Raw genomic sequence first — 288,358 nt, 5'->3', positions numbered from 1 at the left:
GCATCTGCCCACTCACCTAACTTGTCCACGTCACCCTGTAATCTCCTAACATCCTCATCACATTTCCACCCAGCTTTGTATCATCAGCAAATTTGCTAATGTTATTGCTGATACCATCTTCTATATCATTAACATATATTGTAAAAAGCTGCGGTCCCAGCACGGATCCCTGCGGTACCCCACTGGTCAGTGCCTGCCATTCTGAAATGGAGCCGTTTATCACTACTCTTTGTTTCCTATCAGCCAACCAATTTTCAACCCAATCTAGTACTTTGCCCCCAATTCCATGCGCCCTAATTTTACTCACTAACCTCCTGTGTGGGACTTTATCAAAAGCTTTCTGAAAGTCCAGGTATACTACATCTACTGGATCTCCCTCGTCCATCTTCAGAGTTACATCCTTAAAAGATTCCAGAAGATTAGTCAAGCATGATTTCCCCTTCATAAATCCATGCTGACTCTGTCCTATCCTGTTACTACTATCAAGATGTGCCGTAATTTCATCCTTTATAATAGACTCCAGCATCTTTCCCATCACTGAGGTCAGACTAACTGGTCTATAATTTCCTGCTTTCTCTCTCCCACCTTTCTTAAAAAGTGGTATAACATTAGCCACCCTCCAATCCTCAGGAACCGACCCCGAATCTATCGAACTCTGGAAAATAGTCACCAACACATCCACGATTTCTCGAACCACCTCCTTCAGTACCCTGGGATGTAGATCATCATGCCCCAGAGACTTATCAACCTTCAGACCTAACAGTCTCTCCAACACCAAATTCTGGCAAATATAAATTCCCTTAAGTTCAGGTCCTTCAGCCACTGTTACTTCAGGGAGATTGCTTGTGTCTTCCCCAGTGAACACAGATCTGAAGTACCCATTTAATTCTTCTGCCATTTCTTTGTTCCCCGAAATATATTCCCCTGTTTCTGTCTCCAAGAGCCCAATTTTAGTCTTAACCATTTTTTTGCCTTGCACATATCTAAAAAGACTTTTACTATCCTCCTTTCGATTTTTGGCCAGTTTACCTTCGTACCTCATCTTTTCTCTGCGCATTTCCTTCTTAGTAATCCTCTGTTGCTCTTTAAAAGCTTCCGAGTCCTCAGTTTTCCCACTTATATTTGCTATGTTATACTTTTTCTCTTTTAACTTTATATGTTTCTTAACTTCCCTCGTCAGCCACGGCCGCCCATGCCTCCTCCTGGAATCTTTCTTCCTTTTAGGAATGAACTGATCCTGCAACTTCTGCATTATACACAGAAATATCCACCATTGTTCCTCCACTGTCATCCTTATCAAGGTATTGCACCATTGAACTTTGGCCAGCTCCTCCCTCATAGCTCCATAGTTCCCTTTATTCAACTGAAGTACTGTCACTTCTGACTGTACCCTCTCCCTCTCAAATTGCAGATTGAAGCTGATTGTATTATGGTCACTACTTCCCAATGGCTCCTTCACTTCGAGGTCTCTGACCAATTCTGGTTCGTTACACAGTACCAGATCCAGAATTGCCTTCTCCCTGGTCGGCCCCAGCACCAGCTGCTCTAAGAATCCATCTCTGAGGCACTCCACAAAGTCTCTTTCTTGAGGTTCAATACCATCCTGATTCTCCCAGTCTACCTGCATGTTAAAATCCCCCATAACGACTGTAGTAACATCTTTGTGACAGGCCAAATTCAGCTCCTGATTCAACTTACATCCGACATCCAGACTACTGTTTGGGGGCCTGTAGATGACTCCCAAGAGGGTCTTTTTACCCTTAGTATTTCACAGCTCTATCCACACTGACTCTACATCCCCTGACTCTAGGTCCCCCCGCGCAAGAGACTGAATATCCTCCCTTACCAACAAGGCCACCCCACCCCCTCTGCTCGTCAGTCTGTCCTTATGATAGCACATGTAACCTTGAATATTCATTTCCCAGGCCCTGTCCACTTGAAGCCAAGTCTCAGTTATCCCCACAATATCGTATATGCCAATTTCCAAAAGAGCCTCAAGCTCATCCATCTTATGTCTAATGCTTCGTGCATTCATGTATAGTATTTTTAATTTGTTACTACTCTCACCCTTCCCATCAACCCCTATTTCACTCAACCTTACAGCATGAACCTTTTCCGAGTTTTCTGCCTCATTGATACAGTTGTCTTTCTTGACTTCTCTTGTTCTAACTTTCCCTTCAATTGCCTTTTTAAACATCCAGTTTGTCCCCTCCCCCCCACTACTTATGTCTTATGAGGAGAAATTGAGGAAGTTAATCATGTATTTTCCAGAGTTTTGAAGAATGAGAGGCAATTGTATTAAAATTTATCAAATTCTTACAGGGCACAAAAGGGATATATAGACAGGACATTTTTCCTAGCTAATGGCTCCAGAACCAGGGGTGACATATCAGGATTCGGCTTAAGCCATTTAATATTGTGATGAGGAGGAATTTTTTCACTCACATATGAGTGAACCTTTGGAATTCTTTACCCTAGAGGGCTGTGGAAAGCTCAATCATTGAACAACCTCAAGACAGATATTGATAGGTTTCTGTTGACTAATGACATTAAGGGATATGGAGATAGTGCAGGAAAGTGACATTTAGGAGATGATCAGTCAAGATCAAGAATAGGGGGACAGGCTCAATAAGTTGTACAGTTTACTCCTGTTCCCCTGTTGAGGATTTTACTAGTTCAAATGTTTAAATAATGTCAGACTAACCCAAGCCTGTTGTCCAATTCCTTTTTACAAACTTACTTTGTAATAGCTGTGAAATTTTCGAGAGTCTCCTCGCTGATCTTCCAGTTCTCAGTGTCTCCTTTTACAAACCCAGTGATAATAACAAATATAAGGACCAGAATGTTGATGGCTGTAAATATTTTGGTAACCCAAGCAGACTCCTTCACACCAAATGATAGAAGACCTAAAGTACACAGAATATTAAAAGTAAAAATGCATCAATGTATAATTTTCTCACACTGAACAGTAGTTTTGCAATAGATAGAAATTAATACAAAAGAATATACCCTCTATATGAACTGCATAAAATTAAAATAAACTATTTTTAGTGCTGAAATGAGAAGGGCTTAACTTGTTTCTTTTAGTCTATGCAGCAACATTGACCTGAAGAGTTTTCCACAACACTTATATCTTATAGACTTCCGTCTCAGTTATTTTGTTCAACATCAGGCACTCTAGCCCTCACACACAATCAGCCCCTACCCACTCCCATGCCCTTTGTGCCAATTCATGCTCCCTCATCCAACTCCCATGGCTCCTCATACGCTGCATGCAAACCCATGTCTAAAACACAGCCCCTTATTGATCTATTCAAACTAACCCATGACACCACATCCACTGCCCTAGCCCTGTAAAGCCACTTTGGTCCTGGTTACAACAGGTATGTAGTTGTTGTAGCTCAGTCATAGTCCCTTAGGGGCCTGACCTCCACTTTGGAAAACACAGCCCTTAACAAAACAAACAAGACTTCTCTTTGTAATCTCACATTAAATGTGTCTCAACTTTTAATAGCCTCTTTAAGCCATCAAATCAAACTGTGAACATACAACTGCAAATCCTCTTCCCCACCAACCTCCAAAAACGATCATGACTTATTAAAAAAGTTTCTGGATAGTACCTTGCTTTTGTAGCAGCCTTAACTTTCCACTCCTAGTTGTCAAGTGCCGATATACCTAAGATTATTACAGATCCACCCTAAAGACAATAATGCTCCAACATTTTAAATTGGAAAATGAAGTGGTGCTATTTTCCCTAGTTAGGATGGTGTTACTAGAAGGATGTTTTAGATGTAATTGGTCTTTTCACTCCCTGTAAATGGTGCGGGGCATAGAATGGGAGGGGAGAGAGTGCAGTTGAAGCTATTGACTTGTTATTGTGTAGCCTGTACATTGCATACTCAGTATACCAGGGATAGAGAGCAGAATCACCAGTCAAGCAAATGCTACTGGACTGCTTAGTTTAATTTATCAGCAAATGGTCCCACTCCTGACCTTAGGTTGGATTTTTGTCTTCTGCATGAAAAATCAGATGTAAATTTTCCCACCTCTGTGATGCTGTCTTCATCCTGATAGTGCCTGACTACTGCATTTTCATTGTGAGCAGATAGGCAAGGATTAGAGACCCGGACAGATGATTTCCAGAGGCAGGTCAAAGTTGCAATAGAGATGGATGAATTCTGAGATGGGGAGGTAAGGAACCCCAGATCTCGGCAAAGCAATCAGGGCCCCCAGACCTCACCCACACTCGTGTTCATTCCATAGATCCATGCAGCCTCTGTATTCTCCATGCCACTTCAGCACCCACTCTTCCTGTATCACGAGGTATATTTCCAATAAACCCTCCAGTAACACTGGAAAATCTTTTAAATACTCATTATTGATTTTTAAAAAAGGCTTCTCAAAATTCCCCTCTTATAAACTTATAAACATATGAAGGATAGCCATTCATCTTTCTATTGCAAACTGATTTAAATCCACTTAACGGATCCGAATTTTACCCAAATAAACAAACAGGCATTTAAAAACATTTCAAAAGAAGTTTAACTTATCAACAACACACAAAATTGTAAATTAAATAATCATAGCTGTGTAAACAACCTCCTACAGTGCTGATTTCATTCATGAGTTTTGGAGCTCTGCTAGGTCTTCATTCGAGGCCATCTGGTAATCTGTAATGCCTGCTTTGTTGATGTTGTTACAAAATAGAATTGCTACCTTTTTACTTCTTTTACCACAATGTAAAAAATTATGTAAAAGCCCTCTTTTTCCCTGCATGTGCCATTCCTCACTTTATCCCTAGTCTGATCTTGTTCATTCACAGCACCTATGCAGTCACAATGCAACTTCTCTTTAAACAGTACTAACTAATCCTGATATTTGCTACTTACCGATGTGCCTGGTCAATGAAGGATTAGCAGGGTTTATCCTCTTTGGGACAGAGATCATGGCAATGAACAGGGACGCTGTTGGACTGCTGTCTGCATTGCAGTCAATGACACAGTTTAATCATACATTGTGAACTCCAGCCCATTTTTAGAAAATATCCTCTCTAGTTACCCCTAATGTTTTTAAATGTGACTGTATGATCGCGTCCGATAGTAAAACAAACAACAATATCCTGAATTCTACAAGCATTATGTTAAGTATCTTTTCCAGCTTACCATAAAGTGATACATTAAAACTTCACTCTCACCATACCTGACAATAATAATATAAGACACACTGCAAAAAAGTCTGGATATTCTGCCAGTCCTGGTGAATTCATCTTGAAATATGTGCCAAAGAAATTTCCAATCTGTTTGCCAACAAGTTCATCAAAGGTACCACTCCATGCCCTGGCAACACTCGAAGTACCTGAATGTAAAAACAAATGAAAGAAATGCTACTAAGTTACACATTCACATTAATGCTTCACTGGCAGCCTGTAGCAATTAAGAAAAGCAAACTGTAGATAATCCGATGAACAAAATGTTCATTAGACAAATAATTGCCAACAGGATTACACCTCATTTGACACCATTGTCACTCTAAATTCCATTTGAGAAGGCTTCACGTGTACTTTTGCTTGTTTGGAACTGTTCCTGGTGGGGTAAGTTTGCACAAACTGTAATAACTTATCGACAAAAGGACAATGCTTAAATGTTTTATTGGAACACTCCGCACTTGTCACATTAAAAAACAATATTCCAACAGATAAGCATATTGGAGGAGAATTGAGGGGAAAGTAGGAAGAACAATTTCACACAACAACTGGTAATGATCTGGAACACGCTGCCCATGAGATCTAATGGAAATAAATATTATGAATTATTTTAAAAGGCAATCAGATAGTCATTTTAGGGTAATAAAATCCATAATATTAATAAAATTACAGGCCAATTGGAGAGAATAGGGGAATGGGAATAATTGGATTGCATTCCAGAGAACCAGAATGGTGTAGCCAAACATGTCTAATAACTTAGTGATTTTATCAAATAAATTCTACAAGAACTTCTGTCAGTTTAATTAATTTAACTTTTAAACATGGGCTTTAGCAATTAAATCAAAAAGATTGAACCCTACACTAAACTATTAAGGAGAGCAATTTGAATTGTACGAACTAAGTATTTTGTATGATTGAACCTTTTGTACCATCTTTCCAGAGTTGTTACAATCTATGAAAGTTATATACTTTTCTGACCTAGAGGAATATTTTCATGTTGAAATATTCCTTTCACAAGCATTAAAGATTCCAAAATCCTGAAGGAATCTCTTTGAGCCCTGCTGGATCACGTTTTGCCTCTGTAAAAAGATGTATTCAGCTAATAAATGCAAGGATCATCTATAGGTCAGTTACATTGTGCTGAATGGCATTTTTCTCAAGCCAAAACATTTGTATCAATGCCTCATCATGGAAAAATAATGCAAGTTAAATAATTGTTGACAATTTTTTTTTCTTTTTATTTGACCTCAGTACAACAGAAAAAGGTAGAAAAGAGAAACAAACTTATGACACTTTATCATATACTTTAAATTAAGGGATCATCTCAATGTTATTTGCAAGATTTCGTTATACACAAAATGGCCATCCCATTAGATTATAAAATGATCACAATACTCTAATGCATTTCGTAAAGTTCTATGAAACTTTCCTAAGAGATACCATAAATCACAATGGCATTACTTAGTGCAATGTTAATATTTTGGAGCACTATGACAGTTCACTGCTGGGTGCTATCATGTGGAAGTGGAACCATTTGAACATTGAAATGTACATTCTATTCACATTAGGAGTTCAATGCATAATGGATCTGGAGCATAACATTGTCAAATAGGTGGTTCCTGCTGCATTACTTTAGCATTATGATTATCAACATGATTTTTATCAATCATTTTACACTGACTGTAGTTGGTGGCTTCTGAAGAGATTCAGTAAACTTTGTGGGGTAAGCTCCATTAGTGAACCAAATTAGGATATGGCAACACTCCACTCTCTTTTTTCTTTCCTGGTTCCAGTCTTCTGCAATAGTGGGACTATGAACCTATGAACTCTGGGTTGCCAGTCCATCATCATAATGCTTGCATCACAATGATAGATGAACAAAAAACAGAGAATCATTAAAATTAAAATCCTGCCGAGGAAGGCAGTTAATGGAAAGAAATAGTTTATTTTCAACTTTAATCACAAGCCAGTTCCAAAAAAACTTAAACAAAATTAATTTAAGATAATCTTCAATATTGATTCTACCATAATCTTCAGCAAAACCAGGATAATCCAAAGTTTTGTAATGTACAAAAATAAATGAAAGATGAATCCTGGATATGTACATAAGAAACACTTACCAATGACATAAGAAAGAATTAAGTTCCACCCTGTGATAAATGCCCAGAGTTCACCAACAGTCACATAACTGTATAGATATGCAGAACCGGTCTTTGGAACACGGGCCCCAAATTCTGCATAGCACAGACCAGCCATCACTGAAGCCAATGCCGCAATTAGGAAAGAGATGATAATGCTGGGTCCGGAATCCCATTTAGCGACCTCACCAGCTAGTACGTAAACACCAGCTCCGAGTGTACTGCCAACTCCCAGTGCTATCAGGTCTATGGTGGACAAACAGCGGCATAGTTTGGTATCTTCAAGATTATTTTGGCTTATGATTTTTCTACGGACTAAACATTGAGTGAAAGACCTCACAGTGCCACAATGAATCATCTTTGATGGGGAGAGCTGAAACAAAAAGAGAAATACTTTAAAATCTCTTAAATAGACAATCATTTAGCTGCATTTTAAATTTCTTCAGTGTGATGTAGTTTTCTTGTCAGGGTATATTGCTGCTCAAGAATGCTGCCTAACTATCTGAATTACAAAATCAATGATAAATCTTTATCAATCATAACAATGCTGCTAACCAAACAGTATTAAAAACATAACTGAATTTCTTTACACATTACTCTCATATTATTTTATGAAATCAGGATTTGCTTTTCCAATGTGTTACTCTGCTGCTAAGGTGCAGCTGTGTTTAATTTGACAATCTCCACATCCCCAAATAACATCATCAACATATAGCACATGCTCAGCTGTTCAAGAGGGTACACACAACACCATCTTGTTTAAAGTGGGCAATAACCATTTAACTACATCTCAAGTTCAAACAGGAATTTATCAGGTGATTGCTTTACTTGACTGATTAAGTTAAATTGTCATCATTATAAAAAAACTATTGCAATTTTACCAGTGAATTTGATATCAAATTCCATAATTCAACACATTTTAAGTTCATCTTGATTATGTTTTTTACATTCAATTTTTCTAGAATGCCAATCATGACAATGTGGAAGTTCCATTAACAGTTTCTTGACATTTCCAATGAATTTATCTAAATTTCACGCACATTCATTTCAATTTTTAATCCTCCAAATAGGTAACTTACCTCTACAAAAATAATCACTAAACATCTCCCTTCAAAACTTGTCGAGAAAGAGAGAGAGATGGAGCAGCTTTCATAATCCAAGCTGCCACTGAAAGCTAAACTAAGCATCCTGGTCTGTGGGAGCTTGCCCTCACCCGTTCAGGCTGCTTCTATTGTTCCAACTTTCAAAAAAAGCCCAAGGCCTTACAAGCTGTTTACTTTATTGGCTTGAAGAAGACTGCTCGGTGCCTCTGTCTCAACCTCTCTTCATAAAAATGCAACCAGGACAAAATACACTGCTTAAAGCTATAGTATTGTCACAGGAGGACATAGGTTTGGAAAATTGAAAGAGCCTTGGCAAGTTATTGCATGCTATAGATGGTACAGGCTGCTGTCACTGTGAGCTGGTGCTGGACAGAGTGAATACATATTGGCGAAAAACATACTAAATAGGCTACTTTGTCCTGGATGGTGTCAAACTGTTGTAATGTTATTCGGGGCAAAGTTTTGTAAGCATTTTCCACAAAATGTATGACTCTAAGTCTCTAGAATTCAAGTCACATCTACATCATCCTTACAACTAAAGTTTAATGAGATCAGGAGCTAGACAGTCCTGGAGGAAGCCACAAACTGAGCATCACTGAGTACTGCCAACAACATCTTCCATTGCTTCATTGATGATAGAGAGTAGACTGGTATGGTGGTAACTGTCTGGGTTTGATGTGTCCTGCATTTTGTAAAAACAGAACATACCTGGAAAATTTTCCACATTGGAATATTTTGGCTAAGGGTGTGGTTAGTTCTGGAGCATGACTTTTTATTACTATTTCCAGAGTGTTGTCAGGGTCCATAGTTTTACAGTATCCCATGAATTTAACTATTTCTTTATAGCATCTGGAGTGAATCAAGTTGACTGAAAACTGGCACCTGTGACACTGAGCACCTCAGGAGGAGGCTAAGATTGATGGATCATCAACTCGCTTCCATAAGACTGAAGTTTGTTACAAATACTTCAGTCTTGTCTTTCTACACTATGCGCTGGGCACACCTGTCATTCATTATGGGGATATTTGTGGAGCCTCCTCTTGTTAGTTGTTCAATTGTCTATTAACACTCATAGCTGAATGTAGGCAGAAATAGAGTGACCAATCTCTCTACACCTCCATTTCCCACCAGGATGGTCTGGGAATTCTTGGCTTCTTCTCCGACAAGAGGTGTGGACACTCCCCATTCACCACCACTCTCCTCCGCCTGGCTGAACTTGTTCCCTCACTGAACAATTTCTCCTTTATTTCATCTCATATCTGCCAAGTCAAAGGAGTGGCTATGGACACCTGCATGGGTCCCAGTTATGCCTACCTCTTTATGGGGTGCGTGGAACTGCCATCTTTTCCCAGAACATCAATGGCTGCTTTGGTGCTGCTTCACTCTCCCACCAGGACCTTGAAAACTTTGTTTATTTTGCTTCCAATTTCCACTCCTCTATAACTTTCACATTGTCCATTCCTGACACTTCCCTTCCTTCCCTTGATCTCTCTGATTCCATGTCTTGCAAGGACTCCATCCTATTCTCCCAGTTCATTTACCTATGTCACATCTGTTTGGATGATGACACCTTCCAAAGCAGCGCCGCTGACATGGCTTACTTCTTCAATGACCATAGTTTCCCGCCCACTGTTGTCGACATCTAACCTCACACACACACTTCCGCTCTTGCCCCATCCCATCATTCACAACAGCCTGATAGGGTCCCCCTTGTCCTCACTTTTCATCCCACCAGCCTCCGCTTTCAAGGGATCATTCTCTACCATTTCAGACAACTCCATCAGACCACCACCAAATCTTCCCCTCACTTTCCCATCTGCATTTTGCAGGGATCATTCCCTCTGGGGCACTCTAGTCCATTCTACAAATACCAACACTACCCCTCCTTCCCATAGCACTTTCCCATTTAATCCTGTAAGGTGCAACACCTATCCCTTCAACTCCTCCCTGCTCATTATCTAAGACCCTAAACAGTCTTTCCAGATAAAGCAGCAATTCACCTGTAACTTCTCCCATCTTGTATATTGTTCTCACTGCACCCAATGTGGTCTACTCTACATTGGAGAAACCAAATGCTGACTAGGTGACCACCTTGCAGACCACCTTCCGTCTGTGCACAAGCATGACCCTGACCTTCCCATAGCCGGTCATTTTAACGCAGCATCCTGCTCACACACTCACCTGTCTGTCCTCGACATGCTGCAATGCTCCAGTGAATCACAGTGCAAATTGGAGGAACAACATCTTATCTTCAGACTGGGCACTTTATAGCCTTTTGGATTTAATATTAAGTTCAACACCTTCGAATTGTGAACTCCCATTTGTTTTAATTTTGCTTGTTACATTCTCTGTCACCATGTCCTCTCTCCCCTGTCCCCACCTCATTGGGATTGTCTGCTCCTTTCAAGTGTGGCAGTTACACACCATTTATCTGCCATTCTCACATTCTGACCACTTAATCTGAACTATCAACATCTTTTTTTCACCAGACTCTACACTCCATGTCACCCACACCAAAATACAGCATAAATGCTACCCCCTCCACACTTCACTTCAGCTCTGATGAAGAGTTATCTGAACTTGAAACATGAGTTTAATCTCTTTCCATGGTTGCTGTCTGACCCACAGTGATCTCCAGCATTGGTTGTTTACAATTTAGATCTGACCTGTTAGTTGTGGGACCATTTAGCTCTGTCTATCACATGCTGCTTCCACTGTTTGGCGAGCAAGTAGTCCTGTGTTCTACTTTCACTAGGGTGGCACCTCATTGTTAGGTATTCCTGATGCTGCTGCTGGCACACTCTCCTGCACGCTTAAACAAAAAAGTGTTAGGTGTGCCTCTGATCTTGCCGGAGAGTGTGCCTGTGTAAACGCCATGTCCCCAGGGTCACGGTTGTACACTTCTGTGATGGATCTTGCAGGTCAATTGTTTGCTCCACAGGGTCCTAGGAAGGATCACTTAACTGGAAGCAGTCACAATCCATTTCACCAGACCACTGGACCACTCAAATGTTAGAAACCTGCGAGGAAGCAGGGTAAGCGTGCCGGTTAGTAAGGGTGAGATTACGCGGTTTCAAGGACCGCCCCCCCCACCCCCCGCTCTGCCTTCCTAACTTATTCCGAGCAAACATACAATTGCTGAAAAACACGATGGACAAACTCAGATCACGGCTCAGCTTCCCGCATGAACTGCAGGACTGCTGCACACTCTGCTTCACAGAAAGCTGGCTCAACCCATCCATTCCCCTCTGCGTACTTCAGGCTGATGGTTTTTCTATCCATCGTATGGACCATACAGCGTCCTCAGGTAAGACAAAGGGTGGAGTGGGTTTGCTTTTTAATCAACAACTTGTGGTACATGGACATTGCAAGCCTGGGCAGCCATTGCTCCCCAAACCTTGAATTCCTCACTATCAAATGCTGCCCCTTCTATCTACCACAGGAATTTAGCAATGCTATACTAACTGCTGTGTACATACCACCACAAGCAAAGGTTGAGGAAGCTCTGGATGTGCTCTACTCCACCAGTAACACCCTGGAGACCGGAGCACCAGAGGCTCTGTTTATTGTAACTGGCGACTTCAATCAAGCCAATCTAAGGAATATGCTGCCCACGTACCACCAGAACATTACCTGCCCCACCAGGGGCCTGAACATTTTAGATCACTGCTACACCACTGTGAAAGATGCCTGCTGCTCCATCCCCCACCCTCATTCCAGGAACTCCAACCACAATGCAATGTTTCTTCTCCCAGCTTACAGGAGACCCCCCTCACAGATACAGGTCCAGTGCTGGTCGGAGGAGGCAAAGGATCAACTCAGGTGCTGCCTGGAATCGGCTGATTGGGCCATGTTCAAACAGTCCACAGGTACCTTGGATGGGTATGCTATCACCGTCACAGACTTTATCAGCAAGTGTTTGGAGGACTGCATACTGAGGAAGTCAATCCGGGGGTTCCCCAACAGGAAATCCTGGATGGATCAGGACATACTGAACCTGCTAAAAACCAGGTGTGAGGCCTTCACATCAGGAGACCCACTCAAATATAAGGAATCTAATTATACCCTTCACAAAGCCATTAAGACAGCCAAGGACCAATACCGATCCAAACTAGAGACCCAGACAGACACTCAGTGACTCTGGCAAGGACTGAATGACATCACAGGTTCCAAAAAGAGACAGTGCAAGATAGCAGATGATGACATATCCCTCCCAGATCGTCTCAACACCTTCTATGCTCACTTTGAGCAGAAATTCAGAGGAGAGGTAACACCTACTCCAGCAAGTCCTGACAAACCTATCCCAACATTCTCTGCATCAGAGGTCAAACCAGTTTTCCTTTGTGTGAATCCGAGGAAAGTGATGGGACCAGACGGAGTGCCAGGCTGTGTACTCAGAGCATGCGCAGATCAACTGGCAGAGGTCTCCTTGGACATCTTCAACCTCTCCCTGCAGCAGACCACTGTCCCTGCCTCTTTCAAGAGGGCCAACATCATCCCTGTGCCTAAGAAGGCTCATGCAGCATGTCTCAATGACTACTGCCCAGTGGCCCTAACTTCATTGGTCATGTAGTACTTTGAAAGGCTAGTCATGGTATTAACCAAATCCAGCCTCCCCACTACTCTTGACCCACTCCAATTTGCCTATCTGACCAACAGATCCACTTCAGGTGCCATATCACTTGCCCTTCACTTGTCCCTAGAACATCTTGACACCAAGATTAGCTATGTAAGAATCCTACTCATTGACTACAATTCAGCCTACAACACTATTGTCTCCTCGAGACTGAATAATAAACTTAGTGACCTCGGACTAAGCCCCACTCTCTGCAAGTGGATCCTCAGTTTCCTGACCCACAGGCCACAATCAGTGAACACTGGGGACAATATTTCATCCTCACTAACACTCAACACTGGAGCCGCTCAGGGGTGTCTACTCAGCCCCCTACTGTACTCACTGTATACCCATGACTACCTCACCAAATACCAGACTAATGCCATTTACATGTTCGCTGACGACACCACCATAGTCGGTCAAATCTCAGATGGCAACGAAACAGACTACCGACAGGAGGTGGAAGTCCTGGAAAAACGGTGGACTGAGAACAACCTAGCTCTCAATGCCGGCAAAACCAAGGAAATCATTATTGACTTTTTGGCGGGATATTACTCATGCCCCCCTACACATTAACAGCACAGAGGTGGAACAAGTGGAGAGTATCAAGCTCCTGGGAGTGGTCATCCACAACAAGCCTTCTTGGACTCTTCATGTGGACGCACTGGTTACAAAGGTCCAACTACGTCTCTTCTTCCTCAGACAGCTGAGGAAATTTGGCATGACGGCGAACAACCTTGCCAAGTTTTATAGATGCGCCATCTAGAACATTCTGTCAGGATGTATCACTACCTGGTATGGCAACTGTACCATTCAAGATCATGACGGTTACAGAGAGCGATGAACTCAGCCCAGACAATCACAAAGGCCAACCTCCCATCTATAGAATCCATCTACCAGTCCCGCTGTCAAAGAAAGACCACCAGTATTCTCAACGATCCATCCCACCCTAGCAATGTTTTTCTACAACCTCTACCATTGGGGAGAAGGTACAGAAGCCTGAACACACGCACCAGCCGGTTTCAAAACAGTTTCTACCCTACTGTTGTTAGAATACTGAATAGACTCACAAACTCTTAACATTCACCTGTACCTGTGTTTTGGTTTTTGCTGCTGCTTACCTACTATTTACTTATCTATATTATTTAACTATATGATCTGCCTGCATTGCTCACAAGACAAAGCTTTTCACTGTGCCTCGACACACGTGACAATAAAACAAACAAACAAATAAATAAATACATACAATGAAATACATTGAGAAACAGTCACATTGGCAAGGGTTCACTATCCTGCAGGTACATATGAAACCATGCCAGTACATATTACTCTCTGTAGACTAAACAACCAAAATCTAAAATGCGACAATCGTGTTGTGACCGTTCTGAAAATAGTTATCCATTTGAGATACATTGTTGCATCAAATTCAATTCTGAAAGCTAAGTGGTTCAAATAATTGGAAAACTACCTGCCAACAAATCTATGTATCAAAACATTTATTTCAGTTCTAAGGAACAAAGCATTATCTGTACAGTCCAAAAGCAGGCTAAATGTTTAGCTTCAAAAAGTGTAAATATTTGATTTGCCTGCATAATAGGGCAAGGTTTCAAAACTAGGAGAAGTAAAACAATGGTGTTCACTCAAAACTTTCCACGTTTTATAAATATTTCAAAAAAAGTGTACTATCTTATCTTTCTGAACTTTGAAGGGTTGACTTTGCTTATAAGATGCAATGTCTTGACACTGTAGGGTAACTAGATATGAAATCATGTTAATTAACAAAAAAAAGTAAAGTCTTGGCCCCATAACCAACAAAATGATCATAAGAAGAATACCTAAGGATGGTTTTACTGAAAATAATTTAACTTTTGCACAATAATGTTATCAACTAGGGTCTTGCTCCGGGAAACACCATTTTAAAACTTACTTAATTCCACAAATATATTTGTTCTGCAGTATAATTAAAAATGTCCTTCACAGCTACATCAGATGAGAAACAGTTCATACAGTCATAATCATAGAGATATATAGCACAGACAAAGCCCTTCGGCCCATCATATCTGCGCCATTAAAAGCAACCATGTAACTAATCTAATTTTCCAGCACTTGACCCATAGCTTTGTATAATGTGGCAATGCAAGTGCACATATAAATACTTCTTAAATGTTACGAGGGTCAGAATTTTATTATGATATTGCATATATTATAATAATTTATCAAATCAATGATGCAAATAAATATTGTAATAAAACTCATGAAAAATTGATCTAACTGAATCTTTCTAATCTAATATAGTTAAGGAAGAAAAAAATGGCACCAAGATGCTTTAGCTAAGGGATAGAGATCAAGTTCAGGAAACTGTGCTATTGCTGTACATAGTAATGGACAGACTGTAACACAAGAACTAAAGTTATTTTGTTGATTTAACAATAGAAAAACTGTTATTACACTACATCGGACAGACTGGAAGAAAACTAGCAATCTACAAACACCAACTAGCTGCAAAGTGGCACAACAAATTTTCCCTCATCTCAGTACATACAAAGAGGGCCATCAATTTGACTCGGACAACGTAACGATCCTAGCACAAGCTAACCAGAGACATGCACGGGAATTCTTAGAGGCCATCAACAAGCATATAGAAATAAACCCCATACACAGACCTCTACAGAGCTAAACTGGAAATGACAACATGCACCTTAACAGATCGGGTCATATAAATATCAAGTGGAGTAAAAAACAACACTTTGTGGAAGTTTACATGGATTGTGTTACCAAGCATGATGACAAAACATTTGCATGACAACCCACCAGCTCGGCGAGCAAACTAACAACAGCAACAGTTATTACCCTGTAAGAGTGTATGAGGTTGAGCAATGATGGTGATTCTGCTGTGAGATACAGTAAAATACTTAAAGGATAAACAGGGTATGTGCAGTTAAATGGTTAGGAAATCCAGATCGGGGCCACAATTTAAAAATACTGGGCATGTCTGAGACTGGGACAAATATATTTACTCAGAGGTTTGTGAACCTTTAAGATTTTCTACCACAGAGGGCAGTGGAAAATCAGTCTTTGAGTATGTTTAAGGTGGAGATTGACAGGTTCCTGATTACCAATGATGCACAGGGTTATGAGGTTGGGGTGGGTTAAAGGCATTGAAGTGTTGGATCAGCCATGATCATATTGAATAGTGGAGTGGGCTTGAGTGGCCTACTCCTGTTCCAATGTTCCTGAAGGAAGTTGGGCTCCTGAAGAACTCCACTATAAACCTTCCTCCAATCAAAAAATAACCATTTACGACTACTTGTTGTATCTTGCCACTCAGTCAATTTCATCCATGTTGTTACTGTCTTTTTATTGTAACTTTACTTACAAATCAGTTGTGCAGCATTTTGGAAGACTATGAATACCATATCAACGGTATTACTATTAGAATTCTCCACTTTAACCTGTTCAAAAATTTTCAGCCATTTAGTTAAACCCAATTTTAAGTGAACAATGCTGAATCTCTTTAATTAACCTCCAGTGACCAAAAACGTTTTAAAATTTTGCTCTGAATTAGTTTCAAAAGATTCACCATAACAGAGGTCAACCTACAGGCTGCAGTTGTTGGGCTTGTTTGAACAAGGGTGTAACATTTACAAATTTTCAGTCCTCTGGCATTAAGTCTAAGAAAGACTGAAAAATTATGGCCATGCCCCTGAACTTTCCTCGCTCACTTCCTTTGGAATCCTTGGATGCATTTAGTCTACTTGGAAGCATCAGGTATGGTGTCTAATTGACTTTAGTACTTACAGTCTATTGTAAAAGAGCAATTATTTTTAATATTTTGGGATAATAAATTGAAATGGAAGTTGGACTGCTATAACTGGAATGCAAACTTTTTTTTAACTTGAAAGTTAAGCATTACATATTGTTGAGCAGAGCAATACAATTTTGCTTTAAGGAAGTAGTAAGAAGGAAAATTTGAGACAGCAGTATTGAGAATCTTTTAAGTTATGGAAATTCTGCCCAGCAACTGTCCTCTGATTAACTGGACTGTAGAGAGTTTAAAAGTTGTCAGTACCAAGAAATTAAAGCAAATAAAAAGCAATAATCTATTCCTCTCTTTCTCTGTCCATATGGGGAAAAAGACTCAAAACCCAAGAGAGCTTAAAATAAAGAATTCATTCAAGGAAAGACATAAATTTGATATTACCCATTGAACTGAAGGATAACCATTACCCTACATTATCCAATATTTCCTCCTCATCAATTTTAAATCCTTGTAGCGGCTGAATTTCCCCCTCATTCACCCTCAGCATAGCCTGTGCAACATCCTCCTCTTTGGAAAAGAGGGGTGCAAAGCATTCTCTTCATAGTTCAGCAATGCCCCCTGTCACCATGCATAAATCATGTTGCTGATCCTAATCAGCCTCACTGCTCCTCTTATCACCCTTATACTAATTAGATGCCTACAGATTATTTCTGAATTCCTTTTAATGTTAGCTGCCAGACTCTTCGCAGTCTCCCACTTTACTTCTTTTGCTTACTTTTCTAATTCCCCTTTGAAACTTCTTCTGCTACACCTTAACCTCTGTCTCTTTTGTAATCCAGCAAGCATTGGATTTATTTCATTTGTTTTTTCATGGGAACAAATCTTGAGTACAGTCAAGCTATCTCTTAGTTAAAAGGTAGCCCATCGTTCAATTACAGTTTTACCTGCTAATCTTTGGCCACAATTTAGCTGGGTCAGATCCACTTTATCATTCAACTGTCTCTTTAACAATTAAATCCCTAGTTCAAAATAGTTTGTATTTGAAGTGCACTGGCTTATTTCTCACATAAGAAGGTATAGGGAGGCGATGGCCTAGTGGCAACATTGTTAGACTTTTAATCCAGAGATCAAGGTAACGTTATTGGGCAGGACAATGGCTCAGTGACCAGCACTGCTGCATCATAAATCCCGGGACCCATTTGATTCCATCCTTTGGGATGAGCCATGGTAAATAGAGGATTAAGAATATAGGGTGGGGGTCTGTGTGGTATGCTGTTCAGGCAGCCGGTGCAGACCCGATGGGCTGAATGACTTCTTTCTGCACTGTAAGAAGTCTAGGATTCTATTAGAAAAGGTAGTAGAGAAATGTAAATCTATTTGGATTGGTTCCTTCACAAAAGGCTGGTTGGATTTCATGAGCCATAACCTTTACCAATTCCTAAAATTCTTATGTTCTTATGAGCACTTCAATTTGCATGCCGTGTTTTCAGTGTCAAAGACACTTGTCCTGCATTTGCTGTTATGTAGTCAGACCTGAAACCTTGGTACAATAATCGAGAAAACAGCCAGAATTTCAACACTGGGAATGTGATAAGAAAAAATGTCACTAACTTCCAAAGAGGGTGGAGGTACTGAAGCACAAGTGATTGGCCAGTACATTATCTTAATTTCTTGTAAGGATTAAAGTTAAAGGTTACTTGCTGCTGCATTTTTTTGCCTATCAATCTTAAACTTCCTTTAGCTTAACTGGTCTTGGACTTGCAAATAATAAATATCCACTTTGTACATTTGTATCCCCACAGAATAATCTCAAATAAATTTATATATTATGTTCTCCTAAGGGATAATCTTCATCTGTCAGTATAATGTGGATTGAACAAATGCTCTCCATCCCAATTAAGTATACAGGACATAGTCAAAGTACAACAGCTGAATACTAAGGAGACTTACGCCACAAAAATAGAAATAAGATGTTGTTGTTGCTTTTACCTTTGGGCCAGGAAATCTTACCATGCTTACTTGGTCTGGCCTATATATGATTTCAGACCCACAGCACTCTCGTTCATTCTTAACTAAATTCTGAAATGACAGAGCAAGCCACTCAGCTCAAGGGAAATTAGGGACAGGCAATAAATGCTGGCCTTGTGAGTGATGCCCATAGGCTACAAAAACTAAAAGTATTACAAAGTTAAAAATCACACAACACTAGGTTATAGTCCAACAGGTTTAATTGGAAGCACACCAGCTTTCGGAGCATCGCTCCTTCATCAGGTGATAGTGCATCTCCAAATCATAAAGTATTACAGATATTGTTCATGCAATATGTTATATTGGTGGCAGCTTTCATGGCAGTGCTCTGTGCAAGTCCATTGTTGAGTTGATACAATATGGCATCACATGCATGGTGACGCTGAACTTAAGCTGTGGATCTGCCAGTTTGGCCTGATTGCACTAGTTAATGCCCTCCCTTTAGATAAACAGCTAACCATTCAGCAGCATAAGGGGCCTACCACCAGTAATATTTTATAAAAGAAAAGGTTCTTCAAGACTGGTACATGTCCGGTGTCAATGTCTGTGGATGTGGGATGTGCACGGCTATGTGTGCCCATGGAATGTGCCCTGAGATATTAGTGTCCAGTATCCAACATGGAGATACTTTGGAGCAAGTGGGTGCTGAAGTCAACAGATACCCAATCTTCATGTCAAGGATTTTCAGCATTTTGTTTGCTTACATCGGTGATAGGACAGTAAGCCATGTAGTAATTAGATGAGATCTGCAGTTAATAAAGTTTTTAACAAGCAATAATCCCCCTTCATATACAACTTGTCACAGCCTGTTAAGAATCTCACCTCAATGCCTGGGATCGGATTTAAAAAGAGAGCAAATTATTATTCATGTTGAGATAGGCCTCGCTGGAGTTCTGCCACAGATCTGCCACATTTTTTGCCATTGCCCTTATTAGATTCTGCCCTATGCCTCTGTTCCTGTCAATCTCCTTGAACAAGGTCTCAAACACAGCACTCATTTGGGCATACTTTCTGGGTCTTTTTCTGAAGCTAATTTTCTTCTTGTCATTCACATTTCGTTATACGTTTCTAGATCCTGTCGCCACCTAAATATCCCTTATTCTAAAGAAGTGCAGTCCGGCTTCAAGTTCTTCAACTTTAAAAGCTGCTTGTTACAGCAGGGTAGAAATGATCGGAATGTTCTGCTCTTTCCCTCCACGAGACTGAATGAAAACAGATGCACTTTTAAATAGAAGAAGTCTTTTAATTCCTTGGGTGCTGTAACTGCCAAGCATGGAAAAATATCAAGTTAGTTTTAAAATAAAATTGTTGTTTACCAATCAACTCTTGAATGTCTTCACAACTGCATGCACTCACAAAGCTGTGCATGAAAAGACTGATTACAAAAGGTAGCAACCAGTTAAAGTCCCAAGGCCCACAATTCAGTCACAATTGCTTTTCTTGAAATCGGTGAAATTTCTTTTCTTTATTCACTCATTGAATGTGGGCGTCACGAACTGGCCAATAGTTTTATTGCCATCTCGAGTTGCCGATGAGTAGATGGTGCTTGTTCCCTTCTTGAACCACTGCAGTCTATGTGCTGTAGGTTGATCCACAATGCCCTTAAGGAGGGAATTCCAGGATTTTGACCCAGTGACAGCGAGGGAAATGGTGATATATTTTCAAGTCAGGATGATGAGTCGCTTGGAAGGGAACACGTGGGTGGTGATGTTCCCATGTAACAGCTGCCCTTGTCCTTGAGGAAAAATGGTCTTGGTTTGCAAGGTGCTGTTTAAGGATCTTCGGTGAATTTCTGCAGTGCATCTTGAAGACGGTACTCACTATTGCATATTGAGCATTGATGGTGAAGGGAGTGGATGTAGCGGGCTGCTTTGTCCTGGATAGTATGAAGCTTTGAGTATTGTTGGAGCCACACTCATCTAGGCAAGTGGATAGTATTCCATCACACTCTTGCCTTGTGCTTTGTAGATAGTGGACAAGCTTTGGGGAGTCAGGAGGTGTGTTACTTGCTGTAGTATTCCTAGCCTCTGATGTGCTCTTGTAGTCACTGTATTTATTAGGTAAGCCCAGTTGAATTTCTGGTCAATGATAACTCCCAGGATGTTCATAGTGGAAGATGCAGCGATGGTAATGATGTTGAACTAGATTAGATTAGATTACTTACAGTGTGGAAACAGGCCCGTCGGCCCAACAAGTCCACACCAACCCGCCGAAGCGGAACCCACCCATTCCCCAACATTTACCCCTTTACCTAACACTATGGGCAATTTAGCATGACCAATTCACCTGACCTGCACATCTTTGGACTGTGGGAGGAAACCGGAGCACCTGGAGGAAACCCACGCAGACACAGGGAGAATGTGCAAACTCCACACAGTCAGTCGCCTGAGTCGGGAATTGAACCCAGGTCTCTGGCGCTGTGAGGCAGCAGTGCTAACCACTGTCAAGGGGAGGTAGTTAAGATTGTCTGTTATTGGAGCTGGTCTCTGTCTGGTTATTTACATGGAACAAATGGTACTTGCCACTTTGACTACGTAGGTCCCTGAACATTGCCACCCAGGTTGATAGGGTTGTTAAGAAGGCATATGGTGTGTTAGCTTTTATTGACAGAGAGATTGAGTTTCAGAGTCACAAGGTCATGTTGCAGCTGTACAAAACTCTGGTGCAGCTCCACTTGGAGTATTGTGTACAGTTCTGGTCACCGCATTATCGGAAGAATGTGGAAGCTTTGGAAAGGGTTCAGAGGAGATTTACTAGGATGTTGCCTGGTATGAAGGGAAGGTCTTATGAGGAAAGGCTGAGGGACTTGAGGTTGTTTTCATGAGAGAGAAGAAGGTTGAGAGGTGACTTAATTGAGACATACCAGATAATCAGAGGGTTAGATAGGGTGGACAGTGAGAGTCTTTTTTCCTCGGATGGTGATGACTAGCACGAGGGGACATAGCTTTAAATTGAGAGATGATAGATACAGGACAGATGTCAGAGGTAGGTTCTCTACTCAGAGAGTGGTAGGGGTGTGGAACGCACTGTCTGCAACAGTAGTAAACTTGCCAACTGGTATTTAAATGGTCATTGGATAAACATATGGGGTGAAAATGGAATAGTGTAGGATAGATGGGCTTCAGATTGGTTTCACAGGTCGGCGCAACATCGAGGGCCAAAGGGCTTGTACTGTGTTGTAATATTCTATGTTAGCCCAAGCCTGGATATTGTCCAGGTCTTACCTCGTTTGAACATGGACTGCTTCAGCCTCCAAGGAGCCACAAATGGTGCTGAACACCGTGCAATCATTGGTGAACATCCCCACTTCTGACCTTATGATAGAGGAAAGGTCATTGATGAAGCAGCTGAAGATGGTTGAACCTAGGACACTATCCTGAGGAACTCCTGCAGGGATGTCTTGGAGCTGAGATGACTGACCTCTAACAACCATAACCATCTTCCTATGTGCCACATAGGTGTCCAACCAATGGACAGTTTACTTACTGATTCCAGTTTTGCTAGGGTTCTTTGATGTCACACTTGAGCAAATCTGGCCTTGGTGTCAAAATTGGTCACTCTCACCTCACATTTGGAATTAAAAATGCCTGCAAAGATAATGAAGAAAGGCCTGTAGTGCCTCTTTGGTCAACTGAAGAATTAAATTTTGGAGGTTTAGAAAGTAAAATTTATGTCATTTACTGTTTCCAGTAGCATATTTTCATTGCTCCCATACAGTCATAAAGTCATAGAGCTATACAGCATGGAGGCAGACCCTCAGTCCAACTAGTCCATGCTGACCAGATATCCTAAATTGATCTAGTCTCACTTGTCAGCATTTTCATACCTCCCTACTCAAATACCCATCCAGATGCCTTTTAAATGTTGTAATTGTACCAGCCTCCACCATGAAAATGTTACTCCTTAGGTCCCTTTTAAATCTTTCCCCTCTAAAGTTAAACCTATTCCCTCTCGTTTTGGACTCCTTCAGTCCACAGAAAAGACTACTTACCATTTCCATGCCTCTTTATAAGCCTCAGCCTCCGACGCTCCAGGGAAAATAGCCCCAGCCTACTCAGCCTCTCCCTACAGCTCAAACCTTCCAATCCTTGCAACATCCTTGCAAATCCTTTCTGAACCCTTTCAAGTTTCACAGCATTCTACCTATCAATCAACATCCATTGAAACTTTGTCGTGAAAAACATGAATCAGTTCTTCAAACAGATGTTAATGGCAGCCCAAATTCTTGATTGTTCTCAGGCAGCATCTTGTCCTTCACTGGTCTGTATGTTATTTTTTGCTACAGAATGTGCTTTGCTGAATGTCCTTAATCAAAGCTTGTGTTTGTGTCTTGGTCATCCAGGGGAGGCTGTAGTGCAGGGGCCAGTATCAAAACAATGTGGTTGGAGTTTCATACGCATGTTGCTCTGATTGAGTAGGGTTTTTATTTTCATATTTTCTAATTCCAATGCAAGGCTGAAGAGATATTGTTAACTAATTTCAGTGAATCTTTAAAGTGAGTAGTACATTTGAATTATTACTGAATAACCATTCTGATACCACAAACTAATTTTACCAATGTACACTGTCTTTTTTTAGATTTTTATATTTTAATTACTTTGGAGATTTAGAAAAATGACATGATTTTTACCTTTGCTTGCCATTCTCATTTGCCTTGTTTGATCCATTAGGCCATAAGGCTTAGGAGCTGAAGTAGTCATTCAGCTCATCACATTTGTTTTGCCATGACTGATCTGACAATTCTCAACCCCATTTAACTGTCTTTTCCCCATAACTCTTTATTCCCTTTCCTAATTAACAATGTGGATGCAGTTAAGATACTGTTTAATGATCCAGCCTCGACAGCACTCTGCAGTTAAGAATCGCAGAGTTTCACTACACAGAGAGGAAAATCCTCCTCATCTCTGTCTTAAATGTGCAATCCCCTATTCAGGGATTATACCCTATGATCCCAGACTCTCCCACAAGGGGTAAAAACAATGACTGCAGATGCTGGAAACCAGATTCTGGATTAGTGGTGATGGAAGAGCACAGCCCTTGAAGGGCTTTTGCCCGAACTGTCGATTTTACTGCTCCTTGGATGCTGCCTGAACTGCTGTGCTCTTCCAGCACCACTAATCCAGAATCTCCCACAAGGGGAACAACCTTTCAGCCTCTACCCTGTAAAGTCTCCTCAGAATCTTGTATGTTTCAAGACAGTTGCCTCTCATGAAGTTCCGATGCATGCATGTCCAAATCACTCCTCATAAAACAGTCCCTCCAAACCTGATGTCGAAGTAGTGAACATTCTCTGTCCTACCTTCCATGCCAGTATACCTTTCCATAGACAAGGGGCACAAAACTATTTACAGTAATTCAGCTGTGGTCTGACAGGTGCTTGTATAGTTTTACAAAATGTCCCTACTTCCATACTGCATGACATTTGAAATAAAGGCCAGCAATCTGTTTGTGTTCCATATTACCCACTGAACCTGGATGGTCAATTTTGGCGATTCATGCTCAAGGACTCCTGAAAAGTCCCTGTTTTGTAACCATCTGTAATCTTTCTCGATTTAAATAGTATTCATCTCCTCTACTCTTCCCACCAAAATGTGTAATCTCACATTTTCCCACATGATATCATATATGCAAGTTTTTGCCCACTCATGTAACCCGTCTATATCACTTTGCAAACTCTTTCTGCTATCCTCAGTACTTGCCTTCCTGCCTATTCTTGCGGTAAAGTTGGCTATTGAACATTCATTTTCATCTTTCAAGTGATTAACATAAATTGTAAACTATTGTGGTCCCTGTCTACATCAACTGGGATGAGATGAGGTGGGGAGGGTCAACAGCGTCAAGTTCCTAGGAGTGACAATAACCAACTATCTATGCAGGACCTTCCATGTAGATGTGATGGTCAAGCAGGCACAACAACACCTCTTCTTCCTCAGGAGGCTTAGGAAATTTGGTATGGACCCTCACCAACATTTAAAGATGCACCATAGAAAGCATTCGATCTGGATGTAGAACAGCTTGGTATGTCAACTGTTCTGTTTCACCGTAAGCAACTACAGAAATTTGTCAAGCATGAATTTTCCTTCATAAGCCATGCTTGATTATACCATGTATTTATAAATGCTCTGCTATTGCATCCTTTACAATTGACTCTAATAATTTTCCCAACAACAGACATTAAGCTAACTAACTTAACAAGATTACTCCCAGTGCATCCACTATCTCTGTAGCTACATTCGTGAATGCCCTAGGATGCATTTCATCAGGTGCCCTTTATTTTTCTCTCTTTATCTTGCTCTCTATGCAATAATTAAAATATTTTGATTTATATTTTGTATATGGAGTAGGAATAAATGGGTCTTTTTCAGAAACAAGGGCGGTGACAAAAGGATACCACAGGGATTCGTGCTTGGGTTCCAGCTATTCACAATGCATGTCAATGATTTGGATGAAGGAATTGAGCATAAAGGTTTCAAAGTCTGCAGACAAATCAAAACTAGTGGGATTGAGAGTGGGGAGAGGATGTAAAGAGGTTTCATGGTGATTTAGAAAAGTTGAGTGAGTGGGCAAATATATGGCAGATGCAATGTAACATGAATAATTGTGAACCTGTCCAGTTTGGTAGGATAAACAGATTAGCAGAGTATTATTTAAAACATGGTAGATTGAGCAATGTTGACATACAAGGAGACCTGGATGTCGCGATACACAGGTCACTGTAAGCAAATATGCAGGTGCACCCACTGTTAGGAAGGCAACTTGTCACTGTTCGTTGCAAAAGTGTTTGAGTGCTGGTGAAAGAAAGTCTGGCTGTGAAGACCCTTGGTGAGATCACACCTGGAGTATTGTGTGCAGGTTTTGTCTCCTTACCCAAATAAAAACAAATTGCTTGCCATAGAGGGAGTATTCACCAGACTGCTCCCCGGAATGGTAGTTTTGACACATGATGAGAGATTGGATCAAATGTTCGTGTTTACTGGTGTTTCAAAGAATGAGAGGGGGTCTCATTGAAATGTATAAAATTCTGACAGAGCTGGAAAGACTGGATAGGGGTAATGTTTCTCCTGGCTGAAGGCTCTTGAACAAAGTGTCATTGCCTCAGGATATGAGGTAGGCCATTTCAGACTGAGATGAGAAGAAATATCTTCAATTGGTAGTGCTGAACCTGTGGAATTCTCAAACATAGAAGGCTCTGGAGGCCAAGTCGCTGAACATATTTAAGAAAGAAACAGATTTCTAGAGTCTGAAAGTGTTAAAGGGTATGGGAAGAGAACAAGAATATGACATTGAAATAAAGGATCAGCCATGATCAGATTAAATGGTGGAGCAGGCTTGATGGGCTGAATTGCCTATTCCTGCTCCTATTTTCTATGCTTCTGTGTAGTTGAGAGAGGTAGCTATGAACCACAGGAAGTCAATTAAACTCGAATGATATTTCAAATATATAGCCCAAAAGCTCATTTGCAATTTAATGTCTTGACAAAATGCAAGGCTAGCTTGAGGGTCTTGTATAATTCAATGTATCTTGACAGGTAAGAAAAGGTTATCTGGCATTGACTCCATTTTGTTTCAAGTTGTATACTCCATTTTGTTTTCATTTAAAGTGTCCATACTGAATTTATACTCCATTAATCCATCAGTCTATATTTTGTGAAGGTGCAATGTTAATCTAGCATAAGCTATGATTTACTGCATTGGTATGCAGCCTCTGAGCAGCATGTTTTCATATTACCTTGTGATATAAAGTTTGCATGCTGACTCCATCACCTAAATGGGCATGGAACAATAATGCAATGCAATCCCATGTTCAACTTTGAGTGCTAATCACTGTAGTCTATTTTCAAATAGTTTGACTTCGAATCAACCATCAAATTAATCTGAATTTTGGATTGCTGGCCCAAAAGCAAATAATAAACACATAAATCTATGACATGCTGTGCCAATGTTACCATATAAGTTGTTTATTTCAAATTCTTCACTCATTAACTCATGTCAAATAAATAGTTTAAACACTTCTACTAAGATAATGAAAATATTCTATGCAGAATAAAAGGACATTTGATTTCTTTCAACTACCATGCAGTTCAAATTGCCAATTAATAAAAATCTTTCAATGAGTTAACTGCTCAACACTTCTGTTTAAAAACGATTAATTGTTAGTAGGAAAGCATTTAATGTCATTTGATTTTTTTTTAATGCATCATTGTACAGAATAGCTTCATCTCACTACACCAGGTTATAGTCCAACAGGTTTAACTGGAAGCACTAGCTTTCAGAACACTGCTCCTTCATCAGTTGATTGTGGAGGACACAATTGTAAGACACAGAATTTATAGCAAAATTTATAGTGTGATGTAACTGAAATCATACATTGAAAAATACCTTGATTGTTTGTTAAGTCTCTCATCTGTTAGAATGACCATGATAGTTTTCACCTCAATAAGCTGTCTTCCCCTTTCCTTTGGGATCTTGGGGCTGGTACTACAGCAAACTACTGAGTGATGATACTCTTTGGCATAAATGAGGCAGTTCAGCAGCCTGCTAGGAGTTTACTGTGACACCATATGACCTGGAAGCTGAATTCTAAGATCAAAATAATGATTCCCTATTTTCGTTTTCCTACTTCACCCAGTTCAGTATGCGTGATGATTGATTAATGAAGTGAATAAGTGAATTTAAGAATAATTTGTAGGTAATACTCATTATGTTTTAAAATGGTGTAAGGATAATAAATGTGGTAAAAATTAGTTAGTATCTTTAAAACATCCTACAACATCCTAGCCGACAGTACAGCTCTTAAAATGCAATTACACATGTCAAAGTATCCAGTCAAGTTGGTAATTAACAAAATTAAATTTTCTGGGACTCTTCTTTCTGTTCTGATTTCACATTACAGTAACATTCTTTTAAAAAGTCAAGTGAGGACAGAACTCACAGATCAAAAAATGATTACTTGCACAGTAAATATGAATGTTTCAACACAACTGGGGAAATGCCTTAGTTCCCAAAGATAAATCTGATCTTTTCTCCACCATATTGACTGTTCAATATCCTTCAGAAATATTAAAATAATCTCCCAAATGAAATCAATTCCTATATATCAAAAGCTTGGGGAGTTAGAAATAATTTAAATGCAGGTGAACTTTTTTTTATTACATATTGTAATTAAGTAAAAGAGAGGGGTCAGATTTATTTGATTTAGAACTTTTTTTATGTAGTTCACTTGTGTCATTGTTCAAGCAGCACAGAAATATTTGAAGGTGACAGGACGAGTTGGCAAGGCTGCTAAAAATCAAATGGCTTTATAATTAGAAGCAAAGTAAAAAAGCAACAAATTTATGGTAACACCTAAAATTCATTGGTTCAATGTCTGCTGGAGCATTGCATGAAATATGTCCTCAAAGTCCATAATTAAAGATTCAGGTAACGTTCCCTACACTATACCTCTATCATTTCCTGCTTTATCTGTACGACTCTATTTAAATAATGAAGTGACATTAGCATTTTTTCAATCCAAAGGAATAATTCCTGTGTCAACACGGTTTGGGAAGATCATGATAGAAGTAATTACCGTATTTACTTCTTTAATATCCTGGGGTAGAAACCATCATGCCTTGGAGGATTAGCAATCTATTTTCTGAAGAACGGCTCATGCCCGAAACATCGATTCTCCTGCTCCTTGGATGCTGCTTGACCTGCTGTGCTTTTCCAGTAACATATTTTCAGCAGTATTTAATTTATATCACACATTTAAGACACCTCAATCTCTTCTAAATCAACAGTCACATTTGAAGTGGACAGAATTTTTGTCCCTAAAAAGCCACTTGCAGATTGGCCTTATGAGACTGGAGAATGGTAACGCTCAGTTACTTGTTCTGGCAACAGTTTGAGATTAAACTAGTCTACACACAACTTTGACATCACATTTGATTCAGAGGTGAGCAGCGTCAACACGAATTAGAAGAGAGCAGATCCTCAGAAGGTAGTGGTTTGACGAGATTGCAGAGATGATTAGGAGTGAAGCCATGGAGGAATTCATAAAAAAGAATGGTTATTTTAAAATTAGGACTATGCTTGTTTGGGAGCTAGTACAGGTTATTGAGCACAGGTGACGAGGGAAAAGGTCATTCTGAGAATTAAGATATAGTTGACTTCCAAATTTCCAGAATGTAGAATGTAAGAGACTAACTGGAATTATATTGGAATACATAGCGTTCTGCTATAACACACGTTTCGTCAGCGTGAATTGGCTATAACATGATTGACAAATCATGGATGTTGTTTGGATAGTGTGAATTTTCTACTTGATGGGTATAGCGATTTTCTATCAGCAACAATACAACGTGATTTTCTATAGCAGATTTTCATAGAGCAATTTTCAATAGCGGGAGGCTACAGTGGAACACAACTGTTGTGTTGTAGCAGAACGACCTGTACTTAAACCTATAGATAATGATGTAAGGATGGCACATATGCTTCTCTAAAGAGAAATTGAAAGGACATTCATCAACCATGAAGGCCTTTTACAAAAAACATGGATAGTTTCATGGTCACCTTTACTGATAATAGCTTCCAATTTCAGATTTTATAATCTGCTGCTATGGTAGCATTTAAACCAGGGCCACTGAGCATTAATCTAGATCTTTGGATGATTAGGCCAGCAGTATGGCCAATATGTTATCATCTTCCTGGAGTTTCTCAGTCTAATTACGTGGAGCACTATACCCTCAGAAACAGTAAAAGAGATCACAGAGTCATGACAGTGTGGAAGCAGGCCATTTAGTCATTTAAGTCCATATCAACCCTCTGTACAGCTCCCACCCAGACCCAACCCTATCTCCCTAACCCCACATTTCCCCATGGCTAATCCACCAAGGCTGCTCACCCCTGGGCACATGGGCAATTTAGCATGATTAATCCACCTTACCTGCATATCTTTGGACTGTGAGAGGAAACCACAGCACCCAGAGGAAACCCATGCTGACATGGGGAGAACATGCAAACACCACGCAGAAAATCAACGGAAGCTGGAATTGAACCCAGGTCCCTAGTGCTGTGAGAGAGTTGTGCTAACCACTGAGCCACTCCTTCTAAAGTTGCCATAAAACTACAGTGCTGCTCTCTCATTAGAGAGAGATGACTGATGGTGGTTTAACTGAGAGTTACCACACCTCACATGATATGAGAGGAAGAGAAGGAGAGTCCTTCATTGTAGCCTGAGCTGGAACAGGAATTGAACCCATGCTGTTGGCATCACTCTGAACGACAAACTCGCCATCCAGCCCTCTTCTTTCAGAAATTGAGTTGATAATCACATTATGGAACATTTAAATCTGATTTTAATGAAGTTAATTTGTATCATTTGAAATAATTCATTTAAGTAATCCAGTAAAAAGTTATTTCAGAAAACACTTAAGTTCTATATGGAATTACTGTGCAATTCAAATTTTTAAATGTGAAATCTATTGTAGTTTTCCTGTCTTAGAATGAAATCTTTGAAAACAAATGCATCTTTAATATGCATGAATGTGTGACTCACTGGAAATGCCTCCATTTATTGTCCATCCCTAGTTGTCTGCAAGAAAGCGGTGGTAAGCTATGTTCTTGAAATGCTGCAGTTCATGTGGCATAGGTATAGCCACTGTGATGTTCACTGGGGATTACCAGGATTTTGATCCAGTGACAATGGAGGAATGACAAAATAGTTCAAGGTCAGGATGCTGTGTGACTGTGAGGGAAATCTGAAGATGACAGTATGTCTAAGCATCTTCTCCTCTTATTTATCCTGGTAGATGCTGTTGAGGAAATTTGGCAAGTTGCTGCTCAGGACAAACTGCAGCTAAAGCTATCAGGCAGAGGTAGAGTAAAAATAAACAGGACAACACCTAAATATTACTTCCCAAAATATAATGAGCCAAAAGTGTGTGGGCAGTTATTATTCCTGCACTTTATCACAGGAATTGGAGTCAGGAAAGAGAGTTTAACAATACAAAGGAAAACTTCCTTCCAAAAGATTTCAAAGTGCAATGCATGTTAACAACTGCAATGCAGCTCCTGGCTCTTATTCAAATACAAATAATCACAATGCACAAGTTTACAATCTAGGACTCAGCAACTGACAAACTGAACTGAAGGGGTGAAGTGAGAACATGAAAATTGTATGTCAACATTTGCCAACAGTCAATGTTATTGTTACCTGTTTCAGTCAACCAATTACAACAGGATTATCACTTGCCAATAGATGATTAACAAATCAAAAATTAAACCAAGGGGTACAATGATGTAAAAACAACCTGATAGATTTGTGAATTCACATAAAAATGACATATGGTCCTATGGGAAGTACTACAGTTATCAGCCAGAAATAGGCAACAGCTGTTGTTATCATTAGAACATGAAAGGATCAGAGCATATTTGATAGAAGTGTGTAAATCAGTTTGCCAGATAGTTAGAGTGATGCAAAATTAATCTCAGTACCAACTGCGGTAGTTCATGGAGGGTTGACCCATACTGAGGATTGGTGTCCCTCAAACTATAAACGAGAAATTGTTTCTCTTGAATGAACATAAATGCCTGTTTCCAGACTATGGCTAATCGCTGAAAATGATTAAGGTCTGGATTTAGAAGGTAGATTGTTATGGGGAAGTTGTAGCATCATAATAATATAATTTAGCTAGTAAGGCTAACCTTCTGAGGACATGTATTCACCAGTGCAGGTGGTGGAGTTTGAATTCCATTAATAAATTTGGATATAAAGTGAATTTCAGTGCTGGTGATTATAAAAACTATGTTGATTATGTTATAAAAAGTCAGAAGTACTGTGGACATTTTGAATGTGTAACTCGAAAACATCAATAGGGAAAGGGATCCTTTTTTTGAGTCATATAGCATGAAAGCAGACCCTTCAGTCCAACTCATCCATGTCAACCAAGTTTCCCAAACTAAACTAATTTCACATGCATGCATTTGGGCCATATCACTCTAAACCTTTTCTATTCGTGTCCTTGTCCAAATGTCTTTTAAATATTGCATTTACCACTTCCTCTGGCAGTACACCACATATGGTTTAAAAAGGACCCCTTCCCTTGTGAATGCCTTTCTTCCAAACCCAAATTAATTTATGTTTTAAAAGGGACCAATTTAACTAGCCTTTAACTGTTGCATTGACACTGGTGGTGGAATGGTCAGTTTTTGAGATTCTTGGTTCAAATCAACCTTGTAGAAGGGATGCATGAATAAGGAAGGAGAGCCAGTTGATCACTCCCTCACCAAAGATCTTTTGGATAGAATGGTCGAGAAGGCGTTTAGCATGCTTGCCTTTATTGCTCAGACCAGTGAACATCGGAATTGTGACATCATGTTGAGGTTGTACAGGATGTTGGTGAGGCCACTTTTGGAGTACTGTATAATTCTGGTTGCTATGCTTTAGGAAATACAACATTAAATTGGAGAAGTTTCTGAAAAGATTACCAGGATGTTGCCTGGACAGGAAGGTTGAGTTATAAGGATAGGCTGGGACCTTTTTCACTGGAATTGAGGAAGTTAAGAGGTGACATTATAGACATAAATAAAATCATAAAGAGCATAGATAAGGTGAATAACAAAGGTCTTTTTTCCAGGGCGGGACAATTCAAAGCTAGGGGCTGTATTTTTAGGGTGAGAGGAGAAAGATTTAAAAGGGACATGAGGGCAACTTTGGTTCATATATGGAATGAGCCGCCAGAGGAAGTGGTTGATGCAAGTACAGTTACAACATTTAAAAGATATTTGAACAGGTACATGAATAGGAAAGGTTTAAAGGGATATGGGCAAATGCAGGCAAATGTTTACTTTGAGAAATCTGGTACTCATGGGTGAGTTGGACCAAAGTGTCTATTTCCATGCCATATGACTCTATGGTTCTAAAATGTAATGAACTTGGGAGTCTTTCCAGAGTTCTAGCTGTAACAATTGTATAAAATCCCATCTGCTTTATTAATGTATTTTAGAGAAGAAATCCACCATCTTTACCTGACTCAAATCCACAACAATGTGTCTTATGTAATCACCTCCCCTTTTGGGGAGTATCGCCCTTGATTCAGTCTTTTTCCCTTCCTTATTCCTTCAGGAATATGGGCCTTTGTTGTCTTTTCCTAGTTCTCTGTGAACTAGGTGATTGGTTAGTCAATTTCAAAAGGCAGTTTAGAGATAACCACATTGCTGTGGATTTGAGTCACATGTAGACCAAAACAGGTAAAGACGGTGGGTTTATTCTCTAAAAGGACATTAATAAACCAGAGGAATTTTATGCAATTGTTACAACTAGAACTCTGGAATGGAAAGGAGGTCATAATTGCTTTTTCCAGCATTTTCAGTTTTTGTATAGGAATGACATAATTGCTCTGGAGATACTGCAGAGAAGATTTACTAGAATGTTGGCAAGGCTGGAGAATTGTAGCTATGAGGAGAGATTAGAGAATTTGGAATTGTTTTTCTTCAAACAGATGGCGGAGGGGTGACTTGATTGAGGTATACAAAATTGTGAGTGTAGAGATTGACTAGAGAGGACAAACTTGTTTCCCTTGGCAGAGAGTTCAAAAACCAGAAGTCATAGATTCAGACTAAGTGGCAGAAGAATTATAGGGGAATGTGAGGAAAAACGATTTTATGCAGAAGGTGGTTGGTATCTGGAATTTGATGGCTGAGTTGGTGGTGGAGGTAGATAACCTAAACGGCTTTATACCTGGTTCTGCACCTTAAGTGCTATAAGCTGCTGGGCTCTGGGCCATGTGCAGGAAGATGGGCTTAGAAATAGCATTAGGATGTCTTTGAGTTGGCATGGACAAGATGAGCTGAGTGACCCCCTTCAGTGCTGTATCATTTCAATGGTGATGGCCCTAGTGGAATTATCACTAACTTGTCAATCTAGAAGAGACCCAGGCAACATCCTAAGGACCTGGGTTCAAATCCTGCAATGGCAAATGGAAGTGTGCTCCTTATAACAGAACTCTTGTAGCTACAGGATGTATGTGGACGGTAGTCAAGTGTCTCATCAATAGCAATCCCACAGGATGGTGAATGATTCAGAGATAGTAATGCTGATGAATGGCAAGGGGAAACGTTCAGATTGTCTCTTGGTGGACCTGATCATTGCCTGACACTTAGGCTTACCTTCCTAAAGGAATAAGTTCCTAAAGTCATTAAAGGCAGTTATTAAGCAATTTCTGCAATTTTCAAAGCTACAAACAAAATAGTAAGTTTCTTGTTTTAGACTGTCTTTCTGAACTTGGCACTCAGTGAAGATTCACAGTGATTTCTGTATCAGAGTTTGGTCACTGATGCTGACTTTCAACCTAAAACCAATATAAGTCAATATCAAAAGGACATAAATGCAGGCACGTAACTTACCAAAATAAGAATTTAAGTCTTAGTTTGTCAGAGAGTGGAATAAGCAAATACAAGCCACTTTGCCACTTAGGATAGAGCAGAAACAAATATGAAAATACAGGTCAGTTTAGGTCTGACTCAGGTCAAAGGTCTGACTCCCATCCGGGAATTTAAGATGGGACCTAATAAGAAATAAAATGGAGCTGCCACATTGTTCATTGATCTGATATTAGTGTTCATGTGGGTGGGGTGAAGGGACTATAGACTGTGGACTAATTTTCAGGCGCAATCACACACTTCCAATTCCCCAAAATTGTGCCATCTGTCAAATTAGAAATCAGTGACTTCCATCAGGCTTCTATCCTGCAAGTCTGAAATGGGCAGGAGGCATCTTAACCTTGCTAAACAGGACCTGAATGTTCATTTCTGAACCCCACTTCCAAATTCAACATGAACTGGCCAAAGATTCCATTCAATTCAATAACTTGGAGCCTCTATAAACTAAAGCAAACCCAATTAGTTTTAAGTAACTTTTCTTTATCGTTGTCTCCATTTTAGTAACTTTCCTTCTCTGCAACTCTGTTACTGCTGGACTTGGTTAGAAGCTAAAAGATCCACTTTAATATTTTCTACTTAAGCAATTGTTAATGTCTAAATCATAAACCTGGTAAGTAGGTTTGATCCATTGAATTTTGGTTCTTTAATCAATTTTGCATTTGGATTAGGCTGCATAATTCTTTTGAAAATTCCCATTTATAAACAGTATTTATGAATAAGAAGCCATATCATTTGGGTAATCCAGTTGCTCACATTATACTTACTGGTTTAATTTTATAGCATGAGTTGTGAGACAGCAGAAAGCCAGGAAAATGGGAAGCCTTTCTGCCCTCAAAAATCATGCCTGAATAAAACAAACACATTAGACTGTGACAACTACACCATGATTAACAGTGTTAGAATAATGTTTATTTTAAAAGTGTGGTTGACTCTGAACTGCCTTCTGGGGTAACTAGCGATGGTCAATAAATGCTGGCCTAGTCAGTGACATCCATGTCCCTCCAATGGATAAATTCTGATGAAAGGTAGTTGTGATAGCCATGACTAACTCCTTTTTTTAATTAAAGCAATTTGGTCATCTCATTAACATTAATGGATTTTCTTTCAAATCATGAGTCATGGTAATTGTAATATTTACTTATCTTTCTTTGTTCTACACAGTGATTAAGTGATATATTCAGAATACCTAAGTTTTCTGAGTGTGGACTAATTTGTCAAGCCAGAATCAAACTCCCTATTCTTCTGACATTTATAGAACTATGTGGATGAGGATAAGCACCTCGCCAAGACCTTCCCTACACCTCCACTTCTCCCCTTTAAACAACCGCCAAATCTTAAACAGATCATTGTTCGCAGCAAAGGGCTCAGCCTTCAGGACAACATCAACCAGAACAGCGTACAACCCTGTCAGGGCAACCACTGCAAGACATGTCAGTGTGTCAACATGGATTCCACCATTACGTGTGGGGACACCACCCACCATATACACGGCAATTACTCGTGTCATTGTCCATCTCATACTCTGCAGGCAAGGATGGCCCGAGGCGTGGTACATTGGCGAGACCAAGCAGACGCTACAACATTGGAAGAATGGACACTGTGTAACAATCACCAGACAGGGATGTTCCCTCCCAATCGGGGAACACTTCAGCAGCCAAGGACATTCGCCCTCGGTTCTTCAGGTGACCATCCTCCCAGGTAGATGTCGGGTTATGCAACAATGCAGAGTGGCTGAGCAGAGGCTGATAGTCAAGTTTGGTACCCACGAGGGTGGCCTCAACTGGGACCTTGGATTCATGTCACACGACAGGTGACCCCACTATACTATACACACTCTCATACACATACTCACACAGACCTCTCTCATACACATGCTTTTTCTCAAACACACACACATACATCCCCCACACCTACATCCTCTCACAGGCTTATAGTCCGTCACACATGCACACAATTTACCAAGCACGCACACGTGCAAACACACACTCTCACGCACACACACACACTCTCTCTCTCACTCCCTGATGTGCACACGCACACACAGAAATCTTTGGGGTGAATTTGTGTTTGCAGAATTGTGTTTGCAGATACGTTCTATTTTTGCTCAAAAAGCACACAACCTGCAGGCAGTTAATCCATACAACAGTTTATAAATTCCTACTTTGGAAACAAAACCAGTCTGACTTAAGATTGGAATATATACAGACTCTAACCTCTCACCTTTAATACATTGTCTGAACTGAGATATCACCTTAAATTATCTCGAGAATGTGACTTAAAAGAAGTTCTGGAATTTACATATTAATAAACCAAAACCTGCAACCCATTCGAAAAGATGAAAGACTTAACTGCAATCTAAGTTTGTTCAATATATCATTTTAATTGCATGACAGTGATCTTTTGCTATAAATTCTGTGTCTTAAGATTCTGCCCCACTAGTTACCTGATGAAGGAGCAGCAGTCTGAAAGCTAGTACTTCAAAATAAACCAGGTGTTGTGTGATTTTTAACTATGTCCACCCCAGTCCAACACCGGCTCCTCCACATCTTCGTAGAACTCTTCAGACAGAAATTCCTCCTTTCAATAGAATATGTTTGAAGGACATGTTTCAATCATACGGAGGGGATCACGTTCATTATTAGCATACCATCTATGACAAGAGGCCATGATTAAGAAGGTTGGAAGAATTGAAGATGTTTGTATGCCTTAGTTAATCTTTGTCATATAACATTTTTTCCTCATCCAATAGTCTCTCCTCATTTACAAACTGAAGGTCATTTGAGGAGGTACCTTTTGCTCTTTCCCATTCCCTTCACAATAATTCTACTCTTGTACATTTCTCTTTTCAGATATCCAAAGTCTGGCAGTTGGAAGAGAAGTGGGAGGGGAGGGACAGATTAATGCTGAAAGACCATCACTCATGCACACAACCTAACCAGATCAGACAAAAGAATAAAAACAGAAAGTCCTCGAGAAATTCAGGAGATCTGGTTGTGTCTGAGAAGAGAGAAACATTGGAGCAATCTTATCAGGATCTGAGCAACTTGGGCTATGGGAGATGAGGGAGAAATTGGCACTAGATGTTTAATAAGCTCATTGAAACATCACCATCATTTCACTGAGTTTCATTCACTTTTTTCAAAAGCCATGGTGGTGAGTTCCCAACTGACACTCATTTTTGCTTGTTAAGCATCTTGTTAACAGTCTAACTCACCATGCATTGTAATCTTACCAAACTTGCAACACAAACAAGCCATTAGGGACACTTAGCATTAAAAACAGAAGAGGTTTTTGATCATTGGGCACCAACATCACAGGTGTGCTCCATGGGCATAAGTCACATGCACCTCATTCCTTGACGTCTGACATGTGCGAGCCACTGTGAACTCTCATGGCAAATCTCCAGTCTACACACACACACACGCACGCACACACACGGACCAAGACAGGCTGAAGCCTGGTATTCATCTTTTCCAGCACCTATACCAGCTAGCAGCACTCCACCATGTAACAGCCCCTCTCAAAATATTTTGTTGGTAATTTCTAATTAACTAATTACTTAAATTACAATGCAATATTTACAAACAGACGAAGTACCTTCTAGGCTACAACAAATCTTCCACCAGTTTCTTTCCTCTTTTTTTGGTTACAGGAGGAGGGAAGGATGGAAACACCACAGTAATGTAATGTAGTCAAACATGGATATTTAAAATAAAACTAAAAATGGTGAGCTGTTCTACCAAATTTATTAATTTAACAATTTCAGAAAGTAATGCCTCAAACAAAAATTAACGCTTACTAACTTTATCTGTGTTACACTCATAGGATAGTTTCTGCTCTTTAGAAATAAATTGTGATGTGCAAAAATTTATTTTTCCTACTGCAAATTCAGGCAGCACCCGGGTAGCGAACAGATCCTGTTCTGGAGGTTTAACACCATTCTTCATTCTTACACGGTCAGAGCAGGATATTCACTGACAAATGTAGCAAGATTTGTTAAATTTGGTGAAAAGTTTAAAACATTTTAAAGATGTCAAGATTGTACTGTAATATCATGTAAAAGAAAGATCACATCTGGTGATTTGAAAGGTATCTGAAGTAGTGGAAAGGAGAATGTCTCTAATGGTATGGACTTCCAGAATACATTTTGGTAAAGTTCCCCATAAACAAACTATTAGGCCAAGTTGCACCACATGGAATTGAATCACAGAATTATAAAAGTTTATGGCACAGAAAGAAACCATTTGGTCCACCATGTCTGTGCAGGTCAAAAAACAAGTCACCCAGCTTAATCCGACTTTCCAACATTCGGTCCGTAGCCTTAGAGGTTAGGGCAATTGAGGTACAAATTCAGATGCTGTTAAATAAATTAAGTTGGTTTGTTTGCAAGTCAGAACATAATGCAGATCAGTATAAAATAGCTGCTCATAAGTACAGGAAAAGTTTGTCTGCCAGGTCTTGCATAAGATCGTCTTTGTAAGTATGCGTGTTTGTACATCAGGGACCCCCATTTCATCACTTGTAATTCATATTTCTGACTATTCTGGTGAAATTCTGATTAATGGGGAAGAATAGATAATCAGAGTCCTAGAGTCATACAGCATGGAAAAAGATGCTTCGGCCCAACTTCCCTACGCCAATCAGATATCCTAAGCTGAACTAGTCCCATTTTCCAGCTTTTGGCCCATATCCCTCTAAACATTTGTTGTTCATGTACCTGTTCAAATGTCGTTTAAATGCTGTAATTCTACCAACCTCCACCACTTCATCTGGTAGCTCATTCAAAGCATGCATCACTCGCTGCATGAAAAAGTTGTCTGTTACGACCCTTTTAAATCCTACCCCTCTCACCTTAAACCTATGCCCTCCAGTTTTGGACACCCCCCCCCTTAGAAAAAGACCATGGGCTATTCACCTCATAGATCACAGATGATGAAATGACAACAGTGAAACCAAAATCAAATCCCTTTCTTTCATACTCATGAGAAGGAATAAAATTAAGAAGAATCATAAAACATAGTAATTTTCTAATTTAGGAGATGAATTTGTTACACTTGTGGGGCAAAAAACAACACTCATGTACCTAATAGCTCAGATCTTGCAAATTTCACTGAAACAATTTCGCTCTGTATTGGTGTGGTAGATGTTATCAAATGTTATCACTATTGATTAGTATTGAATATTATTAATGATGATGTTTGCTTAGATTACTATGCCTTTAAGTAATTTCATCTATGCATTCAAGTAATTACAGTGCTACTCTATGTAGGTAGCATTGTTAGAATACAAATGCACAACTGTTTACTAATAATAGTATTCTACCTGTATGCTCCAAATTGGTCAAGATTATATTAAATACGGTAAATTTGTATATCAGAAAATTATCCATCAATAGTTTTAAATATTAGCACATGGCACAGAAATGTTACAAGAAAGCACTACTGGCAAGAATCATCAGAAAAGGTTTGGAGACATAATTCCAAATGCAAAACATTAGGGTGGTCAGTCTGGATGGAGTGAACTTTCAGACAGAGAATTAACAAAATCAAACATTTTATCTAACTTTATTATAATCATAGTTAAAGGTAGTTACCTCCATAATTTTCTTGGGTTGCTTTTCACAGTACAGAACATCAGGCATGCCTGACTCAGCCCCTCAGCAAGACTGTTGCATAAATGCTAACAAGTTGTGCAACGTGTCTACTTTTGATTTGGACAGTCTCCACTTGAACAGCCTGCACTAATTTTGCTTTGAATGCTAATAAAGTCATTTGTGGATAGCAGATCATTCCACTTTTCTGGGTTGAATACATTCAGAGTCACATTCTGAAGGTTAAAAGCCTACGACATATTTCTTCGCTGAAACCCAGGCTCTCACTTGAAATGCCAAGAATTAACACTCAGCATGTGACCATGGGTAGTATTGTACATAATAAATGAAGAATGTGTTACTCAAATGGAAACACTATTCCTTGTTATCAGGAAAAACAAGCAAAGCAAAAACATGCATTGTAAGGTAATGCTTGCTTCAAGATCCTGTAATGCACCTTTTGAAACTATTGCAGTGGCACAATGCTATACTAAGACTTTTTCTTACGATTTGAACTTTAGGTCAACGTTTTGGCTGTTCATAAATGTCAATAGCTTCAGGAAAAATACAGACATTGTTCAGTCACATAATTTCCCTTAGAAGTGATCTTTAAAAGTAAAAGTATTGATAAAAGGAAAGAAAGGGTGGACACTATTTGATTCAGTGTTCTGCAAGGTAATAGAAGTGTTTTAATTTTTGTATGGTGCATAAATATTCAAAGTTACTTGATAGCCATCATATAAAAATGATTTTGATTTAACATTGCTGTGCACAGTTTATATGGATTGTTTCAATGGAACTCAACGTCTCCTGACATTGTCAAGTTTGGTCAGTTCATGGCTACTGAGCAGAGGCTACCTCAGCTTCGAAAGGCAGTATTAAAACCTTTGATCTATTGTCTAGTTTGAGACAATCTTGTCCCAAAGCAAACAGAGTTAATAATGATGTTATGGTTGTGCTTTGCCAATGAAGAACACAAACTGGTTCTGACATCCTTACTTAATCCTTTTAAATGTTCATCAGGCTAAAGCACAGCATTTCCCTACCATGGCTAAAAATGTCTAGACTGATGTGATCAGTGTGTAAGTTGTAAGAAAAACCTTACAGCCAATTAAATCATTTCCACAGGCTTTTACCAACTCAGTGATCAAGGCAGACAACATAAATTAACTTTTGGCTTAAAGATTTCATGGTAGAGTTCCACGTAGTTACATTATACTGTGATAAAATGCTGATTTTCCAGCTAAAGTATATAAAATTAAATCAAAACCAAAGAAAAGCACTTCAGTATTATTCATGCTATTTTAAGACATTGATTGTCAAGTGCCATGCACTTATGTTAACTTATTAACCAGCGGAGCAAATTAAAATATTTTCACCTTTGAATCAAAATTAATGTGCCATATAATAACTTACTCTAAAACAAAAAACTTCACCATTGCATTGACCTCTATTTGTACTAACACAGAAAATACAGTTAATTGAAGCAATTTAAACAGTGAACCTAAAAACACACATTACTCTCCTTTAAATCAAATAATTTAAATACAGTGGGGGAAGAGGAAAGATGATGTTAAGATATAAGGCATCAACTAATTATAGCCATTCTTCATTCTTATGTAGTCAGATCAGGATATTCACTAACAAATGTAGCAAAATTTGTGAAATTTGGTGAAAAATTTACAACATTTTAAAGTTGTCAAGGCTGTAATGTAGAAGAAAGGTCACATCTGGTGAATCTAATTAAGTTTTTTGAAAGGTATCTGAAGTAGTAGAAAGGAGAACATCTCTAATGTTCTGGACTTCCAGAATACATTTTGGTGAAGTATTATAAACAAACTATTAGACAAGTAGTTGCATCACATGGAATTGAATCATAGAATCATAAAAGGTTTACAGCATAGAAAGAGACAATTTGGCCCATCATTTCCGTGCAGACCAAAAAAAACAAGTATCCCAGCCTAATCTGACTTTCCAACATTTGGTCCATGCAGGTTATGGCAATTGAGGTACATATCCTGTTGCTGTTTAAGTAAATTAATCGTTTCTGACATTTTGCTTTCACGTAAGTTCCACACCACTAACACACTTTTGGTGAAAAATTGTTTTCCTCATCTCCCTCTAATCTTTCTCCCAATCAATTCAAACACATTTCCTCTCTTTGCTAATGTATATAGGCCCTTTACATCCACTACATCCAGGCCCTTCACAAGTTAGTACTTCTCAATCAAATCTCCCCTCAGCTTCTTCTGTTCCAACAGATACCATTACTGAATATAGCTTTCAATTCCAGATTTACTTAATTTAAATTCCATTAGTTGCCATGGTGGGATTTGAATCCAGATCATCAGGATTATCAATTGAGTAACATTACCATTATAGTATCCCATGACAGAAGCTGGAACTATAGTCACACTACTGGGGAGAAGATAGCTTAGTGGTGTTATCATTACTCATTTAGAGACCTAGGTAATGATTTAGGCACCTGGGTTCAAATCCTGCTGTAGATGTTGTTATAAACTTTGTAGATAGAAGCATAACATTACCCTCCCAACATTACAACAGTGTCAACCTTCCACTAGTAATTAATCCATTGTAAAGCACTTTGACAAATTCAGTAGTCACAAAAACACTTCATAAATGTATTTTTTTTAAGAAAAGATATATTGTTCGGTCAGTTGAGTGAATGGATAAAACTGTGGCAAGAGGATTTCTATGTAGTCTAATATGAAGACATCCACTTTGAGCTTGAAAAGGATAGAGGATGGTAAATGGTGAAAAGTTAGAAAGAGACAGAGAAAGATTTAGGAGTCCAAGTGCACAGACTATTAATAATGTACAATCAAGTACAGAAAGTCATCAGAAAACTTATAGAATGTTAGCCTTAGCAGGTGGAGAACCACCTGGAATTTAAAGATTAAATTATGGAGGAGATTACACAAACGATAATTGCATTCCATGCAAATCTAAGGATAATTAGGTTTGAGTTTTCAAGATATTAACAATTTGGTAGGTAGAAACAATTTACACGGGATGAGAAGACTAGAACTAAAGTGCATAGCTACTTGTGGCCTTCTGCACTCTTTTCACGCTATACACAACCTCGTAGGATTATAAACCTTGAACCTAAAACATTAAGTCGGTTTCTCTCTCCACAATGCTGCCTGACCTGTTACATGTTTCCAGCATTTCTTGTATTTATTACAGAAGACAGCTGATTTTCAAACTCCAGGAAATGTTCACTAAACTCGGTTGTGGGTAATATCCTGGAATCCATTGTGAAGGATGAGATTTCTGCATATTTGGAAGTGTTCGGTAAAATAGGGCAAACTCAGTATGGTATCATCACAGGGAGATTATGCCCAACAAATCTGCTAGAATTCTTTGAGGAAGTAACGAGCAGGTTAGACTAAGGACAGGAGAAAGTGAGGACTGCAAATGCTGGAGATCAGAGTTGAGAGTGCGGGGTGGAAAATCAGCAGGTAAGGCAGCATCCAAGGAGCAGGAGAATCAACATTTTTGGGCATAAGTACTTCATCATGAATCACGTGAGCCTTGATGAAGGGCTTATGCTCAAAACATCGATTCTCCTGCTCCTCGGATGCTACCTGACCGGCTAGACCAAGGACAGCCAATGGATGTTATCTATCTGGAGTTCAAGAAGGCCTTTAACAAGATGCCAAACGGGAGGCTGCTGAGCAAGAAAAGGGACCATGGTGCCAGCATTGTTAGAAGATTGGCTGTCTGGTAGAGAGCAGAGAATGGGGATAAAAGGGTCTTTCTCAGGAATGGCAGCCAGTGACTAGTGGTATTCTGCAAAGGTCAGTGTAGGCACCATAACTTTTCACTTTATACATTAATGATCTAGATGAAGGAACTGAGGGCATTCTGACTAAGTTTGCAGATGATATAAAGATAGGCAGGGGGATAGGCAGTGTTGTGGAGGTGGAGAGGCTGCAGAAGGATTTGGACAGGTTAGGAGAATGGGCAAAGAAGTGGCAGCTAGAGTACAACGTGGGAAAGTGTGAGGTCATGCACTTTGGTAGGAAGAATAGAAGCGTGGACTATTTTCTAAACTGGGAGAAAATTCAGAATCCTGAAGTGAAAGAGACTTGGGAATTCTAGTCCAGGATTCTCTCAAGGTAAACTTACAGGTTGAAATCAGTAGTTAGGAAGGCAAATGCAAATATTGGCATTTGAGAGGACTCGAATATAAAAGCTGAAATGTAATACTGAGACTCTATAAGGCTCTGGTCATACTACATTTGGAGTATTGCGTGCAGTTTTGGACCCCATATCTCAGGAAGGATGTACTGGCCCTGGAGTGTGTTCAGAGGAGGTTCACAAGAATGGTCCCAGGAATGAAAAGCTGAGCATATAAGGAACTCTGGGTCTAGACTCAATAGTTTAGAATGATGGTGGGGGACCTAATTGAAACTTACAGAATACTGAATGGCCTGAACAGAGTGGATGCTGGGAAGATATTTCCATTGGTAGGAGAGACTAGGACCCGAGGGCTCAGTCTTAGAGGAAAGGGAAGATGTTTTAGAATGGAGATAAGGATAAACTTCTGCAGCCAGAGAGTGGTGAATCTATGGAATTCACAGAAGGCTGTAAAAGCTAGGTTGTTGAGAATAGACCAGTATATTGAGTTAAGACGAGATAGAAAGGTTCTTAATTGTCAAGGGGATCAAGGGTTACAGGGAGAAAGTGGGAAGATGGGGTTGAGAAACTCATCAGTCATGATTGAATGGCGGAGCAGACTCAAATCAGCTGAATGGCCTAATTTCTGCTCCTAAGTCTTATGAACTGGCATCCTACCAGTGAGCTGCTCACAATTATTGAGTAGATGGAGGAAGTCAACTCCAACATGTTCATGAAGTAAGAGTATTGCTGGTTTGTTCAACATTTGTTATCCATCCATGACTGCCTTCAAGAAGATGATAGTGTGCCACCTTCTTGTACTGCTGCAACCCCTCAGGTTGTTATTTGGGAATTCAGTGATGAAAATAACTTTGAATGTCAAGGAAAGACAGTAAGACTTTCCTTCCTTTGGGATGGCATTGCCTGGCAGATGTCATGGAAATATTGCCATCTATCAAATCTAGCTACTACAGGCAAAGACAGATTCAATATTATATTCACAAATGGCACTGAACAATGTGCAATCATTAGTGAAAATCCTGACTCTGACTTTCAGATGAACAAAACTCATTGATGAAGTATCTGAAGCTGGTAGAGTAGAAGGGGTGATCGTGACAAAACGAATGGACCGAGGTTGCGATGATTGAACATCAACAATTACATCATCTTCTATTGCACTAGGTACCACTGGCCATGGCAAAACCTAAATGAATGCTAGATTGCACATCATTGCTAATTAAGCACCATTTGAAGGTCCTATTAAAAACCTCCCCCTATTACGTTGCTGATGATAGCGAGTAGACTGATAGGGCAGTAATTATTTGGGTTGAATTTGTGCTCATTTTGTAAACAGATATACTTGGCAATATTTCACATTGTCAGACAATGTCAGTTCGTATCTTGCAGGTCTGAGTAGGAATTGATAAAATTGGGTTTTATTTACAAACTAGAACTTATTAACAGCAAAAATCTACAAATGGAACTCCCCTGACAGCTTAGTTGCCTACGCAGAAGCAGCGGGTATGGAAAAGACTATATATTGCTATATATAAATAATACTGTCTACCATTAGGCATTGCAACAACTCAATCTACTTGATCATGACGAGAATATAATGGTTTCATTCAAAAGTTGCAAACACAATAGATGTAATGTTACCAACAAAAAAAATTAGAACAGTCTCTCATAGGAATAGAACTTTATGCAACTGCTATATGGTTACTTAAAAAGTAGTATTCATTTAATTATTAAACAAAATGTAAAAATAACTTTGTAAATGCAGGAAGGGGATTGAAAGGTGTACTTGTACTTTATTAGGAAAACTGAAGAACCATAGAGAATTCATATCTTCAAAAGGACTTATCTTTGATAAAAGGAGAAAGTGAGGACTGCAGATGTTGGAGATTAGAGTTGAGAGTGTGGTGCTGGAAAAACGCAGCAGGTCAGGCAGCATCCGAGGAGTAGGAGAATCGACATTTTGGCCACTCCTGATAAAGAGCTTATGCCTGAAACGTCGATTCTCCTGCTCCTCAGATGTTGCCTGACCTGCTGTGCTTTTCCAGCACCACGTTCGTATTTTTGATAACAGACGATTTTAACATTTCTTAGTAATAATGAAGCACAAAGAACTTAAATTTTCCTTTTTAATTTTAAGAAATGGTGAGCACAGATTGGGATGTAGTTTCTATGAAAACACAGCTGTAGACATTTCTGTTTTATCAGTATCTTTTAGCCAGCACGAAAAATCTTCCCAGTTATACAACAGCTTTGTTTGATGCTACTACAAGTCAGTTTAATTCAATTCCAAATGAAACTTAGTACTATCTTTTAAATACTGTCAAATCTAATCATCAGTAATGAACTGATCAGTTTTATTTTCCAAAATTCTGCTAAGCTATATATGTATTCAGAGGATTCCTAGCTAACAAAAGCAGAGCTTCTAACTTGCTCACCTCGGGCTTGCTGCAGAAGGCAGCAGTGTGAACTCCAGTCCGTATCCACTGCCCAACCATGAAAGTGTAACGAGGGAGCACCTCTAGGCAGGAGGCAGGACTGTGACATCGAGAAATCTCACGTCTCACAATTCCTGTCTCAAAAGGGGAGAAAAGGCCCATGTTTTCCTGTAATAAACCCACCTTTCTATTCTAGTCTTAAACTTTTTTAATCTCCCAGAAATTCTGTGAAGATTTGAGTCTCTGTCAATGGACGATGAATGCAAGTCTTTAGATTACTACCTCAGTAACTCCCAAATTGTCTCATTTTCTCTGTTAAAACAGTATATTTCATGACTAAAATAAACTCTGAGATTAGCTTCACTACAGTGTGGAAACAGACCCATTGGCCCAACCAATCCACACCGACCCTCCGAAGAAACCCACCCAGACCCATTTCCCCTCTGACTAATGCACCTAACACTGTGGGCAATTTAGCATGACCAATTCACCTAACCTGCACATCTTTGGACTGTGGGAGGAAACCAGAGGACCCAGAGGAGACCCACGCAGACACAGGGAGAATGTGCAAGCTCCACACAGACAGTTGCCAGAGGCTAGAATCAAACCTGGGACCCTGGTGCTGTGAGGTAGCAGTGCTAACCACTGAGCCACCGTGCCCGAGAATTTGAAAAGGTACTTTATAGAATTTCTTTAACTTGACAGAGTTACCTGATCATATAAGTTATCAAAAGATACAGCATTTCCAGAAGACAGATATTCTCTATTTTGAAGAAACACTGTCCACGTAATCAGACACAAGGAATTTAATAAACAAAAATTTCAAATCTCATATCAATTCAGACAAGCATTTTAGAACAAATCAAATGATATTCACAATATTAAGATGGGTGGTGCAGCCCTTCAGTAATGATTTTGCTGAAATCTAGAGAAAAAAAACCATATCAAATAAATCTTCTATTTCTGAAATTTCCTGACACAGTAGAAACTCTTCATGTTGTGGTCAATATACTCTAAGTCCCCTTAGAATTGCTCACAAAGAGACACTGTTCAAACAGGTCCCACGCCGTCTGGACTCCTGTGCATTTTCCCACAATAATTTGCCAAAATGTTCAAATGTAAACAAATGTAATGGGTACTCAAGCATTAATCAAGCTTAAGAAATGCTTTTTGTGTGCATATACACACTCAGAAAACAAGCTTCCTGCTTGCTCTTTTTTATAAGCTTAAGTAAATTAGGCAGAAAAATCACTGAACTATCATTTAGAAATGTGCTGATGGCAGCAATGATTCTAATATGTTCCTTCAATTATTGAACTATACTTATCATGGCTTTAGTTTTGTGACATTTTGTAACCTGTTTCTGTGAATCAATAAGAATGAGCAGGAAGGTGAATGCTGTAATCAACATATTCATGTTTTAAAATGATTGCCTTGAAATTATGACATTAACTCACTACAAAAAAAAACAGAAAAGAACAAGGGAAAATCAGCTATATCAAACTTAAACGTTTGTTATAAAGTGGTCATTTTTCTGCAGTTGAAAGGATGTACAGCGATGGTGTAGGCAACAAATGCTAGCCGAGCCAGCAACAACCACATCACATGAACAAAAAAAACTACCCCCCCCAACCCCGCCGCAGACCTTCATATTCTTCTAAAAAGCATATTCCTAAAAGTGGACAACATTCTATCTGGGATCATGATAATGTTTTAAACAAGTTCAGCATAACTTTTAATCCCGTGCTTCTATATATAAAGTCGAGGACACCATAAGCTTCATTTAACTGTCTTGCCACCTGAAAGAACCTGTGCACAATCACCTTCTGGATTAGTGGTGTTGGAAGAGCACAGCAGTTCAGGCAGCATCCGAGGAGCAGTAAAATTGACGTTTTGGGCAAAAGCCCTTCATCAGGAATACAGGCAGAGAGCCTGAAGGGTTGAGAGATAAGTGAGAGGAGGGTGGGGGTGGGGAGAAAGTAGCATAGAGTACAATAGGCGAGTGGGGGAGGGGATGAAGGTGATAGGTCGGGGGAGGGGAGGATGGAGTGGATAGGTGGAAAAGAAGATAGGCAGGTAGGACAAGTCATGGGGACAGTGCTGAGCTGGAAGTTTGGAACTGGGGTGAGGTGGGGGAAGGGGAAATAAGGAAACTGTTGAAGTCCATATTGATGCCCTGAGTTGAAGTGTTCCAAGGGGGAAGATGAGGCGTTCTTCCTCCAGGCGTCTGGTGGTGAGGGAGTGGCGGTGAAGGAGGCCCAGGACCTCCATGTCCTCGGCAGAGTGGGAGGGGGAGTTGAAATGTTGGGCCACAGGGCAGTGTGGTTGATTGGTGCGGGTGACCCGGAGATGTTCCCTAAAGTGCTCTGCTAGGAGGCGTCCAGTCTCCCCAAAGTAGAGGAGACCGCATCGGGAGCAACAGATACAATAAATGATATTAGTGGATGTGCAGGTAAAACTTTGATGGATGTGGAAGGCTCCTTTAGGGCCTTGGATAGAGGTGAGGGAGGAGGTGTGGGCGCAGGTTTTACAGTTCCTGTGGTGGCAGGGGAAAGTGCCAGGACGGGAGGGTGGGTTCAAGGGGGGCATGGACCTAACCAGGTAGTCACGGAGGGAACGGTCTTTGCGGAAGGCGGAAAGGGGTGGGGAGGGAAATACATCCCTGGTAGTGGCGTCTATTTGGAGGTGGCGGAAATGTCAACGGATGATTTGGTTTATGTGGAGGGTGGTAGGGTGGAAGGTGAGCACTAGGGGCGTTCTGTCCTTGTTACGGTTGGAGGGGTAGGGTCTGAGGTCGGAGGTGTGGGATGTGGACGAGATGCGTTGAGGGCATCTTTAACCACGTGGGAAGGGAAATTGCGGTCTCTAAAGAAGGAGGCCATCTGGTGTGTTCTGTGGTGGAACTGGTCCTCCTGGGAGCAGATACGGCAGAGGCAGAGGAATTGGGAATACGGGATAGCATTTTTGCAGGAGGTAGGGTGGGAAGAGGTGTAATCCAGGTAGCTGTGGGAGTCGGTGGGTTTGTAAAAAATGTCGGTATCAAGTCGGTCGTCATTAATGGAGATAGAGAGGTCCAGGAAGGGGAGGGAGGTGTCAGAGATGGTCCAAGTAAATTTGAGGTCAGGGTGGAATGTGTTGGTGAAGTTGATGAATTGCTCAACCTCCTGGCAAGAGCACGAGGTGGCGTCAATGCAGTCATCAATGAAGCGGAGGAAGAGGTGGGGAGTGGTGCCGGTGTAATTACGGAAGATCAACTGCTCTATGTAGCCAACAAAGAGACAGGCATAGCTGGGGCCCATACGTGTGCCCATGGCTACCCCTTTGGTCTGGAGGATGTGGGAGGATTCAAAGGAGAAATTGTTAAGGGTGAGGATCAGTTCGGCCAAACGAATGAGTGTCAGTGGAAGGGTACTGTTGGGGACATCGGGAGAGGAAGAAACGGAGAGCTTGGAGGCCCTGGTCATGGCGGATGGAGGTGTAGAGGGATTGGATATCCATGGTGAAGATGAGGCGTTGGGGGCCAGGGAAACGGAAGTCTTGGAGGACGTGGAGGGCATGGATGGTGTCTCGAATGTACTGGGGAGTTCCTGGACTAGGGTGGATAGGACAGTGTCGAGGTAGGTAGAAATGAGTTCAGTGGGGCAGGAACATGCTGAGACAATGGGTCGGCCAGGGTGGTCAGGCTTGTGGATCTTGGGAAGGAGGTAGAACCGGGCAGTGCGGGATTCCTGGACTATGAGGTTGGAAGCTGTGGGTGAGAGATCTCCTGACGTGACGAGGTTCTGTATGGTCTGGGAGATGATGGTTTGGTGATGGGGGGTGGGGTCATGGTCAAGGGGGCGGTCGGAAGAGGTGTCCTCGAGTTGCCGTTTGGCTTCAGCGGTGTAGAGGTCAGTGCACCAGACTACCACTGCGCCCCCTTTATCTGCTGGCTTGATGGTGAGGTCGGGATTGGAGCAGAGGGATTGGAGGGCTGCACGTTATGAGTGGGGGAGGGGGGTCGACAGGTTGATGCGGTTAATGTCCCAGCGGCGGTTGGAAATGAAGAGGTCGAGGGCGGGTAATAGGCCAGCGCGGGGTGTCCAGGTGGATGCAGTGTGTTGGAGGTGGGCGAAGGGGTCCTCGGAAGGTGGGCGGGAATCCTGATTGTGAAAGTAAGCTCGGAGGCAGAGGCGGCGGAAGATGTGTTCGACGTCACGGCGTGTATTAAATTCATTGATGCGTGGATGGAGGGGGATGAAGGTGAGTCCTTTGCTGAGGACTGATAGTTCGTCCTCAGTGAGGGAAGTCTGGAGGGATGGTGAAAACTCAGCAGGGCTGGGAGCTGTGATCTGGTGTGGGTGTGGAGCTGGGAGTGGGGGCAGAGCCTGTAACTGGAGTGAGTGTGGTGGTGGGGGGAATGGGGGTGGAGTCATGAGCAGGGGTGGTGTTCACCTCAGGGTTCTGGGGGGCAGGGATGGTGACAGTGGGATCTGTGGGGGGAGCGTGTCTGCAGAATGCAGGTGAGTGGCGCTGGTGGGGCGGAAGTGGTGGCAAACAGCAGTAGGGGGGCGGAAGTCACTGAGTGTGTGACATCAGCGATGATGTGAGGGGCAGAAGTGATGTCACGTGTGGTGCATGAGGAATTGTAAGGGGTGGAAGTGGCTGTGGGAGCAACCATGATGGGGGCAGAAGTGACATCATCAATCATCGTGGGGGTGGCAGCTGTACCAGCCGCATGGCTAATGGTGTCCAATCAGTTCCAGAGGCTAGGGGAATCTACTGGAATGTTTGAGGAGCGCTGGTTATGGAGGTGGGTAGATAAAAGTTTGTTGTACTTACAGTTTTTGATGTTTGAGATGGAGTTGAAATATTGTTTGTTGAGTGTATGAATTCTCCTGAGGATGTAGTACAGAAGGGTTGTACTAGACCAGACCAAACAGAACCTCATCACCTCAGGAGATCTCCCACCCACAGCTTCCAAACTCATAGTCTGGGAACCCCGCACTGCCCGGTTCTACCTCCTTTCCAAGATCCACAAGCCTGACCAACCCATTGTCTCATCTTCCGCCCCGGAACACTTCAACCCCAGGGCATCAACGTGGACTTCAACAGTTTCCTAATTTCCCCTTCCCCTACCTCACCCCAGTTCCAAACTTCCTGCTCAGCACTGTCCCCATGACTTGTCCTACCTTCCTATCTTCTTTTCCACCTATCCACTCCACCCTCCCCTCCCTATCACCTTCATCCCCTCCCCCACTCACCTATTGTACTCTATGCTACATTCTCCCCACCCCCACACCTTCCTCTCACTTATCTCTCCACCCTTCAGGCGCTCTGCCTGTATTCCCGATGAAAGGCTTTTGCCCGAAACGTTGATTTTACTGCTCCTCGGATGCTGCCTGAACTGCTGTGCTCTTCCAGCACCACTAATCCAGAGTCTGGTTTCCAGCATTTGCAGTCATTGTGCATAAGGTAAAAACAATCACCTTCAAGTCTCTCAATTTCTACCCCTTTAAAATTGTACTATTTAGCATCTACTGCCTGTACTCATGTATTTCTGTCAAAATCTCTCATTTCTGCCTTGAATTTCATTTTCCATTTTTTTCAACATCTCCATTTCCTTTTAAAAATTTACTTCAAGCCTACTATTTCCTTACATTCTCTATGAGCATTTCAATTAAAGTTTTCCTGATAACTGAAAAATTGCTTTCATTTATTTTGGGGAGAGCATAAGGAGAATAGTGTTGAGATATATGATTAGCCATGATCATGATGAATGGTGCAGCAGGCACAATGGGCCAAATAGCTTTTCCTGCTCCTATTTTCTATGTTCCCATGGGCTGAATTTTCCCATGGTGTGATTTTCATTGAGTTACATGGAGTGTGGCAGGTTTTACCACATGATTGTCCCAAACTCACTTCATTAATTATCTAATGTGACCCTTTGATATTCGCAAAATTCCCCCACTCACCATAGTTGGAAGTACACACCACTGCTGGAACATCCTGTGATATCTGGTGCTTGTGCCATCTTTAAAGGCCGTTGACCACCCAGTCAAACACTGAAGTGCCTGTAGCTATATATCTTGTACCTAAGATGGCACCAAAAGCAGTGATATTGTAAACTTTTCACTGCACTCGTTTGAGTGCATGTGACAATAAAGCTCATTCTAAACTCTCAATCAAACTGGCAGCACAGAGATAACCTGTGCAGTTTGTGATATCTGCTATGAACATGGCAGATAAGAGGAAGTTGCTTGCTGATAGGAACCTGGAGGCCTTGGAGTATGGGGTGGGACAAAGGAAGGCTGTCCCTTTCCCCCAGGACTGCCAGAAGAAGCCACAATACCAGACCATGCCAGCTTGGTCCAAGGTTGCTACCTTGGTCATTGAGGTCTCAGCCTTCTAGAGAACACCTAGCAACGCCACGAGATGGTCGATGACTCACTCTTCCTGGCCACTCTTCCTTGTTTCTGCTCATGTTATGCAATATCATCCCTAATTCTTACTCACATAAATCTCCTCAAACTACTAACCCTGTCTTGTCTCGTCATCTCCTATGCACTCACTCAGGCACCTCATCACCTATCCCCCATATGTAACAGCACTAATAGTAGTATCAGGCACTTTCATCCCTCTCAATCCCTCCTCTCTCTCTCTCTCATTTCAGGAGAAAATATTCCACAACAAGGCATTAAAAACCAAGAAAGGTGAACAGCCCCTGGCATCGGTTTCACAACATCTATTAGGAGAGGATCCCGACCATGACTGCTGAGTAGCTAACTAACCATGCTCATTCCCCTGGACTGCCATCAGACAAAGCATTGACTGACGGTACAGGAAACCACCTCAATGCTGGCAACTCCTTAACTTGACTGAAGACTACTCCCCTTAAATTTTTAAACATGGCTATTTGGTTGGTGCAGGCTCAGCGTGTTTGGTAAGTAGGCTGCTGATGCAAGTTGTTGGTGGGACATTGAGATAGGATTGTGCCATGCAGAAAACTCCATTCCCTTGACTGATGACTGCTGACAACCATGATAAGCTATTGCTTGCAAGACAGAGGTACTGTTTGCCCATGAGCTCAGTTTGCCAGTGGTTCAGTTGTTAGTACTGCTGCCTCACAGCGCCAGGGATTCGTTTTGAATCCTGTCTTGGGTTACTGTCTGTGTGGACATTGTATGTTCTTCCCACATCTGCATGGGTTTCTGCTGGGTGCTGTGGTTTCCTCTCATAGACCACGGATGTGCAGGTTAGGTGGGAAATGTAGGGTACAGGGATAAGGTAGGGGGTTGTGTCTGGGTGGGATACTCTTCAGACAGTGAGCTTCCACACTGTCAGGATTCTAGGATTTTATACCCGTTACTATATTTGACTGTTAGGTTGCTAAATTCAACCTTATCAATAAATAAGGGCATGGTTTGTTATTAATAGATCATTTAAGAACAATTCATAGGCCTCTGAGCAATCTTTTTAGGCAGTATGAGGGTGGCAAAGGAGAAGACTTGCTTAGTTAGAGAGTCAGGTACTTAGATTCAGGGAATAGAGCCTCTATCCTTAGAAGGAGTCTGCACGGTGAACATAAAATAGTAGAATTCAGCATTCGGTTTGAGATTTAATTCGAAAGAATATAAGAAATTAATATTATTTAAATGGACAAAGACTGCAGGAGGATGCAACTTTGAAGGATTTGGGAGTTCTCATGCATGAGTAAGAAGCTAGCATCTAAACTCAGCAATTAATGGGAAAGGCAAATGGAATGCTGGCCTTTACTTCAAAGGGAATGGAATATAAACATAATGTAGTCTTACCAAAACTATACAAGGCACGAATCAGACCATAGCTGGAATCCCAGTTTTGGTTCTGAGAAGATTCACCTGGTTGATTCTGGGTATGGAGAGTTTTGCTTATGCAGAGAGGTTCAGTTAATTAAACCTGTACTCACTGGAATTTGGAAGAATGAGAACAGACCTAAGTTAAACCTGCAAGTTTCTTAGAGGGCTTGATAGGTTAGATGCAGACAGGTTATTTCCCTTTTGACAGAATCTAGAAATAGAGGGTACAATCTAAGAAGTTGTCCAGTTATGAAAGAGATGAGGACTATAGATGCTGGATCACTGAGTATATCCAAAGCTTAAATTGACAGATTTTGACTCATTAAGTGAATCAGGAATTATAGAGTTTATGGAAATTGCGTTGAGGATTATCAGATGTGTTATCATCTTAGTAAGTGGTAGGGAAGATTCAATGGGACAAATGGCCTACTTCTGTGCCTACTTTTTATGTTGTATGAGTTTCCAGGATTTAGGGTGCAAGAAAAGCCTTGGGAGCTACGGGGGTTTGGAAGATGTCATATGTCATTAATGGTGCAGAGCAGCAGAACGATGAAAGGAACACATAAGCCGTTTGTGCTTTTTGCATGTGAGAAACATTACAACTCAGGACACATAGGTAGTAAAAACTTAGCAAAGCTAGCTGCAGAGCTGCAGTTTTGCATGTGCACATGAGTAATCTGTGATAAAGTGACTTTCAGAAAGTTCCATAGATTGGTCTTCAAAAGAGAAGAAATTGGTATTCTTTGTAAAATTTAATTAGATTTAATAATGCACAGTGTCACTAATGGTCAGTGTGCACGAGGAGAAGTTGCTAAGGAATCCACTGGATCTGTCTTGCCTACACTTACTACTTGATGCGCTCTGTGGAGTATTTGACCATGGTTTGTCTGTTCTTATATTTACTTCAGATCTTAGGAAATAGGTTGTATAGATATTGCAGATTATTCTACCTTACAACTAGAAAAGTGAAACATAATTGTTATTTGGTCAAAACTATGAATTCTTGTGGCTTAATTCCCTTATTAAATATCAAATCACACACTTTGCCTCCATTAAAATAAAGGTTACTCACCCCTAGCCAGATCGTAACATAAATCTGGATTGGATCACAACATATCAGACATAATATGGTTGCATTTTATCAAATGTCTTTTATACTTCAATTGCACTATCCTCACTTGCCTTCTCTTAATGACATTTGTTGGACACAGATTTCTCTGATCATGCCTGTGCTGGCTCTTCTTTATTCATCCATGCTTTTAAAAATGTCTGTTCATTTTTCTCCTAGATTACTCTTTCTAACTGTTTTCTCGACTGTGCCCTACACTCTTAGAAACTCTGCTGCTCGGCAAAAAAAACCCTGCTAGACTGATGGCACACTTCCCAGAAATTATAAACCTTAAAAAGGGATTGTTACTTGCTGTCGAAGGCCAGTTAACTAATTTGGCATAGTTTACAGTTGTGGGTTGGTAGGACCTGATGATGTAAACGTTTGATCATTGATGCAACCAATTTGATGTTAGAATCATTGGACAACAATCCATAAGTCTGCCTCACTTTTTAAAGTGCTTTCAAACACAGCTTACATTCCCAAAAAAATCAATTCTGAACAAAATATTTAATTCCAAATAAAAGTCACTTGAATTCAAAATGCTGTTTCTCACTCCATGGATGCTGTCAGACCTGCTGAATTTCTCCAGTGTTTTCTGTGTTTGTTACAGACCTCCAACATCCACAGTATTTGGCTTCCATTTAATTCTGTAGTTCTGAAAATATTTTTGTGCAGTCGCTCCCCAAAACACACTCACCTTCACACAACTTGCCATTAAGAATGATGGCAGTGTTAGGCATGGAAGAAAATCTCTTTTCCTGTACTTTTGTTTCTAATAATTTGCTTCCTATGTTTTCCCTCTTTCTCTTGTCTTTAACTTCTATTTAAAACTTTGTCGCCCTCTCTAACTAGTTCTTAACCACACTCATGTTAGTCTCCTTCCACAGCTTGCCCCCTGCTGCACCATTTTTAATCTCTTTACTTGTTACTTTTCTTTGGAGCTGCTCTAAGATGAAACCATGTGGAGCAGCATAATAAACGTCATAGATGGCAATAGATTTTGAAAGCTCGCAAGGGCTTCACAGAAGTAAAACTACAAACTATTTGTAAGCCAGCTGCACTCAAGGCTCACTGAAATTCACACAGACCATAGTCAACTACTGTGTGCAGAAACCTTTACCATACAACAAGCACTCCTGGGGCCAACAGGTTTACTGCTGTGGGATCTGCACAGGCACAGGGAAATGCATTCTTATTGCAGCAGTAGTCTTCTTATGGTGTTCTTCTGGAGATTACGCAGCTGTACGGCAGCAGGGACGGGTCCCTCTCTAACCTCGGAGGTCGACATAACATGCTGTGCAAAAGGTGTGCAAGCCAGGTCCCAGCTCTATGGGATAATTGCAATTACCCCTGCTATCTTATGAACTGATTCTCCTCTCCAAATTTGGGAAATATAGAAATATTACTTACACTTTCATCTGTTGCTGAACCCATCTAATTTACTCAGGTAATGGACGGCAGCAGTGCAAAAAGGTGTATAGCTGAATATGAAATGAATTTCTATCGAAGCTGATGTGTGTTACAGAGTGTGCAGAATGCCATATAAATATTGTCAGATGTCAAGAAACAGTACTGTCAGCAGGAATACTTTGAAGACTCAGTCCTCTTAACTACAGCTCAGTGAGCAAAGTGTCTGCCATCTGTCACTGCATATTGAAAACATGGTTCAGATATCATCTGTCATATTACAGCTGTTAACTGGTTTCAGCATTTCTATCACTTTGGCAGCAATCTCACTTTTGGTATGATTGTCACAACTTTGCATTTAATTCAGTGTGGAGAATGCAGTTATAATGGTCTAGTGCACAGAAAGCTAAAATAAACCAAATAATCACTTTGTGCTTTTTTGGGGAGCTAAATGTAGGCTGTTTCCAAATTTTAAAAATTAACTGCAGCATTAATAACATTTGTTGGAACAATAATTGTGCATACTCAAACTTTGTAAGGCACTACATGATTTGCTTCCATGCACCCTATATATCCTCATTATTCATGGTGTTATTAGAATATTTTTGTATGCCAGAAGAAAAGCATGGAAATAATTTGACCTGAGAAATATCGAGTGCTTCAAAAATAACTGAGCTTCTTGCTATTAAAACGTATCTGGATATATCTGACAATTTATAAAAGTGCTATAAAATATAACCAAGCAATATTACAACTCAACATAAAAAATTAGATTTAATTTTTAAAATACAAAACCAATTACGATACAGTCACAGCAAAACATGTTGCAACTAATGCAGAATTTCCATTTCCTTTTCCTTGTTAGTCCTGATAAACTGGAAAGTCAGTTTCCACTACAATTGATACAATCATAGAATCATGTAATACAATTGATCTCTGAAACAAAGTGGTCAACATACAAGGTAGAAATCTATAAAAAGGAAGAGTACTTAAAAGTTACATTTGCATCAAATAACAACTGATTGTTCCTTATTAAAGGATCACTGGGCAGGAATTTCCTCTGAACCTTCAGTTAACCTGGCAGTTAGGGCAACAGAAGAAGGGGAGCAGTGAGGATATTATAGGCCATAGTCAATGTCACAATTTTGTTGAAAACTCAGGAAGGGATGGAAGGAATGAAAATGCTAACCTGAAAAAGGATTCTTGCCAAAAACGAATATTTATCTAACTCAGCAGTAAAATAACCACTGACAATGTTTCTTAACAAAAGCATTAAATGATTCTCAAAGATTGAGTACACAATGTTGTTGGAAACCGCAATCAACAAAAATCACCCAAAAAGCCAGATTTCATAATCAGCATAATAAAATGTACAATGAATTAAGAACATCAGCTTCAAAGGTTATATTCGGCAGAATTTTCCCAGCCCTTCAGCCACATGGGCAGTGATGAAAAATCTGGGAGAATACTACAGGATGAAAAGGATCTGACTTCCGACATGAAAAAATTCCTGACTTTCCTTTTAAAGTTTCAATGACTAGATGGGAATCTCGGTAGTTAATGGTGAGCACTTTATTTCCATCATTAGCTGATCTCACCTCACTTCTATGCAATTTGCACTGTTACTGTTGAGAAACTAGGTGGCACCAATTCCAGACAAAGTCTGAGGAGTTACCTGGCAGATGAAGCTCACCAGTTGCTTCTCCCGACCTCTGTGTTCAACTTCATTCATGAACATCTCATGGCACACTCCACGGCCAGCAACTACCTCCACCTTGGGTCCACAGAGGTTGACATCAGCAAAACACTAGTCTCCTCACATCACTTTAACCGATTTCAGACTAACTCAGAACACACTTCAGCACTTCACCTCTGCATTTGAGCTCACTGATATCTTTTTTACAATACTATAGTTCCCGCGTTATAAGAAAATTGCGTATCAGCAGCACCATCTAAACCAACGATAAGGAAAGTTTGCATTATACAAATTATGGTCTAAATTCGCCAATCACGTTATCGCTAATTCTTGTTGAAGAAATGCATGTTATAGCAGATCCGACTGTACTCCAGGTGCAATCTAACCAAGCTCTTACACAATTGAAGCAAGACTCACAACTCACGTACTCAAATTCCCTTTACTTTTGCGAACTAACCTCCTGTGAGGGAACGTTTCAAGAGCCTTCTGAAAATCCATCAACTCCTGTTTGTTAATTTTGCTCATAATATCTTCAAAAAACTTCAACAAATTTGTCAAACACAATATTCCATTTGCGAATCCATGTTGACTGTGCTTACTCAGGTATTTTTTATTGTCCATTTAATTGAAAGAGGTCATTTATCATGTCCTTACAATAGATTCTAGTATTTTCTCTACCATTGATGTAAGGCTGATGTTTCTTTAGTTTCCTGTTTCTTTCCCATGTTCCTTTCTTAAAATGGTGGGCAGATATTTGCAATCTGCAGGAATCAGCCCAGAATTTGTAAAATTTTGCAAGACGGTTACCATTGCATCAACTATCTCTTTCAGTATCCCGGGATGTAAACCATCAGGTCCTAGCAATTTAACAACTTATACCCTCACTAATTTCTCCAGTACAACCTTTTTACTAATTTCCTCCAAGTTATCATTCTCCCCAGTCACTTCACTGAAAACAGGCACAAAGTAACCATTTAACTTCTCTCCCATTTCCTTATTCCCATTAGAAATTCTCTTATATCTGTTTTTAATTGACCCATGTTCATCTTAGTTAAATGTTTCCTTTTTCTGTAGGTGTGGAGGCTTTTACGTTACATTTCTATTTTTTTTTGTTCGATGTTTGTAAATGTGTTCTATTCTCCCTTGTCTTTCAGTTTCCTGATGCTTCTTTACTGTTTTCTAAAAAGAGTTTCCAATCCTCTGATTTGTTATTTTTCTGACCATGTTACAACCTTTTCTTTTATTCTTATACAAACCTTAATTTGCTTTGTCAGCTATAGTTAGTAACTGACCTATTGTGAGATTTTACACCTTCATGGAATGTGTAGTTGTTTTGATCCATGTCATAGTTGTATAAAGGCTGTCCACGGCCTACACAGATTCAGGGCTTTTAAATGTATTTGCCTAATCCTGCTCAATCAACTTGCGCCTCATGCTTTCAGAACTTGCTTATTCAAATTTAACATCTTTGCTTCAGACTGAACTATTTCACTTTCAAATATAATGCAAAATTCTATCATATTGTGGTCACTCATTCACAACAGCTTTAGTACTTTATTGGTTTACCCAGTCTACATGCAGATTGAAGTCTCCCATGATTACTGTGTAGCACATACTGTAACTCGCTATTACCTCCAGATTTATACCATGTGCCACACTACCACGACTAGTTGGTGGCCGATAGATAATGTCTGCTGACCCGTGCTGTTTCATAGTTCCACCAAACACAGACACCACACATTGCCCAGCCAATCTGAGATTCTCCCTAACTAATGTACTGATCCTAACCCTAACTGTCAATGCAACTCCACCTTCTTTTCCTTCTGAGCTGTCCTTTCTAAAAATTGAATACCCTTGAATGTTCAGTTTCCAATCCTTGTCACCACACAGCCATGTTTCTGTAATGGCAACTATATCATAACCATTTACTTCTACTTGTCCTTTGTCTTTTTGACATCATTCATTATTCAATGCACACTTAATGCTTGGTTTTGTTTCTTCTGTTTTCTGGTCTCCTTCACAGCTTTCCTACTTCCTATTATCAGCTTAACTTCCTTTCAATTTGGGTTACCTCTCGGGTTCCCATTCCATTGATGCTAATTTAAACCAATAGCACTCATAAACCTTCCTGCAAGGATATCCTAGTTCTGTTGATGTGTAACCCATCCAACTTGTATAGGCTGTATAGTACTATATTTTTGCTCATATTGCCACTGAGGTGTCATTATCTGAGCTAGAGGACTATGGAAGAGTCAATGCTCGTCAATGCTTTCTCTCAGGGAATTGTAATTTCTTCCCGAGAGGTGGAGAGATGGTAATGTCCTGAAGGGCTGCTCTCATCAGGTTGGAGACAAAGCAGATGCTGCCAGTGTCTGCAGGAGAAAAGATGGAATAATCTGCAAAATAGAGGTGGCGGTTTAAGCATGTCAAAAATACATTCACAGTGGTGGTAATGGGAGAGCAGATGTCACTTGACACTAATTTGGTTGCTAGGGCATGGGGGTCTCAGCATTATCACGAGTGGTAACAGTCCTTTCCCTCCAGTGGAATAATTCTTTCCCTTTGGTCATCAAGAGAAAAAAACATCATGCACCACTACCCAACTTGGCTTTCTCATGTTACCGTGAGATGTTTTCTCTTGGAATGAGACAAAGGAAGGGATTGAATGGGATGAAAGTGGCTGGCACAGCTGTCAGTGGTGGTGCATTTAAAGGAAAAAGATGGTGAGGTGTCCTGGGTTAGTGAAGTAGGCAGTGAGGAAAGCATGTAGTGTGAGTTGTCTGGGGGCCTGAGGGAAGTGATAGTGAATAGAGGAAGATGCTTCTTGCAATGAGAGGGGCTTTGGTGGCTTGTGAATACAGTAGCAGAAATAAAGTGAGTCTGAGCTAGGAGAGAGAGAAGATGGAGGCACTCACCCTTGTAGAGCTCAAAAGGTCATTCACTTTCTTCCTTCATTACTGGGCCTTCCTTGGGACTTTGGACGCCACATTGATCCGGCTGGCCATTTTGGACCAGGCTGGCTAGGTCTGGTGCTGTGCTTTCCTCTAGCAGCTCTGAGGCAAGTGGATGGTCCATCATCTCCACCAACCCATCCACCAGGGCCTCCACATTTCTTTCAGCAAATTGGGGTGCCGATCTCTCACAGTGCAGCTGTGGAGGGCAACCCCTGACCGACAGCACTTGACTGGGCTCTAAATATAGCATCGATACCAGGAATCATGAAAAGTCTGGCAATGGTGAGTATGCCTAACGCTGGTGAGCACATGATAAAATGAGTGGATGCCAAAGAGTCATGGTGTATACATATGACAGAAGCAGTGTAGAGTTGAGTGAGATAATGCTGTAATGCTCTCAGAGAGAAACACTTCCATGAAACAGCCTGAAATTGTCACTTAGTTTATTTTTGGTACAATTCAGCCGAGTATGAGGATTCATCCTTATGCTGGAACATACTTGTGTGCACATGCACATTCACAAGCAAATATGAACTAAACAAATCCTACAACTTAAAGCTCTGGGAAATATCATAGTTTGTTAATTTACATTGTATTTGAGGGTTAAGTCTTAATTATGAAAATATAAACTATTTCATGTTGAGATCTGGGGGTCCCTTTAAACCTACATTAATTCACCATTCCATATTTGATATTTCTTATGTAGCATGCAATCTCATTTAACTGTGTCACATTAGTAACTAGCCTTAACTATATGAAAACAGAGAGGAGGTCATAAGAATCAAAGTGCTGACTTACATCAATGATTTATCATGCGTCACCCTAAACATTATCAATGTAATGTGTCAAAAATAAGAAGCGCTCACTCTTAGAATGGTGAACTAACTTCCAAATAGAGGTGGGCAGGGGGACAGTGGTCATTTGATGTATGAGTGGCTGTCCCCAGGCTACTGGTCCAGAGGGGTTAGACATGTGATTGACATAGAATTGAGGCCAGCCACCAAAATACAGTACATTAACAGGGGCAGAAGGGGAAGTTGATCCATGGAGAAGAGTCACACCATTTTCCTGGAGAAAATCAGGAGTTCCCCCATATCAGCCTAGGGAAGAACAAAACTGTTGGTACTGAGACTAACAGAGACACAAAGACTAACAGAGACCACCAAGACTGGTGCAAGGGGACGTAAATATGTATTGCCTGTACTCCCTCATTCTACAAATGGTCCTGCAATCAATAAATCATTTTCATCTGTCATGGGTTGTTTGTTTCCTTTCTTTGCATAATTATCTGAACTGCTGCTTCTCAATAAGCTATCAGACAATAGCAATAAATCATTGCCTGCCTGAATTATGTGACTGCAATCACACACCCCTAAAATAATAATCCAACAACTGGATATGATCTATCAGCACTATTACTTCAGAGTTTTCTTTGACCAGCTCTATATCTGATATTAGCAAGAAATTCCCCATTGCTGAAGCCCCAAGGTTGGACCATAGAGAATCCATACAATTATTTCCTGTTTTGTGAATTATATAGCTGCCGCTGCCCCATTTAGGATACATTCCTCTGAGCTAAGAATTAAGGTTCAAGGCATTTAGCCAGGTAAACTACACAGCTCAATAGCATTAAAGTCTGTTAGAGTTTCCACTAATCATTTAGATAGGAGTACAGCACAACAAGAACGTTATTTGTTAAGCCAAGTCAACTGCCAACCTCATGAGAATCTCCACTTATCCTGAAAGGCTGGGTAGTCAGGAAAAGTGGTGTTTGATACCACAGACCTGCTTAGTAATCTGCATTCACCAGGCAAATCATCTTGGTGACACCTTGACACAAAGGAATTCTACTCCACTTCATTCTCATTTCCCTATACAAGTGGGTAGTCACTACATGTTCAGTGAAAACACCCGTTAGCTACCAATTGCTTAACGTCTCAATTTTATTCATTTGCAGACTGTGGGTGTCACTGACTAGGCCAGCATTTCTGAAGAAGGGTGTTTGGACTCGAAACGTTAATGCTGCTTTCTCTCCACAGATGCTGCCAGACTTGTGGATTATCTCCAGCAATTTCTGTTTTGTTTGTTTCAGATCACCAGCATTTGCAGTTCTTTGTTTTATGATTAAAAGTATATCTGCTATTACGGACTTCAAACCCATGCCAGCAGAGTATTAGCCTGAAGTTTTGGATTACTGGCCTTGTGACGTTACCACTACACTTTCCCCTTAGCATGGTCTGTTGTATATGTCATCAAATAAAACATACATGAATTCAAGACATTGAAATGCCAGTTCCAAAAATTAAAAGTGCACAACTTTAAGCAGCTATTTTTGACAGCTTAAAAATTGCAAAAGTAGATTCATGAATGCAGGTTCACAATCCCAGCTTCTCAAGTAAAATCAACATTTCCTCGTTGGTTATTTGATTTAGATTTCTCTTTTTACTGTAATACAAGGACCACAAAGGCTACTAGGAACAGCTTGATACTTCCCACATTCTAATAGATTAGAGATTAGATTCCCTACAATGTGGAAACAGGCCCTTCAGCTCAACAAGTCTGCACTGACCCTCCGAAGAGTAACCCACCCAGACCCATTTCAATAGATAATAGACTAATGTACCTAACACTATGGGCAATTTAGCATGGCCAATTCACCTGACCTGCACATCTTTGGACTGTGGACGGAAACTGGAGCACCCACAGGAAACCCACACAGACATGGGGAGAATGTACAAACTCCAAACCTGGGATGCTGGTGCTGTGAGGCAACAGTGCTAACCACTGAGCCACCATGCCGTCCAGATGTTCCAATGCTGTAGCAAAATCAAAAGAAGGTAAAGCCCTGAAATATGCGGAATAGAATCCAATTTGTGTATTTTAAAATTATCCAGGGAAGAAACTATGTAGGCATGACTACTCATACTTAATGATTCATTGTGGAAAAAATTATAGTGCTAGAGAACTGTTCAATAAGTAATTTTATTCCTATATTTAAGAAGGGAGACAGAGTATGTACAGGGAATCATAGAGCAATTAGAAGAAAAAATTATGGAATCCTTACTAAAAGAAGAGAATAGAAATGAGAAATATAACAATGGATAATCAGCATGCATTTCAAAAAGGAAAAGCTTACATGATTAAACTTATTGAATTTTGAGTAGGTAACTTAGAGGAGTAGATAATACTAATATCGTAGGTGTAATCTATCTTGATTATGAAAAGAACTTCAGTGAGGTGCTACTTAAGGACTGCTGTGAGACAGAGTGGAATTACTGCACGTTTACTGAGTAAGGGAATTCAATGAGGAGGGGTTACAAGTGTTCTCTTTTCTATCTTTTTCAGCCTGCAGGAGACTGGGAGATGAATATCTATCTGGGTGGTCTCAGTTTGAAAAAAATATCAATGAGTGACATCACAGGAGGACAGTAAGTACATTAATCTCTAATATTCAGCAAATACTGTAAAAGTAACCTTAAGTTGTGGCAGCACAGTTCAGCTTTGCAGATTTCCCATGCTGTGGCATATGGAAGATGGAGGAGACTTCATGAAGACTTGAAAATCATAGTGTCATAGCAGCAAGTGTCACAGGCTGCACAAACTGGTGTGCCAGGATTTTGAACGATTCTGAAGAAGGATCACCAGACCTGAAATATCAACTCTGCTATCCCCCCCCCACAGACGCTGCCAGACTTACTGAGTTTCTCGAGCAATTTATGGTTTTTTTTAAACTCAAGCAGTGCCTAAAGTCATGGTGGTGCATCCATGAAGCTGACAGTTATATGGAAAGTATGTTCAGTAAAGAAGTCAACTACAGGTTCATTTAGAATCATAGAATCCCTACAGCATGGAAACAGACCCTTAGGCCCAACAAGTCCACACCGATCCTCCGATGAATATCCCACTCAGACTCATTTCCTTATTCTATTACTCTACATTTCCCCTGACTAAATCTGACACATCCCTGAACACTATGGGCAATTTAACTTGGCCAATTCAACTTGGCCAATTCATCTAACCTGCATATCTTTGGACGGTAGGAGGAAACCAGAGCACCCAAAGGAAACCCAAGCAGACACGAGGAGAATGTGCAAACTCCACACATTTACCCAAGGCTGGAATCAAACCCAGATCCCTGGCACTGTGAGGCAGCAGTGCTAACCACTGAGCCATCATGCTGCCAGGTGTGCAGGTAGAAAGGACAAGTAGCTGGAAAGGGAATGGTTGACTACTGACAATGCAAGGGAAATGGGCAGCTAATACAGGAGTCCCCTTAGGTGCTCTACACGAGATCAGTTTTTCTCTAGTGTAGACGTGACTCCAAGATATTATGTTGCCTCTCTGGTGCCAGGATCAAGGATTTCATAGAAAAGCTTAAGCAAATTCATCTGGGGAAGACCAAACAACCAGAGGTCATGGTCCCTGTTGATACCTATGGCATATGTCGGAAGGGGGATGTAGTCCTGCAGTCAGAATTTCAGAAGCTAGGTAGAACATTAACAAGCAGGACCCAAAAAGTAGTGATCTCGAGATTACATTTACGATCATGCTCAAGTGAGTACAGAGACAGGAGGATAAGACAGATATGTGGCTGGAAATATGGTACAGGATGGAGGGCTTCAAATTTCTGGCACACTGTGGGGAGAAGGCATTTGTACAAGCTGGAAAGTTTGCACTTAAATAGAGGTGGGATTGACTTCCTTGAGGGGCATTTTGCTTGTGCTTTTGGGGCAGCTCGAAGCTACTTCTGCAGGGGTGTAGGAACCAGGAAATAATATTACAGAGAGTAATACCAGCGTGCACAGAATACTGGAAAAGACATGTAATAGGTAGGTTCAGAGTAAGAGAAACATTAAAGACATTCTAAATTGAGGGTTTACATTGCATGCACATTAATACACAAAGTACTGTACATACATATGGTGAGCTACAGGTCCAGATTGGAATATGCAATTATGATCTGGTGATAACAAAAGCTGGCTGAAGGAAGGGCAGGGCTGGGTGTAAAATATTTCTGGTTACAGGTTGTCCAGGAAAGATAGGAAAGAAAAGAAACAAATAGTCATGCTGATATTGATTGCAAAGTGAGTTGCACTGTTGAAGAAAGAGGATATTGTGAAGGTTCTAGAAAAGAATCAATTTAGATGAAAACTCAGAACAAAAAATGTGTAATTACATTGCTCAGTGTAGTCGACAGAACACCAGCTAGTAGGAAGGATGTAGGCAAACAAATCTGCAAGAAAATTACAGAGATATATAATGTGGTGACCAGAACTCCAAGTGCAGCTGCACCAGAATTTTGTACAGCTGTAGCATAACCTCATGGCTCCAAAACTCAGCCCCTCTACCAATAAAAGCTAATGCACCGTATGCCTTCTTAGCAAGCCTATCAACCTGGGTGGCCACTTTCAGGGATCTATGTACATGGACACCGAGATCTCTCTGCTCATCTACACTACCAATCCCGTCAAATCTAGTAGCCTGTATCTCAGTATTTTCCTCAGCAACGGTGTGTTTTTCCAGTGTGAACACTGACGAAAAATATTCTTTTACCACTTCCCCTATCTCCTTGGACTCCATACACAACGTCCCATGACTATTCTTGATTGGCCCTAATCTTTCTCTAATCATTCTTTTATTCTTGATGTACCGAGAAAGTTTTAGGGTTTTTCTTGATCCTGTCTGCCAATGACTTTTCATGTCCCCTCCTGGCTCTTCTTAGCTCTCTCTTTAGGTCTTTCTTGGCTGACTTGTAACTCTCAAGCGCCCTCACTGATCCTTCATGTCCCATCCTAACATAAGCCTACTTCTTCCTCTTGACAAGAAATTCAACTTCTTTGGGTAACTACAGCTCCCTCGCTCAACCACTTCTTCCCTGTCAGACAGCTGCTCCTTGAATAAGCTCTACATTTCAATTGTGCCTATCCCCTGCAGTTTCCTTCCCCATCCATTGCATCCTAAATCTTGCCTAATTGCATCATAATTGCCTTTCCTCCAGCAATAAATCTTGCCCTGTATTATATACCTATCCCTTTCCATCACTAAAGTGAACAAAACTGAATTGTGGTCACTATCACCAAAGTTCTCACTTACCTCCAAATCTAACACATGGTTTGGTTCATTACCTAGTACCAAGTCAAATATGGCCTTGCCCCTTGTCATTCTGTCTACATACTGTGTCAAATGTCCTTTCTGCTACCGTAATACTGTCCTTGACTAACAATGCCACACTTCCCCCCCCCCTTTTTAACTACCTTCTCTGTTCTTATTGAACCATCTAAGTCCGGAACCTGCAACAGCCATTCCTGTCCCTGCTCTATCCATGTCTCCGAAAGGGCCACAACATCGAAGTCCCAGGTACCAACCCATGCTGCAAGGGTCGAGTGACCTTTACTCAGAACACCAGTTCCAGCACCAGAAATGAAATGGAACTGTTAATGAATGAACTTACATTCTGCAGCAATTTTAATCGGCAAATATTGTGCAAATCGTCAGTTTCATCCAAAATGGTAGGAAAGTTAAAGGGAACATGCCATGTTCCCAAAGTGAGCAACAGTACAACATAAACTGAATAGCTAATTACGCTGATATGTAACTCCCGCCATTATTTTTCAGCAAAATCTGAGTCAATGGGCAGAATTTAGTGGCTGTGGTGATGCTCACTGGCTGGAGAGTAAATGACAACTCAAGTGAGGCAGGAGGGGAGTCAGTGTAAAGGGCAGGCTGGAGTCATCCCAAGTATGAGGTCCTTGTGGCCAATATTAGCTGCCCAAGTTGGAGGAACACTCTCTTACAAGACTGCAGGCTATATAGAATAGCTGTTCACTTGTCACTGGTAAAATACCAGCAGCTGCAAGAGGAGTTTCTTCAGTTTGGGAGACAATTTACACACATTTGGAAAAACATGGCCTAATTACAGATGGTCAGCATGGCTTTGTGCAGGTCAGGTCATGTCTTAATAACTGATTGAATTTTTCAAGGAGGTGACAAAGGTGATCAACAAGGGTAGAGTAGTGGATGTAATCTACTTGGATTTTAGTAATGTTTTTGACAAGGTCCCTCATGGTAGGTTCATCCAGAAGATTAAGATGTGTGGGATTCACGGTGACTTGGCCACAATTAGAGTATTGCATTCAATTCTGGTTGCTGCATTACAGGAAGGGCATGGAGGCTTTGGAGAGGATGCAGAAAAGGTTTACCAGGATGCTGCCTGGACTAGAGAGTATGAGTTATAAGGAGAGGCTAGAAAAACTCAGCTTGTTTTCTCTGGAGCAGCAGAGGCTAAGGGGAGACTTGATAGAAATCTGTAAAATTGTGAGATGCATAGTTAGGGTTGACAGTGAAAATCTTTTTCCCCAGAGTTGAAATGTCTAATACTATAGACAATAGACAATAGGTGCAGGAGTAGGCCATTCTGCCCTTCGAGCATGCACCACCATTCAATATGATCATGACTGATCATCCTTAATCAGTATCCTGTTCCTGCCTTATCTCCATAACCCTTGATTCCACTATCCCTGAGAGCTCTATCCAACTCTTTCTTAATTTAATCCAAAGACTGGGCCTCCACTGCCCTCTGGGGCAGAGCATTCCACACAGCCACCACTGTCTGGATGAAGAAGTTTCTCCTCATCTCTGTCCTAAATGGTCTATCCCATATTTTTAAGCTGTGTCCTCTAGTTCGACACTCACCCACCAGGCAACATGTTTCCTGCCTCCAGAGTGTCCAATCCTTTAATAATCTTACGTCTCAATCAGATCCCCTCTTAGTCTTCTAAACTCAAGGGTATACAAGCCCAGTCGCTCCAGTCTTTCTGCATAAGGTAGTCCTGCCATTCCAGGAATTGACCTCGTGAACCTACGCTGCACTCTCTCAATAGCCAGAATGTCTTTCCTCAAATTTGGAGACCAGAACTGCACACAGTACTCCAGGTGTGGTCTCACCAGGGCCCTGTACAGCTGCAGAAGCACCTCTTTGCTTCTATACTCAATCCGTCTTATTATGAAGGCCAGCATGCTATTAGCCTTCTTCACTACCTGCTGTACCTGCATGCTTGCCTTCATTGACTGCTGTAAAAGAACACCCAGATCTCTCTGTACTGCCCCTTTACCTAAATTGATTCCATTTAGGTAGCAATCTGCCTTCCTGTTCTTGCCAACAAAGTGGATAACCATACATTTATCCACATTAAACTGTATCTGCCATGCATCTGACCACTCACCTAACCTGTCCAGGTCACCCTGTAATCTCCTAACATCCTCCTCACATTTCACCCTGTCAACCAGCTTAGTATCATCAGCAAATTTGCTAATGTTATTACTAATACCATCTTCTATATCATTAACATATATTGTAAAAAGCTGCGGTCCTAGCACTGATCCCTACGGTACCCCACTGGTCACTGCCTGCCATTCCGAAATGGAGCCGTTTATCACTAATCTTTGTTTCCATTCAACCAACTTCGAGTCCAAGTTAGTACCTTGCCCCCAGTACCATGCACCCTAATTTTGCTCACTAATCTCCTATGTGGGACTTTATCAAAAGCTTTCTGAAAGTCCAGGTACACTACATCTACTGGATCTCCCTCGTCCATCTTCAGAGTTACATCCTCAAAAAATTCCAGAAGATTAGTCAAGCATGATTTCCCCTTCATAAATCCATGCTGACTCTGACCTATCCTGTTACTACAATCCAGATGTGTCATAATTTCATCCTTTATAATAAACTCCAGCATCTTTCCCATCACTGAGGTCAGACTAACTGGTCTATAATTCCCTGCTTTCTCTCTCCCACCTTTCTTAAAAAGTGGTACAACATTAGCCACCCTCCAATCCGCAGGAACTGATCCCGAATCTATCGAACTCTGGAAAATAATCACCAACGCCTCCACGATTTCCCGAGCCACCTCCTTCAGTACCCTGGGATGTAGACCATCAGGCCCTGGGGACTTATCAACCTTCAGACCTAACAGTCTCTCCAACACCAATTCCTGGCAAATATAAATTCCCTTAAGTTCAGGTCCTCCAGCCACTGTTACCTCAGAGAGATTGCTTGTGTCTTCCCCAGTGAACACGGATCTGAAGTACCAATTCAATTAGATTAGATTAGATTACTTACAGTGTGGAAACAGGCCCTTCGGCCCAACAAGTCCACACCGCCCCGCCGAAGCGCAACCCACCCATACCCCTAAGCTAACACTACGGGCAATTTAGCATGGCCAATTCACCTGACCTGCACATCTTTGGACTGTGGGAGGAAACCGGAGCACCCGGAGGAAACCCACGCAGACACGGGGAGAACGTGCAAACTCCACACAGTCAGTCGCCCGAGGCGGGAATTGAACCCGTGTCTCTGGCGCTGTGAGGCAGCAGTGCTAACCACTGTGCCACCGTGCTGCCCCATCTTCTGCCATTTCTTTGTTCCCTGTAATATATTCCCCTGTTTCTGTCTTAAAGGGCCCAATTTTAGTCTTAACCATTTTTTTGCCTTTCACATATCTAAAAAAGCTTTTACTATCTTCCTTTATATTTTTGGCCAGTTTACCTTTGTACCTCATTTTTTCTCTGCGTATTTCTTTCTAAGTAATCCTCTGTTGTTCTTCAAAAGCTTCCCAGTCCTCCGTTTTCCCATTTATCTTTGCTATGTTATACTTTTTCTCATTTAACTTTATATGTTTCTTAACTTCCCTCATCAGCCACGGCCACCCATCCTTCCTCCTACGATCTTTCTTCCTTTTTGGAATGAACTGATCCTGCAACTTCTGCATTATACACAGAAATATCTGCCATTGTTTCTCCACTGTCATCCCTGCTAAGGTATTGCATCTTTGAACTTTAGCCAGCTCCTCCCTCATAGCTCCATAGTTCCCTTTATTCAACAGAAATATTGTCACTTCCGATTGTACCCTCTCCCTCTCAAATTGCAGATTGAAGCTGATTGTATTATGGTCACTACTTCCCAATGGCTCCTTCACTTCGAGGTCCCTGACCAATTCTGGTTCATTGCACAACACCAGATCCAGAATTGCCTTCTCCCTGGTCGGCTCCAGCACCAGCTGTTCTAAGAATCCATCTCTGAGGCACTCCACAAAGTCTCTTTATTGAGGTCCAATACTATCCTGATTCTCCCAGTCTACCTGCATGTTGAAATCCCCCATAACAACTGACGTAACATCTGTGCGACAGGCCAATTTCAGCTCCTGATTCAACTTACATCCGACATCCAGACTACTGTTTGGGAGCCTGTAGATAACTCCCAAGAGGGTCTTTTTACCCTTAGAATTTCTCAGCTCTATCCACACTGACTCTACATCCCCTGATTCCAGGTCCCCCCACGCAAGGGACTGAATATCATCCCTTACCAACATGGCCACCCCACCCCCTCTGCCCGTCAGTCTGTCCTTATGAAAGCACGTGTGGCCTTGAATATTCATTTCCCAGGCCCTGTCCACTTGAAGCCACGTCTCAGTTATCCCCACAGTATTGTATCTGCCAATTTTGAAAAGAGCCTCAAGCTCATCCATCTTATTTCTAATGCTTTGTGCATTCATGTATAGTATTTTTAATTTGTTACTGCCCTCACCCTTCCCATCAACTCCTATTTCACTCAACCTTACAGCATGATCCCTTTCTGAGTTTTCTGCCTCATTGATACAGTTGTCTTTCTTGACTTCCCTTGTTCTAACTTTCCCTTCAATTTCCTTCTTAAACATCCAGTTTGTTCCCCCCCCCCCGCTACTTAGTTTAAACGTAGCTGCGTTGCAGTAGCAAACCTGCCTGCCAGAATGCTGGTCCCTAACCTATTAAGGTGCAAACCGTCTCTCTTGTATAAATTATGCTTCCCACAAAACATACTCCAATGATCCGAGAATTTAAATCCTTGCTTTCTGCACCAGTTCCCCAGCTACACGTTCAAGTCCATTATCTCCCTGTTTCTGGCCTCACCAGCCCGAGGAACTGGAAGCAAACCGGAGATAACCACCCTTGATGTCCTGCTTTTCAGCCTTCTTCCTAGTTCTCCGAAGTCCCATTGTAGTATGTTCCTCCTCTTCTTCCCAACATCATTTGTACAAGGGGCATACATTTAAGGTGAGAGGGGGAAAGTTCAAAGGAGATGTGAGGAGCAAGTTTTTTTACACAGAGTTGAGCACGCTGCCAGGGTGGTGGTGGAGGCAGATACAATAGTGACATTTAAGAGACTTTTAGATAAGCACATGAATGTACAAAGGAATGGAGGGATCTTGACTGAGGGCAGTCAGAAGGGATTGGTTTAATTTGGCATCATGTATGGCACAACATCACGGACCAAAGAGCCCATTTCGGTGCCGTACAGTTCTATGTTCTATAAAAGGGGGATGTGTGTGGCAGAAAGAGCTCATAGCTCCATTTATCTTCTTATAGTGAACAATCAATCTTTGATCTGAGGGATAAAACTAATTGATCATTTCAAACTGACACCTCAATGACCAAAACTCTACCAGTCTTTGAACAGCTTTAATCATATCAGAACCCTTGGTTTTAGAATTCTAACAGAAAACAACAAGCAGCACACCAGGTCAACAGCTAAGCCGAACCCAAGTTCAAGTTGAATTCTCCTCAAAACATAGCTACACAAAAAAACCTGTATTCACCTAAAAAGTAAACTGAATTCCAAACTATAGGAATCATCTTACTGTCTTATCTACAACTTGAAAGAAATCCTGTAACTCCTGCATTAGCCGCCTGGAAGTGCCTGAACATCTAACTCCTGAAGGAACCCTCACAAGATTCTGATTCATGCGACTTAACACTGACATGACATTTAATCCTAGTTGTAAACTATTTCCTGTCTCTTCCTTGGATATTTATGTGAGATGTATGAAGTCAGGAAGATAATCTCAGATTTGAATGTGCATAAATAATACTTTTGATTTAAAAAGAGGAAGTTGGCTATGAGACACTCTTACTTGGTAAAAGGGTGAAACTGAAAATACTCCTATTCAGAATTAACCTACTGTACCTATGGGCAAAGTGAAGAAGAACAAAAAAAGTTCAATCTGTTCTCCCCATTCTATAAAATGTATTAATAAAAGCACCATTTATTCATCTAAACCCTGAAGGTGTCTCACCGGATGAGCTACTCGCCCTAGGAATCTAATAAACTGATAATACATTTCTCATATAAATATATATTTTCATTAAGGAAAGGAAACTAAAACTGTACACAGTACTTCCAGTTTCATTCAGACCTCACATAATACCAATAGGATGTTTTTCGTCTTATAGTCCATTTGTAACAAAGGTCAACATGATTTGTTTTCCCAACTTCATGTTAACCTTATATGGTTTATGTAGAATAGACAAGATCTTTTCCCTGGGGTGAGGGAGTCCAAAACCAGGGGGCATAAGCTTAGGGTGATTAGAGTGAGAGGGGAAAGAATTAAAAGGGACCTCAAGAACAACATTTTCACACAGAGGGCGGTGCATGTATGGAATGAGCTGCCAGAGGAAGTGACGGAGGCTGGTACAATTACAACATTTAAAAGGCATCTGGACGGGTATATGAATAGGAAAGGTTTAGAGGGATATGGGACAAGTGCTGGCAAATGGGACCAGATTAATTTAGAATATTTGGTAAGCATGGATGAGTTGGACCAAAGGGTCTGTTTCCTTGCTGCACATCTCTCTGATTCTATGCCCATGTTTCTTGGAATGTCAACAATTTGTGATTTTTTCTAAAGTAGATATATATAAACATTCATTAACAATCGACTGATGCTGAATTTTGTATCTTCTTATTGCCAACCACTGGCAGATTGTTGTTGTGATAGTTCTCTGCCACTGTCAACTCTCTTTTCTATTCTGAGTCTAAGGGCCTGTCTATTATCTTAACACGAAGAAGCACACGTCATGACTTTATTGCAAGTTAGCAATGGGTAAAATTAACAGTAATTTGTTAGGCATAATTTCAACCATTCAGAGGCTGGTATGTCACCTTTAACTCGAAAGAACCCTTCTGAAAGATAAATAGTATGACATCATTAGGTGGAGCTGGGGTGAGCACTATTGCAACTTCAGTATCAGCTTTTTTGGAAACATCACATTCGGACTAGGAGATGAAATAGGAAATTCAGCTCTTCGGGCCTACTATGCTACTTTGTACAGTTACGGTTGATTTCATCTCAGCCTCAACTCCACTTTCCTGCCCTCTTCAACCTAATTACAAATCTGTCTGTCTCCTCCTTAAATTTACTCAATGTCCCAGCATCCACCACATTCTGGGGCAGTGAATTCTACATATTCAGGACCCTTGGAAAGAAGTAATTTCTTTTCATCTCTATTTCAAACCTGCTACCCCTTATCCTGAACTATGACCTCTCATTCTAGATTGCCCCACGAGGAAACATCCACTCTACAGCAACTTTGTGAATCCCCTTTTCACATTTTATATTGCTAAATCAGATCTCCATTCAACCATCTAAACTCCATAGAGTATAGTTCTAAACTGCTCAATCTCTCTTCATAAGACAAACCATTCATCTCTGCAATCAAACTAATAAATTTCTTCTGCACCGCCTCTAATACAACTGCATCCTTTCTCAAATAAGGGAACCCAAACTGTGTGCAATACTCTGTGCAGTCTCACTAATGTCTCATAATCATACTATGTATTCAAAGAATCATAGAATTCTAACAGCGTGGAAGCACGCCATTCAGCACATGGAGTCCACACTGACCCTCCAAACAGATTTCCACCCAAACTCACCATCCTACCCTATCGCTGTAACCCTGCATTTGCCATGGCTAATCCACCTAGCAAGGCACATCCTTGGACACTATCGGCAAATTAGTATGGCCAATCCATCTAACCTGTACATCTTTGGACTGTGGGAGGAAACTGGAGCATCCGGATGAAAGCATGCAGGCACGGGGAGAACATGCAAACACCACACAGACAGTCACCTGAATATGAAATCGAACGCAGGTCCCTGGCACCAAGGCAGCAGTGCTAACAACTGAGCCACCATGCATCCCAATGATCACTTATGTTTTTGAATCACATAAATATTTAAAACTTGTCACTTAGACAGCCACATTCAGTAAGGTTAGAAGCTTCAATGACTAGGAATCTCCCTTGCACTTACTGCCTGAGATTGGCATGTGTTGGAAGAATTTGCAGGTTGGTAATCTCTTTTCCAGTGTTAATATATATCTTTCCTGGCCATCAACTTCTGGAGTGGGACGCACACCAGAGCTGTTGGTTCCAAGGCAAGGATGATGCCTGCCACACCAAAAAAATCTCCTACATGTGACACATCGTAGTTCACAATGAATTGTAAAAGGGCCGATATTATTTCTAATTAGCTTTTATATACTTCCTGCCTTCAGTCAAGGTTCATACCTCTACTCTGCAGGGGTGATTTAAGGATGCTTCCCAATTATGGCCGATGAAAATTACAACATTTCCAACATGCCCAGCTTCTACTTTGCAGTGAGGGATTTCTGATCCATCCATTTTCCCTGGCTATTAAAAGTGGCCAATGCCAGAAATGGGGACGATACTTTTGAATCAACATTTTATTTTCCACATGACTCAATTTAATCTCCAACAAAACCATGGAAGTCCAGCCTCCAGTTTCCACGTAACTGACAGTGTATGAATAGATTTTATTTCATCGAATGTCACAATCACACCATCAGATGGCAGTGTTATAACAGGTCACATTTATAGTGTCTTCTTACCACAGCTCCAGGGTAGCTGAAATTAAAACAATTTGCATTGGTGCATCTGGTGCTTTAAAAATAGGTTTACAGTGATTGAAAGTAAAAGTGCACTGTTTCATGAAATTTGTAAAGCAGTCCAAGAGAAATGGTTGACAGTCAACCATGGGTTGTAATTTTGTAGAAAGAAAATTATCTTGCTCACTGCATGTGGATAAATAAATGTGTTCCCTCATAGGCTACACCCTGTGATAAATTAAACTGGTCTGAATAACATAATGGAAAAGCATACTTATAGGACAAGGGTTATTGGGAGGCTACTAAATTTATACTGGGGTCCGGCAAAGTTTCACTGAGTACCTGTGAATTGCATGGCCATCCCATACAGCTGGAAAATCCATTTCCCACCTTTAGGGCAGAAATAAAATGCTACAGATGCTGAATATCTAAAATCTACATTCTAAGGGTCAGACTTGTTTCCTTTTAGTGTCAGCCAGATTTTTGAACAGATGTAACTTTGGCACATTTGTCTTGTGCCCCAATCCATTCTTTTAAAAAAAAATCACAAATGGAAGTAGGAATAAGTTACTTTGCCTTCAAAGTCTCCTCTGTTGTTGAATTAAATCATCTTTCGAAATTCCACTTTCCCATGATCCAAAACTCCTTGATTCACTTCAAATACAAAAATCTCTGATCTCTACCTTGAAATATTCTCAACAATCAAGCAGCTGCACCTCTCTTGGGCAAAGCATTTCAAGATTCACAACAATTTCAATCAAGAAATGCTTCACCTTGGTGCTAAATGGACAACTAAAGGGAAAATTATGCTTCCAACGACTACCCGTTCAAATCTTTCAAACATTGTATGGGCTGGAATTTTCAAACTGATGATCCATAGGAACAGAAGTAGGCCAGACAGCCCCTCATGCATGTCTTGCCATTCAATTAGATCGAGTCTAATCTATAGCCTAACTCCAAATACCTGCCTTTGGCCCATATGCCTTACTTTGCTCAACAAAAAATTATCTATCTCAGATTTTAAAATTAACAACTGACCTAGTATTAACTACCATTTGTGGAAGAGAGTTCCAAACATATACCATCCTTTGTGTGTAGGAATACTTCCTAACACCTCAGCTGAATGGTCTGGCCATAATTTTTAGACAATGCCTTTATTTCTAGAATCTCCAGCCAGTGGAAAGGGTTTAATTTTTTCCAACTTTGTACAGCATGAAAACAGACCCTTTGGACAAACTTGTCCATGCTGACCAGATATCCTAACCTAATCTAGTACTATTTGCCAGCACTTGGCCCATATCCCTCCAAACCCTTCATATTCATACACCCAGCCAGAAGGCTTTTAAGTGTTGTAATTGTACCAGTCTCCACCACTTCCTCTGGCAGCTCCTTCCATACATGAACCACCCTCTGTGTGAAAAAGTTGCCCTTTAGATCCCTTTTAAATTTTCCCCCTCTCATCCTAAACCTATCCCCTCTAGTTCTGGACTCCCGCACCGCAGGGAAAAGACTTTGTCTATTTATCCTATCCATGCCCTTCATGATCTTATAAACCTCTATGAAGCCACCCCTCAGCCTCTGATGCTCCAGGAAAAACAGCTCCAACATATCCAGCCTCTTCCTATAGCTCAAATCCTCCAACCCTGGCAACATCCTTGTAAATCTTTTCTGAACCATTTCAAGTTTCACAACATCCTTCTGATAGGAAGGAGACCAGAATTACACGCAATATTCCAAAAGTGGCCTAACCAATGTCCTGTATAGCTGTAACATGTCTTCCCAACTCCTGTATTCAATACTATGACCAATAAAGGAAAGCATACCAAATGCCTTCTTCACTATCCTATCTGCCTGTGATTCCACTTTTAAGGAATTATGAACCTGCACTCCAAGGTCTCTTTGATGGGCAGTGTTCCATTGGACCTTACCATTAAGTGTATAAGTCCTGCTTTGATTTGCTTTTCCAAAATTATGCACCTCTCATTTATCTAAATATCTTGGAGACTTCGATCAGAAATCAACTTAACCGTCTATGTTCTAGAGAAAACAGGCCCAATTTGTGTAATTTCACCTTATAACCTGTGAAATCCAGGTATCATTATTCTAAACCTGTGTTGTACTCCCTGCAATGCCAATATAATCTTCAAGGTGTGACATCCAGATTTGCTCATAGTACTCCAAATGGGATCTACCAGGTTTTTTGTTTATTCTTTTGTGGGATGAGTGTGTTACTGGCATTTATTGCCCATCTCGAGAAGGTGGTGATGAGCTGCTTTCTTAAACCCGCTGCAGTCCACATGCTGTGGGTTGACTCACAATGCCAGTAGGGAGGGCATTTCAAGATCTTGACCCAATAACAGTGAAGGGACGATGATATATCTCCAAGTCAGGACGACAAGTGGCTTGGAGGGGAACTTGCAGATGGTGATGTTCCAATGAATCTGCTGCCTTTGTCCTTGGAAGGTGCTGCCTGAGAATCTTTGGTGAATTTCTGCAGTGTATATTGTGGATAGTACACACTGTTGCTACTGAGCATCAGTGGTCCAGGGAGTGGATGCTTGTGGATGTGGTGTCAATCAAGCAGGCAGCTTTGTCCTGGATGGTGTCAGGATTCTTGAGCATCGATGGAGCTGCACTCACTGTGGTGAGTCCAGTTGAGTTTCTAGTCAATGATTACTCCTAAGCTGTTGATATGGGGGATTCAATAATGGTCACATCCTTGAATGTGAAGGGGCTGTGGTTAGATTAACCTGTCATTTGTGTGATATAAAGATGGTTGGGCCTAAGACACTTCCCTGAGAAACATCTGCAGAGATGTCCTGGTGAGATGACTGACCTTCAACAATCACAACCATCTTTCAATATGTCAGGTATGACTCCAACAATCGTAGAGTTTGCTCTTTGATACCCATTGCTTCCAGTTTTGCCAGGGCTCCTTGATGTCACATCTTCTTGAATGAGAAAGTGATGTCAAGGGCTGTCACTCTCACCTCACCTCTGGAATTCAGCTCTTTTGTCCATGTTTGAACCAAGGCTCTAATGAGGTCAGGATCTGATTGGCCCTGCAGAATCCAAACTGGGCATCACTGAACAGGTTACTGCTGAGCACATGCTGGTTGATAGCTCAGTTGATGACACCTTCCATAAATTTACTGACAATCAAGAGTAGACTGATGGGGCAGTAATCGGTTGGGTTGGATTTGTCCTGCTTTTTCCATATAGGACATATATAGGAAATTTTCCACATTGTTGGGTAGATACCAGTTTTGTGATTATACAGGAGCATCTTAGCAAGGGGAGTGGCATGTTCTGGAGCACAAGTCTTCAGTGCTATTGCCAGAATGTTGTCAGGGCCTTTAGCCTTTACAGTTTTCAGTGTCTCTCACCATTTCTTGATATCATGTGGAATGAATCAAAATGTCTGAAGACTGGTATATGTAATGGTGAGGATCACTGGAGGAGGCCAAGATGGATCATCTACTTGGCACCAAGCTTCATCCTTATCCTTTGCACTGATATGCTGGACTCTTCCATTTGTGGAGCTTCCTCCTCCAGTGAGTTGTTCAATTATCCACTGCCATAGATGACTGGATACGGCAGGACTTGTGGAGCTTAGATCTGATCCTTTGGTTGTGGGATCACTTAGCTATGTCTATCACTTGCTGCTTATGCTGCTTAGCGTGCAAGTAGTCTTGTTTGGTGACTCTCCATTGAACCAGGGTTGATCCCTTGGCTTGATAGTAATGGTTGACTGGGGGATATGCCAGGCCATGAGGTTGCAGATAGTGCTGGAGTATAATTCTGCTGCTGAAAATGTGTTGCTGGAAAAGCGCAGCAGGTCAGGCAGCATCCAAGGAGCAGGAGAATCGACATTTCGGGCATGACTCCTTCTTCAGGAATGAGGAAAGTGTGCCAAGCAGGCTAAGATAAAAGGTAGGGAGGAGGGACTTGGGGGAGGGGCGTTGGAAATGCGATAGGTGGAAGGAGGTTAAGGTGAGGGTGATAGGCCGGAGTGGGGGTGGGGGCGGAGAGGTCAGGAAAAAGATTGCAGGTTAGGAAGGTGGTGCTGAGTTCGAGGGTTGGGACTGAGACAAGATGGGGGGAGGGGAAATGAGGAAACTGGAGAAATCTGAGTTCATCCCTTGTGGTTGGAGGGTTCCTAGGCGGAAGATGAGGCGCTCTTCCTCCAGCTGTCGTGTTGCTATGGTCTGGTGATGGAGGAGTCCAAGGACCTGCATGTCCTTGATGGAGTGGGAGGGGGAGTTGAAGTGTTGAGCCACGGGGTGGTTGGGTTGGTTGGTCCGGATGTCCCAGAGGTGTTCTCTGAAATGTTCCACAAGTAGTTGGCCTGTCTCCCCAATGTAGAGGAGGCCACATCGGGTGCAGCGGATGCAGTAAATGATGTGTGTGGAGGTGCAGGTGAATTTGTGGTGGATATGGAAGGATCCCTTGGGGCCTTGGAGGGAAGTAAGGGGGAAGGTGTGGGTGCAAGTTTTGCATTTCTTGCAGTTGGAGGGGAAGGTGCCGGGAACGGAGGTTGGGTTATAATTCTGCTGCTGTTGATGACCCACAATGCCTCATGGATGCCCAGCCTTGAGCTGCTAGATCGGCTCGAAGTCTGTCCCATTTAGCACGGTGCTAGTGCTACACAACACAATGGGAGTTATTCTCAATGTGAAAGCAGGACCTCATCTCCACAAGGACTGTGCAGTGGTCACTCTTACTGACACTATCATAGATAGATGCAGCTGCAGCTGGCTGATTGGTAAGGATGAGGTCATATATGTTTTTCGCTCTGGTTTGTTCCCTTGTGACCTGCCGCAGATCCGGTCCAGCAGCTATATCTTTTAGGACCTGACCAACTCGATCAGTGGTGCTGCTGCCAAGCCACAGTTAATGGGTGGACGTTTATATCCCCTAAGCAGAATCCATTTTGTGTCCTTTGCCAACCTCAGTGCTTCCTCCAAGGATTATTCAACATGAAGGAGTATTGAATTATCAGCCAAGGGAGGACAGTAAGTGGTAATCAGCAGGAGGTTTCCTTTCCCATGTTTAATCTGAAGCCACAAGACTTCATGAAGTCTGGAGTCAATACTGAGGACTCCCAGGGCAACTTCCTCTCAACTGTATACCATGATGCCACCATCTCTGCTGATCTGTCTTGCTGGCAGGACAGGACATATCCAGGTATGATGGTGGTATTTGGGACAATGTCTGTTAGGTGTGACTCTGTGAGTGTGACTATCTCTGGCTTTTGCTTGACTAGTCTGTGAGACAGTTCTCTTAAATTTGATACAGGCTCCTAGATGTTAGTAAGGAAGACTCCACAGGGGTGTCAGGGTTGTATCTGTCATTGTCTTTTCCAATGCCCAGGTCAACGCCAAGTGATCCATTTGGTTTCATTTCTTTGAGACTTTTTAGCGATTGGTACAACTAATGGCTTGCTAGGTAATTCATGGGGGTCACAAGTAGGCCAGACCAGGTGAGGATGGCAGATTTCCTTTCCTGAAGGACATTAGTGAGCCAGATGGGATTTTCTGACAATGGCAATGGTTTCAAAATCATCAACAGATTTTTAATTCCAGACTTTTTAAAAATTGAATTCAAATTCCACCATCTGCCAAAGAGGGATTTGAACCAGGGTTTCTAGAACATTAGATGAACTTTTGGATTCACAGTCTAGTAATAATGCTACTAAACCATCGCCTACCCATTCTGTATAGCTGCAGCATAACTTCTGCATCCTTATACTTCAGTTGTCCACATAAAAAGGCCAGCATTTTATTAGCCTTCCAAATTTTTTCTGCAACACATCACAGTGTTAAGAACTATGCAACTGAGTCTCAGGTCTCTTTAGATATCCATTGTATTTAATTTCATGTCATCTAGAAACTACCCAAATTGATCCAAAATGGATAACTGCACACTTAATTCCGTTGAACTTCATCTGGCACAGTTTTTCTTCTTCACCTTATCTATCAATATCCCTTAGTCATTTTTTTACAATCTACAATGCCAGCTAACATCGGAGAAATGACTTTCTATGCCATTATCCAAGCCATTAATAAATAATGTGAATAACCGAGTCCTTAACACAGATCCTTGTGGGACAAAAGGAATATCACATTTCTGCCAATTTGAGTATCTACCCATTGTCCCCACCTGTCATTCAACCAATTTCCTAGACAGGTCAGTAAGTTGTCCTCAATTCCACATCCATCCAGATTAGTTAAAGTCTCTAATATGGGACATTATCAAAAGCCTTCTGGAAGTCCACATAAACAACATCCATAGACATTTCCCTGTCCATTACCTGAGTTGCCTCCTCAAAAAATTCAATGAGGTTTGTCAGGCATGACTCACTTGTCTTGAAGCCATGCTGGCTCTTCCTGATTAACTGAAAAGATTGGAAGTGTTCAATTAAGTGTTCAATTGGATGTGTTGGTTATATAGCCCAAACATTTCCCCACCATGTGTTAGGCTATTATGTAATTCCCTGGCTTTCCTCTTTCACTGTTGTTATAAAGCAGAGTGACATGTATAGTCTCCCAACTCAGAGGGACAGCTTTGAATCTAGGGATCTGAAAGCTTATAGTTAGGATGTCTACAGTATTCACCCGTACCTCCTTTAATACCCTTTGATCAAACCCATCAGGTCCTGAAGGTTTGTTATTCTTTAATTCCATTAAATTCAGATTGGCAAACAGCTCTGTAAGTTCAGCAGCATTCCTAGGAAGGGTGGTCACTGCTGAGACTACAGCCATCCTACCATTCTAAGCACTGGAGCCCACAGAACCAGCAATGGGGTGTACTGCAGAGGCAGAAAATAAAGCCCAGGTGGAAGTAGGTGAAGTGAGATGTGGGGATCATGATGACAAGGGCAGTTCTCAGCAAGCAATGGTGACGTGAATGTTTTGGGGGTGAGAAGGCTTCTGGAAAGGGGCCAATAATATAGGCAACAGAAATTCCAGCATCAGAAATTGCATCAGAATTGCATCATTTTTCACTGATCAAGAATTTGAAGCTTGAAGCATTGCATTCTTTAAACATTTAAATAAAATTTAAACTGGATATAAAATCTAAGATTATTTTACAAGTAGAACATTGTATTTTCTCACCTCTTTTGCTTCGGTAGTTTATAATCTCTGTTGCTTTGGAGTGATTTGCACACTTTATAAAGTAATGTTTGTTTGAATTGTTTGCAATACTATGAATCTCTGTGCTGTTTATGCTAAAGTTCAGGGAGCTATGTGACTTGGCAACTTTAAAATAAAGAGTCTGAATGGGAATATTATGCAATTAACAAATACCTCACAATTAATAAAAAGATTACAAGTATCATTTTTATTCTATGCATGCTATATTGCCATCCACAAAACTATCAGTGTTTTTGAATTTTTGCAACTTGCTACAATGCATAATTAACTACAATATTGTATTGTCACACAGAAACAAAAAAAAACTGTGTAATGAAAAAAGAATGAAGCAAAACAAACCATGATTTCCACACCCAATCACAACTAACCTTTCTACAAAATAACTACGTCAATCGTATGGTTACGATCATTGTGATTTGATTCAGGTCACACCTGGAATGTTAACTTAACATTTATGTTTACAAATGCTGACCTGTGGTACAATTCCTGATTTGTTGTTTTTAACTTCAGATCCCTAACATTGGTAATTTCTCTTTTCTCAACCTTACTTCATTTTAGAAAGAAGCTTCTATGTGGACAAAGGTGTCATGAGGAAAACAAAATTCTGAGTTTTACTGTTTGTATCTGTTAGGCTGAGAACCACATGGATAGTATACTTAATAAAGTGGTCACAGCGCAAATTGAAGACAGACTGGCAGACAGGATATAAGTGACTGCTGGTCAGTCTGGAAAGACTAGGCGGATTATAGAGGACTACCTTAGGTAGGAGTCTCAATCACTCGTAACTAACTTTCCACTTTGGGTACTGGTGAGGGTAATGGTTCACCAAAGAAATATAGCAAGAGTCAAGCTTGTTGCACCACATGTGGCTCAGATGTACAAGTGGGGAAAGGTTGGGGGGAAAGAGCGGAAAGACAATGTTGCTAGGCAATTCCACAGTTAGATAAACAGAAAGGCAATTCTGTAGCCATTTCTGAACATCCAGCTTATATCGTCTCCCTGGCCCAAGAGTCAAGGATGTCATGAATCAGCTGCAGAATATCCTTTAGGGGAAAAGTGAAGAGTCCAAGTTCATGGTCTACATTGGTAGCAATAACACAAGTGAAAAAAAAAGAGGACGAGGTCCTGAAAATAGAATTTGGAAAGCTGGCAAAAGACTGAAAAGCGAGATCTAAAAAGCAGGAATCTCAAGATTGCTCTCCGTGGCATGTGCTAGGCACTATAGAAAGGTTGAGTGGATGAACACATGGCTGTAAAATAGCATGGGAGTACTTTTGATTTCTGGGATATTAGGTTTATTTCTAGGGCAGGAAGAACCCAGATAAGGAGGATGGTTACACCTTAGCAGGAATGATGCTGACTGAGAAAAGTTTAAATTACTTTATCAGATGAATGGGAACTGAAAAGTAAATCCAGATAATAAAAACAAATATGGTTATGACAAATAGAAAAGTTGAAAGTGACAGTGGGAAGCAGCAGAAACAAATCTTAGAATCAAGCAACGTCAAATTCAAGAATAACATTCAAAAAGCAGAATGAATAGCATTTTTATCTGAATGCATTTGCAAAAATAAAGGTGAATTGATGATACTGCAGTGTGATGCCAATAGCATGTGTTCAATTCTGCACCCCTTATCTGAGGTGTGGAATTGAATATTAAAAGGATATTTAGTATTTAGGTGGGACAGGCAAAAATCAAAATGAGATGGGGTAGTGCTGTTAGTAAAGGGATAGGATCAAATTACTAGTGAAAGGATCTGAAAAGGATGTTTGGGTAGAGCTAAGAAACAGCAAGTGGCAGTAAATATTAATAGGAGTGGTTTATAGGCCACCAAACTAGTGACAGCATAGAGCACAGTGTAAATTAGGAAATTGTAGGTGCATATAGCATATGGAATGCATTAATCATGGGAGATCTCAATCTACATATGGACGGAGTAAATTTACTGAGCACCAATACAGTGGAGAAAGACTTCCAGAGATTATTTTCTGGTGTAATGTGTCGAGGATCTTTTAGATCTTGATGTTTTAGATCCAGTATGATGCATTGAGAAAGGACTAATTAATAATCTTATTGTAAAAGAGCCTTTAAGGAACAGGGGCTACAGTATGATAGGATATTCCATGAAGTTTGAAAAAAGATATAATTCAAACTGAAGCTAGGGTCTCAAACCTAAACAAGGGCAATTATGAAGGTAGAAGGAGGAAATTTTTGATGGGGGGAGTTTGTAAAAATACATCAAAATGTCTTAAAGTAGATATGTAATTGCTATTATTTAAAGTGTTAATGTTTTATTTTTGAAAACATGATTATTTTAAGGCAAAAATACTCACAGGCAAAGCAAGGCAGCTACAGCAAACATGGGAAGTTAAAGGTAGTTTTAGATTAAAGGAATAGGCTTATACATTAGTAAAGAAATATAGAATTATAGAATTACAGAAGAGACCATTTGGCCCATCGAGTCAGTACCATCAAAAACACACTATTCCTACACTAGTCCCACTTAGCCGCACTAGGCCCATAGCCTAAATGTTGTGGCACTTCAAGTGTTCATCCATGCGTGGAATAAAAGTTGTGAGGTTTCCCACCTCAACTACCCTCCCAAGCAGTGCATTTCAGTTTCTTAACACCCTCTGGGTGAAAAATCTTTTCTGCAAATTTCCTTTAAACCTCCTGTCTTTTACTTTAAAAGTGTGAACTGCCCCCCACCCACCCTCGATCTTAACACTTTCACTAAGTGAAACAGCTGTTTTTGATTCATCCCTTCCATGCCCTCATATTATACATCTTTCAGGATTCTGTGTTGAAAAAAACAATCCAAGCTTATCCATCCTCTCTTCTAAGCTGAAATGCTACATCTCAGGCAGCATTGTGGTGAATCACTACTACACTGCTCCAGTGCAATCACATCCTTCCTGTTGTGTGGTGACCAGAATCACACACAGTACTCTAGCTGTGGCCTACCAAACTACTGTACAGCTCCAACAATAGCTGCCCTGCTCTTATAATCTATGTTATGACTGATAAAAGGCAAATGTCCAGTACGCCTTCTTGACAACCCTATTTACCTGTCCAGCTACCTTTTGGGATTGGTGGACAAAACACCCCAAGATCCTTCTGTTCCTCTATTCTTCCTATTGTCTACCATTCATTGAGTACATAGAACATAGAACAATACAGCACAGAACAGGCCCCTCGGCCCACGATGTTGTGCCGAACATTTGTCCTAGCTTAAGCACCTATCCATGTACCTATCCAATTGCTGCTTAAAGGTGACCAATAATTCTGACTCTGCCACTCCCACAGGCAGCGCATTCCATGCCCCCACCACTCTCTGGGTAAAGAACCTACCCCTGACATCCCCCCATACCTTCAACCCTTCACCTTAAATTTATGTTCCCCTGTAACAGTGTTGTACCCAAGGAAAAAGTCTCTGACTGTCTACTCTATCAATTCCCCTGATCATCTTATAAACCTCTATCAAGTCACCCCTCATCCTTCACCGTTCCAATGAGAAAAGGCCTAGCACTCTCAACCTATCCTCGTATGACCTATTCTCCATTCCAGGCAACATCCTGGTAAATCTCCTCTGCACCCACTCCAAAGCTTCCACATCTTTCCTAAAATGAGGCGACCAGAACTGCACACAGTACTCCAAATGTGGCCTTACCAAGGTCCTATACAGCTGCAACATCACCTCACGACTCTTGAATTCAATCCCTCTGCTAATGAACGCTAATACACCATAGGCCTTCTTACAAGCTCTATCCACCTGAGTGGCAACATTCAAAGATCTATGAACATAGACCCCAAGATCCCTCTGCTCCTCCACCTTACTAAGAACCCTACCGTTAAACCTGTATTCCGCATTCTTATTTGTCCTTCCAAAGTGGACAACCTCACACTTGAACTCCATCTGCCACTCCTCAGCCCAGCTCTGCATCATATCTAAGTCCCTTTGCAGCTGACAACAGCCCTCCTCACTATCCACAACTGCACCAATCTTCGTATCCTCTGCAAATTTACTGACCCACCCTTCGACTCCCTCTTCCAAGTCATTAATAAAATTTCCAAACAGCAGAGGACGCAAAAAATGATCCCTGCGGAATTCCACTCGTAGCTGGGCTCCAGGCTGAATATTTACCATCTACCACCACTCTCTGACTTCGACTGGTTAGCCAGTTCTCTATCCAACTGGCCAAACTTCCCACTATCCCATGCCTCCTGACTTTCCGCATAAGCCTACTATGGGGAACCTTATCAAATGCCTTACTAAAATCCATGTACACCACATCCACTGCTCTACCCTCATCCACATGCTTGGCCACCTCCTCAAAGAATTCAATAAGACTTGTAAGGCAAGACCTACCCCTCACAAATCCGAGCTGGCTGTCCCTAATCAAGCAGTGTCTTTCTAGATACTCATAAATCCTATCCCTCAGTACCCTTTCCATTACTTTGCCTACCACCAAAGTAAGATTAACTGGCCTGTAATTCCCGGGGTTATCCCTATTCCCTGTTTTGAACAGGGGCACAACATTTGCCACTCTCCAGTCCCCTGGCACCACCCCCATTGACAGTGAAGACGAAAAAACCATTGCCAACGGTTCTGCAATTTCCTCTCTTGCTTCTCACATAATCCTAGGATATATCCCGTCAGGCCCAGGGGACTTGCCTATCCTCAAGTTGTTCAAAATGTCCAACACATCTTCCTTCCTAACAAGTATCTCCTCTAGCTTACCAGTCCGTTTCATACTCTCCTCTTCAACAATACGGTCCCTCTCATTTGTAAATACTGAGGAAAAGTACTCATTCAAGACCTCTCCTATCTCTTTCGACTCAATACACAGTCTCCCACTACTGTCCTTGATCGGACCTAGCCTCGTTCTCGTAATTCTCATGTTTCTCACATACGCATAAAAGGCCTTGGGGTTATCCTTGATCCTACCCGCCAAAGATTTTTCATGCCCTCTTAATTCCTTTCTTCAGCTCCCTCCTGGCTATCCTGTATACCTCCAAACGCTCTGTCTGAACCTTGTTTCCTCAACCTTATGTAAGCCTCCTTCTTCCTCCTTACAAGACATTCAACCTCCCTCGTCAACCAAGGTTCCCTCACACGACCATCTCTTTCCTGCCTGACAGGTACATACATATCAAGGACATGTCGTATCTGTTCCTTGAAAAAGTTCCACATTTCAACGACATCTTTCCCTGACAGCCTGTGCTTCCAATTTATGCTCCTCAGATCCTGTCTTGCAGCATCGTATTTACCCTTCCCCAATTGTAAAACCTGCCCTGTTGCACGCACCTATCTCTCTCCATAACCAAGGTGAAAGTCACAGAATTGTAGTCACCATCACCAAAATGCTAACCCACTAACAAGCCCTTCACTTGTCCCGGTTCGTTACCAAGTACCAAATCCAATATGGCCTCCCCTCTGGTCGGAAATCTACATACTGAGTTAGAAAAGCTTCCTGGACACACTGCACAAACACCACCCCGTCCAATCTACTTGATCTAAAGAGCTTCCAATCAATATTTGGGAAGTTGAAATTGCCCATGACTACTACCCTGTGGCTTCTGCACCTTTCCAAAATCAGTTTCCCAATCTGTTTCTCCATATCTCTGCTGCTATTGGGGGGCCTATAGTAAACACCCAACAAGGTGACTGCTCCTTTCCTATTTCTGACTTCAGCCCATACTACCTCCAAAGGCAGATCCCCCTCGAACTGCCTTTCTCCAGCCGTTATACCATTTCTAATTAGCAATGCCATCCTCCCTCCTTTTTTACCACCCTCCCTTATCTGACTGAAACATCTGTAACCAGGAACATCCAACAACCATTCCTGTCCCTCTTCTATCCACGTTTCCATGACAGTCACAAAATCGTAGTCCCAAGTACTGATCCACGCCTTAAGTTCACCCACCTTATTTCTGATACTCCTTGCGTTGAAGTATATACACTTGAGCCCATCTCTGTGTCCGCAAGTATTCCCTGTCAGTGCTACCTTCTCCACAGCCTCCCTACATTCTTGGACATCCTGAAAAACAGCTAACCTATTTACTGGGCTACAAGTCTGGATCCCATCCCCCTGCCAAATTAGTTTAAACCCCCCAGAAGAGTGCTAGCAAACCTACCTCCCAGGATATTGGTGCCCTTCTGGTTCAGGTGCAACCCGTCCTGCTTGTACAGGTCCCACCTTCCCCAGAATGCAGTCCAATTGTCTTAATACTTGAAGCCCTCCCTCCTACACCATCCTTGCAGCCTCTCCCTATTCCTTGCCTTACTGTCACGTGGCACCGGCAACAACCCAGAGATGACAATTCTGTCCGTCCTAGCTTTTAGCTTCCAGCCTAACTCCCTGAGCTCCTGAATGACCTCCCCAGAGTACTCCCTTGTCTTGTTACTTCTTCCAAAGTGTGTCACCTTGGATATTTATCAGTGGTAGTCATGATTTGGAAAAGCTGGTGTTGGACTGAGATGGACAAGGTTAAAAAAATTGCACAACACCAGCTTATCGTCCAACAGGTTTATTTGGAGGGACTAGCTTTTGAAGCACTGCTCCTTTATCAGGTGATTGTGGGAGTATAAGATCATAAGACACAGAATTTATAGCAAAAGGTTACAGTGTCATCCAGCTGAAATGACACTCCTAAATTATGTCTTTCATCTTTTAGATTGGGTTTGCTTGTTTCGGTTCTTTAATATGTAAATCACAGAATTTCTTTTAAGTCACATTCCCAAGAAGGCTTATGTTTTTTAGCTTCAGGTTTTCTAACAAAAATGCCATCTCAGCTCAGTTCTATTTTGCTCAAAAAATGCATATACTACAGTCAATCCATGTATATTCTATAAATCCCACTTTAGAAAAAGAACCAGTCTGACTCAAAATTGGGACAGAGACAGACTTTAACCTCACATCTTTAATGCATTGTCTGAGCTGAGATGGCACCTTTTGTTAAAAAACCTAAAGCTATCTTGAGAATGTCACTTAAAAGAATTCTCAGATTTACATATTAAAGAACCGAAAGGAGCAAATCCATTCTAAAAGATGAAAGACTTAATCCAGGTTTATCATTTCAGCTGCATGACACTGTAACCTTTTGCTATAAATTCTGTGTCTTATGATTTTATACTCCACAACCACCTGATGAAAAAGCAACACTCCAAAAGCTAGTGCTTCCAAATAAACCTGCTAGGCTATAACCTGGTGTTGTGTGATTTTTAACTATATTTATTAGGGTTAAATTCCAACACATTGATATCCACTGTAACCTAGTAGCTTACAACTCACTGTCAATCATCTTTGTGTCATCCCAAACTTACTAATTATCCCCCCACACTGTCATTTATATCATTTATGAAGATCTCCAATAATAATTGAACAGCACTATGCCTGATGGAATGCCATTGAACATAAGCTTGCAGTCACACAGAGCTTTCAACCACTATCCTGTCGCCTGCCACTAAGCCAAATAGGAACAAGCCTGAGGATTTTAGAATTCAGCAAAGGAGGACAACAAAATTGATAAAGAGAAATTGAATATATGACTATGAAGTTGCAAGAAACATAAACATGAATTGTAAAGGCTTCTGTATAAGTATGTACAAATAAGAAGACAACCATGAGTCCATCACAAGCAGAGTCAGGAGAATCGACAGTAGGGAATAGAGAAATCACTGAGAAGTTACATAAGTACTTTTTAACTTGTCGTCACAGAGGAAGAAAAAAATTGTCCCAAAAATAATTAAGATCTAGAGGAATAACGAGTGTGTGAAACTGAAAAAAATCATAATAGTACAAAGTTGAATTGGATAAATTGATGCGATTGTAAATTGACAAGTTGCTGAGCGTTAAAAGAAATGGCTTCCTAGGTATTGGTGATCACTTTTCAAAATTCAGTTAATTCTTCAATGGTACCTTTAGGTTGGAAGGTTGCAAATCTAAATCCACTGTTTAAGAAAATAATGAACTGCAAACAAGATAGCCTGACAGTAGTAGTGAGGAAAAACTAGCATCAATCATAAACAAAAGTGACAACTGGTCCTGAGAAAACAATTGATTGGACAGTCACCCACAATTTATGTAGAAATTACATTTGGCAAATCTGATAAAGATTTTTGAGGATATTATTAACAGACTCAATAAGGGAACCAGTGAATACAGTATACGTATTTGAATTTTCAGATTTTTAAAAGCATTCTACAAAAGGAGGTTAATAGACAAAATTAAAGAGCATGGGAAGGGTTTTTTTTATATTGTGATTCAGGTATTGACAGGTTGGCCAGTATTTATTGCCCATCCCTAATTAGCTTTTGGAAGGTGGTTGTGAGTTGCACTCTTGAATCACTGCAGATTAAGTACTATAGGTTGATCCACAATGCCATTAAGGAGAGAATTCTGGGACTTTCACCCAGGGCATTGAAGGAATAGCAATATATTTCCAAGTCAGTATAGGAAGTGAATTGGGAGGGAACTTGTAGGTTTTAGTTTTACTAGCTGCCCTTCTCCTTCTTGATGATAGTGGTTGTGAATTGGAAGGTGCTGTCCAAGGTGCCTTAGTGAATTTAGCAGGTCATCTTGTAGAGGTACACACAGCTGTGCATTGGTGGTGGAGCGATTGATTGTGGATGTGATGCTAATCAAGGCAACTGCTTTGTCCAGGATGGTGTTAAGCTTCCTAAGAGTTGTTGGACAGAAATCATCCAGGAAAATGGGGAGTATTCCATCATACTTCTGACTTGTGCCTTGTAAATGTTGGACAGACTTTGGAAAAGGCACAAAGGAAATTACTTGTTGCAGAACTCTTGGTCCCTAATCTGCTATTGTAGCCACAGTATTTAATGGTTTGCTCTAGTTCAGTTTCTGGTCATTGTTTCTGGGACATTCAGCCATAGTTACACCATTCAGTGTCATGAGGTGATGGTTAGATTTTCTGTTATTGAAGATGATGGTTACATGGCATTTGTGTGGTGCAATGTTACTTGTCACTAGTCAGCCCAAATTTGGACATTTTCCCGGCTAAGCTACACTTTGACATGGACTGCTCAGAAGTGGACAGGTTCACTGATGATTGCACATGTTTGGCGTCATTCATAACTTCTTGAATATTGAACCAGTTAACATCCATATGCAGCAAGATATAGACACAGCCTAGGGTTGGTCTGATAAATGACAACATTATCTAAGAGGGAGCCAGAGAGTTGGACAACCCAAAGGGAACAGTGAGACACAATCCACATGAGGGGCAAACATGGCTATTTTCAATAAGAGAGAACTTCTCCATGTGTCCTTGATACTCAGTGGCACAACCATCACAGAATCCTTTACTATCAGCATTGTGACAGTGACCACAGAATAGAAGCTGGTCTAGTCTAGCCATATAAATACTGCACTTATAAGATCAGCATTGAGACTAAATTCTGTGATGAGTGAGTTGATGCTGACTCTCTAAATCCTGTCCAACATTTATTGGGCACAATATTTTTCACTTGCGAGGCAGAGAGATTTACCTGGGAGAGAGTGAGCCTGTTGGGAAAAATACAAGAAACAGAGAGGATATAAAGAGGAAGAGGTGCTTGAGATAAACATTTTTCTGAAAGAAAGGGAGAAAGATAGGCAACACACAGGACTCACGAGAATATAAAGAGAAAAAGGGGCTTGAGTCTACATTTATGTGAGAAAGTAGCAAAGAGCAAACCTCATTCAGTAGCACACAGAAGACAAAGATATAAAGAGAAAAAGTGACTTTGGATCTACGTTTATACGAGAAAGAGTCATAGAGTTAGGAACTACATAGGAAACCTCAAAAGACAGTGAATAGACAATCATTAAATATTTTTAAGGCAGAGATAGATAAATTCTCGATCATCAAGGGGATGAATAACTATCAGGGATATGCAGGAATGTAGAACTATGGTTCAAATTAGATCAGCTACGATCTTATTGAATGGCAGAACAAGCCCAAAGGGCCGAGTGGCCTAAGCTTGTTCCATGTTTGTATGTTCAAGACAGCAAGCATATAAAGAGAAAGAGGGGCTAAGGTGTATACTTAACTGAGAGTCAGGCAGTGATCCTAGTTGAGAAACACACACAGAAGCAATGAGGATACAAAGAAGGCGTAGGATTTTTTGGAATCCTTGGAGGTAGGAAGGTTTTGGAATTTGAATGGAGATTGGAGTCAATGTGATACGTCTGCAAGTGTGAGAACTATGTAGATAATCACACAGTAAGCTACTACTGTGTAGGCAGACAAGGAATTGGACACTGCCAGGCCTCCCAAGAGAACCAGACTGATAATGCAGGAATTGTAAAATCCTCTTTGCTAATCAGTTTTCCATCTTGAAGACTGATGACGGTGTTGATTTATATAAGGAATGCTGTCAAGAGTCAAGGTTGCAGCACTATCAGTAGCTCAGCTGGACAGGAGGAGACAGAAAACAATCGTGACAAGGGGATTCATTTGTTAGGGCAACAGATAGGATCTAACCATGCTGGATGGGCTGCCCCCAAAAAGAGCTAGGAGAGAGTTCCTTGTGGAGCTTGTGCTCCTGGAGGTGGGGTGGGAGGAGGCTGTAAACTACCTCAATAGGAGTGTGGGAATGAGGAAAGAAATACCATTTTGCACAGAATACTGAGGCAGACAAATCAACCAAGACCAGAGAATAATAAATTAACAGCAAAGTCAGAATAAAGTAGAAAGGAATAAAGTCTGAATCAGAATTATACTGTGTATGTGAATACACAGAACATAGTCAACAAGATTTGGAAGTTACGGGAACAGATTGTCTTGTGGGATTGTGAAGTTGTGCCAGTAACACAGATATGGTTCAAGGTAGTTCAGGACTGGTGATAAAAGTCCACGAGTACAAGGTGTTCAGAAAAAACTGGAAAGGAAGAAAAGGAGGAGACACGATGGTAATGGCTGAGGATAGCATTGCTGTACTGGAGAAAGTTAAAAATCAAACAACACCAGGTTATGGTCCAAAAAGTTTATTTGAAAGTACTAGCTTTTGGAGCTCTGCTCTTTCATGAGGTAGCTGTTGTATTCATCAGCAGCACTCCGAAAGCTAGTATTTCCAAATAAACCTGTTGGACTATAACCTGGTGTGTATAATTTTTAACTTTGTCCACCACTGGCAACTCCACATCACATATTGGAGAAAGAGTAGGTCCCAGAGGGTTCAAGAATAGGACCAATTTGGCTGGAGCTAAGGAACAAAAAAAAACCAACAATTACGTTGCTTGATTAATCTACAGACCACCAATTCGTGGGAAGTAACAAATCTACAAGGGAACTACAGAAAGGTGAAAACTTCTTTAAGTGGCTTTAAAGGGTCATTACTTACACAAATAAAGATTGGGATAGCGGAAGCATTAAGGACTGATAGGGCCAATTGTTCTGAGATTGTTTCAGGAGAACTTTCAAGAGAAGTCCAACAAGAAAGGATGCAATGTTGATTCTGGTTCTTGGAAATGGGATGGTCTCTCAAATGATAAAAGTAGGGCAAATAAAATCCAGAACTCACCAAACAGTAGCAATAAAGGCACAAAATGGTCTGAATAGTGGGAAACAGAGAGTAATAGCTAATGGATATTTTTTAAGACTGGAAAGTTTCCAGTGGAGTTTCCCCAGGAATTGAATTAGAAGATTTGTTTTTCCTGATATGTATTAATGATCTAGATTTTTATCTGCAGGGAAAGTTTCAAAGTTTGTGGATCATGCAAAATTTAGAAGAATTGTAAACTGTCAGGAGAGCAGTGTAGAATTATGAGCCATGACGAAATGGCACAGCAGACTGAATGGGCCAAATGGTGTAATTCAGCTCCTTCATCTTATCTTATGGTCGAACTTCAAAAGCACAGGTTAGTGCGCACATAGATCACTGATAGAGTTTGATGCAGAGGAGTGTGAAGTGATTCATTTCAGCAGGAGAAACATTAAGAGGTAATATAAAATAAGGGGTATTCCAAAGGTGTTGCAGGAGGAGGGGCATGACTGTGTATGTACCCAAGTAATTAAATGTGGTAGGATAGGTGTAACAAGCAGTTAATATAGTATATAGTATCGTGGATTTATTAATAGGGGCCTAAAGTACTAGAGCAGGGAGATTATGCTGAACTTGTACAAAAGGAGAAAGTGAGGATGACATATGTTAGACAGTCAGTCAAAATGTATGACGCTGAAAAGGCACAGCAGATCAGGCAGCATCCGAGGAGCAGAAGAGTCGACATTTCAGGCATAAGCCCTTTATCAGGAATGTAAGGGTAAGCGGCTGAGAGATAAATAGTGGGAGTGGGGCTGGGGGAAAAATAGGTGGGAAGGTGTTAGGTGGATGCAGGTGGGAGATAATTGTCATAGGTTTGTGGGTAGGGTAGAGCTTATCTGTGGGAAGGAAGATGGACAGGTAAGACAGGTCAAGAGGGCAGTGCAAGTTGGAGGGTTGATATGGGATGAGGTGGGTGGAGGGGAGATTTGGAAACTAGTGAAGTCAATTTTGATGCCATGTGCTTGGAGGGTCTAGAGGCAGAAGATGAGGTGTTCTTCCTCCGGTTGATGGGTGGCTTTGATTAGGCAGTGGAGGAGGCCTAGGACTTGCATGTCCTTGGGAGAGTTGAAGTGGTCAGCCACAGGACAGTAAGGTTGTTTGGTGCGTGCATCCCAGAGATATTCCCTGAAATGTTCAATGAGTTGGCACCCCATCTCCCTGATGTAGAGAAGACCACGTCAAGATCAATGGAAACAGTAGATGAATGTTTGGATATGCAGGAAAATCTCTGCCGGATGTGGAAGAATCCCTTGGGGCCTTGGATAGAGGTCGAGGGAAGTGTGGGCACAGGTTTTACACCTCATGCAGTGGCAAGGAAAGGTGCCAAGTGTGGAGGGTGGATTGGTGGGGGAGTGGACCTAACAAGGGAGTCGCGGAGAGAATGGTCTCTGTGGAATGCAGAGTGGGGGTGGGGAGGGAAATTTATCTCTGGTGGTGGGATTTGACTGTAGATGGCAGACGATAATGCACTGTATCTGGAGTTTTATGGGGTGGAAGGTTACGACCAGTGTGTTCCATCCTGATTGTGATTGGAGAGGTGGGGTTCAAGTGCAGAGGTGCGGAAAGTGGAGGAGATGCCCTAGAGGGCATTGTTGACCACTTGGGAGGGGAAACTGCAGTCCTTAATATAGGAGGATATCTGGGATTTCCTGGAGTGGATTTACTTCTCCTGGGAGCAGATACAGTGAGAGCGAGGAATTGGGAGTAAGGGATCATGTTTTTACAGGAGGGGCAGTGGGATGAGGTATAGTTAAGATAGCTGTGGGAGTCGGTGGGTTTGAAATAGATGTCAGTGTTGAGTTGGTCACCTGAGACAGACAGAGATGGAGAGGTCCAGGAAGGAGATGGAAGTATCAGAGATGGTCCAGGTGAACTTGAGGTCAGGATGGAAGGTGTTGGTGAAGATGATGAACTGGGAGCACGAAGTGGCACCAATACTGTCATCAATATAGTAGAGGAAAAGGTAAGGAATGGTGCAGAAGAGGGACTGTTCCACATATCCCATGAAGAGGCAGGCACTGCAGGAGCCCATGCAAATGCCCATGGCTACTCCTCTGGTCCTTAGGAAGTTGGAGAATTGGAGAGAGAACTTGTTGAGGGTGAGGACCAGTTCCACAAATCAAATGAGTGTGTCGGTGAAGGGGGATTGGTTGGGTTAACAGGAGAGGAAGAAACAGAGGGGCTTGTATGCCTTGGTCATGGAGGATGGATGTGCCTTGGGACTAGATGTCCACAGTGAAGATGAGGTGTGGGGGTGCCGGGGAATTGAAAGTGATGGAGGAGGTGGAGGGTGTGGTTGGCGTCCAGAATGTATGTGGTGAGTTCCTGGATCAAGGGGACAGAATGGAGTCAATTTGAGGAGATGAGTTCAGTAGGACAGGAGCAAACAGAAACAATCAGTCGACCGGGCAGTCAGGTTTGTGGATTTTGGATAAGAGGTAGTACCAGGTGGGGTGGGGTTCTGGGACTATGAGGTTGGAGGCTGTGGGTGGGAGATCCCCAAAGGTGATGAGGTTGTGGATGATCTGGGAGATGATGGTTTAGTATGAGAGGTGGGGTCGTGGCCGTGGTTGAGGGGGCAGTAGGAGGAGGTGTCAGTGACTTTGCATCTGGCTTCAGCGATGTAGAGTTGGTGCATCATACTACCACTTCACCACCCTTGTCTGCTGGTTTGGGATGGGGCGGAAGAGAGGGTCGGGCTACACGTTGTGTGGGTGAGAAGTTGGAGCGAGTGAGAGGGGTGGACAGTTTGAAGTAGTCAGTGTTGTGATGGTAGTTGAAGTTAAAGTAGTCGAGGGAGGATAAGATGCGAGGAAGGGGTGTCCCAAGTGGATGGAGTATGTTGGAGGTGGGAGGAGGGGTCTTTGAAGGGTGAGCAGGAGTTGTGATGGAAAAAGTGAGCACAGAGGCTGAGGCAGCAGAAGAAAAGTTCAATATCACAACATGTACAAATTTGGTGACTCAGGGGTGACGCCACCTCCATCCAAAGCCCCAAAGCATTATTTCAAATCTGGAGGAGATTTTCCTGCACATCTACCCACCTCATCTACTGTGTCCATTGCTCTTGATGTTGTCTCCTCTAAATCAGGAAGACAGGATGCCAATTTGCGGAGTGGTTCAGGGAACATCTCTGGGACACATGCACCAAACAACCCCATGGCGCTGTGGCCAACCATTTCAACACCCCTTCCTCTCCCAAGAACATGCAAGTCCTGGGCCTCCTCCATCGCCTAATCAAAGCCACTCACCAAATGGAGGAAGAACGCCTCATCTTCCATCTTGGTATCCTCCAACCACATGTTATCAACATCAACTTCACCGGTTTCCAAATCACCCCTCCCCAAAACCTCATCCCATATCCAACTCTCCAACTTGGCACCACCCTCTTGACCTGTCCATCTTTCTTTCCACCTATCTGCTCCACCCTCCCAACTGACCTATCACAATCAACCCTCCCCCACCTTCATCTACCTATCACCTTTCCAACTACATTCCCCCATGCTCCACTCATCCCCCAATTTTGTCTCTCAACCCCTCCCCCTCCACATTTCTGATAAAGGGCTTTTGCCCAAAACATTGACTCTCCTCTCCTCAGATTTTGCCTGACCTGCTATGCTTTTCCAGCGCTACACTTTTTGACTCTGAAGTTGTACAAAACAATACTTAGACCTTAGCTGTAGTATTGTGTACAGTCTAGCTCCCACACTTTAGGAAAAATATAAATTGACTGAACAGAGTGCAGAAGAGGTTTATGAGCATGGTCCTAGGGATGAGAAACTTCAGTAGTATAGAGAGATAGCTGAAGTTTGGTACATTCTTCTTGAAGGAAGAGATGGCTAACAGCAGATTTGATCATGAGGTTTTTCAAAATCATGAGGGTGGGGGTTGGACAGTAAAAAGGAATGAAAAACAAGTGAATGTCTGGAATGCACTGACCAAAAGTGGCTGGAAGCAAGTTCAACTGAGGCATTTGAAAAGACATTTTGATTATTTGAAGAGAAACAATGTACAGGGATATGAGAAAATGACTGTAGCAATTCACCAAGATTCCTTCAACAGTACATTTCAAACCGACAGCCTCCTAGAAGCAAAATGACAGCAGATACGTATGACTATTAACACATGTTCCCCTCCAAATCACACATGTCCCTATTTGAAATTATATTGCTATTCCTTCACCCTTCAGAATAGCACTTTAGAGAAATCCTTAGCACAAGGACTGCAGCAGTTCCAAGAAAATGGCTCACCATGCATTGTCAATTGCAAATAAGATTACAATTTGGGTTGGACAACAAATGCCAGCTGATTCAGCAACACACACAAAAAAAGGACTGTACTAGAAGCTGCTTCAAAATGGAGGTGCCTTATTTCTAACATTTTTAGAATTAAAAAGAAAATTGATGTTGTTCCTGCTCACGTTTATTTCCAGTTCTGGCAGGACATCAAGTTCTTCCCCATTTCTATTCCTGCAGATTTCTGGATAACCAATTACTAACAGTTTGCCACAATTACTGAAAGGATCAGTCAGTCAGTATGTGATATTTTGAATGGGTGAGCACTCGGCTTGCAGAATACTGGATTAGCTGAAACATTTGAAGGCTGAAAACATCACAACTGGCCTCAATACTGTATTTCAGATTTTGGAGAAAAGGGGGGAAAAATTCCAGACAGTTCAAATCAAGAATAAATGTCAGCACAAATTGGTTGGGTCAAATGGCCTGTTTTATGCTGCACATTTTATGTTATGTTATGTTTGCAAACATGAGCTATCACTTCCAGTCCAGATTAGCATTGAGTACAAAGATGCCCACAGTTCCCTGTTCACTGGCTGCAAATATTAGCAATTTTGCAACATGGATACAATATGCTAGCAACTTCAACACTAAACAAAAATTGGCAGATCTGTTTATGTTGTCAAAACACAGCCCTACCTCTAACCTATTTAATGTTGTTTTGTTGTATTTACCTAATATAAACAGAAAGAACACTTTTTTCCACTTGTGTTTACAGTTAAGCCTTCATTATTGATTTTAAAATCACTCTCGCTAACATTGGAGATCCCTCACACAGCATAGAAAACTCTTCAACCTTTAGTAATCCATGCTGAATTTAACTTATAAACATTATTCTGAAAAGTTAAACAGAAAGCTTGTTTCATGAAGGCACCACTTAAAAATGAACTCCTGAACACATTACCAAACATAACAAAAAACATAAAGCAAATACAGTACATACACACCATAACTGGTAGTCTAGGAAAAATAAACTTAAAGATCAAGTGAGTTACATCAATCATAATCTCAGTGCCTTATTTTCTATTAAACATTGATTGCAAAGCAAATCCTGCTTTTATGATCTGTACTGTACTATCAGCATTTCATACCTTAAGTCCATTCTCCTTGGGCTTAGTTAAAATTCACCCAAGGTTCAATACATGTTTTGATGTTGCATTACACATCACTGTGTAGATATGTCTTGCAAAGCTCTGGAGCCAAAGACAGCTGTTAAAGGCAAGTATTGAATACATAATTGCAGCCTCTGTGAAGCTGGCCATCCATCTTGACTCAATTTTGATGACTCAATTTGATGAGTTGCATTAGATGCCCAAGTAATCTCTTGTGTGGCATGTAAATTAAACCAAGGCCTCAAATTCATGAAGTCCACCTCATCTCTGGATATCCAACCAGTCTGCTGCCCACACAAAACAGACTACTTGTGTTTGATTTTAACTCTTCATACATTAATGAGTTTTGAATGGGTCATAATCTCAGAGTAAGGGATTGCACATATAAACCAGAGATGAGAAGGGATTTCTTCTCTCAGGGGGCTGTGAATCTGTGGAATTCTTTACCATAGTAGATTACTGAGGCGGGGTCATTCAGTTTATTCATGGTTAAGACAGATGTATGGAAATAGAGTTACAGGGGAAAGGCAGGAAAGTGGGGGTGAATATCATCAGGTCAGCTACAATCTCATTGAATGGCCTACTTGTGCTCCTATGTCCTCATGGCTAGAATTGGATCCTTTGTATGAGGGAAAGACCAGACATAAATGAGATGCACACCCATAGGAAGAGACGATAGCTGCTGTTGCTCACCCTCCAACCAAATGACTCAAGAGTAACTATTTCTATGGGGCCATTCCTACGTTTCGTTTGCGCATCTGTTAACAACAATGATTCTTGGGTGGCCACAAACTTGAAGGTGGAAACTTTGCCCACCAAATGTCAATCAGTGTCCATAACAGAATGGAGAAATCAAAGGGAAGCAGACAATATAATACAACTTGGTCAAATGCATTAAAAATCAAAAAACATGCAAAAATATTTGTTCAGTTGTGAAGAAAAGTCATCAGCCTCTATTTTGCTCCCCATAGATGCTGGCTGACTGGCCAAGTATTTCTCATGTTCTTTTTTCCTGTTTTGTTTTCATTGACTTAAGTGTCTCAATACTCCAGAATAACTCATACTGTTGTAGCACTACTGCAAACGTCATTGTGAAACACAGTCAAAAAGTTCAGAGCTATGTCAGGTCTGTCCCCCGGAGTGGCAATAATAATTATAGAAGATGCATGTGGTTTGAAATACATTCATCGACGTTCTCTTCTGGCTATTTACATAAGTTACTGCAACACAGACTGCTTTTGGGCAATTGTCATAAATTCGAATCCACATCCACAACTTCCTTACGAGATCTTTTAATCATCTAAAGTTCGCGTCGTGGTTTCCTGACACGAGTAAATACTGTACCAAGATGCAAAAAAAAACTGCAGGGGTATACACTTATCGTCCCTTCAGTACACAACTTTTAATGAATAACTTACTTTTCTTTCAAAAGTGCCCCTACAGGTAACGACGATGCGCCAAAATTCCGTCAGCTAATGTTTAAAAGGACACGACAGCAATCTCCAAAAGCAGCAACAATCGTATTGTTAAGGTCGGCAGCTCGGCTCCACCGTGGCTCGGAAAGTGAACTCGGACAGTCCCAGGCAGATATAGAGAGAGAGCGGAGCCACGTGCCCAGTCTGTGTCCCCGCAGGAGGCGGATCGCTTTCCCCAAACACCAGCCTGAAACTCTTTCTCACATTTCCTCAACCAACCAGAAAGAACGTCCCCAAAATTGATCTGACCTTGCTTCTCAAATAGACTTTCTATTGCCGCGGGCTACAACATGTTGAAGTTTTGTGAATTATCTTCAGAGCTTTATTGATCCAGCTTTGCATTTTTTCTAACAAACTGGAACACATGAACTCACCGAATAAAGTTACATGTTTTTTGTATACTGTATTGATCTCCAAGGTTATATGATGAATGGCAAGTATATCCTTTCTTAGGTGTGGAGACCAAAAGTGCACACAATGTTTCAAGTGTGGTCTCACCAAAGCACTCTATAACTGCAGTAAGATAATCCTCACTTCTGAACTCAAATCCTCTTGCAATCAAAGTCAATACACCCATTGTTTGTTGCTGCTGCCACCTGTCTTTGACTGGTAGACAAGGACATCCGGATCCCTGTGTGCATTCCCACTTACAAATATATCATGTAAGAAATGAACAGCGTTTACAGATATCCCAAAGATGAATGAAGTTGTAATAGCTATACATTGCTCAACCTTCACATTCAGCCGACTCCCTGATTGTAGGCAGCCTCAGATATCATGGATGCTTGAACTGTCATGTTGAGGACTGCAGCCCAAGGCATTGCACTTCAATGTGGAAATGTAGAGATTGTACTCGCGACTCATCCGCATTGATCTTCCACATTTACACCAACTTGAGAGTGAGAAGTCAGAATCAGTGCGCACAGTGGCTCAGCAGTTAGCACTGCTACCTCACAGCACCAGGGACCCAAGTTCAATTCTATCCTTGGGCAACTAGAGTTTGTATATTCTCCCAGTGTCTGTGTGGGTTTTCTCTAGATACTCTGGTTTCCTCCCACAGTCCAAAGATGTGCAGGTTAGGTGAATTGGCCTAGCTAATAGCATTCAGGGATGTGTAGATTAGGTCCTTTAGTCAGGGTAAATGCAGAGCAATAGGGTAGGGGGGTTGGTCTGGGTGGGTTACTCTCTGGAGGGTTGGTGTGGGCTTATTGGGCCGAAGGGCCTGTTCCCATACGATAGGGATTCTGCAATGATTCCATAGTAAAGTCTCATTCTGTTATTAGCCTTAAAAGGAAAAACGCTGCCATTCTGTGTTGGGAGTTGTATAACGAGCTGCTCGCGTGTCCACTCACCTTCACAGTGAAATGGCCTGTGGAGAAAAGCTGTGCAGGATACTACCTCTAACATGTCCAAGATGATACTTAACTATTTCAGAACAACTTACACAAGTCTATGTTGTCTCAGAAATATTGAAAGCTAAGTGATTGTGGAAGGATCAAAAGAGTTTGTTAGGATTCTTCTCAACTTGCTGGCTGTCGAGAGACTTTCAGAGTGATATCCCTGTGCCATCATCATTGGTGGTCCCTCGCAGAGGAGAATGACTCACTTCCACTCTCAGGATAAGTCTGTAGGTGATTATACAGATGCAGATTCCACAGACTGTTACACTTGGGGCAGGAGGGATGGAGTGGGTGGGACACTGGTGTGGCAGTGCACTCCTTATGTTGTTTTCACCTGGCTTCTGCTTTTTCCCAACAGCAAGTCTCAAGGTGCTTGATTCCTTCCTTGATGGTTCTTATCCACTTTGGGCGGTTTTGGGCCACTGATTTCCATGGGTCTGTAGGAATGCGGCACTTCACCAATGAGGTTTTGAAGGTAACCCTGAAGTGCTTCCTCTGTCCCTCTGGGAATCGCCTGCCATTTCGAAGCTGGGAGTAGAGCACCTTCTTGGGGAGTGTCATGTGGGTCATGTGAACAAAGTGCCCAGCCCATCGTAGCCAATTAAGGGCGGTCAATGACTCGATGCTAGGGATGATGGCCTGATCGAGGACCTTGATGTTGGTGCGTCTGCCTTTCCAGCAGATTTGCAGGATCTTGTGCAGGCAGTGTTGGTGCTGCTCCAGCCCCTTGAATTGTCTGCTGGAGACAATCCATGTCGCAGAGCCATATAGGAGAGCAGGAACAACCACAGCTCTGTAAACCATTATCTTGCTATTGGATATGATGTTGTTATTCTCAAACACCCTTTTCCTCAGGTAGACAAAGGCTACTGTATCAAATTGGAAGTGGAATAGCACGCTATTCTGCTTTTAACAAGATGTTAGTGTCTGCTTTTTTTCACTAACGTACAATGTGCAGAAGCTTGAAGGGGGTATAACCTGAATGTATCAAATACACAATCAGATGGAAAACAAAATGTTTAGTCAGCATTGAAACCCCACCTTAAGAAGGTATATGGTCTATTTCTTTTTGACTCTAATCAAAACTTGAGCAGGGTTATGTCTTTGTTAAAGAATCAGTCTGAGGGTTTCACAAAGCCAAGCTGTGAGGGCATAGCCCTATCCCAAAATCAACCCCTGTATAGTTCAAGGACCTTGGAAGGAAGCAGGAAACTGTTGAGTTCACTAATATGCAAGCATCATGGCAAGATCCAGAATATCCAAAACAAGCTTTGTAAAAAATGAATTCATATGATGTGAACGTCATTGGCCAGTGCAGCATGTATTGCCTACCCATAATTGCCCAGATGGCAGCTAAGAGATAAGCACATTGCTTGTGGGTTTGCAGTCATATGTAGGCCAGATCAGGTAAGAATAGCAGATTTCCTTCCCTAAAGGGTTAGATTAGATTACTTACAGTATGGAAACAGGCCCTTCGGCCCAACAAATCGGCAATGACCCTCCGAAGAGCAACCCACCCATTTACCCCTTCACCTAACACGACAGGCAATTTAGCATGGCCAATTCACCCCTAATCTGCACATTTTTGGACTGTGGGAGGAAACCCACGCAGACACGGGGAGAATGCGCAAACTCCACACAGACAGTTGCCTGACGCAGGAATTGAACCCGGGTCTCTGGCTAACCACTGTGCCACCATGCTGCCCCTAAGGGAACCAGATGGGCTTCTCCAACAATTAGTAATGGTTTCATGGTCACCATTTGTCTCTTTTTCCAGGTTTTTATTGAATTAAAATTCCACTTTGTGCCTTGGTGGGATTCAATCCCAGATCCCCACCACATTATCTAATTAATAGCTTAGCAATGATACCACAAGGCCATTGTCATGTCCAAAATTTGGTACCACTGATCATATATAATGTAAACATTGAACATTTGAAGCTTCAACTTAGAATTAAAGTTATACAACATTGTATAACATTAATTAACTTCGAGGTTTAAGATGAAGCACAAGGAGTCCAAATTGTAGTCTACTCCTCTTGCTTGATGTGGGAAGTAGTTGACTCTCAATTCCAGATTTTTATTGAATTCAAATTCCACTGTCTACCAAGGTGGGATTTGAGCCCAGGTACCCAAAACACTACCTGGGTCTCTAGATTAACAGTCCAGCAATAAGACCACTAGGCCATTGCCTCCTCTTATTTCTGTGACTGAAAATGAGAGTCCAGGATTGTTTGCTGCCTCCTGGGTGCTTGAGTCCTGGATGTCTCAGAGCGGTTGCAGGGCATTCTGGAAGGCAGAGTTCACAGCGAGTGGTCATGGTACACGTTGGTACTACTGATATAGGTAAAAAACAGGGATGAGGTCCTAAAATCAGAATATGGAGAACTATGAAGAAAGTTAAAATGTAGGACCTCAAATGTAGTTATCTCAGGATTACTACCAGTGCCATAAGCTTGTCAGAGTAGAAACAGTAGGAGATATAGGATGAACATATGGCTGAAAAGATAGTGTGAGGGGGTCAGTTTCAGATTTGTGGGACATTGGATCCGGATCTGGGGAAGGTGGGACCTGAACAGGTTACACATGGACAGGACTGGGACTGATGTCTTTGGGTGGGTAATGATAGAGTGGTTGTGGAGGGTCTAACTAGTATGCCAGGGGAATGGGAACTAGATGAGAAAGGCAGTAGATGCAGAAATTGAGAGAGAAGTAGACAGCAAGGCACTGATTACTTAGAACAAGAACAGCTAGGGAAAAGCTGCTGAAAAGAGCAGGGGAGGTGATCTGAAACACACGTGTTTCAATGCAAGAAGTATAATAGGCAAGGTAGATGAACTTAGATCTTTGGTTAGTACTTGGAACAATGATATTATTGTGATTACAGAGGCTTGGCTAAAAGAGGGACAGGAAAGGTAGCTGAATGTCCTAGGATTTAGATGTTTTAGGAGTGACAGAAAGGGAGGTAAAAGGGGTGGGAATTGCATTACTGATAAAGGAGTATCTTACAGCTGTATAAGGGAGGATACATCAGAGGATTTGTGCAGCAAGGCAATGTGGATCGAACTCAGGAATAGGAAAAGTGAAATCACAATGCTGAGGGTATACCACAACGCTCCCAACAACCAGTGGGAGATAGAGGAGAGAATATGTAGGCAGATTTCGGAAAGATTTAAAATAGTTAGGTTGATATGATGGGTAATCTCAACTTCCCCTATATTGATGTGACTCATGATGTGCTAGGGGGAGATTTCGAAAGGACCATTTATGAGGGATTCTTGACACAATATGTAAACAGTCCAACCAGGGAAGGATTATACTGTGGAGGTGGGTTCAAATATAACCTTTAAAATGCTTCTGGCTGGATATTTGAAAAGAAAAAGGAAGCACGCATAAGGTCTTGGAGGATGGGAACTGATGAAACCCTTGAAGTGTATAAGGAAAGTAAGAAAGAACTTAAAGAAAAAATTAGAAGGACGAAAGGGGTCATTAAAAGTTAATAGCAAACAGGATTAAGAAGAATCCCAAACATTTTACACATACATATATAATGCAAGAGGGTAGCCAGGGAAAAGATTGGCCCACTTAAGGAAAAAGGAAGGAATCTATGTATGGAGCCAGAAGAGGTAAGTGAGGAAAAGGAATTGATGGAGAATGATCTCAGCGAAGGGAGTGTTGAGTTTCTAAGCCAAGTTGGTATTAAAAAGGAGGAAGTTTTGTGAGTCTTAGAAAGTATTAAAGTAGATAAGTCCTTGGGTCCTGGTGAGATCTATCTCAGTATATTGAGGGAGGCAAGAGAATGAATTGCTGGAGCATTGCTGGCCACAGGTGAGGTTCCAGAGGACTAGGGAATAGCCAATGTTGTCCTATTGTTTAAAAAGGGTAGCAGGGATAATCCTGGAAATTCCAGGTCTGTGAACTTCATGTCAATGGTAGGGAAATTATTGGAAAAGATTCTCAGGGATGAGATCTATACACATGTGGAAGCAAATGGACTTATTAGCGATAGACAACATTTTGCGCAGAGATGTTGTGCCTCACTAACTTGATCAAATTTTCTGAGGAGGTGACGAAGATGATTGATGAGGGAAAAGCAGTTAGTGCTGTGAAAATAGATTTCAGTAAAGCCTTTACCAAGGTCCCTACTGGTAGACTGGTACAAAAGGTGAAGTCACATGGTATCAGGGTTAAGCTGGCAAGATAGATGCAGAACTGGCTTAGTCACAAAAGACAGGATAGTGGTGGAAGGATGCTTTTTGGAATGGAGGGTTGTGACAATGGTGTTCCAGTGCTGGGACCTCTGCTGTTCGTATCTACCTAAATGATTTGAAGGAAAACATAGTTGGTCTAATTAGTAAGTTTGCAGATGATGCAAAGATTGATGGAGTTGCAAATAGTAAGGAGGATTGTCAGAGGACACTACAGAATATAGATCAGTTGGAGAAATGGGTAGAAATGGTTCTGTTCGCCGAGCTGGGAATTTGTGTTGCAGACGTTTCGTTCCCTGTCTAGGTGACATCCTCAGTGCTTGGGAGCCTCCTGTGAAGCGCTTCTGTGACCTTTCCTTCGGCATTTGTAGTGGTTTGAATCTGCTGCTTCCGGTTGTCAGTTCCAGCTGTCCGCTGCAGTGGCCGGTATATTGGGTCCAGGTCGATGTGCTTATTGATTGAATCTGTGGATGAGTGCCATGCCTCTAGGATTCCCTGGCTGTTCTCTATTTGGCTTGTCCTATAATAGTAGTGTTTTCCCAGTCGAATTCATGTTGCTTGTCATCTGCGTGTGTGGCTACTAAGGATAGTTGGTTGTGTTGTTTCATGGCTAGTTGGTGGTCATGGATGCGGATTGTTAGCTGTCTTCCTGTTTGTCCTATGTAGTGTTTTGTGCAGTCCTTGCAGGGACTTTGTACACTACATTGGTTTTGCTCATGCTGGGTATCGGGTCTTTCGTTCTGGTGAGTTGTTGTCTGAGAGTGGCTGTTGGTTTGCGTGCTGTTATGAGTCCTAGTGGTCGCAGTAGTCCACTAGGACTCATAACAGAACAGAAACCAAAAGCCACTCTCAGACAACAACTCACCAGAATGAAGGACCCAGTACTCAACATGAGCAAAACCAATGTAGTGTACAAAATCCCATGCAAGGACTGCACAAAACACTACATAGGACAAACAGGAGGACAGCTAACAATCCGCTGAATTGCCTGTTTCTGTGCTGTATTGTTCATAGTTCATTCTTTGTTCTTTATTAATGGAATAGAAATGTTTTCCAATAACAAAATCTGCATTTTAGTCATCGGGCCATTCTCAAAGCAATGTAGGTATTGTCTGCAATAACCCCCACCTGGGGGAGGCCAATGCTGATGGAAAGTCCCACTGCCTGACTCTCTTCATCATGGGGCAAGGATATGAAAAAATATGTTTTGGAAAATATGCTGCTATTTATATCCTGGGTGCACTTGTGGGTCAAAGATTTGCAAGGAGGTCAATGTTATGCCTCAATAACGAGTTCTGCAATATGTAAACATATTCTAAGGGATCAATGGGCTGAAGAGTCTCACATGGAGTTTAATTTGGATAAATGTGAGGTGTTGTAAACAAAGACAAGACATTTAAAATTAAAATTGGGTCTTTGCAAGTGGTGCAGAACAAAGCCCCCTCGAGGTTCACCTGTTGAGTTTATTAATGTATAAGCACTATGGCAGGGTCCAGGATATCCAACACAAGTTTGTAAAAAATTAATTCATTTGATAGGGATGTCATTGGCTAGGGGAGCATGTATTGCCCACCCATAATTGCCCAGAGGCAGCTAAGAGATAACCACATTGCTGTGGGTTTGCAGTCCCATGGAGGTAACAATAGCAGATGAATGTCCCTAAATGACATTAGGGAACCAGATGGGCTTTTCCAACAATTAGTAATGGTTTCACGATCGCCATTTATCCCTTTTTCCAGGTTTATACTGAATTCACGTTCCACTTTGTGTCTAGGTGGGATTCAATCCCAGATCCCCAGCACATTACCTGGGTCTCTGGATTAATAGTCTAGTGATAATACCACTGGGCTATTGTCATGTCCAAAATCGATGATCTCATATAATTTGAACAGTAATGGAATGAAAACATTTTCCAATGACAAAATCTGCATTTTGGTAATAGGGCAACTTTCAACGCAATAGGGGTACTGTCTACATCAACTCACACCTGGGGGAATCCAGTGATGATGGAAAATCCCACCGTCTGAACTGCCTGGCTTTCATCGTCATGGGGCAAGGATATGACAAAATGAGCTCTAGAAAAACCGTTAATATTTGCACACAGGGTGCACTTGTGGGTCAAAGATTGCAAGATGCCACACGGGTTTCTACTTGCTCCTTGAAACAAATCACTGGCATAAAAACTAAGGGCAACTATGACTTTGAGGGCTTTGGATGGGATTGCCATCCAGTTCTTCTGAGCCCAGGTTCTGTATCAATAAATGACACTGTTTGATGATATTAGCCCAGAGCATTCTTAATATGTGCCTGCATCATTTTTCCAAGATCAGTGGAAAATGACAACAGAGCCTGTAAATGGTGCTCCTCATTTGACACACTGTTTAACAGCCACTGGAGGTTGTTGTTTTTGTTGGGCTTATTGTCACACTGTAATTGCTCTCTCATCCTACATCGTCTCTGCATTTGATGCTATATCACCAGAATTCAACATGAATCGATGTCCATGTCAAATGCTTGAGCTGGTAATCTGTGGGAAATGCCAGAAAGCGAACACAATTCCAATCATGGTAGTCTGTGCCTGCTCATTAATTACCATAAAGTCCATGTTATGTCCTGACACTGTGTGGTACGGACACTTTACAAAGCCAACCGGTAGCTAGGTTTGCTATTTTACAGGAGTTGTAACTGTAGGGATCAAATCAAATGAGACTTTCAGATGGGGATGATGCCAGGCGGGCACTAGGACCCTGAGGGAGCAGATGCGCAGAGGCTGCTGGGTGAGTGTGTATTGGGTTGCAGAGAGAGAGAGAGAGAGAGATGGCAGCTGTAGCATCAGGAGCATCCATCTGTTAAACACAGGAGCAACGCAGGCACTGGCCCTGCATCCTCCACCCTTAACGGGATAGGAGGCACAATCTTCCCGTCGAAAACAGGGTCTTTTGGGCTCGCCTCCGGGTGGCTTCTTGGTTTCCTTCAGGCAAGGGATGGAGCACATCAGAACCCCGAAGGTAAAAGCTCAACATGCCCCTGGCATCATCACTGCTGTGCTGTTATTGTGGGAGTCGTGGCATTTGTTATTTTGACCTTGTCTTCAGTGAGGTATTGGATTTGGACACCTTTTTTTTAAAAAAATATGCTTGGATTTCACCCTTCATGTCCACAGAATACAAATAGATGTTATTAAACAAAATCTGTAAAAGATCGTACAGTTTAATTCCAAATTCATAACATGCCTCTGGGATATTCTTAAAAAGGTCTCCTTAAAAAGGTAAACTCCTTTTAAATTCCAAATTCACTGATCTATATCTATATGCCATTCTATCGAAAATCCATGAAGGAAAATTTGCTCGTTCGTTATGAAGCTGTATTTTGTTAGGTTAAGGCTAGAACAAGAATGGGACTATTTTCCCCTGTTGCTTTTGAGGAAAGAAAATAGGAAGCTGCTTACTCAATAATAACGTTTGAAATAACCACTGATGTCATATCTTTATCAATTTCATATGCAAATAAAGTATTAAAAATAAGGTTAAAGTTTCAAATGATACTGATTAGGAAATCAATTAAAATATACAGTTAACATTACCATCTTCAATAATATGTGCTGTTTTTCTGGACTGTTTGGTCAGTTTAAGAGATATGTCTGTTGGTGGGTAGTGTCTAGCACATGTGGAGGCATGAGAAATCCAGAGGACTGGAATACATGATGTGCCTATGACTGCAATTGTCAGTGGTGGCGGGTCACAAATATTGGTAGAACAGTGGAGGGGAAGAGAAGCCCAAAAGTAATGATTCTCTACATCTGTCAGGGATGGAATGGAGTGTTTCCTTGGGAGGGATCATAAGAAATGGGAATAACATGGAAGGGGTGGATGAAATGATGGAATTAGTTAAGTGTGACAAAGTAACAGGGGCAACAATTTGAGGAAACTTATTCTTATTTTTATTCATTTGTACCAGCCATGATTCCCTACAACAAAAAAAGAAATTGTCGGAAAAGCTCAGCAGGTCTGGCAGCAACTGTGAAGAGAAATCAGAGTTAATGTTTTGAGCCTGGTGACCCTTCCTCACAACTGCCTGACCTGCTGAGTTTTTCTAGCAATTTCTGGTTTTGTTTCTGATTTCCAGCATCTGCAGTTCTTTTGGTTTTTATGAAGATTCTCTAGATTTGATTGGAAAAGATTTGGAAAAGTTGTCAGATATGTATGAAAAAAATCACCAACATTGATTTAATAGATGAAGATGATAGCCGAGACTTATACTCAGAAGAGATATTACACAACTACATTCAAATGGGATTTCATCATCTAAGTCTAGATGTAAGGAAGGGATTGTTGTAACATTGCTATGAAATTTGAATTCTATAGTTATGGAACAAAATAGTTTTTGGATGCTAAAATTATGATAGCCATTATGTGGGGGTGGCTGGTATTGGACTGGGGTGTACAAAGTTAAAAATCAGACAACATCAGGTTATAGTCCAATAGTTTTATTTGGAAGTACTAGCTTTCAGAGCACAGCTACCTGATGAAGGAGCTGCGCTCCGAAAGCTAGTACTTCCAAATAAACCTGTTGGACTATAACCTGTGGTGTTGTGTGATTTTTAAAATTATGATAGGCAGATTATAAGGAAATAGATGTTAATTCCTTAAATAATATTGAGACCATCAAATGTAAACCTATCTTTTCAACTCAGGAAATAGTTTCTAATTAGATTTTCATTTTCAATCACTACAAAGAAATCAAATGCTTAAATATTTAATGACATTTGTATTTATATCTCTAGATTTGTTTTTTTAACATGAACAGTTTTATGTAGCTTTTTCTAGATTGAGATGTTTTGATTCAGTTGAAGTTTTTGATCAAAGATTAACTAGAAATTTGTTGGATGGAAAGAAGTATTGACACACTTCATTGCAAATGCTTTGAACGTCTGTATTGGTTGTGTACCATTATGTTGTCAGTACAACTCCATTTGGTCTCCTGATGAATTTTATATTTATCATCAGAGTTTCTGCTTTGGGATCCTGTAAAGGTAGCAAAGACATTAATGCTTCCACCGGCAGAATGGTGCCTTCTTGATGAAGAGTTAACACGTTATACTTTATTTTGGTTATGATAGTGTATGTATTTTATCATTTCCCAATGTTTCTATCACATCCCTAATTGTATGTCTAACAGCAAAGCCAATTCTTTATTAATTCCTTAAATTGATTAACACATGCCAGCATACTCACTGACAGTTCATTGATGCCTTTTCAGGCCTCATTCTTTTTAAAAAAGATAAAACTATTACTTTCTTTTCATATCAGCACAGGATAGTCATTTTATTTATGTGATTACCTATTATAACATAAATGTATTCCAAAAAATATTGATAGCTACAGGAATGTGCTTGGAGCTAAGTCTTTTGCTCTAAAAAAAGTCAGAGGTGAGGGAGATTTGATATATGTGAATAAAGCAAGAAAGGTACAGCCTTGTGAATAGCCTATTGAAATTAAATAAATTAGATGGTACTATGCTTATAAATATATTCCTAGGTCAGGTAAGGCCCTTGTGGTACAGTGATAGTGTACAGACCTGCTGAACTACAAGGCCTAGTTTGAAGTCCCATCAGCTCCAAAGTTGTGTAATAATATCTCTGAACAGGGAGATATAGAAAATATCTATATCCAGGTAATGAATCTTTCTCGTTCTATAAGACCATTGACAAATCCACAACCATAGAGTCATAGAGATGTACAGCACGGAAACAGACACTTTGGTCCAACCCATCCATGTTGATCAGATATCCCAATCCAATCTTGTCCCATCTGCCAGCACCCGGCCTATATCCCTCCAAACCCTTCCTATTCATATAACCATCCAAATGCCTTTAAATATTGCAATTGTACTCGCTCCACCACTTCCTCTGGCAGCTCATTCCATACCTGTACCGCCCTCTGTGTGAAAACGTTGCCCCTTAGGTCTCTTTTATATCTTTTCCCTCTCACCCTAAACCTATGCCCTCTAGTTCTGGACTCCCCCATCCCAAGGAAAACACTTTGCCTATTTATCCTATAATTTTGTAAACCTCTATAAGGTCACCCCTCAGCCTCTGATGATCAAAAGGAAAACAGCACCAGCCTATTCAGCTTCTCTCGATAGCTCAAATTCTCCAACCCTGGCAACATCCTTGTAAATCGTTTCTGAACCCCTTCAAGTTTCACAACATCTTTCTGATAGGAAGGAGACCAGAATTGCACGCTATATTTCAACAGTGGCCTAACTAAAATCCTGTACAGCTGCAACATGACCTCCCAACTCCTATACTCAATACTCTGACCAATAAAGGAAAGAAGGCCTTCTTCACTATCCTATCTACCTGTGACTCCACTTTCAAGGAGCAATGAACCTGCACTTCAAGGTCTCTTTGTTCAGCAACACTTTCCAGGACCTTACCATTAAGTGTATAAGTCCTGCTAAGATTTGCTTTCCCAAAATGCAGCACCTCGCATTTATCTGAATTAAACTCCATCTGCCACTTCTCAGCACATTGGCCCATCTGATCAAGATCCCGTTGTAATCTGCCGTAACCTTCTTTGTGTCCACTACACCTTCAATTTTGGTATTATCTGCAAACTTACTAATTATACCTCTTATGCTCACATCCAAATCATTTCTATAAATGACGAAAAGTAGAGGACCCAGCACCGATCCTTGTGGCACTCCACTGGTCACAGGCCTCCAGTCTGAACAACAACCCTTTACCACCACCCTCTGTCTTCTACCTTTGAGCCAGTTCTGTATCCAAATGGCTGGCTCCCCCTGTATTCCGTGAGATCTAACCTTGCTAATCAGTCTCCCATGGGGAACCTTGTCGAATGCCTTCCTGAAGTCCACATAGATCACATCTACCATTCTGCCCTCATTAATCCTCCTTGTTACTTCTTCAAAAAGCTCTTCTGTCCAGAACGATAAAGGCAGCAGATACTTGGGAACATCACTATCAGCAAGGTCCCCTCCAAGCCCATTCCCAATTCAGACTTGTAATATATGGCCATTTTCTCAGTGTTTTATTTTTTTCCAGATTAAAATCCTGGAACTCCCACCCGAATGGCATTCTGCCACAGTAAATGGACTGCAGCAGTTCAAGAAGACAGCTCACCATCACCTTCTCAAGGTCCCTGGGGACAAGTCATAAATGCTGGCCAGACTAGCACCCCCTATGCAACCCCCCCCACGGTGAATAAAAATGTGAAGCAGTTTGATGACTCATTCTCTATATCAGGATTTGTTAGAAGCATTGAAAACTGAAGTTATGATTCAGGCTGTTGTTAATATGAGCAAAAGATGATGGTAGTAGAAACATAGAAAAATGGATGCCATAGAGTGTGGTTATTTAACCAATATGCATATGCCAACGGAAATAAAAAGAGCTATCTAGTTTTCACCTTCTAGATTTGTGTCCAAGGCAGAGTAAGTTGGGAAAACTCAAGCTCACATTCAAATGTTGTTTGAATGCCTTGAGGATTTTTGGCTTGGCTACCCTTTCAACCTGAGAATTCCATATTCCAAAGTCTTGTGCTTTAAAAAAGTCCTTAACTTCCCCCTATTCTGTTCACTAATTGATGCGCCCCTGTTTGTAACTTCCCTGTGAACAGTATTTAAATGATGTGGCTCATGGTATTCTGCAACTAATTTTGATTGCCTTTGGTAGCTGGAGGGAGTGCAGAAAAGTTTTCAGAGTTTATTGTTCATATCTATTTGCTTGTGACTTTTAAGAATTTATTACTTGCCTCTCTAAATGCTACTAGTAGGTGTGGAAAATTGGAGGTTATTGTATTTAATTCTAAAATAACTGATGAAAAAGGTTTGAGCCAGCACTTCTGTCATTTTCATATATTTGGCTAATGCTTTGCTCATTTCATCATAATACAAGTTCAGCGTGACTTCGTTTCTCTTGTAAATTGGATAGTGGAGAATTTTACTTGGAGAATATGTATATAACTCCTATTCTTTTAAGTAGTGCTTATGGTTCAGATAAAAGTAACTTGGGAGAATCACAAGAGTTAATCTGCTTTTTATAAGTTACCAAGTATCTATTCCATAAAGCTTCATCTGTGTCCGAATGTGATATTTTATATTGATATTTATAAAAGTAATCTTCATGGCGGATGTCTGGATTACTTCCATCAGGACTAAATTTTCAATTAAAGATGCTAATTACATTGATCAGGAACTCAATAGGCTCACCATATAAATACAGCGGCTCCAATAGCAGGTCAGAGGTTAAGAATACCGTAACAAATAACTCACCTTCTGACTCCCCAAAGGTGTTCACCGTCTACAAGGTACAAGTGAGAAGTGTGATGGAATACTCCTGATTTACCTGGATGAGTGCAGCTCCAATGACATCCAGAATAAAGTAGCCCATTCATTGGTACCACATCGCAAACATCCATTACCAATGCTCAGTCACAGCAGTGTGTACTATCTACACATTGCGGTACAGAAATTCGCCAAAGATCCTTAGACAGCACCTTCCAAACCCATAAGCACTTCCACCCTGATGGACAAGGGCAGCAAATAAATGAGTGCACCTTCACTTGTAAGTTCCCCTCCAAGTCACTCACCATCCTGATTTGGAAATACCTATATATTGCCTTCACTATTAAAATCCTGAAACTCCCTCCCTAAGTGAATGAGAAAAAGAAAAACAGGAACTGATAGAACATCAGAGGGCAACGGGTGCTGCTGGAGGGGGTGTCATTGACAGTTACCATCATCCTGGTTTTGATGGAAGGGTGGGGACTGCATAAAGTTGTTTGGTATAGTTCAGCATGACCCCAGCTGGGCCAAGGGGTTATGCAGGGGGATGAAGACTTAAGGGAAAGAGTTGGGTTGAAAGGTGTCCAACATTCCTGATTACTTGCTGCACCAATGTATTAGCTTTCTGTGTTTTGTGCACAAGTACCCCCAAGCCCTTTTGTGCAGCATCTTTCTGCAGTTCTTTTCCCCATTTAAATAAAACTCTGTTCATTTGTTCTTCCCTCTAAAACAGACAATTTTACATTATCTCATTATGCTCCATTTGTCAACTTTTTAGCCCACTTATTTAACCACAAACAAAAAGGTTTCATGGAGATTACAGTCCTCAGATCACATAGTCAAATGTATATGCTTAATATGAGCGAAGGCAAATAGAGTAGACATGTTATTTGAGTTTTGACGTCATCCCTTTTATACAGTGGGTGGTTCACATGTGGAATGAACTTCCTGACAAAGTGGTGAATGCAGGTACAATTACAACGTTTAAAAGATTTTTGGATCGATACATGAATAGGAAAGGTTTGGAGGGATGTGGGCCAGGAGCAGACAGGTGGGACTAGTTTAGTTTAGGATATTGTTTGGCATGGATTGGTTGGACCGAAGGGTCTTTATCTATGCTGTACGAGTCTATGACTATATATAGTATTCTCACCAATATCTGTAGCAGGGTGTGGTCACTATACAATGAATATTAGTTGTGTCATTTTCTCTCCTTTGGCAATGGGGCACTGGCAATCAACTAACTTGTCAGAGGTCAGAGATTGAAACTGTAACTTATGTATGGCAGTGTTTGAAGAGGATCAAGATGATAAACGCTACACCTGCAACTAATTCTATTAAAATGAAAAATTAACTTGCTCATTCTTTATCTCCTTTTGATTTAAGTGTAAAATTAAAATGCCTTGTAGGTACAATAAAATGAATTTTCTGAAACCTTTCAGAAACCTTTTGACATTTGTGATAAGGTGCTTGACAATTGCAAATCTTTCCTTCTAATTTAGTTTAATGTTAGGATATTGATTTTATTGGAGACTGTTTACCTTGTATAACTATTGAATGCAGGGACCGACGTGCACGCTTATCTACTTAGTTTCTTATCTAGTTTTATTAATGAATCAGTACCTTTCTGTATTTGTCACATACTTCCCCATGATTTAACAGCTGTGCATTGTAAAAATGTTTTATTTTCCTTTTCTATTTTGAAAGTAGGTCCTGAGATTAAACTGTGCAATAGGAGCATGTGAGCATTCTAAGTATTTGTTTAAAATTCTTCTTGAGCGGAGTTTCAGAAAGTCTCCTTAAGTGTTTTGAGTTCTTTCTTCCTGGTCCAAGCCCATTTTTAAGCCTGCTTTGGATTCCCACTCTCCATTTTTATGGTTTCAGTTTTCTTCCAGAACAAGTGTGGAACATGTTTCCTTCCTGTCTTATGCAAACTTCCCTCTGTTTTCTCTGTGTATGTCCTGGGAATGTGTCCTCTCTTCCATGACTGTGCTGGTCACCTGTAAGTATTCTTTTATGATGCCCTGTAGTGCAAATTACATTGTTTCATTCAGATCATATTAAGAATTACTTGTTCAAAGAGATGCTAAAGAAGCATGCAGTATAAGTAGATATTGTTAGAATTCTTGTTTAAGATCTGATAAAGAGACACTAAAAATCCAATGCAATCTTATGTATATATTTGCACCAGATAATCTGAGTCTGTCAGAACATTCCATGCAGTTTTTGTTGTATTACAGGGTGTGTTCCAGAGGGCAGTAGCTTTTTGTGGCTATCATCAGGAACAGTTAGAAATTTATACAGTGCAGATTTTGTTAATTGCTATGCTCAGAGGATATCTTTGATAACTCAGAAATAATAGTGTAATATTAAATGATGACTTCAAGTAATAAATCTGGAATAAAATGCTAGTCTTACTAATAACAAACATGAATGTTCTAAATAAGAGGATTAGAAGATTATTATGGTTTGGCACTGTATTGTTAAATTTAGAGTGAAATGGAGAAGGTCATATGATCTCTTCTGAAATCTGCCTTACAATAAGTTTGGGTGGTTTGATCATCAGAAGGCATAGAGTGCTTTACTGGGATGAAAATGCAAGGTTGGACACTTGGGACATAATGATATCAGCCTCTGTGTTAAGAGTGGAGATTTTGTGTTTAATTTTCACCAAGCTGGAAGGAGTTCACATCTTAACCAAGAAGAAGAGCATTGGAATCTCAAATCTGGAAGTCCTATCCCAGGATATATCTGGCAGCCACCATTCTCAATGATGTTACATAGGTGGAAGGGAATATTTGACACATCCATAATGCAGTGGCTTATTTAAAAGTGAAGTTGCCTTCACATGGAAGTGATTTTGTCATGGATGTTTTTGAAGCATGACTTGTGTGGGTTTTACAAATTTGAATAAAAGGTCTAAACCCGTTAGATCTTTGAAGAAGGTATATACCCCTTGTGATTGGTGCGAACAGACATGAATGTGCATAAAAAGATGGATGGATATTTTAAACTGTCAAGTTATTTAAATTCCCTTTTCTTTACGTTTTGAAGAAAACTCAGCCTGTATTAGAAAAAAGAAGTGCTTGCAATTTTAATAAGTGTTAGTTGAAATAAGTCTGAGAGCTTATAATCAGGGATTTTCAATTTCACACTTGATTGACAGTCCTAATAGTTATAAAAGGATTAGTTTCTTTCATGTGGGACTAAACAGTGCTCTGCTTCACCTGATGAAGGGACTATGCTCTGAAAGCTTGTGATATTAAATAAACCTGTTGGACTCTAACCTGGTGTCATGTGACTTCAGACTTTGTCTGGAGTCATGTTTTTTCCTATCTCAGAAGAACAAGTCTCAACTTTTAAGCAAATTATCTTAAAAGCCACAATGGGCTGCTCCTGACCCTCCTGTTGTTTCTTTGGGGGTGGAGGGGGTTGTGGTGGTGCAGTCTGATTCCAGTTGGCAAAATGTAAAAATGGCCTAGGATTGGCAATCATACTCAGACCAAAGGAGTTTGAATGAAACCCAAAATGAAGCAAAATTCTATTGTTGGCTTTAAAGGTTGGTAAGAAGCAAGTATGCCGTTTGACCTAGTTTCTAGTGAGCATAAATTCATGGCACGTCTGAAAATCTCATCCAAAGACAACTGGTGTGGGAAACAGAAAAATTACACTGGTGCAGAAAGGGATTGTGGGCTTGACAGTTTGTTGGAACTGTGTAAGAAGTGCTTTATCCTGTGCTTTGCTTGTAATGTAGTGGACATGGACAGATCAATTCTTGTTTAGAAAAAAATTGAAATCTATTTTCTTCAGTATTAATATTTCTCATCTGTGATGAGCACTAAGCATTGCAATGCTCTGCTCTACAAATGAGATGATATCTGCTCAAAACAAAACCCTTCTTGGTTCCCTATGTAAGAATAACAACACTTGCACTTAAAACTAAGCTCTTTATTGATTATATTTATTATCCTTTGCTCGAAGCTGGGATTTCTTTTCTTGTATTGTAATGGAACTTTATGCTATTTATAACTTTATATGCCATTAATGTTGGGTAATAAAACAGATTATGTTTTTGGGGAACCGTTTAAGCATTTGCACTTCAAAAGTTAAAAGCTTAGCTATATTCGAAAACAACACTGATTATCACATAGCATGGTTGTGCTTCACAAATAACTAACATATTGGGTGGTTTTTGGGATAGATTTATTGTGCTTCCAAAATTTTGTTTTGTATTGAATCCAATCTGTCAATTCACAAGTTTGAGAAGACCCTATTGCGTCACAGAAGTAACTACACCAATTCGTCTTTTGCTTGCTCTGGATGACCATATATGTTGGTGACATGCTTTCAGGGTTTCATCTGTGTGCCAACTGATTCAAAGGACAGGTGTTTCTTCCACATTATTGCATCATATACTCCCTCTTCCCGCTAAAATGTACATACCAAGATATCATCAGGATGGTGGGAAAGGTTCAGTGTCTGTCTGGATGTATCACTACCTGGTATGGCAACTGTATCATTCAAGATCGGAGACAGTTACAGAGAGTGGTGAACTTGACCCGGTCACAGAAACATAAGCGAGGACTACAGATGCTGGAGATCAGTGTCTAGATTAGAGTAGTGCTGGGAAAGCACAGCAGGTCAGGCAGCATCCGAAGAGCAGGCCAACCTCTCGTATATAGAATCCATTTATCAGGCCCGCTGTCGAGGAAAGGCCGCCAGCATTCTCAAAGATCCATCCCACCCTGGCAATGTTTTTCAAAACCTCTATCATTGGAGAGAAGGTACAGAAACCTGAACACACGCACCAGCCAGTTTTGCAACAGTTTCTACCCTACTGTTATTAGAATACTGAATGGACTCACAAACTCTTAATATTCGCCGTACCTATGTTTTGTTTTTATCGCTGTTTACCTATTATTTACTATTTATGCTACTTAAGTCTGTGATCTGCTTTGTATTGCTCGCAAGACAAAGCTTTTCACTGTGCCGTGGTATACATGGCAATAAATTCAATTCAATTCAATTCAGTGTTTTATGGCGTTGCTGCAACATGGTAGACCAGTGTAAAACTATATCTTTTGAAGTTTGGTGGAATGTGCCATCAAATATTTCTTATTACAGTGAATTTTAAAAGGATGTACTATTTTCCAAGATTAGCAAAGTCAAACCATAGAAAAAAAGGGAAAATTTCTGTGCTCTAATTATAAAAATTGTAGATATGTTTATGAGTAACAAATAAAATTACTTTTATTAAGTAGGAGTGCAAACCAATTGATATTATAAATAAGTAGTTTAAGTTGATGTTTTACTTTCTGTGTTTGTGATATCAAAAACCAAAGACCTGACATCTCAGTATATATTTATATCATGTCCAGGATAGACAGCCTTGCTTAATATTGAGCCACTATTGGCACATAATGGGCTGCCTGCCAACTGGAAAGATGAATGATTCTGTCAGAAATTGACTACTATAGTAGCACAGTACCACCATATGTATTTCCCACCCTTCCCATTAAATTATCATAGAGATGTTGGGAAAGAATTCTTCCTTTGTCTCTGGGTGTTGTTTCCAAGTCCATTTAAACACAGATTGGTTTCAAGTTGAAACATCAGAAAGTTTTCCAGCTGAAAAGGAACAGAGCTATTTTCTCTTCCCAAGTTAGCTAAGGAAGAATATGATTGAAGGTGGGGGTGCCCTCTCTCTAACCTCTTCAAATGCAAAATAAAAATATCGTTAGCAGTCTGTTTGAGTGGCTGCAGAACAGCTGAAGCCAGCTAACCAAGGCCAAGGGTGTTGATGAGCAGAAAATGAATCTGCTCCCTTAGTTTTAAAATGATGTGTGACTACAGCAGCCACATCTGGGTGTTCTGCGCCAGATAGTCCACCTCTGATATGTACTGAAAAATGATGGGTACCAGCCTTTTTCCAAGCCCTTTGGCCCATACAAGGATGGTTGCTGGTAAATAAAGGCTATCTGTGCCAACCTTAGATCATGTCCACTCAGAAATCTGTCCATGTTTTGATCAGGGCCATTGTGGAACAAATCATTAGGCTTCTGAAGCTGTGGGTCCAGTGCCTGGGCTGTTCAGGTGGGATCATACAGTACGGCCACTTTGTTTCCTGCATCATTATGATGTGCTGTGCCATCTATAATCAGAAATTGCAATTGGGAAATGTGTTGGATGAGGAGGAAATGCAGGAGAGACAGGAATCCTTTGTGGTGGAGGATAAGAGTGATTATCCTGTTATGGTCCATGAGGAGCTACATGGGAAAGAAGATCAGGCAAAGATGGGGGCAAAGGTGATCTATTTACTAGAGGCTTCTAGGATTATTGAGCTGTGTGGAACTTTACATGTTCTAATATCATTAGTGTATTTGGCATCCAAACCTCTGTTTTGATTCTTAGTCATTTCCAATGGTTGAGTTGATGTCATTCTCAGGATGGCACGCTCTTATTAGTAGGGTACTGCAAAGGGGGAGTTCACAGCTGATGACGTCTGACACATTGGGAACATAGTGTGAGGAGTGTGCAACTAAGGCTTCAAAAAGACTTGGTCAAACAGATTGAATAGGATAGAACATGGCAGTTGGAATATAATGTGCTATTTACATTGGTAGAAAATAAACCAGAAAGCTAGAATATTACTTAAACCGTGAGTGCTTGAAAAGTGCTGGTGTCTAAAGGGGATGTGGGTGTCCTTGTTCATGACTCATTAAAGCTGGCATGAAGGTGCAACAAACAATGAGGATGATATCTAATATACTGGTCTTCATTGAAGGGAGTAGAATGGCTGACCTGTACAATTGCAGCATGACTCGGTGAGACCTCACCTAGATTATTATGTATTTTTCCCCCTCAACTAAGAGAGGATGCAACAGAGATTTACCAATTAATCCCTGAGAAAGCAGGACTGTCTTAATTGGAGACTTGGTCTATGTTCTTCAGAGTTTTGAAGAATTATGTTGACAACCAGTTTGAAATTATCAATCAGGCTTGACATGTAGCAAACTTGTATGTATTGGAATCTCCATACATTAACATGCAGGAATGAAAGAGCATCTACACATGCAAAACCTGTTTCAAATCAATAATGTAGATAACAACCATTCGCTGGCTCATTTTTCAGAGCAATGCCTTGATTGCAGACTCATTAAACATTATTTACTGATACACTCTCCATTGCAATGCCTCTACCAATCAGTCCACTTGCCAAGGAATTGGCACTCTCCCTTCGTGCAGTATAAGTACTGTTCATTTTTCCTCAAATTGACAAACTTGCAAATTGTCCTGATGAGTGCAAGATGAAAAACTGACTAAATGTGTAATTTTTCAGCAATACTGTAGTTGATTACTGGGAAATTCAGTGTATGCATTTTTTTGTACCAAATTGGCATAAACTGTAAATGCTACATTGTTCTATCGATAAGGATGATGTAGTAAAGTGATGATTTGGAGATGCCGGTGTTGGACTGGGGTGTACAAAGTTAAAAATCACACAATACCAGGTTATAGCCCAACAGGTTTAATTGGAAGCGCACTAGCTTTCGGAGCGCTGAAAGCGAGTGTGCTTCCAATTAAACCTGTTGGACTATAACCTGGTGTTGTGTGATTTTTAACATAGTAAAGTGTTTTTTATTTGAATGAAGACTAACAGTGGGATTCACTTAAACAGTTTGTATTCTTTAATGGTCTTCTAGGATTGCTGAAAGTTGCTGGTTGCTAGTTAACTTTTCAATTGTAACTCTGGTTCAACAGCTGTGTATTTTACTTTTATTTTCATGCATTTACTTTTGTTTATGTTTGTAGGTTGAAAATGTCCGCATGCTGGATCGGGTATCATCAAAGAAGGCGTCAGTTGGTTCACTATATCTGACAGCAACACATTTGATTTTTGTGGAGAATTTGTCTGACTCTCGGAAAGAAACATGGGTAGGTTATATTTAGTTATTGCAGAACTGAGTGGCTATTTGAAGGTTTACTCTATTGCTTTGATGATAGATACTTGTATGTTTTGTTAGATGTTGCATTGCGTGTGATCATATTTTTCACTTACATTATTATTAGGCTGTCTTAGAATAAGGGGAAATATGCCATTGGTATCTACCTGACAATGTGAAAAATTGCTCAGGTATGCCATATGCATAAGAACAACAAAAGTCTACCACAGCCATCTATTGCACCATCAGTCTACTCTTGGTCATCAGTAAAGTGATGGATGAGGGTTCTATTAAACAGCATTTGCTTAGCAATAATCTGTTCATTTCCACTAGGGTCACTTGGCTCTTGATGTCATTACAGCCTTGTTTCAAGCATTACCTGGTCTAGCTTACATGTGGCATCAAATGCACAGCAATGTAGTTAATTGCTGTCTGGGCAATTAGGAATGGGCAATAGATGTTGACATTGCTGGTAATGCCCTTATCCCATGAATGAATAAAGAATGAAAAAAAAAGACCACATCTCTAATGGAGAGGTTAGAGTGATTGTCTTCACAGTAAGGCTACATTTGACTGAAAGTGGCATCAGGATCCTGAGGAAATTTGGAGTCAGTGGGAATTGGGGCAAACTCTCTGCTGGTTGGAGGCATCCTTTGGTAAAAAGGAAATTGGTTGTGAAGTTGAAGGTCAGTCATTGTTGCTCATCTCCAGGACATCTCTACAGATGTTCCTCAGGGAAGTGTTTTAGGCCCAATAATCTTCAGCTGCTTCATCAATGACCTTTCTATTGGACTTGAAATGTTAACTCTGTTTCTCTCTCTGCAGAGGTTGCCAGATCTGCTGAGTTTCTGCAGCAGTTTGAGATTTTCTTTTGTTTGTTAGTTCCTGAGGCAAAATGTATACTTCTATCTGTACCCTGTGATGATTTAACCAGGAGATGTTTTACAAATTTATTTTCTGCTCTCACTAGATACTTCACAGTCAGATTTGTGCTGTGGAAAAGCAAGCAACTACTGCAACAGGCTGTCCACTGCTTATTCGCTGCAAAAACTTCCAGGTTATCCAGTTTATCATTTCACAAGAAAGAGACTGCCATGATATTTACATTTCATTAATTCGTTTATCACGTCCAGGTACGTTTTCTAGTTAATCGGCTCGATTTGAATAGAAACTGTGATGCTAAATACACAACTTTGTTGTACTTTATCAATGCTTGAATCAAGATTGTAAAGGAACGTCTCCGGGTTGACTAAAGTAGTTAGGAAATAACAAGAAAAGGAGAATGAGTTAATACTTTGACCTCGAATTTCCTCAGTATCTGTGCAGAGCAGAAATGTGTAAACAAAAATGAAGCCACATATGCAGGTGAAAAGATCACCGAAATACATGTGCAAGGAACTTATTCTCCATTCTTCTCAATCTTTTATAAGCACATATTGATCTTACTGCATGAACATATTTTATCCATAGAAGAATTAGAATTAGGTTTTATTGTCACATGTACTCAAGTAGAGGGATACATGAGCACAGTGAAAGGTGTACAAAGTTGCCAATCCTGGCACCATCTTAGATACAAAGGTACAATATCTCAGATACTAAAATAGAAAAATAAAGAAATAAGTTAAAAAATTCAACATTACAGTTCTTCTTAGAATTAGTCCCATCCCTAAATTATTGAGCTGGGGAGAAGGTAGCAAAGAACACAACAGGTGAATGGGGGTGGGATGGAGGTGATAGGTCAGAGAAGAGGGTGGGGGAAGGTAGCAAAGAGTACAATAGGTGAATGGGGGTGGGGATGAAGATGATAGGTCAGAGGGGAGGGTGGAGCAGATAGGTGGGAAGGGAGATTGACAGGTAGGACAGGTCATGAGGACAGTGCTGAGCTGGAAGTTAGGAACTGGGGTAAGTTGGGGGGGAGGGGAAATGGAGAAACTGGTGATGTCTGCATTGCCCTGGGGTTGAAGTGTTCCGAGGCAGAAGATGAGGTGTTCTTCCTCCAGGCAACGGGTGGTGAGGGCGTGGCGTTGGAGGAGGCCCAGGACCTGCATGTCCTCGCCAGAGTGGGAGGGGGAGTTGAAATGTTGGGCCACAGGACGGTGGGGTTGATGGTCTGTGTTTCCACATTTTCTCTATCCTAATGCATTGATTATGTTTTGATCTTTGAATATGGACAAATGTTAAAATAGCAATGAGATTTGAATATAACTTGACATCAGTGACATGAACATGTCCACATTTTAAAGTCTAATCACTTTGGATTCATGGAAGTTGAGCATTAGGGTGAATATTCTGGGGCAGATTTTGCATAAAGTTGCCATTCTTTGAGAGAGCATGAGAACATTTTGGAGCAATATCTGATTCAGTGAAGCTCCACCACATTTTTGCTGTTTGTGGCAGTTTCTTGTGTCTACTTACATTAGAGGAAGAGACAGGATGAGCAAGGTGCCAACATTCCTCAGGAATTCTGCCACTTCATTTTCCTTTGTGTGGTGTTGCTTTCCATTCAAATAAATATTTCTTTTCATTTATGGGATGTTGCTGACTAGGCCGGCACATCTTTCTTCATGCCAAATTACACTTAAGAAGGCGGTAGTGAACTGCTTTCTTGAACTGCAGCAGGCCATGTGTTATAGCGACTTGTGCAGCCTGTGTTGTGAAGGTGAGAGTTCCAGGATTGTAACCCAGCGACAGTGAAGGAACAGTTAACTTGTTCCAAGCCAGCATTAAGTTTGGTTTGGAGAATAAATTGCAGGTGGTGGTGTTTCTGTGCATCTGTTCCCTTTGTCCTTTTTTGGTGGAAGACACTGTGGGTTTGGAAGGTGCCTTGTTGCTTTTGTAGCCACTGTATTTATATGGCAAGTCCAGTGAGTTTCTGGTCAATGATAATTCCCAGGATATTGATAGTGAAGCATTCATTGATGGTTACACAATTGAATATCAGTTCAGGGTTGGATTAGCCCTCATCCTAACCCATCTTTTATTGGGGATGGTTATTGCTTGGACTTATGGAAAGTACGTTATTTGCTGCTTGAATATTATCCAGATCTTGTTGTATTTGAACATGAATTTGTTGAGTATCTGAGGACTTGTGAATAATACTGAACAGTGGTGAACATCTCCACTTCTGACTTCTATGATGGTGTGAAACTCATTATTGAGGCTGTTGAAGATAGTTTAGCCACGGCTATTATCCTGAGCAATTACTGCAGAGATATAGATTTGGGATGACTGACATCCAAGAACTCCAAAGATATGCACATTAGATGAATTGGCAATGCTAAATTGCTCATAGTATTCAGGGGTGAATAAAGGGTAGAGGAATGGATCTGTGTGGGTTACTCTTCAGAGGGTTAGTATGGACTTGTTGACCAAAGGGCCTGTTTCCGCACTGTAGGGATTCTATTCTATTCTAACTACAACCAGAACTGTGCCAAAGAAGAGTCTGTGGTCAGGAAACGTGAACTCTCTTTCTCTCTCTCTACAGATGCTGCATACATTTTGTCTTTTATTTCAGATTTCCAACATCTGTGGTATTTTGTTTTTACTTACTGTTCTGGTAATGATAGAATCAGGGATATTCCAGCCCATGAAGTTACAGATTGTGTTTGAATACAGTTCTACAGCTGCTTCTGATGGTATAGAATGAATGCCCAGTCTTAGCTAAAAGTGTTCCACAGTTCAACCTTTTTAGCATGGTAGTATTCTCCATCACATTCTGTGGCACTGTTCTCATTGTGAAGGACTACACGGTAGTCACTGCTTCTGATACCATCTGTCACAGGCTGCTGAGGACAAGGACAACTAGATTATTCCTTTCTGTTTGATCCCTTAACAGAGTTAACATTTTGAGTCTGGTATGACTCTTCAATTCACCAGACTTTAAACAATAACTTACTTCTCTCTTCACAGATGCTGCCAGACTTGTTGAGTTTCACTAGTATGTTCTGTGTTTGTTTCAAACTTCTAGCATTGGTGGAATTTTACTGCTATTTTAGTGAACTAATTGGGTTTTTACGACAATCTACTTTGATGTCTTACATGGTCATCGTTCCACTGATCCTTTTAATTCCAGCTCATGGAGGGGTTTGAATCCATGTCCACACCATTTCAGCTTGGGATCTAGTCTAGTGATATTTTTAATACAACACAATATGACTCTCTCTAGTATTCCACCAGAAACATTGAGGTCCCTTTTTCTCCATGGAACCATTAATCAGTCTTTTTAGATTCAGAATGATCTCTCATATTTCCAGTATCTTATACTTTTTACATATCAGGATTTGAAGATTTGCAGCCCTTTTGTTCTTTGCTTACACTTTTCAATGGACTGTAATTTCAAGACTTGCATAGTATTGAAGAATAATGTGTGAAATCATAGCTAATAACATAGCTTCATGTTTTCAGATACTTTTAAGATATTTGTTTAACAGTGTCTTGAAGAATATTGTTTTAATGATTGCATGACAATCATCATTTTCCCAAGGTCATTTGGGGATGAACAATAAGTGAAGGCTTTGGCAGTGATGAACACATTCCATAAGTGAAAATAAGAAAAAGCTGTGTTTGCTGGTAGGGTCTTCCATGTGTCTGTTTATAATTAGTATCATTGCTGCAATGTACGTGGGGGGCAGTGGACGCTGATGTGATAATCTAAATGTGATTTCAATGGAATACTAAGTACTCAGTTGAAACCTTTGTATTCATAGTCTGCAGAATGTGACCTTTATTTTATCTCTAGACAAATTGGTATGTTTGCTTAATGCCTAATGTCTGGCATATTGAGCATATTGCAAATCCTAATGTTTTCTATGTTCCTAGATCTTTTGATTGCGTTGGAATCCTTCTGTATGCATTAAGTTGGGAAAATAGAGTTGCATATATCAAAACAGGGCAGTTGCACCATTGCTTACTATATATAGAGCAAATTTCATGGCTGCTATCAAGAAGTGCTACATGTTTATATCAGTGTTTTGATTGTAAGTCTGTGGATCTGTCTTATCTGGATGTGCATTGTAAACACATTGTTCTCTGCAATGTATTTCACATTCCTAAATCTGTATTCTAACTGATTCTTAAGCAAATGAAGTTTCCAACACATTGCCTTTTTCTCTAACATTTTCCTTGTGATGTTAAAATAGTTCAGTATAACACCACAGAATTCATTGGGTTATGTGTCAACAAGGCAGCCCCACAGGCATATATCTAAATATGAAAAAGTCTTCGGGTTGGGTATGTTGTTGTGATAAAGGAGTAAAATTTCAAGACAAGGAGGTGACACAATGTTTCAAGCTTCAGCATGTTTGCTGATTATAGGACCTATACCATTGATAAGTATATATTTACAGATCTTCTCAAGAGGTCATAATTGGTTTTGGTCAATAGTTATGATACATGTAAGAGAAGATAAGAATGAGAGCTTGCCTTGACAAGACTATTGCTTTTTCTTGCTATGTATTTTGCCTACTAAAAATGTTGTACTTTTTATAAATTACCATGCATTCAGTGTTGCACTCTAGTTGGCCTAATAATTATGCTGAAAGATAAAAAGGCAAGCTAGATGAACAGTGGCAAATGAATTTATAGTAATTGTTCTGTCCTTGTGAAATTTTCAGTTAAGTATGAAGAATTATATTGCTTCTCGTTTAACCCGAAACAAGAAGGGAATGAAAGAGAACGCGGCTGGAATCTTACTGATCTCAAGGCTGAATACAAACGCATGGGTGTTCCTAATAACTTATGGCAAGTTTCACATGCAAATAGAGACTATGGGGTGAGTTTAGAAATAGAAATGATCAGATATCTGACATGTTCTTCCATTCTGACATTCCATCTCCACTAGCTGGATATTTCAAATTGTTTGGCATATTAAATGTAGCAGCTATACAGACGAATCTTTAAATGAAGCGAGAAACCATTGTCAGTTCAGTACATAGAACATAGAAAAATACAGCGCAGTACAGGCCCTTCGGCCCTCGATGTTGCGCCGACCGAAGCCTACCTAACCTACACTAGCCCAATAACCTCCATATGCTTATCCAATGCCCACTTGAATGACCATAAAGAGGGAGAGTCCCCCACTGATACTGGCAGGTCATTCCATGAACTCACAACCCGCTGAGTAAAGAATCTACCCCTAACATCTGTCCTATACCAACCTCCCCTTAATTTAAAGCTGTGTCCCCTAGGAACAGCTGACTCCATATGCGGAAAAAGGTTCTCACTGTCAACCCTATTTAAACCCCTAATCATCTTGTACACTTCTATCAAATCTCCCCTAAACCTTCTTTTCTCCAATGAGAACAGCCCCAAGTGCCTCAGCCTTTCCTCATACGATCTTCCTACCATGCCAGGCAACATCCTGGTAAACCTCCTCTGCACCCGTTCCAGTGCCTCCACATCCTTCCTATAGTATGGCGACCAAAACTGTACACAGTACTCCAGATAAGGCCGCACCAGAGTCTTATACAACTGCAACATGACCTCAGGACTCCGGAACTCAATTCCTCTACCAATAAAGCCCAGTACGCCATATGCCTTCTTCACAGCACTATTTACCTGGTGGCAACTTTCAGAGATCTGTGTACATGGACACCAAAATCCCTCTGCTCATCCACACTACCAAGTAGCCTACCATTAGCCCAGTAATCCATCTTCTTGTTACTCCTACCAAAGTGAATGGCTTCACACTTAGCTACATTGAACTCCATTTGCCACCTTTCTGCCCAGCTCTGCAACTTATCTATATCCCGCTGTAATCTGCCACATCCTTCTTCGCTGTCCACCACTCCACCGACTTTCGTATCATCCGCAAACTTGCTCACCCAGCCTTCAAGCCCCTCCTCCAGGTCATTTATAAAAATGACAAACAGCAATGGTCCCAAAACAGATCCTTGTGGAACACCGCTAGTAACTGCAGTGAGAATTAAATCTTTTTGTGGAAAATCCACTGCACACTATCACTTAATGCCATCTTTTTGTTTGATTTCTCTGAAGTAATTTAGATTTATTGAGTTGAAAAAAAAGTGAAATATTGCAGCTATGCTGAAAAAAGATGCATTCTCAAAGCTTTTCACCTTGCATGCATCAGGACAATTGCTAGAGTACTAATTGAAGTGGAATACCAACATTTATACTACACGATAGGAGAGTGATTGGTTGGCAAGTGGACTCTGATGAATACAGGTGTGAAGATGCCATGTCAGGCTTTGTTGAAATTTTAAACTGGCAAGTTGACTGTAATTGATCAGAGCATTGCAATGAGAAATAAACCACTTATTTTGTTGAGTTGAAACAGCTGATGTATGTACATATTCCTTGTATCTGCAAAGGACAGGGCCTTTGTATGAATATAAGTAGCTTCCAGTATGTACAGGTTATGCCACACTGCAAGGCGAGCTGACAATCCTAAGTTAGTGATCAGTGTAACTCCTCACACACTCAGGATTATTTAGCAAATGTTGTCTAGTTGCACAATCACAACTAATATTGGACACTGTAGATTTTGCAAGCATTGCATGGTTAGGTATGGTCAGTACCTTGCTTGTGTCAAAAAATGCATAGTCCTGCCACTACTGGGATTAACCCAGCTATAAGTGAGCCTGCAAACAAAAGGGGAAAAAAAATGCCCATTTGACTTGTGGTTCAGCTGGGTTTAGGAGCTTGATTGGAGGCACTAATTGCTGGTTGAAGTCACGTACATAAGGTAAGGGATAGTGACAGAAGGCCATACTCTTGACTTTGTTTTCGATCCCCATAACCCCCGGTTATGTTCATGGCATTGGTCTAAGAATTAGTCATGCCTCAGGATGGGTTAACTGTGATTTAATTTATTTAAAATTTATTTAATTTATTTATGTAAAACATATTGTAAGTTAAATAATTTAGTCTAAATTAAGAGCATAGAAGTACATGAATATTGTTTTGATCTCTGGAGTATAAACGCATACAATATCTGAACATCATGTATTTCATTGAATCTAAAAGGTATTTTTCTGGCTCTGACTTTTTTTTTAAACCATGAGTTCCGTGTCCCAAATTAAGACAAAACAGACAAAGTAGGAGGAATTTTCCAAGGCTGGCAGGTGTTTCGAGCACTACCTGAAAAATTGTCAAGACACCTGAGCTGATGCTTAAGACCAAGTTACAATGGATCTTTTGCCAATCAGATCATTCAACATCTCTTGATAGGAGATGAAACTGGGTTCAGTTTCAGAAGAGAAACTGAGTTCAGTGTGTGTGTTGCCTGTATCCTCAACCAGACTGTCTGGCTAGATGGGTTTGCAGCCTTATATATTCAAACCACCCAGAGCCCTTAAAGCTGAAATATTATAAAGGCAAAGGCACTCATGCAACATAACCCACCACACTAATTACCATTTCTGACCTTCCTTCTTCACTGACAGCATTTTGTTGGTAGCAGTGAAGCCTTCCTGCATAGTGCTGCTGTATATTAGAGCTGTTAGCCTCTGGTTGATAACTTTTGGCAAGTGTATTTTCCAAAGGAAACTGATTGATTGATTGGAGGAGGTCTGCGATGCAATGGGAAAAGGCTTTCAGACCCATTCCCATACCCTATATTTACCCCTGACTAATGGAACTAACACTATGGGCAATTTAGCATGGCCAATTCACCTAACCTACACATCTTTGGACTGTGGGAGGAAACTGGAGCACCTGGAGCAAACCCCACACAGACACAGGGAGAATGTGCAAACTCCACACAGGCAGTCGCCCAAGGCTGGAATTGAACCTGGGTCCGTGGTGTTGTGAGGCAGCAGTGCTAACCACTGAGCCACCGTGCCTCCCTTATGTGTCACTCATAGTTAATACAAGAGTATCGATGGCATTTGGTGATATTTTTAATTATTTCTTATTGATGCACTTATTCCTAAAGAGTTTTAAAAACATTTTATCGAACATGGGTGAAGGGTTAAGCCTGAAAAGTCAACTGTTTTGCTCCTCAGATGCTGCCTGACATGCTGTGCTTTATCCAGTGCAACACTTTATCGACTCTGACTTCTCCAGCATCTGCAGTCCTCACTATCTCCTATTGATAATCATTTGATTATGTAGGGTTACGACAGTGGCATCATCTGCTTAATTTTTAATTTCTAGTTGTTGTTTCCTCTATCACAGGTTTGTGACACATACCCTACAGAGTTGTATGTACCAAAGTCAGTTTCGACACCAGTTATAGTTGGCAGTTCCAAATTCAGGAGCAGAGGTCGCTTTCCTGTTCTCTGTTACTTCTGCCAGGACAACAATGTATGTACAATCACTCAAAATTTAAACTTTTGAAAAAGATTATGTTGTTTTGATCAAATGCTAATTTTCTCTGCCTATTACATGCTAGAAACTCTTGAATAATATTGAGAACAGTTGTGTATAAGTATTGGGAGTAAAGAAAAGGATTAGGAATACATGCTCAATGCAAAATATTAAAGGGAGTGCTGAACTGGGACATCTAGAATTCTAAAAACCTAAGTGCAAGCAGCTAGTTATGAGTCTTCTAAATGAATCCATAGAAAGCAAGAGTAAAGAAATAATAATTCCATATCATATTGCTTAAACCACGGTTGATCCTTTGGATGCCTTCGATAGAAAGGATTTTAATGACATAAGGAGCATACCACATAGATGCATGTGCAGTGGGCTAAATGACATCCAAGTGTGAACATCTGTGTCCATTTCTCAGTTCTCATTTCATGTGGAACCAATTTTCACAAGTGGTAATTCAGTTTGTTATGCATGCCTGTTTAATTAGATCAAAAAACTAAGATCAGGGTGTGTCCTGTTTATTGGTCATAGCCAAAACCATTTTTGAGCTAGCCACTGAAATATGTGCAAGGATACACAGATTAACATGCTGCTTCTTCTTCTTATTATTACCTTCCTATGTTTGGAAGACATTTTGATAATTATAGGATGACCCCAAAGTAAAATATATTTTGGTGATTGTTTGTATAGGGAAAAGTTTAAATTTTCAATTTGGTGGAAGATGAAAACATTTTAATAAAAGAGGTTGAATAATTTATTGTGAAACAAATGTCTCTGGTTTTTCTTCCTTTTTTTGTCCAGGCTGCTATTTGTAGAAGCAGTCAACCTCTATCTGGTTTCAGTGCTCGTTGCCTTGAAGATGAACAGATGCTTCAGGCCATCAGGAAGTCAAATCCCGGAAGGGATTTCTTATATGTTGTTGATACTCGACCAAAGGTAAAGAGCCATAACTGTCACAGCAAAGCAATCTATCACTAATTTTGTGCTTTAATACTTTCCGAATATAATACGCTTGTTTGAGGAAGTAAGTCCCAAATCTTGCACATCAAGAAAATCCCAAATATATTTCTTAGCCTGTGTTGAGTTATCAAATCTTTGATGGGTGGTGTAGGTATTGTCCAGTTGGCTTTGGTTGTTCTGATGAGGAATGGAAAAATGACCAGAGCCGTGTACAGCTCTGTCTACTATCAATATCCACAGAGCCTGATCAGAAAGCTAAATCGGACCATTTATTAAAATTTAATTCAGTGAGCTTATGAGTAGCTGATCATTAAAAAGAGAAAATGTAAAATTAGAATTGCTTTCTTTGTCAATAACATTCTATAAATAACCCAGTACTGCATTTTATAGCAAAACAAAAGCAATTTTGCACCCAGAGGGGGAAAAAGCAGTTAAAAACGTGGTAATTTGATATGAACCTACTGGGCATAATGGAGCTCTATTTTGAGGTATGTGATATGAGTTGGACTTGCATGTTGTAATTGGCAAGTTTTGCTGGTTTTTCCTTCTGGGAATATTTTAATTTTGTTAGTCTAAACATTTTCATAAGTTATTTTTTCAAGTCTATTTTTAGCTTTATAGACATGAATAAACCAAAACATTTGAAGTGTGCCACAGGCATCAGCAGCATTTATAGATCAATGCCTAATAATTTAAACTGTATGTCAAAGGAACATAATGGACCAGACCAGTTATGAGCTATAAGTAACAACCAATTTAGTGATGTTATGATCATATATTTACATTGTTTCAAAGAATTGTGACTCAGCTGATTCTCCTGATGTCAAAATAATGGAAGGAAGAATTTCCATTCATGGATGTTCCAAATACTTCACAGGCAAGAACATATGTTTAAATTGTAACCACTATTTTAATGTAGGGAATGTGATGGTAAATGTAGCCAAGTCCCACAAGCCACAGCAAAATAGATTGTCAGTCGATTTGTGTCAGCAATGTTGGCTGAGTGGTATGGGATCTTTTATATCTGCTATTTTGTATCTGCTATTAAATATAAACGATAGCTCCTCGGATGATGCATTACTGTACTTACTTTGAAGTATTAGATTATATACTTACTTCTGAAATGCAGCTTGAGCTGACAACTTTGTGACTTAGACATGAAACTTTGATATTTTCTTTATGCAAAACAGAGGAACTTTGATGACCTGAATATTAATAATCTGAATTTCGGATTATCCAAAGAAAATCTCAAGGTCCCGATAGAAACATTACATCAAAGAGGTGTTTCACCACTGATTGTGTCTTTTGTTTACAATGATTAAAAGTGATCCCGACTTACTGAAATGCAGCCGGGGTGGGAGGGGTGGTGGTGGGTGGGTGCGTGGGGGGGTGGTGGGGTGGTGGTGTTGGTGTCCGGGAGACTTCAGCAGTGCTACAGGGCCCTTACATACAGTGTGTGTCTGCTCAGAAACAAGCTCTGAGACAGAAAGAGGGAACAAGGCAGGCACAATAAGGAAAATGGAAACTTCAGAAAACTCTGAGCCCCAGAGAAGAGGCATTGAATCAATTAACTGAATAATCAATTATCCAAACTAAATACTGCCTGCCCATCTTGTTTGGCTAATTGAGGTTCCACTGTATATTGAATAATGTATTTAATAGGTCAGACATTGAAACAAGGTGAAGATGTTATTGTAGTTGGTGTTAGTTACCGCAGTATCGTATATCTAAATAGATGAGACAAGGGTTGCTTTGAGATAAACCAAGTGTTTTATTTGTGCTAGATGAAGTTTGAAAGAAACATGCCTGTGGATGTTTTCAAATGATATTGGTGTTGCAGATCATTCCACGGACCCTGATGATGATATTATGCTGTCAAAATTCTTACTTATGCATTTCAATAGATTATGGTTTCTGCTGAGTTCAAACCCATGGCCGGGGAAAACTTTGTCTTGAGTTGGAGCACAAAACATTTGAGAATTGAAGAAGCATCTTACACACTTCACCCAATATTCATAGAAAAATTGAAATGGGAGCAGAAGTAGGTCATTTGGCCCATCAAGCCTGCTCCACCATTCAGCATGATCATGACTCCTGCTCTATCCCCATCTCCATCCCCATACGTCAATCTTATTTCTTTTGTAAATATATTCTTTGACTCTGCTCCGCCACCTTCTGGGATAAAGTATTCCACATGATCACTGTGCTCTGAGTGAAAAAAAGATTTACCCTCATATCATTCTGAAATGGTCCCTTGCTTATCCTGAGACCATTATCCCTGCTCTGAATTCCCATGGGAGGGGGGAGGGGAGGAGGGGAGCAGCATTCTGACACTCGGTTTGTCCAGCTGTGTTAGAGTTTCATACATTACAATGAGATTCCTCTCCTTCTTAACTCCACTGAGTGAAGGCCTGCTTGACCCAATCTCTCAAAACTCCACCCCAGGAATCAGTCTGGCAAACCCTTTGCTGCATGCCCTCGTTGGCAAGTATACCTTTTCTTCGGTTAAGGAGGCCAAAGTTTGCACAGGTGTGGTCTCACTAAAGCCTTGTGCACTAAGACTTCCTTCATCATACATTTGAAACTTCTTGCAGTGAAGGCCAACATGCCATTTACCTTCCGAGCTGCTTGTTAAAAATGCATGCCTGCTTTCATTGACTGGAATACAAGGATACCCACATCAATATTTCCCAGCCTGTCATCCTTTAGATAATAATACACCATTGTGTTTTTCCTACCAAAGTGAATTACTTCACATTCATCCATTTTATACTGCATCTATCATGTAGTTACTCACTAACTCAGCTTGTCTAAATAACCTTGAAATCTCTTTACTCCCTCTTCACTACACTCACTTTCAACTAGTTTTGTCTTCAACAAACTTAGAAATATTGATTTCCTCATCCAACTTGTTGCTATATATTGTGAATAAGTAGGACTCAAGCTCTGATGCCTGCAGTATCCCACCAATTGCTATGTTACACTCTGAAAATGGCCTATGTATTCCTCCTCTCTATATCCCATCTGACCCAATTCTCAATCCATACCAATGCCTGAAACGTCGATTCTCCTGCTCCTCGGATGCTGCCTGACCTGCTGTTCTTTTCCAGCACCTGATCTCCAGCATCTGCAGTCTTCACTTTCTCTCAATATATTACCTCCAATTCCTCATACTTTTATTTTGCACAACAGCCTCTTACATGGAAGTTTATCAAAAGCTTTCTTGAAATCCAGATTCAAATCCACCACACCCACTGGTTCTCCCTAAACTGTTCTACTGGAAATATTCTCAAAACCATCCAGTTGGTCTATCAAACACTAATTCCCTTCCATAAATCCATGTTAACTTTGTGTAATACAGTTGGTATTTTGTAGGTGTCCTGATATTGCAAATCTTTAAAATAGATTCCTGCATTTTCCCAGTTCCCTGATGTTAGACTAACTAGTCTGTCATTACATGTTTTCTCTCTTTTTTTTGAAACAGTGGTGTTACATTTGCCACCCTTCAGTCTGCAATTTGGTTTCAGAATCTATGGAAGTTTGAAAGTTAACATCCAATGTATTCTCTAATTCTATAGCTGCTACCTTAGCACCCTGAGATGAAGATTATCAGGCCCTGGGATTTCAGATTTCAATCCCGTTAATGTTTCCAGCACTTTTTAATTTACTAATACTAAGTTCCTTCAATTCTTCCTTCCCAAAAGACTCCTGCTTCACCAGCACTTAGCATTTTTTTGTGTCTTCTATGAAGACAGAACAAAAGTAGTAATTTAATTGCTCTATCATTTACTTGTTCTCCACTATCAGTTATCCTGTGTCAGATTGTATGGAGCCTTAACAGCTCTTCCTTTATACATACTTTTAGAAGTTCTTGCCTTCCACTTTTATGTTCACTGCAAGTTTACTATCATTTTATTTTTCTCCTCTTCCTCAAACTCTTGGTCCTTCCTTTGTTGAATTCTAAATGCTTTCCATCTTCAGGCTTGTTACTTTGTTGAGCCACTTTATGCAACTTCCCTTTGGATCTATTACTGTCCTTAATTTATTTTGTGAGCCATGGTTGGGCCATTTTTCTTGTTGTGTTATTTCACTGGACAATAATGTATAACTATTACAACACATGCATTTGTTCCTCAAGTAAGTTTACTGTAGCCAACTCTCCCCTTGTACCTTCTTTAGTTTCCTTTGTTTAGGTTTGGTATTCTAGTTTTAGATTGATTTCTATCCTAATGAAGAATTATGTGCTGTGGTCACCTTTTTTCAAAAGAACGTCTCCCAACAAGATTATTAATCACAGATTCTGGCACAGTGGTCTCCTGTAAAGGTAAAAACAATGACTGCAGATGCTGAAAATCAAATACTGGATTAGTGGTGCTGGAAGAGCACAGCAGTTCAGGCAGCATCCAACGAGCAGCGAAATCGACGTTTCGGGCAAAAGCCCTTCATCAGGAATGCATTTTCGAAAGGCAAATTAGGGCAGGAGTTATACATTTAATGGTAAGGTGCGAGGGAGTGTTGCTGAACAAAGCGGCCTTGGAGTTCCTTGAAAGTAGAGTCACAGGTGGACAGGATAGTGAAGAAGGCGTTTGGTAATCCAGTATGTGATAATAGAGGCTATTCTATTCTATTTATTTTTCCTACCTAATTAATTCCTTCTCATCGTGCAAGCCTAAATCTAGGAAAGCTTACCCTTGAGTTGGTTCCTTAAAGTACTGGTCTAAAATTCCATCTTCTACACACTCCATGATGTCAGTTGCTGCACTATTAATGCAAATATGGTTTGCTCAATCAATGTACAGATTAAAATCACCCCGATACCCTTGTTGTATGTATCTCTACTTACCTGTTTAATGCTATCCGCTGCTCAACACTGCCGTTTGGAGGCCTATAGAGAACTGCTTATAATATTTTCCACCCTTTATTACTTCTTATCTCTACCCAGACTGGTTCTTCATGCAGATTGTCTGTGCCGATATACTTTCTCACCTTTACTGATGTCACCTTCCTGTTACCAGCACCATTCTACCTCCTTTTCCATTCAGTTAAAAATCACACAACACCAGGTTATAGTCCAACAGGTTTAATTGGAAGCACTAGCTTTCGGAGCGCCGCTCCTTCATCAGGTGGTTGTGGAGGACACAATTGTAAGACACAGAATTTATACCAAAAGTTTACAGTGTGATGTAACTGAAATTATACATTGAAATAAACCTTGATTGTCTGTTGAGTCTCTCATCTGTTAGAATGACCATGACAGTTTCATTTCTTTCATATGTAAATCACATAACTTTTTTTAAAAGTTACATTCTCAGGTTAACTGTAATAATTGGTGTCAGCCAGACAATATGTTGAAGGTGTTAGCCCCCTGTGTTCTCTGTCTGTACCATAATGTTTAGACTGATTCTAATCTAAAAAGTGTGTTAACAGAGTCTTACATGGATTCATGCAGTTTTTGAGCAAAGTACAATGTAACTCTGCAATACAAATTCACCCCACAAACGTATATATGTATGTATGTATGTATGTGGGTTTGTGTGTGTGTCTGTCTGGGGATTGTGAGTGTGAGAGAGAGAGAGAATGTATATGTGTGTGTATGAGTGTAAAGTGTCTAAGTCTGTGAGAGGATGCATGTGTGAGTTTGTTTGTATGTGTGTGTATAGTGTAATGGTGGCCACCTATAATGTGACATGAATCCAAGGTCCCAGTTGAGGCCCTCCCTATGGGTATGGAACTAAGCTTTCAGCTATCAGCTTAGCCCTCAGCTAAATCGCTTTCCATTTAGCCTATTCATCCTAAAGATTGAATACTCCTTGATATTCTTTTCACAGCTTTGTTCACTTTGTAGCCATGTCCCCATAATTGCAATCATATTGTACCTATGTAGATCTATTTCCATTGTTAATTCATCTACCTTACAGCAAATGCTCCATGCAAATGCACCTTTAGACTTGTCTTTTTGACAGGTTTGTACGCCCTATTGTAGTAAAGAATATTCCTGAAAGGTTAAAAATTGCACAACACCAGGTTATAGTCCAACAGGTTTATTTGGAAGCACTAGCTTTCGAAGCGATGCTCTGAAAGGGTATCGCTCCCAGTCCTGCTGAGATATAGCCAATCCAACTTGTATGGGTCTCATGGAGGCATAGAAATATACTGCACAGAAACAGACCCTTCAATCCAACTTGTCCATGCTCACCAAATATTCTAAATAAATCTAGTCCCATTTGCCAGCATTTGGCGCTTTTCCCTCTAAACACTTCCTATTTATATAACCATCCAGATGCTTTTTAACTGTTGTAATTGTACCAGCCTCCACCACTTCCTCTAGCCGCTCATCTGCACACACACCACCCTCTGTGTGAAAAGGTTTCCCCCTCAGGTCCCTTTTAAATCTTTCCCTTCTCATCTTAAACCTATGCCCCCTAGTTTTGGAGTCTCCCACCCCACGGAAAGGACCTTGTCTCTTTACCCTATCCATGCCCCTCATAATTATATAACCCTCTATAAGGTCACCCTTCATCCTCCGATGCTCCAGGGAAAATAGCCCCAGTCTATTCAGCCCCACCCTATAGCTCAAATCCCCCAACCATGGCAACATTCTTGTAAGTCTCTTCTGAACCCTTTCAAGTTTCACAACATCTTTCCTACAACAGGGAAACCAGAACTGAATGCAGTATTTCAATAGTGGTCTAACCAATGTCCTGCAAGGCTACAACATGACCTCCTGCATCCTATACTCAATGCACTGACCAATAAAAGCAAGCATACCAAACGCCTTCTTCACTATCCTGTCCACCTGTGACTCTACTTTCAAGGAACTCCAAGGCCGCTTTGTTCAGCAACACTCCCTCTCACCTTACCATTAAATGTATAACTCCTGCCCTAATTTGCCTTTCGAAAATGCAGCACCTCACATTTATCTAAATTAAATTCAATCTTCCACTGCTCTGTATTGTAAATATTTTCTAAATTAACCTGTTCAGAAATATGCATTTGCACCTCTGGAGCAACTAGGATGTGAATCTGGGCCTCTTGACCCAGTAGCAAGGGCACTACGACTGTGTCACAACAGCCCTTCTGGGGCACTGCTGGTTTTAAATTTCGATCCAGTGGTAGAAATCCTGGCAGGCTGTGGTAATCGCAAGCACTTCTGCTACTGGCAAGCACAAGATAATCATGAATGGCATCATAGAAGTGTTGTACATACATAATGAGGTGAGCAGCAGAGAATTGCGTGTAAGATTGGTTACCAAGCAGGGCACATAATGAGTAACCCATATTACAGTATATCTCAATATGTAGTATCTTGGAATATGGTGACACTTTGCATTGCGCACACTGTATTTTTATATACATGCGATAATAAATCTCTTCACTTGGGCTCTCACTACATAAACAGACTAAGTCTAATTTAACATTGGTGTGATTGATCAAGTTTATTGGTTGATTAGATTCCCTACAGTGTGGAAACAGGTCATTTAGCCCAACAAGTCCACACCAACCCTCTGAAGCGTAAGCCAGCCCCTATGTTTACCCCTGACTAATGTACCTAGCACTATGGGCAATTTAGTGTGGCCAATTCACCTAACCTACCCATCTTTGGATTGTGGGAGGAAACTGGAGTACCCGGAGGAAACCCATGCAGACATGGGGAAAATGTGCAAACTCTACACAGACAGTCACCTGAGGTGGGTATCGAACCCAGGTCCCTGGTGCTGTGAGGCAGCAGTGCTAACTACTGAGCCACTGTGCTACTCCAAACTTCGGTGCTGTCCTACATTAAGTGTATTTGTGTTTAACTTACTTAAATTTCCCATTTAAACTTGAATTTTCTGATTACAGTAATCTTCTTTGAAAGTTAAAAATGACTGAAGAAGCTTTTATATTTAATCATAGCTAATTTAATTTTATTTGTTGGTCCTAACCTGGGAAAAATATTGCTCTCAAATCTCAAAATGCTGTGTAATACTGATTCTGCTATCAAATGTAAGATTAAAATTATGATATTTCTTTGATTTAAGAATTTAATCAGAAGTCACGGGGCACCAGGTTATAGTCCAACAGATTTATTTGAAATCACAGGCTTTCGGAACACTGCTGCTTTGTCAGGTGACTTCACCTGGTGTCATGTGACATCTAACTTTGTCCACCCCAGTCCAATACCAGCAGCTCTACATTAAGAATTAAAGTCCTAAATATAAAATTTAATTCAGATGCAATTTTATTTCAAGTTGCTTTAAACTTTTCACTTTTTTTTTCAGTTAAATGCAATGGCAAATCGAGCAGCAGGAAAAGGATATGAAAATGAAGACAACTATTCAAACATTAAGTTCCATTTTATAGGGATAGAAAACATCCATGTCATGAGAAATAGTCTACAAAAACTACTGGATGGTAAATATTGTATTGATAAATTCGCACTTGCGTGATGTTGGCTTTGGTGTGGCTCATGATCGGATACCTAAAAAGGTAGTCAACAATTTGTATCAATTTTCTGATAGTTTAGTGAGTTTGTTAAGAAGTAACTGTTTATATATTAATACATTTATTAAGTAGACAAAGGAAAGTTTGCAACTGTGACAATTGTGGATAATTCATTGATATCAGAGGACATGGTGTTGATGTGAAATGTGTTGGTCTCATTGAAGTTGTGAAGGCAGCATCTTGCTGTCTAGTTGAGGTGTTAGGGAACTGTTGCCTGTGTCTTCATCCTCTTGTTCTGGTCCATCTTCTATCTTGAGAAGACAGCCCTTTTGAGGACTACCTTATGAGGACTGAATGTTGCGAGCTGCTGCCTACAAGGACTGCTGGATGAACATCCCCTGCTAGGAACAGCCCTCTGCCCCTTAGTCCCTGTTTCTAGGGTCCGGTAGCTTAAGCTGTATCAATCAGTTGTCTGAATCCTTTTGGCCATTGGTTACTCATGATATCACATCACATTGCCGATCTCCATCTGAAGGTTAGATTTCATTCTTTCTAAGAACAAAATCTTCTCTAAACCCTGCAATTATACAAGCTAATGTGATGACTGATTAAATCTTTTGTTTGAGCTTGTGAAAGGCTAGTTACTACCATGACATGATGAAATGAGGCCTCGTGGTAGATGGGAAATATTAAATATAGAATACTAAACAAACATAGTTTTAAAGGGACCCCTGTTGCCAGCAGAGATGGATCATGTTGAAACAAAATCTTTACCTATCCTTGTCATTTAATTTCCTACAGTTTAATCCTATTCTTGATGACTTGCAATTCAGCACTCTGTGAAAATGTTAGGAATGTCTCAACTTTGATCCTTGGTCTGTGGTGGTCTGTATTCCTTTCAATCAAGACCACAATTGGGAAGGAAACTTAGACCCAGCATTTTAGATTATAGACGGTTAAAAAAAATTGTGTTTCCAGTGGATACCTCTGTATAAATTACTGATTAAGGCCAGTAATGTAGTGACTGTCATGCTCCATACGGTAAAATAATCTTTAGCCAATCATTAAGCATGCTGTTAAATGAAGAATAGTCTCTTCGTCCAGAAGGATAACATTTGTAGAATTCTATCCTACTAGGAAAATGGGCAGACCATTGTTGGCGATGTAAAACAATTATTTTATTGCCTGTCCATTTATCTTTTCTCTCTCTACCCAATCATAAAATCCTGGATAGTTATACATGCAGTCCAAGTTCAAAGACAAATAGCATCTGTAAATAATATATATAGTCTGTACATAATATGTGCCACCACTTGTTTATACTCCTGCTGAATTGTGGGATTGGATTTTTAAGCTCGCAATATGCTAGTTTTCAGTCTCTGATTCCTGAAGAAGGGCTCATGCCCGAAACGTTGATTCTCCTGCTCCTTGGATGCTGCCTGACCTGCTGCGCTTTTCCAGCAACACATTTTCAGCTCTGATCTCCAGCATCTGCAGTCCTCACTTTCTCCTAGCCTCTGATTAAACCTTACATTGCTGGAGTCAAAAATTTAGAAGATGAAAGCATCAAAGTTTTGATGCATCTTGTTGATGCATCACGAATTTGTATCCTGAAACCTTTTACTTGGTGACTTCCTCATCTTTATTGAAAGCTATCCAGGGAAGATGTTGATATAAGAAAGTACTTGTCTGAAACTGCACAGAAGTGATTTAGTCTACGACATTGCCATATTTGCCCCTGTTCTGATGTGAGCACCATTGGAAGAAGCTTGGGGCAAATTGTTAATCTTCCCGAAGGTATAGATATTTTTGGTTGCCATTGTTCTCTTCCAGTTGAAGGATGATCTTATGGAGAAGGGAAGATAGCAGAAATAGTATAGCTTTTATCTTCTAAATTACAGACTTTGTAGTTTGACTATCACTACCAATGTATGCTCTTGGATTAACATGTGTGAAGACCAGCATTTTGACTGAATTATCCACAATGGTTAATGCATACAAACTCACTGTTATGGACTGGGGACATTACATGAAGTATTCAGTTGGAGGAAATGGAGAAGGAGATACGTACAGTTCTCACATCCCCTTATCCAAGGTACTTTTCCATTAACTTTTTAATAACCTTTTTTTGAATCTTGACATCCTTTCTAAAGTATTATGCTCAAAATTGAACATAATACTTCAGTTGAGGACTGACCAGTATTTTATGGAAGTCTAGAATAACTCCTTTGCCTTTGAAATCTTTTTCTTTATCAAGAAAGTTGAGAATCTTACATATTTTGTAAGAGCTTCCCTAACTTATCGCGCTCTCTTCAAAGATTTTACTTGTTTTCAAGATCTTTTTGTTCCTTCATTCCCTTTAAAATGTAAATTTATTGTACAATCTAGTTCATTTTGCCTCTCTACATTCTTCCTACCAATATATATTACTTTGCACTTTTCCTTATTAAAATTTCATCTACCATATATTTTTGCATAAGGTGATGCCTTATGCTAGATTATTGTTGCTAGATTATTAATCCCCAAAGACCCACTGGGAACCTGTGTTCAACCTTGCCATTGCAGATGGCAGATAGTGATATTTGATTTCAGTAAAACTCTAGAGTTAAGAGTTTAATGAAGACTGCAAAACCATTGTTGATTATCAAAAAACGTAATTTGCTCATGTCCTTTAGTAAAGGTAACTGTCATCTATCTTACATGTGACTCCAGACCCACAGCAGTATGGTTGATTCTTCATTCTGGGCAATTAGGGATGGACAATAGTGCTGGACTAGTGCTGAAATGCCAATTCTCCTGCTCCTCGGATGCTGCGGTGCTTTTCCAGCCCCATACTCTCGACTCTGATCACCAGCATCTGCAGTCCTCACTTTCTCCCCCCTCTCTACCATCCACCCTGCCCCACCCCCAACTTCAACCTTGTCCAATCTCCTAGTTGTTTACTGCTACCTTCTCCTGCAAGAAAAATGGAAATCGTGTCAGTGAGTGTCATACATTTGGCTGATGTGGCTGTCTTTGGTTGAACAGCTGCCAGTGTGTGTGATCTTGCAACAGGGCTGAATGTATGAGGGTGAGGTAAAGCATGTTAATGTGAGGGTTGAGTAGATATAGTTAAGTGAGCAATGGATGAGACTATTGCTACCCTTAGTATGATATATTATGTGAATAAGCAATAATTATTTAAACAAATTGGGCGGGTTTTTAAACATCTTCCTATACTGCATCCATATTTAAAGACTAGCACTCTTGTCATTAATGTCCATCCCTATGTCTTTCCAATAACACTTGAGCACACGTTTTAAAGTTCTGCTTCCCCCTTGCACATACAAAACACTTTTCCTCCTTTCCACTTGTTGTTCCAAGTTTCCTATTCATTATCTGAAAACCCCAGCGTGTGCCCTCCATTCTTTTTCAGCCACTATTCAGTCTTTGGCAGCATTGATTTCACTTGCAACAACAGTCACTACATTCTGCAGCCATTATCTTTAAAAGGAATAAGCAGCCTTTAAGGAGTATTGGCCACCATCAAAATTGAGTCTCCTGCTGTTCTGTGCAAATAATTTACAATGCCAGCAGCACTGGCTACATGTAGCAAGTATTATTTTTTAACTGAAGCAGTGAACAGCAGTTTAGTACATCACCTCCATTGAATGGAATGGCCAAGGATGTAGTGCACATTGTGATCCCTGTACCTGTTATCAGGTTTAACCAAGTTTTTTCTCTGTCTTGTATTTACAGTGAAGAAACCTTGTTTTTTTTTCTTACTCATTATTTGACAGCCAAGTGAACATTTTTAAGGTTTCTTTGACAAAAAACCATACTTATCACCATCAGCTTAGGCAGAAGGAAAGTAACAATTTTTTAAAAATCAAATCTTTTTGCAGCTATTGCTGCACATACCTGTATGATCCTACTCTGACTGTCTGGCTTTTGACATGAGAGAGAGTATAGGATGAAAAGAAACAAATGCGTGACTTTCAGCTGGTTTTAAGTTTAACTCTACTCCTGACAAACACCGCTTTCCCTTCCAGATGCTGAAACCATGGGCAAAGTCTTATCAGCCCTGTGGCTATTGCGGCAGGAGAATTGCCAAATTTCGATACATTGCACTTTGGTAGATAGCCCAGCATATTCCTGCTTTCAGCATGCTGACCAGAGATGGGTTAAACACTAAACAAAAATACCTGCAGAACTATGGAAAATTCAGCAGGTCTGGGAGCATCTGTGGAAAGAAAGCAAAATTAACCTTTTGGATCCTGTAAAGGAGTTCTGAAGAAGGGTCCCTGGACCCAAAAGGTTAATTCTGCTGTCTCTACACAGAGGAGAAAGTGAGGACTGCAGATGCTGGAGATCAGAGCTGGAAATGGGTTGCTGGAAAAGCGCAGCAGGTCAGGCAGCATCCAGGGAGCAGGAGAAGAGGGAGGAAGAGAGCTTCTTCAAGGAAGGCATCCTTGCAAGAGGATTCACAGTAGGTTAAAATCTTCGAGGAGAAGATTTTCCTGAAGAAGGGCTCATGCCCGAAATGTCGATTCTCCTGCTCCTTGGATGCTGCCTGACCTGCTGCGCTTTTCCAGCAACCCATTTTCAGCTGTGTCTCTACACAGATGCTGCCAGAACTGCTGCATTTTTCCAGCAATTTGTATTTTTGTTTCTGACCAGAGATGGGATCTGACTGATACTGGCTAACTGTCTGGCACCAACAAATAGTTAGTTGAGATTAGTTAAGTTTCCAATTGGAGATAAATTGGAGATAAATTAGTGAGTGCTTGATGATAGGCAGACCTTGCACGAGAATGAAGCTTGGCAGATGCCTTGCAGTGATGGATTTCCTTTCTCAGGATGGCCAGGTGGGTATGACCACACACTTCATTTTCAGCATTGTACAAAGGCTTCAGGAGGTACTTCACCTTGAGGTGCCAGCACAGTGTTCCACCAATATTGGCAGCACCTGTCTATCTTGTGGAGTCTGCTAGCCACTCTCGGCCTTGGACACACCGATTAGTTCTCCCATCTGTGCACCTCAACCACTGACCCTAGTTGGGGAGGACTTTCAGAGGCAGTAAGTCAAATCTGTGGCCCTTATATGATCTGAGTCCTGTTTAAGCACAATATTGGTAAGATGATCTGATGTGGTAAAACTCTCGTGAACAAACTATTGCCCATTGATATCTTTTTTGTTTCATTAATTAACATTACTTGGGCTCTACTTTGATACAAAATCTGAACATTTCATATATCTTGTGTTCAGAACCAATATCAATAGCTTTGTTGTTCACATTTTGATTGATCATGCAGTCCTTCCCAGGTCAGGCGTCGCTGAGGTAAACAAAAACAGAAATTGCTGGAAAACCTCAACAAGGCTGGCAGCACCTGTGGAGAGGAATCGGAGTTAACATTTCAGGTTGAGTAACCGTTCCTCAGATGCTGCCAAACCTGCTGAGTTTTTCCAGCAATTTCTGATTTTGCTTCTGATTTACAGCATCCACAGTACTTTTGGTTTTTATCACTCGGATAAACACTAGTTAGCTTTCTCCTCCTTTATAATTTATTCACATTCATGGGTGTTGAATTCTCTGATTGTTTGATCATTACTGTTTGGCTATTCACTAAATTTAGCATGTGCAATGAGGGAGGTTGTGAGATTGTAGCATTTGGAGCCACTGCAAGAGTGGGATGTGTCTTCAGGACCAATTGCTACTAAAGCTACCCTTTTGGGTGCAGTGGTTTCGCAAGAAGAAATATTACCTTTTAAAATTCACCACATTATCTCCATCTTTCACTATTTAACTATACAGTTATGAATGATGGAAATATGCTAGATTTTTTAGTGGTCTTCCATCTGGAGAGAACACCAAGCTTTTAGCTGGTAGTCATTGTAAGTATAGCATGGAGGGCAAGGACAGTGGATTACAGGCAGCACTGCTGTGACATGTTATCTAATTTTGAAGCAAGGCATGTGGCAGGCTGATGGTGAAAATCAGCAGTACAGTAAAGTGGTATAGAGCCACATACTGAATACCAAGGAATCAAAAGAACAGTAGTACTGAGGCTGGAATCTGGTAGTCAGTGGATTCAGGATAGACAACAATTATTGTGATCTGGGGACAAAACTGAGAAGAATTGTGGGAAGATTGCACATATCAATTTGCATATAGGGAAGTTTTATTATGTGGAATTTTATCTCAAATCTGTATTCACTGACAGATTGGTTGAATTGTTCTGGTGTCAGTTGCTAGAATAGAATAGTAATCTATTGTCACTTGTGTTTATGAAAATCCAATGAGATGGGCATAAGTCACCATACAATTCAGCGTCATTTTAATTATAGAAATTATAAAAAGAAATAATTGAGACAAAGTTAGGGCAATATTCATCTTTTGTTCCCTCCATGGCAATCTGGGTTTATGGACTGGCAATGGGCCACAAAAAAAGCCACCCCTGAGGTATCTAAGCAAGGATTTCCAGACTGGACCCACCACACTATCACTGCCAAAGCCAACACCATAGCCATTGCATCACCGGCATAGCAAGGAGGGACAGACTGGACCCACCAAGTTGCCAATGCTGACACCATTGCCAATTTAGTTGCTGCCCACCACCATAGCCACTGCTGAAACTCCTGCCAGGACAAACAGAACAAACCCACCAATGATGAAGCCTTTGATAAAGCTGCAATCACTATGGCCACGAGGGATGGACATCTGGATACACCATCCTGCCGCAGCTGGCCATCACAAACACTTTTCTCCAACGCAGCTGCAGAAAAGAAGCAAAAGTGAACTTTGATACATAACAAAAATGTTGAAAGCAAAAAAACAAAGAACAATGCAGCTGGCCAGGTGAGAGGGAGTGAAAGGGCAGAGAGCCTGGATACCACCTACTGCTGCCATCTTGAATTGCTGTGTTAAGATCAAGAGATGCTCTGCAGCTCCAACTGATTGTATAGTTTTAGACTCATAGAGATGTACAAAATGGAAAAAGACCCTTTGATCCAACTTGTCCATGCTTACCAGATATCCTAAGTTAATCCAGTCCCATTTGCTAGCATTTGGCCCATATCCCTCTAAACCCTTCCTCTTCATATACACATCCAGATGCCTTTTAAATATTGTAATTGCACCAGCCTCCACCATTTCCTCTGGCAACTTCCTTTACATGAGAAGATTGCCACCTTATGTCCTTGTTAAATCTTTCCCTTCAACTTAAACCTATGCCGTCTAGTTTTGGACTCCTTCACCCCAGAGAAAAGACCTTGGCTATTCCCCCTATTCATGCCCCTCATGATTTTATAAACCTCTATAAGGTCACCCCTCAGCCTCTGATGCTCCAGGGAAATAAGCCCCAGTCTATTCAGCCTCTCCCTATAGCTCAAATACTCCAAACTTAGCAACATATTTGTAAATCTTTTCTGAACTCTTTCATGTTTCACACCATCCTTCCAATAGCAGGGAGACCAGAATTGAATGCAGTATTCTAGAAGTGGCCTAACCACTGTCCTGTACAGCTGCAACATTACCTCCCAACTCTTACACTCAATGCACTGACCAATAAAGGCAAGGATACGAAATGCCTTCTTCCCTATCCTATCTACCTGCGACCAGGAACTATGAACCTGCACTCCAAGGTCTCTTTGTTCAGCAACACTCCCCAGAACCTTACCATTAAGTGTATAAGTCCTGCCCCATTTGCCTTTCCAAAATGCAGCAACTCACATTTATCCAAATTAAACTACATCTGCCACTCCTCAGCTCATCGGAGATAACCTTCTTCATTGTCCACTACACCACCCATTTGGTGTCACCTGCAAACTTATTAACCATACCTCCTATATTTGCATTGGAATCATTTGTATAAATGAAGAAAAGCAGTGGACCCAGCACCAATCCTTGTGGCACACTGCTGGTCAAAGGCCTCCAGTCTGAAAAGCAATCCTCCACCACCACTCTCTATCTTCTACCTTTGAGCCAATTCTTTATTCAAGTGACTAGTTTTCCCTGTATTCCGTGTGATCTAACCTTGCTAACCAGTCTACCATGAGGAACCTTGTTGAATGCCTTACTGATGTCCATATAGACCATCTCCACCGCTCTGTCCTCATCAGTCCTCTGTTACGTCTTCAAAAAACTCAAGTTTGTGAGACATGATTTCCCATGCACAAAGCCATATTGACTCTCCCTGAGCAGTCCTTGCCTTTCCAAATACAGGTAAATCCTGTACTTCACGATCCTCTCCTCCTCCTTGCCCACCACCGATGTCAGGCTCACTGGTCTGTAGTTCCCTGCCGTTTCCTTACCACCTTCCTTAAATAGTGGCACCAAGTCAGCCAAATTCCAGTCCTCTGGCACCTCACCTGTGACTATGATAATTAATGTATCCCAGCAAGGGCTCCAGCAATCACTTTCTGTGTGCTTTCCACAGAGGTCTAGGGTACAACTGATTAGGTTGTAATCTGGGGTGGCACGGTAGCTCAGTGGTTAGCACTGCTGCCTCACAGAGCCTGAGACCCAGATTCCATTTTAGCTTTGGGTGACAGTCTGTGTGGAGTTTGTACATTCTCCCTGTGTCTGCGTGGGTTTTCTCTGGGTGCTCCAGTTTCCCCCCACAATCCAAGATGTGCAGGTCAGGTGAATTGGCCATGCTAAATTGCTCATAGTGTTAGGTACATTAGTCAGGGGTAAACTTAGGGTAGCTGAATGGGTCTGGGTGGGTTACACTTCAGAGGGTAGGTGTGAACATGTTGGGCTAAAGGGCCTGTTTCCACACTGTAGGGAATCTAATCTAATCTTAAGGTCCCGGCGATTTATCCACCTTTGTGTTTTAAAACATCCAGCACCACCACCGCTGTAATATGGACATTTTTCAAGATGTGGCTATTTATTTCCCCAAGTTTTCTAGCTTCTATATTCTTCTCCACAGTAAATACTGATTTTACTTGATGGGTGCTGGACAATGCAAACTGTATTCCACTAACTGGTGGGTACAAAGGGACCTACAAGGCACCCAGCTTATTAACTAAATTAAAATATTAAAATACCAGCTCCAGGCCTAATGAGAAATCATGACAGCTAATTGTAGATAAGGTAGTTATGGAGATAGTTGACATGCAGGTTTTGGTGAAGCATTTTCCGTTTTTATTTGAAATTTAACATTATATAACAGGCCAAACTTTCTAAGTTTCCACAGAGGACAATGAGCTCTGACAACAACATCAATTGTGGGTGCAATCCCCATACTTGGCCAGTCATTCATCAGTGGACAGAGAATTTATTTTTGTTTTAAACCATTCTATTCCAGTATGTTATCCCTGGAACAGATGGGATTTGAACCCAGATCTTCTGGTTCAGAGGTAGAGACATTACCACTGCACCACACGTCACTCTTATAAAGTTTCTGGAATAACTTAATATTATGATCACATGTGCATAGCACATAGGTCACCCGATAAAGGTACATCTTTGAGGTGCCTTATAATGTTTTGGAATTTTGTTTTTTTTATTGGTATTGTATTTTATTTACTTGTGTCTACACTTAGAATGTTTGCAGTGTGAAAAAAATTGATGTGATTAGTGTCAGAGATTATTTTGTCTACAATATGATTGCTTGTAAATTTGTTTGCTAATATATGGTGCAAAATATGATTTTGTGGTGAAATTATGATTGCAGAAAATATTATTTTAGCTTTAGAACAGTTGGACAAGAAAAACTTGAAATAGGTATTAGATAACAAAAAGGTGATATGCACTCAACTGGTAAGAAAGAAGAAAATCAATAAATATTGGTAAATACTTGGTCACGATAATGAGGGCTGAAGTTGACCAGTTTGAGCTATAGGGAGAGGCTGAATAGACTGGAACTATTTTCCCTGGAGTCTCAGAGGATGAGGGATGACCTTAAAGAAGTTTATAAAATCATTAAAGGGCATGGATAAGGTCAATACACAAGGTCTTTTTCCCAGGGTAGGGGAGTCCAAAACTAGAGGGCATAGATATAAGGTGAGAGTGGAAAGATATAAAACAGATCTAAGGGGCAACCTTTTCATGCAAAGGATGGTGCGTGTATGGAATAAGCTGCCAGAGGAAGTGGTGGAGGCTGGTACAATTACAACATTTAAAAGGCATCTAGATGCACACATGAATAGGAAGGGTGGAGAGGGATATGGGCTGAATGCTGGCAAATGGGACTAGCTTAATTTCGGATATCTGGTTGGCATGGATGAGTTGGACCGAAGGATCTGTTTCCATTTCAGTATGAGTCTATGAGTATTCTACTACATCAAAAGAAATAATGTAGAAAATATATTTTCCTTGTCCTAGTTCAGTGTGATTCAATACTGGATACTTCCATGTGATGTACAATATAATTTTATTTGCAATTGTTCTATAGAGCAAAAGACGCTCTTTTTAATTGTACTTGTTGTGCATATCAAGAAATGTTTAGAATGTATGATTTATATAATATTACTGAGATTTGTTTTTTTTTAGTTTGTGAGCTTCGATCTCCTTCTATGAGTGACTTTTTATGGGGTTTGGAGAATTCTGGCTGGTTGAAGCATATTAAAGCCATTATGGATGCTGGAATATTTATTGCAAAAGTAAGATCATTGATCAAAACTTGCTCCAATGATACTGTTTCAAGTTTTTCATTTTGTGTTTTGTTTTCTCTTACATTGCCACCATCCTCATCTCTGAGGTGCGACAGCCAGAGGTCACATGACACCAGGTAATAGTCCAGCAGGTTTATTTGAAATCACATGCTTTTGGAGCATTGCTCTTTCATCAGCTGAAGTGTTCGTGAACCTGGTGTCATGTGACTTTTGATTATGTCCGCTCCAGTCCAAAACCAGCACCTCCACATTGTGGGACAGTCAACATAGGAAATCTCATTAAAGTTTTGCATGCTGCAGACTAAATTCAATTGTTTTATTTACACATTAGAAAAATGTTGGACAAGATTAAAAACAAAATTATAGGCTATTATAGGCCCCCCAATAGCAGCAAAGATGTGGAGAAACAGATTGGGAAACAGATTTTGGAAAGGTGCAGAAGCCACAGGGTCGTAGTCATGGGCGACTTCAACTTCCCAAATATTGATTGGAAGCTCTTTAGATCAAGTAGATTGGATGGGGCGGTGTTTGTGCAGTGTGTCCAGGAAGCTTTTCTAACGCAGTATGTAGATTGTCCAACCAGAGGGGAGGCCATATTGGATTTGGTACTCGGTAACGAACCGGGACAAGTGGTGGGCTTGTTAGTGGGTGAACATTTTGGTGATGGCGACCACAATTCTGTCACTTTCACCTTGGTTATGGAGAGGGATAGGTGCACACAACAAGGAAGTTTTTACAATTGGGGGAAGGGAAATTACGATGCTGTAAGACAGGATTTGAGGAGCATACGTTGGGAGCATAGGCTGCCAGGGAAGGATGTGGTGGAAATGTGGGACTTTTTCAAGGAGCAGATACGACGTGTCCTTGATATGTATGTACCGATCAGGCAGGAAAGAAATGGTCGTGTGAGGGAGCCTTGGTTGACGAGGGAGGTTGAATGTCTAGTAAAGAGGAAGAAGGAGGCTTACATAAGGTTGAGGAAACAAGGTTCAGACAGAGCAGTGGAGGGATACAGGATAGCCAGAAGGGACCTGAAGAAAGGGATTAGGAGAGCTAAGAGAGGGCATGAAAAATCCCTGGCGGATAGGATCAAGGATAACCCCAAGGCATTCTATGCGTATGTGAGAAACCTGAGAATGACGAGAACGAGGGTAGGTCCGATCAAGGACAGTGGTGGGAGACTGTGTATTGAGTCGGAAGAGATAGGAGAGGTCTTGAACAAGTACTTCTCTTCAGTATTTACGAACGAGAGGGACTGTATTGTTGAAGAGGAGAGTGTGAAACGGACTGATAAGCTAGAAGAGATATCTGTTAGGAAGGAAGATGTGTTGGACATTTTGAACAACTTGAGGATAGACAAGTCCCCCGGGCCTGACGGGATATATCCTAGGATTATGTGGGAAGCAAGAGAGGAAATTGCAGTACCGTTGGCAATGATCTTCTCGTCTTCACTGGCAACGGGGGTGGTACCAGGGGACTGGAGAGTAGCGAATGTTGTGCCCCTGTTCAAAAAAGGGAATAGGGATAACCCCGGGAATTACAGGCCAGTTAGTCTTACTTCTGTGGTAGGCAAAGTAATGGAAAGGGTACTGAGGGATAGGATTTACGAGTATCTGGAACGGCACTGCTTGATTAGGGACAGCCAGCACGGATTTGTGAAGGGTAGGTCTTGCCTTACAAGTCTTATTGAATTCTTCGAGGAGGTGACCAAGCATGTGGATGAGGGTAGAGCAGTGGATGTAGTGTACATGGATTTTAGTAAGGCATTTGATAAGGTTCCCCATGGTAGGCTTATGCGGAAAGTCAGGAGGCATGGGATAGAGGGAAATTTGGCCAATTGGATAGAAAACTGGCTAACCGGTCGAAGTCAGAGAGTGGTGGTAGATGGTAAATATTCAGCATGGAGTCCAGTTACAAGTGGAGTTCCGCAGGGATCAGTTCTGGGCCCTCTGCTGTTTGTAATTTTTATTAATGACTTAGATGAGGGAGTCGAAGGGTGGGTCAGTAAATTTGCAGATGATACAAAGATAGGTGGAGTTGTGGACAGTGAGGAGGGCTGTTGTCGGCTGCAGAGGGACTTAGATATGATGCAGAGCTGGGCTGAGGAGTGGCAGATGGAGTTCAACCCTGCCAAGTGTGAAGTTGTCCATTTTGGAAGAACAAATAAGAATGCGGAATACAGGGTTAATGGTAGGGTTCTTGGTCAGGTGGAGGAACAGAGGGATCTTGGGGTCTATGTACATAGATCTTTGAAGGTTGCCACTCAGGTGGATAGAGTTTGTAAGAAGGCCTATGGAGTATTATCGTTCATTAGCAGAGGGATTGAATTCAAGAGTCGTGAGGTGATGTTGCAGCTGTACAGGACTTTGGTTAGGCCACATTTGGAGTACTGTGTGCAGTTCTGGTCGCCTCACTTTAGGAAAGATGTGGAAGCTTTGGAGAGGGTGCAGAGAAGATTTACCAGGATGTTGCCTGGAATGGAGAGTAGGTCATACGAGGATAGGTTGAGAGTTCTCGGCCTTTTCTCGTTGGAACGGCGAAGGATGAGGGGTGACTTGATAGAGGTTTATAAGATGATCAGAGGAATAGATAGAGTAGACAGTCAGAAACTTTTTCCCCGGGTACAACAGAGTGTTACAAGGGGACATAAATTTAAGGTGAAGGGTGGAAGGTATAGGGGAGATGTCAGGGGTGGGTTCTTCACCCAGAGAGTGGTGGGGGCATGGAATGCGCTGCCCGTGGGAGTGGTAGAGTCAGATTCATTGGCGACCTTTAAGCGGCATTTGGATAGGTACATGGATGGGTGCTTAATCTAGGATAGAAGTTCGGCACAACATCGTGGGCCGAAGGGCCTGTTCTGTGCTGTATTGTTCTATGTTCTATTGTTCTATGTTCTAAAATGACACTTCACAGAACAATGCTCAAATATAAATATAGAAAAGTCTTTCTAAAGAGCCCTGAGTAAGCTCTGGTTTTGTTCAACATAAGAAGTCTGTATTTTCATGTTGCAAATTAATAAACCATCTTCAGCATTGTTTTTTAGCTTCTTAAAGAACAAAACACAATTTTGTTAATATATCACCGCCATTTGATATGGGGTTCCTTATCCTGATCTGCTGAAGTTGGGCCATGTGGCTGCGAGAACATAGCCTTTACATTCTTTTGATGTAAATATGATGTAATATTTTGTTATTTCAGGCAGTTGCTGAGGAAGCAGCCAGTGTTTTAGTTCACTGCTCAGATGGTTGGGATAGGACAGCACAGGTTTGCTCCATAGCAGGCCTGCTACTTGACCCATTTTACAGAACCTTAAAGGGATTCATGGTAAGCAGAGTAAATACAACAAAGGATAAAGGGGAGCAGATAGATGGAAGTCTTCATGTCAATGTTTTTATTAGTCGTTTTTAAAAAAATGTTTTTAAACCCTTAATTTGAAAACTCAAATGTGCTGAGGTTTTTATGAATTTTTTTTTTGAAAAATTGTTTGTGGGATGTGGGCATTGTTGGTTAGGGCTGAATTATTGCTGATCCCTAATTGCTTTGAGAAGATGTTGTAGAGCTGGCTCCTTGAACACCTATGGTCCTTGGGGAGTAGGGACACCTACAGTGCTGTTAGGAAGGGAGTTCTAGGAATTTGACCCAGTGGCAATGAAGGCACAGTAATGTAGTTACAAGACTATTTATTAATGAATTGAAGCAAATAGAGAAGGCTAGGCTGGCGATGTGTTGCAGCTGCAATATGTGGGAGTCGACAGACACAAGTGCTATCTACCATGACCACATCTATATCAAGTATTACTTGCTCAAGGAACTTTAACTCAGAGTTGTTGAGCTGGAGTCTGAGCTGCAGATACTACAACATATCAGGGTGAGACAGAAGTCCCTGGATACTGTTTCAGGATACAGTCTTACTCCTTAGATAAATTACATCAACTTTGGACTGTGGTCAGGGATAGGTTTGGTGTGACTATGAGTGAATAATCTGGGGATCCAGAATGTCGCTTTGAAGAAATGTGAGCCAATGCTCTTGTCTAATAGGTAAGAGGTTTTTGCTGCTGATGTAGACAAAAGCACAGACTGCAGGTAGGATGAGCAAACTGACCATACTGTGTCCAGAGTCCCATTCTGGGGAGGGTGGGTGGGGGAGGTGTATCAAAAAGGATAGCGTAGTTAAAGGAATGGGTACTGTTCTCTACAGCAAAGATAGCGATTCAATGTCTGTGCTGCCTTCCTAGTGTGAAAAGGAATCTTTTCTGGGTTGGAGAGGAACTTGAAGTGAGAGGGGAAGTTGTTGTGATCCACATCGGTACCAATGACAGATACAACTAGGAAAGAAGCTCTGCTGGAGGATTTTAAGCAGTTCAGGGGTGAATTCAAAAAGCAGAACCACAAAGTTAATGATCTCTGCATTATTACCTGATCCATATGAAAATTAGCGGAAGGTGAATAATATTGGTAAATGTGTGGCTCAAAGATTTGTGTGGGAGAAATGGATTCCAATTCATAGGGCACTGACATTAATACTGAGGAAAGAGAGAGGGCTTCATTTAAATCATGCAGGGACCAGTGTCCTGGTGAATAGTAGAACTAGGGTTGAATTCAGGATTGAAACTAATTAGAGGGCAGACAGTGGGTTCACTTGAAGAGACGTTTAATAAATCAGAAAGAAACAGGAGAGCAGAGGTGCATGGCAGTGGAGATGCAATTGCAAATCAAAGTGAGAAAATGTGTAGAAAATATATGCAGAAGTATATATTAAATATTAGAACCAGAGTAAGTAATAAAGTCAAGGCTTAAAGCTCTTTATCTGAATGCATGTGGCATTTGTAATAATTGACGAGAGATAGCACGAATAGAAATCATTGAATATACTTGATTGCCAGAGATATGGATACAGGGTGACCCAAGACTGAGAATGTCAGGCCTGGGAATTCAGTATTTCAAGGGCATTGAATATTTTGGAAGAATAAACAAAAAGGAACAAGATATGGGCTAGCTGTTAATTAAAGAAGATACCAGTTTTGTGGTACATAATGTTAGAAGTGCAACAGATATAGAATCAGTTTGGGTGGAAATAAGGCATAGCAAGAGGAAGAAGTCATGTTGGGAGTCATTGTGTAGGATTCTGAAGAGTTGCCTCACTACAGGACACAGTATAAATCGAGAAATAATGGAGGCTTGTAAGAATGGTCCTGTAATTGTGGGTGATTTAACCTGCATATAGACTGGACAGAAGAGATAAACAAGGGTGACATGGAAGAAAAATATGTAGAGTGCATCAGGGATAGTTTCTTAGAATAGTACATTGCAAAATCTATCTGGGAACAGATCATTTTGGATCCAGTATAGATTTGGTATAAAATAACTTGCTGAAGAAGCCACAGTATTTATATGGATGATTCATTTCAGTTTCTTGTCAGTGGTAACCCCTAGACTATTGATAGCGGAGAATTCAACGAGGATAATGTCACTGAATTTTAGTGGGAGGTTTGTTAGATTCAGTCATGTTTGAGATAGTTATTATCTGGAACTTAGGGAGTATGTGTTAGTTGCCATTTACCAGGATGTATCCGTGCCAGATCCCTGCCTGGGCAAATGTGGAGGATTGTCAAGAAAGGAGTATCTGGCTGTGAAACTAACTATCAAATCCAAAAATGAGGATTTATATGAAGGTCACTGTGGCAACTCGTGTAACACAGGAAAAAGCTGAATGAGAAACCATTGCTGTCAGGACAAAAACAGAAATTTCTGGAGATACTTAGCAGAATCATATGGAGATAGAAACCAAGTGAATATTTTGAGTTTAGTGGCCCTCCTTCAGAATTGATGTCATTTCAGAAAAAGTGGTTTTATCTTGATGGCCAGGCGTGGAGGGAGTTGGTGAAAGGAATAGAGGAGTAAACAGACAGGTGGAGATGGAGCCCAGAGAGAGAAGTTGGACAGACAAAGGAATTGTTGATAGTAAACCAGGGAAGAAGAAAAGGGTGATAGTTGGGATTATGAGAGGGTGAAAATGGCATAGCTGTACTGAAAGCAACCCATTTCATGACAGGACCTGGGGTGTACAGGGGTGGATAAAAGACTTGAAGGAGTTGTTCAGGCTCAAAAATAACTGAACTCGATATTGAGTCCTGAAGGCTACTAGGTCTCCAAGTGGAAAATGAGATTCTATTCTCCCAGCTTGCGCTGAGCCTCACTGGAGCACTGCAGTAGCCCAAGACAGATATCTGGGCTAGGGGAAGACTGGAAGTTCTTAGACTTCTCAACATTGAAAGCAAATGATTGAGAATCACCTTATTAGGGGAGGGATTTTGCTTACATTTAAGATAAATGGAATGCAAAGGGTAAACTTTGAGCACAATTGCAGTCTAAATCATGAACCTAGAACAAAGGGACATAATTCCATCTAATAAAGCATAAATTTGGGGTAATATTTAAATGTTAGTTTTGACATGCAGTGTTTCATATGACTACTATGATTTGTAGTGATGAAAAAATTCCTTAGCCCAATTTTGTGCACGCTTAGAAACCTTAACCTGTGGAGTGGGTGACATTTTGAGGAGCAATAAGGAGCTAGAATTCCTGGCAATGCAGTACCAACAGCATGTGTACCTTAAAAACTAATAGCAGAATATTACAAATTTAGAATTACATATATTTCACTAGATCAACTGTTATAAAAACAGATGAAGTCAAGTGTATAATGTATCCACAAAAACCGTTCAAGGTGACATTGTTCTGATGGTCCCACTGTGATTATTCTGAATCAGCAAAGTGGGAATAATCAGAATGGTCCCTTGTGAATGACTGAAGCCCTATCTGTACATATTAGGTTCCACGGTGGAAATTCTAAGTGTGAAATGACTTGGCATGTCCTGAGGTTATTAACAAGTGTTATTTATTTATTTATTTATTTATTAATGCACATTGACTAGTTATTCTATTTTTCAACCATAACATGAGGGATTTGTAAAATCAATTGCTTTATGTCATTGTCATGATTGTAATTTTGTAACGTCCTTTTCATAATTTTAATATAGGTTTTAATTGAAAAAGATTGGGTTTCTTTTGGACACAAGTTTAATCACAGGTAAGCATGATCATTAATATTTAATTATATTCCTTAAAGTATATTCATATTCTTTTCCTAATACCAAAAAATATCAAATATAATCAGTGTTCAAGAAATTCAAGTCCCCAAAGAAGAAATATTCATTATATTGGTAAGTTGAATAGTTATGATGACAGATTTGTTTTGCATTTTCCTTCTATATTATTTCTCAGATAAAATTATGGGTAGCTTATCTCTTCCAATGCTTTTTGTAGTTGCTTGCCATACTCAATGCAAGCAATGCGTTCATGGCAAATTTACTCCTGCAGTTTTTTCCTCTGCATCCAGTGTCTGATAGCGTAATTGATTTGGGAACGTACTTACTGTTGCTGAGAAAGAGAAGCTTTTCCACATTCATCGGGAGGCTGCATGAATGGCAACTTTTAGAGGGAACAATTTATATTTTGTGAAGTGGGGTTGGCAAGTGGACCTTGATATTCCTGGTGAATCAGGACCAGTTGCCCCCAAAACCTTTGTTTAATTTTTTTTAGAAACAATACTTCTTTGATCTAGAACTGTTACAGGGAATGCACCAGAGAACACTGACTTCAACCTTAGCATAACTGGATCCTTGAAAATACATAGCTTCTAGCAAGTGTGAATGAGCCACAATGTGAGCCCAAATGGTAGTCTTAAAAAGTTGTTAGAGTTATTAACACACTCAGGCTTATTGAGTAAGTATTGGTCAATCTTCGAACCACATTAAATGCTGAATGGTACAGGTGAAATTTATCCCTCCATGGTGTGGCATGAGCAGTGGTAGAAAAGATAGGAGAATATGGAGAGAAGTTTTTCAAAAATTGAAACTTGGTATCGAGAAAAGTGTTCGCAGTTTTCCCCACAAACCTTAAAGGGTGACTTTACAATTTCACTATTGAGCAGCACTACCTTACTTCAATATATTTACATCTGCCCCCTCGACCATGACCTCACCCCCCATCACCAAACCATCATCTCCCAGACCATACAGAACCTCATCACCTCAGGAGATCTCCCACCCACAGCTTCCAACCTCATAGTCTGGGAACCCCGCACTGCCAGGTTCTACCTCTTTCCCAAGATCCACAAGCCTGACCACCCTGGCCGACCCATTGTCTCAGCATGCTCCTGCCCCACTGAACTCATTTCTACCTACCTTGACACTGTTCTATCCCCCCTAGTCCAGGAACTCCCCACATACGTTTGAGACACCACCCACACCCTCCACCTCCTCCAAGACTTCCGTTTCCCCGGTCCCCAACGCCTCGTCTTCACCATGGATATCCAATCCATCTACACCTCCATCCGTCATGACCAGGGCCTCCAAGCCCTCCGTTTCTTCCTCTCCCGACGTCCCCAACAGTACCCTTCTACTGACACTCTCATTCGTTTGGCCGAACTGGTCCTCACCCTTAACAATTTATCCTTTGAATTCTCCCACATCCTCCAGACCAAAGGCGTAGCCATGGGCACCTGTATGGGCCCCAGCTATGCCTGTCTCTTTGTTGGCTACGTAGAACAGTTGATCTTCCATAATTACACCGGCACCACTCCCCACCTCTTCCTCCGCTACATTGATGACTGCATTGGCGCCACCTCGTGCTCCTGCGAGGAGGTTGAGCAATTCATCAACTTCACCAACACATTCCACCCTGACCTTAAGTTTACCTGGACCATCTCTGACACCTCCCTCCCCTTCCTGGACCTTTCCATCTCCATTAATGACGACCGACTTGACACTGACAATTTTTACAAACCCACCGAATCCCACAGCTACCTGGATTACACCTCTTCCCACCCTATCTCTTGCAAAAATGCCATCCCGTATTCCCAATTTCTCCGCCTCCGCCGGATCTGCTCCCAGGAGGACCAGTTCCACCACAGAACACACCAGACGGCCTCCTCCTTTAGAGACCGCAATTTCCCTTCCCACGTAGTTAAAGATGCCCTCCAACGCATCTCGTCTACATCCCGCACCTCCGCCCTCAGACCCCACCCCTTCAACCGTAACAAGGACAGAACGCCCCTAGTGCTCACCTTCCACCATGCCAACCTTCGCATAAACCAAATCATCCGCTGACATTTCCGCCACCTCCAAACAGACCCCACCACCAGGGATATATTTCCCTCCCCACCCCTTTCCGCCTTCCGCAAAGACCGTTCCCTCCGTGCCTACCTGGTCAGGTCCACGCCCCCCTACAAACCCACCCTCCCATCCTGGCACTTTCCCCTGCCACCGCAGGAACTTTAAAACCTGCGGCCACATCTCCTCCCTCACCTCTACCCAAGGCCCTAAAGGAGCCTTCCACATCCATCAAAGTTTTACTTGCACATCCACTAATATCATTTATTGTATCCGTTGCTCCCGATGCGGTCTCCTCTACAATGGGGAGACTGGGCGCCTCCTAGCAGAGCGCTTTAGGGAACATCTCCGGGACACCCACACCAATCAACCACACCGCCCCGTGGCCCAACATTTCAACTCCCCCTCCCACTCTGCCGAGGACATGGAGGTCCTGGGCCTCCTTCACCGCCGCTCCCTCACCACCAGACGCCTGGAGGAAGAACGCCTCATCTTCCACCTCAGAACAGGGGGTAGGTCCGATCAAGGACAGTAGTGGGAGATTGTGTATTGAGTCGGAAGAGATAGGAGAGGTCTTGAACAAGTACTTCTCTTCAGTATCTACGAACGAGAGGGACCGTATTGTTGAAGAGGAGAGTGTGAAACGGACTGGTAAGCTAGAAGTGATACTTGTTAGGAAGGAAGATGTGTTGGACATTTTGAACAACTTGAGGATAGACAAGTCCCCTGGGCCTGACGGGATATATCCTAGGATTATGTGGAAAGCAAGAGAGGAAATTGCAATACCATTGGCAATGATCTTCTCGTCTTCACTGTCAACGGGGGTGGTACCAGGGGACTGGAGAGTAGCGAATGTTGTGCCCCTGTTCAAAAAAGGGAATAGGGATAACCCCGGGAATTACAGGCCAGTTAATCTTACTTTGGTGGTAGGCAAAGTAATGGAAAGGGTACTGAGGGATAGGATTTATGAGTATCTGGAAAGACACTGCTTGATTAGGGACAGCCAGCACGGATTTGTGAAGGGTAGGTCTTGCCTTACAAGTCTTATTGAATTCTTCGAGGAGGTGACCAAGCATGTGGATGAGGGTAGAGCAGTGGATGTAGTGTACATGGATTTTAGTAAGGCATTTGATAAGGTTCCCCATGGTAGGCTTATGCGGAAAGTCAGGAGGCATGGGATAGAGGGAAATTTGGCCAATTGGATAGAAAACTGGCTAACCAGTCGAAGTCAGAGAGTGGTGGTAGATGGTAAATATTCAGCCTGGAGCCCAGTTACAAGTGGAGTTCCGCAGGGATCAGTTCTGGGTCCTCTGCTGTTTGTAATTTTTATTAATGACTTGGATGAGGGAGTCGAAGGGTGGGTCAGTAAATTCACAGATGATACGAAGATAGGTGGAGTTGTGGACAGTGAGGAGGGCATTTGTCATTTGCAAAGGGACTTAGATATGATGCAGAGCTGGGCTGAGGAGTTCAACCCTGCTAAGTGTGAGGTTGTCCATTTTGGAAGAGCAAATAAGAATGCAGAATACAGGGTTAATGGTAGGGTTCTTAGTCAGGTGGAGGAATAGAGGGATCTTGGGGTCTATGTACATAGATCTTTGAAAGTTGCCACTCAGGTGGATAGAGTTTGTAAGAAGGCCTATGGTGTATTATCGTTCATTAGCAGAGGGATTGAATTCAAGAGTCGTGAAGTGATGTTGCAGCTGTACAGGACTTTGGTTAGGCCACATTTGGAGTACTGTGTGCAGTTCTGGTTGCCTCACTTTAGGAAAGATGTGGAAGCTTTGGAGAGGGTGCTGAGAAGATTTACCAGGATGTTGCCTGGAATGGAGAATAGGTCGTAAGAGGATAGGTTGAGAGTTCTCGGCCTTTTCTCGTTGGAACGGCGAAGGATGAGGGGTGACTTGATAGAGGTTTATAAGATGATCAGAGGAATAGATAGAGTAGACAGTCAGAAACTTTTCCCCCGGGTACAACAGAGTGTTACAAGGGGACATAAATTTAAGGTGAAGGGTGCAAGGTATAGGGGAGATGTCAGGGGTGGGTTCTTTACCCAGAGAGTGGTGGGGGCATGGAATGCGCTGCCCGTGGGAGTGGTAGAGTCAGAATCATTGGTGACCTTTAAGCGGCATTTGGATAGGTACATGGATGGGTGCTTAATCTAGGATAGAAGTTCGGCATAACATCATGGGCTGAAGGGCCTGTTCTGTTCTATGTTCTATGTTCTAGGTTCTAACACTTCAACCCCAGGGCATCAATGTGGACTTCAACAGTTTCCTCATTTCCCCTTCCCCCACCTCACCCTCGTTCTAAACTTCCAGCTCAGTAACTTTCCCCATCACTTGTCCGGACTTGTCCTACCTGCCTATCTTCTCTTCCACCTATCCACTCCACCCTCTCCTCCTTGACCTATCACCTTCATCCCCTCCCCCACTCACCCATTGTACTCTATGCTACTTTCTCCCCACCCCCACCCTCCTCTAGCTTATCTATCCATGCTTCAGGCTCACTGCCTTTATTCCTGATGAAGGGCTTTTGCCCGAAACGTCGATTTCGAAGCTCCTTGGATGGTGCCTGAACTGCTGTGCTCTTCCAGCACCACTAATCCAGAATCTGGTTTCTAGCATCTGCAGTCATTGTTTTTACCAAGTGAATAGCAAGTGCAGAGGGCAGGAAGGATTGGTAGTTTTTGAGGAGGAAGCGGGTGAGAGACATTGAATGGAAATGATGCAAAATGTTGAGGATTGTAGTCCATGAGCCTTTGTAAGAGGTGTGTGTAGTGGTATAGTAAGTACATGGCAGCGCTTTGTGATGTTGAAGACAGAATATAATGGCACTTCGTGGTGGGGAGCACAGATCATTGACCTTTTCTCTGTACTGCTGGGCATCCTACTACACCCAGGACACAGCATTGACTCTGGTGGCAATTTGGGTTCAAATTATCTTGGACTGGTGGTGTGGACTCCTGTGCTAATCTTGTCCCTCGGACCTGTAATTTGCTGAGCTTGTTCGGTGAAGACAGACACAAAAAGTCAGTTAGCTTTTCTAATATCTCCCTATTCTCCATTATTGATTCTCCTAATTCTGTAAGAGGCCCATTTCTTTTATTGGTCAGATATTTTCTGTTCATGAACCTGTGGAAATATTTACAGTCTTTTTTTGATTTTCATTTACTTGCCTGAATAGATCTTAGATCTGTTTTGGTGGATAAATCCCCAGGGCCTGATCAGGTGTACCCGAGAACTCTGTGGGAAGCTAGAGAAGTGATTGCAGGGCCTCTTGCTGAGATATTTGTAACATCGATAGCCACAGGTGAGGTGCTGGAAGACTGGAGGTTGACAAACGTGGTGCCACTGTTTAAGAAGGGCGGTAAAGACAAGCCAGGGAACTATAGACCGGTGAGCCTGACCTCTGTGGTGGGCAAGTTGTTGGATGGAATCCTGAAGGACAGGATGTACATGTATTTGGAAAGGCAAGGACTGATTATGGGTCGTCAACATGGCTTTGTGCGTGAGAAATCATGTCTCACAAACTTGATTGAGTTTTTTTGAAGAAGTAACAAAGAGGATTGATGAGGGCAGAGCGGTAGATGTGATCTATATGGACTTCAGTAAGGAGTTCGACAAGGTTCCCAATGGGAGACTGATTAGCAAGGTTAGATCTGATGAAATACACGGAGAACTAGCCATTCGGATACAGAACTGGCTCAGAGATAGAATACAGAGGGTGGTGGTAGAGGGTTGTTTTTCAGACTGGGGGCCTGTGATCAGTGGAGTGCCACAAGGATCGGTGCTGGGCCCTCTTCTTTTTGTCATTTACATTAATGATTTGGATGCGAGCATAAGAGGTGCAGTTAGTAAGTTTGCAGATGATACCAAAATTGGAGGTGTAGTGGACAGCGAAGAGGCTTACCTCAGAATACAACAGGATCTTGACCAGATGGGCCAATGGGCTGTGAAGTGGCAGATGGAGTTTAATTCAGATAAATGCGAGGTGCTGCATTTTGGGAAAGCAAATCTTAGCAGGACTTATACACTTAATGGTAAGGTCCTAGGGAGTGTTGCTGAACAAAGAGAGCTTGGAGTGCAGGTTCATTGCTCCTTGAAAGTGGAGTTGCAGGTAGATAGGATAGTGAAGAAGGCTTTTGGTATGCTTTCCTTTATTGGTCAGAGAATTGAGCACAGGAGTTGGGAGATCATGTTGCGGCTGTACAGGACATTGGTTAGGCCACTGTTGGAATATTGCATGCAATTCTGGTCTCCTTCCTATCGGAAAGATGTTGTGAAACTTGAAAGGGTTCAGAAAAGAATTACAAGGATGTTGCCAGGGTTGGAGGATTTGAGCTATAGGGAGAGGCTGAACAGGCTGGGGCTGTTCTCCCTGGAACATCGGATGCTGAGGGGTGACCTTATAAAGGTTTACAAAATTATGAGGGGCATGGATAGGATAAATACGCAGACGGTGGTACGTGTGTGGACTGAGCTGCCAGAGGATGTGGTGGAGGCTGGTACAATTGCAACATTTAAGAGGCATTTGGATGGGTATATGAATAGGAAGGGTTTGGAGGGATATGGGCCGGGTGCTGGCAGATGAGATTAGATTGGGTTGGGATATCTGGTCAGAATGGACAGGTTGGACCGAATGGTCTGATTCCATGCTGTACATCTCTATGACTCTATGACTATCCCCCATCTTTGTCACTTGTTGCCCAATCAACTAGCTAGGCAAAGCTTTCAATTGAAGTTCAGGATACATTAGAAATGGAAAATAAATGGTATAATTAAGAGAGTAGTTGCATGACTGGCATATCAAGAAAATTCTGAGAACTAAAAGATATTCTTGTAATGTAAATAAGCTCAATATTTACATTTTCTAATCTATCCAGAAGTAAATTGTCAAGTATTTGGAATTCCATTGCCAGTAATTGAAATTTTAAAAGCATAACTGATGAATATAAGACTGAAGAAAGTATTAGAATGTGTTAGCACATATACATTTGAAGATTCAGAGGTTTACAGGCAATAACAATTCACTGTTTTAAAATATATGTATTTGTATTAATTTGTAGTCAAATTATTATGGGCTATTTTCCACTAATATTTTGTTAAATGACATTTTTCTTAAGATTCTTTGTGTTAACTCCCTATAGCAAAAATGTTTTGAGGATATATGAAAGACAAATTATTGAACTCCATGGTCAGTTAACGTGGTTAAAGCATTAGTGACAGTTCACTCACAGCTGAATGGTTCCTATTCATCTACAGTACACGCCAACAGAGATTCACACAGTAAACTTGGTCTGTTTCACCCAGCTCCTGACTTCATTGGCTTGGTGCAAATATGAACTCTAGATGTGAAGTGAGTGTGACAGCCCTTGACATTAAAGATACATCATGACCAAGTATGACATCAAAGAGCCGAAGCAAAACTGCAATCAGTAAGCATCAGGGGCAAACCCTATGCTGGTTTGAATCATAGTAGGCACATAGGAAAATGGTCGTGATTGTTGACGGGCAGTCATCTCTGCTCCAGGCCATCTCTACAGGAGTTCCTCAGAGTAGTGTCCTCTGCCCAACTATCTACAGCTGCTTCTTCAACAATTTTCCCTCTATCATAGAGTGAAGATATTTGCTGATGATTGCACCATGCTCAGTACCATTCGCAACTCCTCAGATATTAAAGCAATCTGGACAATATCCAGGCTTTGGTTGAAAAGTGACAAGTAACATTCCTGCCGCACAAATACCAGGCAATGATCATCTCCAATAAAAGAGACATTCTCATCATTGCAACTTGACATTTAATGGTGTTGCCAACACTGAATCCCTCACCATTAACAACCTTCGGGTTACCATTGACCAGAAGCTTAAGTGAACTTAAAAAATAAATGTAGTTGCCATGAGAGCAGGTCATCGGTTAGGAATACTCCAGTGACTAACGCACCTTCTGAATCCCCAGAGCCTGTTCACCATCTACAAGGCACAAGTCAGGAGTGTGATGGAATATTCCCCACTTGTTTACATGGATGCAGCTCCAAGAACACTTAACAAGCTTGACAGCATTGAGGACAAAGCAGCCTGCCTGATTGGCACCACATCTGCAAACATCCACTCCCTCCACTATCGATGCTCCGTAGCAGCAGTGTGAACTATCTACAAGATGTACTTCAGAAATTCACTAAAAATCTGTAAATCCACATCCATAAATATATCACCATACCTTCACTGTTGCTGGGTCAAAACCTTGGAGTTCCCTTCCTTAAGGGCATTGTAGGTCAACTTCCCACACATGGACTGCAGCAGTTCAAGAAGACAACTCACCACTACCTTCTCAAGGGCAACTAGAAATAGGCAGTGAGTGCTGGCCAGCTCGTGATGCCCTCATCCCACAAGTGAATGAAAAAACTGGAAGAAGTTTAACTAGATTAGATTCCCTACAGTGTGGAAATAGGCCCATCAAAACCACACCAACCCTCCAAAGAGCAACCCACCCAGACCCATTCCACTACATTTACCCCTGACTAATACAGCTAACACTATGGGCAATTTAGCATGGCCAATTCACCCAACCTGCACATCCTTGGATTGTCAGAGGAAACCCACGTAGATACGGGGAGAATGTGCAAACTCCACACAGACAGTTGCCCAAGACAGGAATTGAACCCGGGTCCCTGGTGCTGTGAGGCAGCAGTGCTAACCACTGAGCCACTGTGCCACCCTTCTTCTAGGTCACTTATAAAAATGACAAACAGCAGTGGACCCAAAGCAAGATCCTTGCGGTACACCACTAGCAACTAAACTACCACTTTCTGTCTTTTTTCAGCTTGCTAATTTCGGTTCCAACCTGTTTTTTTCTTTTTAGAAAGGTAAAGTTGTTGGACAGTTTCTAACATTTTACTGCATTTATATGATTAAATGGCCTGCTTTCAATGGTTTATTGACTTTTCCCTGAACAAATAGTACACACGAGGTTTATATTTGAACCTGGCTTTTACTGACCTTGGATTGTTGCATCATACACCATTTTCAAACATTCTTTTAGGAAGTGAAAATCACAAACACTGTACAAGATGATTCTTTTAAAAATAAAAACGTTTAAATTACAAAGCATTATTCAGGTACTTTAAACTCAGTGGGTTTTTTAATTGAGGATACTTATCAGGTCTTAGAAGAAAGGGGTGTGCTAAAGATCCAGCAACATCTTTACAAAATATTGAAGTTGCTTGTGTGTAGAAAAATGCTACTGAAATATTTATATATCACTATATTTGTTGCTGAAGAACTTGTAATTGGAGAAAGGAAAACTTGAAGAAAACTAGAAAAATTATTAGAACAAAATTGTGACTACATAACAAAAGCAGCTTACTATTACTTGTAAATTTACAAGTTTGTACAAAAAGGATCACAAATATAAGAGAGTCATTAATAAATCTAATCATATTTTCAGGTGAAATTTCTTTATTTCTTTTTACCCAGTGAAAACATGGTACATATTCTTAATTTTCAGTATACAAACTTTATTCAATGTGACTGTTTTTAAAAGAAAAGTTTAAGTTTAGTGTGCTGCAAAATTGAACATTAAAGTTCAGATAACCAGGTCAGTTTCTTCAAAAACGTGCCTCACTGTCTCAGAAGGACAAAAGGATAAATTCATCTTTTTTAAATGAACTCAAAATCAAGTTAAACAGCCCCTAATCAGGCACTATAACAAAAATTCTGGATTAGTGGTGCTGGAAGAGCACAGCAGTTCAGGCAGCATCCAAGGAGCTTCGAAATCGATGTTTCGGGCAATCTGCAGTAATTGTTTTTATCACTATAACAAAAAGGCAAACTAACACTCAACAGAAACTTTAAGGCCAGCATTTATTACCCTGCAGTCCATGTGCTGTAGGTAGACGTACAATGTACTTAAGAAGGGAATTCCAGGATTTTGACCCAGTGACGGCAAAGGAATAGCAATACATTTCTGAGTCAGAGTGGTGAGTGGCTTAGAGCCTTTGTAGGTGGTGATGTTTCTATGTATTTGCTGCCCTTGTCCTTTTCAATGGAAGTAGTTGTGGGTTTAAGAGGTGCTGTCTAAGGATGTTTGGTGAATTTCTTCAGTGTATCTTGTTGATATGTACATGCTGGTCTTGAGCATCAGTGATGGAGGAAATGGATGCTTGTAGACCTGGTACTAATCAAGCGGGCTGTTTTGTCCTGGATGGTGTTAAGTTTTCGAGTGTTATTTCATGAGGTTCAAGTTGGTGCTTGAGTACAATTCTGCTGCTGCTAATGGTCCATAGTGCCTCATGAATGCCCAGTCTTGAGTTGCTAGATCTGTTTGATGTCTGTCCCATTTTGGACAGTGACAGTGCCACACAACATGATAGAGGGTATTCTCAATTTGAAGGGACTTTGTCTCTACTGGACTGTACAATGGTCACTCCAACTGATACTGTCAGGGACAGATGCATCTGCAGCCAACAGATTGATAAGTATGAGGTCAAATATGCTTTTCCCTCTTGTTGATTCCCTCATCACTTGCTGCAGACCTAGTCTGACTAGTTCAATCAGTAGTGCTGTTGCTGAGCCACTGTTAGTGATGGATATTGAAATCCCCCACCCAGAGTACATTTTGCGTCTTCGAGTAATCATTTGGCAAGGCAATCATGTTTATTGCTCTTTTCGTTCAGTTTAGTGCTGAATGTAAAACGAGGCGACAGCAGAAAAGGTATAGTGTATATGCTTTAAGAACTGGAGGCTGCAGCAGTGTGAAGCCTCCAAGACTGTTCCGTTTTGGGTCATGAATACAGCAAATTGACCTGCTGATTAAATGAGAGTGCAGGAGACTATTGCCATAACCTTCAGGAAGTTTGTCCCTTTGAGAGAATCCTGAGGTGTCTTTGGCATAGCACTTTCCTCAGCAGTGAAGTTATTGTCTTGATCAGGTCTGTAATGTTGGTTTTCCAAACTAAGATAATCCTGTGAATTATGAACTGTTCTTTCTATGTATAATTTGTAATAATGTGCTACTCTGTACAACTGGAATTTTCTTGAGTGTGTTTGGGTTTTTACAAGAATACTTCAGTCACAAAGTACACTTGACAGTAAACGAGGATCTAAAATGAATGGCTCCTTACCCTGCTTGCTGACATTACTGCTGCTGTATATCAGGAGATTCCTTTAACTTGGCTGCTGGATTTACATTAGAAAAGGAAGTTTTCTTCTTCTCCAACTTAAATGACCTCAGACATTTTCATTGATTGTCTCGTCCATCTGCTAATTTACAGACTAGATTTTCCCTTTTCTTTAGGAGAGTTATTTTTGGAGAGGTGATGCAAAACGTGATCAATTATCTCTTCCTTCCTCACTTCCAAAGTCCCAGTCACCCCTTCCAGGTGAAGCTGTGCTTTACTTGCTCTTCATTAGCCGACTGTATTCGGTGCTCACAATGTGGTATCCTCTACTATGAATTCTGTGTCCTTATGATCCTGCCCCACTAGCTACCTGACAAAGGAGCAGCGCTCCGAAAGCTTGTACTTCCAAATAAACCTGTTGCACTATTGTCATCTACAATGGGGAAACGAAGTGCAGACTGGGTGACCACTTTGCAGAACTCCTACGTTGTGTCTGCAAAAATGACCTTGAGCTTCCAGTTGCCTGCCATTTCAACACACCATTTCGTTCTATGGCTAATATGTCTTTCTTGGGCATGCTGCGGTGCTCCAGTGAAGTTCAGTGCAAGCTGGAAGCATAACACCTCATTTTCTGCTTCTCCTGTGTCCTTACCCCAACTCCCACAAACCTTGTCATCGTATGTCCTTGATGGAGTGGGAGGGGGAGTTGAAGTGTTCAGCCACGGGGCGGTGGGGTTGGTGGGTGTGGATGTCCCAGAGATGTTCTCTGAAACGATCCGCAAGAAGGTATCCTGTCTCCCCGATGTACAGGAGACCACAGCTGGTGCAACGGATACAGTAGATGACATTGATAGAGGTACAGGTGAATTTCTGACAGATATGGAAGGATCCTTTGGGGCCTTGGATGGAGGTGAGGAGAGTGGTGTGGGTGCAGGTTTTGCACTTTCTGCAGTGGCAGGGATAGGTGCTAGGAGTGAGGTGTGGGCTGGTGGGGGATGTGGACCTGACAAGGGAGTGATGAGGGAATGGTGTGTCTGGAACGCTGATAGGGGTGGGGTGGGAAATATATCTGTGGTGGTGGGTTCCGTTTGGAGGTGGCGGAAGTGGCAGAGGATGATGCGCTGTATGCGGAAGTTGGTGGGGTGGAAGGTGAGGACCGGGGTTCTGTCCTTGTTGCGTTGGGATGGGTGGGGTTCAAGGGTGGTGGTGTGTGAAGTGGAGGAGAATTTGAATATCTTTTCTAAATGTACACTTGCTGCTGCATCATCATTGAGACTAGCTGCAGTTTTAATGACATTGGCTTTCTCCTTTCACCTTACCCTCTGTTGCACTGCCTATGTGTGATATTTAGAGGAGTCACAGCTCTTTTAAATACACAGAGCTATACATGTGCTCAGTAGCAGGAGCAATTCCCTCCAACTCTAGCAGCTTTATTTAAACTTTTCATTTACTTGTTGATTGATCTGTAATGGTGTTGACTGACTAAGTTTGTACCTTACAAATTTGTAGTGCTATTTAAAGTGGGTGAAGTTGACAGGGAGTGGTGTTAAGTGTGTAAAGTCCTGGCCAGACTACTTGCTCCCAGTTGTACAGGGATAGAGTCATACAGCACGGAAACAGACTCTTCGGTCAAACCAGTCCACACTGACTGTGTTCCAGACCAAACCAATCCCACCTCCCAATGCTTAGCCCATGTCACTCCAAATCTTTCCCATTTATGAACTTATCTAAACTTCTTTTAAACATTGTAACTATACCTGCATTCACCACATTCTCTGGCAGTTCATTCCACATGAAGCATTCTGTGTAAAAAAAAAAGTCCCTCATGTCCTTTTTAAATCTTTCTCTTCTCACCTTAAAAATATGCCCCATAATTTTGAAATTCCTCATCATAGTGAAAAAATCTTTGTCATTCACCTTATCTATGTCTCTCATGATTGTATAAGGTCACCCCTCAATCTCCTATGTTCCAGTGAAATAAATCCTCTGTCTTCCCAGTCTATTTTTATAACTCAAATCCTCCCTTCCCAGCAACATCCTGGTAAATCTTTTCTGAACCCTTTCCAATTTAATAATATCCTTCTTATAACAGGGTGACTAGAGCTGCACACAGTATTCCACAAGCGGCCTTACCAACATCCTGTACAACATGACGTCTCAATTCATATACTCAAAGATCTAAGCAATGAAGGCAAGTGTGTTAAATGCTGCCTTAACCACCCTGTCTATGTGATGCAAATTTCAAAGAAATATGTGCCTCTTGGAGAAAAGGAGGAGGAGAGGGGACCTAATTGAGGTATACAAGATAATGAGAGGCATAGATAGAGTCGATAGCCAGAGACTATTTCCCAGGGCAGGAATGGCTAACACGAGGGGTCATAGTTTTCAGCTGGTTGGAGGAAAGTATAGAGAGGATGTCAGAGGCGGTTTCTTTACACAGAGAGTCGTGAGAGCATGGAATGTGTTGCCAGCAGCAGTTGTGGAAGCAAGGTCATTAGGGACATTTAAGAGACTGCTGGACATGCATATGGTCGCAGAAATTTGCGGGTGCGTACATGAGGACCAACGGTCGGCACAACATCATGGGCTGAAGGGCCTGTTCTGTGCTGTACTGTTCTATATTCTATGTTCTGTGTTCTAAGTTCTAACTCCTAGGTCTCTCGTTTCTACAGGGCCTAACATTAACTGTATAAGTCCTAGCTTTGTTTGTGCAAGTTGTTCTTTTATAATGCGATGGTTGCATTCTTGTACAACCCTGCATTATAGAAAAATCGCGCTTTAGAAACAGCACTTAAAGTGTTGGTGATGTAATCGTGTTATAGCCAACATACAGAGCCATAGAGTTTAGAGGTGTACAGCACGGAAACAGACCCTTTGGTCCAATTTGTCCGTGTCGACAAGATAGCCCAACCCAATCTATTCCCACTTGCGAGCAACCAGCCCATATCCCTTCAAACCCTTCCTATTCATAAACCCATCCAAATGCCTTTTAAATGTTGCAATTGTACTAGCCCTTACCACTTCCTCTGGCAGCTCATTCCATACACGTACTACCCTCTGTGTGAAAAAGTTGCCCCCTAGTCTCTTTTAAATCTTCCCCTCTCACCCTAAACCTTTGTCCTTGAGTTCTGGACTCCCCCACCCTAGGGAAAAGACTTTGTCTATTTATCCTGTCCCATGCCCCTCATGATTTTATAAACCTCTATAAGGTCACTTCTCAGTCTCCAATGCTCCAGGGAAAACAGCCCCAGCCTATTCAGCCTCTCCCTATAGCTCAAATCCTCCAACCCTGGTAACATCCTTGTAAATCTTTTCTGAACCCTTTCAAGTTTCACAACATCTTTTCGATAGGAAGGAGACCCGAATTGCACGCAATACTCCAAAAGTAGCCTAACCAATGTCCTGTACAACCGCAACATGACCTGCAAACTCCTATACTCAATACTCTGACTAGTAAAAGAAAGCATACCAAACGCTGCCTTCACTATCCTATGTACCTGTGACTCCACTTTCACGGAGCTGTGAACCTGCACTCCAAGGTCTCTTTGTTCAGCAACACTCTCTTGACCTTACCATTAAGTGTATAGGTCCTGCTAAGTTTTCCCAAAATGCAGCACCTCGCATTTAACTAAATTAAACTTCATCTGCCACGCCTCAGTCTATTGGCCCAATTGGTCAAGATCCCATTGTAATCTGAGCTAACCTTCTTCGCAGTCCACTACACCTCCAATTTTGGTGTCATCTACAAGCTTACTAACTACACCTCCTGTGTTGACATCCAAATCATTTATATAAATGATGAAAAGCAGCGGACGCAGCACTGCTCCTTGTGGCACTCCACTGGTCACAGTCTGAAAAGCAACCCTCCACAACCACCCTCTGCCTTCTATATTCAAACCTGTTCTGTATCCAAATGGCTAGTTCTCCCTGTATTCCGTGAGATCTAGCCTTGCTAACCAGTCACCCAAGGGGTACCTTGTTGAACACCTTACTGAAGTCCATACAGATCATGTCTACCACTCTGCCCTCATCAATCCTCTTTGTTACTGCTTCAAAAAAGCTCAATCAAGTATGTGAGACATGATTTCCCACGCACAAAGTCATGTTGACTATCCCTATTCAGTCCTTGCCTTTCCAAATACATGTACATCCTGTGCCTCAGGATTCCCTCCACCACTGACATCGGCTCAACGGTCTGTAGTTCCCTGGCTTGCCCTTACCACCCTTCTTAAATAGTGGCACCACGTTAGCCAACCTCCAATCTTCTGGCAACTCATCTGTGACTATTGATGATACAAATATCTCAGCAAGGGGCCCAGCAATCACTTCCTTGGCTTCCCACAGAGTTCTAGGGTACACCTGATTAAGTCATGGGGATTTATCCACATTTTTGCATTTCAAGGCATCCATCACTTCCTCCTCTATAATATGGACATCTTTCAAGATGTCACCATCTGTTTCCCTACATTCTGTATCTTCCATGACCTTTTCCACAGTAAACACTGTGGAAAATACTCATTTAGTATCTTCCCCTATCTCCTGCAGCTCCACACAAAGGCCACCTTGCTGATCTTTGAGGAGCCCTATTCTCTCCCAAGTTAACCTTTTGTCCTTAATGTATTTGTAAAAACCCTCTGAAGTCTCCTTAATTATATTTGCCAAAGCTATCTCATGTCCCCTTTTTGCTCTCCTGATTTCCCTCTTAAGTATACTCCTACTGCCTTTATACTCTTCTAAGGATACACTCTATCTATCTTGTCTATATCTTACATATGCTTCCTTTTTCTTAACCAAACCCTCAATTTCTTTAGTCACTCAGCATTCCCTACACGTACCAGCCTTTCCTTTCAACCTGACAGGAATATACTGCCTCTGGACTCTCATTATCTCATTTCTGTAGGCTTCCCATTTTCCAGCCGCCCCTTTACCTGTGAACATCTGCCCCCAATCAACATTTGTAAGTTCTGGCCTAATATTGTCAAAATTAGCTTTCCGCCAACTTATAACTTCAACTTTTAGATCTGGTCTATCCTTTTCCATTACTATTTTAAAACTAATAGAATTATGTTTGCTGGCTTCAACTGACACCTCAGTCACCTGCCCTGCCTTACTTCCCAAGAGTAGGTCAAGTTTTGCACCTTGGTAAAAACAATGACTGCAGATGCTGAAAACCAAATACTGGATTAGTGGTGCTGGAAGAGCACAGCAGTTCAGGCAGCATCCAACGAGCAGCGAAATCGGCATTTCGGGCAAAAGCCCTTCATCAGGAATAAAAAGCTTTTTATTCCTGATGAAGGGCTTTTGCCCGAAACGTCGATTTCGCTGCTCATTGGATGCTGCCTGAACTGCTGTGCTCTTCCAGCACCACTAATCCAGTAACAAGTTTTGCACCTTTCCTAGTGGGTACATCCACATACTGAGTCAGAAAATTTTCTTGTACACACTTAACAAACTCCTCTCTATCTAAACCGTAACACTATGGCAGTCCCAGTCTATGCTTGGAAAGTTAAAATCCCTTACCATAACCACCCTATTATTCTTACAGATAACTGAGATCTCCTTATAAATTTGTTTCTCAATTTCCTGTTGACTATTAGGATACAATCCCAATAAGGTGATACAATCCCAATAAGATGATCACCCCTTTCTTATTTCTCATTTCCACTCAAATAACTTTCCTGGATGTATTTCCGGGAATATCCTCCCTCAGTACGGCTGTAATGCTCTCCCTTATCAAAAATGCCACTCCCTCTCCTCTTTTGCCTCCATCTCTGTCCTTCCTGTAGCATTTGTATCCTGGAACATTAAGCTGCCAGTCCTGACCATCCCTGAGCCACATTTCTGTAATTGCTATGATATCCCAGTCCTATGTTCCTAACCAGGCCCTGAGTTCATCTGCCTTCACTGTTAGGCCTATTGCGTTGAAATAAATGCAGTTTAATTGATCAGTCCAACCTTGTTCTCTGCTTTGTTCCTGCCTGTCCTGACTGACTAGTTTTTTTCAACTGTACCAGTTTCGGATTGATCTCTTTCCTCACTATTTCCCTGGGTCCTAATCCACGTCTTACTAGGTTACTTCCTCCTGAGCAGCTCTAGCCAATCTCCCTGCCAGTTTATTAGTCCCCTTCCAATTCAGGTGCAATGAGTCCTTCTTGTATAGGTCACTTCTACCCCAGAAGAGATTCCAATGATGCAAAAATGTGAATCCTTCTCTTCTGCACCAACTCCTCAGCCATGCATTCATTTGCTCTATCCTCCTGTTCCTATCCTCACTAGCTGATAGCATCGGGAGTAATCCAGATATTACTACTCTCAAGGACTTCCTTTTTAAATTCCTGCCTAACTCTATAGCGTCCCTTCAGAATCTCATCCCTTTCCCTTCCTGTGTCATTGGTTCCAATATGTACAATGACCTCCTGCTGGTCCTTCTCCCCTATGAGAACATTGTGCACCCTCTCTGAGACATCATTGATCTTGGCACCAGGGAGGCAACACACCATTCTGATTTTTTGCTGCTGGCTGCAGAACCATTTGGCTGTGCCTCGGACAGGAGAGCCCCCTCACACAATTGTTCTCTTGGAACCCGACATACCCCTCATTGCATTAGAGCCTGTCTTGATACCAGAAACTTGGCTGTTCATGCTACGTTCCCCTGAGAATCCATCACCCCCTACATTTTCCAAAACAGCATACTTGTTTGAAATGGGGATAGCTACAGAAGACTCTTGCACTACCTGCCTACCTCTCTTACCTTTCCTGGAGTTAACCCATCTATGTGACTGTATCTGTGACATTTCTCCCTTCCCATAACTGCCATCCATCACACCCACTTGCTCTTGTAAATTCTTCATTGCCTCTAACTGTCCCTCCAACTGATCCATTTGATCTGATAGGATTCGTAACCAATGGCATTTATTACAGATATAATCCTCAGTAACACGTAAATTCTCCCTAAACTCCCACATCCAACAAGAAGTGCATATCACTCGACTAAAGGTCATTTTTGCTTCTTCCAATCTGCAGACCCAGAAAATAGCACCATCTTCCTCTTCTACAAAACACTGCTCCAGGCTAACTTAATACTTATGGCTTGTATTTTTAAGTTCAATCAAGAGACATATCTCTATAAAACATATAATCAAGAAAGAACCCACCCTACAGTCTTACAGCAAGGGTATACTTAAAACTATTCACTTCTCTGTTTGTGTGCTGTGACCTCTTCCAAACAGCTGTTTGTTAATTTTCCCAGACGCACTCAAGTTTGTGCTTTAAAAGCAGCGTCCTCAATTCGTCAATCACTTTACAGTGAATTTGCCTTGATTAGAACATAGAACATAGAACATTACAGCGCAGGTAAAAACAATGACTGCAGATGCTGGAAACCAGATTCTGGATTAGTGGTGCAGGACAGAAGTAGTATTTAAGTCAGAGGAAATTGTGGGATGACAGGTAAGTGGCCTATGATGAGATAAGTTAGGTGGGACTATACTGTTATCTTTGATTTCATTTCAACTATTGACCACTCAGTCCTGCCCCTCCAATACTGGTCTCCTCAATCAAGGTGAGGACATACCACTGTGTCTCTGACCACTTAGGTGTTGTTGTTCACACCAATTTGGTTCTTGAAGAGGCAAGTGTCAGTCAATGTCCTCCCGTCTATATGAAGTGGTGGACGTGCAACAAATCCATTGGTAATGGGATAGTTTCATGGGGCATTTTTACTGATGGCTAAAGAAACCAACCTGTTTGAGGGAGGTTCTGCACAAATGCTGCACATAGGGTGGTTATCAGCTTTCATTGTGGGTTGTTTTTACTGTTACCAAGTTGCTGGAGCTACTGGTCATCATGGTGGTGTATGTTGGCCTTCAGGTGATATCACCGTTGCCCTCTGTTGTTGGCTAGTGTCTCCCCGCTTTGAAAATGTATGTTTCGGGTTTTATTGTTACACTAGGAGCTATTTTTGTGGTTGTACATTTCAGGGAATGATGGGTTTCTTTTTCCTGTTGAAAAACAAAGGCAGATGTAACAAAATAAGTCTTTAAAATTTGGAAAGTTTGACAGAATGTATGCAGAATGAATGATTTCTCTTGTCAGGAAGAGCATAGGCAGAAGCTATAAAGTTAGTTACCAAACAATCTGATCAAGAATTTAGAAGACACTCCCTTAACCGGAGAATGATGAGAATGTGGAACTAACTTCAGCTACTCCCTGTGGCAGCAAATAATTTGGATGCATTTAAGAGAAAGCTCGACAAGCATTTGAGGGAGAAAGGAATAGAGGGTTTGTAAGTTTAAATGAGGGGCAATGTTAGGAAGCTCAAGTGGCATATGGACACCTGCATGGACCGTTTGGGCTGAATAGACCATTTCAATAGTATATCACAAGTATTTAATCTTACGTACTATATTGGTCTAGAATATGTTAACCAGTACGTCATATGTGGCTAGATGAGAATCAAGATGTTGCAAATTGAATTTGATTAGTTCAAAAAAATAGTAATTGACAGTTTTGTTGGTTATATGACCTCGATCCTCATATTCACACTATGTACCTAATTTAACTTTTTAAAATGTTTGTTGGCAAATAGGAAGACTAAAAGGTTGTTTTGTTTTTCTTCCTGAATTACTGTCACCAACCTTAGTTGGAAGGTTTTGTTCCAAATTACCCTAAAGGAGCAGGAAAGTTAATACTTTGGGATATTTTATATTTTGTTTAGTTTTCCAAGAAGAAGTTGACCTTTATACCTATCCTTTGTTTCACAGATACAGTCACTTGGATGGTGATCCCAGGGAAGTTTCACCGGTAATTGATCAGTTTTTTGACTGTGTCTGGCAGCTGATGGAACAATTTCCATGCGCCTTTGAGTTCAATGAAAGATTTCTGGTGCACATTCATCATCATATCTACTCTTGCCAATTTGGCAACTTTATTTGTAACAGCAATAAAGAGAGCAAAGAACTAAGGTAAAGCAAATTTTAAACATTCATGATTCACCATTTTAATTTTTTCACTAATAATAAGTAGTTTGAGATTTTTATGTAATACCTCCATAAATTCAGTTGTCCATAACAAAGGTACAATTTTTTTTTGTTTGGCCAGCTAACACAGGGAGACTAATTCTTTTTAAAAGAATGGGAGTCTTCAGATAGGTGTTGGGTTGGCTTTGTGGAAGAGGCCTAACTTGGGACAAACTTAACGTGAACACATTTCCTTATTATTGTTTTCAGAATTTATGGAAATAGTTTACAACCGAAGAACTTTTTTTTACATTCCTCACTATTCTCATGTCGACAAATTTATGGTGTATTTTGTGTGTAGGAAGTTCCACAAGTTGAGAGAGGAATGTTGATCACAGAGTGAATTTCCTTTCCTTTTAAACTTTGCATCTTGGTGCTAAGTATCTTTCTTTTTGATCATCTCTTATAGCTGTTGAAGAGACTAGGTAGCAAAAATCAGAACACAGCCAACAAGAGTGAGTAGAGCAGCTGATGGTAGCCAAGGGAACAACAACTCTCAGCTGATAGGATAGTGCGTAGAGGAGAGAGACTGGGGGTGAACTTTTACTTGTTTCCATTAGCTATAGCAGAATTTGGAACGGAATTGGTCAAGTCGGTGCAAAAGATTCATTGGTTTAAATATGAATTGTGCAAGGGCCCAATTTGTGTTTTTCTTGATCTAATACATTGGTTTAGATTAATTTCACCCAAAAACCTCTACCCAATGGCACCCCATCCCCCAGAAAGTCAAAAATGTGTGCTTCCATTGATTTAAATGATTCAGGAAAGTTCTTCAAATTGGGTTCATCATTTTTGGTGCCTGCACTTAAGTAGGCATAGTTTATAAGATTTTTCATTTAACAGGAATTTATTAAGAAAATGACAAATGAGTAACAATAAACTATTAAAAATATTTAATTTCTTTTCTAACTGACTTCCAGTGATTTTTTTAAAATTCGCATGAAAGTTAATTAAAAATACATACTTTTCTTGATTAGTTCATTAATAAAATTGCACCAGATTTCAGCTCTTAAATGCATCACGGAATGTTTATTAATGGGAAAGGAAAATGAAACAATTGTTCTGCTTTTTATTGTTTGATTGTGTTGGTTCATGGACAATTTTAATTCGTAATTATGCAAATACATCTGTCGAGTGGAAATTTGAAGCCCAACCTAATCAGTACAATTTAAGACACATTTTAGGTGCAGTTTCCCCAGTGCACACAAAACAGCAATTTATCACACTGCCTTTTTATGGTGTCCAACAACTCGTTCAATTGGACTAAAACTCACTGATTCTTCATTTTGAAACAGTGAGCAGACAGAAATCACATTGAGTCATAGAGTCATAGAGATGTACAGCATGGAAACAGATCCTTTGGTCCAACCTGTCCATGCCGACCAGATATTCCAACCCAATCTAGTCCCACCTGCTAGCACCTGGCCCATATCCCTCCAAAAACTTCCTATTCATATGCCCATCCAGATGCCTTTGAAATGTTGAATTGTACTAGCCTCCACCACTTCCTCTGGCAGCTCATTCCATACACGCACCACCCTCTGCGTGAAAAAGTTGCCTCTTAGGTCTCTTTTATATCTTTTCTCTCTCACCCTAAATCTATGCCCTCTAGTTCTGGACTCCCCCACCCCAGGGAAAAGACTTTGTCTATATACCCTATCCATGCCCCTCATAATTTAGTAAACCTCTATAAGGTCACCCCTCTGCTTCTGACACTCCAGGGAAAACTGCCCCAGCCTGTTCAACCTCTCCCTGTAGCTCAAATTCTCCAACCCTGGCAACATCCTTGTAAATCTTTTCTGAACCCTTTCAAGTTTCACAACATCTTTCCGATATGGCGGAGACCAGAATTGCACGCAATATTTCAACAGTGGCCTAACCAATGTACTGCACAGCTGCAACATGACATCCCAACACCTGTACTTGGTACTCTGACCAATAAAGGAAAGCATACCAAACGCCGCCTTCGCTATCCTATCTACCTGCAACTCTACTTTCAAGGAACTATGAACCTGCAATCCAAGCTCTCTTTGCTCAGCAACACTCACTAGGACCTTACCATTAAGTGTATAAGTCCTGTGAAGATTTGCTTTCCCAAAATGCAGCACCTTGCATTTATCTGAATTAATCTCCATCTGCCACTTCTCAGCCCATTGGCCCATCTGATCGAGCTCCTGTTGTAATCTGAGGTAATCTTCTTCACTGTCCACTACACCTCCAATTTTGATGTCATCTGCAAACTTACTAACTATACTTCTTATGCTCACATCCAAATCATTTATGTAAATGATGAAAACTAGTGGACCCAGCACTGATCCTTGTGGCACTCCCAGCCTGAAAACCAACCCTCCACCAGCACCCTCTGTCTTCTACCTTTGAGGCAGTTCTGTATCCAAATGGCTAGTTCTCCCTGTATTCCGTGAGATCTAACCTTGCTAACCAGTCTCCCATGGGGAATCTTGTCGAATGCCTTACTGAGGTCCATATAGGTCATGTCTACGGCTCTGCCCTCATCAATCTTCTTTGTTACTTCTTCAAAAAACTCAATCATGTTTGTGAGACATGATTTCCCATGCACAAAGCCATGTTGACTATCCCTAATCAGTCCTTGCCTTTCCAAATACACGTACATCCTGTCCCTCAGAATTCCGTCCAACAACTTGCCCACCAGTGACGTCAGGCTCACTGGTCTATAGTTCCCTGGCTTATCCTTACCACCCTTCTTAAACAGTGGCACCACGTTAGCCAACCTCCACTCTTCCGGCACCTCACCTGTGACTATCGATGATACAACTATCTCAGCAGGAGGCCCAGCAATCACTTCCCTAGCTTCCCACAGAGGTCTGGGGTACAGGTCCTGGGGATTTATCCACCTTTATGCGTTTCAAGACATCCAGCACTTCCTCCTCTTTAATATGGACATTTTTCAAGATGTCACCATATGTTTCCCGACATTCGACATCTTCCATGTCCTTTTCCACAGTAAATACTGATGCAAAATACTTGTTTAGTATCTCTCCCATCTCCAGCAGCTCCACACAAAGGCCATCTTGCTGATCTTTGAGGGGCCCTATTCTCTGAGGAGAAAGTGAGGACTGCAGATGCTGGAGATCAAAGGTGAAAATGTGTTGCTGGAAAAGCGCAGCAGGGCCCTATTCTCTCCCGAGTTACCCTTTTGTCTGTAATGATAGTTGTTATTTAAATTTATCCTATTTTGTGTGTTTATTGAATGTGGAATAACATTTATGATTCCAGACACACTTGTCTCACCTGTGTTAATTTGAGTTTGAATTTTAGTAAAGCTTTGAACAGATATTTTGGAAAATCTCAACTCCAATTGTACTAAGAGTTTTGTAAAAAAAAGTTAATCTGTAGCTCCCTCTAGTGGCCATAAATTTTAATACGGAAAGTTTCATTTTGTAAATTACCACTTATGGGGGTAGACTGGATAGGCAGTTGTTATTCCAGCATAGATTGGCATTGTGCATAGTGACCCTAGGAAACCCCATTGTAGCAAACTCTGAAGGAATTTCCCAGGACATTGAACTTTCTGCTGGGCAATTTCTTTACAGTTGGAACCCTCTGACAGTCTCCATTTAATCAAAGACTTAGAATCATTGAATTGTACAGTGCAGAAAAAGTCTTTCAGCCTATCAAGCCTGTACTTCCAAAGTTACGCAAAATCTATACTAGTCCCACCTTGCAGCACTAGATCCATAGCCTTGGATGTTATGACATTTCAAGTGTTCACCCAAGTACTTTTTAAAGGTTGTGAGCTTTCCTGCCTCAAGTATGGTGGCTCAGTGGTTAGCACTGCTGCCTCACAGCACCAGGGTCCTAGGTTCAATTCTAGCCTCGGGCAACTGTCTGTGTGAAGTTTGTACATTCTCCCTGTGTCTGCATGGGTTTCCACAAAGATGTGCAAATCAGATGAATTGGCCTTGCTAAATTGCCCATAATGTTAGGTGCATCAGTCAGAGGGAAATGGGTCTGGGTGGGTTACTCTTCAGAGGGTTGGTGTGGACTGGTTGGGCTGAAGGGCCTGTTTCCACACTGTAGGGAACCTAACCTACTCTCCCAGGCAGTGCAGACCAGACCACCACCCTCCATATGAAAAAGTTATTCCTCAAATCCTCTGCCTTGTACCTTAAAATTATGCCCCCTTGTTATTGACCCTATGACTAAGGGGAATATCTGCTTTTTATTCAACCTGTCCATGTCCCAGGGATCTTAGACATCTCCATCAGGTTCCCTTTCAATCTTCTCTGCTCCAGTGATAATGACCTGACCTTATCCAGCCTCTCTTCATAGCTAAAGTGCTCTATTGGAGGCAACATCCTTGTGAATATCCTTTGCACAGTATTCCAGCTGTGGCCGAATCAAAGCCATATACAACACGCTCACAAGCCATTTCCTGGAATTTGTAACTGAAGAATGTAGGGAAATAGATGGTGACATCTTGAAAAATGTCCATATTACAGAGTAGGAAGTGCTGGAGGTCTTGAAACGCGGCACCTGGTCAGGTGTACCCCAGAACTCTGTGGAAAGCTAGGGAAGTGATTTCTGGGCCTCTTGCTGAGATATCTGTATCATCGATAGTCACACATGAGGTGCCGGAAAACTGGAGATTGGCTAATGTGGTGCCATTATTTAAGAAAGGTGGTAGGGACAAGCCAAAGAAATACAGACCAGTGAGCCTGACGTCGATGGTGGGCAAGTTGTTGGAGGGAATCCTGAGAGACAGGATGTACATGTATTTGGAAAGGCTAGGACTGATTAGAGGTAGTCAACATGGCTTTGTGTGTGGGAAATCATGTCTCACAAATTTGATTGAGTTTTTTTGAAGAAGTAACAAAGAGGATTGATGAGGGCAGAGTGGTAGATGTGATCTATATGGACTTCAGTAAGGTTCGACAAGGTTCCCAATGGGAGACTGATTAGCAAGGTTAGATCTCATGGAATACAGGGAGAACTTGCCATTTGGATACAGAACTGGCTCAAAGGTAGAAGACAGAGGGTGGTGGTGGAGGATTGTTTTTCAGACTGGAGGCCTGTGATCAGTGGAGTGCCACAAGGAGCGATGCTGGGTCCTCTACTTTTTGTCATTTACATAAATGATTTGGATGTGAGCATAAGAGGTGCAGTTAGTAAGTTTGCAGATGACACCAAAATTGGAGGTGTAGTGGACAGGGAAGAAGCTTACCTCAGATTTCAACAGGATCTGGACCAGATGGGCCAATGGGCTGAGAAGTGGCAGATGGAGTTTAATTCAGATAAATGCAAAGTGCTGCATTTTGGGAAAGCAAATCTTAGCAGGACTTATACACTTAATGGTAAGTTCCTAGGGAGTATTGCTGAATAAAGAGACCTTGGAGTGCAGGCTCATAGCACTTTGAAAGTGGAGTTGCAGGTAGATAGTATAGTGAAGAAGGCTTTTGGTATGCTTTCCTTTATTGGTCAGAGTATTGAGTACAGGGGTTGGGAGGTCATGTTGCGGCTGAACAGGACATTGGTTAAACCACTGTTGGAATATTGTGTGCAATTCTGGTCTCCTTCCTATTGGAAAGATATTGTGAAACTTGAAAGGGTTCAGAAAAGATTTACAAGGATGTTGCCAGGGTTGGAGGATTTGAGCTATAGGGAGAGGCTGAACAGGCTGGGGCTGTTTTCCCTGGAGCATCAGAGGCTGAGGGTGACCTTATAGAGATTTACTAAATTATGAGGGGCATGGATAGGGTATATAGACAAAGTCTTTTCCCTGGGGTTGGGGAGTCCAGAATTAGAGGGCATAGGTTTAGGGTCAGAGGGGTAAGATTTAAAGGAGACCTAAAGGGTAACTTTTTCACGCAGAGGGTGGTACGTGTATGGAATGAGCTGCCAGAGGATGGGGTGGTCGTGGGTTTGGAAGGTGCTGTCTGTGGATCTTTGGTGAATTTCTGGAGTGCATCTTGTAGTTAGTACACACTGCTGCTACTGAGCTTTGGTGGTGGTGGGAATGGATGTTTGTGAATGTGGCGCCAATCAAGTGGGTTGCTTTGTCCTGGATGGCTTCAAACCTCTTTGCTGTTGCTCGGGCTGCACTCATTAAGTGAGGAGTATTCCATCACACTCTTGACTTGTGCCGTATAGATGATGGTCAGCTTTTGGGGAGTCATGAGGTAGCCTCTGACCAACTGTTGTAGCCACTATGTTTCTTTTTAATGAAGAGTCCAGTTGAGGTTCTGGTCTATTGGTCACCCCAAGAATGTTGATAGGATGGGATTCAGTGATGGTAAGACCATTGAATATCAATGGGTGGTGATTAGATTGTCTCCTATTGGAGATGGCCATTGCCTGGCATTTGTGTGGCATAAATGTTACTTGTCAAACCAAGCCTGGATATTGTCCGGATCTTATTGCATTTGAACATTCTTTGCTTCAGGATTGGAGAAGTCACAAATAGTACTGAACATTGTTCAATTATCAGTGAAGATCCTCAGTTCTGACCTTATGAGGAAAGTAGGGTCATTGGTGAAGCAGCTGAGGTTGTTTGGGTCAGTGACATTACCTGAAGAACTCTGCACAGATGTCCTGGAGTTGAAATGACTAATGTCCAACAATCACAACCATCTTCCTTTGTGCCAGGCGTTTGTGTCAGACACTAATGTCAAGGGCTGTCAATCTCACCTCACCTCTGGAATCCAGCTCTTTTATCCAGGTTTGAACCAAAGCTCTAGTGACGTCAAGAGCCCTGAGTGGCCCTGGAGAACCCAAACTGGGCATCACTGAGCAGGTTATTGCGGAGCAGGTGCTGTTTGATAGCACTTTCCATCACTTTACTGATGGGGTAGTAATTAGCCAGGTTGTATTTGTCCTGGTTTTTATGTATAGGACATTTGGGCAATATTCCATATTGGGAGAAAGTGAGGACTGAAGATGCTTGAGATCAGAATACAGAGTGTGGTGCTGGAAAGCACAGCAGGTCAGGCAGCATCCGAGGAGCAGGAGAATCGACATTTCAGGCATAAGCCCTTCATCAGGAATCTGCTATTCCAGATGAAGGGCTTATGCCCGAAACATTGATTCTCCTGCTCCTTGGATGCTGTCTGATCTGTGCTTTTCCAGCATCACACTCTGAACAATATTCCATATTGTCAGGTAGATGCCAGTGCTGTAATTGTAGTGGAACAGCTTGGCTAGGGGACTGGCTAAGTTCTGAAGCAGAAATCTTCAGAACTATTGCTGGAATGTTGTCAGGGTCCAAAGCTTTCTCGTGGAGTGACTTGAATTGGCTGAAGACTGATATCTGTCATGCTGGGGACCACTGGAGGAGACCAAGATGGATCATCACCTGGCACTTCTGGCTGAAGATTACTGCGAATGCTTCAGCCTTATCTTTTACATTGATGCTCTGGGCTTTCCATCATTAAGAATATTTGTGGAGCTTCCTCATCCAGTGTGGTGTTTAATTGTCCACTGCCATTCACAACTGGATGTAGTAGGACTACAGTGCTTAGATTGGAGCCATTGATCGTGGAATTGCTTAGCCCTGTCTATCATTTGCTGCTTATGCTTATTGGCATGCAACTAGTCCTGTTTGGTGGCTTCACCAGATTGACACTTCATTTTCAGGTAAGCCTGGTGCTGCTCTTGGCATCCCGTCCTGCACCCTCCATTGGACCAGGGTTGATACCTTGACTTGATGGTAGTTGTTGAGTGAGGGATGTGCTGGGCCATGAGGGTACAGATTGTGCTGGAGTACAATTTTGCTGCTGTTGATGGTCCACAGTGCCTCATTGCATGCCGTGGTGAGTTGCTAAATCTGTTTTGAAGTCTGTCCTATTCAGCACGGTGATAGTACCACACAGCATGATGCAGTGTATTTTCAATGTGAAGGTGGGACTTTGTCTCCACAAGAACGGCATGGTGGTCACACCTATCAATACTGGTAAGGATGAGGTCAAGTATGTTTTTCCCTGTTATTGGTTCCCTTACCAACTGTCGCAGACCCAGTTTAATAGCAGCGTCTATTGGGACTGACCAGCTCAATCAGTCGTGCTGCTGCCGAGTCAGTATTGGTGGTGGACAGTGAAATCCCCCACCCAGCGTACATTTCGCACCATTGCCACGCTCCATTCTATTTCTAAGTGTTGTTCAACATTGAGGAGTACTCATTCATCAGCTAAGCAAGGACGGTAAATGGTAATCAGCAAGAGGTTTCCTTGCCTATGTTTAACCTGAAGCTGTGAGACTGTAAGGAGTCTGGAGTCAATGTTGAGGACTCTCAGGGTAACTCCTTCCTGACTGTATATTACTGTGTTGCAGCTCTGTTGGGTCTGTCCTGCCAGTGGTGATATGACATATCTAGGGATGGTGATGGTGGTGTGTGGGACATTGGAAGGTATGATTCAGGCTGTTGCTTGATGAGTCTGTGAGGTAGCTCTCCTACTTTTGGTACTTGACCCCTGGATGTTAATAAAGAGTACTTTGCAAATATTAAAGGAGGAGTACTTTTCTGGTGCCTTGCTTGATTCTACTTCTTTGTTAAGACTTCATAGTGATTGATACAACTGCCATTTCAATGGGCAGTTGAGAGTCAATCACATTGTTGTGGATCTGAAGTCACATGTATGTCAGACCAGGTGAGGATGGCAGATTTCCTTCGCTGAAGGACATTAGTGAGCCAGATGGGTTTTTCTGACAATTGACAATGGTTTCATGGTCACCATTAGACTCTTAATTCCAGATTTTTGCTTTTATTGAGCTCAAATTCCACATTTGCTATGGCGGGATTTGAACCTGGGTCCACAGAAAATTAGCTGAGTTTCTGGATTAACAATTTTGCAATGATACCACTGGGCAATTGCATTCTCAGTTGTTCCCTATGGTAAAACTAATGCCAATCAAATGTTTGGGTCTTCCTTCAGAATCAGAAAGTCTCATTTTTCAACCACGTGGTGAGAGGCCTATTTTCATGGATTGTCACTCATTATCATCTTCATTGTTATATAATATTGCTTCATTAATATGCAGTTTCCCAGTTTCTCCATCCTGCTGGATAGAAACTAGAAGCCGAGAATTCTTGACATGAAAATCGGTGCAGTCACTTGGTGACGCCGACTCACTGCTTGATCCTCCAGACCTTCATCTTGGACACCAGGCACCAGCATCTCTGGGCACACCCACTGAGTACTGACCATGCACACCCCATTGCCCCTGGACCTTGGCATCTGTCACATTCCAGCCTCGCTGCAATACCATGGCATACTGCTGACCAATCTACAGTCTGTCAGAAGCCAGACATGCCGAATGAATGATCCATCATGGCCTCTTCCAAAGGTCCACAGCATCACAGGTATCAATCTTCAGCCAATTCAGTTCACTCCATATGATATCAAGAAACGGTTGGAGGCACTGGATACCGTAGAGGCTATGAGCCCTGACAACATTCTGGTAGTAGTACTGAATACCTGTGCTCCATGAACTTGCCGTTACCTTGGCTAGGCTCTTCCAGTACAGTTATATACTGGCAAATACCTGACAATGTGGATATGGTGATGGTGCTCAGATATCCCAGCAGTAAAGAATACTGCCAGCTATGGTGAGTGGGAGAATTGGGCTAGCATCGGATGCCTAGGGGTGTGGTACCTGGCTTTTGAGTAAGTTTGGGACAATGGCGTGAGAGATTGCACTGGCCATCACAAAGAGAAACCATCCATAACATGCAATGAAAATGACAGCCGATTTATGGTAAAGTTCAGCCCCTCATGTCCTCTTGACACCCATTTTCATGCCCATCTTTGTGCTATCAGCAAACATTGTAACCATACATTCAGCCTTATTCCAGATCATTTTGTAAAGGGTTCTTTTACCTAAAACCTTAAATCTTTGTCCCCATAATCTTGTATAATCTGCAAATGGAAGAATTTTTCTTTATCTACCTTCTCTAAGCCTGTCATAATCCTGTATACATCACTAAAATTATGCCTCAATCACCTTTTTTCTAAGGTGAACATCCCCAGTCTTAATCAAATTTTCTAACTAAAATTCCCCACCCTTGTAACTACTCTGGTATATCTTCTCTTTCAAAACCTGTTATGTTTTTCATCCACTTTCTTCCAGTGTCTTGACTTATGACCTGAATGCACACATTTTTGTGTCTCCATCTAATAATTTAGCTGCAAAGGAGAATCTGTACAGGGAAGCTGTAGGTATTTTATTAAGGGCTGCGTGGTGAAACAACAGCCATTTGGCACAATCATTCTCATACAGCAGTTGCATTTTGGTAACTTCATACTTTTTGATCAACTTTTCCAATGATCCATCAAGTGGTGGAAGTGTTTAATGTTATCATAATTATTTCTCATGGCAGAATTCAGGAGAAAACTCAATCACTATGGCCTCATCTATGGAAAAACGGTGTTGATTACAAGAATCCCCTCTACAGGCAAAACCATAGTCAGACTCAGGGAGTTCTGAGACCGCACACAGCTCCATCTAACTTCAGGTCAGTATATTGGCTATATATTTAATTAGGGCAAAACTCATGAAAGCTTACAACATCTCTAGTATAGACAAACAAGAAACAAAGAACTTGCTTTACCAGCAAATGCTTATTAACCGGCATGAATGGGACCAGGATTCTGGTTGTTGATATACATCTATTATCAATGTAAAAACACACACTAATAGCAACTTAATGCAAGGGCTATATCACTTAAGCAACAATACAGCTTTGCCTTAAATAAATGTACTGGCAGAGAGCCTTCTAACACGCACCAAAATTGGAGGTGTAGTGAGCAGTGAAGAGGTTTGTTGTTGTGTCATCATAGCCTTACTGGACCATAGAGCCGCTCTCTCATTAGAGAGCAAATTGACGGGGGGCCACCAGACCTCAGGCATGGGAAGAGGTTGAGAAGGAAAGTGCTTCATGATAATCTCAAACCTGTGATGGGAATTGAACCTATGCTGTTGGTATCACACTGCTCTGTAAACCAACTATCCAAACAACTGAGCTAAATCAATTCCTGGCAAAGAAGGTTACTTCAGGGTACAATGGAATCTTGATCTGATGGGCCAGTGAGCCGAGGAGTGGCAGATGGAATTTAATTTGGATAAATGTGAGGTGCTGCATTTGGAAAAGGCAACTCAGGGCAGGACTTACACACTTAACAGTAAGGTCCTGGGCAGTATTGCTGAACAACATGGACTGAAGGGCCTGTTTCCATACTGTAGAGATTCTACTCTATAGCAATAGAAGTACAGGTTCATAGTACCTTGTAAGTGGAGTCACATAGTCAGATAGTAAATAAGGTGTTTGGTATGCTATCCTTTTGTGTTCAGAGCATTCAGAATAGCAGTTGGGAGGTCATGTTGCAGCTGTATAGGACATTGGTTAGATCACTTTTGGAATATTATGCACAATTCTGGTCTCTCACCAATTGGAAGGATGTTGTGAAACTTGAAAGGATTCAGAAAAGATTTACAAGGATGTCACCAAGTTTGGAGGGTTTGAGCCATTGGGAGAGGCTGAATAATCACGGGCTGTTTTCCTGGAGCATCGGAGGCTGAGGGGTTACCTTATCGAGGTTTATGAAATCATGAGGGGCATGGATAGGGGTGGGGTGGGTGGGGGGGGGGGGGGGCAGGGGAGTCCAGAACTAGAGGGCATAGGTTTAGGGTGAGAGGGGAAGATTTAAAAGTGATCTAAAGGGCAACATTTTCACACTGAGGATGGTGTGTATGGAATGAGCTGCCAGAGGAAGTGGTTGGGTTGGTACAATTACAACATTTAAAAAGTATCTGAAATGGATATATGAATAGCAAGGGTTTAAAGGGAAATGGGGCCAAATGCTGGCAAATGTAACTAGATTAGGTTGGGATATCTGGTCGGCGTGGATGAGCTGGACCGAAGGATCTCTTTCCGTGCTGTACATTTCTTTGACTCTATAACTTACTATTTGGACATTGTAGAGATCACAATAATACAGTGAACTTCCAGAATTTATAGAGTCAAAGAGGTGTACAGCACAGAAACAGTCCCTTTGGTCCACTCGTCCATGCCAACCAGATATCCCAACCTAATCTAGCCCCCATTTGCCTCAAAATGCTTCCAATTCATACACCCATCCAGATGCCTTCTTCATCCCAGAGAAAAGACCTTGTCTATGCCTCTTGTGATTTTATAAACCTCTATAAGGTCACCCCTCAGCCTCCAATGGTCCAGGGAAAACAGCCCCAGGCTACTCAGCCTCTACCTATAGCTGAGATCCTCCAACCCTGGCAACATCCTTGTAAATCTTTAAGGGGGAATATAATTTTTGTCAATTTATCGAGTGTGCCAATTCATAAGGTGCCGGTTTAAACAATGTTTACTGTCTTTAATGCCCTCAGATTATCCGAAAGCATTTTGTCATTACTTTTGAATTGCAGTGATGTTTTAAGGTAAAAGTAGAAGACAATTTGCTTTGAACAACAATATTGAGAATGACCATTTTAATGATGCTGGATGAAAAATAAATGTTGGCCAAGAATGAAAATTGTGTGCTGTCAACTAGACGGTGTTGTGGGATCTTTTATTTTCAGAAGTTTGGTCCTATATTAGATGTCTCATTCGGAAAACGGCACTTCTGATAACATTGGATGGAAATGTTTGCTTTGAATGCTTATTTAAGTCCTAAAGCCTGTGACATTCTATCTTAAATACAAGATTATAATTTTCTAATAATTTAGAATTATTAGAAAATTTAAGTATCAAACATTAAAAATTCATGACAGCAAAATTACTATGTTGGACAGGGTTCCAAAGAGATTTACCAGGATTAGATTAGATTACTTACAGTGTGGAAACAGGCCCTTCGGCCCAACAAGTCCACACTGCCCCGCCGAAGCGCAACCCACCCATACCCCTAACCCAACACTACGGGCAATTTAGCACAGCCAATTCACCTGACCCGCACATCTTTGGAGTGTGGGAGGAAACCGGAGCACCCGGAGGAAACCCACGCAGACACGGGGAGAATGTGCAAACTCCACACAGAAAGTCGCCTGAGGCGGGAATTGAACTTGGGTCTCTGGCGCTGTGAGGCGCCCAAAATGTTGCCGGGTATGGAAGGTTTATGTTATTAAAGAAAGGCTGGGACTTTAGTTCACTGGAGTGTAGGAGGTTGAGAGATGACCTTTCAAAGTTTGTAAAATAGGGAGAGGTATAGATAGTGTTGTTGTCTTTTCCTCAGAATGGGGTATTTTCAAAACTGAGAGGCACATTAAGATGAGAGAAAAGATTTTAAAAAAGACATGTAGAGCAATTTTTTTAAATGTAGAGGGTGGTTAGTGTATGGAATGAACTGCCAAATTGGTGGGTGTGGGTACAATTATGACATTTAAAAGACATTTGGATAAAGAAATGAATAGTTAAGGGTTGGAGGGGTATGGGCCAGGAACAAACAGGTGGGATGAGTTTAGTTTGGGATCGTGGTCAGCGTGGACTGGTTGGACCATGCTGTATGACTCAATGGAAATGAAAAAAATCTGGAAAATATGGTAAAGATAGGCAGCATTAGTGGAGAGAAAAATGTTAATGTGGTCATCGACCTGAAAAGTTCATTTATTAGTTTCTCTCTCCACACGCGCTGCCTGACTTGCTAAGTATTTACAGCATTTTCTGACATTATCCCAGATTTCCAACATCAATGGTATTTTGCTTTTGCATAACTAGTGATGTTGAATAATCTCTAGCAGATTGCTGCATCACAAATAGGTTAACTAGGATAAATGTGTGATGACAAAACACCATTCTTGACCCTGGATAACATATATTGGCAAATAGCAGGGTCTCTGAAACAAGCTTTTTTTCTGTTCTCACCTAATGTAGACATATGATACCATGAACACTGGTGGAAAATAATTAGGAATTCCAGGCAACTTTCCAGAGATGCTGATTCCAACTGCAGTAGCCCTATGTTAAGGCTGAAATTACTTAATGCAGCACACTCTGGTGAATAAATATGGAACCTAGTACACTATTCTCTCGAACAGAGAACAAAGGTGTTATAGTTGAACATGGTATCCTATGCATTGATTTTCCTGCTTCATCCTAAGGTAATCCTTTTGAGCTAATGTGAAAGTAGAACAGGAGTACAAAAGAATGGATTGTAGGTTCTCCATTAGTTTTGTTCTGACGTGAAGCAACTTTGCTGTAATAAATTTCTTGACAGCACTTGGGAGGGGACAGACATGCCTGAATATTGGGAGATTTGAATAAAACATGTAGGATTTCACAGGTGAACAGTTAATTGTGCTGCTTTGTTGTATAGGATTATTCTTCTAATTTTAAAGCATTTTTCTTCAAACCAGTTTAGCCTCTGTAATACAGATATAATCTTTTCCATCATAATTTCACTGATCAAAAGCTTAGGTTTGTCTCTATTTCTTACTGCCATATATAAATTCTAATTTAAAGGCCTTGTTTCAAGCAGGTTTTGGAGAAGCATGTACAATAGATTTGAAAAAGGCATGCATCCTCGACAGTCTGTTACAGAATTCTTGATGGCTGTGAAGGAGGAAACCCAGCAGCTGGAAGATGAACTTGAAATACTGGAGGAGGTAATTTATTTTGAAGTGATAAGTAACATAAGCAATTTAATCAACAATGATGACACTTCAAATTTAGGGAATGTGGTTGAAGGGCATAAGATAATTGATGGGAGAAAAATTGATTAGAAAATTTCAGTGCACTTTTCCATGGAACTGTGTTCTGACCACACTTATTTAAAATACACAAAGGAGCAAAAGTCAAGTTTGCTAATTGTACAAATTGTTTGAATGAGTAGTGGCAAATTCTGACTGATTGTGAAAGTCTGCAGATGGACATTGTTGGGCAAGGATAGGTCAATAGTGTCAAGTAATCAAAAAAGGAAGAGTGTTTTTGTAATTATAATACCTACACTCCAGAAACCAGTCTTTGGCACAGCTGGACCATGTTGGTATTTACATAAAGTGTTAATGGAGAAATTCAAGAGGCAAACAATCCCTGGATCAGATGGGTGGGGTGATAGAAGATTACAAGTTTTATGGAGTGGTCCCAATGGATTGTAAGTAAGCAAGCATAACACCATTTCAAGAAATGAGGGAGAGGGGAGAGGAACAGCTAATCAGTTAGCCTGACATAGTTTGAGGAAAACACTGGAATCAAATACTAAGGAAGTGGCACTGTGGTTTAGAAAATCATTTAAAGTAGAATCAACATAGTATTATAAAAAGGAAGTTGTTTGATTAGTCTGTTCTGGATAAAGGTGAGCCAGTAGATATAACTTATTTGGAAGTTCAAAAGATATTCAATAACGTTCTTCACAAAAGTTTGTTACACAACATAAGGAGTCATGGGGAAATGTTAGCATAGATTAATGACTGGTTAAAGAACAGTAAACAGAACAGAAATAAGTGATATCTCTACCATCATTTCCCATGCTCCAATATGTATGCAAACTTGTATGTCACTGTAATAACAAGTCCTCCAGCTCAGTTGGCTAAAGCATTGAGGTTGATCAGATTGGTACTAACAGCAGTGTGTTTAATCCTTGTTCCAACTAGAACGGATTTGAGCTACCTCCTTTCACTACCCATATGGAGGTCAACCTTATTCAGTTCTCTATCTGAAAGCAGGAGTGGTTTTTTTTCTTTTTTTTAATTAAACCCTCACACTACCACCTAACTGCGGTAGTGCTTATTTTTTCCCCAGTACCCATGGTGTGTGTGTATACAGGTGTGAGACACAGTGAAAGATACAAAGTGCACGAATCTTTATTCAATTTCCACCACCAGGAAGATAGGAAAACTCCCGAGTGGCCAGTGACAAGCACTGCCCTTCACATCAAAGGGCAATGCTGTGTGATCAAAACAGTGAAGGGGAGGGTCGGGAAACAGGAGTGGTCTTATATGTAATAGCTCAATTGTTCAGTGGCTTTTTGCATTGTTTGCAAAAAGAACTCTGACTCCAAGTATCTATTTACCAGATGTAGGTCAAAGTAACACTAAGGGAATTGAAGATCAACATGTTTGGGAGAGTTGGCTGTTATCAGACAACTGGTGTAGTAGTTACCATGTGTTCTTTTTCCAAAAAACACTGACTAATTATACAGACTAACATTGTTGCATCTTGGCAAGACAAACTTTGAATCTCCCACCTGTGTATTGCAACTGGTGTCTTTTAAAAATTCCTCAGGGCATGAGTGGTACTGCAAGGCCAGCACTTATTCATTCCCAGTTTGTTTTTGACCTACTACCTCAAAAGGAGTAACTTGTGAGGCCATTTCAAAAGGCAACAATAATATTTCTCTGACTTTTTAATTATTTAGCTGATTTTAATCTCTTGTAGGTTTTGAGCTCATGTCAATTTAAGATTGATTGCTTCATATTCTACTTTGATTATTTTTAAGCAGAAGTTAGGAAGACTGGATCAATCTCAGCTGAGAAACAGAAAAGTAGAAATCAAACTGCCTCACAAACTGGAAATTTCCACCTCCGATCAATGTTTAGCTAACACTCCTCAGGATTACACTGACAACGGGAAACCATTTACTTCTTGTAGTCCTTCACAGGCAGATGAAGATTCAGAAACTACAATTCTGACACATGATATGAAGCATTCAGACACTGATCTTTCTGGCAATAGTGACCAGGAGTCAGGTGTTGCTGACTTGAACTGCAGATCACCAAGTGGTGGAGACTTCCTGTCTAGTGATGACAACAAAAATCTATCAGCATACTCTGAAGAACTTGCCTTTGCTGTTGCATGAGAATCTAGTGCTACCTGCTATAATTCAACATGGGAACAAATTTTATATGAAATTATATACTGGTAAATAAGGGATTGCAGGTTTTGTTATAGTTGTAATTTAAAAACCAAATTCCATCACAAATGTCAAGATAATCATTTAGAAGATTCATTTACTATTGGAGGTTTCTAGAGAGAACTATTGCAAGGAGCAGGAAGCTGACCAACCTGGAGTCAGGCAACTTATCCAGCATCTAACCAATTTCCTGGACATGAGCAGTACCAAGGTTGCAACTGATGTGAAATGAATCAGCAGATAGAAGGGTCTGACTGGAGAGTCTACATAGCGACAAGAAAATAGTGGTTTAAAAAAATTCTCATCAAGGGAGCAGCTGGGATCACCTTTTTAATTATAACAGGGTCAATAGTTGAGTATATCTCTAGATTTTACATGCTAGTTTTGCTGGAAAGGAAATAAATGTACTTGAACACTATGTACTTTGTGAATTTTCAAATTTAAAAGCAAATCTTGAGTACTTATTTTGGATTTTCATATCTACTGAAAAACCTTCATGAAATCAATTTTACACTTCAGTAAAATGTCTTCAAAGAAAATTCAGAAAAATTAAAACATGAATGTGAAGTGTCAAAAACATGCCCGTGTATCTTTTCTTCAAAAAAAATTTATTCTATTTTTTAAAAAATTCTCCAGCATCCATGTATGTAGGTGCATGACACAGTGAAAACATCAAGTGAAAATAACTTTAATATTCCACCACCAGGAAAGGCACCCATGTGGCCAATGAACCGGTGACAAGCAAAACCCAGAGTTAGCAATGCCTTTGTGAAAAAAGTGAAGGGAAGGGTAAGGACTAAATTAAACTAAGATTGGAGGGGGAAATAAAGCACCGCAGTGCCCACTCTCTCTGAAGGTATCGAGAATATTGGTGGACACAGTGTGCTGCTTCTCCAGGGAGATGGTCCCAGTGGTAGGTATTTTTGAAAGAACTGTCCGGATGTTTTCTTAAAAAGCACTGGAGCGGTGTGATTTGAATCTGGATCTTCTAGCTGAAAGATAGTGAACACCAACTCCATGCCACAAGAGCCCAAACAAATGTATTCAATTTAACCCTGAAAGGAGTAGCTAATAAGAAATTTTGATTTGTACTTGTTGTAATTGCTTTGGTGTACTCCATTCTAATTATTCAACAAATGACTAGCCCCAGACTCATGTCTCTACAAAAGGCCAAGCAAAGATCAAGAAGTCTAAACAATCATGTGTGAAACACACCACAATACAATGGAAAAAAAAAAATTCTAATGGGTTTTCTTTTCAAAGTTACCCATTTTTAAAATGTCCAAAAAAAAAGGTGATTTTCTCAACCTGAGCCAAGATGGTTGTACATGTTTATAGACATTTTAGCTATGTAAACGCAGCTTGGTTTCAAAAAGTCTGCTGTGCAAGTGCACCCAGTTTCAACGTGAAACACTACTTTTAAAAAAAAATACTTGCAACCTTTGAATGCATGACTCAATGTCCCACATTAGAAAACTTGACATGTGCAGACAATTATTCACTGGATGAGACTTTATTCTCTTATGAAAAGAATATATGCTATTAAATATTTGCTATTTATTGTTCCTGGCAATCCTGTGATATCTTAACATGTTATAAATAGAAAAATATTACATTACTGTAACATCTTGATATGCTTAATGTACTAATTAAATACAAAATGTGATGTAGCTTGTGGCATTTCCATAATTAAAGTGAATTTTAAAGAGTATGTAGACATTACTTCAGATGTTTTACAAAGTAAATGATTTTTCATCTAGTTTTAAGTTATATAAAATATTTCAGTATAACCTTGAGACTGCTTGTTGCAACATACCCAGAGTGCCACAGCAATGTTAAATTCTTAAACTGAAACTTCAGCTCAATATGTTTCACCAAAACCAGTTGAAAGCTTTTTTTGAAGATTAAAGCAACAGTGTAATCATCAGTATTTACAGATTAATGCTATATTTAATGCAGGAATCCACAGATTTATTTACAAACTTAACAGTATTTACCAAGAATATTGAAATCATACAGGAACAAATTTAGCTAAATTTTGGTTATTTTGAACTGCATTTTAATACTGGAAACATTTTACAAAAACATCATTTCAAAAGATCATGCTCTATAACATTCATCAAATGTACTGATACAGCTGTAATTTTCATTTCGCAGTTAAATGTATTCCATCTTGTCCTGAATAGGCATTTCAACTCAAACCTAAAACTGCTAAGAGAAAGCAACTGCATTAGCAATGATGGCATGGTCAAAGATTGACCATGAAGATTTTACCTTCAATGGACAAAGCTAAAATGATTTCCAAACATACAAAAGTGCAACCAGAGGATTGTGTGCTCTATCATACAAAAATATACATGAACATTGGGTCCAAAGTTACTGTAACCAGCAAACGTGACTTGAGGTCTAGCACCAAGCTAGTTCCATATAATATACATATAGTACAATACAGGAACAGCCCCTCCAACCTATCATGTCTGCACTGACCATGATGCTATTCTAAACAAATCATATTTGCTCGCACATAATCTATATTCACCCATTCTGCATCTCTTCATGTATTTGTCCAAATACCCCTTAAGTATTACTATTATATTTGCTTCTACCACCTCCCCTGGCAGTATGTCCAGGCACCTCCCAGCCTCTTTTTACAAAAAAATCTCCTTTAAAAACTTTCCCCTGGTTGTCTTAAGCCTATGCTCCTAGTATTTGCCATTTTCTCCCTGGAAAAAAGACTGAGTATCCACCCTACCGATGCCTCTCAATTTTATATACTTTCATCATGTCACCCTTCAGCCTCTGACGCTCTAGTAAAAACTCCTTAATGAGATCTAATTAGAAACGTTTCTCAGTCTGATCCAAGAAATAATTAAAATATTACATTTAATCCTAATTCATGTGCAGAAAGTAAAAAGAAAAACCATCACAATGGTCTCAATTTTCTATCATGGCAAAGTGTCAATCTTCTGCACTGACTGAATCAAAATCTCTATATTTACGTTGTAGATAGGCTGCAGCAAGAACCCACCCTTCTATCTCCAGAAGAATTCTAGGGACAAATAGATCTGAGACCTAACACTGAGGCATAATCTTGGTGAATCTATATCCCCAGTGGCATCACTAGTAGTAGTCATGCCCCTCGAGGTCAAACAGGTTGTCATTGTTCGGGGTAGCATTTTATAACAATTTCAAGCAGTTTTGAACTTTAAAAAAAAATTACAAACTTTCAATCATTAATTGCAGAAAAACTTTAAAAAATTATAAGCATTTAAATACTGTTAGAAAAAAGGTCAAAGAGGAAGCTATCCTAGCTATTAGTTTACTTGCAGCACACTGAAAAGGAGACGTCATTTCCTATCACATGAGAATTATTATTAAATAGTTTTCTTGTACAGGTGAGATCGGGGGTTGGAAGGGGTTGTGGAAACAATCAGAGGAAACGGTGGCTCAGTGGTTAGCAATGCTGCCTCACAGCACCAGGGACCCAGGTTCGATTCCGGCTTGGGTGACTGTGTGTGGATTTTGCACGTTCTCCCAGTGTCTGCATGGGTTTCCTCCCACAATCCAATTATGTGCAGGTCAGGTGAATTGGCCATGCTAAATTGCCCACAGTGTTAGGCGCATTAGTCAGAGGGAAATGGGTCTGGGTGGGTTACTCTTTGGAGAGTCGGTGTGGACTGGTTGGGCCAAAGGGCCTGTTTCCACACTGTAGATAAAGTAGTAGAAGAAATTGTCTGCCTGATTGCTGGCTTATATCCAAGCTTGAATCCCAACTTTCTGCACGTTAACATGCAAGTTGAGCACGTTGACCTCCTCAGGAGAGGGGGTCTAGGGCATAATGGAGATTAAATTTAAAAAAAAAAGCTTAGTCCAGTGAACATTATTAATTTAGGAAAAATGGGGGAGAAACAAAATCAAATACCAGAAATAGGCCGTTGAGTACTTCATACTTGTTCTGGCATTCAGTTAAATCACAGCTGATCTTTCTCACACCTCTTTAAAGTTGCCTTTGGTCCATTAACCCCTCAGTACCTTAACTCAAGAACGATCCATTTATCTTAGTCCCAAAAAAAATGGAACTGATCCATTTTTGCACCCTTCACAGGTAGTTTTAGATTTCCACTAAACTGAGAAAATATCTACTTCTAAATGGCTTTTGCTGTAATTCTTAATCTAATGTCCCTTGTTCTGAATTCTGAACAGTTTCAGGGCCCCCGGCACCGTGAGGTAGCACTGCTAACCACTGAGCCACCATGATAGCAACTGAACAATGATAAATTTTAAATTTCAACTGTTTTGAATAATATTTTACATTACCAGCACACATCTATTAAACAGATTGCTGATTTGATAACCATCAACTCCATTTCCAGGATTTTCCCTTACTGATTATCTCAGCCTTATTTAGAGACCCAGCCTCTGCTATTAAAAAAAATTCCACCGCTTCCCTACCCTCAAAAAATTCCTTGTCATCTGACTGAAATGGACAAACCTTCATTCTGAGATTATGTCCCATGAGCCTTCACTCTCCCATAAAAGGGAAACAACCTTTCTCCATCCATCCTGTCAAATCCCATAAGAATCTGGTATGTTTCAATAAAGCCACCTTTCGTTCTTCTAAACTTCAATTTGTACAGGCACAACCTACTGAACTCTCTTCATAGGACAGTCTCTCTATACTGAGAATCAAGCTCGTGAACCTTCTCTGAACTGCCTCCAATGCCAGTATACCTTTCCTTCGAAAAGGGGACCAAAACTGTCCAGAGTATTCCAACTGTAGTCTGATTTTGTATGGTTTTACCAAAACCCCTTACTTTTATACACCATTTTGGTTGAAATAAAGGCCAACATTCCATGCACCTTCTCCCCGCTTCTGCGCAGGTTTCTTCTGGGGGATCTGGTTTCTTCTCACTATCCAAAGATGTGTAGGTTAGCTGCATTAATCAGGGGAAACAGAGTAATAGGGTAGGGGAATGGGTCTGGGTGGTTTACTCTTTGGAGGTTTGGTGCGGACTTGTTGGGCCAAATGGCCCGTTTTCACACTGTAGGGATTCTAATAATACCTGAATTGCTATGAGTAGTCTTTAGTGATTTATGCATGAAGACTCCCAAATCCCTCTATGCTGCAGGTTTTTGTAGTCTTTTTCCATTTAAATAATAGCTCCTCTATTCTTCCTGCCAAATGCATAACATCACATTTCTCTTCCCCCGCCACCCCCCCTTTTTATAGTCTATCTGCCAAGCCTTTATCCACTTGATTACTTGTCTATACCCCTCTGCAGATTGTGTCTTAGCCTCATCATTTGCCTTCTGACTTATTTTTGTCAGATTTGCAACTTGGCTTTAGTACATGCATTTTTCTCAGCCAAGTCATTAACATATAACATAAATAATTGCAGCCCCAGCATTGATCCCTGTGGCACTCCACTGTTAAAAGGTTGCCCTCCTAAAAATGACCCCTTCATTCCAACTTTGTCAGACTCTCAATTACCGAGTGAATCCTCTATCAATGCTAGTATACCTCCAACACTATGGGCTCTTAAGGTTTTTATATGTTCGGCTACTTATCAAACACCTGTGGAAAATGCAAATATATTATATGCAGTGCTTTCCATTTCTTTATTCTGCCTCAAAAGAATAATAAAAAAAATCAACATGATTTTTCATGAAGCCATGCTGACTCTGCTTAATCATATGACATTTCTAATTGCTGTACTATTACATCTTTTATAATAGGCTGAAATATTTTCCCAATAACAGTTAATTGACCTACTGTTACTGTTTGGTCTTCATCCTTATTTGAATAAGCTTGTTACATTGGCAGTTTATCAATCCTCAAACTTTTCCAGAATCTGAGGATTCTTGGAAGATTATTACCAGGCCATCCACTATCATCTTAGCTACTTCATTTAACATTTTAGGATGCATCTCATCAGCTCCAGATCATTAGTCTGATCCTTTTGCCTCGTGGTCAGTGAGAAGCTACCTACTTAATTAGTGAATAAAACCAAGAATGTGGAGATATTTGAAAAAAAAACAGGGGTGGTCAGAATGTAGAAATCTTTTCCAAAAATGGTCTAAAATGTGTAAGTTCATTTTAAAATAAAAATAGTTATTTCAAAAATAATACTAAAATGCTATGGGTAAAGAACAGCAAAATGGGACTGAATGGAATACATGGAGAGGAACTTTAGAGACTTAAGTCTAAAACCCTATTTGACTTGAAACGATCAATTAATGGTTGAAGTTTTAGTGGGTGAGCATTTTGGGGATAGTGACCATAACTAAGTTCCAAAGTCATCATGAAAAGGGATGCGGATAGTGCAGAAGTATCGAAATTGGGGAAGACCAATTTCAATATCATGAGACAGGATCTGGTAAAGTCACAGGCAAGTCTACATTTGGAAAGTGGGAATCTTTTAAAATAATAGAGAATTCAGGGCCAGCAGGTTCCTCCAAAAGTGAAGGGCAAGGCCAGGAAATCCAGGGAACCCTGGATGTCAAGGGATATTGAGAATATGATAAAGACAAACAAGGAAGCATTTGTTAGGTATCGCATAACAAAAGCTAGGGAGGCCCTTCAAAAGTGTAGCGTGGTGCTTAAAGAAATTAGGAAAGCCAAGAGGGGCCACAAAATATCTTTGTCAGATAGGATTATGGAAAACCTCAAGGCATTTTATAAATATATTAAGAGCAACAGCATTATCAGGGAAAGAATGGAGCCTATGAGAAGTTAATGGGGCACCTGTCCATGGAGCCAGGCGACATTGTGAGGTCTTAAATGTGTACTTCTCATCTGCATTCACAAAGGAGAAAGACATTGTAGTTGGGGATTTCAGCTGGGATGGGTGAGGTTCTAAACAATGTTAAGATTAGTAAGGAGGACGCTTTAAATATTTCAGTGGGCATAAAAATACATAATTCTCTAGGGCCTGATGAGATGCACCCCAGACTGGTATGGGAGATTGCAGGGCATCAGCAGAGATATTTAGTACTTTGCTGCCACAGGACAAGTGCCAGATGACTGGAGGATAACTAAAGAGGTTCCTTTGTTCAAGAGTGGCAGCAAGGATAGGCCAGATAACTTCAGACCAGTTAGTCTGACATGAGTGGTAAGGAAGTTATTGGAAAAAAATTCTGAAGGACAAGATTGATCAACACTTGGAAAGGTAGGGATTGACCAGGAATTATCAGTGTGGATTTGATAGAGGGAGATCCTGTCTGACTAATTTAAAATCACTTTTCAATAAAACTCTTAAGTATATTGATGAGGCTAGTGCAGTTGATGTGGTTTAAATGGACTTCAGTAAGGCCTTTAACAGTGTCCCACATGGAAGGCTGGTCCAAAAGAAGAGCACATGGGATCCAAGGCAAATTTGTCAACTGGATCCAAAACTGCTTATAAGTAGGAGGCAAAGTGATATTGGAGGAATGTTTTGGAGTTCAGAAGCCCATGTCCAGTGGAGTGTCACAGGGATCAGTGCTGGAGCCCTTGCTGTTTGTTATGTACATAATTTGGATGTGAAAGTATTATTAGTAAGCTTTCAGAGGACATGAAATTTCACGGTGTTGTTGATAGTGATGATGATGATCTCAGGCTACAGTCTGATAAATTGGGCAGAGCAATAGCAAATGGAATTTAATCCTGATAAATGAGGTGATGCATTTTGGAAGGTCTAATAAGGGATGGATATACACAATGAATGATAGGTACCTAGAGATTCCCTCTGTGTAAGTCCATGGATCCCTGAAAGCGTCAGCAGATAGGGTAAAGGCAGCACATGAAATACTAGCCTTCATTAGCCAGAATATAGAATACAGGAGAAATGAAGTCCTGTTACAACTATAAAAAGCATTAATTAGGCCACAAATGGAACACTGCTTGCAATTCTGGTCACCACACTAATGAAAGGACGTGATTACACTGGAGAGGTGCCGAGGGGATTCATAAGTTTCAGATATGGAGGAGACACCGGATAGACTAGGTTCGGGTTCCTTTGAGCAGAGGACGGTAGTGGGGGAATCTGACTGAAGTATACAAAATTATGAGGGGCACAGACAGGGTAGATCATGAGAATCTTTTCCCATGTCAGATGTTTATAAGACCAGAGGGCACAAGTTTAAGGTGAGGAACAAAAGTTTTAAAGGAGATCTGAGGAAACCTTTTTTCACCCAGACAGTAGTAGAAATAGGTGAAAGTGAGGACTGCAGATGTTGGAGATCAGAGTGTGGTGCTGGAAAAGCACAGAAGTCAGGCAGCATGTGAGGGGCAAGAAAATCGATGTTTCGGGCAAATATAGGAATATGCAATGATCTGTCCGAGAGGGTGGAGGAGGCAGTTACTCTTGCAACATTTAAGCAACATCTGTAGGATCACTTAAAGTGTCAGGGTACAGTTGGCAATGGACCAAGTGCAAGTAAATGGGATTAATGTAATTTGGTGTTCATTGATCAGCACAGACACAATGTGCTGAAGGGTCTGTTTCTATGATGTATGACTTAAACTCTTATTTGATAAAAAATAATTAACATATTCAAATACAGGAGGATGCTTTATTAGTAAAGCTTTGTAGAAACAATATATCAGAACTTCCAATTCCTGTGCAAGTATGGAAACAGCGTACATTAACATTTGGCATGAACATCAAATCAGAAATGACTATATATATTTTCATCAGGTGTTCAATGATTAAGTATTTCATTTTCATTTCTCTACCTTAAGATTCTTGGTGAACTCTCAATTAAACTTTACCTATTGTGTGAGGTACTGTCCATGTGTCATTAAATGCTGAAGCTTCTCTTCCTTTGCCCGTCTACAGTGACAAAGCTGGTGAAACAAAGCAAGCAAGTGATAATTTAGGTATACCTTCCAAAAATGTCGATACTTATTGTATATTCTCATGCAACAGTGCCAGAAACTGAGTTCATGTCCAACACTTCAAGAATAGTAAAGTTGGTATTAATTTGAAACAGTTGAAAAACGTGTTGCTGGAAAAACACAGCAGGCCAGGCAGCATCCGAGGAGCAGAAGAATCGATGTTTCGGGCATAAGCCCTTCTTCATCCTTAATTCGAAACACTGTACTCTGCAATAATACTGTGCCAAAACCAAATAATCTTAAAAGATTTCTAAACTACATATTTAACTTAGAAGCCATGGGGACACATCAATGCCCTCTCCATTTGACCCATTACCTATTTCACGCAATTCCAATCCTGTTAATCCTCTGACCACTTAATTTCTTCTCCTGAGTGGTCATCCACAACAAGGTTTCTTGAACTCTTCATGTGGACACACTGGTTACAAAAGCCCAACATCTCTTCTTCCTCAGGCAGCTGAGGAGATTTGCCATGACGGTGAATACCCTTGCTAACTTTTATAGGTGTGCCATTAAGAGCATTCTGTCTGGATGTATCACTACCTGGTAAGGCAACTGTACCATTCAAGATCGGAGACGATTACAGACAGTGGTGAACTCGGCCTGGACAATCACAAAGGCCAACCTCCCACTTTTAGAATCCATCTACCAGGCTCACTGTCAAGGAAAGACAGACAGCATTCTTAAAGATCTATCCCACCCTGGCAATATTTTTCCATAACCTCTACCATCAGGGAGAAGGTTCAGAAGCAGAGCACACACACCAGCAGGTTTTGAAACAGTTTCTGCTCTACTGTTGTTAGAATACTGAATGGCCTCACAAAATTTGCCTCTACCTGTATTTTTGCCACTGTTTACCTTTTGTTTACTTATCTATGCTACTTACCTCTGATCTGCCTTTATTGCTCACAAGACAAAGCTTTTCATTGTGCCTCAGTACACATGACAATAAATTCAATTCAATTCTTGTTTCATTGTTAGCTCCTGAAAGGAACTTTATAAAACATTGCTGAGCTTCACTCTTTCAAGACTATTGAGTTACACCATTTCCAAAGACAGCTCAGCCAATATTGAAGGAGAATACAAAAACACTCATTCAATTTATAATGTGGCCTTGTCCCTCCTATATCTCCAACTGCCTCCTGCCCTACAATCCTTGTAAAAACTTTGTATTCCTTCAATTCTGGGTCAATCTTCACGCCACTATTGGGGCCTATACCTTCAGATATCAAGGGCTCTAAACTCTGGAATTCTATCCCTAACTGTTCGCTTCACCTTCTTTAAACATTTTAAAACTCTGATCAGTTCATCACGTATCCTAGTATTTCCATTTGGTATCAGATAATGCTCCAATGGGTTCCTTGGTAAATGTTTCTCAATTAAAAGTCATAAATAAATGCCACTTGTATAACATTAGAATCATACTTTCAGCTCATCAACTCTGTACCACCAAAGCTACATTAAATCTTTTATAGTCCCACCTGCCAGCACTAGGCCCATAGCTTCAATGTTATGATATTCCAAGTTTTCATCTAAATGCTTTTTAAAAGGTCATGAGGTTTCCTGCCTCAACTACCCACCCAGCCAATGCACTCCAGAATCCTCCTCACCCTCTGTATGCAAGACTCATTCCTAAACTCCCTTGCCTTGCACCTTAAAAGTTATGCCCCCTTGTTAGTGACCCTTCAACTAAGGGGAACAGCTGCTTTCTATTCGCCCTGTCCATGCCTCAATTTTATACACCTTCGTCAGGTTGCCCCCCTCAACCTTCCCTGCTCAATAGAAAATTAGAGCTTATCCAGACTCACTTCACAGCTAAAATGCTTTATCACAGCCAATATCCTGTTGAATCACCTTTGCACCTCCTCCAGGGAGTCACTTTCTTCCTCAAGTGCTGAGACCAGAACAGCACATAATATTCTAGCTGTGGCCTCAAAGTCCTATACAGACAACACGATTTCCTGGAATTAGTCACTGATAGACTGATCATGAGGCTGTAAAGCCTTGAATTTAAATGATAAAGCTAGTGCCAACCAGTTGCTTGAGCTTAAAAACGATCAGGTGCTGAATTCACTTGAAGGTAGACACAGTCTAATGTCACCATTTGCAGTTCCAAAACATTGTTAAGAAATGGTGATAACTCTTTCACACAGTTCAAGCAATAATTTAACAATTTTAATCTGAAGAAACAACTAACATTGGGAATTAATTTACACGAAGAATTACCAAGAAAATACAATGTTAAATGATTCATTTTTAAGTATCAAATCAGGTTCTCCAACAAAAGATGACCCAATCAACATTCAGTACTGAATTGTTCACTATCAAACATCCTGGGTGTTACCATCTACTGGAAACTGCACCAGTCACAGAAACACTGCAGCTATAAGAGCACATCAAGGACTAGAAATTCTGCAGCAAGTAACTCATTTCCTGTCTCACCAAAGCCTCGATTCCCCAGTGGGGAAATACTGACCCGAGGAAATAAATGACAACCAGAAAAGACTATTCTTCAGTACCTGTTTCTTTGAAATAGGAGTGTGTTCAAAGTATTCTTTTTCAACATACTGAAACTAAGTACATTTCATACCAAGAAATCTGATCACCGTGTAAATCATAGAAAGTTGATACATACTGTTCTTTTATCCATGAAGCTGTTGAGAAAGTCGTCAATTTCAACTTTGCCTTCGAGGAATTCATCAGCAATCACATCAGATTCTTCTTCTGCTTGATGAGCTGCTACTTTCAACCTGGCCTGCAGGGCACTTAAACTGCAGCTCTGAAGATCCAAAAAGAGTTCAGTTATTAAAACTTCACACATACTGAAGGTTTGCAGGTTGTACAAAGCTTAGTTTAACAACATTTAATCCATGCTCCTGGGTATTGCAAATTCTAGGTGACTGCTGCAATTACACTTCTCTTTCCTCCAGAGAGGGGGGGGAATTCTACAGTTCAACACAGAGAGCATTCAGCATATGAAGCACACATACATTGATTTTTGCAATATGCTGATATTATATTGTCTGGATATTCAATAGGGTAGAGGTGTAACATTTCATTAACCTACAGGCTCCACACTGTAATTGAGAGCCTGAATTAAAATTAATTGCAGCTGAATGGGTCTCCCACTGGTTGGGAAACTCAGTAGTCAAAGGCAGTCAAAAGCTACTGACTCCACAAGCGAACACCCTCAAGCATTTCTTGTGAGCCCTGAGGATGAGTGCTGCATCCATTCCACAGAAATTCCTTGGCCCTATCCTTTCAACCGCAACTACCCATCTCAATCTCTCCTTGAACTCTTCTGATCTTCTGCTCCTGATCGTATCCCCTTCTATCGCCAGGGATCATCTGGGAAAAGAAATGGTCCCAGTTTGTAGTTGCCTACCTTTTCCAGTTTGGCCACTAGCTAAGCTGTCAATTTAACCTCTTGCTGGATGGAAATGGGGAGAGAAGTTGTTCTACCTCATATTCTACAGGAAATCAACATTCCCAGTCCTCCTTTATACTTTTGACAATTTACAAATAATTAGGGCTAATGGATTGGGTCATTGTAGAGCAACATTGGTTAATAATTCTTTAATTAAACAGAGAAAAGTTCCTTGATTTCACTCACAACAGAAAATATCAATCATTTTGGATCATTATATTATTCCCTCTCCCCATGCAGCATGTAGTTCAGTTAATTCAGTTAAGATTCCACTTGCCAATCAACCAATCAGCACTCTCATTATCTCGTATAAATATTGGTTTGCCTCTTAAATTTGCAATCTTGACAAAGAGTATTTGGTTGAAATTTTGAACTGTACAATATTCAGTGAAGCAAAAAGATGAACCATAACATGCAGGAGCAGTAGTAGGGCATTCAGCTCATTGAGTCTGCTCAGAGATTAAAAATCTGCCAAGCTCAGCCTAGAATATACTTGAGGTCAAAGGTTCTACAACCCACTCTGGGAAAGAATTCTACAGATACACTACATGCAGAAAAGAAATTCCTTCTCATCTGTGTTAAACAGTAACCTTCTATTTCTCTTACCAAACTGCATGAGATCACTTTGCCCATCTGCAAGACCATGTGTTGTTATCTTATTAAGTAGTCTTATGGTACTTTATAGAACATCTTGTGAAAATTCAAAGAGATTACATCTCTGGTTCCCTTTTACCTATGAAGCTTTTGATTGCCTCAAAGAACTTTCATAAAATTGTCAGATACAATGTCCCCCGTCATGAAGCCATGCTGATTTTGCTTGATTACATTATGCATTTCTAAATGTCTATTACATTCTTTATAAAATAGCCTCAAACATTTTATTAAATGACAGACATCACACAGGAAGCATCACTTACCTCACTTAGTTCATGTTGTCTTTGCAATTTTTTCTCAAAATTACTTTTCAGTTGAGTTAGCTGATCATACTGAAAACAGATAACTAGTATTACAAAGAATATAATTTTTACAATATAAAAACAAAAATATAATAGCTATTGTCTTACTTTATCTAACAGCTCTTGTCTTTCTGCTTCCAGCTTAGGTTCAAGTTGTAGGTTTTTTTCTTTCAAGAAACAAAAATAAGTTTATGATACTATACCAATTAATCAAAGAAAATTTTATAGAATGACAAGCAGAACTAAACATACTTGCTAGCTCCTCGATGTAATTAATCAGATCATCTTTGTCCGTGCAGATCTGTTTCAATTGTGGCAAACTGATGAAATGCTCCAGTAGCAGAACTTCATTCTCATTTAAATCAGTCAATTGTGCTGTACTATAAAAGTTAATTCATAAATATCATTAAGAAAAATCAAAAGGAAATAAGCATATACTTGCAACACAGGTATACAAATATTTCCTAACAAAACCAGATAAATAATAGAGACTAATTAGTGTATTTTTAATGGAGAAAGTAAGGACTGCAGATGCTGGAGATCAGAGCTGAAAATGTGTTGCTGGAAAAGCGCAGCAGGTCAGGCAGCCCTGAAGAAGGGCTCATGCCCGAAACGTCGATTCTCCTGCTCCTTGGATGCTGCCTGACCTGCTGCACTTTTCTAGCAACACATTTTCAGCTCTGGTGTATTTTTAATGCTCATTACAATCTCAGTCAGCTAAATTCCATATCTCGTAAATCAAACAACTTGATCATCGGAATAATTAAGAACCAATAGACAGCTACTTAAATTAAAGTACGAGGATTAGTTTTAAGTTTTAATCTTGTTCCCTAAATTTTCTGAACTATTGATGGTAATCTATTTTTATTATTTGATTAAGAAGGAACTTCTTTTCCAGACAACAGCTACTCACACCATCTCTGGACACCTTTTATTTCTGGTCCCACTGCCACTAATCTTCACCTTGCTCAACCAACTAGAGTTCCAACGCATCAGACTTTCCTTTGATTCATTTACTCACCCTCTTTTCTAAAAAAACACTCACCCGAGATCTATTATTTTCCTGACTTTTCCCAGCTCTGAAACAAACTCATTAATCCAAAGTGTGAACGCTGTTTCTCTTTTTAGATATTGCATTCCTTGCTGAGTATTTATTTGGATAATTGGATTATTTGCATAACAAATTGCTGAATATATTTGTTTACTTGAGAATCCAGATGTGTTTAATAGTAATTTTAAATAAGAAAAACAAGATTCATGACCACAATGCTCAAATTACATGGTGTGCTTGTGTACCTTAACCATTCCGTATCTGGTAAATGTACTTTGAAAATAGCATATTTGTGTTACCATGTCAGTCAATATGCATGCACAACAAATTTAAACGCAAGTGCATGTAAGAGATTTTTAATAATAAGTACATGCAGCCAAAAAGGAGTGCTGAGATAGCCATAAGTAGCAATTTCAATTGTTTAGACTAATGTCAGTGACACTCAAAATACTCCTGCGTTGGGTACTTGTCTTACAACCTGAAAGGCAACACCAATTACTCAAAAGAAAGAACTGGAATTGCCAAACATTCATATGCACAAAGAGTCAAAACCCAGAGCTATTTCAGGTGAAGTGGGCTTAAAAAAAAACTGATACAATTTAATCCATGCATATGCCACAAATCATGTCGACATTACTTTTTAAAATACAGAAAACCAAATCAATTTGAAGAATGCTCTAACGCAGAAGTGAAGCACAAAAAACAAACTACCACCTTTTGCAGTGTACAATTAGAATAGATTCACATAGATCAATGTTATTACAAATGGAACCTTATAATCTATAACTGAAATCTTGAAGGGGAAATGTAAATATAGATTAGAAACACGATGTCACAAGTACAATACCCTGATGGACAAGCCCTGTGCATACACAGGATCTGCTCAGATAAGGTGGAATGCAACGGAAACTTAATGTTGACAGACACCCTCATATAAAAGGGATACTATGCTCAACTCACTGACCATCAATTCTGATGTGTCACAGTCAGAAACCTCAACCTCCTCAGAACAGACACAGGACACAACCGATAGAGTACCCTCCGTGACCCAGTAATTTGCCAGAACAGAGAAACTACACCATGTTGAAGATTGCGAAGAACAAGTCATCATGACGACGAAGATCCCAAGGTCATCCCTATACCTCCACTTCTCACCTTCAAACAACTGCAAAACCTTAAATAGACCATCATTCACCACAAACTATCCAGCCTTCAGAACATAGCCACAACACCAGACAACCCTACCACAGCAACACATGTAAGACATGTCAGATCATCGGTATGGATAAGAGCGTCACTCATGGGAAGACCACCCACTACATATATAGCAGATACTTATGTGTCTCAGCTAATGTTGTCCACCTCATACACTGCAGACAAGGATGCCCCGAGGCATGGTATATTGGCGAGACCACGCAGATGACAACAATGAATGGATACCATGTGACAATCACTACACAGAAATGTTCCCTTTCCGGTCGGGGAACATTTCGGTGGTCAAGGACATTCAGTCTGCGATCTTTGGGTAGGCAGCCTTCGAGATACATAACGCAGAATCACTGAGCAGAAATTGATAGCCAAGTTCCGTCCCCATTAACATGGCCTCAATGGGTTCTTGTCATGTTACATGTAAACCTACCACACTGTTCTGTATCTGTTAAATCGTCCTTATTGTCATATTTTGACACCATTACGTTGATAACTTGTTATGATCTCTCTACCCTAATTAGTTTGTGCAGTTTTAGATTACTTGTTATTTGGGTTAGACTCGCAGCATGTAACTCAGACCTGTCATGTTATTCTAGCTGTTTGGTTTGTCTCAAAATTTTTGTAATTATCTCCCTGCCTCAATTAATTGGATTACAGGTAATCCCTTCACTTACTTTTCAGCTGTTGACACTTTACTCACACCATCTGACACTTTTGATCACCTGCAGACTTATTGTTCAGCCTGTCGACACTCCACTTGCATCATAGGTTTGATCTTTTGATCTTTCTGCCTATAAATTCTGTGCCTGTGCACTTTTCTCCACTTTATCTGATGAAGAAGCAGTGGTCCAAAAGCATGTGATTTCAAATAAGCCCACTGGACAATAACCTGGTGTTGCGCGACTTCTGAACAAGTACAACATGTTACAAAGTGAATGGGCAGAAATCTCGTGTACTTAAATGAGCTCTCAGACCCTAACTTCAAATGCTCACAACATTTTCTATGTAGAATTAGCATATCAGTTCTGCTTAAATGAATTAAAAAATAACTACACCACTGTTGAATTATACTACTTATTAAAAAAAACAAATTCCAGTCAGTACAATAGGTTGTATTATTACATCTTAAAACCTATATGCATACCTGAGTTCATGGAGCTCTGCAAAGTGGTCAGGGAGATCTGGCATCTTGTAACTATGACCATTCAAACCTAACTAAAACAAACAAAAAAAACTGTTTGCATCCTAAGTTGCAGGTTTTGAAAATTATAACAATATTTCTCTACTGTAAAGAGAATATTGCGAACACTACACTCGCAAATATCCCCTCAATACACCATCCTGATTAGGAACTACATCACTTCAAATGGTACCAACTCCAAATCCAAACACCCTTACAGCACTGCAGGTGCACCAATCATCCTGACAAAGGAAAACCACTTATCAAGTGACCTATTTTAGTTTTATTTAAACTTGCGCATACAAAAAAATTAACAGACTTGTGTAATGATATAATTTTAGTGTTAAAAACTTTTTTAAAAAAAAAGTACGAGTAGTCTGTTCCAATGATCATGAAAATATTAGAAAGATACAAGGATAATAAACAACATTAAAGATTGAAAATAAATTAATTTCTTGTTTTTTATACATACTATATGACTATAATCAAAGTACTTCCACAGAAGATTTGTAAATTCTGATTTTCACTTCTAAATACAGCACGTTAAAATCCCAATTGATTTTTTAAAGAAATTATCGTTCAAATTTGTCTAATCTTAGCAGTCTAAGAGTTTCTCTAAGCATAAAACCCTTTACATTATTTAAAGAAAAAACTGTTAACTACCTTGCCTCATCTGTTTGGATAATTAAATAAATACCTAATAAAATGGCTCAAACCAAAACGTACCTTGAACAATTTTATTACCGTACATCTACCAATATAAACAAACATTCTTAGTCTCCTTCTCAACAGTCAGCCGAATCATAAACAAAAGACGGTAAAAGCAAAGTCACCATTCAGAGCTTTTGTCAAGGATTCAGAGACTTATGAATCTTGTCCTGTTCACTTGATTTCCTATTTCATCTATTGCCAGGAATCAATGAATGTAATGTAGCAAGATTTTTAAAACGTGCCAAACAAAATTATCTAATATTAGGACTAATTTAACAAAAGATATATTACAGTATCAGAGGTTAGTAAACAGGAAGCAGAGATAAAAAAAGACAGAATATTTCAAGGTTGAGGAGAGGCATTAACTAGCAGGGTACAGCAAGGATCTATGCTTGAGCTGTAGTTATTTACAATTTGCACTCATTACGTAGAAGTATGTAATGTAAGCAACAGCACCTTCCACAGCTGGGATCTATTTGCTCAAAGAAAAACGGGCATCAGATGCATATGAAAATGAATTGACCACTTGTAACGCTGCAAGTTCTCTTTTGAATAATACATGAACCGGATTTCAAACTGCACCTCCTTTCCTTTGCTCTGGCTGAATTCATTTGTGCTACCCACCAAGCACAGTAACAGTTTAAAAGATGGCTCATCATTGCCTTCTCAAAGGCTGGGGTAAATTTGAAATTCTTTATTCTTGTTTGAAGACAAGCTTGATTCACTGTGAATGTTTAAATACATATTTTTGCTACAGACTAATTTTGCCCAACTTATGCATTTTTTAGATTTTGTGATGGTACTGTTGCTCTGCCCTTTATTGATTACAAGTCTGCATCTCGGGCACACAGAAAATACAAGAGTCAAAAACCTCCTGCACTGACCCCACTGTATGGCTAGAGGGACCAAATTGTTGATCACAAAGGTTTTCTGTTTATCAATAACTATGTGATTGGTTCCCATGTAGCTAAACAGCTTTTGCACAGTAATGAGATGTTAGAAGCCTTCAGACCTCCAGAAAGGAAGCTGCTGTCTTTATCTCCACAGCAAAAACACCTAAAGCCCAAAGAAAGCCTGTTTCATTTCTCCTTCCCAGTTACTGCTAACTGCAGCTTTTCACCAATAAGCCAGAGGTTTCCTAAGTTGTGAACCAGTCACTCTGTGCCTGCTGCAAGTTAAATTTAGCACATGGGTGGGGGGGGAGACGAGCGAGAGAGCGCGCGTGAATGCGCAAGAGAGAGATTGGCACTTAGAAGTAAAAAGCATTGCAAAAACTGAAGATAATGCCTGATGTTCTAAATGCTGAATTCCAGTTTACATTTACCTGTTCTGATGAGTCAGCTGTGGGAACTGGTAAAGGCAAATCTGTAATCAATCCATAAGCAGGAGCAGCAGGTCTAGAGCCACTAAAGCCTGGGCCTGTAACTGAATCCGGAGGACAAGGAACTGTAGACTCCTGAGTAGGATATGGTGGAATAAATGGATATCCCTGAGAGGAGTAAGGAGCCACAGCAGCAGGACCACTAAAACGACTGAAAGATGTGTAAAGATTAAAAATTAAAAATTAGAAAAATATCAAAACATCTGTGTTAAATTTTAGAAATATTTACAGTTGCAATCAAATACTGAAATAACCTTTAAAAAGCTGGACTTCTGCCATGTGTAGTTTGCAACAATTCAAAAGGTGGGCAACAATTAAAACAAAGCTTTGGAATAGTACCCAAATTTGTTGTGGTTCTGTTCGCCAAGCTAGGAATTTGTCTTGCAAACGTTTCATCCCCTGTCTAGGTGACATCCTCAGTGCTTGGGAGCCTCTTGTGAAGCGCTTCTGTGCTGTTTCCTCCGGCATTTATAGTGGCCTGTCTCTGCCGCTTCCGGTTGTCAGTTCGAGCTGTCCGCTGTAGTGGCCGGTATATTGGGTCCAGGTCGATGTGTTTGTTGATAGAGTCTGTGGATGAGTGCCATGCCTCTAGGAATTCCCTGGCTGTTCTCTGTTTGGCTTGACCTATAATGGTAATGTTGTCACAGGAGGCTCCCAAGCACTGAGGATGTCACCTAGATGGGACAAAACGTTTGCAAGACAAATTCCCAGCTCGGCGAACAGAACCACAACAACGAGCACCCGAGCTACAAATCTTCTCCCAAACTTCGAGTACCCAATTTTCAAAACATATGACAAACTGGAAAAAACAAAAGATTTGGTGTGCCAAATAGGGACTTCAAGAAAAATAAAGGAACAACTGGCTTACTGTAATAAAAATCTCTCATTCTCATATCACATCTACACAGACTAACCAGGGGAGAAATATAACTATTCTTTTTAGCAATGACATTGCAATAATGATGGATTTTAACCTTCAAATGGACTGGACAGAGCAAACTGGTAATAGCAGAAGTGGAAGAGTTTGAAGAATGTGGTGATAAAGCTTCATGAAACAGCACATCATGAAGCAAACAAGTAGAGGCTATTTTAGATTTCAACTCAATGAGACAGATTTAATTAGTAATCTCATTGCAAACAGTCTTCTGGAGAATACTGATAATTACAATGACTATGGTAGAGACAGGCACAAATATAACATTGTTTCGTATTGAATGTAATTAAAGCCAACTACATTGGTATGAGGGGTAAATTGGCTAAAGTAGACTGGGAAATTAGATTTTAAAAGATTAACATTGGATAAGCAATGAGTATATTTAAAGAGCTAATGCATAAACCTCCAAAATACAAAGATAATGAAAAACAAATTCTCCTCAAAAGGAACGTTAAAGGAATGGAAGTCAAGGTTTATGGGGTGCAAACAGGAAAACAGTGCTGACAGCACAGCAAGATTGACTCTGCTACTGAATGGTGCAGCAAGTGGTCTACATCTGCTCCAAAATACCATGTTCTGTTGGAGGAAAAAACTCTGTAGAAATGGTGACCCATCCATTGTTAAAGAGGTTAAATGATAGTATAGATAGAATAATAGGTCCACAATGTTGCCAAGAAAAGTATTTAGTCTGAGAATTGGAAGCATTTTAGAAATCAAAGATGACCAAAAATGAGAGAGAAGTTGAAAACAATGCAGATGGAGTTTAATCTGGATAATCTGGAGGTGCCACATATTGGTAGGGCAGGATTTTACAGTCCTGGGGACTGTTGCCAAACAAAGTGACCTTAGAGTGCAGGTTCATAGTTCCTTGCATGTAAGATCACAGGTGGACTGGGTAAAGGCAGCATTTGGTATACTTGCCTTACTGGTCAGTGCTTTGAGTATAGGAGTTGGGAGGTCATGTTACCGTGAGACCAGGACATTGGTTGGGGCATTTTTGAACTACTGCATTCAATTCTGGTTTCCCTGCTAAACTCGAAAGAATTCAGGAAAGATTTACAAGGATGTCACCAGGGCTTGAGCTACAGGGAGAGGAGGAATAAACTGGGGCTGTTTTCTCTGGATCATCAGAGGGGTCACCTTATAAAAGGTTTATACAATCATGAGGGGCATAGATAGGGTGAATAGTCAAAGTCTTTTCCCCCATGGTAGGGGAATCCAAAACTAAAGGGCATAAGGTTTAATGGGGAGAGTGGAAAAATTTAAAAGGCACCAAAGGGGCAAATTTTTCACACAGAGGTTGGTGCGTATATGGAATGATCTACCAGAGGAATTGGTGCAACATTTAAAAGGCACCAGGATGTGTATATGAAAAAGGAGGGTTGAGGGAGATATGGGCCATAAGATGGCAAATGGGTCTCGACTTATTTAGGATGTCTGGTTTGCCTGGATGAGTTGGACCAAAGAGGTTGCTTCAGTGCCGTATATCTCCATGACTGTAATAAATGAAACTAAACTAGCATGAACCATGAAAACAGGCTGTAAAGAGCTTCTACAAATACGGATAGAGCAGAGAAACAAAAGTAAATGTAGTAGCTGAAAGAAAAGTTTTAATGGGAGATAAGGAAATGGCAGATATTGAACAGGTATTTTGTGCCCATGCTCACAGTGGAAGGTTGTAAAAACCAGGCCAGAAATAATGTTTGTAAAGAAAAATGAGAGAAATTAATGGAAGCAAAATCCAACAAACCTTCTGGGCTTTATAGTCTACATCCTGGAGGTCTGAAAAAAGCAGTTGCAGAAATAGAGGATTCACTGACTGTGATCACCCAAGAACCTGGAATAGCTCCAGTGGTTTGGAAACTAACAAATGTAACAGAAATATTCAAGACAGAAAGGGAGAGAGATAAACAGACCTAAAGGCCAATTAGTCTTACATCAGCTGCCAGAAAGTGCTGAAATCCATTACTATGGAATTAGTGACTGGCCACTTTAAAATACATAATGATTACATAGCACCAAAATGGACAAGGGGGAGATTCCACTTGACTAATCAATTAGTGCTTTTGATGCAACAAGTATAGTAGATGAAGTGGCACCAGAGGACACAACAGTTTCCATGATAAAAATTTATGAGTTTGGAATAATTTAGTAGCCCAAATGGCGGATAAACTAATGGACAAAACCAGAGCAGGACAAAAGGAAACAGTAAATGTTGGAAGTCTGAAACAAAAATGGAACATGAAGAAAATATTTGGGACGGTAGGAATGTGAAGAAAAGCAAAGTGTAGTTAACGTGACATCAGAACTGAAAAATTATAAACACAAGTGAAATGGAGGCGGGGGACAGGAGAGAAGAGAGAAGAAAAAGAACTAAGGGAAATTCTATGATATGATGTAATACATGAGAGCAAATCACTGTATAGAGCCAAAATAAGTTGAAATAGGACAAGTAAAAAAAATGGTGCAGCTGGGGGTACTGTGAAAGGCAGAATAATCAAAAGCTACCATCTGCTGTAAGGCTCTTACCCCTGGCTCAAGAGTCCAGGACAAGGAAGCTTAACTTCAGATTAAAGGGACAGTTATTTCAAATTGAGACAAGCTGAAATTTGTTCACTCATATGAATCTTTGCATGGCTCTGGATGCTTCCTCATTGGTTATATTCAAATCAGAGCGGAGACCGGGTGCTGCTTGTTAAGGGAATCAAGGTATAAAGGAAATGGGCAAGAAGGTGAATTTAAGATCAAAGATCAATGCTGCGCTTTTTGAATAGTATAGTAGATTTCAACAGCTTGTGGCCTACTCCTACCTTTGTGCTCTGTTCCTATGTAAAATACAATCTTCAACAATGTAACCCAACCCAATACCAGAAGCACTTTGATAAGATTAATTAATATTTTGTTGCAAAAGTGAAGAGTAACCATAATATTTTGGAAATTCCCACTAAGTTTAAAAATGATGTTGCTCAATGTGAAAATGTCTCAAATTAAAACTATTAAAGGGGTAAGTTGGTTGTGATGGATTGATAAATTTAGTTAACAGGTCTGGCGGTAGTCAGCAATGGCTAGTAGTTAAAGAATTAACACACAGTTACAATGAACATATATTCCTTTAAGGAACACAAGACAAACAAGAAAAGTACATCAATTGAGGGACTTTTAGAATGGAGCATAGGAGGACCAAGAAACTAAAAAGAGAATAGAAGATGAAACCAAACAACATGAAACACGAGCAAAGACAGTAAAGCATCAACAGATGTATAAAAAGCAAATAACTAGCAAAGACAAATGTGAGTTCATTCTAAATGATTACTTTATGTCCATCTTTGTGAAGGAAGACACAAATATCCTAGAAATCAAAGACCTAATGGATCTGCAAGAATGTGCAATCAAAGAAAATTATTAATACTAAATAAATCAGTCATGGTACTGAAAGTCAACAAATTCTAGAGTATTTAGAGAGGTGGCTATGAAGATAGTGTATGGATCAGTAATAATCTTTTAAAATCCTATAAATTCTGGAATGCTATGTACAGATTGAAAGGTTACAAATATAATCCCACATTTTAAAGGAATGTGAGAACAAGAAAACAGGAAATTACAAACCTATTAGTTTGATATCAAAAATACAGAAAATACTAGAATCCATTATAAAAGATGGAATATCTGTACACTTAGAAAATAATTGAATGAGCAGAGTCAACATGGATTAGTGAAAGGAATTGGGGGAGGGGACAACCATTGTACCTAATATATACCAATAGTTTGGATGTGGGAACCAAATGTAATATGTTCAAGTTAGCAGATGCCACAAAATTGGGTAGAAACAACACAGAAGTTACAAGCGATTTGGAGGGAATGAATGAGTAGGCAAGAAAAAGGCATGTGGAAAATAATGTAGACAAGCATGAAGTTATCCACTTTCATAGAAGAAATGGAGGAACAAAGTATATTTTAAATGAAGAAATTGAGAGGTGTTGATGGTCCTGTGTGCAGGGATCTACATGGTCTTAAGTCATTAAAGATCCAAAGTAGATGCAGGATCAGGGAGGCGAATTGGCCTTTATCACAGGACAATGTTTGGATCCTAATGACAATACAGGAAATGGGGATTGTGCAGGAGAGTTGTACTAATGGCTAACTAGGATCTCAAAAGGTGGAGCAGATCGAGAAGCTGAATGGCGCATTCCTGCTGCTATATTTCTACCTCACTGATGCTTTACCCTGGATTATCCTGCATTTGAAACCATAGCCTAACTCAAATGCTAGCTTGTTACTAATGAGCCAAGCTAAGGTATACATGATGATCATACATACTATGGAAAGGATGCTGAGCTTGAAGCCAACACTGGAGGGTTCTTCCAAAATTCTTCAAGGATCGCCTGAATGATTTTTCCAAGGTCTGAATGCATTGTGAACTTTGATGTAAGTCAAGAAAAAAAAAGAGATTTTAATCATTTTAAATGATTAGGTCATACGTTGTTACATATTTAAAACTGTTCAATGTGTTTTAAATAATAAATTCTTCATGAGCAAAAAAAAGTGTAAGATAAACATGTGGATATAAAAGTTAGCCAATTGCAAAAAGAAAAGGGACCTACTCTAGATTCATTTGCTTACAGGCACTTGTAGGGTATCCATCCATAGATGAACCACTATTTGTACAAAAATATCTGTGACTGCAGGAAGATATCTATTACTTCTTGTTGAAAATTTCATTGCTTCTCACTGGCTGTTTTTTCCACTGTATTGCTTGCAATTTAGCTATATGGTAAAATTTTGTTTTACATTCTATCGAACCAGGGCTGACGTTTTTATGTGCTTAATTGAGAATTTTGCTTTAATTTTTTTTATTTACTTGTTTCAATTTTACTTTTAATGAATGGCTTTGTAGGTCCCTAACACTAATGTAATCCACTCGTCCACTGCAACGCTACCTTCAACCATGTGCAAGCAATGTGGCATTCTTTCTGAAGGTAGTCTCCTGGGATCTTTGTATTTGCTCTTACAAAGTAAAGCTTTATTAAGAGTTACTAAATTACAATGTTATTTTCAATCTCTCCAATAATTTTACTCATGTTTTACATTTCTCCTGAATGGTAAAAGCTCCTAATGTTATAGGGCAACCTTGAGATACTGCAAGGATTTAAATTCTTGGATCACTGGGGTATGTTTTGTGGTAAGCATAAATTATATAAGAGAGACGGTTTGCACTTTAATAGTTTAGGGACCAGCGTTCTGGCAGGCAGGTTTGCTACTGCAACACAGCTATGTTTAAACTAAGTAGCGGGGGAGGGGGGACAAACTGGATGTTTAAGAAGGAAATTGAAGGGAAAGTTAGAACAAGGGAGGTCAAGAAAGACAACTGTATCAATGAGGCAGGTTGAGTAAAATAGGAGTTGATGGGAAGGGGGAGGGCAGTAACAAATTAAAAATATTATACATGAATGCACGAAGCCTTAGAAATAAAATGGATGAGCTTGAGACTCTTTTGGAAATTGGCAGATACGATATTGTGGGGATAACTGAGACGTGGCTTCAAGTGGACAGGGCCTGAGAAATGAATATTCAAGGCCACACGTGCTTTCATAAGGACAGACTGACGGGCAGAGGGGGTGGGGTGGCCATGTTGGTAAGGGATGATATTCAGTCCCTTGCGTGGGGGGACCTAGAATCAGGGGATGTAGAGTCAGTGTGGATAGAGCTGCGAAATACTAAGGGTAAAAAGACCCTCTTCGGAGTCATCTACAGGCCCCCAAACAGTAGTCTGGATGTCGGATGTAAGTTGAATCAGGAGCTGAAATTGGCCTGTCGCAAAGATGTTACTACAGTTGTTATGGGGGATTTCAACATGCAGGTAGACCGGGAGAATCAGGATGGTATTGGACCTCAAGAAAGAGGCTTTGTGGAATGCCTCCAAGATGGATTGTTAGAACAGCTGGTGCTGGAGCCTACCAGGGAGAAGGCAATTCTGGATCTGGTATTGTGCAACGAACCAGAATTGATCAGGGACCTTGAATTGAAGGAGCCATTGGGAAGTAGTGACCAAAATACAATAAACTTCAATCTGCAATTTGGAGGGGGAGAGGGTACAATCGGAAATGACAATATTTCAGTTGAATAAAGGGATCTATGGAGCTCTGAGGGAGGAGCTGGCCAAAGTTCAATGGTGCAATACCTTAGCAGGGATGACAGTGGAGGAACAATGGCGGATATTTCTGTGTATAATGCAGAAGTTGCAGGATCAGTTCATTCCAAAAAGGAAGAAAGATCCTCGGATGACGCATGGAATGCCGTGGCTGACAAAGGAAGTTAAGAAACACAAAAGTTAAAAGAGAAAAAGTATAACATAGCAAAGATAAATGGGAAAACGGAGGACTGGGAAGCTTTTAAAGAACAACAGAGGATTACTAAGAAGGAAATACGCAGAGAAAAAAAATGAGGTATGAAGGTAAACTGGCCAAAAATATAAAGGAGGATCGTAAAAGCTTTTTTAGGTATGTGAAAGGCAAAAAAATGATTAAGACTAAAATTGGGCCCTTGAAGACAGAAACAGGGGAATATATTACGGGGAACAAAGAAATGGCAGAAGAATTGAATTGGTACTTCAGATCCGTGTTCACTGGGCAAGACACAAGCAATCTCCCTGAGGTAATAGTGGCTGGAAGACCTGAACTGAAGGGAATTTATATTTTCCAGGAATTGGTGTTGGAGAGACTGTTAGGTCTGAAGGTTGATAAGTCCCCAGGGCCTGATGGTCTACATCCCAGGGCACTGAAGGAGGTGGCTCGAGAAATTGTGGATGTGTTGGTGATTATTTTCCAGAGTTCGATAGATTCGGGATAATTCCTGTGGATTGGAAGGTGGCTAATGTTGTACCACTTTTTAAGGAAGGTGGGAGAGAGAAAGCAGGAAATTATAGACCAGTTAGTCTGAACTCAGTGATGGGAAAGATGCTGGAGTTTATTATAAAGGATGAAATTTTGACACATCTGGATAGTAGTTACAGGATAGGTCAGAGTCAGCATGGATTTATGAAGGGGAAATCATGCTTGACTAACCTTCTGGAATTTTTTGAGGATGTAACTCTGAAGATGGACGAAGGAGATCCAGTAGATGTAGTGTACCTGGACTTTCAGAAAGCTTTGGATAAAGTCCCACATAGGAGGTTAGTGAACAAAGTTAGGGTGCATGGTATTGGGGGCAAGGTACTAACTTGGATTCAAAGTTGGTTGGCTGATAGGAAACAAAGAGTAGTGATAAACGGCTCCATTTCGGAATGGCAGGCAGTGACCAGTGGGGTACCACAGAGATCAGTGCTAGGACCGCAGCTTTTTACAATATATGTTAATGATATAGAAGATGGTATTAGCAATAACATTAGCAAATTTGCTGATGATACTAAGCTGGGTGGCAGGGTGAAATGTGAGGAGGATGTTAGGAGATTACTGGGTGAACTGGACAGGTTAGGCGAGTGGTCAGATGCATGATGCAGTTTAATGTGGATAAATATATGGTTACCCACTTTGGTGGCAAGAACAGGAAGGCAGATTACTACCTAAATGGAATCAATTTAGTGTAAAGGGGCAGTACAAAGATCTGGGTGCTCTTGTACACCAGTCAATGAAGGTAAGCATGCAGGTACAGCAGGTAGTGAAGAAGGCTAATAGCAAGCTGGCCTTCATAACAAGAGGGATTGAGTATAGAAGCAAAGAGGTGCTTCTGCAGCTGTTTTGGGCCCTGGTGAGACCACACCTGGGAGTACTGTGTGCAGTTCTGGTCTCCAAATTTGAGGAAGGACATTCTGGCTATTGAGGGAGTGCAGCGTAGGTTCACGAGGTCAATTCCTGAAATGGCGGGACTACCTTATGCTGAAAGACTGGAGCGACTGGGCTTGAATACCCTTAAGTTTAGAAGACTGAGAGGGGATCTGATTGAGACACAAGATTATTAAAGGATTGGACACTCTGGAGGCAGGAAACATGTTTCTGCTGATGGGTGAGTGCCGAACCAGAGGATACAGCTTAAAAATAAGGGGTAGACCATTTAGAACAGAGGTGAGGAGAAACCTCTTCACCCAGAGAGTGGTGGCTGTGTGGAATGCTCTGCCCCAGAGGGCAGTGGAGGCCCAGTCTCTGGATTCATTTAAGAAAGAGTTGGATAGAGCTCTCAAGGACAGTGGAATCAAGGGTTATGGAGATAAGACAGGATACTGATTAAGGATGATCAGCCATGATCATATTGAATGGTGGTGCAGGCTCGAAGGGCAGAATGGCCTACTCCTGCACTTATTGTCTATTGATCCTCCGTTTGAACTTCGACATACTAGACACAAGTCTTCTAAACTTACAAGATAAAAACGATGAAAGGCAACATTTAGACTTCACAAAATCATTAGAGTTTTAAAAAATGAAATTATTTACATACATTTGTAATTAGTGGGCTTTGCACATATGTCGCAGAATGTATGTCTACTAGATGGTGCCTCACTGGAGGGAAAACTGTGATCACAGGCTTCTCTTGTGGAAACTGAGGAGGAAGTAAGCTAGAATTGCAGAAGGAAAAATTTGCAATTAAATTTGTACTTGTTTATTCTAGATCTTTTTGTAGTTTAGACAAACAGACCCATTTTTTGCATGTTACACAATGTCAGCTCCAAAAATGAATACAGTGCACAGAGTACATACATAGATATTAACTTCTATTAGCATTCTTCATACATTTTGGGTAATAGTGACAGGTTATATATTTATTACCATCCAGACATCCTAGAGTCATTGGTTCTTTCAGGTGAGAGGCCTGGTTAAGTTAAACTGAATGTTTTAGCAGAGCATCAAAATCCACAATTCCCTTTTGGAATTTAAGAAATGTTCCAATGGCTTCTCACTTTTAAAAAATGGACCACTTTAAAGGATTGACAAAACTACAACTATGGTTAAAAGTTAAAACTTGGAAAACACAAGGTCGTCTTATACCAGTGGAGAAAAGGCAGAGCAATGTTTTGAGCAGGATTCTTCTTCACAACTGAAAAAGTAAAAGGTGGGCAAGCATTAATCAGGCAAAAAGGAAAAATAAAAATAAAATTGTTCGTGTCTTAATTGATAGTAAAACCCTTATCCTGAAAACATTTCCAATATCTCGTATTTTATTAATATTTAGTTCAGGAGTGCTTATTGTTAGAATGTTTTCTCCCATTCCACTTCAAAAAAACAATGGCTCTCTATTTGGCTTAGTTCCATTTTTATTTATTTTCCTTTTATTTGAGGGGAATAGTAGAAATTCACTGTTTTAAACATATACACTTTTCAGTCATGAAATATCTACTGTTCTAACTTCAAGGTCTGATTAAGGGGTAGTTTTTTCCCCCCTGTTTTCACACTCTTTGCTAATTACTGGATCTTTTGCTGTTGCAACTACTAATTTTTTAAAAATTCTCGATTGCTTAATAGATTAACTGCTTATGAGGGTGTGACTTATACACTTAATGGTAAGATCCTGGGGAGTGTTGCCAAATAAAGAAACCTTGAATTGCAGGTTTTAGTTCCTTGAAAGTAGAATCACAGATAGACTAGGTGGTGAAGGTGGTGTTTGGAACGCTTGCCTTTATTGGTCAGTACAATGACTATAGATGTTAGGAGGTCATGTTGTGGCTGTACAGGACATTAGTTGGGCCACTTTTGGAATACTGCGTTCAATTCTAGTCTCCCTGCTAAAGGAAAGATGTTGCGAAACTTGAAGGGGTTCAGAAAAGGATGTTGTCAGAGTTGAGCTCGAGGCAGAAGTTGAGGCTATTTTCTCTGCAGCATTGGGGGAAGGGGGGTGGGGGGGGGGGGGGAGGAAAGAAGAGGGGAGGTTTGGGTGATGGCCTTTCCTCAACCAAATGTACAAAGTACAGATGCTGCTGGGTTTTCTTGGCTATGAAATTGGTCTTGAGGGACGAGGTGATATTCTCTATTAGGTGAGCACCAAGAGATTTGATGCTCTTCACGATCTCCACAGGGGAGCCAATGACCAGCTCAGAGTGGTCACTCCGTACCCTCCTGAAGTCAACAACCATGTCCTTCGTTTTGCCCACATTCAGAGACAGGTTGTTGGCTCTGCACAAGTCTGTTAGCTGCTGCACTTCCCTTCTGTATACTGATGTGTCATTCTGGCTAATGCAACCCACTACCGTTGTGTCTTCAGTGAACTGAATAATATGATTTGGGCTGTGCATCACTGCAGAGTCATGTGTCAGCAGCGTGAACAGCAATGGACTAAGCACACAGCCCTGTGCTCAGTGTGATGGCATTGGAGATGCTGCTCCAATCTGGTCTTACTGAGATCTCCCAGTCAAGAAGACCAGGATCCAGTTAGAAAGATGTATTCCAGCCCAGCAGGTTCAGCCTTCCAATCAGGTGCTGAGAAATGAAGTGTGCAGATGTTCTTCTTGTCCAGGCGGGTGAGGGCCAGGGCCAGATGGAGGGTGGTGGAGATGGCATCATCTGTTGAGCAGTTGGGATGATAATTGAACTGTAGGGAGGGAGGCAGCTGGGTCTTAATAAGCCTCATCACAAGCCTCTCGAAACACTTCATGAAGGGTGTTAATGCAATGGGGCAGTAGTCGTTGAGGCACGACACTGAGGCCTTCTTTAGCACGGGGACGATGGTAGCAGCCTTGAAGCACATTGGAACTACTACACAACTCAGATGTTAAAGATGCCTGTGACAACATCTACCAGCACATCAGAGGATCCTCTGAACACTCTACCATGGTTGTTATCTGGTCCAACAGCCTTACGTGGGATGACTCTACACAAAGTTATCCTCACATCGGCTGTGGTAAGACAACACCTGGGCATTGGGGGGGGATGGTCTTCCTTGCCGCCACATCATTTCGTGCCTTAAACCATGCATATAAGTTGGTCAACTCATCTGGGAGGGAAGCATCACCAGTACAAGAAAGCGATGCAGTTCTGTGATGGTTTGAATATCCTTCCATATGCTCTGCATATCACTGATGTCCTGAAAAAGGCTGCATATTCTCTGTGCGGATGCACGTTTGCCTCTTTGATGGCCGGGAACAGGTTTTTTTTTTAAAATGTACAGCATGGAAACAGACCCTTCTGTCCAACCCATCCATGCTGACTAGATATCCCAACCCAATCTCGTCCCACCTGGCAGCACCCGGCCCATATCCCTCCAAACTCGTCCTATTCAAATACACATCCAAATGCCTCTTAAATGTTGCAATTGTACCAGCCTCCACCACATCCTCTGGCAGCTCATTCCATATACTTACCACCCTCTGCGGGGTTGGCCCTCACTGTTGTTAGGGCCGCCTTGACATCTGCTCTGAAGGCAGAATCACGGGTCCTCAGCAGTGCACACACCTTTGTGGTTATCCATAACTGCTGGTTGGGGTGAGAAGTGATGGTCTTGGTCACAGTGCCATTGTCAATGCAGTTCAAATCACCGACACCTTATACTCCAAGTTAACGGAGTTGCCATCTACTTAAACATGCACCTGTGTGCTCAAAGCAATCTTGAAGAGCAGAAATGGCTCCTGCCAGCCAGATTTTCACCTGCTTCAGAACTGGTTTGACACCTCTGATGAGCAGTCGAAATGCTGGGATTAGAGTTACAGAGATGTGGTCTGAGGAGCCGAGGTGGGGGTGGGGCTCTGCCCTGTACGCATTGAGATTGTTTGTATAAACGCTTCCCCCCTCTCGTTACAAAGTCCACATGCTGATGGAATTTAGAGAGCACAGACTTGAGATTCGCATGGTTAGAATCTCCAGCTTTATAAACAGTCCACCAGGGTGTGCTTCTTCAATCACTAATAGCCCCATAACAGTTCAGAGTGCCTCCTTAGCATTCGCACTGGGAGGATGTAAACTTTGGAGCTCAAGTGCATGGTTCTCTGAAAGTGGAGTCACAGTTAGACAGGGGCAGTGAAGACGACTTTTGGCATACTGGCCTTCAAAAGTCACGGTACTGAGTACAGAAGTTGATAAGTTATGTTACAGTTGTACAGGACATTAGTGAAGCCGCATTTGCAGTACTGCGTTCAATTTTGGTCACCTTGTTATAGGAGGGATGTTATTAAACTGGAAAGAGTGCAGAAGAAATTTACAAGGATGTTGCCAGGACTCAGAGTCTGAGTTATACGGAGATCTTGAACAAGCTAGGAGTTGTTTCTTTACAGCATAGGAGACTGAGGAGGGGGGAATGGTGGTGGGGAAGAGCTTGCGGAGATGCATAGGATCATGAGAGGCTTAGACAGGGTAAATGCATGCAATCTCTTTCCCAGGGTTGGGGAATTGAGGACTGGAGCTCATCAGTTTAAGGTTAGAGGGGAAAGAATAAAAGGGAACCAGGGGGGCCATTTTATTTTTGTTTTACACAGAGTGTGGAACACATATGGAATGAGCTGCCAGTGGAAATGGTTGAGGCAGGTACATTAACAACATTTAAATTTGACAAATACATGGATGGGAAAAGGTTTAGAAGGATATAGGCCAAGTGCAGGGAAACGAGGCTAGAGTGGATGGACATTTTGGTTGGCATGCACCAGTCTGGGCCAAAGAGCCTGACTCCGAGCCATAGGACTCTGATCCTGCTGCATTTTTACATTTTCGTTTAAGAGCTGCAGCTTGTTAAACAAAGAAAAATTCAATTTGATCAAATAATAGCAACATTTCAACTCAACCTTTCCTCAGTCAGCATCTTAGACCAAAATTGTTAGAGTTTGCAGCCTAATCAGCATGTCAGGTTTTAACATGTAAAAAGCTTGAAGTATGTCAATCCTTCAAAGGACATTTCATGAAACAGGCTACCAACATGGAAGGCTATAGTGTGAGGTTCCCTTCTTGAGATTCTTACATGCTTGATGCAACTGCAATACACCAACTTCTGTGAACAGCCCCAATTTATTTAAGTACATACCAGCTTTTGGAGGAGCACTTGACATTCTTTACGATGCTTACTGAGCATGTCAAGCAAGGCTCCTCGAACAAGGGAACCATCCTTCCTTGATACAGCGTTATATATCACAGTCAGCCATGCATGCAAGACACAAGCCCCTGCCACGCCCCTATACTCACTTGCCAACCAAAAACAATGTACAGTGAGAGGTTAGGCAATTCCTTAAACTGCAGCATTTACAGAATATGATTAGTTTGTCACCTCCTGCCTTTAAGACAGAAAACACCCCCCCACCCCCAGATATCGAATTTGTTACATCAGCAGAACAAATTAACCCTTTAACATTTCAAGAGTTGTTAGAATTTAGTGTAAAAAAAAGGAAAAAGAAACTCAAATGTATACTTTAAATACTTACATGTTTAAATTGATTGTTTTATTGTTTATCGTAAACGGTAGTCTGTATTCCACATCCTTCTGTATTTCCACTGTCCTGTACAGAAATAAATACAATTGAAATTAGCATTAAGAACATTATAATAAATAACAAGACTTGCCAACATGAAAATTAGACCAAAAGTCTTTGTTGTTTTGTTTAGACGAGTTAAGATTCCCTCCCCCCATCATCAGAAGCTATATCATTACCAGAACCCATTTTAACAAGGGTTTGCAGCACAGCCACAGCTTAACTTGTATGTGAAGATGTTGCGGCTTTAAGAGGTTGTTTTGTCCTGTTTTTGTTTTTGAAAGAGATGATTTAAGACAGAAGTGCTGAGATGTCCAACTGGAAAGCCAATAAACAGCTTGTGAAGACTTGGGGTTTGTTTTTTTAAAAACAATGGACCAATAGAGGCAGCTTATTAGGTGTGACCAGTTCTCAAAGACCAGGACGTGCAGTTTTTTTCTTAAACTTTTAGATTCAGCAGAAGGTGCTGCAGCCTTGATGAAGCAGAAGCTTTTCCTTCCCTCTCTTGCTGACAGATCGTAGTTGGGGCTTCTCTTTCTACTGCGGGTATTGCGAGACAGAAAATCTGTTTTTAGATTTACCTTTTTGCCAAGAGATGTGTTTATGGAATATTGCTATATGGAACACTTAATTCGCAATAGTTAATGTATTATTGTTCTGTTAAATGTTCCAATAGAATTAAGTTATTCTAAGTTTTCTTGCTTTTCTTGTACTTTAATAATGACGTTTTGCTCAATGTAAAGTAGTTTGACCAGTTGAATTGCAACTTGAATATAGTCTTTAAAATAAGCAAAAGTTAGGGTCTAGGCTACCTTCTTAAAATATTTTTAGGTCATAGAGTCATGGAGATGTACAGCACAGAAACAGATCCTTTGGTCCAACCCGTCCATGCTGACCAGATATCCCAACCCAATCTAGTCCCACCTGCCAGCACCTGACCCATATCCCTCCAAACCCTTCCTATTCATATACCCATCCAGATGCCTTTTAAATGTTGCAATTGTACTAGCCTCCACCACTTCCTCTGGCAGCTCATTCCAGACACGTACCACCCTCTGCGTGAAAAAGTTGCCCCTTAGGTCTCTTTTATATCTTTCCCTCTCATCCTAAACCTATGCCCTCTAGTTCTGGACTCCCCGACCCCAGGGAAAAGACTGTCTATTTATCCTATCCATGCCCCTCATGATTTTATAAACCTTTATAAGGTCACCACTCAGCCTCAGGCGATCCAGGGAAAACAGGCCTAGCCTATTTAATCTCTCCTCATAACTCAAATCCTCTAACCCAGGCAACATCCTTGTAAATCTTTTCTGAACCCTTTCAAGTTTCACAACATCTTTCTGATAGGAAGGAGACCAAATTGAACGCAATACTCCAACAGTGGCCGATCCAATGTCCTATACAGCCACAACATGACCTCCCAACTCCTGTACTCAATTCTCTGACCAATAAAGGAAACCATACTTCATCACTACCCTATCTACCGGTGACTGCACTTTTAAGCAGCAATGAATCTGTACTCCAAGGTCTCTTTGTTCAGCAACACTGCCTAGGACCTTAGCATTAAAGGTGTGCAAGACCTGCTAAGATATGCTTTCCCAAAATGCAGCACTTCACATTTATCTGAATTAAACTCCATCTGCCACTTCTCAGCCCATTGGCCTATCTGATCAAGATCCCGTTGTAATCTGAGGTAACCTTCTTTGCTGTCCATTACACCTCCAATTTTGGTATCATCGGCAAACTTACTAACTGTACCTCTTGTGCTCACATCCAAATCATTTATATAAATGATGAAAAGTAGTGGACTCAGCACCGATCCTTGTGACACTCCACTGGTCACAGGCCTCAAGTCCGAAAAACAACCCTCCACCACCACCCTCTGTCTTTTACCTTTGAGCCGGTTCTGTACCCAAACGGCGTGGTCTAGTCCGGTCCATAACATTATGTAATGATTTTGTCTAATCTCCCCGTAATTCAATGCAACTATTTTACTTTTCTGTACTCCTAACACTTGCTAAGAAAAGGACAAATCAGTTTATCTGAACATCACTATTCATAAATTAAGATCTTTCCAGAATTAGTACTTCATCCCAATGGAGAAATGAATAAAACAAATTTTATAAAGTTTAGTTCATAACCATCTCCTGATTTCCAGCATAACCCTAATGAATTCAAATGACACCTTTGCCATTGCTTTTATATCTTCCCCATAATGGGCAGTAAATAGTGAGCAATGCTCCAAACCAAATCCTGTCTAACTTTAATGTTGTTTTTCACTTTTACTCTATGACTCAAGATCGAAAGTCAAAAGATTCAATTTGTCTCATTTAAAGCTAATTGGTTCCTATCTTTAAATCACCATATATTCAGATTGCTATATTGAGAAACTACAGAATTATGAAGGAAAGCAAAATAGAAGAATATTTTGTTAGGGGAAGATGAAATGGTAGGAGGAAGTTTATTTGGAACTCATTAAATTGCTCTTTAGCTGAGACGATAGACCCAGTGAAGAATTCCCTTTCTGCTCTTCTTCTGCCTATTGAGGACTGCTCGATGAAGACTGCTCTGATGAAAGTCTGTTATGCATAATGGTCTGTTTGATGAGGATGTCTCTCTGAGGACTCCTGCCTAAGCACGTATTGTTATATCATACTTGTTGGGGAAGGTAACTTACACTGTGTTAATCAATTGTTTGAACCTAATGGCCAGTTTACCATCCTAAGAATAAATACCTATTTATTTTTGATAGGATGCATTTGGCAGTATTGAGAAAGTCTATAGTCTTAAAACTTGCCTTTAAACATTCAGTCTAAATTGTAATGCTGAATTATAGAACACATTTACTGCACTAGACAGGAAAGCTCAGAAAAAATGGGAAAATTAAAGAATGCAAAAGATAGGAAGACCTGGGCTCACCAAGTGATAACAGGATGCTGTAAGGCAATTAAGAACATTGAGGAGAAAGTGAGGACTGAAGATGCTGGAGATCAGAGCTCAAAAAATGTGTTGCTGGAAAAGCGCAGCAGGTCAGGCAGCATCCAAGGAGCAGGAGAATCGACGTTTCGGGCATAAGCCCTTCTTCAGGAATGAGGAAGGTGTGCCAAGCAGGCTAAGATAAAAGGTAGGGAGGAGGGACTTGGGGGAGGGGCATTGGGAATGCGATAGGTGGAAGGAGGTTAAGATGAGGGTGATAGGCCGGACCGGGGTGGGGACGGAGAGGTCAGGAAGAAGATTGCAGGTCAAGAAGGCGGTGCTGAGTCCGAGGGTTGGGACGGAGATTAGGTGGGGGGAGGGGAAATGAGGAAGCTGGAGAAATCTACATTCATCCCTTGTGGTTGGAGGGTTCCTAGGCGGTGCAATGAGAGAGGGACTCACTGAAATCCTTGTAGAGGGAGGAAGAGAGCTTCTTCAAGGAAGGCATCCTTGCAAGAGGATTCGCAGTAGGTTAAAATCAACTAGGAGAAAGTGAGGACTGCAGATGCTGGAGATCAGAGCTGAAAAATGTGTTGCTGGAAAAGCGCAACAGGTCAGGCAGCATTAATTAAGAACATTTGCCTTAGCATCGGTGAACCTGTGTGAACAGGACACCAAGTGATAACTTTCACAGCCATTCCCTTGTGAAATTAATGACAGTTTTTGAATCTGACCTTGAAACTAAACTCAGTACTATCAAAAGCTTTGTAATTAACAGTTAGCTGCTGCCAATTATAATGGATTTTTATTACCCCTTGCAAGCGGAGCAGTCAGAGAGAGAAAAGAAATCTTTGCTGTTACAAAACCCTGACCTGAGGGGGGAGACCATTTTAGTGCTGAGGCTGTTGAATCCATAGAAAATTAACTCTTGGTGCTTACCTGCTTTGGATTAAATTTAATTGCAGTTTGAGACTTTTGATGATTTTGAGCAGCCATTACAGGTTATGAAATGCAAACTCTAAAAGGAAACATTGATAAAGCTTTAACTTACTTGCTGTTTTTACAGACCTTACTGACTGCCCCACTGTCAATTCTAACTAATCAGATCTTATGTCTTATTTGAATTTGAATCACAAACTTGAACAGGCATGTTTAATTCGAGACTAATTCTTCATCTTAAATACAACCTTGCAGTAACATTTCAGCCTCAGGTACAGAATGATTCTGTGCTGAAGATAAAAAGCATGAATCTGCTCCCAGCTTAAAATTATTCTAAACCTAACATTGAAGAGATTCTGACACAATCTGTCAGGAAGCCATTTTATGGTCAAAAGTTTACCCTCCTTGCTAAGAAGCTATTTCGTAAAACAATGATATCAGACATGTGAGCTGTGCAAGGTTACCTTATGACATTTCCCATTTAATTTAGATTGGTACTTCTTTATAGGAACTTATCTCGCCGCAGATGCTTAACTCGGCTGGATTTCTTTTTCGCACCTGATGGATAGCTCAATGCCTGTAGGAGTGATCAGTCAAGCGCACACAGACCAGTCAATTAACTTTTCTTCTTTACGAATTATTGTCTTTCACTGTTATCTGTCTAATTAAGAACATGCAATGTTTTTGTAAACTTTTGTATAAAGGAAGCCACTTTGTATCAGTACATCGGAGTAGCCTGCTGGGGCACTTGAAGAGCTGGTACCCTATTCTCCAAGGTTATTAGAACCCAGTTAGTTTAGCTTATAGGTATCAGTGTTATGTGGTAACAGTGATGCTATTAGTGAATAAAGGGATGACTAAAATTAAACTAAATTGTCTGTAAGAGGATTTTATTCGAGACTTCCAAAGAGTACGATCTCTGGGACGAACCAAGAGAGAGAGGCTTACAGGTCTGAGTCCACAAGGGATTCCCTGGGCCATCTCAAATCTGTACTTTAACAGTATCTGGGTAGCATGCTCTTCAGAGTGTCAGTGTGGACTCAATGGTCTGAATGGTTTGCTTACACACTGTAGGGATTCTATGATAACTCTAGACTTGGCTATTCTAATACTTTCCTGGCTAATTTCCAACATTCTACCCTCTGCTAACATGAGGTCCTGCAAATTTCTGCTAACTATATCTTAACTCTCAGCAAGTCTCGTTTTCCTATTAGGCCTGTGCTCAATGCAAGGTAAACACAGAATTTAAATTCTTCGTCCTTTTCAAATCCTTCCAGGAACTTAATAGACTCTCTCGTTAATTCTTTCCAAACCACAACCCACTCTCCTCCAATTCACCTTGTGCAGCTTCAATTTTAATTGCTTCACCATTGGTAGTGTGCCTTGGTCACTCAGGTTCTCAGCTCCAGGATACCCTACCTACCTCACTTCTCTCCTTTTAAGTCAACCAGGAAACGTACAACCTCAACCAAGCTCTTGGCTACCTGACCAAATATCTCCTTATGTTCTTCGTTGCCACACATTATCTTATAAAACACCTGTAAAGCACCTTGGGCCATTTCATTATGTTAAGGTGCTACTTAAATCCAAGTTGTTGCACAAGGTAGTCTGACTAGCACCCTGGACACTTGCCCTGTTTGCAAACCAACCTATAACATTTTTACTGATAGAAACTGTCTGCATTCAGATCTGGAATCTGCCCTAATCAAATCCACCCTATTGTTTTCCAGAGATATGATGGCTAGCATACGAATAATGAACTGGCAGTGGGCCACTTGGCCCAGCGAGCCTGTTCCATCATTCAACGAAGTCAAGGTTGATCTGATTTTAACCTTAACTTTATCTTCATGTTTCATTCACGTGGCAGTCAAGAATCTACCTCTGCCGTGAAAATAGTTAAAGATTCTGAATCCACTGCCTTTTGACAAACGGAATTCCAAAGACTCCAAATCTCAGGGAAAACATTGTTTCCTCACCTTTGTTATGAATGGGAGACTATTATTTTAAACCATGACTCATAATTCTAGCTTCTCCCACAAAAATATATGTCCTTTCAACATACCCCTTATCCAGTCCCCTCAGGATATTATAGGTTTTTAATTAGTTAACTTCCGGTTCTTCTAAACTCTGGAAATATACAGACCTGTCTAGCCTTTCCTCAAGTCAAACTGCTTATTTCAGGTATTAGTCTAATAAACATCCTTCTGGAAATACAGTGAACAGTGCTGTACATGGTACTCCAGATGTGGTGTGACTAATGCCCCTCATAAGTGAAGTCTAACCCCCTACCTCTTGCATTCAATTCCCTTGCAATAAATCATTACATTCGATTAGCTTTCCTGATTACTTGCTACACCTGTATGCTAACCCTCTGTGATTCATGCACTCGCACACCCAGATCTCTCTGCATCCTCTCACTGCTTAGATAATTTGCTTTCATTCTGTCTGATAAAACAGATGGATAACTTCACATCTTCCCATATTGTACTCCATTACCAGATCTTTCCCACTCACTTAACCTTGCTCCCTTTGTTAGCTCCTTGTGCCTTCTTCACAATTCACATCCCTATCTTTCTGCTTAAATTTAGCTCCCATACCTTTGTATCAAAGACATCAGCATCCGATATCACATATACTATTTAACAAAGTAACGCTCCGAAATACATCACAATATTTGTATCTGTCTTAATGAAATGTGACCATGGGCTCCATCTGTCAACAACCCTTGTCTTCATCCCATAGTGGCAGAGGAGATTTTAACCTATAAAAAGTTTGCTCTATGTGGCTAAAGAATAGGATGTCTTAAACATGACATACATACAAACACTTCTAGCATACAAAATGCTGGGTCAGTCTTAGCATAAGTTTATAACCCAAACAGGAGCTCTGCTACTCCATCTTCAAAAAATGTGAATAAATATGTTATATATACATACAAAATATAAATTGTCTTCCTTCCCATGATGTGGAGTTGCCAGTGTTGGACTGAGGTGAACAAAGTCAGAAGTCACACAATACCTGGTGTAGTCCAACAGATTTATTTGAAGTCACAAGCTTTTGGAGTATTGCTCTTTCATCACATGAAGTGGAGGGAAGCACACAGGCTCAGCCGACATATTCTGTGCCTGTGCTCTTCCCTCCACTTCACGTGGAGGAGCAGTGCTCCAAATCTTGTGATTTCAAATAAACCTGTTGGACTATAACCTGGTGTCATGTGGCTTTTGACATCCTTCCTTCCCATAACCATTTTATTTTTGGAAGTATATCCAATTCGCTCAATTATTAATACTGAACCTGTTTCAATAGTCTCTTGACAATGCATTCCAGATCATAACTTGCTACATCTAAAACACTTGATTTATCCGGATACTTTCCCAACTCACTTAATTTACAATCCTCTGGTTACCATCCTTCTCCAAGTGAAAGCAATTTCGCCTTTCTATGTTTATCAAAAACTCCTCAATTTTGAATACCTATCAAATTTCCCCTTAATCTTGCTCAATCACAGGAGAACAGTTCTTCTCTAGCCTCTTTGCATAATTGAAGTCCCCTGAATTATTCTGGGGAACTTCCTCTGTACCCTCCGCCAAGGTCTTCAAACCACCCTGCAGTTGATTTTCAAAGTTTGACAATATTCTAGTTGAGGCCTCACCTGTGATTCAAAACACTTAGCATAACTTCATTACTTTTTATTCTATTCTTCTACTTTTAAAATCCAGAATCACATTTTATAAAACACAGCTCTTTTTAGGCAGAAGCACAAGTTGGTATGTGAATCTCTCTGGCCCTGCACACATCTAGTAAAATTGTGCTGTTTACTTTCTGTTGCTCAATTTATAATTTGAGCATGTTAAAATGTACACTATCTGTTCCTGTAATAGATGCTGAAAAACTGCAAATGTACAACTACTCGTTGCGAATGAGTTTCGTTGACGAACAAATATTGACAGTGCATCTTATGACTATGAGATTTAAACAATGATTGCATAGTTCATGTCTCTAAGTGTTTTGACAGCTAGTCACAAGATTTGATGCCAAGTCAGGCATGTACTTTTACGAATGAAAATAGAGCCTAAAGTCATATTTCACATGACCACGAAATTAAGCAATATCTCAAATCTCTTGCATACTGTTCATATGAGCATCATTGAAATACTTTGGTATATGAACAAGACAGACACACATGTTCAGGTTCAGGATAATTTTAACTTGCACGAGATGGATTTCGGTAACAAAACCCCAAGTCGTCCCATTTCAAACTACACAAGTGAAAGTGATAAGGAACATCAACGTTTGAGTTAATCTACTGTCTTCAGAGGTTATAGTACTTCTGTTTTCAGTCTGCACATCAAAAAGTGTTGACTCCCAATGAACATAGGAGATGTGTAACATTTATGAACTATTTGCTTTGTGAAAAATGCGATATTTTCAAGCATACTAACTATGTACATAATGCAAATAATATTTAATAACCAAGATTTGAAATGCTCATGCTCCACAATATAAAACCTTCCCTCTCCAATTAACAATAAACTATCATTGACAAACAGGGCAGTAATTTTTATAGACAGCGACTGCAGATAGTACTACTGCTTGTTTATGCCTCCAACACTTTACTGGTCAAGTAATCATTTTGTTTCTAATTGCTGCAGTCATGCAAATACTGTATTTGTAATAGAATTTCAGTTTATTCAAGGACCTGTTATGCTTAAGAGAACCTTTGTCTGCCAAATCCATCCTTTACAAATTTGTGTTAGAGCTCTTTAAAAAAGCAGCTAGAAATGACAAATTTGCTGAAAATAGCACCTTCATTTTACATAGATATAAAAAAGGCAAGAGTATTTTATCCAACTACTTGAATTTCTTTGCCATTCTCTACCATGGCTGATATTCCACCTACAAAACTGGATAATCTCACACTTCACCATATGATATTCTATCTTTGTATTTTTGCATATTTATCCAACCTGTACAAATTTCCTTTCCCCCATCACCCTCCTAATTACATTTCCACTTAGTTTTGTGTTAATTGCAAACATGGAAATAGTACATTTATTCACCACTTGCGAATCAATGATACAGATTGTGAACAGCTGGGTCCAAGCACTGATCCTTGCAGTGCCTCACAAGCCAGGGTCTGCCAAAGCAAACATGACCCATTTCACCTCAAATCCATGTTGACTCTGGTCAATCATATTACATTCCTCCTCCCCACAACCCCCCAAACACCTCAGTATCTCAAAATCACACCCTTTGTAATATATTCTAGTACTTCTCCTGCTGCTGACAAACTGACTGTAATTTCATTTTCTCCTTCCTTCCTTAAACTGAAGTGCCAAATTTGCAACCTTCGAATCTGCAGGCATCCTTCTGGATTCTGAAGAATTTCAAATGATCACCAATGCATCAACTGTTTCCATAACTATCTCTTTCATCAGGCTGAGACAGTCATAGAGTTGCACAGCACAGAAACAGACCAGTCAGTTCAATTCCTCCATGTTGACCAGATATCCGAAATTCATCGATCCCATTTGCCAACATCTGACTAATATTCCTCTGTATCCTTCCTGTTCATGTATACATCCAGATGCCTTTTAAATGTTCTAATTGTACCAACCTCCACCACAACCTTGAGCAGCTCATTCCATCCACATGCCACCCTCTGTTTGAAAAAGTTGTCACTTATGTCTCTTTTAAATCTTTCCCCTCTCACCTTAAATGTACACCCTCTGATTCTGGGCTCCCCACTCCAGGGAAAAGATCTTGCTATTCACCCTATCCATGCCCCTCATGATTTTATAAACCTCAATAAGGTCACCCCTCAGCCTCTGACACTCCAAGGAAAGTAGTGCCAGCTTAGAGTCATAGATATGTACAGTACAGAAACAAATCGTTCGGTCCAACATTCCGACCAGATATCCTAACCTAATACCATTTACCAGCACTTGGCCCATATTCCTCGAAACCCTTCCTAGTCCCATCATGATGCCTTTTAATGATGTAATTGTACCACTCTCCACCACTTCCTCTCACAGCTCATTTCAAACACACACCACCCTATGTGAGAAAAGGTTACCCCTTAAGTCCCTTTTAAATATCTCCCCTCTCACCTAAAACATATGCCCTCTAGTTCTTAAATCGACCACACTAGGGAAAAGACCTTGTCTATTTACCCTATTCATACCCTTCATGATTTTATAAACCTCTATAAGGTCAACCCTCAGCCTCTGATGCTCCAGGGAAAACCGCCTCAGCCTATTCAACTTCTCCCTATAGCTCAAATCCTTCAACCCTACCAACATCCTTGTAAATCTTTTCTGGACCCTTTCAACTTTCACAACGTCCTTCAGATACGAGGGAGACAAAAATTAAACACAATATTCTAATGTCCTGTACTGCTGAAATATGACCTCCCAACTCCTATACTCAATGCTGTGACCAATAAACGTAAGCATATCAAATGCCTGCTTCACTATCCTATTTACTTGCGACTCCACTTTTAAGAAACTATGAACCTGCACTCCAAGGTCTCTTTGTTCAGCAAAACTCCCCAGGACGTTACTATTAAGTGACTCAGCCCTGCTAAGATTTGGTTTTCCAAAATGCCGCACCTCACATTTATCTAAATCAAACTCCACCTGCCACTCCTCAGCCCATTGTCCCATGTGATCAAAATCCTGTTGTACTCTGCAGTAACCTTCTTCGATGTCCACACCTCCAAATTTGGCGTCATTTGCAAATTTACAAACTGTACCTCCTAAGTTCACATGCAAATCATTTATATTAATGACAAAAAGAAGTGGACCCAGCACTAATCCTTGTGGCACACAACTGGTCACAGGCCTCCAGTCTGAAAAGCAACCCTCCACTACCATCCTTTCTTCTGCCTTAAAGCCAGTTCTGTATCCAAATGGCTCGTTCTCCCATATTCCATAAGATCTAACTGTTCTAACCAGTCTACCATGAGGAACCTTATCAAATGCTTTACTGAAGTCCGTATAGATTACTGCCCTCAGCAATCCTCTTTGCTATTTCTTCAAAAACATTCAATCAAGTTCGTGAGACATGATTCCCCATGCACAAAGCCATGTTGACTATCCCTAATGGTCCTTGGCTTTCCAAATGCATGTAAATCCTGTCCCTCAGGATTCCCTCCAACAACTTGCCCACCACCGATGTCAGGCTCGCCAGTCTATAGTTCCCTGACTTTTCCTTACCACCTTTCTTAAATTGTGGCACGATGTTTGCCAACCTCCAGTCTTCCGGCACCTCACCTATGACTATCAATGATACAAATATCTCAGCAAGAGGCCCAGCAATCACTCCTCTAGCTTCCCAGAGAGGTCAAGGGGACACCTAATCAGGTCCTGGAGATTTATCCACTTTTATGCATTTTAATACATCCAGCAACTCCTCCTATTCTATATCTTCCATGTCCTTCTCCACAGCAAACACTGATGCAAAATACTTGTTTATCATCTCCCCCATTTCTTGTAGTTGCATATATAGGCTGCCTTGCTGATCTTTGAGGGGCCCTATTCTCTCCCGAGTTACCCTTTTGTCCTTAATATATTTATAAAATTCCTTTGGGTTCTCCTTAACCCAATTTTCTAAAGCTATCTCATGTCACCTTTTTGCCCTCCTGATTTCCCTCTTAAGTATACTCCTACTGTCTTTACACTCTTCGAAGGATTCACTCAATTACTGCTACCTATACCTACATATGCTTCCTTCTTTTACTTAACCAAACCTCAATTTCTCTCGTCATGCAGCAATCCCTACACTTACCAGCCTTGCCTTTCACCCTTACAGGAATGTACTGTCACTGGACTCATTATTTCATTTCTGAAGGCTTCCTTTTTTCTAGCTGTCCTTTTACCTACAAACATCTGCCCTCAATCAATTTTTGAAAGTTCTTGCCTAACACCAAAATTGGCTTTTCTCCAATTTAAAACTTCAGTTATTAGACTATGCTTTTCCACCACTATTTTAAAAACTAATTGAATTATGGTAGCTGGCCCCCAAACTGCTTTCTCACTGACACCTCAGTCACCTGCTTTGCCTTATTTCCCAAGAGTAGATCACGTTTTGCAGCTTCTCTAGTAGGTATATCCAAATACTGAAACAGAACATTTTCTTGTCTACACTTAAATTCCTTTCTATCTAAACCCTTAATGCAATGGCAGTCCAAGGCTATGTTTGGAAAGTTAAAATCCCCTACCATAACCACCCTATTATTCTTACAGGTAACTGAGATTTCCTTACAAATTTGTTTCTCAATTTCCTGATGACTATGTGGGGGGGGGGGGTCTATAATTCAATCCCAATAAGATGACTCAATTCCATCCAAGTAACTTCCCTGGATGTATTCCCAGGAATATCCTCCCTGAGTACAGCCATAATGCTAGTGTTTATCAAAAACGCTACTTTTCCACCTTTCTTGTCCCTCTTTCTACCCTTCCTATAGCATTTGTATACTGGACCGTTGAGCTACCAGACCTGTCCATCCTTGAGCCACATCTCTGTAATTGCTGAGATATCCAGTCCTTTGTTCCGAACCATGCCCTGAGTTCATCTGCCTTCCCTGTTAGGCCTCTTGCAATGAAGTAAAAGCAGTTTAATTTATCAGTCCCACCTTATTCTCGGTTTTGTTCCTGCCAGCCCTGACTGCTTTACTTGCTCCATTCCCCAACTGTACCAGTCTCAAATTGATCTCTTTGCTCACTATTTCCCTGGATCCTATCCCTCCGCCTTACTAGTTTAAATCCTGCTGAGCAGCTCTCGCAAATCTACCTGCCAACATATTAGTCCCCTTCCAATTCAGGTACAATCCGTCACTTCTACCCCAGAAGAGATTCCAATGATGCAAAAACACGAACTCTTCTCCCCTGCACCAGCTCCTCAGCTATGCATTCCTCCTCTCTATCCTCCCATTTCTACCCTCACTAGCTCATAGCACCAGGAGCAATCCAGACAGTACGACTCTCCAGGACCTCCTTTTTAAATTCCTGCCTAACTTCCATTATTTTCCCTTCAAAGTCTCATCCTTTTCCCTTCCTGTCATTAGTTCCAATATATACAATGGTCCCTCTCTCTTTTGATAACATTCTACACCCTCTGAGATATCCTTGATCCTGGCACCAGGGAGGTAACACAACATTCTGATTTTTCACTGTCGACCTCAGAAACATCTGTCTTTGCCTCTGGAGAGTCTGCTATCACAATCAATCAATCGGTTGGAACACGACATACCCCTCATTACATTCAAGCCATTCTCGGTACCAGAAACTTGGGTGTTTGTGCTACATTCTCCTGAGAGTCCATCATTCCCTACATTTTCCAAAACAGCATACTTGTTTGACATGGAGATAGCTACAGGACTACCTGCCTGCCCGCCCCTCCTCCCTTTCCTAGAATCAATTCATCCACCTGACTATATCTGCAGTTTTTCTCCCTTCCTATAACTACCATCCATCACAGCCCTAGTTCCTGTAAATTCCTTATTGCTTCTCACTGCCATTCCAATCAACCCATGTGATCTGGTTGGATTCTTAACCAAAGACACTTCCTGCAGACACTTCCTGCATTAGTAACATGAAAACTCTTCCTTATTCAGCCTCTTTCTATAGCTCAAATCCTTCAACCCTGGCAATATCCTTGTAAATCTTTTCTGAACCCTTTCAAGCTTCACAACATCTTCCCTGTACTAAGAGCAGAATTGCACACAGTATTCCAATAGAGGCTTAACTAATGTCATATACAGCTACAACATTACCTGCCAACTGCCTATATTCAATGCACTGATCAATCAAGGCAAGCATACCAAACACCACCTTCACTATGCTATCTACTTGCAACTCCACTTTCAAGTAACCATAAACCTGCAGTCCAAGGTCGCTTTTGTTGATTGGGGATTTAATTACATTCAGTCCCACTGATTGAAATTAGTTTTAAAAAAATCAAAACAATTTCTTTCAGTTTCTCATTTAGAGTAGTCCCTTGGTTAGTTAATTTATCTACAAAGCAAAGTACTGATTTAATCTCTCAAATTTCCTTATTCCCTAAAATCAACTCTAAAGTTCTGCTAGTCTTTACATACAAACATACTCTTTGAAACCTTCTTAAAAAAAATTGTTCGTTTACATTCGTATTCATCTTTCTCTTCATGTATCAATTTATTGGTATTTCTTCATAATGTTAGGTTAGATTTAAGTGCAAAGTTTAAACTACATAGTTTTCAAATTAATGGAAACGTACATAGCATTATTCTCACTCCTACCTAAAGGTGCATTTATCACCTTCTCATTGTATAATTTTACATCTGAAATAGTCCGTCCCCTAATTACTTCAAATACTAAGCAAAACGACAGGGTGGAATGGAGGATGATACAGTCCCCGGTTTTCATCATTATGAACTGGTACATAGCTCTATTACATTGCTCCCCTATACCATCAGCAGCGAGCCAGATCTAGGCGAAAGATTCACGACCTGACAAAAAACTGCAGACGCGGGATTCCAAGGTACTCAGGAGGCTGGAAGAACACAGCAAGCCGAGCAGCATTAGGAGGTGGAGAGGTCAACGTTTCGGCTATAACTTTCTTCAGGACTGGTTGCCTTTTCCACCTGCTGAAAGCTGCGCGGCTTGCGGTGTTCTTGCAACTTCCCGCTTGCCTACTACGAAAAAATTCAGGACAGCTGACTTGACCTTCCCAGCAACATTCCCAACCGACGTTCTTCCTATTTACTGTGGCCGGTTCTACAGCCACTGTGTGTACTGCTGAGAGCAAGCGGGTTTTAAAAAGTGCCCCTCAGTCAGACGCAAGGCCCTGCTTACCCGCTGTGCGAGCTCTTCACCGACTCTATCTGCCGCTGGCGCTGCTGCTGTAAACTGGTGAGAGGCTGCAGGTGTCCGGAGCCACCGCCGCTGCCTTTGGACGACGGAAAAATCCAATTCATCCTGCCGGCCGAGCTCAGCGAGCACGCCGACCACTTAACGAACCCACAGTGGCGTCGAATAGCTCATCGCCCCCTCTCCCCTTCCTACCCTCGCCTCCACCCAACAATTGTCAGTCCTCAGCCGCTCCACCCGATGGACGGACAGGGGGAACCAGCGGCGGCTGCGCACTCGAAACCAGCAACCACTGCCGCATCCGCACACTCTGTGTAAAACGTCATCACAGTCGACCGACCTCCGCCGGAGACCCCCTCCGACCGCTACCAAAACAAATTTCTATTCCATCAAGAGCCAGTCTGTAAATTACTCAGTGTTGTAGCGCACAGACGTCAGATTTCTCCGGCGGAGATTGTTTGTAAATTTTGCATTCGTTCAAGCGTCGGGGTAAAAGTTGAAAGGTGAATGCGCACGATGTGATGACGTCAGAGGGTTGCGTGGTGGCCGTAATGGAGGACGCGGGTGGGTTCTTGAGGCACTGAGGAGACTGGCTTGTACTTTAATAGTTAAAGAGTCCTCAGAGCCCGCTCACGTCTAACGCAGGTAAAAAAAAAACCTACCGTCTTAGAAACGGCAACGCTCATACATTTCTGTTCGTGGTTATTCGAGTTGCTGTTAAGTAGTTGTTTGGTATCTTCACTACTGTCCGAAAGGGGCAGAATTTCTTCCCCTACGCCCCACCCCCTCCCCCATCCGCGTGTCTCAAAGATAATAACAAACAATGTTTCATCAGACGTGGAACTTTCCTGAGTTAATACAGTGGTGTGTTATTAAAGAGAGTCAATGTGACCAACATATGGCACGTCTACAGATTACACGATGTTGGGAATAGATTGTACAACAAAGTTGACTTGGCGAGACCGTGTGCAGTGGATGCATTTAAATAAATTACACGTCCTGATATTCAACACATTCACGCACTGAGTTTTCCTATTTAAGTGGTCTACGTTGATATTGAAAAGCATTGGTCAGCCTGGAAAATTGGCTGAAGCTAGTTTGGTTATGGAGAAGGATTAAATTCATCCCCAAAAGAGACTTTTTGAAAAGTCTTAATTGCTTGTCAGCAATGTTTTGTAAAATGTTTATAACCTGCATATATCAGCCATTTGATGTAAGATAATTATAATGCAACTTTATGATCTAGTGTGCTTTTATTGGGTTTATCATGGTTGCTTGCATTAGGAGATGATGGGCATTTGTATCATCAGACGCATTGAGAATTTGCCTTTAAAATCTTGTCATGGTCTCTCAAGCTACTGGAAAATGCAGCTGATTTAAATGACAGTGATTTCAAAAGAGATGCATCTTAATTACATAAAGATCTTTACTTGTTTGAGTGTGTCTGACATAAGGCTGCAACAGATCTTGTTTGGAGAAGTCTAAAAATTTACTTGTGTATTGCTTGTAAGAGCAAGTTTTCAATTTTTGTTGTATTGGAACTTTGTTTATAATTCTGTTATTAATTGCTCCAACTCTTACTCGATGCAATGTTTGTGTCATATCTGGTTCTTTTGTAACATGTAAATGCAGTTAACTGACAACATTATTAAGTTGCATTCTGAAATTATACTGTTTATGCTAAGCAAGTGTCTTACTGGTAAGCTTCTTTAAGTAACAACTTGGTAGACCTGGACTAGTTTGCAGAGTTCTTGTGTGAAGTTATAACTCTGTAACTATTCAATCTTTCAGTTTTCTTTAAATAATTATTGAGCCAGCAATTGGCATTGATTCCTGCTTGCAATGAAAGGCTTTCTTGAGCTACTGCAATCTGTGGTGAAAGCACTCCCAAAGCTGTTAGATAGAAAATTCCAGGCTTTGACCCAATGAAGAAGGAATGTTAATTTCTATCTTAAGTCAGGGTAATCTGTGATTTAAAGAAAAGCTTGAAGCCCAAGCATTTGCAGTTTATATCTTTCTAGTTGATGGATGTCATGCATGGGTTTAGGAAATATTGCTGGAATGTACTTCAGATTACTGCTGGAGTGGATGAGATTGGAGCAAGAGTTCATGATTAAAAAGATTGCAGAGGTAGTTGACCGTCTTGATCAGCCTAAAGTAGTAGCCAAAACGAGATTTGGAATTCTTGGATAGCATACAAAATTTATTGCAGTCTTAACACCTTTTGAACTGAGGAATTAGAGGACCATAGTAGGTCATCCGCAATTTCATTTTGACAGAATGTATTGACAACTGATGCAATGAATCCAGGTCCCCCACGAGAACAAGGTTACAATATGGGAATAGAAAGCAAACTCATTGCTAGGACTGTTCTGGTTAAGGTGTATGGACAAGAGTAGAAGAGTAAAGCAGTTTCACTGACCTGGACAATGAAGGAAAGACGTTAACAGGGGATGGCATGGTCAACAGTATCAAATGCTGCAGAGAGGCCTCAGAATGATGAACACATACACATAAATCAAAGTATCAGAGGAGTTTATTTGTGAAGTTGTTTATTTGATGTTGCTGCTGTGATGGGATGAACCCCAAATTGGAGAAATTAAAGTATGGTAATGCAGAAAACATTACTGTTTGGGAGGCTGAAGATGGGGTGGTGGTTTGCAATATCACTAGATTTATGGGAAATAATTTTTTTTATTATTGAAGTAGAATATACAAAACTGTTTGTTTGAATTTGCCTAGAAAAATTAATGAAACAATTGCCAGGAAAAGTTCAAGTCTTTGGAGTTAGGCAGAGAAGCTTAGCACAAAACTCTGTTCCACATTGAGCACTAGAAAGCATACTTATTCTGAGTGCTAAGCTGCTCAGAATTTTACCAGCATACGTGGTACAAAAAATGACTTGCTGTAGAAATGGAAAAGCTTATTTTCAATTAATAGTGTATATTTGTATATTTTTAAAAATGTGTTTGTAGTAAGGAAGGTAATACTTTTAACCTTAAAGCATTATTATTTTTGCTCTGTTCTGTGCATCTATTTGCTCCATTAGCAGCATAAAGCAAGTATTCTGCCGTATTTTATGTCGCGATCCTAATTGACACAAGAACACCTTTAAAAAATTTACCCCTCTATTTTCCTGCTTAATTAGATGCCCCTCCACCATTAAAGCTCACTATGGAGGAGGGAATTAAATTCCACCCTCTCTCTCGCTCCTCCTGTTTATTGAAGACCCATTTCTGGGAGCTAACAGTTTATTTTGCCATCTCCCCTTGAAGTAATCTGTTATTACTTCTGTGAAGCACCTTTTAATGTTTAAGTTAATATTTAAATTATTGTACCAAGAAAGCTGTTTTGTTGAAGAATTGTTGATTTTATAGTATTCTCAGTTATTTGTTTCATATTGCAAAATAGTCATTAATAAAATTTTTAAAAAGTTTGCCCATTGTTTATCTATGAAGAGCTCAGATATATTAGAATCATTTTGGGTAAATGTTCAAATACTCAAGACACTGCCTTGATTTATTTTGAGTACTGTTAGAAAAAGTACATATTTTGTCAAAGCATTTTGTCCTGCATGCCTAAGGATAACTTGCAAGAAATATCAAGGTAAAGCAAAAACAAAATCTGTACTTGGAAGAGTGTTGATTGGTTGACAAGTGGACTCTTCATAGTAGAGACATTAGGTTGGACAAGTCAGTTAATGACAACTGACTGTTAATGACCAAGCCTTGTTTAAGTTTTAAACTAAGCTGGTTGGCTGTGATTCATCAAGGTGTTGTGCTGAGAAATGTACAAGTGAATTGTTGCCAACTATTTTCTTGATTTGAAATAGGCACACTGTGTGTTTTTTGTGTGTGTGTGTGTGTGTGTGTGATTTCTGCCTGCAAAGAACAGGGTTGTCTGTATTAAAATGTAGTTTCCAGTATGCACATACTCCAAACCACCTAAAATGATTGTTACTGTAATTCTACATGCATTGAGGACTGCTTAGTAAATTTTGTCCAACCATGTAGTCATTTCTCATTCAGTTTTTAAAAAAAATTTAAAAATTCAGTTTTAAAATACTATTCAGTTTTTAAAGTGCTTTCTGTGGTATATAGTCTGTGCTTTGGGAGCATTCAAAGGGAGATGTGCCTTTTCGTTTATCCACCTGTTTTTGGTACATATAGTCTATGTAATAGCATCATATTGGCATTGAAATTCATATAAACATTCATTTGTGGGATAGACCAAGTTTTTTTTTGGCTTGACCGTTCCATTCTTGACATATAGCAACCATTTGTGTTGCTATTTCATAGTAGCAGTGTGAAATAACTCTGTTTACCTGTTGACTATATATCTTTGAGATAGATCAGGCATATTTTGAGATCAAAAGTGGAGGCCTTGCGCCCATTTGTGAGTTTGCAGACTACGTAATGTAAAAAGAACCAGTCAATATAGTCATTATCATGTAGGATAGCTTTGATGCACCCCATTTCAACATCAGGCTTTCACTGCTCACAAATGGCTTAGGCCCTAATTTCTGCATGATTGCGCTGACAGCCAATTTAGGCACACCTGTAGGTGCAAGAAACTACATTTATCAATAAATCTAGCTCTGTTCTTTGCAAACAGAACTGGGTCACTTCTTGGGGCAGTGCCTCGACCGATCAGTGTCCACTTGTCAACCAATCAGCACTTTCCTCTCCAACAGTAGAAATGTCATTTTTCTCTTACCTTGGTTTTTCCAATAAATTGTTCAAATTGGTGTGGGACAAAACAATGTCTTTTTTCAGCACTATTGTTGTTCTGTACCATTTATTTATGGTTAATTTCTTGTGGAGAGACATTTTTATGAGCAAGCCCATTTTCCTACAAAATGGAAAAAACTCACCATGATGAACTTGAACTTGAGTTTGGAGAGTATATTTTGTCCTTAAATAGAATATCAGCAATTTGCAGAGGTTATTTCAGCCTCCTGTTGATACTGAAATCCTATTGCTTGATTCATTGCATTTTTTTTACATTCTAATTTTAGTCAATTTATGTTTTCAAGGTAAATAGTGAGTGAAGGTCGGGCAGTAAGCTTGGACTTCCTCATTTACAGCTCATCCATATTTAACGTGCAGTGCTTTGATGACTGCTATTTGAATTTACCAACATGCCAGCGGCGACAGTAGATCACAGCCAAAGAATCTGCGAGGTCTGGGCTTGTAACCTGGATGAAGAGATGAAAAGAATACGTCAAGTAATTCGTAAATTCAACTATGTTGCAATGGTAAGACAGCTATTTTGTCAGTTTTGAAAGGAAAAAACAACATTGTGATGTTGATTTTTTTGGGCAATATTTTAAAATATTTTTCTCATAACCAAAGCCATGTTTATATTTATTTTCTAATAATTAATAAATTTTGACTTTAAAAAACCAGTAGAAATATTGATTGAACATGAAGGTAAAGCTTTCTATTTAGCCGTAATCAGAGATGAACTACAATGAAACCAACTTTAGAAAGGGACAAACAGTTTATATAGCTTGAGTAATGGGTGCTGGTTGGTAGTCTTTAGTTAGCAGGAACTATTGACTGCCTTGGCAAGTGGACTTTGATTGGCCAGGGCATTGCCATGGAGGTGTGTAGAAGAGCTGTTTTCTTTGTGGAAAAAGTGCAGTGCTTGAACGTATATTCCTTCTGTTTACAAAAAACAGTGTCCAATGTGGAAGAAATGTAAGTTTCAGCACATGAAAATACGTCCCACTGCAAGCACATTTTAAAGTTAGTTTCTGGTGTCCTTTTTTGCACTGTCAGGATTATTTAGTAAACTTTACTCAATGGCAGAATCGTATCTAACAATGGACACAGTTCTGAGTTTTGCAAGCACAGGCTGATTGAACACATTGGATAATCAAAGGACAGTGTTGTATGATGCACCAGCTATCCTGGCTTGACATTAAATGGGACAGTGAGCGGATGATGAGAACCCTACTTGCAAAGTTTCTGATTATACTAACCTTGTACTAATTTTATAGGAATCCAATTGCATATATTGTGCAGTGAATGTAAGTGTGTGGTGGATGGTAGTAAAAAAAACTCATTCTCCATTTCTTAATTAGCATATTGAGGAAAAGAAACTAGATGTCTGTTCAAATTCTCCTTTGAAATGGAGCATCGGACTGTGGTGCAGTATCCCTAACATGAACCGGGAAGCTGATTTCAAATCCCACCTGCTCCAGAAATGCATGATAACATCTCTGGATAGGCTGATAAGCAAAAGGAACATTTAAAGATGTGTACAGAAGTTCTTAGGTGCAGCTGAAGATTCAAATATAACAAATGTTTGATCTATGCATTGGAGGTATGCAGGCATTAAGTGGTAATTACAATAAAGACACACATGATTGAACCAATAAAAATGTTCACAAGAGCCGGGTCTAGAATAGATCCTATGGCAACACCATGGTATTGTTGAAACTGAACTCCATCACACATCTTGCTTGGTTTGTAAGTTCGACTAAAACAGGTTTACAGTGAGGTTAAAATGTAAGACTAGACGCAGGAGTAGGCCGTCCAGCCCTTCGATTCCCGATGAAGGGCTTTTGCCCAAAACATGGATTTTCCTGCTCCTCGGATGCTGCCTGACCTGCTGTGATTTTCCACCACAGTCTAATCTTGATTCTAATTTGCAGCATCTGCAGTACCCAGTTCTACCCGTCCGGCCATTCGAACCTGCTCAGCTACTCAGTAAGATCATGGCTAATCTTTTTGTGGACTCAGCTCTACTTACCCATCACCGTATCCCTCAGAGGTTATACACTTTGGCAGGAAAGATAGAGGATCTGAATGTTATTCAGATAGAGAAAGATAACAAAGCTATGGAGGATTTGGGAATCTTTGTCTATGAATCACAAAAAGTTAGCATCCAACTTCAGTGGTTGGCCTTTATTTCAAAAGGGAATGAAGTATAAAGTAAATAGGCTTTGTGAAAACAATGCCGACCACAGCTAGAATACTGTAAACAGTTTTGGGTTCCTTATCTAAAGAAATATTTATTGGCATTGAGACAGTCCATAGAAGGTTCACTAAGTGATATTGGGTATGGAAGGACTATCATCTGAGGAGATGTTGAGCAAAATGGGCCTGTGCTCATTGAAATTTAGAAGAATGATGTGCAACCTTACTGAAAAATACAAGATTCTGAGGGGACTTGACAGCGTAGATAAGGAGAGGTGGTTTTCCCCTCTGAGACAGTTCAGAACCATCAGGCATGATCTCAGAATAAGGTTGGCACGTTTGAGACATGAGAAATTTCTTTTTTGAGAAAAGCTCTACATTAATATGACTCCAATGTGTGAACATATGTATAATGAAAATAAACCCATTAATTACTAACTGCAATGTTTGTTTATGATTTGCACACTAGTTTTAAAACATCATGTATACCACTTTAACAGAAGAATAAAGAATTATAATATATATAACCGCCCCCCCCCCCTCCCCAACCTTACCTTGACTAAATCTTGAATGCTGTAGGATTTGTTTTTTAATATTTTTATTTTTTTACTACATTGACTTTTTTTGTCACATTCACCAAGATATAGTGAAAAGTGTTATTATGCATGCTGTAAAGGCAGATTGTACCATACAAAGTGCATCAGGTAGAAGAATAGAGTGCAGTGTACAGTGTTACAGACACAGAAGGTGCAGAGAAAGGCATTTCAAATACAAATAAAGGATCTATATATCTAATAGCTAAAATATATTTAGCTGGAAGGAATTGATGGCTCAGTTCAGACTGGATGTTGGATAAGGAGACAATAGGGAAGCAGTGGCGTTGTTGAGAGAACTGATTAGATTGATCTGTTATCAGTTTGTGTGCACACTGATCTATGTCAAGAGACAGCATGTAGATGTGGCAAAGGCAAAGACTTTGAGAAAACCACAAGTGCAATGGTTCAGGAGCTTAAAGAAATCTGTTGCTATAGATTCTGCATTGGTAAGAGCGGAGCCAAATAAAGCAGATCACTGAGTTGGACACAGAGAGGCATTGGAGCAGATGGCCTGATAGACTGTGGAATCATAGAGTAATATGAACAGAAAGAACCTATTCATTACATTGTTTCAGCTGGGTATTACTCAGACCTATCCAAATAGTCGTACTCTGCTCTTTCCCCATGCCCCTTTAATTGGTTATCTAATTCTTTTCTGAATGTTACTTTTGAATCTGTTTCTATCATGCTTTTGTAGAAACACAGAAGAGGCTAATGCAAGAGCAGTTCAGCTGGTTCAACTTCCTTGCCCTTTCTCTGTAATCCTGCATTATTTTTCTCTCCACATAATTATTCAATTCCATTAGACCATAGGAGCAGAAATTAGGCCATTCAATCCATTGGATCTGCTCTGCCACTCAATCATGGCGGATAGGTTTTTCAAACCCATTTTCTCACTTTCTCCCTGTAACCTTTGATCCCCTTGGCAATCAAGGACTTATTTATCTTTGTCTCAAATATACTTATTGACCTGGCCTCCACAGTCCTCTGTGGCAATGAATTCCACAGATTGACCACTTTTTGGCTGAAGAAGGTTCTCCCATCTCTGTTCTAAAGGGTCTTCCCTTTACTCTAAGGCAGTCTTCGTCTCTCCTGCCAATGGAAAATCTTTCTAATTCTTTTTTGCATCCTAGCTAAAAGCTTTCCATCCTTTCTCAATTTTAGGGCCAGAATTGAACACAATAGGCCTAACCAGTATTTTATTAAAGTTTAACATAACATTTTTGCTCTCACCATATCAAATAACCTATTAGGTTTAAACCAGTCACCTCAATTTGTCCATCTGCCTTCAAGAAATTGTACATACACCTCAGTTCCTCAGTTTTTTTCACTCCATTTAAGACTTAGTTCATATGGCCTCTCATCTTCCTTCCTATCATCTTTTAATTAGCTGCAGAATCAGTGTGGAGTAATGTACAATGATTACAGTCATGGAGAATGTTGTTTGTGATTTTGCTTAGTGTTATTTCTTTGGTTTGAGAGGGGTAGAAATCTGAGTAACAGATTTAAACAAGCCAGTATATGCTTCAGAACCTTGGAAAAGTAAAATGTTGGTAATGAAATATTAGCTTTCAAGGCCAAAAAGATATGTAGGTATATGGTGGATTTCTGACCAACTTTTCCAATGATATTGGTTTTGCTAGAGAGAGAGAAAGAGTCTGAGTAAAGGGTGCATTTTACAAATGGCAGTTTAATATTGGGATCATGAAAGAAAGCAGTCGTAAAGTCATAGAGATGTACAGCATGGAAAGAGACCTTTCGGTCCAACTCGTCCATGCCGACCAGATATCCCTTCCCAATCTATTTCCACCTGCCATATCCCTGGCTCATATCCCTCCAAATCCTTCCTATTCATATACCGATCCAAATGCCTGTTAAATGTTGCAATTGTGCTAGTCTTCACCACTTCCTCTGGCAGCTCATTCCATATACGTACCACCCTCTGCATGAAAAAGTTGCCCCTTCGATCTCTTTTATATCTTTTCCTTCTCACCCTAAACCTATGCCCTCTAATTTAGTCGTGATGGAATGCTGATGAGATAAGCTTGGAAGAGACCGCGAATAGGATGTGGTAGAAAAATGAAAGTGAATGATGGTTACTTTAGAAGATGACGGCTGTGGCTTTGCTAGCTTAGCAAGGGAAGGGTGGGAGATCAGCAGAGCCTGAAGAAAAACAATTTATTTACAAAACTGACTGGATTGTTGGGGAGTATGGAAATGTTGAACGGCATAACCGTCTCTATTGTATATGTTGAAGACCCTTTAGGTTCCTAAAGGGCACTAAAGCAATTGTAACCTTTACCACTCATTTTTATTTGAAAGTTTGTTGATGTTCTGCATACTGGTATAGTGAAATTAAAAACCCATTTCTGGAAATCTGAGATAAAAAAAGTGCTGAAAACATAGAGTAGATCTGAACCATAACTGCTGTGGGTTGTAATATATTTAGTCCAGGAAACATTGAAACATGAAAATCAGTCATAGAGATGTACAGCATGGAAACAGACCCTTTGGTTCAACCCGTCCATACCGACCAGATATCCCAACCCAATCTCGTCCCACCTGCCAGCACCTGGCCTATATCCCTTCAAACCCTTACTATTCATATACCCATCCAAATGCTTCTTAAATGTTGTAGTTGTACCAGCCTCCACCACTTCTCTGGCAGCTCATTCCATACACGTATCACCCTCTGCGTGAAAAAGTTGCCCCTTAGGTGTCTTTTATGTCTTTCCCCACTCACCCTATACCTATGCCGTCTAGTTCTGGACTCCCCGACCCCAGGGAAAAGACTTTGTCTATATACCCTATCCATGCCCCTCATTATTTTGTAAACCTCTATAAGGTCACCCCTCAGCCTTTGAAGCTCCAGGGAAAACTGCCCCAGCCTGTTCAGCCTTTCCCTATAGTTCAAATCCTCCATTCTTGTAAATCTTTTCTGAACCCTTTCTAGTTTCACAACATCCTTCTGATAGGAAGGAGACCAGAATTGCACGCAATATTCCAACAGTGGCCTAACCAATGTCCTGTACAGCCGTAACATGACCTCCCAGCTCCTGTACTCAATAATCTGCCTAATAAAAGAAAGCATACCAAACGCCGCCATCACTATCCTATCTACCTGTGATTCTACTTTTCAAGGAGCTATGAACCTGCATTCCAAGGTCTCTTTGTTCAGCAACACTCCCTAGGGCCTTACCATTAAGTGTAGAAGTCCTGCTAAGATTTGCTTTCCCAAAATGCAGCACCTCGCATTTATCTGAATGAAACTGCCACTTCTCAGCCCATTGGCCCATCTGGTCAAGATCCTTTTGTAATCTGAGGTAACCCTCTTCACTGTCCACTATACCTCCAATTTCGGTGTCATCTGCAAACTTACTAACTGTACCTCTTACGCTTGCATCCAAATCATTTATGTAAATGACAAAAAGTAGAGGACCCAGCACTGATCCTTGTGGCACTCCACTGGTCAAAGGCCTCCAGTCTGAAAAACAACCTTCCACCACCACCCTCTGTCTTTTACCTTTGAGCCAGTTATGTAAAGAATCTTTTCATCCTGTGAAAATAATTATTGCATGATAGTTGTTGAGCAGTTGTAAACTGATATTTTCCAGTGGGTGTTCACTAATTGGATTGAAGCAACTACACAAGGCATGATCCTTTTAGTAAACCCCTAAAGTTCATCTTATTTTCATATCTTAATCTCGCAGTAATTGATTTTCTTTTCATACTTCGAAATGTTTTCGTTAAGTACTGCAAAAATTGATTTCCATAGAAATGAAAATGTCACTATCATTTGCTGCACATAAGGCTCAATGTTTTGTGCTGCATATTGGCCATACTCTCACCTGATATGTGAGAAATATTTTTTCAAGTATTGATGTTATTTAGCTTTGTCAATGGTCGTTGTAAAGGAATATTTTGTTGATAATGAGAAATGTTGAAGAAAGTGTTACATGTGATCAACATAATTGTGTGGGGTTCCATGTAACTTTGGTTAGTACATTGTGTTTCATTTGAAAGTTGTGTTATTTTTCCATATATAAAGTGACATGTTCAGCTCAAAATAAGCTGCTTTTAAAATGCGAACAAAAAAGTTTTGTTTCTATTTTGTAGGTGCTTGTGTTGGAGAGTAATCTAAACTCCAATCAGGATGAGAACTCTTCATTGATGCTAATAAGTATCACATATAAGACTACTTAAGATAAGAGCCCATGGTGTTGGGGGATGTAGTGTAGTGGTTTGGCTAACTAATAGGAAATAGAGTTTGGATAAAGTTGGCATTTACAGGGTGGCAATCTCCTAACTGGTAGAGTGCCACAGGGATCGAGCCTGGGCTGCAATTATTTGCAATGTATATGAATGACTTTCACAGAAGTGAAAGCACTACTAACAAGTTTACCAATGATTTCTTTTTCAAAGTGGAAAACCAAGTAGTGAGAATGGCACGAAGTCTGCAAAGGGAAGTAGACAAGTGGGTTGACAACTTGGCAGGTGGAATATAATGAGGGACAATATGAGGTTATGCACTTTGGAAGGAAGAATAAAAGAACTAAATACTATTTAAATGGGGAATGACTGCAAAAAGTTGCAGCATAAAGGCATTTTGGGTCTTCGTGCGCAAATTGCACAGGCTAGCATCCAATATTAGTAATTTGGAAGGAAAAGGGGATGGAGTATAAAATAGGGAGATGGTACAAATGATGAAATCTCATTAAAAAAATAGCATATTAAACACTGTTAAGCACTAGTAAGACTTCTGCTGGAATATTGTGAACAATGTTTTGTTTATTCTAAAGAAATATGCACTGATATTGGACGCAGACCACAGAAGTTTCACTAGATTGATTGAATGTTTGTGGGAATGGAGGGCTTATCTTATGAGGAGAGATTGAGTTGGTTGGCCTGGTACTAATCGGAGTTGAAAAGAATGAGAGTAAACCTTATTGAAATATAAAAGATTCTTAGGGAACTTGACAGGTTAGTTTTGAAGAATAGTTTCTTGTAGGATAATGTAGGACCAGAGGACATAAATCTCAAAATAAGAAGTCACCTGTTTTAAGACTGAGATGAGGAGGAATTTTTTTGAGGGTGATGAATTTGTTGAATTCTCTACTAGAGAGGCCTGTTGAGGCTTGGTCATTAAGTAAAATCAAGGCTGAGATAAACTGATCTCTAATCTAAGGGAATAGAGTGTTATTATGAAAAAGCAGGAAAATGGAGTTGAGTATTATTAGTATCAGCTGTGATGTTATTAACGGTACTGGTTCAAGTTGGAGAGAGTGAGGACTGCAGATGCTGTCGACTCCGTGTCAATAATGTATAGACCTGAGAAAAGCACAGCAGGTCAGGCAGCATTGGAAGAGCAGAGGAATCAATGTTTTCGGCAGAACTGTTTTTCCAGCGCCACACGTTATTGATTCTGACCACTGGTTTAAGTCATACATAATGCAGAAAAAGATGAGTGAAATTGCTTTTGGTTAATCATCTCTGTGCCAAGACATCATTGCAGGAATTCCTCAAGGACCTATCCTAAACCTAAATGTAGACAGCTGATTCAATGCTGAACCATAAGTGCCATTTATTGCCTATCTCCCCATGACATCATCATGGTTGAATGCCAGTCTTCACTTCCTTGGGGATGCAGTTGACCATAAATTTAGTTGGATTGTTGTGGTTCTGTTCGCCTAGCTGGGAATTTGTGTTGCAGACATTTCGTCCCCTGTCTAGGTGACATCCTCAGTGCTTGGGAGCCTCCTGTGAAGCGCTTCTGTGATGTTTCCTCCGGCATTTATAGTGATTTGTATCAGCCGCTTCCAGCTGTCCGCTGCAGTGGCTGGTATATTGGGTCCAGGTCGATGTTCTTATTGATAGAATCTGTGGATGAGTGCCATGCCTCTAGGAATTTTCTGGCTGTTCTCTGTTTGGTTTGTCCTATAATAGTAGTGTTGTCCCAGTCAAACTCATGTTGCTTGTCATCTGAGTGTGTGGCTACTAAGGATAGCTGGTCATGTCGTTTCGTGGCTAGCTGGTGTTCGTGGATGCGGATCGTTAGCTGTCTTCCTGTTTGTCCTGTGTAGTGTTTTGTGCAGTCCTTGCATGGAATTTCGTACACTACATTGGTTTTGCTCATGCTGGGTATCGGGTCCTTCATCCTGGTGAGTTGTTGTCTGAGAGTGGCTGTTGGTTTGTGTGCTGTTCTGAGTCCTAGTGGTCGCAGTAGTCTGGCTGTCAGTTCAGAAATGTTTTTGATGTATGGTAGTGTGGCTAGTCCTTTGGGTTGTGGCATGTCCTCATTCCGTTGTCTTTCCCTTAGGCATCTATTGATGAAATTGCGGGGGTATCCGTTTTTGGCGAACACATTGTTATAGGTTTTCTTCGTTCTCTTTTTTTTTGCAGTTCTGGTGTACTGCAGTGTGTTGTGGCCCATTTGAACAGTGTCTTGATGCAACTTCTTTTGTGTGTATTGGGATGGTTGCTTTCGTAGTTTAGAACTTGGTCTGTGTGTGGCTTTCGTGTATACCTTTTGTGGTGAATTCTCCGTTCGGTGTTATCTGTACCATCACGTCTAGGAATGGGAGTTGGTTGTCCTTTTCTTCCTCTCTAGTGAATCGGATTCCTGTGAGTGTGGCTTTAGATGGATTAGCCACATGTACACATTGCAGTTGCAAGGACAGGTTAGAAGTTGGGAATTCTGTAGCAAGAAACTCCCCACCTTACCCCTAAAGCTGACAAGGCACCAGACCTTGAGTGTATTGGAATACACTCTACTTGCTTGGACAAGTACAGCACCAGCAACACCTCGAAGCTCCGTACCATCCAGACAAAGCAGTGGGCTTGATCAACATTGCATCCACCTTAACATTCATTCTGTACCTTTTGAACAACACAGTGTACTGTCTACAAGTGCAAGATGTATTGTAGTCAGATGTGATGGAGAAGTGATAATGTTACTGGACTAGTACATTGAAATCCCAGATCCAGGGACATGGGTTTGATTCCTCCCAGAGCAACTGATGAAATTTGAATTAACTAACAATTGTGGATAAAAAGCTGATCTAGCAACCATTGTTGATTGTCGTAAAAGCCCATCTGGGTAATTCTTAAGTGCTTGTTAGACAGTAAATTCTTGACTTGCCAGCAACATCCATAACCCATGAACAAAACTCCTTCAGAAGCATTTTTCAAACCTGAGACATTGAAAGACAAGGAGCATATTTCTCTTAAAGGGCATGAAACATTATAAAGATAGAATAACTTCATGTTATTAAAAACTATATTTAGAAAACATTTCTCGGACAGTCATCCAACAGAAATTGCAGGAATGGATTGACAAGAGTAATGTGGGTCAAGAAGATTCCAGTCATCCAGTAGTTCAGTGTGACTAAAAACAGTAAAATTATACAACTTTATGTAATGAGTTTCTTCCTTTTTAACAATCATAATGTTGAAATAGATTATTTGAGTTTTTGGGAGCTGACAAAAAAAGCTTATTACTAGAAGTACATCTTCAAGGTTAACAGTGAACTATTACTAACCAGTCTACAGGTTTTGTTTCATCAAGGTTTTATCTTCCTCCACTTAATGAGTATTGGCACAGAAGCACAGCCGAGCTCTTCACTGCGGCAACAAGGATCTAAGTCAGGAACTTCCAGGCTTTTGTAACGTGTTATGTATGTAGCAATATGTTTAAACCTAACTCCGAGAGAGTCCCTTTGACGATGTCATCTGTTTAACTTAGCAATGTTAATGCAGGCTTTTAGTGTCATTTTAAAATTGTGAAACTTTTATTTTAGGTTTTCTATGTATATCAAAGGTGTGGAAGAGTTGATTGGATATTTTAGAATAAATCATTGTGTGCAATCGATAGTTGTGAATTTCAAAGCAGGACTGCAGTGTAAATGTAGTCTGATTCAAAGCCATGCATGCTAGCTGCCAAGGCAAGGACCAACCAAGAACTTAGTGACTAGTTTAATTTCTTCATTGAGGGTGATTTTTAAAAGTTTTTTTCTTTGAACTTTGCTGGCAATGTCAGACTTGTTACACATTTCCTATTTCATAAAATATTTCAAACCTTTGTCTCGTGTCTCTTGCATGGTTATAAATTCCTTAATTTATTTAAGAATACTGATGATTATTTGGTAAAACCAGATAAGCCTCAATTTTAAAAAAAAAGTTCAGGTATGTTAGCATCTACAGAAAGGTAATGTCATGACTCTACGTTTCTATAGCACTGGCTGTTTTTCTTAAATTGCCATCAGACAATATAGCTTGTGCTGTCATTCCCTTGCTAAACCAGTAACATGCAGTGATCTTTTTAACTCCTGGTAAGTTCTGGTCAGCTCTTTCTAAGTATGGTGCTTTGTTTATGGAAGGATGAAATTGATTATTTTCAGAGTTCTGACTGTAATTATTTTATGATTTTTCAAAACTTTACCAGGACACGGAATTTCCAGGTGTTGTAGCGCGACCAATTGGTGAATTCCGAAGTAATGCAGACTATCAGTACCAACTATTGCGCTGTAATGTAGATTTGCTGAAGATTATACAGCTGGGGCTGACATTTGTAAATGAACAGGGCGAGTACCCTCCAGGCACCTCCACATGGCAATTCAACTTCAAATTTAATCTTACGTAAGTGTGCCTGAGTATCTATTATTTACTTGCTGTTTAGTTTGGTCCGTCTAACTGTGACTATGACAGAATGTCCTTAAGATTTTCTAGTTCAAGCATATTCTGTGAAGGAATATAAATTAGTGTGTTCAGATTTATTTCCATTTCCTTGATCGTCTGAAAGAGGGAAGGGATAGTCAGCAAAAGAACTCTCATCAGGGCTGAGTTTTTGCATGAAAGTTGACACAACTGACCTGCTGGTCAAGAATAGGCAGTGGATGTGATTACAGGGCTCTCAGTTTTTGAGGCAAGACCTTTAGGGTGGCTACAAGGTGCGAATCATTCTATATCACATGGTCGAGCTGGACTGGTTAACAACATTGAAGGAACTTGCAAGCATACACTTGCACTATCACGCAATCACTCAAACAAAACATTTTAATTTGAATGAATTGCTCCTAGTGTATGAGGTGCAAATGCATAATTTCCATTTAACGAAGATCAACTGATGTTTGATTAAATGTGTGAAGTTTTTAAATAATTTGATTTAAAATCTGTAAACCTACCAGATACTTCCTGTTGAAAGCTCTGCTGAAACTTGTTTCTGAATGTTGATTGTACATTATCAGGGAAGACAATATAGAAGGCTCAGTGCATCAGAATATTTTCTCTCTTTCACTATGATTGATTAATCAATATGCTTTAGACCACTTCGGTCAGAGAATTCAAATAAGGAAACAATTTTTTTTAAAACGTGTTACCTTCATGAATTCCCATGAACTGATGGAGCGTGAATGAAGAGATAAAAATTGTGACAGTGAGCAAAATCAAATCTTACATCTTAATTTAAAAATCTTGAGAATGTTTCAATTTGACTGTAAAAGTGTATTTCACAACCAGACTTTGACCTTCCTGCATTAGAAGATTATCTCAGAGTATAACAGGTGAGCCGAGGAATGGCAGATTGAGGTTGATTTAGATAAATGTGAGGTGTGCATTTTGGTAAGGCAAACCAGGGCAGGACTTGCCCACTTACAGGTAGAGCCCTGGGGAGTGTTGCCGAGCCAAGAGACCTTGGGATGCATGTTCCTTGAAAGTGGAGTTGCAGTTTGACATTATATTGGAAAAGGCATTTGGCATGGTTGCCTTCACTGGTCAGAACATGGACTGTAGGATCTGGGACATAATGTGGGTGCACAGGAAATTGGCGAGGCTATTTTCAGAATACTATGTGCAATTCTGGTCACCTTTCTAAATTATGGATTAAACTTAAACTCTATAAGGTTACCTCTCAGTGTCTGATGTACCAGGGAAAAAAGGCCCAGCCTATTCATAGAGGTTTATAAAATCATGAGGGGTATGGATTAGGTGAATAGCCAAAGTCTTTTTTCATAGGATGAGGGAGTCTAACACTAGAGAGCATAGGTTTAAGGTGTGAGGAGAAAGACTTTATAAGAATCTGAGGGATGGCATTTTCGTGCAGAAGGTGGTGTGTGTGAGTAATTGAACAAACTGCCAGAGGAAGTGGTGGAGGTGGGTACAATTACTACATTTAAAAGGCATCCGGATGGTGTATTAATAAGAAGGGTTCAGAGGGATATGGGCCAAATATTGGCAAATGGGACAGTCAAATTGGGATGTCTGGTTGGCACAAACGAATTGGACTGATGTGTCTGTTCCTGTGTTCTAAGACTGTATATCATAAATAACAAACAGATTTACTATTTTATATGTTCTGTTGTCCCAAGTACATTACATTTTATTTTTCTTTACAAACTTTTTCTATTGATTTTAGAGAAGACATGTATGCTCAAGACTCAATAGAACTCCTTACAACTTCTGGCATCCAGTTTAAAAAACATGAGGAGGAAGGGATTGATACAATGTACTTTGCAGAAGTTCTTATGACATCCGGTGTAGTATTATGCGAAGGAGTCAAGTGGCTTTCATTCCATAGGTAAGCAACATGTACATATTATTCAATAATAAAGATTTCTATTCTGAAGCACTAGGAATGTTAAAAATACGACTTCAGCTTGAGAAAGAAACTTCTTAGAACCAAATAAGCTTTTCTCATCTCGGGCTTCTTTTCATCTGCTTTTTTTCTAATAAATGCACTGCATAATTTATCTCTTATCAGCTACTTTGTGTTTACAACATCACATAGTCAGAATTCATAATTTACAAAATTTGGTGTGGGAGACTCAAGAGTCCACACTTGCCAGTTTTTGAAGATGGCAAGACAAGTTGGTGAAGCTATTTATAAAAATAAAGATACTGGGTTTTATTAATACCAACATAGAATACAAAAGTAAGTAAATTATGTTAGATATTACAAAGCTTCAGCTGGAATTTGTAAGCAATTTTGGACATCACAATTAGGAAGATGAGCAACTCCTTGGAGGAGAGGTACATAAAGGAATTATCAGGGACAAAGGCTTTAAGTTATGTTGAGAACTGAATTATATGGAGATGCTGAGATTGCTGTCCTTTCTGCATAAATTGCACCTGCAGATGATATTGAAGATGTTGCTGTTTGAAAAGTGTGTTCAGAAAAATTCTTCAGATTTTTAAATAATTGTTTTATAAAAATGGTTGCATTTCATTCCAAGTCATTTTGCTCACCATTGGACACAAGAGATTGGCTCCCCATGTTGCCCTCCCCTCCCTGTTTCCATTCCCGACGCCTGCCTTTGTCCCTGCTTCCATCAGCCCTAATGTCTGCAGCCTTCTCAACTCCAGCACTGCACTTGTAGTTCCCACTAATCGAAAAGTTTGTTATCGTAGTGCACAAATTTAAAATAGTTACCAAAAGAATTAGTGATGTGATGAGCAATTTAACCAAACAAATTGTTATAATATAGAATGCATAACTTGAAGTGATAGAAACAGTGTTATGGAGAAAGCACATGGCTAAATGAGTAGTGATTTCAAGATGGTGGCTTTACTTTCCAAAAGATAACATGGATGACCAAATGCTCTCCTTTTGCTTTGAATGATTCTGAAATAGTCTCAAAAATTATAGATAGAGAGTGAGGTTTGTGGACAGGAAGTGTTAGATCGTTTCTAATATGTGGGTCAATGATGTCGGTAAATCAAATGCCTTTTTATAAGGAAAATTGACCAATGTATATATTTGGTCAATGTATACATTGACACAATATATTCTGTGGCCAGGGTTTAAGATTGATGCCGAACAGTTTATTATATGTACTGAAATCCGTTCAAATTTCAGATTCAAGGTTGGAGGCATTCAGCATTAAATGACTAGTTAGCTTCCTCAAATAATTAGTGCATTTCCTGGTAATATGTCTCCTTGCTCACACTTGCTCACATACTCTACTGGTATTTTACTCCAGATCCTTTTTTAAAGCAGGTTCTTATGTTAGAGAATGTATGATTAAGTGTTCTACTCCTCCTTCATGATCAATACTTTTATTAAATTAGATTAGTGTCTTGGAATATTTATTCCTTGAACATCAATTGAGCATTCAGTGCTTACAACCATATCTGATGGTTAGAGACCTAAACACTTAGCTTATTAGTTACTTTAGTCACAAACTCTTTAAATGCTTCCAAGAATATAGATTTCAAGAGTTAGCACTTTTTAAACTGTTTTCCCCAATTCCTGCTTTGTGACCACTAGCTATCTTCATGACAAACTGTGGTCAAATTATACCATGTTAAAATTCTAGGATAAAGCTCCTAAGAACCTAAACCTCGTTGATAACGCAAGTAAACAAACTCCAAACCCCTTACCCCTTTATATTAAAGTATTGCCTTACTCTTATTCCATTTGTTTATTTCCAATGATATTTAGTTACTGTTTGACTAGGTGAAATTGTTAAGTATAAGTCTGTCTTTGATTTTATACCCCCTAATCACTACCCTGGTCGTCATGTCCTACAGAGGCTTTAATTTAAAAAAAATGTTTTATGCAGATGTTTTCTTTTGCAGGATTAACTAGTGTTCTTGCAGCTACAGATCAGTTCTACAGTTCTCTCAAATCTGAGGTCAACACACATTGGCACGTTCCCAATGAACCTATCCCATTAATCAGGTGATTACTTCGTATTAAAAAAAAACACCAGTGATGTAAGTGTCAGTGCCAGGTCAAACGACCAGTGGTGACCATGTTAGAATTGCTATGTAATTGCACAACTGTGAATTAGTGATTTGAAGATAGTAGATTTTGAGAATCATAATTCCCTGTAAATTTTTGTTAATGCTTACCAGAACAGTTTTCAAACACTCCAAGCCAACAGCAGATTTCTGCTATTCCCTACCTCTCAGTCTCGTTCACTGGCTCCCTCCCTCCCAGTCTCGCATGTTCCCTCCCTCCTTCTCGGTCCTACTCGTCTTTTCCTAACAGAACCACCTCCAAATATTTTCTGATACTCTTAAACTTAAAACCTGAAATCTTCAGGAAAAGACTTGAACAAAAGGTACCTCATTAACATGTGTCAGCATGTCTATAGACTGGATTATTGATGTAATTTTATGTTTTTGTTTTTAAGAGACATTTAAACTTAAGTCATGACATGCAGGCTGAAACACAATCAAGTTTTATCTTAGTTGCAAACTTCATCAAGTAGTTATTTCATGAGCCAGTTAATTAATCCAATGGCCTTAAAGAAGCTCAGCTTCATCTTCGCATTGTCAAACTCTGCAACATCTGATGTCAAGCTTCTGTATTTATAAAACAATGTGCATCATCCAACTTACTTTGAACACGACACAGAAGATTCACTTGAATACACTCATGTCAGAAACTATGTCTCAATTAATTTTAGTTAATGTCCTTTCGGGAAGGAAACTCGCCTGGCCTACATGTGATTCCAGACCCACAGCAACTTGGTTGACTCTTAACTGCCCACTGGACAAATTAAGAATGGGCAATAAATGATGCCTAGCCAGCAATGCCCTCATCCTATGATTGAATGAAGAAAAATAAATTGCTGAATTTGGGTATTATTACAGCTATTACACTTGCATATTGTTAGTGTTCTCGGACGACTCAAATTTACAGCATTAGGATGTGTATCAAGATATTCAATTTTGAAGTTCTGTAAGTGGAGCATTTGGCAAATGTTAACAATAAATGCCTAGGAAATGAAGGGAGAGCACATTGAAACACAAATTGGGTCTAATTTGCAATATAAGAAAGAACATAAAACATGGAGCCTACTCTGTCATTCAAAGCAGGCTTAGCTGAACTACTGCCTTAACTCCCTTTTTTCCCATGTGGTCTTTGCTTTCCTGATGTACCACAAGTCTGTCTGTCTGAACCTTACTTACACATGGAGCATTGATAGCCCTTTGAGTAAAAACTTTATCCTCATCTCCATCCTAAATGCTCACCCCTTATTGAGACTTTGTCCCCATGTTCTAAACTCCCAGCCATGGCAAACAATAACTTAATGTTTTCTCCCTTATTCTTTTAAACTTCAATTGGTATAGGATTATTTTGGATAATTTTCAATTTTATCTAGCTAGAGGTCAAGCTGTGTCAATTTCTTGGACTTTTATATGTGTTTTCTCTTGGTTTTATTTGCACAACAGAAACTTCAAATCTTTCTTGTGGTTTTGTTTAGTGTTGTCAAAATCTGTTAATTGGCAAGCATTTTATGATGAGGGTTATGGAAAATCATTGTGAAGGTAACTTGGATCTAGAATGTCTTTAATACAGCATAACATCCCAAGATCACAAATGCTATTAAACAAAATACTCTAATAAGTAAATAAAAAGAAATAATGGATTGGATGGCCATTGGCATGGTTAAAGAGCTACAAGATGAGTGTCCTAAACAATGTGCGAGAGGTTAAGAGGAGATGTTTTGGGTGTGACTTCTAGATAATTGGCCTTAGGCAGCTGAGGGCACAGTCACTAATAATGGAGCGATTGAAATCAAGAGGTCTAAATTGGAGAAATGCAGATATCTAAAGATATTGTAATATTGGAGAAAATTAGAATTGTGGGGAAGCATCACTCTTCGATTACTTTTTGCAGCATAGCGAAGCAGTGTGTCCACAAGAAACATTCGTAAGACCAATACTCACGAATTGCAAAATATGGAGACAATCTTTTTGAATACCAGAAGATTGTATAGATACCTTGAATACATGGCTTGTAATAGACACTCAGAACCTAGAAGTCTAATATCTGTTAAACTTAGTCAGATGGGGTGGGGGGAGTCCAGAACTAAAGGGCATAGCTTTAGGGTGAGAGAGGAGCAATTTAGAAGGCCCTTAATGGACACAGTTTTCATGCAGACGATGAAGTGTGTATGAAATGAGCTGCCAGAGGAAGTGGTGGAAGCAGGTACAATTACAGCATTTAAAAGGCATCTGGATGGGTACATGAAAAGGAAATGTTCAGAGGAATATGGGCCAATTGTTGGCAAATGGGACTAGATTAGGTTAAGATATCTGGTCAGTATGGACAAGTTGGACCGAAGGTTCTGTTTTCATGCTGTACATCTGTGACTCTGTCGTGTGCAGCTTTGTAATCTCTATCTTCTCAAACATGTACAAATGGAGTACAGATAACAGGCCATCAGGAGACTGACCTTGAAGTTTATGAACTAGACTGCAGAGTCCTTTTTTGTTTCTGGGGCGAGTGGTTTGCCTGAACCACCTATGTTTTCAATGTAGGCCAAAAACATGGTCATTTCAGCAGTTAATTTGGAAGTATTAAAGACATACGCATGAAGGTAAGCCGTTCACCCTCGTGATCTTGTATTTCCAATCAGTGAGGTCGTGCTTATCTGTATCTCAACACCCACATTCCTTCAAATCCTTTTATGTCTTTGTCTAGCAAAAATCAATAAATTTCAGTTTTAAAGTTATTAATTGACACTCTTCTTGGTAAAGAACTCTGCACTTCCATTACCTGTGAACAAATGTGTCCGAATGTATCACTGGAAAAGTCTATATCTTAGTTTAAAGGCCTTTGTCATTAGCCTCACCTTGGAATTGAAAAAGTGTTTCTTCATTTATTCCATTAACTTCTTTTAATATCTTACAAAGCTCAATCAAATTATCCCTTAACCTTCCATAATCCAGCAGTTTGAAAGTATTTCCTGAGATTCCAATTCTCAAAATTGCTATGTATATTGTTCAGGACACAGGAAGTTGCCCGATTTTAAATAACTAATATTCCATTCTCAAGTGTTGGCTACCTCGAGGCAACACCTTTTTTCTAGGGGAATGGAAGCACTGATATCATTCTATAGACTTGTAATAATTACTTGCAGACAGGGCAACTGTATGTATCTGTGATAACTCTTGTAGATTAAAAATATCTGGATGTCACATGATTATAATCAACCTGTTCAGGCACATTAGGACATACAGAAAGAGCAGGTAGGACTTGAACCCAGGATTCTGGTCCAGAGGTACAAGTTACGTGCCATTTATGTCCTTGTTATTTTAATTGGTTTCAGCTGCAAAAAATAGAATTTCATTCACTCTTAATTTCTGAGAATGGCCATAGTCAAGGGCAATGGTGCAGTTTATAATATATCGCAGAGGGGTTTGGTTATGCAGTTGTTACTGTACTAGACTGTTAATCCAGGAGTTTGGACTCATGATCTGAAGATATGATTCCAATATTACCATGACTATAAAAGAAAGAAATCTGAAAGTAAAAGCTAGTATCTATTTTCATGGTCACTGTTACGATCTGATTGACTTAAAATCCCATCTAGTTCACAACTGTCTTATATAGAAGAAAGTCTGCTGTCTTTACCCAGTCTGGCTTGTATGTGATTCCATGAATGGTTAAGCAAGCTCCCAATTGTCTGGTACAATAAAAATCAATAAGAATAAAACCAGGCAGATCAAGTGTCAACTGAGGCTCTGAGGATTACAAATGCATATAGCCAAACTGATAGGTTTGTGCAATATCCTCTCCACTATCTGATAAAATTGCAGGACCAGTCCTAAATAACAGTCAAGAATATACTTGACATAATAATACTTGGCATAATCCTGCTTCTATACTTACCTTTAGTCTTTCTTATCGACTGTTGTAATTTTTAGCTGTCCTACCAATGTGTCCATCAAAGGTGGTGACACAATTGTATACAGTCAAAAGGGTGTCTGGCGGTTCTCTACATTGACTGCAGATCCAGTTCGGCCTTGTGACATCAAATCAAACTGGGGTGACTGCACGTCCTGTTGACTATCACATACTACCCTCCTTTAGCTGATGAATGTTGCTTCATGTTGAGTATCACTTGGGGAAAAGAAACAAAAAATTGCAGTGGTGCAGAATATGCATTGGTTTGACAACTTCAATTTCAATCACCAAGAGTGATCCAATAGTAATTCTGCTAAAGAACATAGTTAACTGACTGGGCATGCACCAACAATAGGGAAAAGTTGACCTGACCTAATTTTCACCAATCTACATACTACAGATGCATTTTCTTGGGCAATATTGCTGGGAGTGACCATGACACTATTCTTGTAGAGATATAGTCCTGTGTTGTGTGACACACCCACCATGCTTAATAGGACAGGATCAGACCAGAATTCATGGCCCATTACTGGACATACCAGGAGCTCTGGTTCATGAGCAAAATTGTGTTCAGCCACCATCTATGTCCTCAGCTTGTGTAGTTCTCACCTTTTTATTGTTGCTGTCAAGCTGGGGGAATGAACTTTCATTCAGTAAAGTGTGTGGCAAAACATGATAGGAGCAGCACTGGACATATCTCAAAATGAGACTTTTAACTTTGTGAAACCAGACTACAAAGTTACACACATGCTAACCAGCTGAAACAGTGTAAAATAGACAGAGAAAAGCAAAGCATTTGCACAATCAACAGATCAGACCAGACTGCTGCATGTTTACTACGATCACTGATGAGTGGGAAGATGACATGTTCCTCCGTTTTGTTGACAGGGCCCAACAAGAGTGTAACAAGAGAAATTTGAAATTATTGCAGCCGCAATCTGCTACACTTGTTCAATGAATGATCCATCTCTGCCTCTTGAAGTCCCCACCAATACAAACACAAATTTTAATTCAATTTGCTACCTCTGATATCTTGACTGTTAAGGGGAGGGGGGTGCAAGTGGAGATGAGGCAGATAAACTATGAGCACATCGAATGGCAGAGAAGGCTCCATGGACAATATACTCTACTCCATCTGTTTCATGTGTGGTTGAAATGAGAAAAAGCTACCAACCCCAGGCTAAAGACTTTAGCTCCAAATCTAGGCTTACCTCTAGCCACGTTACTCCAGGGCAGCATCAATTCTGGCATTTACTTAATAAAGTGGAGAATTCCCCAGGTACAACCTGTCCAGACAAAATAGGAAAATCCATCAATCTAGGAACACAGGAACAGGAGTAGGCCATTCAGCCCCTTGAGCATGGCGAATTACAACAGTGTTCAGGGTGACTGTTTTGAGGGTAAGTGAATGTGTGACATGTGGGGAGTCTTGCAAGCCCAGTTGATCAGAGTGCAGGACCAGTATATTCCTGTGAGGATGAATGATAAGGATGGCAATATTCAGGAACCTTGGATGACAAGATTTGTTGAAAGTTTAGTCAAAAAGAGAAAGGAAGCATGTGTGTGGTTAAAAGAAACTGAAATCAGACAAGGTCCTTGAGGGCTATGAAGGAAGCTGAAAAGAACTGAAACAAATAATTAGGAGGATGAAGAAGGGCCATGTAGAGTCCTTGGCAAGAAGGAGTAAGGAGAATCCCAAGGCATTTTGTATGTACATTAGGAGCAAGAGGGTAGCTAGTGAAAAGGTAAGGTCACTCAAGGAACAAAGGAGTGAATTTATGTGGGTAGCCAGAGGAAGTAGGTGAAGTCCTTAATAACTTCATGTCGATATTCACTAAAGAGAGGGACATGAAAGATAAGATTAAGGAGGGGTATGTTGATATTCTGGGGCATGTTTATGTTAAGGAGGTGGCAGTCCAAAATGGATAACCTTGCCCTTAGTTACATTGAGCTCCATCTGCTGCACTTTTATCCTTTCATCTAGTCTGTTAATATCCCTTTGTAATTTTATGCTATCATCTACACTGTCACAATGTCACCTAATGTCATCAGCAAACTTCAATGCTATTATCTAAGTCTCTTGAAAAAAAAACGAATACCTGCAGCCCTAACACATCCTTGGGGGATACCACTGGCCATATCCTGTCAATTTGAGGTACCTACCTATCATCCCTACTTCCTGCTGCTTAACTAATTTCCCAACCATGTTAGTAATTTACATTCAGTTCTATGGGCTCCCATTTTAGTTAGCAATCTCTTATGTGGAACTTTCTCAGATGCTTTCTGGACATCAATGAACAACATCTGTAGACATTCCTTGCCCACTACCTTAGTCACCTCATCAAAAAAATTCAATGAGATTTGTCAGGTACAACTTACCTGCCATGATTACCTGCTTGTCTCTCTGATTACCTGAAAATATTTGTGGTGTTTAGTTACCAACATTTATTCTACACTCCCAACATGTACCCACCACAAACGTTGGGCTTACCTGGTCTGTAATTACCTGTTTTTTCTATTTCACCCTTATAAAATGGAGTGACTTGCAATGTTCTAATCCAGAGGGATGATTCCTGTATCTCAGGAACTCTGAATGATTATAGTTAGCGCATCTCTAATGTGCTCCCCTTCATTCTTTAATGCCTTTGGATGGAAACTTTCAGTCTTGGGGATTTTTCACTCTTTATTTCCAGCGGTCTTCTCATTATCGATGCTTTAGTTACTTTTTATTCAGTCCCTCTCCTTGAACCACTATTAATTTCCTTGGCACTTCCAGCAAGCTATCCTTCTTTTCTACATAAATACAGAGAATAGAGAGTAACTGTTCGACAGGTCTGCCATTTCCCCATAGTCATTGACAATCTCCCCACTTTCTGTCTTGAGAGGACCAACATTACTAGTTGGTTTTCCTTTATGTAACTACAAAATTTTTCTTGATTTTGATGTCCCTTTCAATTTTCCTTTCAAAATCCCTTTTAGCAGCTCTTATAAACTGCTTAGCGGTCCTTTGCTTGTTGTATCTTTCCTATTCGACAGATCTGTGCTGCTTTTGCATTTTTGTAAGTTCGTTCTTTTAGTCTTATGCTGTACCAAAGCGCTCTAGTTGTCTGTGAAGTGGTGGGTTATAAACTAGTTCTATATCATGTTAAATTTCTTCAATCATCCTCCTCTGTTCTTCAGCTGTTTTCTTGTGAGCAGATTTTCCCAATTTGCTGTGAACAGAATCTGTCTCATCTCATTAAAGTTAGCCTTACCTAAATTTAAGATTCTGGTAACTGATTCACTTTTCACTTGCAAATGCTACATTGTACTCAACATGTTATGATTACTATTTGATAATTGTTTATGTAAATTAGATTACTAATTAAATCTGGTACATTACTCATTATTAAATTCAATATTGCTTGTCCCCTTATTTAATCCAGAAACTACCTTGGACACACTCCAGAACGTCTCAACCTTTCTGACTGGTGCTTGTCTGCCTCTCTAACTCTATATAATCCCCCAGTAATACTGCTGTGTTTTTGCAATGCATTTAATCAATGCACAACTCTTAGATGTCAACGTTATCAGTGACATTTTTGTTGGAAATTACTTACCAATAATTGCTCACCAAACCTAACTTGGGTTCTCCCAAGACTTCTCTTCTGTAGATCTCATGATGGTCATGTCCAGTGTGGTGTATTATTGACTGTGTGGAACTCTCCCCACCATTAACATCCTCAGTCATCATTGTAAATATTATGTCTACGAGAGGAAATCTAAAGTTGGCATACTACAGGAGTGATTTAAATTATGACTGGTCAGATTTTTACTCTCTTCATAAGTTAGGATGTGATAGATTAGTACTAATTTGTCCAGATGTCTGGCTCAAACAATACTCGAGCAGCTGAACACCATCCAGAGCAAAGCAGTATTTAATTGGCACAGTATTGCCACTTCAAACATTTACTCTCTCCATAAATAGAGCAGAGTGTTAGTTGGCTTGCGCTACAGCATGTCAACAAGGCTTTTCAACAGCAACTTCCAAAGTCAGCATGACCACCGGTACAAGGAAGCACCAAAAGCTTGCATGTTCTCTTCAGAGTGTCTCAGAATCTTGGATTGGAAAGGTCAAAATCTTGAAAAACACTGCCCAAAATACTGTTGACATAACTGAGAGCACTAGTCAGACCCCACCTTGAATACTGTGAACAGTTTTGGTCCCTTTTTCTTTGGAAAGATATACTGACATTGGAAACCATTCCAGAGAAGATTCATTAGGCTGATACCAAGTATGGAGGGACTTTCTAATGAGGAGACGTTGAATAGATTGGGCATATGTTCATTAGAGTTTAAAAGCATGAGAGACTTTATTGAAACAAATGAGATTCTTAGGGGACTTGAAGGATAGATGTGGAGAATTATTTCCCCCTTTCGTGGGAGAGTCTAGACCCAGATGGCATAATCTCAGAATAAGGGTTGCACATTGAAGGCAGAGATGAGGAATTTCTCTGCCCTTGAGTAGTGAATCTGTGGAATTTCTTTTACTGTAAAGCACTGTAGAAGCTAGATCAGTAAGTATATTCAAGGTGGCGGTGAACAGATTATTGATCACTAAGAATCAAGGATTATGTGGAAAGGCAGGAAGGTGGATTATCAGATCAGCCATGATCTCGTTGAAAAGTGGAGCAGACTCGATGGACAGGATGACCTACTTCTACTGCTATGCCTTGTGACTTATTCTCGAACTACACCAACCAAACTGCAGCAGTTCAAGAAGGGAGAGAGCTTTCACCTTCTCAGTGCCAATTAGAGATGATGAAATCTAGCCTTACTAGCAAAATATATATATATTTTCTAAATGTACCAACAGCAGTTGTTCAGAAATCTACAAAGTTACCACATTAAAGGACATGACAAACTTTAATGTAATAAAAACATTCTCCAACACCCTTTCCATGACCACTTCTCAGGTGTGTATTGGGGATGAAGAGGATGGTAGGGGAATCTACTGTTGTGGTACTGTGAAATCAGCATTTAGTAATCGTCCATGTGTCATATTTGTAACGGAGGGCAGTCATTTGCATAGAAAATTGCAGCTTCCAACCTATATCCTGTTTAGTAACTGCACTTTGTGACTTTGATGTTAAATGCTTGATACTGAAGGTAAGATTTTAGTGATCGCGTAATGGTTATTTCATTACAGTGGGTATGACTTTGGCTACTTGATCAAAATACTTACTAATTCCAACTTGCCTGAAGAAGAACCAGACTTCTTTGAGATCCTACGATTGTTCTTCCCTGTAATTTATGATGTGAAATACCTCATGAAAAGCTGCAAAAATCTCAAGGTATTACTGTAATTTTTCTAATACTGAACCATGAATACTTTTTAACATTTTAAAGGTGTTCAGAACTGCCAAGTAGTGAACTTTGTTTATGAAGGACATTTTTTGTGGGAAACTGTATGTTTGAAGGGTATAGTCACTGAGAAAATGATTTGGAAGTTTATATGGAATAATGTACACAACTAAACTTAATCTGTTAGATTCATTAGTAATATTCAGTACACCAAAAATACCCTTGTACTAAAAGTGTACTCCTGGAATTTTATAAAAATAAACCAAGTCTCCAGGAGCGTTAACTTAAAAATAAACCAACACTAGGTTATAGTCCAACAGGTTTATTTGGAAGCACTAGCTTTTGGAGTGCTGCTCCTTCATCAGGTGGTTGTGGAGTATAAGATCATAGGATTTACATATGAAAGAACTGAAACCAACATGTTCATTCTAAAAGATAAGAGACTTAACAAACAAGCCAGGTCTTTTTCAATATATAATTTCAGTTACATCACACTAAACATTTGCTATAAATTCTGTGTCTTACTATCTTATACTCCAGAACCACCTGATGAAGGAGCAGCGCTCTGAAAGCTAGTGCTTCCAAATAAACCTGTTGGACTATAACCTGGTGTGTGATTTTTCAACTTTGTACACCCCAGTCCAACACCGGCACCTCTTAATCACGACCAGTAGCATTCACCTGCTTCATCAATGACCTTTTTCCCCCCACCCCCACCACCCCACCCACCCCCACCACCCCACCCACCCCCCAATCATATGGTCAGAAGTGGGAATGTTTACCGATGATTGCACAGTGTTCAGCACCATTTGCAACTCCTCCAATGCTGAAGCAGTCCATGTCCAAATGCTGCAAAGTCTGACAAGTGCCAGGCAATGGCTGTCTCCAATAAGAGACAGCCTAATCACATTGAAATTCAATGGTGCTACCATCACTGAATCCTCGACTACCAGCATCCTTGGGGGTCCTATTGACCAGAAACTCAACTGGACTCATCACAGTGACTACAAGGGCAGGTCAGAGATTAGACATACTGCAGTGACTAACTCACCCCTGATTCCACAAAGCCTGCGAATCCTCCACAAAACACAAGTCAGGAATATGATGCAATGTTCCCCACTTGCCTGGATGAGTGCAGTTCCAACAACACTCGAAGCTTGACAGCATCCAGGACAAAGCAGCCTGCTTGATTGGCACCACATCCACAAGCGTTCAATCTCTCCATCACTGATGCTTAGCGTGTACTATCTAGAAGGTGCACTGCAGAATTTCATCAAAGATCTTTGGATAGCATCATTGGCAACAAATCAATAAGAACACCACCAACATCTACAAGTTCCCATCCAAGCTACTCACTATCCTGACTTGGAAATGTATCACTGTTCCTTCACTGTTGCTGGGTCAAAATCCTGGAATTCTCTCCCTAATGGCATTATGGGTTAAACTACAGCATGTGGACTGCAGTGGTTCAAGAAGCAAGCTCACTACCACCTTCTCAAGGGCAATGAAGGGCAGGCAATAAAATGCTGGTCAGTTCGCAATTCCTATGAGTGAATAAATTTATTTTTTCGCTCATTCGGGGGATGTGGACTGTTGTATTAGCCTTTATTGCCTGTTCCTAATTTCCTTTGAGAAGGCGGTGATGAGCTACCTTCTTGAGTCAATGCAGTCTACTTGACGTAGATACACCCAAACCTCAAGTTAATTATGTTATTTTGCTTAAATATTTCAGCCACATGAGTCTTTAGCACCAGAAAGTAATGATTGAACTAAGGTGAACACTTGACAAATTATTACTGAAGTAAAATATTGTGCATTTGGAAACCACAAATGAAACCAGAAAACTCGAGTAATGAAATATTTCTGATGCCATCTGATGAGAGACGTCTACAGATATGAATCCATTTTTTAAGATACTGAAAGAGGTGCAATATTATTACAACACTTTCTGTAATTGAGTTTTTGAATTAAAAGTAGAATCCTGAGAAGTTGTGTTGAGAACATTAAGTAAGAGCATGTATATCTATAAGGAGAAAGTGATGACTGCAGATGCTGGAGACCAGAGCTGAAAATGTGTTGCTGGAAAAGCGCAGCAGGTCAGGCAGCATCCAAGGAGCAGGAGAATCGATGTTTCAGGCATCAGCAAGGGCCCGAAACATCGATTCTCCTGTTCCTTGGATGCTGCCTGACCTGCGCTTTTCCAGCAACACATTTTCAGCCATGTATATCTATAACCTTTTAATGTGGAAAACTGATCTGGCTAATGAGTGTATATGGGAAATTAATTAGATTATCATTTTCTTTCTAACTAAAGCTATTGTCAAAGGAATGGCTATTCTTTCTAGAAAGGAAATCTGGAGTAAAATCCTGTGGGAAGAACATTTTTGAGATTTTACTTTTTTCCTGAAATAGGTGTGGTCCACTGCAGTAGGATGCTATTTAGGTTGATGATTTACTGCCGTGTCTATATATGTAATTTTTATTAGAAAACTGATCAGAAAGAACAATGTGTAGCTGATATTCTTAAATATATTTTTGTGCACTTCCCCTACTTCCTTATACATTTTCTAACGCTCACTACATATCATTTTCTAAAATTTATAATGCTATTTTAATTATTTGAATGAGTTAAGTCTACAGTGGTACCATTTTAAGAGTTTTCTTTTATTGATGTCAGTTTGGCTAGAATATTTGATTGCTCCTGCAGCAAATTTCTGCATGCAGTTATTCAAATTTGATTTTCCAATTTTACTTTTTTAAGTACTGTATGTTATATGAATAAAATGTGTTTATGCAGGGCGGCTTGCAGGAAGTAGCTGAACAGTTAGAGTTGGAGAGAATTGGACCACAACATCAAGCGGGTTCAGACTCACTGTTAACAGGAATGGCCTTTTTCAAAATGCGAGAGGTATGCATTTAACTTCAAAACATTTAAAGTTAAATCTATTTGTGTATTTTTGTGGTATTTTTCAAAGTGGGACACATCACCTCTGAGTGGTTAACATTGCTATCATCTAAGTTATCTCTCAAATAGCAGAATTTACAGTTTACTCATAAAATCATTGAATGGCTACAATATAAAGGGAGGCTATTTAACCCACATTTCCGTGTCAACTTCCTCCAAAACTCATGCCATTTTTCAGAAGTCCTACAATGTGTTTCTGTGGAAACCATTCTCCAATTCCCTTTTGAAGACCTTAATTGAATCTGTTTTCACCATACTCTGAAGCATTGTATTCCAAATACAAAGATTAAATATTCATGTTAGAATATTAGAAATTTTTATCAAAGCTTTTCATCTTGCACTCATCAGGTTAAGTGTAAGATTACAAAATTTCAAATGATTACGACAACTTATATGACAGGAAAAGAATGTGCTGATTTATTAGCGAGTAAGCTATGATTTGCCAAAGATTGCCTGCAGAAAGCCTCTGTAACTGCCCAAGCTCCTGTTTATTTAACAGAAAGTACCAAGCTTCAATGTGTTCCTGTTCTTTTTGCAGAAATCAGGTCTCTGTGTATAAATGTATCACCCTCCATGTTATAAACTCAACCGAGTTGTCTTAACTTTATTACTAGTGTAGTTGTGAGCGGTCAGGATTATTAAATAAATGCTTCCCAATCGCTAAAGAACATTTAAGCCTGGACGTTCTGGTTTTGGTTTTGCAAGCATATGCTGGTTGAGTATGGTCTGGACTCTGCCAATTGATTTGATCAACCATTTGTACATATGACCTGTATCTAATATTGCACCAGTATGGAAATTCTCTCTCACTGCTGCTAAGCAGAATGTCTTTATGGAATGATGGCACCTTTCTATTACTGAAAAATACCATCTGCGTAGCCATGTGTCTACCTGAGTGGTATTTTTTGCCAACAGAATGCTAGTATCAGACCAAATGTCTGACCAATTTGAATCAAATAGCACTTTCTTTTTGTGGTTCTGCAATGTTTAAGTGTAGTGTTTTCAAGCACCTGTTAATTTTTTAAACATTGTGATATTAACTGTGTATAGCTATTAAGACCTTATTAAATGAAAGAAAAGTAACTAGAAGAAAAAGAATGAGCCTTGCCTTTAACGTCCTCCGATGTCCCAGTGCAGTTCTTTAGAAATGTAGTTACTGTTATTTTGTATACAAACATGACAGCCTATTTGCACATAACAAGATCCCATAAACAACAGTGAGATAAATGACAAGTTAATTTGTTTTGATGGCAATTATTTAGGGATTAATATTGGACAGGACAATCACAGAACTCCCTGCTCCACTTCGAGGAAGTGACGTGGGATATTTTACATCCACGTGGACATGAGGACGGGACCTCAGTTTAACTTCTCGCCTGAAAGATGATACCTTTGACAACACAGCAGTACCACAGTACTGTATTAAAGTCACAGTCTCAAATTACGGATTGCGCTTTGAACCCATGGCCTTCTAACTTGGATTAGACTACTATTAATGACTTGAGAATCACATTTTATGATGTGTGCTGAACTCTAGAGATGGCATGCTGTACAATAGTAAAAGACAGTTCTGCATTTTCAATTAATTTTTTGTTACAGGTAATCTTAATATAGAAATAAAAAGAGGCATTCAGATAATTTTGTTATTTAATCCCTCAATCAGGATCACAGAACATTTTCTGTTAATTTCTGCATACCTCCATGCTTTTTAAAATTTTATTTTGTGTGAAATGGATATCACTAACAAGATTATCGTTTCCTGTTCATCCTCAATTGCCCTGAGTAGTAGTTCTTTTTTTCATTTTTGAGTACTTAAACCCAAGTCAGCATTTACTTTGCTAGATGGAAGTGTATTCCACAAAATAACACAACACTCTGCTTAGAATTCTGTAGGCTGTTTAGATTTGTGCATGGCCACCAAAAAACATTGCTTTCTTCTGTATTTTGAGGGCTGTTTATCTGTTACAGTACAGTTGCTAAGCTGAATTATTTTAAATTTGAGGCTAAAACTTGAATCGGCCTTTATAAGTATAGTTCACCTATCGGTGTATTCCTTGTCAGTAACTGCACGAAAGAAAGACTATGGAGAACATGCTGGAGGAAAGAAACCAATTCTGAAGTGATTTATCTTAGGGCTACTACCCCGAGTGGTTCCTTAAGTTGAGAATTTCAATTTAGAATTGATGGAGAGCTATAAAGTGTTAAATGTACATTGTATCTTTTTATTTCTGTTTTTGCTAAGATAATATATAACTACTTGAATTTGTAATGCTGTTCTTTATGCTGTGATGGTTTGAAATTAAATTTTTAGTGTTCAATTAATGTTTGTAGTCCTGTCAAAAGTTTTTACATGTGTAAGCCTAATTCCTTCCAAATACTTCGACAAATAGAAACTATGCTTAATAGTTGTACAATTTAATATATTCTGTGATGAAATAATGATTTGGTAAGAATTGTTTTAAAAAGGCCACATAAGTTTTCACATTGTTTCATTCAATTTTGAAAAGAATGATTTATTTTGTTAGTAATCTTAATGCATCGAGTGCAGTCCAGATATTTTTGGTCTTAACATTTAATGAGTAATGAAATCACTTGACTGGTCACACTGGTCATAAAAAGCATGCAGTATGAGGAAAATACAAAAGTACAAATTTGATGTAAATGGAACTAGGTGCAGAGAAAAAATGGTATTGCATCTCTGCCTCCAAAGCTGGTCTGTAGAACGTGTCAGAATGTGTTTTCAAATTTATAGTAGTCTGCTGCGTTCTTTATGACCTGGCAATCATAAGGGCACAGGTCGTGCCTTCTGACTACTGATGAGCATCTTGAGAGGAGGTAAGAAGACAACATTCAGGGTTTCATTGCTTTGGATATCCTGTCCTTGACTATCTCACTACACAAAATTCTGCTAAAAATATTCCCATTTTCTCAAAAAACTTTTTTTGTCAAATTCTTGAAATTAAAGAACCACAAATCAAACTTCATTACAATGTTATGAAACAACATTTTGAGTAATGCAGACAAACCATAACTCGTTACCCTTGTGGTTTCCTTTATGCCTGTCAAATGGGTGCATTTGTCAGGACCAGTGCTTTTACAGTGGTTGCAGTGGCTGGACTGCATTATCTTGACATTGGAGCAGCAGTCTGGGGCAGGCCAGTTGGGTGAGAGACATCAGTTATAGTTTGAGCACAAAAAGTGTCCTCTTGAAGGGACAGCAGATTTGTGAAACTGAGGAGCCATGCATGGCATATCAATAATCCTACACGTCTGCTCAAGAATGATTGTCTGCCTGCTTTAAGTCTGCATATGCCTTTGAGCACTCATATTCACAGATAACAAAGCCGCAGTTTGATCAACTCTACACAAAGCCTGTACCTAGTTAGTCATATTTTTCTATCTCCTTGACAGTGCTGTACACTCAACTGAAAATACATGAAGCATTAGTGTGTGCATACCCACCAGTTGCCTTTACGTTGTCTTATTGAAATTCTTATTTGAATTTTGTGCTACAGAACTCATTCGTAACCTTACCGTTTGGTAGCTGGTACATGCACAGACCTCTGTCCTGTCTGACCTGAAGCCAAACTGTGCCTAATGACTCATCTGATTCTCTCTCTATTATGCTGTCTCTAAAATGTAAACACTTGCCAAATCTGAGCTGGCAGCTGCAGGTTTCAGATAAAATGACAGTGCTTTGTGATACATCTTACTTATTCACACCCATTATCAGGCGGGACTGGCTGGCCTCAAGGTGGTTCCTGGATACCTGAAAACACAAATGCAGAAGTGCAGAGTTAGGTTGAGAGAATGGCAGGATGGGTGGAAAGCAAGAATTGCTTGGTCACACTACTTGCGACTTTGTACAGCTTTCCTTCACTTAAATTGTGTTCTTATAGTGTGTTTTTGTTCAGTGCAGTTTGTGAGTAAAGAACTTGCCCAACTAGTACTGCTTCTGTTTTTGTTGTAGTATAGTCGCAGTGCATGTGCCAAGAACCCCCTTGTGATAGTATGTGTTCAGTCTTTTTTTTTGAAATACAACATTACCTTGCTTGCTGCTTTCTCCCTCCCCCAGCCTCTTTCATTTGCCATTTTGCTTTTGTGATCCTCTCACTGTTTTGCACTTGCTTGAACTAGTTCTTGGGAAATGGATGTCAGGAGTGAAGAATTGGGGGGTTCAGATGAGGGGCAAGGAGAGAGAGGGTTGAGAGAAGGAAGCAATGAATGGGAGGAACTGAATTTTTGCCAAGCAAAGTTGTTTGGAAGTAGGTAGTAGCAAATGGGGTTTGGGCAAAGGAATTGGAGGGAGTGTGTTGAGGGATGGAAACTGAGCAGGAGGGAGAGGGAACAGCAAATGAGAGGCAGTACTGTGACACGAGAGAAGTGGTAAGTGTAAGGTTGAGAGAGGGAAATGGAAAGGAGGGTTTAGAGAACGAAGGAAAAGAAGAAATAACAAGCAGGAGGGAGGAGTACAGTATTTGGAGAGGGTAGAATGAGCAGGAAGGAGCGGTTTCGGGGAGCCAAGTGGGAAGAAGGGGTGTTTGAGAAAGAAGCAGGAAGGAGTGGGAAGTAGTGAGTAAGACAGGAAAGTTATTGGAGTGAGGAGTTTGGGATTAGGTTAAAAGTTGGAACAAGGATTTTGGGAAAATGGGCAATTAAAAATTGAGCATTTGTGAAGTTGGCCATGTGGTGTGTAGGTGATGCTTTAGAAGGTGCATTCACTGATCTTGACCATTTGTGTACAGTTATCGAATTTTTTAAAATATTGCAACTAAGTCCTCAGACTTGTTCTGTTGACCACTGTGTGGACTGGCTCCCATTCCTTTTTTAGTCTCAGGAACTTTGCAGAAACTGGAAACCTCGCCACCTTTGTTATTGTAAAACTTACAGCACTGAATTGAAGAACCAGTTGGATTCTCTCACTCTCGCTGCTCCATTGATATTTACTTGTTTACTTTCTAAAATATTTCAAGACCTGCAGCATAATTCCTTTAATAGTGCAGGCTGGCTTTAATGTTTTAGCTTCACAGGAATGTGAGTTCCTTATGTCTGTCGCTGTTCACCACTGAGGTGTATGGTGCAACTATGGAAACAAGCAGGCAGTACATGATTTTCATGCTGCCTGCATCACCTTGGTCATGTGGAGTAACTGCACATTTCGATTTCTAAGCCTGTAAATCAGCCATGTTGGAGATTTAGCCCTAAGCTCAGCAACTACAGGTCAATCAGCTTCACTTCAGTGGTTAGTAATAATGTACAACAAAGTTGATTGTTACTTGGGCAAATATGGGTTAATTAAGGAAGCCAGCATGGCTTTAATAAAGGGAAATGTACTTAACCGGGTGGAGTATTTTTGATTTAACAGGAAAAGTTGATGGGAGTAATGCTGTTGACATGGTGCACATGGACTTCAAAGAAGCATTTGATGTAACTGCAGACAGCAGCCTTTGTGGAAAGTGGGAACATAGATATAAAGTTGGCTGAGTGATACAGAATAGTGGCAATGGATATTTTTTGATCTGAGGGAAGAATTCCTAGGTGTTTGTTTTGGATCCGACACTGATAATAATTAATTACTAAGAAGTTGGTGCAGAAGTCTTAATTTTAGCATTTGTGCATGACCTAAAACTTGAAAGTATTGTTAACCATGAGGATTATGTGGAACTTCAGAAGGGTATAGATAAATTATGGAAAGGGATGGCAAATGGTATTAAACACAGAACTGGGAAGTTCCTTGTGTAGGCAGAACACAGTATAAACCAAAGGAAACAATTCTAGGGAGCTGCAGTTCACAGGTACCTGGGCAGTTACATACATACATCATTGAAGGTAGGGCAGGTTAAGAGAGTTATTAAAGCATACAGTGTTCTAAGCATTATTCATGACACATGGAGTATTGCAACAAGAAGATTACAATATACTTGCTGCATTGGTTTTATCTAAGATATTGTACCCAGTTAGGGACACCATACTTTAGGAAGAATCTGCCAACATTAGAGAGTACAGAAAGAAAAGATCCACAATAATAATTCTGTGGATAAAGAACTAAAGTTCATAAGTAGATTTATAGAAATTGGGCCTCATTTTCTCCAAGGCAAAGATGAGGTTGGGAAGAGATTTTATAGCCGTATTCAAAGATGGCTGGGCAGGCTAGAGAAATTGTTGCTATTTGTGAAAGGATTGAGAATCAGAGGGACAGATTTCAGGTATTGGCAAAAGAAGTAATGGAGACATAAGAAAAATCTTTTTCATGCAGTGAATGTTTAAGATCCAGATGGTGCTGCCTGAGTGTGGAGGAGGCAGATTCCATTGAGATATTGAAGGGAGTGTTAGATTATTATATGAAAAGGAAGAGCATGCACGGTTACAGTGAGAAAGCTGCAGAATGACACGAGGTTCATTGTTTATTTGGAGAGATACAATTGATATGATGAACCAAATGGTGACCTGAAACAAAATATGTTTTAGTCTTGGCTGAATTATCATTATGGTATGTCGGTGAATAGGATCTGCTTAAGATGAATGACTTGCACTCTAACAACAGTGTTGACGTTAGCTAACCAGGTGGATGGGAACCTGAGAGGTAATTCAGTTATAGAAAAGCAAAGTTTGTTATGGGAAATATAAAACAAATGATAGTGGAAGCAAATCATAGAATTAACCAAAGTGAAATTACAGGATGATTTTAAGAAAGCAGAATTAAAGGCCCTTGATGTGAACATACACAACATTTGCAATAAGGTAGGTGTTTTTATGGTGCTAGAAGGACTAAACAGGTATAAATTAATTGTTACCACAGAGATATGACTGCAGAGCAACCAAAATTGAAAACTGAAAGTCTTGGATGAGTGCACTAATGATGGAAATTTCCAGCTGGAAGAGCAAGATGTAGTTTGTGTGATGCTAAGAAATAGGGACAACCAAAATTGATTTGAGTAGTTGGTTTATAGGCCACCAAACAGTAATGATAATGTAGGACATGATCTAAATCAGGAAATTGCAGGTGCAAATAGCAAGGATAAAGGACTGGGGATATCCAATGAGCATCAATGCTGTGGAAGAAGAATTGTCCAAGATTTGGAGGAAGATGTTGAGAACCAGTTAAGGAACAGGCTATTTTAGATCTAGTGAGGGGAAAAAAAAGCAAATTAAGAGTTCTTGTTATAAAATAAGTTTTGAAGTTTGATTAAAGGTGTAGTTCAATCTAAATCTAGGGTCTGGAGTTGCATGCAGGCTAGAACAGCTAAGGGCAGCAGAGGTTAGCCACGGTGAACTAAAAAACTACATTTGAAATGTTTGACAGGGAACAAGTGGCTTGTAATTAAAGAATTAATGCTTGGTTTTCAAAAACATGTATTCCTTTAAAGCAAAAATATCCAACAGGAAACACATGACAGCTTTGGCTAATGAGGAACATTAAAGAGCTACCGATCAAAGGGGCATACTTGTAAAGTTATCTTTTAAAAAAAGTTATTGTGATGGCTTTAGACTGTGATATATGGTTCCAGACTCCCTGGTCATTGAGAACATCCTTCCTGCATTTGCTATGCTAAATCCTGTTGGAATTTTATAGGTTTCTATGAAATCCCCATAATTTTCTAAATACTAACGAGTTCAAGTAAAAAGTAGTAGTGTTGAAGAAGTAATAGAACTGAAAGTTAACAAATCCCCAGGACCCAATGTTCTTCACTGTAGAGTGTGCAAGGTGTGATAGTGGATGCATTGGTGATTATTCCAAATTCTGTTCATATTTCACTGTTACCTATAAATTACAAAATTGCAAATGTAATTTCTGTTTAAGAAAGGAGAGAAATAGAGAACCAGGAAATAGAATGATGTCAGTGGTTGGGGAAAATACTAGGATATATATGTGAATACTGCATACCCACCCAAAAAAAATTAAGGAAATGTGGACAAGCTGTGTGAATGGGCAAGATGGACTATAATGTATACAACTGTGAGGTTGTCCATTTTAGTAGAAGGAACAGAGGTGCGGGGTATTTTTTAATAGTGAAATATTGGAAATTGTTGTTACCCAAAGGGATTTAACTGTCTTTATGAATCAGTTTGGCAGACAAATGGTATTTTAAAGCTGTCATTGTAAGAAGTTTTGAATACAGGGTAAAGAAGACTTGCTTTAATTGTATAAAACACTGGTGAGAACTCAATTTGATTCTTCTGTTCATTTTGGGACCCCTTCCAAAAAGAAAGCTATATCCTTCATAGACAGAGTGCAGGACATATTCACCAGACTGACTCCTGGGATGACATAATCTCATAAGAGAAATTGAAGAGACAAGGTCTGTAATCTCTGGAGTTTAGAAAAATGAGAGGCAATCTCAGAGAATTACAGAATTCTTAAAGGAATAGGCAGGATGAATGCAGAAAGGATATTTCCTTTGGCTGAGGATGGGAGGGACTCTAGAATTGGGGAATGCAGCTTCAGAATGAAGGGCAAGCCATTTAGGACCAAGACGAGGAGGAACCTTATCCCACAGTGTGGTGAATCTTCGGAATTCTGTACCCCAGAGGATGGTAGTCTTTAAGTAAGTTCAAGATAAAGCTTGATGATTTCTTGTTACTAATAATTATCTGGATGAATCTTTCACTCAGTAATTATTTTATTGAAGTTAATTTGTTTGCTTGTCTTATTTGTTTCTTCACCTCTAGATGTTCTTTGAAGATCACATTGATGATGCCAAATATTGCGGCCACCTGTATGGTCTTGGCTCAGGTTCATCCTATGTTCAGAATGGTACGGGAAACGCATATGAAGAAGAAGCCAATAAACAGCAGCCTTGACCGGAAATGGGGAAATTAATTTTTTGGGCCACATATACTGGATCTAATTTTTATCTGTGTCTGAGTTCTTTATGTTCACTAGATTTGTGCCAACATCTTGGTCATTTTGACCTTGGTAAGGAAACTCCATGATCATATAATTTGCAGATTTTCTTTCACAAAGATTGCTGGAGAAAGTGGGAAAAATAATTATCTGGATGAATTTTCAAGCAGTTATTTTCCCCTCTTCTTCCTAAAAGCATGCAATAAGTATCAACTGGTTATTTACCATTCCTATCTAATACATGGCACTTAAAATAAAAACAGGAATTTTAGCTATTCAGGATTGTGGACCATCGAATTTGCACTTTAAAGAGTGACTGGTTCCTCTATTTTATGGGAATTTTGCTGCTTCTTATTCTCACAAGTGAGATGAGAAAGCCCAGAAACTTGAACTACTTCACACCATTGAGTTACTGTTTATGGATTTTCTGTGCCTGCTGGCTTAGTGTGACAGCATCTCTGCTACCAGTTTGTGGTAACAAACAATATTACCGAAGCTCTTGTATTTGCTGCAGTTGAAGAAGGAGACCTGTAAGTGTTGCCTTACAATTTTTCCTTTTGACATCTATTTCTTCTGGGAATGCCTCCCATACACACGATTCTAACATATCAGAAGTGCAGCTAGCTGAACCAAAACCAGCATCTCACATGCTTAGTGCTGCAGCTACTATGCCTGTTTGTACATGAACTGCATTGTTGCAATGAAATAAACCTTGGATGAGTTTAATTTCAATTTTTAAAACATACAGTTTATACTGATCACAGCCCTGCACTGATGTCATTGGTGCTAGATTGTGATGTAATATTGTTTATGACAATGAGCCTTTTTCAACTGAAGAATTTTCTGAGATTTTTAAAACATCAGCTTTATTATAAAGTGTATATTTTCATTCTTAGTGGCAGTAATTACAACAGTGCAGGAGCATTTCAGTTAACACCAAAGCTAGGCTTCCTCCAAAAAAAAATTTAAAAAGGCATTGTCCAATTTATGTAGAATTTTTAACTTCACTTAGGGTTTTCTTTGATTAAATCCTTTTTCAAACAAAATATTACAAAAATGTCATTTAACTACATTTTAACCAGTGTTTTTATTTTCTGACTCACCTTCCTGACTACCTAGTGGAGAACCAAGCTTCAAATTCTCTCTTGCTCACAGCTGTGTTTGTTCCTGTAGATCAGATTGCAGGAAGCACATATTCACAAGTGAAAAACAGTTAATGTTCCTGTTTTGGAACACCACATTGCTTTGTGGCTTAGCTGAAAACTGATTTAAAAAATATCATTCTCAGTTGCTGTCTGCTGAGATTTATGCCTTTGATTTGGAGAGATAGACAATTCTTTCTCTACTACAGTGCAAGGCTAGACATGCATTTTGAAAATTGAACTGTAATGTTGTTATGGCTTTCAAAGTGGCTGTTAACATGTACAACCCAGAATTAATGACAATTCACAATTAACACTTTAGTACTAATGTTTTACTTAACATTTTACTTCTGTAGGATCAAAAAGGTGAAATTTTAAAAATCTTTGAAAAGCTAGTCTTGTCTTTTTACAGTATTGCAATTCCATGAGTAGCATTAAGTAAGGATATCAACTGAGTGATGCTGGTTTTGATGCAGCATGACTTGCTATGCAACCCCTTTAGTACATCATATATGAGCTGTAAATACCATGTGATATATTGAGTCTTATGCGTTGTATTCTGCATGCATCTAGAGCAGCTGAGCAGGAAGACCCTGTAGTGAATAGCTGGTACTTGCCTCAAGCCATCAAATGCATGTTGCAGAATTCAGTCTGTCAGTACTAGATTTCAACGAGCTTAGTGATAGGTCAAAATCCCCAGACCAATGTGACTACGATGTAATTAATGTGTTCTGTTTTTTCATTATGTTACAGAACTGTAACTTAATGGACCTTTTATAAAACAATTATGTGAAGACAAGGTATTATTTGTTTTTAAACCTTTTTGTAAATAAAGGCTTCAGATTTGTTTCTTTCTTACATAAGATCTGGTTGCTTGTTTTTATTGGTTCAAGATGTCCATTATATTTCTCTTGGTACATTGGAATGAAATAAATCCTATTGTTTCCAGCCTGACATGCAAACTCAACAGCAGAAGTTATCTTATATATTTCAGTTGAACTTCGGAAAATAATTACTTATTCTATGTCTTTCATTCTTTCACCTATTGTTGTCTCTGTCACCTGCAAGGTGTAATAAATTAATCAAAAATAAACAGATGCTA

The 288,358-nt window shown here is 40.4% G+C and overlaps 4 protein-coding genes across 12 annotated transcripts in view; 2 read left to right on the top strand and 2 right to left on the bottom strand.

Annotated features, from left to right (window-relative positions):
• Nucleotides 1-102,117, bottom strand: part of slc7a2 (solute carrier family 7 member 2) — a 165,066-nt gene extending 62,949 nt beyond the window's left edge. For 2 of the 5 annotated variants that reach the window (XM_072570172.1, XM_072570181.1), the window contains exons 1-4: nt 39,861-39,969; nt 7,324-7,714; nt 5,200-5,355; nt 2,741-2,906 (exon numbers count right to left, since the gene is read on the bottom strand). In XM_072570172.1, the coding sequence (XP_072426273.1) occupies nt 2,741-2,906; nt 5,200-5,355; nt 7,324-7,714; nt 39,861-39,908 (761 nt within the window). In that variant the 5' untranslated portion in view covers nt 39,909-39,969. Of the gene's footprint in view, nt 1-2,740; nt 2,907-5,199; nt 5,356-7,323; nt 7,715-22,333; nt 22,391-39,860; nt 39,970-100,248; nt 100,503-101,687 lie in introns of those variants that run through there. The other 3 variants (XM_072570189.1, XM_072570209.1, XM_072570199.1) reach the window with 3 other exon arrangements.
• Nucleotides 102,118-110,144: 8,027 nt separating this feature from the next.
• Nucleotides 110,145-198,711, top strand: mtmr7b (myotubularin related protein 7b). Of its 2 annotated transcripts, none has more exons than XM_072570098.1 (14): nt 110,145-110,360; nt 123,472-123,594; nt 124,573-124,735; nt 129,215-129,372; nt 132,738-132,866; nt 133,680-133,814; nt 142,100-142,232; nt 152,744-152,853; nt 156,064-156,189; nt 159,906-159,955; nt 179,919-180,119; nt 190,525-190,659; nt 194,630-194,756; nt 196,592-198,711. In XM_072570098.1, exons 1-14 carry the CDS (start codon nt 110,337-110,339, stop codon nt 196,946-196,948), a joined length of 1,971 nt encoding a protein of 656 aa, XP_072426199.1. In that variant the 5' UTR covers nt 110,145-110,336; the 3' UTR covers nt 196,949-198,711. The 2 variants fall into 2 exon arrangements, with proteins under 2 accessions (XP_072426199.1, XP_072426190.1); XM_072570089.1 differs by having other exon boundaries at nt 196,589-198,711.
• On the bottom strand, nt 148,564-245,064 carry vps37a (VPS37A subunit of ESCRT-I). Of its 3 annotated transcripts, none has more exons than XM_072570131.1 (12): nt 244,789-245,064; nt 230,051-230,125; nt 225,157-225,274; nt 221,047-221,147; nt 215,739-215,946; nt 213,668-213,738; nt 210,516-210,643; nt 210,372-210,430; nt 210,225-210,293; nt 208,516-208,659; nt 205,755-205,829; nt 148,564-149,018 (listed from the first exon to the last, which is right to left on the bottom strand). In XM_072570131.1, exons 1-11 carry the CDS (start codon nt 244,908-244,910, stop codon nt 205,755-205,757), a joined length of 1,170 nt encoding a protein of 389 aa, XP_072426232.1. In that variant the 5' UTR covers nt 244,911-245,064; the 3' UTR covers nt 148,564-149,018. The 3 variants fall into 3 exon arrangements, with proteins under 3 accessions (XP_072426232.1, XP_072426224.1, XP_072426215.1); XM_072570123.1 differs by lacking the exon at nt 148,564-149,018 and adding an exon at nt 198,497-199,213; XM_072570114.1 differs by lacking the exon at nt 148,564-149,018 and adding an exon at nt 198,497-199,210.
• Nucleotides 245,065-245,258: 194 nt separating this feature from the next.
• LOC140477024 (CCR4-NOT transcription complex subunit 7) lies at nt 245,259-288,114 on the top strand. Of its 2 annotated transcripts, none has more exons than XM_072570155.1 (7): nt 245,259-245,448; nt 249,839-250,060; nt 260,766-260,959; nt 262,734-262,895; nt 274,150-274,294; nt 277,102-277,212; nt 278,532-279,591. In XM_072570155.1, exons 2-7 carry the CDS (start codon nt 249,944-249,946, stop codon nt 278,616-278,618), a joined length of 816 nt encoding a protein of 271 aa, XP_072426256.1. In that variant the 5' UTR covers nt 245,259-245,448; nt 249,839-249,943; the 3' UTR covers nt 278,619-279,591. The 2 variants fall into 2 exon arrangements, with proteins under 2 accessions (XP_072426256.1, XP_072426246.1); XM_072570145.1 differs by lacking the exon at nt 278,532-279,591 and adding an exon at nt 285,940-288,114 and having other exon boundaries at nt 245,272-245,448.
• Nucleotides 288,115-288,358: the final 244 nt, after the last annotated feature.

Source organism: Chiloscyllium punctatum, chromosome 1, assembly GCF_047496795.1.
Source record: "Chiloscyllium punctatum isolate Juve2018m chromosome 1, sChiPun1.3, whole genome shotgun sequence".
NCBI lineage: Eukaryota > Metazoa > Chordata > Chondrichthyes > Orectolobiformes > Hemiscylliidae > Chiloscyllium > Chiloscyllium punctatum.
This window is presented reverse-complemented; position numbering and strand designations above follow the sequence as displayed.

Excerpts from the sequence above, each read along its gene's own strand:
- mtmr7b (XM_072570089.1), top strand. The coding sequence starts at position 110,337 with ATGGAGCACATCAGAACCCCGAAG. Across the intron at positions 124,736-129,214 it reads AATTCGTTTATCACGTCCAG|TTAAGTATGAAGAATTATAT; the intron begins GTACGTTTTCTA and ends TGAAATTTTCAG. Across the intron at positions 180,120-190,524 it reads AAAGAGAGCAAAGAACTAAG|AATTCAGGAGAAAACTCAAT; the intron begins GTAAAGCAAATT and ends TTCTCATGGCAG.
- vps37a (XM_072570131.1), bottom strand. The coding sequence starts at position 244,910 with ATGAATTGGATTTTTCCGTCGTCCAAAGGCAGCGGCGGTGGCTCCGGA. Across the intron at positions 230,126-244,788 it reads GTGAAGAGCTCGCACAGCGG|GACAGTGGAAATACAGAAGG; the intron begins GTAAGCAGGGCC and ends ATTTCTGTACAG. Across the intron at positions 205,830-208,515 it reads GCTTCATGGATAAAAGAACA|CTTTGTCACTGTAGACGGGC; the intron begins GTATGTATCAAC and ends TTGTTTCACCAG.
- LOC140477024 (XM_072570145.1), top strand. The coding sequence starts at position 249,944 with ATGCCAGCGGCGACAGTAGATCACAGCCAAAGAATCTGCGAGGTCTGG. Across the intron at positions 250,061-260,765 it reads AATTCAACTATGTTGCAATG|GACACGGAATTTCCAGGTGT; the intron begins GTAAGACAGCTA and ends AAACTTTACCAG. Across the intron at positions 260,960-262,733 it reads AACTTCAAATTTAATCTTAC|AGAAGACATGTATGCTCAAG; the intron begins GTAAGTGTGCCT and ends TATTGATTTTAG.